Source organism: Camelus bactrianus, chromosome X, assembly GCF_048773025.1.
Source record: "Camelus bactrianus isolate YW-2024 breed Bactrian camel chromosome X, ASM4877302v1, whole genome shotgun sequence".
NCBI classification, from domain to species: Eukaryota; Metazoa; Chordata; class Mammalia; order Artiodactyla; family Camelidae; genus Camelus; species Camelus bactrianus.
This window is the reverse complement of record NC_133575.1, coordinates 44887482-45175839: the sequence shown is the minus strand read 5'-3', so window position 1 is coordinate 45175839 and position 288358 is coordinate 44887482. Positions and strand designations below refer to the sequence as shown.

At 37.5% G+C, this 288358-nt stretch overlaps 1 protein-coding gene across 1 annotated transcript; it reads left to right on the top strand.

The window, feature by feature from the left end:
- Nucleotides 1-58874: 58874 nt before the first annotated feature.
- AR (androgen receptor) lies at nt 58875-253101 on the top strand. Its single transcript, XM_010973649.3, has 8 exons — nt 58875-61650; nt 150663-150814; nt 216185-216301; nt 234732-235019; nt 240716-240860; nt 244619-244749; nt 245616-245773; nt 246467-253101. Exons 1-8 carry the CDS (start codon nt 60101-60103, stop codon nt 246620-246622), a joined length of 2697 nt encoding a protein of 898 aa, XP_010971951.2. The 5' UTR covers nt 58875-60100; the 3' UTR covers nt 246623-253101.
- Nucleotides 253102-288358: the final 35257 nt, after the last annotated feature.

Below are 288358 nucleotides of genomic sequence, written 5' to 3'. Positions count from 1 at the left end.
AATACATCAAGTAAAGAGAGAGATTGGTAGAGTAGATTAAAAAAAATAATCTAACTATATGCTATTTAAAATAAGCTCACTTAAATTTCAACAATATAGAAATGTCATACATGTCTAACAGTATAATCCATAAAAAACAATTGAACCATATCAAAAAAGAAATACTTTTGCTCTGTGAAATCCCATGTGCAGAGGATGAAAAGACATATTACAAAGAGAAATAAAAATTTGCAAACTACATATTCAAAAAAAAGGGAAAGTATTGAATATATAATGAACTCTCAAAATGCAACAGAAAAAAGCTCCTAACATTACAATTATAAAATACAAAAGAAGACAATAACAGCCATTTTACTGAAGGAGATATACAGATGGCAAATAAGAACATGCAAAGATATTCAACATCATTAGTCGTTAAGGGAAATTCAAATTAAAACCACAATGAAATATCACTATATGCTTGTCAGAGTAGCTAACGTAAAACAGTTGTGACACCAATGCTAGCAAGGATGAGGATAAACTGGATGATTAATACATTACTAATGGGAATGTAAAATGCTAAAGCTGCTCAGGAAAACAGTTTAGCACTTTTATAAAACTAAACAGGCAAATTCCCAATGTTCACAGACTTTGCACTTCTCCTCTAAGTTCTGTCCCTCGCTGAGCAGATGTTTAGATCCCAAATCATAGTTCTCAACTTCTGGTTGATTTTTTGTGACTCTTGAAGCTACAAATACAGGTATCTTCAGCTGAAGAAGCTAGAAGATGCCTTCCCCAGACAGCTGGATGTCAGTTGTGAGGGGACATCCTAGTCTACTTAATTCTTTGAAGTGATAGTAGAAGATGCTAAGGATACCTTATGAATAAATATGTAGAATCCTGAATTAGATACTAAAATAGAAAAAGAATTTTAGTAGAAACACTGGAGATATCCAATAGCTTCTAGTTAAGTTAGTAGTATTGGGCCAATTTGAATTCTTTAGTTTTGATTATCATACCACAGTAATATGAGGTTAATAGTAGCAGAAGCTAGGTGAAGTGTGTATGTAAACACTGTACTATCTTTGAAATTCTTTTGTAAATTGAAATTTATTTTAAAATAAAATGATTTAAAAAGTTAATCTGGACCTCTGGTTTCAGCTTTAACATGAAAATGACTTGGAAGTATCATTCCAATCTTAGTAGAAGATAAAAACTGAGTATTAATGACTTTTTCTAGGCTTACCAGAGAATTGAAGTCTCAGGGAAATTATCACCCCCAAAATCTGGAGATACAGATGAGTACAGAAAATCAGAGTCAAAATCAGCTTGCATAGAGCAGAAACCACTGGAGCCATAAATTGCTAGGAACACTTAAACATTAATTTTGACAAACTTCTAGTGACTGAGTGTGGATTACCATGAGAGCAAAAAATTCATGGGGGCTGTAGTCTTGGGAGAGGGCTCAACACTTACATGGATTATACCTCCAAGAAACCCACCATGTCCTCAAAGTAAAGAACCAAGGAAAACATGTTGCTGATAGAAAAAGGGGAAATTAAGCATTTAAATGCATAAGGATTATCTTTCATAAAAAGGCCTACTCTGCAGGGGAAAATACTTTACCAGAGCCTTATTCTACCTGAAAGAAAAAACATTAACCCAAATTCAGGCCCCTATAACCTTCCTGTCTCACCTACACATGTAAAAAGGTGAGAAATATCTTATAAAGTGACATAGGCCCATAAAGAGAATAAGTAGTTATTAGATTATAGAACTTATCTAACTCCATATCTTACCACCACATGAAAAGGGGGTCTGTATAATAACAGCAGACTACAGTTTAAGGAAATGTAAGTCTCTGATTCTGTTTAAGAAGTAACTCATAGGGAAACCCAAAGATAGTAAGGGAGGCCAAACTAAGGACACTAGAGCCAATTGAAGTCTCTGGTCCCTACAGCTACAACAAACATCAAACATAGCCTGTTTCTACTCATATAAATATAAAACCTCACAGAAAAAGAAACTCTCTCAAGGTGTTGATGGAAATGTAAATTGGTGCAGCCATTATGGATAACAGTATGGAGGTTCCTTAAAAAACTAAAACTAGAGTTACTATATGATCCTGCAAATCCACTCTTGGGTAGATATCCAGAGGAAATATTAATTCAAAAGGATACATGCACCCCAATGTTCATAGCAGTACTATTTACAATAACCATGACATGGAAGTGACCTAATGTCCATCAACAGATAAATGCATAAAGAAGTTGTGTTACATATAAATATAAATACATATACACACACACACATATATATATAGTAGAATACTGCTCAGCCATAAAAAAGAATAAAATAATGCCATTTGCAGCAACATGGATGAACCTAGAGATTATCATATTAAGTAAGTCAGGTAGAGAAATACAAATATCATATGGTAGCATTTATATGTGGAATCTAAAAAATGATACAAATTAACTTATTTACAAAACAGAATAGACTTATAAACATAGAAAACAAACTCATGGTTACCAAAGGGGAAACTAGGGGGGATATATTAAGAGTTTTAGATTAACATACACACACCTCTACATATACTATATATAAAATAGATAAATATCAAGAACTTACTGTGTATAACAGGGGACTATAGTCAATACCTTGTAATAACCTATGTATAAAAAAATACGAGAAAGAATATATATATAGCTTAATCACTTTGCTGTACATCTGAAACTAACACAACATTGTAAATTAAATATATTTCAGTAAAAGTGGTTGAAAAAAGAAAAGGAAAAGAAGAAAGAATGGTGTAGAGTATTCTCATGTAAAGATTACTGGGATTCCCCAAATATTTATATTTTACTACATTTTCTTTTTTCTTCTCATTCTCTCTCTTTTTTCTGTCTATCTATATGTAAATCTGTATCTATATGCCAGAGATATATAGACTCTGTATATGTCTATATATATATATCTAGATAAATGCATAGACAGCTAGATATATGTGTATGTATATATGTAATATACAAATCAAATATATATAATTTTTTCCAGAACTGTTTAATAGTAAGTTACAGATATGGTATCCCTTTACCCCTAAATACTTTGATGCTTATTTACTAAAAACACATTTACTTATTATCTTAAAATTGTCAAATTAGAAAACTAAAATTGATATAATACTGCTATTTAATATACACACAGACTTTTCTTATATATTTCCAATATTCCCAATAATTCCCTTTTTAGTCAAATAAAATATAATATAATGAGTTACTTTACAGTAAAATAAACTATAAGATCAAATATAAGGTTGATGCCTTGATAGACTCAGTTCATTCACAGTACCTGACAAATGGATCAGAGGGCATGTCAACTATGAGTTATATTTACCAAATCACATAGAACCCATTTAAAAATATTTCATGACCATGTCAGATTTAAACCTACATGCTTTCTGGTGGACCAGGCAGAGAATTTCTTCTTGTTATTCTCACAAGTTGGCACTACACCTGGCCTATGCTTAACGTTTGGTAAATGTTTGTTAAGCAACCAAACATAGAAAGAAATCAAATTTAAAAGTAATTTCTACATCACCTAAGAAAAAAGGTACTTAAGCCTAGGTCAACTGAGGACTGTATTCTTAATTGAAAATTTGGAACTTAAGATGTATAAAAATGTCTTTCTGTTACTGAGGTACCACTGGGTTAATTGTGATGTTATTAATAGTAATAATAACAATAACCTCCATAATTACAATAAATCAATCAATCAACTCACACTACAGTACTATTCACCTCAGTTTCTATTGCATAATAGGAACTTGAGTTATTGCATTAAACCATCTGGCTTCTAATAACAAAGTTAACAAGTCATACTAAAATGCAAGAAAACAGTTTGAAAAGACAAAAGACTCATTTGAACCAAACTCAGGTATTATGAAGTTTCTAGAATGAGCAGACAAGAAACTTAAAATAACTATGGTTACTATGTTTGAGACTCTAATGAAAAATATAGTTAACGTGCAATTACAGATGGGTAATGTAAGAAGAGATATAGAAATCTGAAGAACACATAAAACAGAAATGCTAGAATTGTTTTTAAGTAGTATAAGGAATTCCTTTCACGAGCTCATCAGTAGATGGGACACAGCTTAGGAAAGAATCAGGAACCTTGAAGATATGTCAATATAAATTTTCCAAACTGAAACAGAAAGTGAAAAATAATTTTAAAAAACCTAAATATCCAAGAACTGTGGGATAATTACAAAAGTGTAACATATATGTAATTGGAGTATCAGAAATAAAAGAAAGGAAAAAAAAGAATGAAGCATATTAAATGTTTGAATTAGTAATTGTGGAGAATTTTCTCAAAATTAATAGTTGACACTAAACCACGAATTCGGGAAACTCAGAGAACATCAAGCAGGAACCATACAAGAAAAAAAAATCTGAGCATGTCATATTAAATTGAGAAAACAAAAAACAAAGAAAAAATTTAAAAGAAGCTAGGGAGGTGAGGAGGTAACTTTACTTACAGAAGTGTCAAAACCAAGCAAGCAAGAAGAGAATAGAGTGAAATATTTAAAGTGATAAAAAATAAAACAAAACAAAACAACAAAAGACCTCACCAATCTAGAATTCTATATCTAGCAAAATAATCCTTCCAGAGTGAAAGACAAATAAAGACATTCTTGACAAACAAAAACTATGGGAATTCACAGAAGTATATCTGATTTGAAGAAATGATGAAAGAAGCTCCTTGGTAACAACAAAAATTAAATAGGTAAAAAAATTAGAGTGATACAAATGAAGAAGAGCATCAGAAATGGAATAAAAAAGTATAAAATATTTTATTCCTCTTATTTTGATTGATGCAATAGTTAATGGTTTGGTTGAATCATAATCATAATCTATTGAATGATTATAGTGTTCAAATAAGTTAAATGAATAACAGTAATGTTATAAGGGGGAGGAGAGATGAATTTGAAATACTACGTTATAGGATAACTGCACTACCCATGAGGTGGTATAGTGTTATCTGACAGTGGGTTTAGATTAGTCATAAATGTATACTACAAAGTCTAGGGAAACTACTAATTTTATAAGGAGTATACTTGATGTGATAAGAAGAAAGAACATGGAATTTATAGAATGATCAATTAAAACCAAAGAAACTACTCCATCAAACTAAAAGACTTCTACTCAGCAAAGGAATCAAATAACAAAATGAAAGACAACCTAAAAACTGGGAGAAAATACTTGAAAACTACATATCTGATAGGAGGTTAATATTCAAAATATATAAAGAACTCATACAACTCAGCAAAAACAAAATAAAACAAAACAAACAATAGGATTTAAAAATGGGCAGAGGAGTCAAATAGAAGCTTTTCCAAAGATTATGTACTGATGGCCAACAGGTAAATAAAAAGATGTTCAATATCACTACTTATGAGAGAAATGAAAATGAAAACCACAATGATACATAACTTTGGTGGCAAATTTGTCGAGGAAAGGAAACCTCTGTGCAATGTTGGTGGGAACATAAATTGGTATAGCCACTGTGGAAAAAGATGTGGAGAACCTCAAAAATTAAAAGTAGAACTACCTTATGATCCACAATTCTATTTCTGAGTATTATTTGAAGAAAACAAAGATACTAACTCAAAAAGACATATGAACCCCTATGTTCATTGCAGCATTATTTGCAATATCTAAGATATGGAAGAAACCTGTGTCTACTCATGGATGAATGGACAAAGAAAAAAAATTATATACAATGGAATATTATTCAGCCACAAAAGATGGAAATTTTGCCATTTGTGACAAAATGGATGGATCTTGAAAGTATAATAATGACTGAAATAAGTCACCCAGACAAGGACAAATACTACATGATCTCATTTATATGTAGAAACTAAAACAAACAAACAAACAAACAACAACAACAAAAAAACAAGCTAATAGATAAAGAGAACAGATTGGTGATCACCCAAGGTGGCAGGAGGAGATTAGTGAAATGAAGATGGTAGCCTAAACTTTCAATTATGATACAAAAATCACAAGCATTTTTACACATTAACAATGAATTTTCTGAAAAAATAAAGAAATTGATCCCATTTACAATAGCATCAAAAAGAAAAAAAAATACTTAAGAATAAATTTAGCCATTTGATGAATCTCCACACTGTTTTCTATAGTGGCTGCACCAAACTGAATTCCCACCAGCAGTGTAGGAGGGTTCCCTTTTCTCCACAGCCTCTACAGCATTTGTCATTTGTGGATTTTTGAATGACGGCCATTCTGACTGGTGTGAGGTGATACCTCACTGTAGTTCTGATTTGCATTTCTCTGATAATTAGTGATATTGAGCATTTTTTCATGTGCCTTTTGATCATTTGTATGTCTTCCTTGAAGAATTTTTTCTTTAGGTCTTCTGCCCATTTTTGGATTGGGTTGTGTATTTTTTTCTTATTGAGTTATATGAGCTGCTTATATATTCTGGAGATCAAGCCTTTGTCGGTTTCATTTGCGAAAATTTTCTCCCATTCCGTAGGTTGACTTTTTGTTTTACTTATGGTTTCCTTTGCTGTGTAGAAGCTTGTAAGTTTCATTAGGTCCCATTTGTTTATTCTTGCTTTTATTTCTTCTAGGAGAAAATTTTTGAGATGTATGTCAGATAATGTTTTGCCTATGTTTTCCTCTAGGAGGTTTATTGTATCTTGCCTTATGTTTAAGTCTTTGATCCATTTTGAGTTTCTTTTTGTGTATGGTGTAAGGGAGGGTTCTAGCTTCATTGTTTTACATGCTGCTGTCCAGTTTTCCCAACACCATTTGCTGAAGAGACTGTCTTTATTCCATTGTATATACTTACAAACTTTGTCGAAGATTAGTTGACCAAAAGTTTGTGGGTTCATTTCTGGGCTCTCTATTCTGTTCCATTGGTCTATATGTCTGTTTTGGTACCAATACCATGCTGTCTTGATGACTGTAGCTCTATAGTATTGTCTGAAGTCTGGGAGAGTTATTCCTCCAGCCTCTTTCTTTCTCTTCAGTAATGCTTTGGCAATTCTAGGTCTTTGATGGTTCCATATGAATTTTATTATGATTTGTTCTACTTCTGTGAAATATGTCCTGGGCAGTTTGATAGGGATTGCATTAAATCTGTAGATTGCCTTGGGCACTGTGACCATTTTAACCATATTGATTCTTCCAATCCAAGAGCATGGGATATCATTCCATTTTTTAAAGTCTTCTTTAATTTCCTTCAATGGTTTATAGCTTCCTGTGTATAATTCTTTCACCTCCTTGGTTAGATTTATTCCCAGATATTTTATTACTTTCGGTGCTATTTTAAAAGGGACTGTTACTTTACTTTCTTCTTCTGTTGATTCATCGTTAGTGTAAAGAAATGCAACTGATTTTTGAACGTTAATTTTGTAACCTGCTACCTTGCTGAATTCTTCAATCAGCTCTAGTAGTTTTTGTGTGAACCTTTTAGGGTTTTCTATATATAGTAACATGTTGTTGGCATATAGTGACACTTTTACCTCTTCTTTTCCAATTTGGATCCCTTTTATTTCTCTCTCTTGCCTGATTGCTGTGGCTAAGGCTTCCAGGACTATGTTGAATAGGAATAGACTTACCGTATGACCCAGGAACCCCACTCCTGGGCTTATATCCAGAAGGAACCCTACTTCAGGATGACATCTGCACCCCAATGTTCATAGAAGCACTATTTTCAATAGCCAAGACATGGAAACAGCCTAAATGTCCATCAACAGATAAAGAAGATGTGGTATATTTATACAGTGGAATACTACTCAGCCATAAAAACCAACAACATAATGCCATTTGCAGCAACATGGATGCTGTTGGAGAATGTCATTCTAAGTGAAGTAAGCCAGAAAGAGAAAGAAAAATACCATATGAGATTGCTCATATGTGGAATCTAAGAACCAAAACCAAAACCAAACAAACAAACAAAGAAACAAAAAAAAAAAACAAAGCGTAAATACAGGACAGAAATAGACTCATAGACATAGAATACAGACTTGTGGTTGCCAGGGGGGCGGAGGGTGGGGAGGGATAGACTGGGATTTCAAAATTGTAGAATAGATAAACAAGATTATACTGTATAGCACAGGGAAATATACACAAAATCTTATGGTAGCTCACAGAGAAAAAAATGTGACAATGAATATATATATGCTCATATATAACTGAAAAATTGTGCTGAACACTGGAATTTGACACAACATTGTAAAATGATTATAAATCAATAAAAAATGTTAAAGTAAAAGAAACTGTTATCATATCTTATGTGACCCCAGATCTTGCTAGTTTGGTTAAACAGAATTTGTGATACAAACTTGCTCTTGTTTAGTAAGACACTAGCTGTTTGCTCCCATGAACCTACAACTGGCTTTCATGGAAAATTAAAATTCAAAACAAACCTAAAAAAAAAGAATAAATTTAGCCAAGCAGGTGAAAATTCTCTATTCTAAAAAACTGCGAGGCGTTTATGAGAGAAATCGAGGAAGACAAAGGTAAATGCAAAGGTATCCTTTGTTCATAGATAAAAATAATTAATATTACTAAAATGTCAATACCACAAAAATCACCTACAGATGCAATACCTATTAATATTCCAAGGGCATTTTGAACAGAACTAGAAAAAATACCCCTAAAATTTATATGGAACCACAAAAGACCCTAATATGAAAATATATACTGAAAAAGAGGAACAAAGTATAAGGAATCACACTTACTGATTTCAAACTATACTATAAAGCTATAGTAATTGAATGCCAGTATGGTGCTGGCAAAAACAGACACATAGACCAATGGAACACCATTGAGAGCCCATAAATAAACCCAAGAATATACTGCCAACTAATATTTGACAAAGGAACCAATAATACTCAATGAAGAAAAAACAGTTTCTTTAATTAATGGTGCTGGGAGAATTGGATATTCACATATAAAAGAATGAAACTTGACCCTTATCTTACTTCACTCACAAAAATTAACTCAAAATGGATTAAAGACTTAAATGAAGACCTGAAACCATGAAACTCCTAAAAGAAAACATAGGAATAAAGTTGCTTGACATAGGTCTTATTAAAAATTTTTTTGGAAATCACACCTAAATCACAAACAGCAAAATAAAAAATAAGCAAGTGGGACTACATTAAACTAAAAACAAAAATAAAAACAAAAAACTAACAAAAAATTTCTGTACAGCAAAAGAAACCATCAACAAAGTGAAAAGACAGCCTACAAAATGAGAAAAATATATGAAAATCACATATCTGATAAGGATTTAATATTCAAAGATTTCATGCAACTCAATAGAAAAAAAATAATGATAATCCAATTAAAAATGGGCAAAGAACCTAAAAATACATTTTTCCAAATAAGATATACAAATGGCCAACAGATACATGAAAAGATGCTCAACATCACTAGTCATTAAGAAAATGCAAATTAAAACCACAATGAGATATCACCTAACCCCTGCTAGAATAACCATCATCAAAAATACAAGAAATAGCAAGTGCTGGTATGCATATGGACAAAAGGGAACACCTGTGCACTGTTGGTGAAACTGTAAATTGGAACAACCTCTATGGGAAGCAGTACTGATGTTCTTTAAAAAATTAAAAATAGAACTACCATGTGAACCAGCGATCCTTCTTCTAGAGATGTATCCAAGGGAAACAAAAACACTAACTGAAAAAGATATGTGCACCCTCATGTTCATAGCAGTATGTATCATAGCCAAGACATGGAACTATATAACTATAACTATAACTATAACTATAACTATAAATATATATATGTGTATATATATGCACACACACTATATATGTGTGTATATATGTATATGTATATATATGTGTATATATATATAAACACACACACACAATATATAAAATTTTCAGCCATAAGAAAGGGGAAATCCTACAATCTGTGACAACATAGATGGACTTTGAAGGCATACACTAAGTGAAATAAGTCAGACATAGAAAGCAAAATAAGTATGATCTCATTTGTGGAATCTAAACAAAAAATGAAACAAAACAAAACACCAAACTCATAGAAAATAAATCAGATTTGTGGTTACCAGGGGCAGGGCATGTGTGGAGGAGAAATTCAAGGAAGATGGTCAAAAGGTATAAACTTCAAGTTATAAGATAAATAAGTTTTTAAGATGTAATGTACTACATGATGATTATAGTTAACACTGCTGTATAACATATAGGAAAGTTATTAAGAGAATAGGCTTTAAGAGTTCTAATCACAAAGAATGTTTTTTCTTTTCTTTTCACTGTACCTATGTGAGATAATGTATTTAAACCCTATTGTGGTAATCATTTCACAATGTATGTAAATCAAACCATCATGCCGTACACCTTAAACTTATACAGCAATGAATGTCAATTATTTTCAATAAAACTGGGGGAAAAACTTACCAGTTATAAAATAAATAAGTTCTGGGGATATAATGTATAGATATAATGTACAACATGGTGACTATAGTCAATACACTGTATTGTATTTTGAAAGTTGCTAAGAGACTAATATTAAAAGTTCTCATCACAGGGGAAAAAATTTGTAACTGTGTGTTGATGAATGTTAACTAGACTTATGTTGGTTATCACTTTGTAATATATACAAAACTCAAACCACGATGTTGTATCTCTGAAACTAACATAGTGTTATATATCAGTTAACTCTCAACTAAAAACAAAACAATAAACTCTCTATATCAAATCAAAGAAAACAATACACTCTGCATATATTTATCCTTAATGAAAGAAATATAATTTTGAAAAATAGGGAGAATAAAAAGAAAGAACAAGTGAAATAATAGAAATTAGTTACAAATACAGTAGATAGTAATCCAACTATATCAATAATCACTTTAACTGGGAATTTTCTAAATACACCAATTAAGAGACAGAGATTGTCAGAGTCAATATGAAGAAGATCCAACTATCTGTTGTCTACAAGAAATTGAGTTTAAATGTAAGACAAAAATAGTTTAAAAGTGAAATGCTAGGTGGCATAAGTGAAGTGATAGGTGCATTAGGGAGCTCCAAAAATCAAATATTCCACTTAAACAAACTTTAAGCTGGCAAAAACTACCAGAATCAACATTTTTGTAATTCTTTAGACTTTAATAAAAACCTGACAGCAATCATCGCAACACATATTGACGAAAGAATCCACTACAATGTGGGAATAAAGCTCTCTAGCATTTTTGCTCACTCACCTACAATCCTCTGTTCCCCAGTTTTGTGGCATCTCCCATTCCTGATGTGACTTGCTGGTGCCAGAGGGGTAAAATGGACTCTGCTAAGGAAAAAAAAACTATAGATGTACATTTTTTACCTGTATTGCACCTCCTTGAGAGACCAGAACAAAGATTTGACTTTATTTGACTCTCCCCAAAGTGTACTTGAAGATGAATCTATTGAAATTACCTCTCTGAGGATCAGAAAGACAAAAGGATGAAGAAAAATAAACAGTATAGCAGACCTCTAGGATACCATCAAACATACCAATATACAGATATGGGAATACCAGAAGGAAAAGAGAGAGAGAAAGGGACAGGAATAATATTTGAAATAAACAATAGTTGTACATTTCCAAACTATGATGAAATACATGAATCTTTACACCTAAAAACTATATATAGAAAAATTCAAAACTAGCCCACACTGAGATAAATTTTAGTTGGCCAAAAGCCAAAGACAAAGAAAAAAATCTTGAAAGCAGGAAATATGCATAAGGGGTTATAAATAATATTAATAGCCAATTTCTCATCTAGCATCACAGAAACCAGAAAGTGGTGAGATGACATATTTAAAGTACTAAAAGAAAAAACTCAATCAAGAATTCTATATCAGGCAAAACTATCCCTCAAAAGTGAAAGAGAAATTAAAACATTCTGAGAAAAATAAGCTGAGAAAGAGTTTTGCTAGTATATTTTTCCTACAAAAAATATTATGGAGAGTTTTCCAGGATGAAATGAAATAACATTAGACAGTAATTTGAGACCATACAAAGAAATAAAGAACATCCGTAAAGGTAATTACATAGTTAAATATAAAGTCAGTATTATGGAGTGTGTTTTGTTTATAACTGCTATTTATCCTATGTAATTTAAAAGAGAAATTTATAAAAACAATAATTGTAAATCTATGATAATGAACACAAAATATATAAACATGTAACTTTTGGCAATAACCACATAGATGATTCTAGAGCTGTATAAGATTTTATGTTGTTAAACTAAGTTGGTTATCAATTCAAAGTGGAATTCTGTAAATTCAGGATGCTAATACTAATCCCCATGGGAACCACCAAAAACTAACCAACCAATAAATATCTACAGATTGAATAAAAATCTACAGATTGAATCCAATTCCTATCAAAATCCCAATAGAATTTTTTGCATAAATAGAAAAATCCATCCTAAAATTCATATGGAATCTCAAGGAACCTCAAATATCCAAAACAATCTTGTGAAAGAAGAACAAATTTGGAGGTCTCACATTTTCTGATTTCAAAACTTATTAACAAATCTACAGTAAACACAATAGTGTAGTACTGGCATAAAGAATACATATACACCAATGGAATTAAATAGAGAGTCCAAAAGTAAACCTTCTCATACATGGTAAAATGATTTTTGACATGGGTACCAAAATCATTCAATGGGAAAATAACAATCTTTCCTACAAATGGTATTGTGAAAACTGGATTCTACATGCAAAAGGAAAAACTTGGGTCCTTACTTTATGCCATATACAAAAATTAATTCAAAATGGATCAAGGATCTAAACATAAAATCTAAAACTACATAATTCTTCAAAGAAAGTATAAGGGAAGAAACTTCATGACATTGGATTTGACATAATTTCTTGTATATGACACCAAAAGTACAGGCAAAAATCCTGAAAATAAATTGAACTACATCAAAAATGTGCATCAAATGACACAATCAAAAAAGTACAATGCTTAAAGAATGGGAGAAAAAATTGCAAATCATATTATCGAAAAGAATTTAATATCCTTGAAGGAAAGGGAAAATAATAAATATTAGAACAGAAATAAATGAAGTTTTTTTTAAAAATAGAGAAAAATCAATGAAAAAAGAAGTTACGTTTTAGAAAAGATCCACAATATTGACAAATCTTTAGCTAGATTAAGTGTAAGGTTCATAGTTATGTCCCAACTTTTCTAGTTTTCTAGTATTAGTTAATTATGTTTTCCCTCTCTATCTCTTAGTCATTCTAGCTAAATGCTCATTGATTTTGCTGGTGTTTTCAGAGAATCATCATTCTTTGTAACTCATTCTATTAGTATTACCCTGACACCAAAGACAAGCAAAGACAACACAAAAAATTAAACTACAGACCAATATCCCTTATGAACATATATTTCACCTTGAAACTACATGGGTTTGAATGAAAAAGGCCACTTATATGCAGATTTTTTCAATAAATACTACAGTACTACACAATCCATGATTAGTTAAATCCACGAATTCAAAACCATGGATACAGAGGGTCTACTATGAGAGTTCAGTACCCATGGATTTTTGTACCCACATTGGGTCCTGAGATCAAGCCCCTGTGAACACCAAGAGACAACAGTAGATAAATAATCCTCAACAAAAGATTAATAAATTGAATCCAACAGAATATTAAAAGGACCATAAATCATGCCGAGTGGGATCTATCCCAGAATTGTTAGGGTGGTTCAAAATATGAAAATCAATAAATCTATACTTGACATTAATAGAAGGAAGGGTAAAAAACAGACAATAATCTCAGTTGACACAGAAAAGGCATTTGGCAAAATCAAACACATTTTCATAAAAAAAAATAACCACTCAGAAAGCTGGGTGTATCAAAAAAAATTCATCATAGTAAAGGAAATTTTTATGAAAAACACATAGCTAACATCACATTCAATGATGAAAGAAGAAAGCTTCTCCCCCTAAAATCAGGAGCTATACAAGGAATTCCACCTTTGCCACTGTTATTGTACTGGAAGTCCTAGACAAAGTAGTTAGTCAAGAAAAAGAAATAAAAGACATCCAAAGTTGGAATGAAGAAGTAAAACTATCTCTGTTCACAGGTTATATGGTCCTATACACAGGAAATCCTAAAGAATCCACACACAAAAACCTATTAGTGTTAATAAACAGATTCAGCAAAAGTTTCAGGGTGCCAGATAAACTTGCAAAAATCAATTGTATTTCTATACACTGGCACTGAACAATCTGAAAAAAAAATTAAGGGAAGAAACCTACTTACAATAACATAAAGAATAAAATAACAAATGAGGTGCAAGACTGAAAACTATAATACATTGCTAAAATAATTTAAAGAAACCCTACATAAATAAATTGGAAGGCAATATTTTTAAGATAGCAATACTCCCCCAAAGCAATCTACACATTCCATGTAATCCCTGTCAAAGTCTTAACAATGTATTTTTCAGAAATGAAAAAGCTAACCTTAACATTTATATGGAATTACAAGGAATCCTAGGTAGTCAAAGAATCTTGAAAAGGAGGAACAAAGTGGGAGGACTTATACTTCCTGTTTTCAAACCTTACTATAAAGGCCACAGTAACCAAAACAGTGTGATACTGGCACAGGGTGGATATAGAGATCAATGGAATAGAGTTGAGAACTCAGAAATAAATCTATATATTGATAGCCAATTTTTTTCTTTTTTAATTGAAGTATAATTTATTTACAATATTGTGTTAGTTTCAGGTGTACAGCAAAGTGATTCGGTTATACATATGCATGTATACATTTATTTTTTTATTATTTTGCATCATAGTTTATCACAAGATATTGAATATAATTCCCGGTGCTATACAGTAGATCCTTGTTGATTATCTATTTTATATATGGTAGTGTGTATTTGCTAATTCCATACTCTTAATTTATCCCTCCCTCCCCTCTTCCTCTTTGGTAATCATAAGTTTGTTTTCTATGTCTATTTCTGTTTTGTAAATGAGTTCATGTGTACTATTTTTTTTAGATTCCACATATAAGTGATATATAATATTTGTCTTTCTCTGTATGACTTACATTACTTAGTATGATAATCTCTAGATCCATTTATGTTGATGCCAATGGAATTATTTCATTCTTTTTAAAAGCTGAGTAATATTCCATTGTGTGTCTAGATATAGATATAGATATATACACATATGCACTGTATGTGTATATACCACATCTTTATCCATTCATCTGTTGATGGACATTTAAGTTTCCATGTCTTGGCTATTGTAAATAGTACTGCTATGAACATTGGGGTGCATATATCTTTTTGAATTAGTTTTTGTCTTTTCCATATATATGTCCAAGAGTGGGACTTCTGGATCATATGGAAACTCTATTTTTAGTTTTTTAGGGAACCTCCATACTGTTCTTCATAGTGGCTGCACCAATTTACATTCCTACCAATAGTGTAGGAGGGCTCCCTTTTTTTTCACTTTCATTGTCATTTAATAACAAGTTATTTATTTCCATGCTATTGGTTTCCAGATATATATAGTAACATATAATAGCTCCCCTTTCTCCACACCCTCTCTAGCATTTATTACTTGTAGACATTTTGATGATGGTCTTTCTGACCGGTTTGAGGTGATACCTCACTGTAGATTTTATTTGAATTTCTCTAATGATTAGAGATGCTAAGCATCTTTTCATGTGCCCATTGGTCATCAGTCTCTTTAGCAAGTGGAGTTGACAAAGCTGGACAGCTGCATGAAATTAGAACATTTCCTCACACCATACACAAAAATAAACTCAAAATGGCTAAAAGACTTAAATGTAGGGCATGACATCATAAAATCCCAGGAGAGAACAGAGTCAAAATATTCTATCACATAAACTGTAAGCAGTTTTCTTAGGTCAGTCTCCCAAGGCAAAAGAAATAAAAGAAAAAATAAACAAATGAGACCTAATCAAATGTATAAGCTTTTCCACAGCAAAAGAAACCATAAACAAAATGAAGACAACCAACACACTGGGAGAAAATATTTGCAAATTATGTGAATGACAAGGGCTTATTTTGCAAAATATAGAAACAGCTCACACAGTTCAATATAAAAAAAAAACAATAAAAATTGGACAGAAGACCTACATAGAAATTTCACCAGAAATGGTCAATTGATTTTTGACAATGGAAGATCATTTAATGAGAAAGGAATAGTCTCCTCAATAAATGGTGTTAGGGCAAATGGATGTACAGATTTAATAGAATGATGTTGGATCCTCACCTTATACCATACAAAAATCAAAATGAATGTAGATCAAATACCTAAATATAAGGGCAAAAACCATAAAACTCTTAGAAGAATAATATTTTTGGAACAAATGGATGTCCACATGTAAAAGAATGATGTTGGACCCTGATCTTATATCATATACAAAAAAAGAAACTCTCAAAGTGGATCAAAAATCTAAACATAAAAGCTAAAACTATAAAAATTTTAGAAGAATTGTGGTATGTTTTCATGACCTGGGATTTGGCATTTTTTTCTTAGATATGATGCAAAATGAACAAGCACCAAAAGTAAAAGTAGATAAATTGGGCTTCCTCAAAATTAAAAACTTTGTGCAGCAAGAGACACAACAAAGAAAAATAGAAGGAAATTCCCAGGATGGAAGAAACTATTTTTAAACTATGTGTATGATAAAGGTGTAGTATCCAGCATAAAGAATTCTTAAAACTCAAAAGCAAAAAAGACAAGCAACCCAATTTTAAGGTGAAGGAATTGAATTGACACTTACTCAAAAAGTACAAGTGGCCAATAAACACATGAAAAAAATACTCAATATCATTAGTTATGAGACAAATGCAAATGCGAAAGTGATGAAATACCACTTCACATTCACAAGGGTGGTAATAATAATAATAAAAAAGAAGATAGCAAGTGTTACCAAGAATGTGAAGACATTGGAACCATCATATATTGCTGGTGAAAAGAGAAGATGATGCAGCTGCTATAGAAAACAACTTGGTGGTTCTTCAAAGTGTTAAACTCAGCATATGACTCAGCCATTCTACTCTATAGTATATATCCCAATGAATTAAAACAGATGTTCAAGCAAAAACTTATACACAAATATTCATAGCAGCATTATTCACAATTACCATAAGGTAGAAGCAAACCAAATGTTTGGTAGCAGATGAATGGACAAAATGTGATATATTCATACAATGGAATATCATTTAACAATACAAGGAATGAAGTAATGACACATGCTGAAGCATAGATGAACCTTAATAACATAATGCTAAGTGAAAGAAACCAGATACAAAGGCCACATGTTATATAATTCCATTTACATAAAATATTCAGAATAGGCAAATCTATAGGGACAGAAAGTGGACTAGTTGTATCCAGGGGCCAGAAGGAAAGGGGATTGTGGGGTGAATGCTTAATGAGTAGGATCCTTTTGGGATTATGAAAGTGTTCTGGGACTCCACAGTTGTGAAAGTCGCACAACATTGTCAGTTTACTAAATGTCACTGAGTTGTACACTATAAAATGATTAAAATGCAGAATTTTATGTTGTGAATATATGACCATAACAACACAACAACAACAAAAAAGAAACGTTAAGGAATGCAGAAAGATACACCATGCTAATACTAATCAAAGGAAAGCTGAAGTAGCTATATTAATTTCAGACAAAGCTGACTTCAGAACAAGGAAAGTTAATAGGGATGGAGAGGAGAATTACACCCTAATACTAAAGGGGTCAATTCTCCAAGGAAACATGACAACCCTTAACACATACGTACGTCACAAAAGAACATCAAAATGCTTGACACAAAAACTGATAGAACTGCAAGGAGAAATATACAAAGCCACTATTATAATTCAATACTTTGCACACCTTTTTCAGTAATTGATAAGTCAAGCAAGCAGAAAATTGGTAAGGATATATTTGAGCTCAACAGCCCCATTAATCAACTGGATGTCACTGATATATGTAGAATATTTCATCCAACAACAGCAGAATGCTCATTCTTCTCAAGCTGACATGTAACACTCACCAAGATAGATCACATTCTAAGCCATAAAACATACATTTTCAAGTTGAAAACAATAGAAATCATGGAAAGTACATTCTCAAAGCACAAAGAAATAAAACCAGAAATCAACAACAAAAAGAGAGTTGGAAATCCACAAAATATTTGTAGATGAAACAACACACTTCTCTTTTTTTCAATTGAGTTACAGTCAGTTTACAATGTTGTCAATTTCTGGTGTACAGCACAATTCTTCAGGCGTATATGAATATATCTATATGCATTTTAATGTTCTTTTTCACCATGAGCTACTACAAGACAGTGAATATGTTTCCCTGTGCTATATAGTATAAACTTTTTAATCTATTCTATATATACCTGTCAGTATCTGCAAATCTCAAACTCCCAGTTTATCCCTTCCCACCCCACTCCCCACGGGCACCCACAGTCTGTATTCTAAGTTTGTGAGTCTGTTTCTGTTTTATGTATAAGTTCATTTGTCTTTTTTGTTTTAGATTCCACATATGAGTGATACCGTATGGTATCTTTCTTTCTCTTTCTGGTTTACTTCAGTTAGAATGACATTCTCCAGGGACAACCATGTTGCTGCAAATGGCACTATGTTGTCATTTTTTTGGCTGAGTGGCATGCCATTGTATAAATACATCACCACTTCTTTATCCAGTCGTCTGTTGATGGACATTTAAGTTGTTTCCATATCTTGCCTATTGTACATAGTGCTGCTATGAACATTGGGGTGCAGGTGTCTTTTTGAATTAGGGTTCCTTCTGGATATAGGCCCAGAAGTGGGATTATTGGGTTATATGGTAAGTCTATTTTTAGTCTTTTGAGGAATCTCCATACTGTTTTCAACAATGGCTGCACCAAACTCCACTTGCACCAATAGTGTAGGAGGATTCCCTTTTCTCCACAGCCTCTCCAGTAATTATCATTTGTGGACTGTTGAATGATGGCCATTCTGACTGGTGTGAGGTGACACCTCATTGTGGCTTTGATATGCATTTCTCTGATAATAATGATATTGAGCATTTTTTTTGTGTGCCTATTGGTCATTCATTGGAGAATTGCTTGTTTAGATCTTTTGCCCATTTTTGGATTGGGTTATTTATCTTTCCTCTTATTAGGTCATATGAGTTGTTTATATATTCTGGAAATCGAGTCCTTGTCAGTTTCATCTTTTGCAAATATTTTCTCCCATTGCATAGTTTGTCATTTTGTTTTGTTTATGGTTTCCTTTGCTGTGTAGAAGCTTGTAAGTTTAATTAAGTCCCATTTGTTTATTTTTGCTTTTATTTCTATTGCTTGGGTAGATTTCCCTAGGAGAACACTGCTGAGGTGTATGTGAGATAATATTTTGCTTATGTTTTTTTTCTAGGAGGTTTATTGTGTCTTGTCTTATGATAAGTCTTTAAGCCATTTTGAGTTTACTTTTGTGTATGGTGTGAGGAAGTATTCTAACTTCATTGCTTTACATGTCTCTGTCCAGTTTTCTGAACACCATTTGCTGAAGATACTGTCTTTACTCCATTGTATGTTCTTGCCTCCTTTGTCAAAGATTAATTGACCAAAAGTTTGTGAGTTCCTGTCTGGGCTCTCTATTCTGTTCCATTGAACCACATGTCTGTTTTTGTACCAATACCATGCTGTTTTTATAACTGTAGCTGTGTAATATTGTCTGAAGCCTGGGAGGGTTATTCCTCCAGCCTCTTCCTTTTTCTGCAGTAATGCTTTGGCAATTCTGGGTCTTTTCTTATTCCATATAAATTGTATTATGATTTGTTCTAGTTCTGTGAAATATGTCCTGTGTAATTTGATAAGGATTGAATTAAATCTGTATATTGCCTTAGGTTGTATGACCATTTTAACAATATTGATTCTTCCAATCCACGAGCATGGGATATCTTTCTATTTTTTAAGTCTTCTTTAATTCTCTTAACCAGTATTTTGTAGTTCTCTATGTATAAGTCTTTCACTTCCTTGGTTAGATTTATTCCTAGGTATTTTATTACTTTGGGTGCTATTTTTAAAGAGATGGTTTCTTTATTTTCTTTTCCTGTTGATTCATCATTAGTGTAAAGAAATGCAATTGATTTTTGTACATTAATCTTCTATGTTGCTACCTTGATAATTCTTTAATTAGTTCTAGTAATTTTTGTGTGGACCTTTTAGGGTTTTCTATACATAGTATTATGTCATCTGCATATAGTGACACTTTTACCTCTTCTTTTCCAATTTGGATCCCTTTTATTTCTTTTTCTTGCCTGATTTCTGGGGCTAGGACTTCAAGACTATGTTGAATAGAAGTGGTGAGAGTGGACAACCAGTCTTGTCCCAGATTTTAGTGGGAAGGTTTTCAATTTTTTACCATTGAGTACTATGCTGACTGTAGGTTTGTCATAAAAAGCTTTTATTATGTTCATATATGTTCACTCTATAGCCACTTTGGTGAGAGTTTTTATCATAAATGGATGTTGAATTTTATCAAATGCTTTTTCTGCATCTTTTGAGATAATCATGTGGTTTCTGTCCTTTCTCTTGTTGATGTAGTGTATTACTTTGATTGATTTGGGTATGTTGAACCATCCTTTTGTTCCTGGGATGAACCCAACTTGATCATGGTGTATGATTTATTTTATGTGTTGTTGGATTCTGTTTGCTAATATTTTGTTGAGGATTTTTGCGTGTATGTTCATCAGTGATGTTGGTCTGTAATTTTCTTTTTTGGTAGTGTCTTTGTTTGGTTTTGGTATCAGGGTGATGGTGGCTTCACAGAATGAGTTTTGGAGTACTCCTTCTTTTTCAATCTTCTGAAAGAATTTGAGAAAGACTGGTATGAGTTCTTTGTATGTTTGGTAGAATTCCCTAGTGAAGCCATCTGGTCCTGGACTTTTGTTTGTAGGGAAGTTTTTTAATGCTAAATTGACTTCATTTCTAGTGATCAGTTCGTTTAAGTGGTCAATTTCTTCTTGATTCAGTCTTGGTGGACTGCATGTTTCCAGAAACTTGTCCATTTCTTCAGGGTTATCCATTTTGCTTCCATATAGTTGTTAACAACACATTTCTAAATAATGTATGGTTCAAAGAGTTCTCCAAAGAATTTTGAAAATATTTTGAACTAAATGAAAATATAACTTAGTGGGATGTCATCAGAAATAATATTTAGTGGGAAATTTGTAGTATAAATTCATATATTAAAAAAATTCTAAAATCATTAACCAGTAATCTAAGCTATCAATTATGAGACTAAAGATGGAACAGCAATTAAGCATAAAGCAAGTAGAAGGGAAGAAATGGAATTGAAAACAGGAAAACAAAGAGAAACAGGGCAACATAGACAAACATAGAGAAAAGATCAATAAAATTGTCAACTTCTAGCCAGGCTAACCAAGGAAAAAAGAAAAAAGACACAAATTACTAATATGAGAAATGGAAAAGGAGACATCTCTACTGAGTCTAAGAATATTACAAGAATAAGAATGGAATATTATGAAAAATTCTATGTTCACCAAATTAATAACAAATAAAATAGGCCAATTCCTTGAAAGACACAAATAACAAAAACTCTGAATAAGTTTATATCTGGAATACTCTTATATCTATTAAAGAAGGAACCTGAATAAGAATCTATTAGAGAAATTGATGAAAAATCAATAATTAAAATTAAGTAATTTTAAATAATTAAAAAGTAAATTTATTTTTCCTTCCCAAAAAGAAAAACAAGGCTCAGAGGTTTCACTGGTGAACTCTACCAAATATTTAAAGAAGAAATGATACTTATTTTCTACAGCCTCTTTCAAAATATAAAACAGAGAAGAGTACTTTACTCATTCTATGAAGCCAATATTACTCTAATATCAAATCCAGATAATTACATTGAAAGAAAAGAAAGCCACAGACCAATAACTCTAGTGAATGCAGATGCAAAAATACTAAAAAATTATCAAAATTGTATTTTAAAATGTACAAAAGTAATTATACGCCACAACCAAGTGGGATTTGTCACAGATATGCAAGGTTGGTTCAACATCTGAAGATCATTCAAGGTATTCTACCATACCCATAGGCTGAATAAGAAAATTCCTATGATTATTTAAATTGATGCAGAAAAGGCATTTGACAAAATCTTAACACTCACTCATTAAAAAGAAAAAGAAAACAAAACAAAACAGAATAAAACCTCTCAGCAAACCAGGCACTTCTTCAACTTGATAAAGACTATCTAAAGAAAACCTACAGGTAACATCATACTTAAAGGTAAAAAACTGAATGCTTTCCCCCTAAGATCAGGAACAAGGCAAGGATGTCTTCTCTCATCACTTCTATTGAACATTGTACTGCTTGTCCTAGCTATTGGAGTAATAGGAGAAAACGAAATAAAAGGTATATAGATTTGGAACAAATATATAAAATTGTCTTTTCAGAAGACATGACATGTAGAAAATCCCAAAGATTCTTTTTAAAAAGTATACTAATTCCAAAAATTCCTTCTCAGTTTGTCAAATCAAGAGATTCATTATGTCAGTATGTCTTAATGCTGGTGATGTTTACCTTAATCACTTGGTTAAGTTGATGTCTTTAGGATCTTTAAGATTTTTCTACTATAAAGCTACTGTATTTCCCTTTGATGTATAGTTGACAAATATCTTTAGGAAAATACTTTGATATTATGCAAGTCATGTTTCTCCTCCTCAAATGTTCACCCACTAATTTTAGCATCCATTAGTGGATCTTTTCTACAACACTTGTTACTGTGGTGTTTTCTGATAGTGATTTTATATTTCTTTCTTCCTTTCCACATGTAATAATTGTAACTTTACTGTAAGGACGAGGTGCTCCTTCTATCCCATTTGCTGAATTATTCATTATTTATTTATATCAGTAAGGACTAATGAGTTTTTAATTCATTCAATGGGTTAAAATTCCTCCCTCAAAGAGGTAGAATATAACTCCCACTCCTCAAGTACGGGATGCACGCTCTGATTTCCTTCCAAAGAGTACAGCATGGAAAGGGGGAAAAAGTAACATGGAGAAACTGACAAAGCCTACAGCAGCCACGTGATCACAGTTAACATCAGTTGATAGTATGTACCATTGATATGATGTATTGCAAGTGCACTTCACCTCTGTGGTCTTCCTTACAAAACCTATATCCCAGTTTGACCATGAAAATATCATAGTTTTTCAAATCCAAATTGAGAAACATTCTACAAAATATTTGACTGATACTCCTTAGAATTATTTAAGTCATCAAAAACGAAAGTCTAAGAATCTGTCACAGCCAATTTAAGGAGACAAGACATTAAATGTAATGTGATATCCTAGAGGAGATCCTGGAACAGAGAAGGACATAACATAAAATCTAAGAAAATCTGAATACATCATGGTATAATAGTGTATCAATATCAGTTTATTAATTGTAACAAATGTACTAATGTAAGATGTTAATAATAATGGATACTGGGTGCTGGCTATATAGGAACTCTCTGTACTGTCTTCTCAATTTTTCAATAAATCTAAAGTAGTTTTAAAAATAAAGTCTATTGGAGGCAGGGAGTACTTGGGAAAACTCTGTACCTTCTGATCAATCTTGCTGTGAATCTAAAAATGCTCTAAAGATAAATTCTATTAATTTTTAAAGTCTATTAAAAATTGTAAGTTAACTCAAACCCACAAATAAATCTTCCCTGTGGAAGTGTGTATGATGTGCCTGGGATTTCTGAGGCCAGTAAGTTACAGTGCTTATCTTAAAGGAGCTTCCAATAAAATGGAGTAGAAACATTATAAATATTAAGGCAGATTATGACAAGTTCTGGGTGCCCCCATGTTTGAGAGCGAACAAGAGGGCAGTTTGAGGGATGCTGAATTTCAAAATGTCAATACCTCAAGAAACAAGAATGAGGATAGCATCTTGGACAAGAGGGAAATAAAACTAAGTAACTGATACCTAGTAAAACAAAACAAGATAAAGAAAACCAAACTAACAATAACTTCTCTTTGGAAGATAATAAACAACCTGGAAATCTCTTTTTGTAAAAGGACTAAAGCATAGCTCTAGAGCAGCTATTGGTAACTTTTGTCTTTGTCATCTTAATTCCCAAAGCAATACTGTTTAAATTGGATATTTTTTAGGAGACAGGAGAAAAAATATACTTAAAGTGGTGAACAACTAGCACCCACAACTTAAGGTTTACAAAGCCATCAGTATATGTGTGTGGCAGTATATTGCCAAGGTCTTGAGAAGAGGTGGTATTAAGAGAGTATGGTCTTGTTTAAGCCAAGTATCAAGGTTGAGAAGCATCTGTCTAGAGACAGTGGGTACCCTGGACCCTGGTTCTCTATTCTAGTTGGCAGACTTAGTTGTCCTCCATGACACGCAGAGAAAAGAGTTAACAACCAAGTAAGAGAAATCTTCAGGTATCACAAACCAAGCTACCTGGATTACTTAGCAGGCTTGGACCTGAAGAGCCCTTGACCAAACTCAAACCTCATTCAGACTAACAAGAAAGAATGAAGAAGAGAAGAGAGAGATTGTCAAAATAATACACAGTTTGCCTCAGAATTTAGAGTGGATTTGGTCACTTATGTTGAGTTCATATGCAGAAACCAGACCATGTGCAAAAGAAAAACAGTCAGATTTGAGATTTAGAAAATTATGAATAAGTGAATATAATTTTTAAAGTTCCATATGGAACTAACATTACTATTATCCTAAAGATCTAGAAGAAGAACTTTTAAAATATAGATCATGATATATTATGATATAGTTTATGACATAGAAATTATCATTTTATACAACATAAAAGTATATTTTTAAAAGGAAAAAGCATAAACATAAAACCATAATCCTATGATTCCCCCAAGAAAACTTTACCTTTTGTGTCTATATCTATTTAATTGGGTTGTAATCTTAGTGCATGTGTTTGTGTGTGTGTGTGTGTGTGCATAATTTTGTTTCACTTTAAAAAAAGCTTAATGTTATAGTAGAAATATTTGCTCATAGTGTTGCACTTTTCTTAATTAAAATTGTAATGGTTGCATATTTTTTTTTTATTTCTTGGAGTTGGTATGCTGAATGGTATTTAAGTTGGATATTTAGGTTCATTCTGATTTTTTATTAGTAGTAGAAAATAGGTAACCACAAAAAATGAAGAAGTTCTTTTTTTTTTTTGGTTAAGGTGGAGAAACCCATTCCAATATATCTTTCCCACTGAATGTAACTAAAATTTCTACACAGAAGACATGGAGAAACTGAATATTCTGCAAAGTAAATGGTAGCAGGTGAATTGTGAAAGGAAAATAAAAATTGAAGTAGAATCAATCCACCAGTGAATTTCCTGTAGTGTATCCTCTTGTATCCCCTATCCTGGACTGCAAAGCATCATGAAGTCCAGAAACACAGAATGGGTATAGACAAAAAGAACTTCAAAAGCAAAGTCCTCTTTTTTTTCTTTTTAATCCAAGGACCAGAAATAACACCTACACAGACAAGAGAGAGTGGAAGAAATCACCTGTTGTTTTGATATTTTTCTTTCTCTCTGACTCCAGCCTCCAGGCAAACTCCAACCTCTAAGGGGTAAAGTCATGGTGGTGCTAACAACTATGGCCAGACAGAGGACTCTTTTTCTTTGAACAACAAAAAAAAATTGTGGTCCAAAGAATGTGGGAGGAAATTCTATTGCTTTTTCTCTGTATCTTACCTTGACTTATTTGGGAGGCAGACCCAGTCACAAGAAGTGTGTGGCATAGTGGGGAGATCAAAAAGCCCTTGCTTTTTAGCCAGAAGACCAGGAAAGGGAGCTCTGGGATCTGGAGAGTATCAGGTGATCACAAAGGAGAGAAAGCTTAGGAAAGGGAGGCCATAAAGTTGTTTATAAATTTGTGTGCTTACCCCCAAGCTGCAGATGTCAGTATCTGACCCTTAAAAGCACATGAAAGGCATTGAGAACTGAACTACAGAGTAGACTACTGCCTGAGTCCCAGACTGGCCTCTGGGACTAGGTGATGCATACATGGGACAGATTTGAATATCTTTCCAAAGGCTTTGAAAATTTAACTGATATTTAAACCAAAGTACACAGAAGGTGGATTAGAACTTCAGAACTGAAGCCTACTAAAACAAAAAAATTATTAGCATTCTCAGGAGAATTAGAATAAGACCTGGAGTCTCATACATAATATTTTGAATGTCCAGTCTACAATAAAAATTACTCAACGTACAAAGAACTAGGAAAATTTCAACAACTCTCAAGAGAGAAAAAACAATAAAATATGCTAATCATGAGATGACCTAGATGTTACAATTGTGAGAAAAATACTTTAAATTAGCTATTATATCCAAGAAGTAAAGAAGAACACTCCAAAAAGTAAATGGAAAGATAGAACACCTTAGCAGAGAAATAGAAGCTATAAAAATAATGAAATGGAAATTTTAGAACTGAAAAGAATACAGTAACTAAGATAAAACATTCACTGAAAGTATTCAATTATCAGATTGGAGATAACTCATGCAAATTTCAAATGGATAAACTCAAATAAATACACATCTAGACATATTATACTAAAACTGCTAAAAACTAAAGTAATAAAAAAATCTTGAAATCAGAGAATCCCCATTTATTTCATATGGGGCAATAAAGATTCAAATGACTGAAAATATCTCATCAGAAACCACAGAGTCAAGAAGATATCTCTAAAGCCACTTCTCATTAGTAAATATTTATGGGAATTCAAATGTTTCACAAATAATTAATGCTATTTTATATATATATATATATATGCACTTGTGCAAGTGTTTAGGTAGAGGTTGTTTTTAACTTACAGAATTTTTAAGTAATAAAACTTTTAAAATAAATATTACATTTTTTAGTCTGAATTGCACTTTTCTGTTTATTCTATCAGTTTTCAGACTAGCTGCCTTATTTGCCAATACCAGTCCAGAATTAGGAAAACATCATCATTTGTAAAAAAGGTTATTGTGTCAGCAGTTGAATAGAAAGACAAAAGCAAAAAAGCAGGACAGCCAGCAAGAAAACTGACTTTGTTAACTGTGATTTGGTGATGTTACATGGAAGGAAAGCTATTTGTATTGAGTTCTCTGCTTAGAGAAGTCATTACTTTGGTTTCTCAAGTTTCCCACCCTTTCCAGGCAGCAAAATCAGAGCTTACTTAATAATCTTGGACAGTTTACTTACATTTAAGAACTTTTAATCATTGGAACAGATGTTGAGAAATAAGGAAGGAAGAGGTCAGGTGTTTGGAGTTAAAAGGCTGATCCAAAATAAAATACTTAGGAATAAATCTGACCAAGGAGGTGAAAGAACTGTAAGTGGAGAGCTAGAAACATTAATTCAGAAAATTAAAGAAGATTCAAAGAAATGGAAAAATATCCCATGCTCTTGGATTGGAAGAATTATTATTGTTAAAATGGCCATACTACCAAAAGTAATCCTCAGATTTAATGTGATCCTTATTAAATTATTCAGGACATTTTTCATAGAACTAGACAAATAATCCTAAAATTTATATGGAATCACAAAAGACCCAGAGTTGCCAAAGCAAAATCAAAACAAAAAGAACAAAGCTGGAGGAATAATCCTTCCAAATTTCAGACAATAGTACAGAGTTACTGTAATCAAAACAGCATGGTATTGGCACAAAATCAGGCTTATGGCTCAATGGAACAGAATAGAGAGCCCCTCACACATACAAAAAGCAACAAAAAACAAAAAAACATACACGTAAGGTCAATTAATCTTTGACAAAGGAGATAAGAATATACCACAGAGAAAAGACAGTCTCTTCAGCAAGTGGTGTTGGGAAACCTGGATAACTGTATGTATATCAATGTAGTTAGAACACTCCCTCACTCTATACACAAAAATAAACTCAAAATGGTTTAAAGACTTAAACATATGACAAGACACTATAAATCTCCTAGAAGAAAACATGGGCAAAATATTCTCTGACATGAATTGTAGCAATGTTCTCCTAGGGCAGTCTACTAAGGCAATAGAAATAAAGGCAAAAGTAAACAAATAGGGCCTAACTAAACTTATAAGCTTTTGCACAGCAAAGGAAACTATAAACAAAACAAATTGACAACCTACGGAATGGGAAAACAATTTGCAAATGATGCAACTGACAAGGGCTTAATCTCCATCATATACAAGCAGCTCATACAACTCAATAAGAAAAACACAAACAACCTAATCCAGAAATGGGGAGAAGACCTAAACAAGCAATTCTCCAATGAAGACATAGAAATGGCCAATAGGTACATGAAAAAATGCTCAATATTACTAATTATAAGATAAATGCAAATCAAAACTACAATAAGGTATCACCTCACACCAGCCAGAATGGCCATCATTCAAAAGTCGACAAACGATAAATGCTGAAGAGGGTGTGGAGAAAAAGGAATCCTCCTACACTGTTGGTGGGAAAGTAGTTTGGTGCAGCCATTATGGAAAACACTATGGAGATTTCTTGAAAACTAAAACTAGACTTACCGTATGATCCAACAATCCCACTCCTGGGCATATACCTGGAGGGAACTCTAATTGGAAAAGATACATGCATCCAATGTTCATAGCAACACTATTTACAATAGTCAAGACATGGAAACAACCTAAATGTCCATTGACAGATGACTGGATAAAGAAGTTGTGGTACATTTATGCAATGGAATACAACTCAGCCATAAAATAGAATAAAATAATGTCATTTGCAGCAATATGTATGGACCTGAAGATCGTCATTCTAACTGAAGTAATCCAGAAAGATAAAAAATAAACCACACAATGTCACTCATGTGTGGAATCCAAAAAAAGACACAAATGAACTTATTTACAAATCAGAAACAGACTCAGACATAGGAAACAAACTTATGGTTACTAGAGGTGTAAAGAGGTGGGAAGGGATAAATTGGGAGTTTGGGATTTGGAGATACCAACTACTATATATAAAATAGACAAACAACAAGTTTATACTGTATAGCACAGGCAATTATATTCAATATCTTGTAGTAACATATAATGAAAAGGAATATGAAAATGAATATAGTATAATATACATATAATGTATATGTATGCCTGAAATGCTATGCTGTACACCAGGAATTGACACAACATTGTAAACTCACTATACATCAGTTTAAAAAAAAGGCTGATCCAAGTTATTCTCTGAGACTATGGAGTAGTGTGGAAAGAACATAATCTTAAGGGGTCAGACAGACCCTGGTTCACATCCCAATTCTGCCATTTATTTAGCTATGTCACCTTGAGCAAGTTATTTAACATCTCTAAGCCTCAATTTCATAATTTGAAAAATGTAATTACTGTAAAATGATAATGTTCATCTCACAGGGTTGCTGAATATTGATAATGCATATAAAGTGTATAACATGATACCTAGCACATATTAATAACTAAGCAAACAGAACTCCTTATCTTTTTTTTTCTTAGGAATTTGCCTCTGCAACACAGTTCTTTCCTCAGTGAATGGCTTCATCATTCACCTAGTTACTCAAAGCAAAAGACTTGGATATCATCCTTAATTCCTCCAACTCTCTCATCACTGCATCTACCACTGATAAAACAAAGAAACACACACACACACACATACAATTACTTAGTTCTTAAGTTCTTTCTACCATTTTAACCTCTTGAATATTCCTCAGATCTATCCGTGTCTCTTCATTCCCATTGATATGTCCTCAGTCCTAGTCAACATTACCTTTCACTTGTGTATTGCCACTGCTTCCTAACTGATATCTTTATTTCTAGTTTTCTCCTACTGTAATCTATTTCCATTTTACACAGCAAAAGCAACGTTTCCAATATAGAAAGTTTATCATTATCACTCACCTACTTAAAAGCTGTCCATGATCTTCCATTTTCTTTATATATATATACACACACACAATATATGTGTGTGTGTATATATATATGTATATATTGTTGAAGTACAGTTAGTTTACAATGGTGGGTCAATTTCTGCTGTACAGCACAATACTTCAGTCACATAGGAATATACATACGTTCGTTCTCAAATTCTTCTTCACCATAGGTTACTACAAGATATTGGGCATGGTTCCCTGTGCTATAAGGTATAAATGTCTTGTTTATCTATTTTATATATAGTAGTTAGTATCTGCAAATCTCAAACTCCCAATTTGTCCCTTCCCAACCTCTTCCCCCACTGGTAACCATAAGTTTGTTTTCTATGTCTGTGAGTCTGTTTCTGTTTTATAAATAAGTTCATTTGTCTTTTTATTTTAGATTCCACATATAAGTGATACCATGTGGTATTTTTCTTTCTCTTTCTGGCGTACTTCACTTAGAATGACATTCTCCAGTTTCATCCATGTTGCTGCAAATAGCATTATTTTATTATTTTTTATGGCTGAGTAGTATTCCATTGCATAAATATACCACAAATTCTTTATCCAGTCAACTGTCAATGGACGTTTAGGTTGATTCCATGTCTTGGCTATTGTATATAGTGCTATGAACATTAGGGTGCATGTATCTTTTCAAGTTAGAGTTCCCTCTGGATATATGCCTAGGAGTGGGATTGCTGGATCATATGGTAAGTTTTAGTTTTAGTTTTAGTTTTAGTTTTAGTTTTAGTTTTAGTTTTAGTTTTAGTTTTTTGAGAAATCTCCATACTATTTTCATAACAGTTGCACGAAACTACATTCCCCCCAACAGTGTAGGAGGGTCCCCTTTTCTCCACAGCCTCTCCAGCATTTATCATTCATGGACTTTTGAATGATGGCCATTCTGACTGGTGTGAGGTGATACTTCATTATAGTTTTGATTTACATTTGTCTGATAATTAGCGATATTGAGCATTTTTTCATGTGCCTATTGGCTACTTTTATGTCTTCATTGGAGAATTGCTTGTTTAGGTCTTCTGCCCATTTTTGGATAGGGCTGTTTGTTTTTTTTTCTTATTAAGTTGTATGAGCTGTTTATATATTCTGGAGATTAAGCCCTTGTCAGTCTCATCTTTTGCAAATATTTTTCCCATACTGTAGGTTGTCTTTTTGTTTTGCTTATGGTTTCCTTTGCTGTGCAAAAGCTCCATTTTCTTGATGACAAAGACAAGTCTCTTTAAACCAGCTCTCAAGGAACTGGCATCACAAACTCCTATTGTTCTTTCAGATTTCTCAGCTTTACTGTCCCTTCTTCTGAGACACCTTCCTTGATGCAGCCTTTGCTTAATTGTCACTTCCTCAGGAAAACTTTCCTGAATCCTCAAAATAAGTTGCCTCTCCTCCTTTGTTATATGCTATTTGCGTCCAAGACCCCCAGTGTTTCTTCTTTTCTGCACTTGGTGCACAAACATTTATATATAACTTGCTTTGTGTCAGGAACTATTTTAGGTACTTTAGATTATTGTCCAATGTAATCCTTGTAGCAATCCTTTGAATTGGGTGCTGTTCTTATTCCCATTTTTCAGATGAGAAGACTGAAGCACAAAGAAGTTATTTACACAAGGTCATACATCTAGTAAGTAGTAGAGCTGGGGGTTTGAACCCATGCAGTCTGGCCCCTGAATCCATGCATTTAAATCACTATATTATGTTGCCCCTAACTTTTAATAAATTACTTAATAGCTTATAATTATGTACTTATACTAGACTATAAGCTCCAGGTCTGCGTGATTTACCATTGTATCTCCCAATGTGGGTACCAAAAACATAGTTAACATTCAATAATTGATCATGAGATAAATTGTTCAATATTTGTTGAATGAATATTGAGGGAATAAATATTACCTAGTATTATCATTATCAAATCCTGCCTGAAACATCGTCTGCTTCATAAAGATTTCTCTGATGTCACAATTCACCCTGGACAGATTTAGTGGTTCTTACCACTGTGCTCTCAAATTTATTATGTATAATGAGTCTTACCCAAGAGCATGGGAAGTCTTTGAAGGCAGCAAATATTCATTTTTGGATCTCTAGTATCCATATCAAGAATGCCTGGTATATAGTAGGTGCTTGATTACTGTTAATGAATGGGAAAAGGAAAATAATATAGACATCTAAGTAGATTATATATGATAGACAGCTAAATAGACAATAGACAGATATTATATCACCAAATGAGAATACAAAAATAAGTTTTAATCTTATGAGATGAAATTTAATTAGAATAACTATATAGTTCTGTTGAGGATTCGAAATAATTAACTGCATGAGATGGCAGGAGGATGGTGCTTTACAGCAATACACACTAAAAGACTGAGTGGGTTTTAGTCAATAATGGTAAACTCCTTGTTAATCAACAATGTGCTCTTGCCAGCAAATGTAATGTGGTGTTAGGCCATTTCAACAGAAACTGAGTATCCAGAAAGAGGGAGCTGACAGCTATATTTTCTGTGCTAATATGCCCACACCAACATTATATGCTTAGTCTGGGCCTTACTCTCTAAGAAGAAAATTGCATGATTGAAAGGTTGGCCATGGCTACAGTTCTTCATAAAAATAAACTTATTTTTGGAAACAAATAACCATTCCCTCATTTGTTACTTTTACAAGCGAAGATTTTCATATCCTTTCCTTTTCTGTATAATAGCAATAATAATAGCACTCTCCCATAGGGGTGCTATGAGGACTAAATGAGATAATGCTTGTAGAGCACTTTTCCCAGCGCCTGGCTGTCTGATTGTAAAGTTATCAACCACTGCCCTGTGTAATACAGGCACATAATAGTATTCAATTGTCACAGCACATCTGTGAAGCACATTTTAATATGTTCATTTTACTGATGATAAAACTGAGGATCAAAAAGCACAAGGGCTCTCTGGTAAGTGACAGCTCCCGAATTCAAACCCAATTCCAGAGCTCATGGCCTTTCCACTAAACCACACAGTCACCCTGGAAGATATAAAAATTGTCAATTTGAAATCCATTATGAAGGAGAGATAGAATGTGTGCACCCATCCTTCATCCTTCAAATGAAAAAAAAAATTACAGCTTTTTCAAGAATCACTGCTTTTCATGAGTGAACAACATATCTATTGAGCAACTAGGAAGTCTCTTTACCTTTTGAGCATATGGGAAGATTACCTTTTGGTCTCTAGCCACAGGTATTTGCAGAGTACTTTTTCAACAGTTGAACTGCTCTAGGACTTTGCTCCAAGAATCATGACACATGCACACATACACACATACAAACACATAACACCTTTTTACCTTCGCCTCATTTGACCTGCTGTTTCTTAATAGGCTACAACTCAGGTTTTGGAACTGTAAATCTGTCTTGAGGAATCCTTGGGCCAAAGGATCTTTCCCCTTGATTAATATAAATGTTATTCAAGTCATTGCTAGTCCATACCCTTTAACATATAACAGGGTTGATGTTAAGTCCATAAGTACAAGAGACTTCATTTATCCATTCCTTTATTTATTCAACAGATATTAATAATAATAGCTAATATAGATGGCACCTACTATATGCCAGGCACATCCTATGGACTTTGTACCTATTAACCCACTTATGTCATACAACATACAACAACCCTATGAGACAGATACTATTACTATCCCTCTTTAAAGATTAAAAAAAAGAAAACCTTAGGCATAAGAGAGGTTATATAACTCATACAAGTTCACATAGCTAAAAACTGATAGAGTTAGGAGTAAAACACAGGTTCTCTGGCTTTAGTGTCTTTACTCCTATCTAACTATTGTCTCTCAAAACTTCCCTAACTATGTGCCAGACACTGGAAGAGTTTGAGTGTTCAGTAGACTCCAAAATAAATATTGAATACCAAATATATGCTTTGCACAGTGCTAATCACTACACTAAGGATAAAAGAAACATTAGACACCATCTTTGCCTTCAAAGATCCTACAGACTATAGGAGGAGAAAAAACTAACACATATAAAACAACATAAAAAGACATGGTGTCACTAGAGTACTGGGATTCACGATAATCCTGACTGGAGATAGCCTGTCCTAATGTCTCTGTAAACCTTTGAAACATACCAGACAGAAATTCAAATATTTTATCATTCAAACAATATCATCCAAACTACATATCAACCCTTTCTCCCACACTCAAGGTGGCACAGAACTTTAGTGACACATATGTGCTCAAATATATCAATAATCCTATTTTGACTAATTTGGGGATAAATTCACAAATCACTTCTTGGACTGACCCAGGTGAGCCTTTCATGAGGAAATATAAAATATAGTATTGCTGTTTTGCCCGATTGGGCAACAGGAAATGCCAAGGGCTTTTTTAAAATGACTTTGCTTCTACTTACACTTGGCATTCTGTGTAATTCACATATGCCAGAGCTCACAATAGTAGAAGGATCATGATACACACAAGGGAAGACCAGGTATGGGTGTGCAAACTTTATCATAAATTATACTCTATAGCTCTCAGGAAATTTTGTCAGAAGAGAACTCAATTACAATGTGGAATTGTCAACAAAACTATACATTTAGGATATTTTCTCTTTTAAATGTTTTAACAGTCAAAGACATCAATTGTATTTATAACTATTGAAAATTTTGTGAACTATTCTATACTTTTAGATTTTATTATCAACTATTTCAGGGGTTAGCAACCTACAGTCACTGCGTGTTTTTGTACATAATGTGTCACTGGAACACAGCCACACTCATTTCTTAACATATGGTCTCTGGCTGCTTGTATGCTTCTTTGGCAGAGTTGAGTAGTCAAAATATAGACTGAATAGCCCACAAAGCCTAAAATATTTATTACTGAGCCCTTTAGAGAAAATGTTTACCAACTCCTGGACTTTCATTAAAATTCTTATTATAAATCTAATAGTAAATGGAGTTCAAGGTAGAAAAAGCATTTAAAATTTACCAGGAAATATATATATATATATATATATATATATATATATATATATATATATATATATATATATATATATATATATATAATTTTTATCAAACAAATATGTTAGAAGACTAAATCCTAGAATATCAGAACTGGGCAAACTTTAGAAATGTGTCTGTAGATAATCAATTTTATTATTTTTTAATATTATTTTATACCTAGTAGGAAAAAAGTTTCAAATACCTTTAATACAGTTATTTAAATGAGTCTGAGTTCTCCTCTGATTCCAGCAGTGTTCATACCTACAGAATTACAGAATTATTCATGTTCATGTGAATTTTATGATCTGTCTTCATTTAACATTATTGCACAAATTCATAGGATGTCAGTGCTTCAAGGTACTTAGAGATTCTCTAGTTCAACCCCACCCCACCCCCACTCCAATGTTATAATGGGGACAATGAGGCTCAGAGAGGGGAAGAGACTTACCCAAGACCCAACAGTAACAGACTGAAGTGAACACCATGTTTCCACTGCTGTTGCCTCAACTCTGTTTTGTATACACATTATTTTCCATTGATAGATTATTTGCATTTAAACATTAATGAAATTTCTTGGTTAGTCATTTTCTTACTTTTGCGTACACTTGGTTTCCAAATGAGAAACAGAGACCCAGAAAGGCAAAGTATCCTGTTCAAGATCTCATGATGAATTCAAGGCAGACTAATTGCATAGTGCTAATATCTGCACAGAATGCCAAAAGGTTACATTTGGACCAAACCTGCTGAGAAGAAATAAGTGGCTCTCTGGGAGCCATCATGTTCACAGGTGAATGTCCATTTCTCACTTGATGTTAAGAACTATAGATTATACTACCCTACCTTGTTTCTTGCCTCATTGTGGGCATAGTAGCCAGGAACAGGTTGTTCCCAGGCAGATTCTTCTGATAGGCATGAGTCAAACAGACAAAAGGAAGGTCTGATGACAAGAGGAATTATGAGATGGTACAAGATGACTACTGCTTCATGTTTTCTCTAAAGCCAGGGATCCAGACAGCAAGACAGAAAAAAAACTGGGTACTTACAGAGTCTCTGACATATTGGCTTTGGGACTTTGAGCAGATCTAACATTTCACTTTGTGCTCTTTTAGATCTGAACTGCCTAATCTCTCACTGTCTCTGTCTCTGTCTCTCTCTCCCACACACACAATATGTGCTTTCCAGAAACCTGGTCTTCCCACAGCCCCTCATCCCCCTTGCTCCATCTCCTCCTGGATAAATCTGACCATTTTTCAATGTCATAATGTCAGCTTATATGATCCTGCTCATGAAACCTTCCAAGATCCCTACAGCTTAAAGTAAGTTCTACCTCCTGTGAAGCTCATAGCTCTTTCTTGTATATTTAGCCTTAGCCCTTGTATTTCTAAGATAGTACCTTGTACAACTAAGTATAAATACTTATTGAAAAATTTAATGATAATATTTGATCTTTACAAAAACTGATGTCATAGGTAGAACAAGGGTCATCACTCCCATCTGAAAGATAATAAAATTTAGATTTTGAGAGGTGACGGGCCACATGTTTAATATGAGACAGAGACCAGTCACAAGCCTAGTCTTCTATAATTTGTTATTGCTCCATCTGGAAGAGGGACAGAAATAAGTTTTCTCCCTTCAGAATAATCTTTGTTAAGATTATCCCAGAACCCCTAACACACACTAGATCTCCTAAAATGTTGGAAATATGGCTTGGAACACAAACAGAAAAAACCTGGGTGTGGACTCAGGGACTTCTCAAGTCAGGTTGTGTTTTCTCAGAATTATTTTCTACAGTTAGTATCAGGGCTGCATGGCCAGAAAAGACTCTCAAAGTTATCTAGGACAAGTTTGTAAATAGAAAACATAAATTAAGACTGATTTTTAAAAAATGAAAGTTGTGAAAATGCTGGCTGACTCTCCCCCAATTTCCCCTCTATATAGACTTAAGCCTATATAGTACACTCCAAGGGAAAAATACTTTCAAACTTCCACAGGAGTTAATTGTGTCTCACTCCTAGCCTCTCATGCTGCTGCTTTGTTACCCTAGGGAACAAACCAAGCAGCACTAGTTTAATTGTCCAGTTTTGAATGAACATTCTCTGATGAAGAACTATCAACCATCAAGAAGCCTTGTGGTCAGGAACTAAAAGCTATGCAACTGGCTTTCCAGGGCTCTATTTCTTCTGAGGCTTGTTTAGAGTCAGAGCTGCATACTTGTCAAAAACTAATTTTTGCAGCTGTCAGGAGCCAGGACAGCTGTGAAAAGACTGAGTTGGATTGGGTTCTACCTCCTGTATCACTCCAAAGCAGTGCCAACACCAGTTTCTAGAACCTTTCCCACAAATGAAAGTACAAAGGGGAGAGAGTCGTGTGTGCTTTCCACAGGCCTGGCAGAGCCTAGAAGTTTGACACTTAGGTACTTCTTGTTTCAATATGTACCCTAAGTAGATTCAAAATGAGAATGGCTAGAGGTTAAATATGAGGCACTGGGGTAGATTATTTTTTACAGATCCTCATTTCTGTCCATAATTTCCCTAATTTGTGTCTAAATTGAAATCACCAACACCTGTTCTCTCTGCAGCATGCAATCTAGGAGAGGAGTTTCTGATTTGCAATGTCCTTAGACATGTCTTTAAAGTTTCATGATACCACTTCCTGTATTTCCCATGCTGGATGTGCTCAGAATTGGTAGTGTATATTTTCAGATATGCAGACATGTGAATGGGTCAGGAAGGATGTGAAGCTGCCAGGACTGGCTATTTTCAGAATCCCAGTACAATATAAAAATGTGGGGCCCTTTGCTAAAATTATTAAAATTTCATGATGGGGATAGCACATTATTAAGCCAAGCCTAGGTCCTTCTAAATACGAGACTTTTTGTGACTGCACAGGTCGCATGCTCATGAAGCCATCCTTGTTCCCTTGTTTACACAGAGACTGTAACACACTGGTGATTCTTAGATTCAAATTGTCCCTTGACAGAAAACCTGACAGATACAATGGTTATTAAACTATTATTCCCTATGTGATGATTGAATTGTGGAATGCTGCAGGAAGAGAAAAGTAAATGTCTCCTAATGATTCAAAAGAACCATTTGAAGACTTTACTAGTTGAGGTGATGACTTCCTAGAGCCAGAAGAGTGGACCAGATAACCTTTTATCAATCTTTTAAAATGATGCTATTTCTGTGGCCCTCATTGACCCTCCCTGACAGAGTCCAGAATCTCTTTTGACCATAATTAAGAACCCATGTTGCCTTCTTGCCACTTTGCATTTATTCACTGGACCAGTGCATGACTGCTCCTCTCATCCCACACAGTTGGGTCAAAGCCTTCATTGGTTAATATTTATAAAAAATATTTTGAAGGTGAAATTCTTGGTGAGTAGAGAAAACACTAGAGTTGTATAGAACAGGGAGTTTTGGGGTCTGGGCCTTCTCTCAGAACTGCCACTACCATACAATGTGATCTTTGACAAATTTGTCGTAGCTGAGTGGCTGTACTTTCCTTTGAGTGAAATAGCAAAAGCCAAATAAAGAGGCTATAATATCTGGTGGGGTTTTTTGCAGCTCCAATACTGAATGCCTGGGTTGCTTTACAATAGAATTGTCGGCTGTTTTGTCTTTCTGGCCCTTAGTACCTTCCCCTTCCTCCAGCATGCATACACCATACCTTAAAGATGGCTATTAACAGGGAAGCACTTCATATTATTAAGTCAAGCATTCTCGGCAATACCTTATCTGTGGGCTGGCATTTAGTCTTTGTCTACACACAGAAACTGGTTTGACTGAAATCTGGAAAAAACAAACAGACACAAGTTGAAAATAATAATCACAGTAGTTTTACACATGCTTTTTGTTTCTATAGGTAGATAACTGATTTAACTGATTTTGGTAGAATTTTCTATCCTGTTATTCTGGTGATGTGAAGGCCCAAGCTGGAAGTGGGAGTTGTGATAAAATAAAGAAGTTAATTCTAAACTTGTTTTCCCCAAAGTTTCTGAGGAAACTGTACCTTCTCCCATTGAAGGAAGTTGGAAGGGAGAATTTTAACTCCATGTAAGGTATAACTGTGGGCTACTCAGAATGTTCCTCTTTGCAGTGGTATCCTGATAGCAGGGAGCTCCAACAGTGTAAGCCAGATAGGGCTTGGCTTGGGGCTTCAGCCCCAGTCCAAGCCTTGGACTGGGAATATCTCCAGTCACCCCTATATCTTGTCTCACCTCCCTGATCTGCCTCCTAGGTGAACTGTCCACCAGGCTAAACTAGGCCACCTCAACACTTGTGTCAGGGGGCAAAGGTGAGGGAGAGAGGATGTTTTCTTAGTTCCTGGATTTTTAGCTGTCTGGTTGCTTGCATATTGTTGAAATTTAGCTGCCAGCCTTACCTTAACCAAAACCAATTGACTCTCTTAAAATAATCTGATTTCAGAAGCTCCTCAGGCATGACTTAAGGTTCTATATTGCCTTTGGCCCTTGGCTCTGGGGCATTGGAGACCTGAATTGATTTCAGAGTCATGGGAACTTAGATAGGCCACCAAAAGCTTTTAATTGGCCAATTCTTGGTCCAGCTCAGCATGCACTTATGGAGCCAATCACTCTGTGCCAGGCCAGTACTAAGAACTAAGGGTACAAAGTGGACTAAGGCCTAGTCCCTGCCCTTCAGGAATTCACAGCCTGTTTACAAAGCCAGAGGAGTAAACAGATGATTTCAATATAATGTGATTAATGATAGACAACAGATGAGAACTCAATGTCTTGAAAGCACTGAGGGGAAGCACCCAACTCAGCCTAGAGGCATCAGAGAAGACTTCCTGTACGAGAGTTCAACAGGCAGGGTTCAAAGGTGTTAGGGAGAAAGAAGTGATAAATAAATGTCAAAGAACGAACAACAATAACAATGGCAAAAAAGTGTCTAACAGCATTCTATGCTCAGGGAACTATGAAGAGTCAAGAAAATTAAAGTTGGAGTGGTAAGAAATGTGACTGGAGATGGTGGTGCACAGGAAAGTAGTCATGGGAGTATTGGGTGTCACATTAAGGAGCTTATATTATATCCTAAAGGCAATGGGGAGCCAGTTAGGAGTTTTACACAGGAAAGATTTGTCAATTGAAATATCACTTGGAGTACAGAGAATATATGAATGAATAAACACATCTATGCCACATCTTAACTTAAAATGTGCAATATTTTCCCTGAAGCCTACAAAATAAAACCAGAATTCACTGGGTTGGTTCTCTTCAAACTGCTCTAACCTAAATTTCTATTCTCAACTCAGTCTGTTCTCTAGCCACATAAAATACACTATTTTCCACTCATTTAAAGCTCATGCTATTCCTAATTCCTAATTGGTCCCTTTATCCTTTTCTTCTCCTGTGAATTCATATTTCTTTGAGAATGAGGTCAATTATCATTTTCTCTGAGAAGTGTTCCCTGACCTCTAGTGACTCTTTTCCTCTTCTGTCTTCCCTTAGGACCCTGCTCATGCTTTATAGCTTTTATCACAAAGTGTTGTGACATCTCTGTCTCCCTGAGTATTCCCCACTTGGCATGAGCTACTTGAAAACAAAGAAGATGCCTTATTTATTTCTACATTCCCAGCACTTTTACACAGTCAGCACTCAATAAATGTTTGTTGAAAGAATCAATGGACCAACTAACTGGCTAAAATAGAAGGCTGAAAACAGATAATTCTAATCATTTTTGCACTGGAAAAGTTTAATTGTGGAGTGTAGCATAAAGCACAAATCACCAAGGTGTAGGGGATGAGACAGGACTTAAGATTTCAGTCCATGGCTTATTGTTGACTTACTGTAGTCATTTTTTCATATCTCTGTAGCTCAGTAGTCCCAACCTATACATTAGTTCAACTGATCTCCTAAAATATTACCAACCTCTTTCAACCTGGATCCAATTCTCTAAGATTATATTATTCATATGGTCCACATTCATATATCCCAGAGATGTACAGAGGCTATGGCAAGACGATATATAAAGCACTTGAGTTGGGAAAAGTCAAGTCCCTGTGATAGATGAATACTATGAAAGTTATCTAAGAGATACTTCAGAATGCCTCACTCAGAATGGAAATAGCTTTCTCTCTTTTTCTCCCTCTCATATCTAAAGAATGGGACACAGTGGCATTTAGAATTGTGTTGTGTTGTCTTTGCCTAGTCCCAGTAGCCCATGAAAGCATGTACAAAAGATTCCACGAAGTGAGCCTTGTAACTTAAATTCCATAAGGTACATACTAATTCATCTGCAGTTTCCTACACCAAGAGATCTGCTGTCTGATATTCTCCAGTCTAAAAAAGGTAGATATTTTCCTGGGTTTTGTTGTGAAACCAAAGCTACAGTAGCACAAGCCAGGTAAGAAAAACTAGAAAAAAAAAAAAAGAAACAAATTAACATAACAGGACCTTCCCTAGCTGCCTGGCAGTAAAGGGGAAAGCTTAGTTAACAACTTCGACAAAATGGTGGCTAATAGAATGTGTCAGCATTTAATTTGCTTATTTTTCATTTAATGTGGAAACAGAGCCCAGGTTCTTTTCTGACTCCTTTATCACTAATTCCAAACTTCCATAACTCTGGCACACTTATCCTTCCAAGGTTGGACAATGTTGGGTTGACTGAACCCAGAGAAATGAGTGTCAGGGTTCCAGAACAGAATGTGAAGATAAATAATAATGGAAATTTAAAATGATAGCATTTACATAGTGCTTTACTGTTATAATTCTTTTCTGCATAAATCATCTTAATCAATTCTTATAATAGCAATGCTCTAGTGAGACTCAGGGCCTTTGCACATGCTTTTCTCATTGTTTGGACAGTTCTTCCCACATATCTTTGCCTAGTTCTACTAATGCTTCAAGTCTCAACTCAATGATCACTTTATCAAGGTAACCCTGCATGACTTCACTGTCTATGTCAGGTATCTCTATTACACACTCATGACACTGGTACCTTCCTTTGTTTCTCTTATCACAATTGCAATTTTAAATGAGTGGGCATGAATATTTAATTATGATAGCTCTATAATATAAAGTTATTGTTGAGAACTGGCTGCCCAGCCAGACTATATTTCTTAGCCATCTTAACATTTTGGGGAAGGGAAAAATGCATATGACCAGTTCTTACTAATGAAGTATGAACAGAAATGTGTCATTTCTGGGTTTCAACATTTAAAAAGCAGGTGTGCCCTCTTTATCTTCTCTTTGTACTTCTCCTGCCTAGGGGCAGAGACTTCTGAGGCTCTAGGGCAGTGGTTTTCAAACTTGATTGCAATGTTAGAATCACTCAGAAACTTTAAAAAGTCTGATACCTCTGCTGCACTAAATCTCTGTATATGGACTCCCAGGGATCAGTATTTTTAAGCCATTTAAATCTCTGTATGTGGACTCCAAGGCATTAGTATTTTTTAAGCTCCTTAGGATATTCTAATGGGTAGTAAAGTTGAGAACCACTGTCTAGGCATAGCTTCTGGATCCCTGAAACACTATGTGGAGAAATGTCTGCTGAGCAGGAATATATGTATTGGGCTCTCATGTGAGCAAGAAATAAGCTGATGTTAAGCCATAGATATTTGGGGAGTTTGTTTTTATATCAGATCTTTTACAGTAATCAATATGCTCCCCGTTGTATCTCTAGTGTCTGACACAGAGCCAGAAACATATTAGTTGCATAATTACAATTTATTGAATAATAGTATTACATTTCTCATCTTTACAGATAAAGCTCAAAGTGGTTAAATAACTTGCTCAAGTTTGCACAGCTAGAAAGCAGAAGTCTGAATCTGAACCCAGGTCTTCTTGATTACAAAATGGGTATTCTTCCACTATACTATGATGCTCCATTTTGCAGATGAGGAAACCATAGGACTTTAGAAACACAGGCACTCAATTTAATATCCCATATAGATGACAATAAGTGGGGTGTGATGGCCTTAGGATTCTGGCAGCTAATGATGGAGCTATTAGCACCTAATTAATGGCAAATGAAGGAACAGAAAGACACTGATGGGAGTTGGTAGAAGTTGGTGTATGGTTAAGACCCTTTTCAGGGTCTTTAGTTGTCTGTTTCAAGATCAAGCCTAATACCTCAAACTTACGGCAACTAAGACTCTTTTTCATGAAACCAGAAAACCAACAATTAGAATATAGTATTATGTGGTAGAAAAATAAAGACCATAGCCCTGGACCAAATGAAGATCTGCCTAAATGGTCTCACTGACTCCAGTTCTCCTATATCTTATAATTTTGCCTAGCATATCTCCTAAAGACCACCTGCATTGTATCACTCCACAACTTAAAAATATGTAATGGCTTCCTGTCCTTTCCCATATCAATTCCACATAATTCTGCCAAAACCACTACAAGAATGTCTATAATCTGTCTCCATCATAACCAGGAAACTATTTCTTTCAGCCCTCCTCTACACAGATTTTTCTTTAGCCAGGGTGCCTTCTTCACACTCTGTACCCCATCCATATCACCTCCAGCATCCCTACAAATCTTTTTTTATGTTGAGGCCTGCTCTTACCCAACTCTGCTCATGTGCCACAACTCCATGAAGTCTTTTTATACTACCCTGATGCATCTAGTATTTTTCTAGTTGTTATGTGTTGTGTGTTGGTTTTATCTCCTTGAAGGAATCTGTTAGCAACTTGGCTGGCAGTAACCCATACCAAGCCAAATGAAGACTTTTGAAGTAATTGTGATCACTGATTATTTTCTTTATAAAAGCAGAGGGCAAGGTACTCTTGAATACATGATCCCATTTGGCAAATCACACTCACCTTATGAAATACATATTGATTCCCTATTTCACAAAATATTTATTGAGAATCTGCTACCTGCCAGGCACTGTGCAGAGATGTTATTTCTTGCCTCTTTTTACAGATAAGGAAACTAAAAATTTTGTCATGTAAAAGAACTTAACAAATTCACACAGCTGAAAAATGACTGATCTAGAGCTCCAACTCAAGCTTATAATTCTACATCCAAGATTCTCTTTATTATATGTTACAGTTTCCCTAGAGTAAGCATTCAATATTTCTTAATTAAAATAAAATAAATTTTATTTTTATACATTTGGGAGAATTCATGGTATATTATTGAAAGCATTAAAAATATAATCAAGAAAGATTTATTTGTCACCAATTGTTTGCTGGGTAGGAAGGATGTATATAGAAAAATTAATAACATTGGTCATGCTCTGTTAAGTACCAATTGAATGGCAGAGTGTCCCAGGCCTTGTGAAAATGATAAGAGCACTGTGACTTGGGGTGGGAAGGCTTCAAAGGAAAGGTGAGCTTTGAGCTGAGCTTTTAAAGATAAGTAAGATTTTGATAGAGAAAAGTGAGAGTATGAAGGGCATTTCAAGGACAGGAAATAATGTGAGCAAAAGCTTCCCGAGGTGTTACAAAACCAGATTGGGCATCAATGGTTTGTACCAACAGCAAGAAACAAACTTTTGAGCAATATGTGATAAGTGAAAATCCAGCTGGTTTTGAGGAATGAAAGAAAGTGATAAAGATGTATGAGAGTCGTAGACCAAAGCCCTGAAATGAGTTACTAAAAGTGACAGAACTTCACAAACTGTAAATTACAATGCACATGGAAATTATTTAATGTATTATCATTGTTATTGTTACTGCTATTTGACTGCACAATCTTAATCATCACTGACTTTCATCATTGAGTGGTGGCCATTTCTACAAAACAACCAAAGGCATAACCCTTGCCAAGAAAGACAAGGAAAGAAAATTTACAAATTTGAAACTTTCTTGCTTATTACATTGTTATGAGCTTATTAGAAGTTCAGGAGGACCTGAATTAGCAGGTGGGTGGCTTCAGGCACTGTTAGTCCTTCACGCTTAAAGTGAGTTTCTTGGAGGAAATGGGTTTTGGGGAAAGTGAATTTTTATTAATGAAAAATAAAGTTTAACAGAGTGAACTAGCAGCACTAATTATCATCTCTCACTATGCCAAGCACTTTGATCTTTTCAGTGATTTGTGTGGACTCATCTTCCTCTCACTCTGACTCTGAGAAATGAGAAGAACTGATATTACAATTCTATAGAGGTAGTCTTGAAGGCTATGGAGCTAAGATTCCTAGGTTCAAATCCCAGCTCTGTCACTTCCTAGTCACAAGAACTTATATCTCTCTGAGGCTCAGAGAAAAAGAATAATCCTTACTTTGCAGGATTCTCATGAAGATTAAATAAAACATGTATATATAGGGCCTGGAGTGTACCTCAAATATCAATTATTGTTTGGTTATCTGGCACTAAAGAGAATAGGTTTGAGAGTCAGAGAACATATAGACACAAGTGAAGGAAATTCATTCAACAAATTGCAATTGAGTTCCTCTTAAGTGTAAGGCTCAGTGGTAGGGGGCAGAGAAAGAACAGCGAACTTTGTTTAGACCTTTTTTTTTGTATTTCTTTTATGTAGAGGCCAAGACTTTATTTTTGACATAGATTAGCTATGTGTCTGTAATACTTAGTTCCACTGAATTAAGCCTCAGTTTGTTCAATGGAATGATAGTCATTGCCCAACATACTTTTTTCAGGAAGTTGTGAGAATCAGATTAGATAACATACATGGAAGCAATCTTGTGAACTGTAAATTACTATACTAATGACATTATTAGTAGTTGTGTTCCTATTTGATAGCAAGAGAAGCTAAAAAGCATGAGTTGGTAGCTGTAGGCGCCAGAGAACATATTACAGAACACTGACTAGAAGCCTGGCCAGATTGGAGTGAATACGAGAATGTCATCAACATCAAGGGCCAGCTGCTGAGGTACCCAGGCACTTTGTACAGCCAGGACATGTGGCTCTCTATAATAGTGAAAAAGAAAGCTTTTGCCTTTGGTCCACTAGTCATTCTTTCTTGTACTCAACTTCCCACCTTTCCTGTCAGAAAGCCCATAGTCCTATTGTCTTTCCAGGTTTCCCCCTTCTCCCTCCTCTCACTGAATCTGCTTTAGGGAAATTATCTGGGCAACTCATTCATAGCAATATGTCAGTGATTTAAATACTTCATTGATGACCACTTCCACAGAAAGGGACACTGAGTCCCTAAGGCTTAGCCTTAGGATAAAGAAATAGAAGCCTAAATGGTAGAATTCTGGGGAGTATCAATAAAGCTCGGGTTCCTCCAAAACCACACCAGGTGGATGAAGACTGGTTCAACTATAGAAGACTTAACAATAATAGAACCAGAAAATGTCAGAGCTAAAGATTTCTCAAAGTATGTTCACTGGAACATAGTCATTCATCTATTCTTCTAGAAAGGAAGAGAATGGAGAAGTGAAGGCCAATACCCCTGGAAATCTTCAAAGCATAGATCATTTAGGAACTTCCATTGGAGGAAGACACAGATCTGTGGACACATGCAGAGAAACCTATCTCCAAATCTCACCAGTAAGGTCCTCAAGCTACATTAGTTGGCAATAATGTATATTCTTTGCTTCTTTAGAAGAAACCTAGTTATTTAATTGTTCTCCCAGAAACCTCTTTTGAAGGAAACTGTCACTTTTTCCAGAAGGAATACTCTATTCACATGGTTACAAAGAACTACTATGTTCCTACAGTGTGATCTGTCTTCCTGGTAACAGTTAACTGGCCAAAGGTTGGACATGTAACCCAAACTTTTACAATCAGAGTCTTTATCTGGGTTTTGAGACCTTGAGATTCCAGGCCAGTTTGGCTCTTTACTTGAACTGTAGAGGTGTTATCAGTGGCCATTTTCTCCATTGTGGAATTAGATTGGAGAAAATTGTCTGTAGAGAGAGGAGAAGGAGGAGACATGCCAAAAGAAGCAGAAACAATAAGAGAGGAGGGACAGACCTGATAGCACTAAGTCCTTTGCCTTAATTGTTCCTGAGATCCAGCAGAATTCTGGTTCATCCCTATAGGTTTAATTATAAATAGCTCTGTAGGCTAAGTTATTCAATGCCTCTTTTGGCTTTAGAGAGCTTAACTGGGTTTCTATTATTTGCAACCACACTAAACTAGTAAAGCCCCATATTTTAGCAAAACCAAAGGCAAGTCATGGGTGAGATTTCATATTCATACAATCCTACCACTGTACAAGTATTTTTTTGCTTTTATTTTTATTATTACTTGATCACATGGTGTTGTTTTATTTTTAATGGTAGAACTTGTAGGGCAGGTGTTGTTTGCACGGTTAAGAGACCTGTAGAAACTGAGACACTAAGCAAGGCAAAGATTTACCAACAATATCAGAGCTAGAATACATATCAAAATGTCATGATTTTGAATTATTCATTAATTTTGTTGTCTCAGCCCAAGATGTGGGGCCTTGGCTTTGTATTAGTGAGAATGTCATAGAGATGGCAGGGTAAAAAGCCAAAATGTTTTCTCTAACCACTTAAGTGACAGAACCTAAGGGCCTAAAGTCACTGTTATAGTATATGAGCATAGTCATTCTGAGTCCAAGGTTGTTGACACATTCCTCTTATGCACTATGGCATACAGTAGTTAAGAGAGCACAATTTAAGGAGTCAGAAGATGTTTGAATCTTGTCTGTATAATTTTCAAACTGTGTGAACTTGAGCAAGTAATTTAACTCTCTGAGCTTCAATTCTCTCATTTGTGAAATGAGAATAAAAAATACCTTCTTTTTTATGGCTGTTCCTTAAAATGTTTTTATTTTTTGAAATTAATTCCAAACAAACAGTTTAACAAAGGAGATATTAGTTGGTCAGGAGATCAAACAATTGCTGTCAAAGCCCTTTTCCTTAACTAAGAAACAAATTAAGGATCAATTCCAATTTTTTCCTCTATAAAATTCAAATTTAGGTACAAATCATTTTTAGCCCTTCCTGTTATCAAAAAAAATACAAACAAATCATTTAAGAAATAGATTAAAAGCTATGAAGATATTCTTTTTAAGGCTCGTAGTACACATATTTTGGGTGATTGTGGCACAATTTTCAAAGGTGACCTCAAGGGATAGAAATACACAATATGGCTTATAATTTTCTTATGTTTGTTATTTATGGCCCTTGGAAATCTTTTTTTAAGTTTTTTATTGATTTGTAATCATTTTACAATGTTGTGTCAAATTCCAGTGTAGAGCACAATTTTCCAGTCATACATGAACATATATATATATATTCATTCTCACATTTTTTTCTTTGTGAGCTACCATAAGATCTTGTGTTAAAAATACCTGCTTAGCTGAACTCACAGAGTTGCTAGGATTAGATGAGGGGTGGGGAAGGCTTTGAAAACTCTAAAATGCTGAACATGTCCTAATTGTTCTGATTCTTTAACAAAATAAAAGTTCCTTCTACTAATGTTGAAAATGATGGGCTCGGTTATTTTTCTATTGTGAATTTCTTGAAGGTATGTCTGAGAAGAGGTCAGTTAGTTGTTGAGACTTTCTGGCATTTTGTCAATGAGAAAAGGACCACACAGATGATATGTAATTATCATTTAGTAGTCAAGATAGCATAAGAAACAGTTCCAGGTTTCAGGGATTCCAAACCTGACTTTATTGCTTACTGGTTGTTTGATCTTGGACAAGTTGCTGTGTTTCTCTGAGCTTCTCTTTCCTCATCTGTAAAATAAGAGTAATAATAGTACTTTTCTCATGGGATTGTTGTGAGGATTAAATTATTTAATTTACATATAGCTGTTAGAAGAATGGCTGAACATACAGTAAGTGCTGTTAGCAGTAAATGGGTTAATTCATGTGAGGCTGTTAAAAGGATGGCTAGCACAGAAAAATGTGTAATAAATATTAGCTGTTATTATAGTCTATTGCACAGACTGTGGTGATAAGAGAATCACCACCTAGTTAGTACTAAATGAGGCCCTTTTGTTTCAATCTGATCACACAATTTAAATGCTCTTGCAATACTATATTACTTTTGAGTCCATATCCCTGTCCTGGTTTGCTATCTATGACGGGCTGCTTTCAACAGCTTTGTGGACAAGTTTTCCAGGCATGGCCATAGCACATTTAATTGCATTTTGGCTAGCATCAGAAAGCAGGTGAGTAAGGAATGGTAATGTAGGATAGGAGGCAAAGGAGTTACTGCTGATAAGCTAGTTTTTGATCATTGTTTTTGAATTTGCTTTAGTCCCATGTTTAAGTGATTCAAGAAAGAAAAAAACCAGAATTAGTATCCTTTGCAATTCAGTGAGAATGTAATCAGTTTTGGTCTGTTGGAAAATACTGTTTGCTTTTCTGTATGGCTTTGATCATAATAAGTCACAATTTCAGTATACGTAAGCTTGATCGTCTATCTAAATAAAGTAACATATTTTCAACTGGCAAATATCAGAGCACTATGTGTGATTCATTCAGTCAAGTATAAGAATTCCTACTAATAACTCTCCACTTTCCAAAGTATAAGATAATGATGCCCCTTCTTTTCATTAATTTACATTCCAACTCAGCCAGAAATTAAAGAATTTTTGATGTTCACAGACTGATCCATGATATTCTATGGAGTTAGCTGCCCTGGACAGGGTAGAACTTAAGTGGTTGGGGAATTTTCTTGGGAAGTTGTGAGATAAGTCCTACTTCTCTGAGGTGGAGGGGCATGTTTAGGAGGCACTAGCAAGGGATTGTAGGACTCTACCTATAATACATCCTCAGCTCTACCCTCTCGTGTTTTCACTGTCACTCATGCCCAAAAGCAGCTGGTAGGAAAGTAGACTCCAGAGAATCTGTCCCAATTTCAAGACAGAGCTAGTCCAACCCTAACCAAAGTTTTCATTTAGCTGCAAATAATGTGTGTCTCTGGCAACAGGGGATCACTTGTTGAGGAGAACAAATCACTGAAAATTCTGGTGTAGAAGAAAGAACTCTAACAAAGAAGAATACTGGTCCCATATTTTCTGCATCATGTCCAGAGGTCAGGTTCTTTTGTGCAACAGTCAATTATGCATGCTCTGTATAACTCCTATGAAACTGACTAAGGTATTATATACAAATACTCTTGTGAATCACAGTATCCTATACAAAAGTCGCTGCTGTCAGGGCCCAAAGCTGCAGAGACACCACAGAGATAGGGTGAAGACACCCTCCTCCTTTTTGTTAATCTAGAGAAATAACATGAATGTGATGGCCATTGTTCAGCGGTTCACCTCCCCCAGCTTTGAACTCTATAGGGAGGCTCTGCTACTGTGAAAGATAGCAGTGATCTCAAGTGCATCTTTTGGGCTCACTCTGGTTTCCCCAGAACATACTATTCTTAAAGGCCCATAGGTGATCTATGTTCTCAGACTGCTGGCCATTTTCCCTTTGGCAGCTATTGATTTCCTCTTCCATACCTGGTAAAGCTGAAACAAATATGAGCCGAGATTCCCTGTATATTGCCATATAAAAATGTGTTTTTCACAACAAATGCTGCCAAGGACATTTCTAGAGTAGAATGGGACAAAGCCCTTTTTCTGGGGAAGGGTAAGATGTGGGAAGGAAGAAAGAGGGGTCTTGCTGAAATGATTTCCAATTGCTGACTTCTTCACATGTTTTGAAATCTTTCAAATGTGGAGTTTAAACTTTGAATCTCAAATGTTTCCCTGGCACCTGAACTTGGGGTCAAATATCCTTAGGCATTTTGAAAAGTAAATAGCAGCACACAGATACCAGTAATTAACCGTTGCCTAATGCATGAGAAGCAATATGACATTCTGTTTTGTGTAAAAGAAGGCAGGCTTCAAGTTCTAGCTCTGCCTCAATATTGTCATCTTTAAAATGGGAATAATAACAATAATACCTCTCTTGGAGAGCTGTTGTAAGCACTACAAATATACATATATAGGCACATATTAGACAGATTATTATAATAATCCTTATTGCATATTTATATTGTGTTCTTTTCCTTTCTTGTTTTTTCTACAACAAATTGTCAAGGAGAAAATTATTATTATCACCATTTTACAAAAAAAGAAGAAGGAGGCCCAAACTGGGAGATTAGCTAGAGGTCACATAACACAGGAATGGAAGGTATTTTTATTCATCAAATGTTGCTATAAAATCTATTATGAAATTCCTTGCTCTGCCATAGATTCAGCACTGCCCCTGCTCATCTAATGTTTCTTCTGCACGTTATGGATAGACAGGGCACCTCGCCAGAGCATCAGAGATGCAACTGAGGCATAGCGGTAAGAGGTCAGTTGCTTTGTGATAGAACATCTAAGTTCATAGTTGTACAGGCTTTGCCTCCTACCAGCTGCCTGACCTGTAATATCAGAGGATTCCTAGTGAATTATCACTATTAGCAGTCGTGGACAAACTGCTCTCTTTCTTATACTACTTTTGTAATCTGCTTGCATTTAATATTTTATACCTATATTTTAGTTAAATGAAACTTTTAGAGCTCTTAGTCCTGTTCCTGGTAGAGTGTGTGGCACAAAACTAGGAGTTCCACACATTTGTTGAAAACATGAAAAATGAATGACTGACAATGCACAAGGTATGGGGCACTGCCTGGCAGAGGAGGATTTTATATCAGATATAATTGTATAACATATCAGGCTGTGATGTGTTTTAAAAGAGATAAGAATAAAGAGTTATATAAACTAATTATGATTAATAAATCCCAAAATGCTTCCCAGAGAACTCAAGATTTGAGCTGTGTTTTGAAAGTTAAGTTGAATTTGGTCATGAGGGAATGTAGGGAATAATATTTCTGTAAAAGCCAACAGCATGACCCAAAGGTAGGCAGGTCTGAGAGTATAGGATATTTTCAGAGGGAGCCCATGAAGTTTGATATGGCTGAAAAGGTGGGTGGTTGACAGGAGAATGAGATGGGAGAAAGGGCTGCAGAGAGAGATTAGGGTCTAACAGTGATACACTTTAAAGGCTAGGCTATGGACTTGAACCTGCAGGCCAGAGGTTACATATTGGCAGCCCACAAACTAACTTCTGTCCACAGACTTTTTTTTTTTTTTTTTGGCTTGAAAAGGGTTGGCCTGCATGATGTTTCTAAACCAATTGAATTAGTTGCCAACTTTTTAAAAAATTAAGGAGATTTCACATTAAAGTTTGGAAAGCTGTTCTTAAAAAATCATGGAATATCTGGAATATTGAGGCTTCACTCTTGCCTGGCAACAACCAGTTGGAATTGAGTGGTGGCTGCCTCCTTTAGAAGGTGTATCTGTTCTCTAGTTGACCACAGCCACCACTATCACAACTTTTTGTCTAATACCAGGGTCTCTTCACTCACTTTTGCTGCTTAGGAGGTATTCAAGTTTGAAACCCCTAGTATAGGCACTTAAATGTGATAGAGCAGAGAACAGTGCTATCAGTTGTCTTTTTAGAAAGAACTCTATGATTCTGATTTTGTTGAAGATATTCTGGAAGAAGATGGTCAAGGGAGAAGTTAGGACTAGAGCTGTGGGGAAGGATAAGATAAGATGGAAGCTCCAACATTTAAGGGGAAGGAAGAAAATAAGGGAGAAAGTAGTTTTTTATAACCCTCTAAGTGGAGGAAATAGCAAACATCCACAAATCAACAGAAGGAAGAATTCTGAGAGTTCATTCATAAACCCCACTCCTCATTTCCAGCTCAACTCAAATGTAGTTATTAAAGTGATTTCTCACTCTCCATTTTAGATCGTGAATAACCACCTAAAAGACATAGTCCACTGTATCCTATTCATCAATGACTCCCCAGTGACTAGCACAGAGCCTGGCAAGCAGTAAGTGTTTAATAAATACCCATTCAATGCATGAATTGGGGAGATTCGCTACTTTACTTGTAGGTGAAGGAAAGGTTTATTGCCTGCCTAAGTATGCTGAAACCACAAGGGTTTTTGCAAACCCCCAAAGCCAAACTCTGTTTGGAAATAAAATTTTAATTTTGGGGAAATAGAATCCATCTATTTATTCAACAGATATTTATTGAGCACTGACCATGTGCCACAGGACCATGAGTCCTAAGGAGTCAGTGATGAACAAAACCAACACAGTCCCTGCTCTCAGGAAACAAACTTACAGTCTAATGAGGAAAATAGATACTAAACAACTAAGTGTACAATTAATAAAATTTTACTTTTGAGAAGTCATCCAAAGGAGAAATATTGGGTACTGTTAAAATATATTAAAAGTTGAGTGAGTGGGAAACTTGAGCTAGCCTAAGAGGTCGACAGAGTTTTTCTGAAAGTGCTCTATGCATAGGCATTAACTAAATTAGCAGGCAGAAGGATAAACTAGTATTTCAGGAACAGGGAACAGCATATGAAAATGCATGAAGGACTGTCAGGCATTTGAGGAACTCTGAATGAAGACCAGTGTGAGTGGAGCTCAGAAAGCAGGAGGAGAAGTGGTATGAGATAAAATCAGAGATATGGAGAGACACCCAATCATGTAGGGTCTGGTTAAAGACTTGAACATTTGTACTAAGAGCAATGCAAACCAGAGACAGAATTTAAGTGGGAGCATGATATGATCAGATTCAACATTAAAAAGAAACTCTACATAAACATGTAGTGACAATTGATTAATAACAAAGATCTAAAGTCAATTAAGAAGAGAAAGGATAGTCTTTTCAACAAATGGTGCTGAAACAAAAGGACATCTGTATACAAAAGAACTGGATATCCATATACAAAAATTAACTCAAAATGAATCATAGGCCTAAATGTAAAACTGAAACTATACAACCTCTAGAAAAAACACAGGCTTTTAAAAAAATACAGTTTGTGATGCTGGGTTAGAAAAATATTTCTTAAATCTGACACCACAAGCATAATCCAAAAATGAACAAATCAATAAATGGGACTCCATCAGAATTAAAATTTTCTGTTCTCAAAAAGATACTGTAATACAATGAAGACAAACTACAAAATGAGAAAAAATATTAGTGAGTCATATTTCTGATAATGAACTTGTATCTAGAATATGTAAATAACTTTAAAAATAACTCCATAAAAAACAAGCAGCCCATTTTTTTTAAACAGGCAAATAATTTGAGCAAAGTCTTTATCAAAGAAAATATAAAAATGGCAAATAAGCATGTGAAAGGTGCTTTAAATCATAATTCATTGGCGAAATGCAAATTAAATGAGAAATACCTGCACATGAAATTATAATGCTAAATTTAAAAAGACTGACCATACCAAGTGTTGGGGAGAATGTGGAGGAAATGCTACGGGGCATTTGGTACAACCACTTTGGAAAACAGGTTGGCAGTTTCTTAAAAAGGTAAACATATACCTACTCTGTGACCCACCCATTCCACTACTAAATATACAGTCAAGATAAATAAAAGCACTATGTCTATGCAAAGATGTATGTATGTATGTTTATAATGCTTTATTTATTATAGCCCAAAATTGTAAAGAACCCAAATTCCATCAACAAACTAATGCATAAACAGACTGTGATACATTCATACAATGGGATAGCAATAAAGAAGAACAAACTACTGATATACATAAGAGCTTGGATGCATATCAAGGACATTATGCTGAGTGAAAGATGCCAGACAAAAATGATGATTTCACTGATATAAAATTTTGGAAAATGGAAACTAATCTATAGTGACAAAAAAGCAGATCACTGATTGCCAGAAGGGGAATGTGGAGGGGGCGGAGAGAGGAAGTGTAAAGGGGCACTTCCTTGGGGTGATGGATATTTCTCTATCTTGATTAAGTGATAGCTTCATGAATATATGCATAAGATAAAAGTTATCAATTTGAACAACTTTAAATATGTGTATATTTTTGTATGTCAATAATACCTTAATATGGCTGTTCTAGAAAATCCCTCTGAAATAGAAAACCCAGAAATAGGCCCACATACATATAGTCAACTGATTGTTGACAAAAAAACAAAAGCAATAAAATGGAGCAAAGATACTCTTTTCAATAAATGGTGCTGTAAAAAAATGAATCTAGATACAAACAAAAAAATATTAACTCAAAATGGATCACACCTAAATATAAATTGCAAAACTATAAAACCCCTAGAAAATAACATTGGAGAAAACCCGAATGAACTTAAGAGTTGTGATGCCTTTTTAGACAGAACACCAAAGGCACAATCCATACAAGAAAGAATTAATAAAGTAGACTTCATTAAGATTAAAAACCTCTGTTCTGTGAAAGACAATGTCAAGAGAATAAGAACACAAGCCACAGCTGGGAGAGAATATTTGTAAAAGACACATCAATTAAGGACTGTTATGTAAAATATACACAGAACTCTTAAAACTCAACAATAAGAAAACAAACCACCAGGTTAAAAATAGGCCATAGATCTTGACAGACACCTCATCAAAGAAGATAGGCAGATGACAATCAAGTATATGAAAAGATGGTCCACATCATATGCCACATGTGAAGTAGAAATTTAAACAGCAATGAGATACCACTACCAGAATGGCCAACATTGGAACACTGACACCACCAAATGCTGGTGAGAATGTGGAGCAACAGGAACTCTCATTCTTTATTGGTGGGAATGCAAAATGGTAAAGTCACTTTTGAAGAGAAGTTCGATGGTTTCTTAAAAAAACAAACATACTCTTATTATATGATCCAGCAATCATGCACTTTGGTATTTACCCAAACAAGCTGAAAACTTATATTGACACAAAAACCTGCACATGATGTTTATAACAGCTTTACTTATAATTGCCAAAACTTGGAAGCAACTAAGATGTCCTTCAGTAGATGAATGGGTAAATAAACTGTGGTACATCCAGACAATGGAATATTATTCAGTACTAGAAATAAATGAGCTATCAAGTCATAAAAAGACATGGAGGAACCTTAAATTCATAATACTAAGTGAAAGAAGCCAGTTTGAAAGTCTACATATTGTATGGTTCATTCAGTACAAATTGTATGATTCCATCTATACAACATTCTAGAAAAAGTAAAACTATTGGGACAGTAAAAAAGATCAGTGGTTGCCAAGGGGCAGAGGGGATTAATATGTGGAGCACGGAAGACTTCTAGAGCAGTGAAAAATCTCTGTATGATATGATAATGATAGATACATGTCATTACACATTTGTCCAAACTCATAGATGTACATCATGAAGAGTGAACTCTAATGCAAACTATGAGCTTTGGGAGATTATGATGTGTCACTGTAGGTTCATCTATTGTTACAAGTGCACCTCTGTGGTGGGAATGTTGATAATGAGGGAGGTTATGCAAGTGTGGAGGCAGGGGGTACATGGGAAATATCTGTGACTTTCCCTTAGTTTTGTTGTGAACATAAACTGCTCTAAAAAATAAATCTTAATTTTAAAAAGTCCCTCTGCTTTGCTCAGTGCAAAGCTGACTTCACGAAAGTAAGAGTGGAAGGAGGGACACCATTTATGGTGGTCTAGGTGAGAAAGGACAGTGTCTTGAACTAGACAGTCACTAGCAAAGATGAAGAGAAGTAGGCAGATTTGTAAGATATTTAGGAAATAAGCCCACAGGACTTGGAGAATGTTCACCATTTTCCAAAGGTCAGTTTATCCTGGTTTTCCATAGCAAGGAGCTTGGAAAAATCAGAGTTCAAAATTCAAAATACAGTATATGCTCCTATTATGTTCATAGTAATTAGTCTTCTCTGAAAATGACATAAATGTTGATGGCACCACCTTTAAAAATGAAACCTAACAACAAAGTAATCCTTCAGATATGTACAATGCTTTCCTGTTTATAAAGTTGTTCCATACACATGATCTCTTTTAATTACCACATGAGCTTTCTGAGGGTACATATTACTGGCCATAATTTTCTGATAAGAAAACTGTGAAGACAATTTTGGCCTGGTGGAAGCAATATGAACTTTGAAATTCTTCAGACCTGGCTGTGAATGGCAATTGAGCTGCCATTTATCCACTGGGCAACTTTGAATAATTATTTCCCACTTATTTTTCAGGCTTCTTTGCTTATAAATACCCTCCTCACCCCTGCCCATTGTTTTTGTTTGTTTGTTTGTTTTCACTATCACTAGCAGCCCCTCTCTATTCCCACCCTCTATAGAGTGTAGGTAACAAAAGTCAAGTCAGTCACAGCACTCTAAATTGTCAGTGTTTGAAAGACCATCTGTTCCAGCCTCTACCTACCTCCTCACCTCCTCATTTCAGAGAGCAAGAAACTGAAGCTGAGGGAGAGGAAGAGATTCATTGTCCACCTGTAGACAAACTTCTCCTTGATTTGAGACCTATGTTATTTCCATTCCACTTTTCCGCCAGCCCAATTTACTTAATCCCTTGTGAGCAACCCTAGTTGAAAGCTTTAGTAGAACTAAAGCTTGTGGTGACTATTTAAATAAGATTTTCAAAGTATCTGTGCATTTAAGTTACATATTCCTGTTTTCCATTACAATAGGGAATTGAGAATTAGCCTTGTTACAATTTGACATCTTTATGAATAAGACTGCTTCTTTACTATATGGGGTAATTTGGGAGATTCTTTACCAACAAAGGGGGTATATCTGGGATATGTCCAGGCAGGGGTAAAGTCATTAAAATTCCATAAGTTAATTTTTCACTTCCCCAGGTAAAAAAGCTCCTCAGGTTTTTGTATTCTGAAAAGTTCATTTATAGCCCTTTTCCAAGTGCACTTAACACTAGCTCAAACAGCAATGAGATGAAAGACTAGTTTAGGGTCTACTAAAGTGGAACATAGAACAAATTATGTCCTTGCTTCAATGTCTTTATCTGGAAAATAGAGCTGACCATGCCTACTCTTCCTTGCCTTTAGGATAAAGTTACTTCCTCCCGTCATGGTAAGTAAATTCCCATGACGCTTGGCTGTGAACAAGATGAAACTCTGTAGAAACCTGTAAAAAGCAGAAGAGGCCCAGACTACTGCCCCACTGGTCTTCTGGGACAGACAGACTCTCGGCAGATCCAAAAGTCTAAGGAATTTCAAAGCTAGGGAGGTCCAGGGCCTCTGCTGACACAAAGGGAAACCTCCTTCCTTATAGGTCTACCCTTCTGCTTTCTCTACTCTTCCATTCCCACCTGCCTTTCCATCTTTACACAGGGAAGATAGGACCTCCACCAAAAAGGAACAATTGCAATAGCCCACATCACTTGCCACTCCTACCGCACATCAAGAGGAAGAAAAGCAGTCCTATGTAGGTTCCGTTTCTTGAATAATATCATTTGCAAGCTTAAACTATGCAAAGGCAAACTGGAAAAGCAAACGCCTGTATATAGGAAAATGCCGGCAAAACCCTGCACAAAATCAAAGTTTCTATGCGCATGACAAGTGTTTCTGGTGTTTACGTGTTTGCCTGCTGTTCTGGGTGATCTTGCCTTTGTATGTCTGGATGGGTGAGAAGTGTGTGGTTAGAGGCAATTCCAGACAGGAAAAAAAGAAGAGAAGAGGAAAGAGATTACCTCTAGTTCCCAGGCAGACGGTTTCTAGAGCAACTGGCACCATGCAGTGGGGCCCAATCCTATGGAAAAATCTGAAAGGTTTCAACAAGTATAGGCTGGCTTGGCCATATCTTGTTCCTCAGTTTGTACAGAACCTCCGTTTGTGCTTCTGTCTGCCTGCCTTGAACATAGTCCTTCGCTGAACAAGATCCCCTAGCTCCCTTAAACTTCTATCGCCCCTACTCACTCCCTCCCCCCTCCCACACGGGCACAATGAACCAAATCTGGTAAGTACTGGCCTCCGAGAGCACGGTAGCCCTCAAAAAAAAAAAAAAAAAAAAAAAAAAAAAGCTTCGGATTAAAGCTTCAGCCCTGGCGCCTAAAACCAGGTCCAGGAAAGCAGGAGGTACTCAGAGAGCTGGGGTCTTCCTGGGCTAGAGCAATCCGCTCCTGCCCTCACCCACGCTGCGCCAGCACTTGTTTCTCCGAAGCCACCCGGCGTTAGCGCGCAGTGAGGGGAGGGGAGAAAAGGAAAGGGGAGGGGAGGGAGAAAGGAGGTGGGAAGGCGAGGAGGCCGGCCCGGCGGGGGCGGGACCCGACTCGCAAACTGTTGCATTTGCTCTCCACCTCCCAGCGCCCCCTCCGAGATCCCGGGGAGCCAGCGTGTTGCGAGAGCCGGAGGGTCCGGAGCGAGCCTGAAGGCAGAGAAGGCGACAGAAGGAAAGCGACCGAGCTAGCTGCTTCAGTGCGGGACAGGAGCCGAAGGGACGCACCGCGTCAACCTCAGCCGGCTCTGGCGACAGCCAACGCCTCTTGCAGCGCGGCGGCTTCGAAGCCGCCGCCCCGGAGCTGCCTCTCCTCTTCGGTGAAGTTTTTAAAAGCTGCTACAGACTTGGAGGAAGCGAAGAAAGTGCCGGGTAGGACTGAAGGCTGCCTTTGTCCTCCTCCCCTCCACCCCGCCTCCCCCCCAGGGTCTCCTCTCCTGCTGCTGCCTCCGCCCGCTCCTCTCTGACCCCTCACCCCACCCCCCAACCCCCAGTCAACCCAGCGCGGCCAGCCCGAGTTTGCAGGAGGTAACTCCCTTTGGCTGGGAGCAGGCGAGCTAGCTGCACGTTGCAAAGACTGCTCTGGGGAGCCAGGAGACCGGGGAGCCACTTCAGCACCGCAGCCAGAATCTGGCCGGTTAGGCGGTACGCAGGGCGAACCCCCAGGTTCCTCTCACTCCGTCTCCACCTCCCACTGCACGCCGCTCCCTACTCCCACCAGTTTGTGGGGCCAGAGATCAAACGATGAAAAGGCAGTCAGGACTTCAGTAGCAACCCCCGCCCCCCTCAAAAAAATATAAAAAGAAAACAAACAAACAAACAAAAAACAAAAAGCAACAGACAAAACCCAAACCCAAACCCAAACAAAAACAACAAAACCCAAAACAAAACAAAAAGAAAATAACCTGGTTCTTATTTGCACCTGCTTCAGTGGACACGGAATTCTGAAGGCGGAGAGTTTTCCTCCTCCCCACTCCCCTGCAAGATTTGAGCATCTTTTGAACCTACCCTCCAAGTGTTCAGGAACAGATTGTGAGCCTACCAAGGAATATCGTGTCCAGCGCATGTTCCCTCTTCACGAGACTTTGAGGCTGTCAGAACGCTTTTGAGTGGTTATTCCTGCAAGTTTCCTTTCCAGGAGCTTCCTGCAGGTGGGCAACTAGCTGCAGCGACTACGCATCGCAGCCTGTTGAACTCTTCTCAGCAAGAGAAGGGGAGGCAAGATAAAGGAATTAGGTGGAAAATTCAGCCAAGCTCAAGGATGGAGGTGCAGTTAGGGCTGGGGAGGGTCTACCCCCGGCCGCCGTCCAAGACCTATCGAGGAGCTTTCCAGAACCTGTTCCAGAGTGTGCGCGAAGTGATCCAGAACCCGGGTCCCCGGCACCCTGAGGCCGCGAGCGCAGCACCTCCCGGCGCCGGTTTGCAGCAGCAGCAGCAACAGCAGCAGCAGCAGGAGACCAGTCCCCGGCAGCGGCAGCAGCAGCAGCAGCAGGGTGAGGATGGCTCTACACAAGTCCAGAGCAGAGGCCCCACGGGCTACCTGTCCCTGGACGAGGAACAGCAGCCTTCACAACAGCAGTCAGTCCCCGAGGGCCACTCGGAGAGCGGCTGCGTCCCAGAGCCGGGAGCTGCCTCGGCCACAGGCAAGGGGCTGCAGCAGCAACGGCCAGCACCTCCGGGCGAGGATGACTCAGCTGCCCCATCCACGTTGTCCCTGCTGGGCCCCACTTTCCCGGGCTTAAGCAGCTGCTCCGCTGATCTTAAAGACATCCTGAGCGAGGCCGGCACCATGCAACTTCTGCAGCAGCAGCAGCAGCAGCAGCAGCAGCAGCAGGAATCGGTATCCGAAGGCAGCAGCAGCGGGAGAGCGAGGGAGGCCACTGGGGCTCCCATCTCCTCCAAGGACAGTTACCTAGGGGGCAGTTCAACCATCTCGGACAGCGCCAAGGAGTTGTGTAAGGCAGTGTCGGTGTCCATGGGCTTGGGTGTGGAGGCATTGGAGCATCTGAGTCCTGGGGAACAGCTTCGGGGGGATTGCATGTACGCCCCGCTCCTGGGAGGTCCGCCCGCTGTGCGTCCCACTCCTTGTGCCCCGTTGGCCGAATGCAAAGGCTCTCTGCTGGGTGATGGCCCAGGCAAGGGCACCGAAGAGACTGCTGAGTATGCCCCTTTCAAGGCAGGTTACACCAAAGGGCCGGACAGTGAGAGCCTGGGCTGCTCTGGCAGCAGCGAAGCAGGAGGCTCCGGAACACTTGAGCTGCCATCCACCTTGTCTCTCTACAAGTCTGGAGCACTGGACGAGGTAGCAGCTTATCAGAGTCGCGACTACTACAACTTTCCGCTAGCCCTGGCCGGACCCCCGCCCCCTCCGCCACCTCCCCATCCTCATGCCCGCATCAAGCTGGAGAACCCGCTGGACTATGGCAGCGCCTGGGCGGCCGCGGCGGCACAATGCCGCTATGGGGACCTGGCGAGCCTGCACGGCGGGGGTGCAGCAGGACCGGGCTCAGGCTCACCCTCAGCCGCCGCCTCCTCTTCCTGGCACACTCTCTTCACAGCCGAAGAAGGCCAGCTGTATGGGCCCTGTGGCGGAGGCGGGGGTGGCAGCGCAGGCGAGGCAGGGACTGTAGCCCCGTATGGCTACACTCGGCCACCTCAAGGGCTGGCGGGCCAAGAAGGCGACTTCCCCCCACCCGATGTGTGGTATTCCGGCGGCGTAGTGAGCAGAGTGCCCTATCCAAGTCCAAGTTGTGTCAAAAGCGAGATGGGCCCCTGGATGGAGAGCTATTCTGGACCTTATGGGGACATGCGGTAAGTTTCTCTTCCTTAAAATGCCCTTACGCCTGGAGTTAGTCCTCTCCTTCCCGCGCGAACACTCTTCCTGGGTGAGCTCAACAGGGTTCAATAGAAAAGGCCGCCCTAAATCTGGAGCCTTCCCTGGTCTCCTGGCCTACCAAAGATTCGACCTTCCCTCTCTGAATCCCCAGTGTGTGTCCCTGTCTCCACCGTTTTGAGCCCTGGGTGCTGGTGCAAGCCCTTCCAGATTCCTTGACAACCCCCTCCCCCGGCTTGTTAAAAGCTTCCCTGCCGCTTGGTAGGCCATGTCCCATAGGGTCCAAATTTAAATCCAATCGCAAGGGCCACATTCTGAAATAAAGCCCTCCATTACTTTTTCTTCTCCCCTCCCCCAAGTCTGATAACCTGGACAAGAAATATGGGCACTTTCTCCTCTTAAGTTCTGTTAGGGTTTGTCCCAGCCTGTGGCTGGTCTTGGCAGACAAGAAGCAAAATGACTGGCCCAAGCTTTTCTCAACCCGCCTCCTCCAAAGAGATGAAGTGGAGTACGGGGTTATGGGAAGAATGTGGTCTCTGGGTTCTGAGGGCTGCTGTGTGAAGAAGGGGTGAAGTCCCTTTACTGGCAACAACTGAGGACTTGCCACAGGGTTGGAGGTCAGCAGAGAGAATGCAGCCAGGCACGGTTAGAGTAGGCAAAGGTAGGGGAAAAGCAAAGGACAACTTTACTGGTAAACAATGGGCAGGATTTGCCCTCACAGGTGGACTATGTTGGAACTAAATGCTTGGGTTTATTTTCTCTTGTAAAGTGCTTATTTTCTCTGTGGATTTGTTGTAATCCACAGTTCCCTACTTCAAATTTGCATTAGATTTATAAAGAGGGTAACGTTCTTTTAATGAACAATTTAACCAGACTTAAGTCTGGCTTATAAAAGTGTTGGGAAAAATTTGTAAAGGATTTCCTGCTATTCCGGTGTGCTCAGAAATCTTTTGTGAGAGAGGAATAAGGCTCTTCAGTATATTCCTTCATTTTAAGAACATGCTTACATTTTAAAACATGATATGTTACCTCTAACAAATTGAGTAAAAACTGTTAGGGACCTATGATCGATAATCTTGTCCAGTTTTAATTAGGACACAAGAAAAGTGGCAGTCAATTTCGTCTTGCCTATTAATAATTCTTCCTTACCACAGTTAAGCTTTCTGGAGACCATGTTGAAGATATTTTTCCCCAGCAAACTAAGATATTAATTTATCTCCAGGAGAGAGGGAATACTGACTGAGGAACTAACTCCTCAGATCTGCTGGGTGCTGATGTCTTCATGGACTTGTGCCTTATTCTGTGTTTCCGTAGCTATTTTCTTTTATCTGTGACTTTCCCAAAATGTGTTAGCCTTAGCATCTTTGTATGGAGACCTAAATCCAACAGTTTGCCTCCTTTCACTGATGCTTCTATTCTTGGAAGGTTGATAGTACAGTGTTAAAAAAGAAAGAAAGAGGAGGATAGGATTTCATAAAATATTATTTTCAGGGCTATTGAAGAAACAGCTTCTAACCAGGCTTTACATTTTTTTTTAGATTTTTAAGATTTGGCTTACAGGATTTTCAAAGGGTTAATTTATATTGTCAGTCTTTTCCAGTTAACTTAAGGTTTTTTTTTTTAATTGCAATGTGGTTATACTGTGGAACAAAAGGTCTTCATTTTATAAGAACAGATTTACTTGCTAGAGTATAATTTTTTTCTAGGGCTGTGGCTAGTCAGTGGGACTCTCTTCTACTGTGAACTTTTAGGAGGGGGTTATCTAAGGTGCTTCATGACCTCCTCAGTCACTGGAACATTCCCTCTTCTGTATGCTGCCTCTGATCCCCAAGTAACTCAGTTAACAGGGAAGAGATGAATGAGTCCACATATTTGTTAAGACTTGTGTGTTTTCAAAGACATAAATTTTCAGGAAGTGGCTATAGAAAGCAAAAAGTTCTTCCCATCAGGTGTGCAGTAAACTAGGTGATTTTATGCCAGGTCTTCATGGAAAAACTTCTCTATTACAAAGACCTGCATAAACTAATGACCTCAACTAGTGAGAATCAGTTTTTTGATAATTTATCAATTTCATCAGAATTCAGCAAATCTCAATCTAAAAGTTGACATTTTCTTACTTTCCTTTTCTTTCCTTCACTTTGTAGGGGCACAATTTGGTGAAAGGGAAGGGATTTTTTTTTTTTTTTAGCCGAAGCTAGAGCTTCCACCCTCTCTGCATTGCATACATTATATGCCAACTTAAAAATCTCAACCTTCTAGAGACTTCTAATAATCTGTTGGATTCCGCCCTTTTCCAGTTGTGTGTGTATATTCATACCCATTATTTAATTGTATTTTTTTAACTTTAGTAATTTCTAGAATAACTCTGTGTTCTTATACATCTACAATGTTTCTGCTGAAAGGAGAGAGGTCTAAGGTGGTCTTTTATTTATTTTTACTTACTTCAGCATGTTGTTTGAACAGAAGGAAGAATAAAAAGTGATAGGGTTTGTGTGAAACTCTGATAATATTTTGTGGAACTGTCTTTTTTCAGAGTTCGAAGAAGACTACAATTTTGTTAATTGACCACTGTTCCTTTTGACAGAAGGCCTTAATATCCCAGCAAACAGCATAATGATATGACAAATATTTATTCTAAGAGATGAAACCAAGGGGAGCTTGTGCAGGAATTAGAGTTGGGGTTTAAATAAATTATCTATATGCAAAAAAGAATATTTAAATTTTTCTATTGGTAACTTGTTCTGGCTTCATAATAGGTAGTATTTTAGTAGTGCTTTGAAATTGGCAATTCCTGCCTTTCTCTACTAGTTATTTCAAAAGAAGTCATTTTATTAATTCCCCTTTCCATCTCCTCTCCCCTCTGCAGTTATCAAGCAGCTTTTTATGACTGTCTTGCAAGGAGCAGTTTGTCTGTTTTGTAAAGCAGAGTTTTGCTTTGTGACTGACGCTCTCTGTCCATAGGCCTACAGGGTCAATATGTTGGAAAGAAGCATCTTTTCTTCACTGTCAGCAAGTACTTGGTGAGCTCTGTCTGGGTACCAGTAATCAGAACCTGAGGACCAAATAGCCACCCTGAGTGATACCCCATTTGGAAATATGTGCAAGATGTAGCAATGATAGAATTCTTCTCCTGGTTGTCCACAGAGTATCACTCTCAGCTAGGACAAAGGTTAACATCAGTGAAATATATTTTTGAAGACGCTTGCATCTTTCCAGTTGCAGGGTCACTTATGGTGCCTTCATGCCTGTGCTAATTTTGCCTCATCAGACTTCCATTCTTTGAGCTGTAAACTTTGATATAATGTATTTAATTTGCTGGCACATTTATTTTTCTTTTTTAAGTGTTTTACCTCCCTGTAGTAATTTTCTCGTCTAGTGTAAGTACATGCGTTTAAAACAAAGAATTCTTTGGTCTCTACACTCTTACTGATAGTGTGGCTGCTTTTGGTGGGATTATGTAAGTTGGAGTTAGGGACATGGACAATTTTATCATCACTATTTTTTATGGTGATATCAAGACTACCAGTTTCATTTGAAACTCTGCTCAAGCAAAGAGCAGAATGCCAGCTGGGTGTAATAAACAAGGGGCTTATTTCATAACCAAGCCTGAAATCATGATTCTGAAAACAAACAAACAAACAAATAAATAAATAAAAATAAATCAAGTTTTGTGAGGTTTGTTGGAGAGGGAAAAGGAAACCTCTCCCTACCCCCTACCTCCACCATTTTCTCTTTGTCTGCAGCTTCCTCAAGTGCTGCCTGTCCCCGATTTTCTTTCATTCTACTTCTTTCATGCTTTTGACATTTAAATATAGACTCTTCTTTCTACTTTTCAGGATATTTTTCTCGTCACACCTGTGGCATGCTTCTAAAGATTTTTTTTTTAATCTGGAGAGTAATAGATCAGATCAACCCTAGCACCTCTCTTTTAAGACTAGATGACTTGAGGAGATTGCAAAATGAATAGCTGGGCTTTTTTTTACCTTGAGGTTAAAGCCTGATTCAACAGTTGCTGAGGGAGCTGAACTAGATGGCTTGAGGACTTGGCGATTTAATGGAGTATTTTGCTGGCTGCTGTCTCTGTCTGTTTCTTGATCTCTGTATCTCTCTCTCTACTGGCTATTTTGACAACCTTTTCTCAAAACCTGAGAATAACTGGACCCTCTCCCCACTGAGACAGCTATGTCTGGGTCGGACTTCTGCGCGCTTTCACAAGTAGTACCTAATAATCTGTGTGTGACAGTGCTTGCTAGAAATGTCCAGTTGGGCTAATACGGTGATACTGTATGTAAATTAATAATTTGAAAACAAAGAAAGGTATTAAAGAAATTATTCTACCTCAGAATTTGCCTGCCAGCATTCCATCAAGTTCTGATATGTTGAATTCAGAATAAGTTATCCTCATTCTAGATGCAAAGGTGACTTTTTTTTCCCTCATTGCTTGTAAAGTTCCATAGTCATCAGTATTGGTTGGCATTTGTCTTATTAAAGAGAATTATGAAATCTCATATTTACATAGTACAATTTTCAAAGATAAGACCCAGCGTCTTCTGGTTTATTCACTAGCACTCATGTAAGTTTGAGTAAGCCAGGAGGGTGCTTAGCCAACACCCCTTTGCTAGTTGAGGGAGTAGAAGTAGTTACATTTTCTATAGCATTTGTTTACTATGTAGGGAAACCTCCCTAGAGCAGCACTTCCCAACTATTTTTCTTGAGGTTTCCCACCTGAGAGATGGTGTTTAGATTTCTGCTCATTAAGGGCTACTTTCAGTGGCTGCTGCATAGAAACGTTAGGCTGTGATTTAGGCACAATTCCTTGCACACTTATGAGCCCCTTCTCTCTCACATCCGTTCTTGTGCCACCCTACAGGCTAAAGCAGGGTTGAGAGTGGCTCATCTAGATAAGCTTATAGCTCTAAAATGCTGATTACTTGAGAATAAAATTTCGATCATGCAATATCTCAGTTTTATTTTTTAATAACAGCTTTATTGAGACATAATTCACAATAGATAATGTAATTCAACAATTTAAAGTATACAGTTCAATAGTTTTTATTATATTCAGAGCTGGGCAACCATCATCACAATTTTAGAACATTTTAATCACTTAGCAGTCAAACCCCACCCCAACTCTGAGCAACTATCAACCACCAGTGTACTTTCAATCTCTGTAGTTTTGCTTATTCTAACATTTCCTATAAATGGAGCCACACAGTATGTGTCTTTTGTGATTAGCTTCTTTCACATACAATAATATTTTCAGTGTTCATCCATGCTGAAGCACATATCAATGCTTCATTCTTTTTACAACCAAGTAATATTCCATTATACAGATGTATCACATTTTATCTATCCATCATTTGATGGACATTAGTTGTTTCCACCTTTTGGCTATTATGAATACTACTATGAACATTTATGTACCAGGTTTTTTGTAAACATATGTTTTCAATTATTTTGGGTATGTACCTAGGAGTGAATTTTCTGGGTCATATGGTAACTCTGTGTACAACTTTTAGAGGAACTCCTAAACTGTTTTCCATAGTGGCTGCACCATTTTACAATCTCACCAGCAATGTATGAGGGTTCCAACTTCTCCACATCCTGCCAATTCTTGTTATTGTTTTTTTTTATTATTATAGGCATCCCAGTGCGTGTGAAGTGGTATCTCAAAGTGCATTTGATTTGCATCTCTCTAATGACTAATAATATTAATCATCTTTCTATGTGCTTATCGGCTGTTTGTATATCTTCTTTAGAAAAATGTCTGTTCAGATCCTTTGTTCATTTTTAGTTAGACTATTTGTCTTTTTTATTTTTGAGTTGTAAGAGTTTTAAAAATATATATTTTAGATACAAATCCTATAACAAATTATGATTTGTGAATATTTTATCACATTGTATGAGTTGTATTCTCAGTTTCTTGATGGTATTTATTGAAGAATAAACTTTAAATTTTGAAGTCCCATCTGTATTTTTGGATGTGACTTGTGATTTTTCTATCATATCTAAGAAGACTTTGCCTAATCTAAAGTCACAAAAATTTACACTTAGGTTTTCTTCTAAAGAGTTTATAGTGTTAGCTGTTAAATTTAGGCTTTTGATCAATTTTCAGTTAATTTTTATGTAGGTATCTATTCATCACAGCATCATTTGTTGAATCTTTCATGTTTAACTATCTTGGCACCCTTTGTGTAAAATCAGTTGACTATAAATGTGAGGGTTTATTTCTGGACTCTGAACTGATCCTGTACCAATACCACAGTGTCTTAATTACTGTAGGTTTTTAATAAGTTTTGAAATAAGGAAGTGTGAGTCCTTTAAGTTTGATCTTTTTCAAGATTGTTTTTCGCTATTGTAGGTCCTCTGAATATCTGTATGCATTTTAGGATCACCTTGTCAATTTCTACTAAGAAGCCATTTGGGACTCTGCTAGAGGTTGCGCTGAATCTGTAGATCAATTTGAGGAGTGTTGCCATCTTAACAGTCAGTTATAAGTCTTCTGATCTATGGCCATGGGATGTCTTTCCATTTATTTATGTCATCTTCACTTTTTTCAACAATGTTTTATAGTTTTAAGACTATACATTTTGCATTTCTTTTGTTTAATTAATTCATAAATATTTTAATTTTTGATGCTATTATGAATGGAATTTTCTTAATACCCTTTTAAAATTGTATCCTGCAACGTTGCTGAAAGTACCTGAGTTTTGAACACTTCTGGGACTCAAGAGGCAGAAAGTTTCTGCTATTGTGCTGAAAGCACATTTCATTTCATCCTGTCTGAAGGCCACATAAGGATACTATTCTCAACTTTCCTCAGCTGTAAATTAGAGTTGGTAATGCCAGCCCTTTTCTAGTTGAATAGAAGAGGGTCTCTAAATTTTTCAGGTCTTTAGAGAATAGTAAGAAAGAAACTTAAGGTTTATGTAGTTAGTACTCTTTTTAGTACTTAGATTTGGGTGCTATTAGCTAGGGGATGAGGAATAATAATTTCTATGCAGAAAACTAAAATGAATATGTAACAAACTCAAATTAGGCCAGAGAAATCACTAGCTGTAATTGACTTATGTTTAGTTTTGTGTAAACAGCTGGAGTCATAATTTTATGCTTTTATATGTTGTCCTTTGGATAAAGTAAATGCCATTGCTCCTTCTAGTGTGTATTTGTAAGTGAAGAAGTGGTTCATATACTCTTGTATAACTTGGGCTTCTTTTTAGGGATGCACTCCATAGCCATAAAGAAGAGATAAATTCACCTATAAAGAGTTTGAACTTTGGTCTCATTAACACTCTAGACTAAGGATCAAATCTAATCAGCTATAGCTATTGTGTCCTGAAAATGGTAAGCGAACTGCAGGCCATCAAACAAAAGTTCCTATTGTGACCTAGTTGTTTTTAGAGATGACATTAATAAACTGATTTTTTTTAAAAAAAGTATCCATCAATGAACCACTTTCATTAACCACCTGCTATATACCCAGCTGTGTGGTAGGAGATCAGGGTAAAGAGAATACAATTGAGGGAGAACCTTGAGATCACTGCCCTCAAGGAACTTATAGTCATTAAAACAAAAAATAAAAATAGAATAGCAACACCATGATGCCAGTATGATGAGATGCTGGATTGTGTGGTACATATTTATAAAATGTAGACATTCAAAAAGAAGTGGACCAACATAGGCTGAAGTGGTCAGCAGTATTACCTGTGGCTACATCTTATCCTTTATGTATTAGATGGGGACATGGTTTAACTCAAGCAATAGATTATAGGTCTTGATGGATATTTCAGACACCAGGAGGTGGTACTCTGCAAAGATAATGAAGAGTGAACTTGAGTAAGGGGTTAGAATCTATTTCTGCTTTTTCAATAGTGCTACCTCAGTCAAGTTAGTCACTAGTTTCTTCCTCAGTTTTGGCTATATGTTTCTGGGAATGTGTTTTCATGTCTTTGACAGTGTAAATCTGCAATACATGAGGAACTAAATAACATCCAGGGTGACTGATGGGTCCAAGAAGTTTGGCATGAGAGCCAATGAAGATTCCCAGTGTGGTGGTCAGATCAAGAATTATTATTCTGCTCTCAAACTTTCCGTTGATCATGATGGCTTGCTTTGAAGTTCTGTATAAATGGGGTTTCAGGGTGTTGGTTAAGGGAGGGAAGTGAGAAGCACGAATCAAATAATTCTGGGAGCAAAAGGAACGTGAAAACTTTTTTATAAGTGATAACATTTTTAAATGGCTCACTCTTAAATAAACAAATAAATAAATATTTTAAAAAATAAATAATTTTTAAAAATAAGTAAATAATTTAAAAAGAAATAAATCATTTTCAAAATAAATAAATAAATAAAATGGCCCACCCTTAATTATGGATTCTATTTTCTTTTCTTTTTTTAAAAAAATTTTTATTGAAGTACAGTCAGTTACAATGTGTCAATTTCTAATGTGCAACACAATGTCCCAGTCATGCATATACATACATACATTCGTTTTCATATTCTTTTTATTAAAAGTTATTACAAGATATTGAATATAGTTCCCTGTACTATACAGAAGAAACTTTTTAAACTTATTTTTATATATAGTGGCTAACATTTGCAAACCTCAAACTCCCAAATTTATCCCTTCCCACCCCCTTTCCCTGGTAACCATAGGATTGTTTACTATGTCTGAGAGTCTGTTTCTACAAGTTGAATAGGTTCCTAGTTTATGGAAGTGTAGTCCCATTATCTGGCCGCTAGGGGGGACTGCAAGTGTCCTGTGGTAGCTTTTACCTGGAAATGATTGGCCTCCTTTGGTCTTTGGTTGATTTAACCTGTCACAAGATAAACTGAGCCAGAAGCACCTTGTACCAGACAATAAATAAGCTACTGTGGTACTTGGTATTTTATCTGGGAGGTTCATTCCCAAAGTGCGAAACATTTTTAGTTACATTATTTGATGCCTCAATACCCATTTCTGAATGTGGAGCGGGGAAGAGTGACATTAGACATATCCCAGTAGCAATTTACAGTTTGCAGAGTGGTTTCATATTCCATTCTTGCATTTCATCCCCATTTCTACCCTATACAAGTAGCCAGGTTTTAGTGTATTATAATACTCTTCATACTATTATAATACTGTCATTCCTATTGTAAATATTATGTTCAGAGGAGTTAAGTAACATGTCTAAAGTCAAACAGCTTCAAAGTGGCAGAGCTGGAATTTCAGCCCCACTCTTTGTTCCTCAAATCAAGTGCTCCTTTTTAATCATACAGATCTCTCAGCTCATAGATAGAAAGTAGCAAAGTCAGAGAAACAAAAGTACCTTAACTGGTATCAATAGAAATTTATAAAGCTCTTAAGGCTTCTGGGTCTTTTATACACTCACCAGACAGATGGACAGGGTTGTCTGGGAGTTCCAGTTGCCAACAGCCTTGCCATATTACCTTAGAGATTGCATTTATTCCACAAATACTGAGCTTTTATTACATATCAAGTTCTGTACTAGGCACAGCAATGAACAAGGCAGACAGAAATTCCTCCTTTCATGGTGTTTACAGTTTAGTGAGAGGAGTCATGCAGAATATATCTGATGGTGATAAGTGTCATGAAGAATAATTTAGCAGAGTGTGGGGAATAGAGACTGATGGTGGGAAGGACTATTTTATATTTGTTGGTCAGGGAAGGCTTTACTGAGAAGGTGATACTTGAGCAGAGAGTTGAAGGAAGTTAGGAAGTGAGCCATTTGGATATCTAGGGGTAGAATATTCCAGACACAGGCAACCACAAGTAAAAAGGGCCTGAGGCAGAAGCATAGTTGGTATGGTGGACAATAGAAGAGAGGCCTGTATGGCTTATTTAAGTAAGTGAAGGGGTGATAAGAGATGAGATCAGAGTTGATGAGGGACATCTCAGGTCTTCCTTAGGACTTTGGTTTTAACTCTGATATGGGGAGCCATTAGGAGATTTAGAGTAGAGGAGTAACATGATCTGGCTGATATTTTAACAGGCACTTCTTCATAACACTTACCACTCTTTCTGATATTTTATACATTTGTTTGTTTACTTATTGTCTGCGTGGAGAAGAGACTGTAAGAGCAAGGAGGAAGCAAGGAAATGAAGCTACTGAAGTGATCCAAGTGAGAGATGATGTTGGCTTAGACCAAGGGGTTACTGGTAGAGGAGATTAGAAGTAACTGGATTATTGATATGTTTTCATGGTAGAGCCTACAGCATGTAATGACAGATGAGATACTCGTGTGAGAAAAAGAGACGAGTCAAGGCTGATTGCCAAAAATTTGATCTGAGCCATGTGAAAATTATGATTATCATCTACTGAGATGATGAAGATTATAGGTAGAACATGTTTGTGTGTTGAGGGGGTGGGGATCAAGAGTTTGATTTTGGATATATAAAATTTGAGTTATCTGGTGAACATCCTGTTGGCTTCTTCTCAGTTTGTTTTCATGCATTGTGGTGCAGTGCCCTTAGCTTTTTGCTCTTCAAGGAGATTAAAAGGGACCTTAGAGATTACCTAGACCTTTGATGCCCTCCCCCTTCTCCCCTTTTGCTTTATAGAGGCCTAGAGAGGTATAGAGTCTTGTTTAGGGTGAAACAACAAACTGACAACAGAACTAGAACACAAACTCAGTTCTCCTAGATTCGCACTTGTTGCTTCTTTTCTGAGTGTTATGCTGAAACCTCATTTGGGAGAGAGAGTGAGTTTCTTCTCTTTGCCCAAACCTTACACCAGGTTATTAAACTAAATAATTAATTTAAAAAAAAACTGGAGCATCACACAAATTGGCTGCTGCCTCTAATCAAACCAAGATATCGTTATTATGTTTTTACTGGGCCACATATCAAAATAATTTATCCAAGAAAAACACAGTAAGCAGACTTCTAAAGGCCACTGAGCTTTGATCTAAACTGAACTTTACAGGGAATCTGAATATCAATGGCCTGAGATTGTAGGAAATTAGAGTTCATGGAATCTGGGAGACCATCTTGTCCAGTTTGGTCATTTTATGGATGAGGTGCCTGAGGCAGAGAGATGGAAAGAAATTTGACCAAAGTCACACAGAAAGCCAGTTTCTTTTAGTCAGAGCCTGTTCTAAGGGTTAACTGTTACTTCTTTGGAAAATTCGATGCTGGAAAAGTGATTTCCCACTCAGAGCAAAGAATTATAATAGCAAAAGTAATGATAATACTATGTGTCAAAATTTGGCGCCTTACATGGATTAACTAAGTGAATTCTCACAAAGACCTTGGCAAATAGTCCCAGAGAGATTAAGTAACTTGACAGAGGTCATACAATTAGGAAGTAGCAGAGCTGTGTGCACCCCCAGGAAGTCTGGCTTATAACCATGAGGTTCTAACTACTGTTTAATACTAAGATCTTCTCAGATTAACCAGTCATTCACCTCTACGAATCCCAAAAGACTAGTGACTGGGGTGACCTCATAATGCACTGACCTTATTATAGTCCACTAATCCTTACCCAATAGCTGAGTGCCTGGGGATTAAAACAGAGGGATAGGGACATAAAGAGGGTGGTGGAAAGAAGTTGATTATTTACAATTGGGATTGGAAAGCAGAACTGTAGAAACTATTGAAAAAAGTCTGGAGATTCCAAGGTGGTTAAAAATCTCAAAGCGTACTACAAATCTGGACAAGTCATTGTCTGCCTAAATGGGAGAACAACCAAAGTAAAAAAAAATAAAATAGGTGATTTTGGGGGGTCAGGAACTTTTCTATGTGTTTATGTGTTTCACATGTGTTAATTCATTTAATTCTCCAGATAACTCCCTGAGGTAGTTACTGTTATCATTCCTATGTTACTGGTGAATACATAGGCACAGAACAAATTAAGTAACATGCCCAAGGTTATAGAAAAAGTAAGCAAAAGAGCCTATATTAGAATCTAGGCAGCCCAGCTTCACAATTTATATTATTTTCCAGTACATTGAGGGAAAGGAGTGCTATTCATATTACAGAGTTTTTAAATGCAAAAAGTTATGCCTGAACTTCAAACACTGAGCAACTCTTATCCTTAAAATACACCAGATTCCTTTAAGGGTTCTTAGGAGGAATGGTACTTAGCCAGGGACACACAGTGAGTAATTAGCAGAGCCAGAGCTTGAACCTGAGACTCCAGACTGCCAAACCTCTTTACATTTTATCATTCTGTTTCCCTTCTCACACTGACTTTGTCTCCTTCTATTTCTCCTTCTGTATCACCCTGCCTCTCACCTATATTAAAAGAAATGTAACTTTCTATATAAGCAAGATTGGATAGAGAATGAGGAGAATGATCAGAATCCATGTCATTACAGACATTGGACAAAAGGAACAAAAGTGTCAGCGTATGGGATTTGCCTGAAATAAGAAAGGAAACTTCCCAGTATCACAAGATGCTGCCTCTGTTCTTCTAGGCCCAAGTTGGTTGTGCGGGATCCCATAGGAAGTCATGAATGTGATTATCAGATAAGTTTTTTGTTATTGTGCAAATGGAAGAAGGCTACTATGAAAATCTGCTTCTTTTCAGATTTTTTTTTAAGGAAGGTGCAATCTTCCCACTCATATAAGTGATAACTACTTAGGCATTTCTTTTGAAAATTGGCAGTACATAAGAAAAAGCACCTTTCCAAACCTGTCATATTGAGACACCTCTCTGAAGCATTATCTAACCTCCAATTAGATGATGAAGTTGCCTAAACTGAGAGTTGGAAGTAAAAATGGAAACTCTTGATGTTTGATGTTTGGGTGCAGAAAGGATTTCAAAACATGCTTTGGGTCTGTTTACTCTGCCTACCCTTCCTTTCCTTTCATCTTTGTTTAAAAATACAAAGGTTAGCAAGTGTGTAGTCTTTTGGAGTTTCCAGTTGTTCACTTGAAAAATCTGCTTGACCAGCCTTTTAAATAAAAGACCAAATTAGACTGATATTTCAGTCACCAACTACCTAGTAATAAACCAAAAATCTTAACCATACTTGTGTTTTCAAATGGTATGTCGTTTGCTTTGGACACTTGCTGGACCTTGCTAAGGTGCTAGAGTGACTCAAAATATGTCAGGTCAGATGTGGAATTGAATAGGGTGGGCTCTTATCTGGGAACATCTCTACTCTTCCAAGTTCAGAGTTCCCCATCAGAGATGACCCCACAGTGTCTGGGAAATCTGCACTGGAGGCTTTGAGAATTAAGGTAGTGAAATGATGGATGTGTTGTTGTTTCTCAAAGCATTCTCAACCCCAGTATTCATGAAGATCCTCCATCAGAAGTCTCCAACAAGGACCTGATGAATTTTGATGTGTATGTGTGTGCGTTTCTCAAATTAGCTGCTAACATATCGTATAAAAATTCAGATTTCCAGCTTTGTAAATGAAGATCTGGCATTATTAGGACTATATTCCTGCACGATAAAAACCAGCTGGAGGTGAGGAGCAAGTGCTTCTCTAGATGGAGAATGTACTTTCCAATTTGCCCAGACACTAGCAACCTACTTTATTCACTTAAGTTACTTGCTTGACTCTTCTAGGCATTTGAATTTGCCATCCCTGTCAGATCAGGAACCTAGGCAAATCTTGACAGCCTTCCTTACCCCAAAGGTTTTTCCTCCTCATATAAGAGGGACCAAAAAAAATTACAGTGGGTTCTGCAATCAGATCTGACCTGGCTTTGAGTTCTGACACAGCCGTTTACCAACTATATGAACTTCAGTAAGTAACTTTAACCTCTCTGAGCTTCAACTTCATCTATAGAATGCTCTCCTCACAGCATTATTGCAAAGACTAAATAAAACAGCTTAGATAAAGGGTATGCCACTTACTAGCTACTGAAATATGTACTTCTTATTCATCATATCTTATTCTACCCATTGGGAGTATCACATAAGTAGTAAATTCACCCTCATTGAAGGCATTCAAGAAGAAGCTGGGTTTGTTAGGAACCGTGGCAGAGGTTTGGACTCACAGTAGGTGATTTCCAAACAATTTAGAAGCCTATAAATGACTCCAAAATGCCTATCTGGATGATTTTAGACATGCCTTGCAGAGTTAGAGATTTTTAAGAAACAATAGAGAGACTGAGGGCTCTAGGGAAATAAGTTGTGGTCAGAGTTAAATGTATAATGTGTTGAGGTGCAGGCATAGGCTTTGGCATCTGACAAATTTTAGTTTAAACACTGGGTCTGACAATTATTGTGTGTTCTAGGCCACTTAATCTTTCCTAGTTTCAATTTCCTCATTTACATAATGAAGATACTAATACTTCTCTCATTGGGTTCTTGTGAGGATAAGTGAGATAATGAATATAAAAAATCTTGACCAGTGTCTGGCCCAGAATAAAAACTTGGAATGGTTCTCTTCCTCCTCCTCCTTATTACTATTACTATTATTATTAGACCAGGCAAGCAGAGCTTGGGAAAACGCATGGCTAGACTCTTACTGTATCAGGCCACTGCTGCCCCTTCCTCCCCTCCACAAAGTTCCAAGTCTCCAAAATGCTTTGGCCGGAATGTAAGTGTGAGGTCATTGCAGATAACAGAGAGTGTGATTTGCTTTGGTAATGCAAGTTATTCAGTTACTTCCCTCAGCCCAGCTGAAATCTTTTACTACTTGATGCTTGTTTCAAAGTGCAAGACTGAGCTGGCCTGAGAAGACAGGGAGAGTGAGAAGTCCCCTCCTCTTAGCTAGAGGTCATGGTCTTCCACAAGGAACAGAATGACCCAGTGCAAAGTCTGGGCTCTTGTTGAGTTTGGGGCCCCTAATTTTAAACCAGTCTCTCCATTGTGTACGTCAGTTCCCTTCCCCCACAGAATCACTGTGCAGGAATTTCCTTGACTCCTTCCATGGCCTGGAACCATCCCCCTTCTCATCCTTGTGCTCCACACAGCTGGCAAACAGCAGACAGTAGAACAAAAACAAGTCTCTTAGCATAGAGAGAGAGCTTCACAGCAATGCTGAATTTCCTCGGGAACCTCATGTTAACAAAGGACCTTCCTGGTCACCTCTCAACACCCCAAACAGATTAAAACATTTTTTCAACTGTGTCTCAGAGCAGCTTCTTGCCATGGTATATTTAAAGATCTGCTGAGTCATTGAAGAGCAGCCTGGCAGATCACAGGAGGCAAAGGCTATACCCCAGTCAATGGGAGAGCAAGTTGAGAAGTGAAATCTGTTTGGCTTCTTCCTATGGGGACAGACAAGGTAACCCACTTCTAGCCCCCATGACTCTGCAGAGCATCTATTAAGACTTCTTATTCTATCACTTTTGGTTTCCTTCTCGGTTTATAATAGAGTAAGGATAAGAGGGAGGGAGCATTTGTACTAGTGGGTCAGCTGTGTGGAATTGTAATGCTCCTGTTATTGGTAAGTGAGAGTAAGCATGAAAATGTCAGCTTGATTTGTTCATTTCCCTCGTTCCTTTTCAGTTTCTGATCATGTGCATTGTTACCATGGCACATGCCATTTGCTGAAAGAATATATATATTATATATATATATATGTATATATATATATATATAGTTCTTTCTACTTTACTCTCCACTGCAGTTCTGAATTTATTCATGGAGAAAATGGCAGTTAACAAATGTTCATTGTAGATATAACATGCCATTTGCTGGAAGGTTTTGTATATATATATATATACACACACACACACACACACACACATATATATATAAAATAAGTAATATAATTCTTTACACTTTATTCTCTACTGCAGTTCTGAATTTATTAGTGGAGAAAATGTCAGTTAGCAACTGTTCATTGTAGGTATACATTGGGGTTTTCATCTTGTAAACCTGGTCTCATCCTGTAAAGCCCTGAGCTTCTCTTTGTTCCTGACCTCTTTGAACCCTGTCACAGACTCTAAGCTCCTTTCTCTTTCAAGGCAACTACCTTTCTCTTTGTCCATTGCTGCCTCCCTTCATTTGTTTTTGCTGTCTCTGGTTCCTAAGTCTGTATCACATGACTGGCACAGTCTCCCACCCTAATTCCATCATGCCATCTTCCCCCATCAGAATCTTTCTCATAGCCCTTCACTTTGCTGAAACCATCTCTGGACTTAGGAGCCAGAGCAGATCCAAAAGGGATGCTTCTTGAATGACATTAAAAGATTGGTATTAAGATTTTTTTTTTATCAGTGATAGCAGGGACTTGTTCAGGCAACCATATCCAGGACCTAGAAGAAATCAGGTAAACCAAAATTTGCTTGAAGGTGGCAGGAGACCTAGGTCTCTGCTTTCTTGCCCACTGCCTTCTTTTATTGAAATATTATTGATTTATAACATATATTAATCTAAGGTGTACAACATAATGATTCTATATTTGTATATCCTTTCCCTTTTGCATTCAGTTTTTAGATGGTTTGCAGAGAATATGATGGCTGGCTTTGTTATACTCAATTGACAGGAGAAATGGTGGAGGACTGGAAAATGGGAGTGGAGCTATTGGACATATTTGAGAAATGATTCCAATTCCTGGGAAGTATAAGGTTTTTGAAAGTTTACCAAGTACTTTCAGGCAAATTGTCTCCTTTTCTTCTCAAAACCAACTTGGAGATAGGTACAGCATGGATCAACAACCCCATTCTACAGATGAGGACACTGAAGCTGGAGGCAATTAAGGGACTTTCCATGGTAATTTAGACAATAAATAGAAGAACCAGGATTTGGACCATGTATTTTTGGATATAAGCCTTGTATTTTTCAAGCTCATTATACAGATTTGCTATTGAATAAATGAATGAATGAGTGCACATTTGATTTGGGAACATTATTTTCAACTTTGAGTTAAAGATCTCCTCCGTCCTTTGTGGAGTATCATTTTAATTCTCAGCAATATCAGTCTGGTCAAATGATAAACATTTCATTCATTAATTCACAAATTTATTCTTTTATTCACTAATATATTTCCTGGGTGCCAACTTTGTAACAGCCCTGTGCTGAATACTGAGGATAAAAAGAGAAATAAGACATTGTCTCAGGTCTCAAAAGATCTCAGAGACTGAGGACTGCAATCTTAGTAGTAAACGTAAGAACAGCTGCTGATGAAATGTTACCAAAATGTCAAGGCATATCCCTCTTGCATATTGAGTATGGCCCTCCTAAAAATGAAGGTGTCTTTTATTTTGGGTACATGTATACAAAGCTTTGTGACTAACTGCCTTTTAATATAATCCTGTCTTCCCAAGAACAGAAGTGAAAGTGTCAGCCTCTGTGTATGTGCATATGTGTGTGTGTGTGTGTGTGTGTGTGTGTGTGTGTGTGTGTGTGTGTGTGTGTATAAGGGTTGGGTGTGTGGTGGTAGTTGGGAGCTAGGAGATTGCTAAGTAGAAGCTATCGGGGGCTTAAGTTGTCCTAGTGAGTTCCAACCCTGTGTGTATGTATTATATAGAGGATCAAGATGACAAGGATTCTTGTATAAGAGCTGAACTTTTGTTTTTCTAAGTAACTAGAGCATCACTATTCCAATTTCTTTGAAAATACGACACTCAAGGATCTTTCCTAGCATGGAGAAACTGATTCTGATTAAATACTACACGTTTTGAGCATCTGCCTCCCAGTGTTAGGTACTGTGTTAGATGTTGTTAGGTATTTTTTGTTTGTTTGTTTAATCTTTAATCTGATCCTGGGCAGTTCTTATTAGTTCCACTTTATTGATGAGGTTAATGACTTTTCAAGGTCACACAGTGAGTAACTTGGTGGATTTGGGATTTGAATTTCGATTTTCAACTTTTTGTCCTCTGGCCTCACTGCTGTTTTCACTGTTCCACACCACTTCTACTTAATTTTTTCATAAAGACCATTAAATCTACCCTCCATTAGCCAAAGCTTCTTGTCTCCCTTCAACATTATTCTTCTCTAGAATGTCCTTAAGAAATCCTCAGAAAAGATTTTACAACCTTCATGGGTACTGTGGCCCAGAGCTTAATCCACGCTCTTAAGTGCCTTGGTTAACTGTAAAATGGAAAATCAGAGTCATAGCTAATTCAGGAAAAGTGAGTTTGGGATGTGAATTTCCTGGGAAACTTGTCATCTCTATTTTACTTCCTTAGCTTCATAAACCTACCCACAATGTTCTCTGAGAACGAGCAGTAATGAAAATGATGGGGAAATGCTTCCTTCCCTTCCTTTCCAAGACCCTTTAGCCAAGTGCCACACCCCCTCCCACTTCCCTAGTTTCTTTGCAGACATGGAGATGGGAGGTAGACATGAGTTCCTTTCAGCCCTGAGTTGATGCCAGAGTTTTCTTTTTCTCCAGCTGGACCAAGGTGGGAGGCAAAGTTGAGTGATTATAGGTGGACCATGAGTAAAGGAAAGGATGGGGTTACACGAAAGAACAGTGAACGTATGCTTCAAATACTAGGATTTGTGTCCAGACTTTGTTGGTTACTGTCTGTGTAACCTTGGACAAGTTAACAGTTGTGAGTCAGAATTTCCTCATCTGTAAATTAGAACATAAATTCAAATTTTATAGATGAAAGGATAAGTCTAAAAGTGTTTTGTAAACTCAGAAAGGGCTTATGGATTCAAAGTGTTGCTTTTTCTTATGATCACAAAATAATGCTGTTCTTCAGTGATGAAACCTTGTCCTGTTTTTCCTAAAAGCCTGAACATGTGTGGCCTAAGGGGTGGGTCTTTACCCCCATACCAGCCACATTACAATTGTAGTAACTATGGGCTGAAGGCAGTGGACTGCTTAAGCATTGAGAAAATGTTAAAAAAAAAAAAAAAGATTACACATTCAGGGGTCAGCAGATGGCAAGCAGAGCAGACCCTCCAAGTCCCTCTCTCACCCCCCAAAATCCCTCTTATTTATTCAGGCTTAACATTTGAGGCTATTTCAAGTAGGCATGTCTATCTGAGCTTTTTTTCCTTCTTTGAATAGGCATTTGTGACTTGGTGAAAAACATTACTCTCCTTTCCACTTCTGAGGATTAATCGTGCTTTTCCTCTAGATATAAATTCAAAACAGTGAGTTGAAAGGGGCAAGCTTATACCAAAGAATCAGGGATGATCAGAATTTAGAGGGGACTCTGGAAGTCAGTCCCCTTTAGTATGGATTGTCAACTGAAACCCAGGCAGGAAACGGAATGAGTCCAAGTTCACAAAACTCATCATGGCACATTCAGATTGGAAATCAAGGGCTTCTACTCCCATGTCAGTACTGGATGCTCTTTAAGGCCCCTTTCAGCTCACATGTTCTGTGACCTCCATGATTTTGACCCTTTCTACAATACACTGGGGACAAGGGGATCTGAGATCCCAGCTCTAGCTAAATTGGGAATATGTACCCTCCCCTCCCCTTTTATTTTTTTCAGGGACCTGGAAGATGGACAGAGTGTGATTATCATATGTAAGAGTTTCATATCACTGTTCTCATTCAAATCACATTTGTGAATTCTGCTAATTAACAAAGAAATGATTAGCATGGGGAGGTCATGTTTGCTTATCTTCCACCTTTCCTTGCCCAGTTTGTGCGTAGTAGTAAGGGGTTTTTCAGCTCTGGTTTGCCAAGCTGCTGTCTTCTGTGGGCACTAAGAGCAGAGAGGGATTTCTCAGAGGTCATCTGCTTCATCTTACTGCCTAAGCAAAAGCCTGCCTCTGAGGTGCTGGAGGCTTGCTTTAAACAGGACTTTGTATAGCACACCAGGGAAATGAATGTAGAGTGCTCCTGACATTCCTTGTCACTTTTTTCCATGATGCTCTGGCCTCACAGGTGGGAGGTTTTTGATTGAAAACTTGGAACTCAATGGTGAGTGTTGTAAGGTTTGCACTGTGACCTGTGGGATGCAGCCACAGCATTATCTATTAGGCTTGTACATCAGTTTGCTTATTAAGCTGTTTTAGCATTCAGTGGTTTGGGGAAGGCTACGGTGTGTGTGGGGGATTGTGTGTGGGGTGAGCAATTAATTATTATTAACATAAAAAACTTACTTAATTCCCTAAACTGAAGCTGCTTTTCTCACGCACATTGGCCTGCAGGACCTTTGGAGACAATTAGCAACGTACTTGGTATCTTCGGGTTTTCAGCCTTTGTGCACAGGATGGCTGTAGGGTTTTGTACATGTGCTCTGGCTTAATGCTAGTGTGTAACTGTGTACCAGACTATATGTGTCTCTTTATGTGAATCCATTCTGAACAGTTGTGGCACAGAGACCTTAGACACATGTCTAACTCTCTGTGTTTTGCTAGTGGAACTATGTCTCTTCTTTTGTACCTGTGTCTCTAGGTAATCATGTGTCTTACTAATTCAGTGTGCCCTGTCTCTTTTTATCCATTTTTCTGTTCTTGTGTCTCTGTGATTTCCTGAATTTTTTTCCCTCTGGGTTTGGGTATGTTTCTATCTTTGTAGATATCTCTCACTCCAAACCCATGTGTCACTGTGTCTATGTATACAGCTCTTTGTTTTCTCTCAGTGTACAGACTTCTATGCCTGGTTGGGTTTTTGAGTACCTATGCAAGCCTGTTTAGGGATGACCATTTCTATTTGTGTATTAGCCCTTCTCTGTGTGTCTGCTTCTTTGTCTTTTTCTTTACCCCTAGTGTTCCAGTCTTCTTGTGTCTTCTATGTATATGTTTTGGTGCATCTGTCTACTTAGTCCATGTTTCTCTGACCATGCATACCTGTGTCTTGCTTTTCTGGGTCCTTGTAATTTTTGACTTCTTTATATTTCTGTATGCATTAATTGGAGTTGGCCTCTTCATCTTTTTTGTGTCTTCATTTTAACTTGTGTGCATTAGCTTTGGGATGAACTTTCTATGTAATCTGCTGTGTTGGTTGTCTCTTTGTGTGTCCCTGTGTGTGTATCTGACTGTATGTATACCAGTCCCTGTATCTTTCTGTTTCTCTGAGACTAGATATTTCCATGTAGCTGTCTCTGTGTGTTGGCCATTTCTGCGTTGTTGGCTGTATGTATGTGCTTATGTACCCAGTGATCTCACAAGAGGCCCACCTGTTTTCTGAGGAACCCACTGGATTATTTTATGAGATATCACAGATGCTTTGAACTTACTGTTTATTTGCAGGTTTGCTAGCCACCATGGTACTTAGGTGTGTGTTGGTACTTAGGTGTACATAATTGTGCATTATGATGTCAAAAGAGTAATTTAAGAATTGTACATGCTGTGCCTTTATTGATAGGATAGTTGTGTGTGGAGAATTGTTGGGAAATTAGTGGTGTTTAAATTCACACACATTTCACTGTGTTAGTGAATTAAATTTGAAAGGACTGGCTGTATAAGATATATGCTTCTAGACAAATTTAGCATACTAAGTTTCTAGATAGAGAATGCATCTGTTTGTACTATGAAGTCTTATTTGTAATATTTATTACTAGTTTAGAAGGTGTTACTTTTATGGTTTCATTTGACTTTTTGTTTTGAGTAGTTACTACAGATGACTCTGAGGTGGACTTAGAGCACAAGGAATATAGACACGATGGAGAATGAAAAATGACTGAGGGATAGACATGTTCCTTATCTGTATGGAGTCAGCTGAGGCTCGAGATGGAGTTCATAGGAAATGGAGAGATGAGGGCCACAGAGAGAAGCTTAACAGGATCCTATATTTCCTTGTTCTGGGCTGCTGTGTCCATCCAAGGAAGGCAGAGAGGGAGAGGTAGGGGAAGGAGGAAGCCAGTTCAACTTTTTCTTTCTGGTAGAAGGTGACTCCCTCTACTTAAAATTTAAATTATTTTGGTTTCTCTTTTTTGGTATACTCTTTTTGGTTCTTCTTCTACCACTGCAAGAAGGAAATCTCCAAATGTGGTTCACCCATATATTACACTTGTTTGTTTGCAAGATATTAAAGAGAGATTGTCAATGCAATGTAAATGTCACTGCAACTGTCATAAAAACTAATCCATTGATATGGGCAGGGATCCTTTATAACAGTTCTTCATTCTCTCCAAGGTATCTGTGGTGATTTCTAGGGGCAGCTATGATTTTTCTAATGTCACTCACTCTTTGTTCATTTGTCTAGTGTGTATGCAGAATTCTCAAGAGTACAGTTCCTTCTTAGTTATGGTAGGCCCTGACAAGAAAGTGGTCACTGATAAAGGACTAAGTTCAGTGTAAACATCTAAATTGTCTGCGTGTAAGAAATTAAGTTGGTACTATGCTAAGGGAATATCTATCTAGAAGTCAGCTACTTTATGATCAGTAAAGAGAGTTCCATGAGTATTTTAATCTAATCCTCCTATAAGATTATAGGAGAGATAATTAAACTATTCTTTAAAATTAAAAATTATCAAACTCTCTAAACATACTATTTATACACAATTGGCATGATGATTAATTGTATCTGTTTAGACTCTTAGTTTGAATTACTTAATGTAAAATAAAGCAAATAACAAAACCAAGGGGTACAATCTATCATATTTTATAATTCAGGTGGTTGAGTTTTTCTTGTGTTATGTTGATTTGAATACAAAGGAGTTTGTGGTACTGGATTCTAGTCAGAAGATAGAGGTTTGTATGTGGACTCCATATTCTACCCAACCTCGATGATATCAAATCTTGATTTCCTCATTTGCATGATGGACATAATAAAGGCTGTCTTAGTAACTGCCAAATGATTGCATATGACAAACTTTTCACTTATTTAGGGAAAAATAAGAAAAATAAGGACAATGGGTGGCTATTTCCTAAAACAAAATTTATTTAGTTAAAGTAATATTCTGAGATTGTCTCTTGCAGCAGACCCTGGCTATTCTGTTTTGTTTGGGAAATTACTGATTGGGTTTGATTCTGCCATTCCTAGGGAGGAAGGGTGAGTATTGGGTTGAGGGGGAATCATGACTTTTCTGAGATAATATATCCATGGTGAAAATAATGTTTAATACATATGGCATGAACTGTCCAATTTTGTTAGTCAACAAATATTTAAGTGACAGCTGTTATGACCTCAGGTGTGTAGGCACTTCCTTATTTTCTATTTAATCTGTTGAAAAAAAAATCCAAATTAAGATATCAAGTAAAATCTCATTACAAAAATATTGTTACAAAGATTCTTTTTATATTCTCTAAAAGAATGGAGGTCTATATTGATAGGATATTAGATTTTAAAAAGTCTAGTCTGTAAAAGGAAAAAGACAGCTTCTTGGAGTTTATTGTGCTTTGCTATGAAACATCAATCCAGGTTTGTTTTTTCTATTTCACTAGTGTGGTGGAAGCTGAATTTCAACTTGTAAGTAGATAATTAGACTGCAAGCCTTGAGCTTTGAGGAACAAAAGTAATCAAACCAGTCTATCAAATCACTTTTCAAGAAGGAAACTCTGCCATGTATTTGGCTAATTCAATATATCATGGCTAGACAAAAATAGTTTTTACACTCAAATCAGCATTCTAAAATTTGTTCCATTGTGCTTAAATGCTTTCCAGGACCAACGTACCTTATTTATTGCAAAGTTATATATGTGTAAAGTGCTCTGACATTTTAATCTTCACAACAGCCGAGTGAGGTGGGTAATAATTTAATGTCAATTTTATAGACAAAGAAATTAAGACTCAAAGACAAAAATTAACTGGGCTAAGATTCTACTGATAAAATGTGACAGAATAAGGATTTGAACCTAGCACATAGTCATCATCCTATAAATATTTGTTTTATGATTATGTGGAAGTATGCTCACCAATCATGGTCTCTGCTGAATTTAACCATTCTACAAAGCAGAGACTGAAAGGCCATTTAAATAAAATGTCTGTATCTTTCAGAGGGCCATTAGCAATGCTCAAACTCAGGAAAAGCAAACAGAAAAAACTGAAATACCAATACTGACACCTTCAGAAAGTACTTGTATAACATTTAACCTTAGATAATTTGGCTTTGTGTGAGAAAGGTGGAGTAAGATGGAGGAAGCAGTTCTTCTCTGGATCAGTGTTTATTTATCTTGCTCTTCTGAAGTCTGGGCCAGCAGTCCTGTTTGTTCTGAATAGCCTCAAAATGTTTCTCCATTTGAGGACAGCAGCTTTAGAACAAATGGTTTTCTGGATAGCCCATAGAAGGCTGCACTGACTGACTTTTAGAAATCCTTCCCAAACATTCAAATTTGTGATATTTTCTTAGGATCTTCTGATCCCAAGCCTTCATTTGTGATACCATTTCCATTGCCTTTGTGATTAATAGCACAAGGCTGCAGGCTGACCCGCTGAGGGTATGGACTGAGGTTCCTGCCCCTCCACCCTTTGACATACAGTTTCAGGCTGTTATTAACACCCCCTCATTGTATATAAGGAGACACTGAGGCTCAGAGTGGCAAAGGGACTTTCCTAGAGTCACACAGCTAGTTATTGCCAGAGTATATATCTATTTTGAATTTGTAGAATAGGTGGTTTTATCCATGACGTTTTAGCTTATTGTGAAGGTTTTTAGATAATTAGAAGTAGCACTTAAAATATAATTGCTCAATTAGTGATTGAAGATCCAGTAAAGTAAGTTATTGCCATCTTGGAGCACTTTGAGGAGAGGAACATTTCCATAGTACTTGTCAGTAATAGTTTCCTGTCTCATAGTTCTCTTGGGAATGTTGATCCAGGGCACTATTTCCTGAACATAACTCATTCCCAATGAACTTCACTTTCACAATTTTTGACTCTGAATACCACTTCTGCTGCTCTGCACTTAGTATTTTTTCTTTTTATTGATATACCTTTTGCACATAATACATTTATTTTAAAAAGAAACTTTCACATAAGTATCGCACATGAGAAACCAGGATTTTTTCCCCTATTTAAAAAAAGATTATAGAAAATTTCAAAAATACACAAAATTAGAACAACATAATGTCCCCCCACGTACCCATCCCTAGCTTTGCAGTTCTTGTTGTATCTCTTCCCCACTCACTTCTTTTTTCTTGCTGTACTGTTTTAAAGCCAATCCCAGATGTATTTCATCTGTATATACTTCAGTGTGTATCTCTAACAGGTAAGGACTTTCTCTTTTTAAAATAATCATAAAATCATCACCACACCTGAAAAATAATCATCTCCAAATATTATCTAATACTCAGTCTGTGAGAAGCTTTGCTTTTAACATACTGATTAAAATAAGTGCATAACTACTAAAAATGCTTACTACAGTGCCACCTTAACTCATCTCATCATCTCACCACCAGTATACATTTCACAGCTGAGGAAACATTGCTCTGAGTCTTACTGCTATTGAAGAGGATAAAATTCCTTTCCATTCTCTGAGTACTATATTCCTTATCTGCAAAACATGATGGAAATGTAGGAAAGATAAGAGTAGTTGATCGCTAAGGCTCCTGCCAACACATTAGGGCATATGTTCTTCTAAGTCGTGATTTACTTCACTTCAGCTCTGGAAGGCCTATTGGACACCACCCGTAGAAGGTAGTTTGAAAAAACACTAGTGACTAAGTGTGTTCCTTCCTGACATGTCTTCTAGATGGTAATGAGTTCCAGCTTTTCCTCAGAGTTGAATTTGGCTTTCATTCCCCTTCTCCACCCACTTTCTTAAACAGAGGCAGCACCCATTTATATACTTTCCCATAAGACTATATTCCTGAAAACACCTTTTGTCAAAATGGAAATATATTCAAGTGCCCCAATGACCCATTGGACTAGTTTGGACGTGTGTGTGCTCTGTGCTCTCAGTTTTTGCTTGGGCTCACTCCCTAACCTGCTGAAGACTTTTATGTCACCCAGCCGGGAAATGGCTGTCATCATTGCTGACTCTATTGCCTCTCAGCTTTCCTTCACTGGCTTTGCAGCAGAGGCTCACATCCCCCAGAACCTTGGCAGTAGTGCTGAGTTACAAAAGCTTGAATCAAATGTAGTGTTTCTAGATATCTTCCAATTGTTTCTCAGCCTTTAGAAGAATAACTGTCTTACAGAAGTGCTATAATTAATCCAAGTAAGGGAAGAGATGTCAATAAGGCTTTCCTCCTTCGTACAGGTGTGGGAACTGCTGGGATGGAAACAATTAGCCTAAGGCCTTGTGATCTAGCAGAACCCAAAGCTGAATATTTTATTTCTCAGTATGAGGTAAATACTACAAGCTTAAGTTTCTAACTTTCTGGTAGCACCAAACAATATTAAGCAAAGTAAGGAAACCATAAAAATAGACCTAAATACCAGAGCTAGTTTTCTTTCTTTCTTTGGGGATGATGTCTGACTTGTGACATTGGGAAAGGTAGGGGAAAGACTTTTTTATAATCTAAAAAAAGTGTGGACAACACAGATGATCTCTGTTAATTGCACTCACAGGGTCCTTATGGGAACTGGGTCTACTCTCAAGTGTATTGGGTGTATTTAGAGGAGAAAGACAGGTCTGCTGAGGTTATGAGAATTGGGCCAAGAATTAACACACTTGAAGCCCCATAAAAGCCCCAAATTACTGGACACTGGAGGGGTCATGGTGGGGATAGTGAAAAGTATTTGCAATTATTTTTTTAAAAGGAGAGGGTGCAAGACAAGGAAACACTGGGTCATCCATCCATTAAAAGGAAACCTTGAAAGACAGCCAGAAAACCTTATAAATCCTTGACTTCTTAAACATGATAAGTGTTTGTTTTTTTTTTTTTTCCCTGACAATTGTAGAGGTCAGAGAGTTCTCTTTTCTATTGCAAAATGTTGAGAGGATGTAGAAATAATTGTAGGTAGCTTAGCTCTAGCTAGAGGCAGAACTTTTGCACTATGCCTTTAGGATCTGTTTAAAGGTATATAATATGTGGCTGTACCAAATATCCCATGGGTTATCAAAATGGGATAGCATTGCAAATGATAGTACTCTTATTTAAAAGAAGAAATGGAATACCTGTGGTCAGATACCTAAAAGTAGGCAATAAGTACTTTCAGAAACTCAGTGCTATCCAGAAATACTGAGAAGAGCTTACAGCTATGGAGAAACAACATGGAAGAGCCATCATCTCTTCCCTCCCTGTAAGTCAAACTGAAAAGGTTATGAAATTTCCCATTAGCATCTCAAAAATGTAATTGCCAGCATCTTAGCTTGCTAGTAAGTTCAGATGTTATCTCCTTTACCCCTTACATTTGGGTGTCTATTTGGGATGGGCTATGGTACTAACCATTCTGTTTATGTGGTTTAATTTTGTTTGCATAGGAAACTCGGGTGTCTGTGTGTGTGTGTGTTCACGCCCATGCTATTTTGGTAAATATCAGCTCATTTTTCAACTAAAGCTTTGTTTGTTACACATGAAGAAGCAAAGGAAGAGAAGAACACTTTGTCAGAAACAGAATGAAAAAAAAGAAATCAAAGAAACATATTTGAAATGTTCAAGAAACTTGGGGGGTTTGTGTATATTACACAGGAAAGATTTTCTGTCATCTGATTGCCAAACAATTGAGGCCAGAAAACTTAGAATGCATACCCCAAATTTTTATTTCTTCAGGAAGAAAAATAGTTGTGCTCCCATGTCAGTGATATGGCTGCAGACCATAAAATCCTTGTGTAAAACTGGAATATGGGTATTTTTGAATCTGTGGTTGGAGCAGGCTTTAACTTTAGGCCCTCAGTGGTACTCTCCTAAGTTTTCTTTTTCCTTTTTGACTGTTGAAATGAAAAGCGGTGACAACCATGTTCCTTTTTGGTTCTACTGTGTAGCTGACAAATAGAGTTCGCCATTAACTGAACCCAGCACTAACTTCCTTGGCATTATACACATCTTCTTTGGAAAGAGCACATAAAGGTAGAAAGACAGGGTAGCAAGAACTCTCCTACCGATACTTACCCAAGTTGGGATACCCTGATCTCAGTCTCAGAGATCGTGTTTTCAACAAAATGCCCTCTGGCAGTGGGGGATTTTATTTTACAGAGTTTGGTTTTTGGAGCTAGTGTGCTTTTTAGGCAAATACGCTAAAGGGGAATGGTTACTGATGGAGAATGCAGAGTTCTCCCCTCATTGTAACACCTGGCTACATAATCTTTATTTGTCGATTTTTCGCTCTTTCTGAGAACAAATGATGATAGATTTTTGAATGAGGCATATTGCCTTTTTATAGCTTTATTGGTATAAAATTTACATAGCATAAAGTTCACCTGTTTAAAGTGTACAATTCAGTATTTTTTGGTATATTCACCAAGTTGTACAACCATTATCCAGGTCAATTTTAGAATATTTTCATCACCCTCCCCCCAAAAAACCCCTGAACCCAATAGCAGTTACTTCCCATTTCCCCCTATTTTCTCCAGCCCTGGGAAGACTCTAATGATTTGTCTGTCCCAGACATTTCATATAAATTGAATCATGCAATATATACCTGTATACATCTAGCTTCTTTTACTTAGCATAATGTTTTCAAGGTTTATCCACATTGTAGAATGTATCATTTTTATGGTTGAATAATATTCCATTGCATGAATGCACCACATTTGTTTATCCTTTCATCAGTTGATAGACATTTGGATTGTTACCACTTTTTGCTATTATAAATAATGCCGCCATGAACATCTGTGTGCCAGTTTTTGTGTGGACATATATTTTCATTTCTCCTGGGTATATACCTAGGAATGGAACTGCTTTGTCATATGGTAATTCTGTGTTTAACTTTTTGAGGAACTGCCAGACTTTTCCAAAGCAGCTGCACCATTTTACATTCCCACCAGCAATATGAGAATTTCAGTTTCTCCACACCTAGACAACACTTGTATTGTTCTTTTTAGTTTCTTTGATAATAGCTATCCTAGTGGGTGTGAAATGGTATCTCGTTGTGCTTTTGATTTGCACTTCTCTTGATGGCTGATGATGTTGAGCATCTTTTCATGTCTTTACTGGCAGTTTGTATATCTTCTTTAAAGAAATGTCTGTTCAGATCCTTTGCTCATTTTTAATTGGGTTACTTGTCTTTTTACTATTGAGTTGTGAGATTTGAAAATATATCTTAGATGTGTTTGTCTTTTTAAGGATGATACTTTACAGTTATATGATGTTTCAAGTGGTCATTTGTGTAGTTCTACTGGTGTTACATATTTTAGCTGCATTAGCTGCTTTGCTGGGTATGAATGCCAGCAGAATCTGAGTGACCTTGGCCTCCCTGCTGAGAATGCAGCCTAGGAACAGAAATTTATCAGGAATGTATCAGAAATTTGCCATTTAAGCCCCCTACCCCCACCCTTATCTAGGACGAGGAGAATCTACATTTAAAGGTCTGTATTTTTTGTTTTTTTGTTTTTTTTATTTTAGCTTGGTTGGGTCTGGGACCTTTTCTTTTTGTTTTGCCTTGTGCAGACTTGAACAGGGACAGGGAAGGAAGGGCACATGAAATTGTGATAGAAAAGTGAGTAGATTTTATTCAAGTCAGCATATATATGGTGGTTTGTGAGATGAATGAGTTGGCTGAAGAAATGTCTCATTTAAGCTCTGGGATACTTTGAAGTACCGATAAGACTTAACCAAAATTGTATTTGCTTTATATATGGGCTCTGTGTACTTGTGTATGAAACAGTGGACATGAAGAATAGCTCCCTCTTTGTTTTAGTAATTTATATTGGTGATTTAAAAATAAAATAACCTAAAGTGGAAAGTCGTGGAACTCCATGTAAGAAGAAAACGTTTTAAAATCCCACTGACCTGAGTTTCAAATATTGTTTTTTCCTCTTTCTTAGCTGTGTCCTTACACAAGTTTCTTTGCTTCTCTGAGTCTCCATTTCTTTATTGGTGAGGTATATAAAAACAAACTTACCTTCTCAAAATATTTTGAAGACTAAATAAGATGAGGTATGTAAAGTGTCTGGCAAAAAATTAACTGGGAAATTGTACATTAATTATAGGTTTAATCTGGGGATGGTAGCAGAGAATTTGTAAAACGAATAGGCTGGGAAAATGAAAGGACTTTGAGCACTTATTTTCTCCTTTATAAGTGGTTGGTAAATGTTGATAATTTCTTCTCCTGGTTATGTGACATTTTGAGGAGACTATTAGCCAGCAGAAATGTCCTGTAATATAATCTCTTAGATTTATAGACTGTTTTGTGTCTTTAGAAGTCTTTAACACCTCTTATTTCCCTGTCTACTCACAGTCTCTGAAGCAGGTATGCAGTCAGTATCAATTCCACTTTTCAGATAAGATAACTGAAGCCCAGAGACATTTAGCGACTTGTTTAAATTCACCCAGCTGTTTAGTGACAGAATATGAATCAGAGTCCAAGTCTTATTTCTCAACATCACTTTTTTTTTTAACCCATTATGTTATACATAGTGGGGATGCATTATTTTGCCAGCTTGTTATCTTAAAGATGCTTTCAAGGCTTACTTTGACTTACCTTGGCAAGATTTTTTATGGTTCCATGTCTCTTAGTGTGCCTATAGGATTGTTGTTGAACATCTTAACATTCCAAGTGGTTCTGGTGAACAACTTTGCCTTCAGAAAGACACTGAAAACTGTGGAAAGGATTGCAGAAGGTTAGGTGCACAGACATGTCTTTTAGGACTGGTAGACTTTCTGTTGAAGCTATTTGCAAGGCTACTTTGTATTACCTAAAAGCACTACTTCAGAAAAGTGTTGTAACATCAAAATAGACACTTTGAATGAAGAAAAGACTATAAGCATGGATGAAAAATGTGATAGATGATTATTTTGCATTACTTCCTTTAATGTCCAGCAAGCAGTCCTTGGAATGCTATTTCAACAAACCTTGTATAATGTAGAATATACTGTTACAGATTTCTAACAGGAAGCTCATAAATCTGCAATTATCTGTCGTCCTGGGCATATGAAGGAATATTTATGAGCTTCAGGTTTCTATGTAGCTATTAAACAAAGCATATTTAATCTGGTTAGAGCTCACACTGGCTCTTGCTTGCACGCTTGTGCTCTTGTTCTCACTCTTGCTCTCACTCTCTTTTTGGTTAATAGCAAGAAATAGTTTTTTTTTTTTTCCTTCAGATGGCATAAATGCAAACATTTGTAATTTTTTTCACCTATTAGCTGAGCCCCTCGCGAAACACAGGAGATTGGAAAAGTTGTATTAGTTCCTTCTGTGACGGTTGCTATAGATTGTCAGTTTGTTTCTTTTTCTTCCAGTTGGCATATGACCCCGACACTAAAGGTAGGGTGGCCATTTTTGGTCTTTTTTGGCATTTCCTCAGCTACCGCTCAACAATTCTCGCACATTTGTCGTAACCTGCTTTCCTAACTCCCCAGGAGTTCTTAATTCATCTTAAGCAGATAGCTGTATGTCTTTTTCTTAAAGATTCCCAAGGAAAAAAAAAGGCAACACCAAGGGAAATTTAGTGCCTCACAGTTTTGACAGACATTTGTTCCCAAATGCTAACCAAAACTCTTTCCTTCCATTTGCTTTTTATTTTGTTTACAAGAAGGATGTATAACCTAATAGTAATGATTATATTGCACACAGTAATGACTTTAACAAGTAGTAGTATCTTTTGTCAAATATATACAGAGCTTTGAATTTCTTTATTATCAACCACTCAACTACAGTTTAAGAACAGCTATGAATATTAATTTTGTAATAATTTTACCCCATAATTTTGAAACTTATAAAGTCACTTTTAAGTATTACTATTATTCTGGCCAAGGGCTGGAGGGTTTTCCCTAATTACTAATCTGTAACCTGAATGTTCATTGTATTTTTTTACTGAATGTTAAGATACCATCTTCTCCTGACTAGTCCCATGGTTGGTTCTTCTGACTCAGGTCTCTTCAGAGGGGCCTTCCCTGACCACTCTGTTTTAAGCTAGCTTTCTGAGTGAGCCCTGTCACAGCAAACTGTTTGTTTCCTTTGAAACACTTATCAATTTCTCATTATAAATTAGTTTGTTCATTCAGTTGCTTATTATTCACCTTCCCTACTAGACTGTTAACTCTATGAGGACAGAGACAATGATCCTTTTGTTCACTGCTCTATAAATTCCCAGCACTATAAGAGTGCTTGGCATATAGAAAATGCTCTGTAAATATTCATTGAATGAATACATCATAAAGAAGATTTCATATTCTAATTTTTAGTTAAATATGTGTAGTTCAGGAACTCTCTACCTTAGTTCCATGTAAGAATCTTTAATGGCACTTGAAAACAATATCAAGGCCACCCCAATCTACTCCAGGTCTAAACTTAAGAATGTATGTGTAATTTTTTAAAGGACCATAAATGACTCTAATGCATTTCCAGGGACAAGAACCACTTATTAACAGAGTAAAATCAACTTACTGGCTGAATGACTTACAACAAGTCGCCTTATATATCTCTGCCTCCAGTTTCCTCATCTGTAATGGAAATGATAATATCTCACAGTGTTGTTTTTGTTTGGCTCATAGCAGGCACTCACAGAGTATTAGTATCAGTCATTCAATGAAAATCAATCCTCCTCACCTCTTCTCTCCTTACAAAAAGTCAGTCTTCAAGACAGTTAATATTATCCCCATTTTAGAAATGAGGAAACTGATCTCAGAGAGGTTAGTTTACTTAGGCAGTAAGTGGCTGAATCTAGATTGGTCTTGAAGAATTGATAAAAATTTAATATGCAAAAATGCGTAGAAAGTGAGGACTTCCCATGTGGAAGGAATTTGGAAAAAAAAAAAAACTTGCAAAAGTAAGAGAGCAGCTAGAACTTGCTTTTGTCCCCAAAAAGAGAAGTGGAAGTTTTAACTTTAGACAAAGCAAATAGCAGTGCCCCATATATGAGTAAAGAAAAAGAGATGGTGCTCATGAACTTTGAATTCCTTTGTATGAAACCCTTTATACACTTCTCTCCTTGTAATGGTGATTTAATTCTAAGCCATAGACCACTGTGGAATCTTTTCCCCCAGCTTGAGGTCTTGAAGAGTAAGAGAATTACTTCTTTCTTCAATAGAGCCAGTTACTAGTTTTCCCCCATGGCATATAGCTCCAGAAGAACAACATTCTCCTTAAATGTTTCATTTCAGTTTGATTTATGTAAAAGTACCCAAACTCCTGAAGTGGTGTTCCTTTATAAGGCAGTGATCTTCAGTTCTGTTGCAAAAGTCAGGAATCATAGAATGAAAAAGTACAACATTTTCTACAAAAGAGAGATACAAGAACGCTCTGATATTTGCACAGTCATCAGATTATCTTAGGACTGCAAGATCATGCAGGGTGCAGGTGCTTGATCTTTTGCTTGTTGCTGAATAAGTCTGTTTACGCTAATGGAGTGATCTGGGAGATAGGTCACCACTGTGAATCAAGAGGTTGGTTTGAATATTGCCAGTAGTCAGTCTGCTGACCACTCCTGTTCTCCTTTAGATAGAGACCTATTCAACTCAAGTTTTTATGTAATGTGTGTCATAATCATGGTACATATGAGATATATTGAACTACAGTGAAAACAATTAAGGCTCAAGAAGTGTGTCAGAGTGCACTGGTGGTATATAACTCCCCAATACCAAGGAAGAATGGGGAACGATACACTGTTCAATAGTGGCATCCTATATCATGCCTGCAAGATTTAAGAAGGCACATCTTACCTGTACATTTTGAGATTTTGCCTGTCCCCTAGGCAATCCTGGTGGAGTTTTCTGGTGTTAGTTTTGTCTTAATGTTTAGGACATGCCCACAGATTACTGCTGATTTCTTTCTATTTGTATAGCAACTGCAAGACAAGATTAATTTGTTTCTTGGATCAAGGAAAAATGAATTAACAGATATAAAACAAATGGAAATGGGCCAATTCTCATGTTCAGTCACTCCATGAGTATTTGTTGGATGTTCAACAACACTCTAGTAGATGCTACTTATTAGTGATCCCAGAGAAGAATACATAGTGTCTATGTCCACTGTTCACTCAGACCTCCTTCCCACTCAGAAATTCTTGTCCCCATCACTCTCCACATTCATAGACCCAGGGGACAGTTCATGGAAGAGGGAGAACTTAAGCTAGACCTTAAAGATTGGAGATAGATTTCAAGGCAAGTGGTGTAAGAGAAGGTTGAGTCAAGACTGGCCATGGTCTTTATAGAGGAAAGTGAATCAGAGAGGCTTTGGAGGAGACTTTGAGTAAGGACTTCTGGTGATAACATTGCAGAAAATAGGTTGGAATCTTGTTCCAGAGGAAACTCCTGTGGACTCTTATTGGAAAGAGCACCCGACTTGGATTCATACAGATCTGCATTTGATTCCTGGCTTTGCCACTTAAAAGAACTTGGTTAAGGATGGTTTTTAAATCAGATAATTTGTGAGATCAACACTCAGTAAATACTTGAATCTAAGAAAATTAACTGCCCTGCTTTCCTATTGCCAGACCGTCCCCCTACATTGAATAACTTGGGAACCACTGATAACCTTTTCTCAGGAATCAGGAGAACCTTTTCTCAGGAATCAGGAGGTGGAGAGGTTGGGTGAAATGTAAGAAACAGATATATTCCTCTATTCTCTTATATTATCTTTCAACTCTCCCAGGCTTCTTTGTTGGCAAGGCTGGCTTATGTGATTGTAATTCTTTGGGGGTTGAGTTTTTTCTGTGCCCTATGAGCTAGATTGTGAGCTGCAATATTTTCTAGTTCTCAGCTGACATTGGAGGACATTAACTCATAGTAGTCTCACTGGGGTCACTTCAGCAGTGAGAAATTATCTCCACTATGAAAAAGTACAAGAGTTGATAGGAAAATGTCTATCCATATTATAGGTTTCAAAGTTCCCTTCTCATATTTTCTTCTTGTGTTGAGTCTATTCACTTACCATTTATACCTGTACAAGAAAAGGAATTGCCTTCTCCACCTTTGGGTCTCATGCCCCTGGCATATAGTATGTACTTTGTAAATGGTTGGAGGTTGAGTGAATGAATTCATGAATGACCTTCCATTTCAGGTACCCAGTTTTCCCTCTGAAAAAGACAGCCAAATGAAGACTCCTAATTTTGGAGGATAAAGTTAGGTGGTTAATAGGTACATGCAGGAACCATTTATTATTATTATTAAGGCATTACAGGGTTACATAGTTCTTGTATGTTGCATGCAGTGTAAGATTGGCCTCAAACATAGGAAAGCCCACTCTAGACCCAATTGTTATACAGTTGACCCCATTTTATTGCTTCTCTTTAAGGCTGAACTAAGAAATGACACTGCTCTATTTTATGCCTTGTTAAAAGGGTGGAAATTCACCGCTGTCAATTCCAGTTTACTTATTTATTTCCTTGCTTTGCTTAGTGAGAATATTAACACCCCTGCACTTCTTGTAGCTCTGTCATTTCTAAGATCCCCCTGTACCTGTTGCCCTATTTAATACTCAAAATAACTCTATAAAATAGGCATTCTCATTTTCTAGATGTGGAAACTGAGGCTCAGCTAGGTGAAGTTACTTGTTTAAGATAATGCAGCTAGGAAGTGGAAGAGGGGGAGTTTAATCCAGGTCTTCCTAGTTCCCAGTCCATTGCTCCTTTTCCTGGACAACCCTGGATCAGCCAGTAGGCAGTAAAATCAGGTGGGGAATGGAGTGCTATGTGTGATGTTTGCCTAAATGTTACATCCTTGCTGGAAGGCAATCATGATTTATGCTGATTGTAAGTATTCAGTAACGTTCATTTCATTTATTTGGCTACACATATGCTTCCCAGGGGGAAGGCAAGCTAGGGCAAGTGTAGACAAACAGCCATAAAGTTTGGAAGCTTTCCTTCAAAGCAGGCTGCCTGTTTGAAAAACATACTTCTTGGTGATAGAATATGGTTCTAGTGTATATTTTATTTCATTACTGCACCTACATGAATGGCATTTTCCAAAAAAGTCTCTGAAAATATTTGTTGGTCACAGAATATTTTCTGATTTAGACACACTCTTGAGCATCATTACCACATTTGGCATTATAAGGAATTCTACTAGAACACTTCTGGGAAGGCTGTCTGGTATAATAGAAAAGATAATGGACTTTGAAACTAGTTAGATTTGGGTTATAGTCACTCACAATATGACCCTATGTAAATTATTTAACTTCTCTGAACTTCACTTTTCTTATCCTTTGAGTGGAATTAAAAAAAAAATCTATCTTAACTGTTGTGAGAATGAAATCAAGTTCCAGCACTAGGTACATAGAAGCCGCATGGTAAATACTATTTCTCTCCTTCTCCAAACCCCAGCCCTGTCCTCCAAGCCATTAGTTACCCACATGCATGCATTTAGAGATTGGCCTAGTGTTTCATTCTGAAATTCACAGCTCTTGCAAGGACTGATTATCTACTTTTTTTTCTTCCAGGGCCCCCTATGTTCTGCCCCCCCTGAATTGTGGGGGCTCCCAAGTGGGTAGGTACAAGATGTTCTAAAGAGTGTCAGAGGCTGTTACTCAATCTCCTGGCCAGCACTCTCAATTGCTGTTCGTACGCTCCATATGAAGGCACACTCCAGGTCTTGGAGCCCACGTATGCGTCATGCATTGCACTACCTCTTGTACCCAAATCCATCTCAAGGGTGAAAAGACCAGGCTCAGACTTGTCCAAGGAGTAGATTTCCCAAGTTGCCCTTGTCCCCACACCATTTGATTAAAGGGGGGAGCACTTTAAACTCATTGGGCTTTATTTATACTGACTAGAATCAGAGTGATTCGTGGTGCCTTCTGTCCTCAAGGTATCCCAAAGTACTTTGCAAGGCAATGTGACAAGCACCGAGGCTGCACAGCCCAGTGCAGCAGCCGCCACCCAACACTTCACAATTAGTCATGCCCAGCCGGGATCATCAAGACTGTTTTTATTGGAAGAGCAGAGAGGGAGGGAATGTTAGCTGGCAGTTTCCCTATGTACCATTTGTGAAAGTGCCCTTGGCTCTTCAAATTTCACCTGAATAACCAGCTCAGGCAAATTTGCCTCTATCAAAAAGCAGAATGTGATGTTGCCAAGCCGATGCCAGGGTAATGCCTCAGGACATTGACTGAATAGGCATGGCCTCACAATTTGTTTTTGTCCTTCACCTCCTTTTCCCTCTTCTGTTCTTTTTCCATATTTCTTTCTTTTTCTTCCTCCTTCCCCATCTCCAACATGTTCTCAGGAAAATGTCAACAAGGGGTGAATAGTGTGTCATTTTAGGGCCATCCCTATTTTGTTCACCTTCCTCATTCTTCACCATCATCCCATTGCTTTGACAGCAAGGAGAGTTTTGAAGTGAAACTACGATAGTACTCAGGGCTTCTTTCCCTTTAGTAGCTCTCAACACACTTCTAAATACTTGTTCACATTTTCTTATTACACTAAGGTTCATGAAGGCAAGGGCTATGTCTGTCCTGCTCACCTCTCTATCTTTAGTACTTGGTAGGCTCAAAAAGTAAACACTCAAAAAATGTTTATTAACTATAAGTTAATAAGTATTTAAGAGCTCCATTGCTAGTATCTTATCTCCTTATCCTCTGCCCCCGTTTGTAAGTTACCTTGTTCATTTGCATATCCCACAGAGCAAAGATTAGCTCAAGGCCTTGCAAAGAGTGTGTATGTTAAAATAAAATCAACATCCATCCCCTAGGCCTTCTAATTGGTTTGGGTTTGAGACTAGACTTGTATTGGCTTTTGTTCTGACTACCAATAGAACCCTCTTTTCCTGTTGCATTCACCTCTGTGTTCCTTGGAAGTCCCATTGGGGAAGGTTTGTCATTAAGATATACATTTTCAGGGCAGACTAAATTTGAATAGACTGAGCCTTTCCCATCTGCCTACCAGAGATCACTGCTTGCGCCTTGCTAAAAAGAGAATTATAGTACTGCTCTCAAGGCAGAGAGGCCTAAATTAGACATGCCAGCTGTGTTTCTGGTGTGCAGGCAAGTGGGATACAGGCAGCCAGTTTCTCCTTTTATCCCTCCCTTGCTTACACAGCTGAGGGGTGGAGCCAAGCTTCTAGGGGAGGAGCTGGATTGTAGAGCAGGCTCAGTGGTTCTTGGCCCTGGCTGGATGACAATTTGCTATGTAGAGAAACTTAGAACACATTTGGGTTGCCACCCTCATTTAAACCTTCATATTTTTAAAATGGGAATCTTGAGGCCTGAAGGAAACTTTCCCCACCTCAAGTTGATTTTTGACTTTTTTTAAAGCCACAGCTTTCAAATTACCAAAACTCTTATTCTTTTCTTGTTTTGTTTCCTTCCTCTTCTGGGTTTTTGATGATCAGCACGGGTCTTATAATTGCTCCCTCTGGCCAGGTACAGAGACAGGTGTTTGGTTTAGGTTATGAAAAACTATGGGAACTCAAGGACTAGGTTGGAGTTGGGGAGGTAAATGTTTCTTTACTTTAGAAAGAAGAACTTAGAACTGAGTGAAAGCCTTGAATTGTCACACATATCACTGGCAAAGAATAATTCTTTAACAACAATTGCTCAGATCTTCTCATCTGAAAATCTTGGTTCAAGGCCTTGTTACACCATTTAATGATCTCAGGCATGTGAGCATGTGATTTAACCTCTTTGAGTTGCAGTTTTCATCATCTGTGAAATGCAAATTATGACAATAATTATTACCTCATCGAAGTTGATGATAAATAATTGCTTCAAGAAGGAGAGCATTAAGTTGGATAAAGAATGGGGAAGCACTTTGAAAATGATGAAATGATATTATGATCCCCAAAGCTATTCTTATTTTCCCTTCATACTCTGTTCTCCCAGTGCTTCAAATTCTCTTGCCTTTGTACAGCATGGATGATGCAATTCCAGATAGAAGGATGAACTAGGTGACTTCTTATGCTCTCTTCTAGTTTATGAGTTTGTAACTATGCTTTTTCCCACTGTTCTAGATTAACCCACGTGAGAAACCATCTTTTAAGACAGAATAGAAATCTGGAACTCATCAATCTTGATAATGTCTCTTAAAGTGTAATCGGAGATAGTGCTTCTCCATTAGGTTCTGGTATCTGATAGTTGTTCAAATAAATAGTAAAATGCAAATGGTAAGAAATTGACCAGGTTCTGAATTCTATTCTTGCTAGTGGTAACAATAAGCCTGTAATGGTCATTGTGACCTTTGATTTGCTGTTTCTGCAACTTCACACTTATCCCAGAATTCTCCTCCTGCTTCTGCATTTTATGTTGAAGTTTCTTCCAGATATCTGATTAAGCTTTAAGCCAGCCATGTGTATCTACATGGACCATGGGCCTGAAAGAAATTAGTATGAGGGGGGAAAGGTAAAAGCTGTGGGCAAGAAACAAGTATGTCACTAAAAATGAAATTTGGAACCACAGCTCTGGGTCTGGAAAAGTGACTTGTCAGCTTGTCATAGTTGACACTAGTAAATGTGGTATGGGTTGGTAGAAAATTTTGTTGGCCGGCTGGGTGGAAGAAAAGGCAGAGAGAATAGGATCAGAATACATGTCTCTGTAAAGCTGAGGGGGAAAATGTGAAATAAAAGAAAATGCATAGAGAGAAAAATGAGTTTTGAGTTAACAGGATTATCACAGGCCAGACTGTGAGAAATAAGTGGAGATTTTGATTTTGCCCGAATTTATTTTTTGATAAAATACTCCTTTTTTACTTCAAATACAGCAGGCTTGGTTCCCTTCTCTAGCTCCCATGGCAGTTGAAAGTTGAATCCTTAAGGTGGGCTTGCTGGGCATGTTGTACTCCTTGGTGAGTGAGCACTCTGCTCCCTCCCAATCCCCGGTAAGGGTTAAAAGAGCTCTCTGAGGAGGTGAACTTATAAGGATACATGTCTGTTACCTGGAAGTAGGTAAGGAAAATCATCTCTTAGAATTGATTAACCAAACATAAAGTCCTCAAAGGGGCTTGGTGGGATGCTTTGGAAGGTGTCGTGAAATGAAAACCCCAGACTGGAAGAGCATCTTCTCAGCAGTGCTATTCCCTTATTTCCCTCTGAGTTGTCATCACCCCTCCTTTGTTCCCACTGCTGACACCACTTTTAAAGTAATATCTTCTCTTAAGTAAGCAGAAGGTACAATCCTCTAAATAAAGAAAAGCTCTCTAGAAGAGCCTCCAATGGAAGTATTTTCTTCATGTAAGGAGTGATTCTCTTTACAGAGGTAGATTAGAGGGTTTGGGAAGAAGCACGGTCAAGCTAGGAGATATACTCTGAATTTAAAAGGCAATAATATATCTAAATATGAAACTAAAGTGATGGACTCAAGAGTGATGCTTTGCTGATGTAGACCCCTCTGGAAACCCTACTCTTCTGTTTGGCTGACTAACGCTTTATTAATTAAGAACTTATAGTTTGGGTGTTCGTTGAATTCAGCCACTTTAGGTTTATGTGGAAATGTAAGAATCTGTGTCCACCAACTTCATTCTCCACTGCACGTTGGAGCTGGCACAGACATGGGCTAAACAACAGGTAAACGTGCAAACTACAGACACACTCATACTGAGTGAACACAATAGAAGAAAATTGAGACTTACACAAAGGATTAGTTAGGGAGTGATTATCCTCATTTTCATTTCTTTAAAAGATTCTGAATAAGATTATTTTTAAATAGGAAGCTCCCTGAATACATCTCAAATATGGTTGTATATATATACATTTACTGTTCTAGGAATTGTATTAAAAACATAATTCTGCAACTTATAGAGGAAACATGCTTCCATTTATACATTTGGCATTCTTGAGAGATTGTAAAATTAATTTATTCCCTATAACGTTATGTTTCCTGTTGATTTTTTGTCTTGTTTTGTCAGTGTTCTTAGGGAAAACTTTTTTATATACTAGGAATGATAGATAAGACTGGAGATGTATCTATTTAAATTATGCCAGTATCAACTACTTACAGACTTTTGTGATATTCTTATCACTCTACATCTGTGAGCATATCCGAAAGGGAATAGTTAGTTACCTCCAGAGACTGTGTTTCCTTGGGTCATTACCAGCAACTGATCTTTGGTGCCTTTCGTTTTGACAGCTTAGCAGTGTCAATAAGTGGGAAACAAAGAAAGCCTAAGGGAATGTCACTCTAGCATATCTATTTAAAAAAATAGTGCCAGGGGAAAATAATATAGTTTAAATACCCCAAATGTCCACAATATAACTCTTTTACTTTGATAATGCTATTCTAAATCTACCTACTTCAGTCCATTCCCAGCTGATTTAGGAATCAAAGTTCTAGTGTCTCATCACTGTTAAGACTATTATTTTACTTCTCATTTTAATTCTTAAAAGACACAGCATTTTAAATTTCCTTAGTCAGCCTCCTTCACATTCAATTTCTTTTGAACCTTTTACTTTTTCATTGAAGCCCAAATCATCTTTTCTGAAGTACACCTTTATCTTTAGTTTCTTCTCTGGATTATTTTCCTTACCTGAATTTCTGGACTTCTTACACTGGAGGTTTTGGGTCTTCTGTAATTGTTCCCAGTAATAAGTTTTCTTTAAGTGATTTCTTGGTAATTTGATAGATCCAGACTATTTTGTTAGGCAACAGAATGTTAAAATCATTTCATAAAACAATGGCAAATATACATGGATTTTTTCCTCAGTTATAAATGTTTTTCCTCAAAAGGTAAACTAATGTCTTTATAACATTGAACATATTTTTGCAACTGTTAGAGAGGTGATTTTAATTTCAGAGGGTACATAATATATTTAAGGAAGTAGTTAATTAATTTTTTTCATATAAAGGTGACTAATTCTGTCTATTTACTTAACTCCGGGACTCAAAAGCATTTAATCAGAGATAATGGAGGAATGGTTATTTTAGGTCTTGTTAAGCTCTTGGAAGAAAACAATTTCCATTGTAATGGGCAAATTATGGATAATTGGAGTTCTTTTTGCCATAATATACAAGGTAAACAACAGCTCCCCCACCAACAGGCAGATCTTTGTAATGTTTTTATTTAATGAAAATGAAATAAAATTATTTTATCTTGAACAGCAAACATAAATGTTTTAATGGCAAAAATCTGTAGTTTAGCAATAACAAACCAAACCAAACAAAAATCTTACAGTGGTGGTTGTTCTTTTAAACTGCAACAACAACAAAAAAATCACTACATAAACTTTCATCCAGATTGGTGTTAAAAACTTAAAATATTGCCTTATAGGACCAATTCAGTCTTCAGCTTCCTCTTATCTGCTGATAATTAGGAAATGAAAAACTTCCCTATTTTTCAATTCCTAAATAATTTCCCAGTATAGCATGTGATAGATTCCAAAGGAAGACAGTTTCCATTTCAATTCTGCACAAGTTGTGACTTTGATTAAAACTAGAATATCTGTTAAATTAAAACAAGCCTCAGCAGTGCTTAAACCTGCTTCTCTTAAAACATTCTGAGCAGACAGATGACTTGAAAGGTCTTCACTTGAGCACTTTAGAAAGTACTGTGGAAGGATTACTGATGGATGCTGTTTCATAGCTAACTCTTATTTAATAATTAAAGATTTAGAAAACCCTCATACTGATTTTTGACAGATTTAGCAATGAGGTTGAGAAAAAGAGAATCATAGCCTGCCACAACCTGTTAAAAAAAAAAAAAGATCTTTTTAGAAGGGTTATGGACCATATTATCTACAAATACTGTACAATAGAAGGTATAATCCTAGTTTCATAATTTTGTCTTCCTACTTCATTCCAACTCAAATGAAGATTATTTTAAATCTAAATGATCAGTTTTTCTTTATTATTTTAATGTAAATTTCCCATGGAATTTTAAAAATTCATGGGAAGGACTTTTGACTTCATTAGGTCATGAAATTTCTGATTTGGTGATGGATTTCAGAGAGGTGACTGTTCCATGTATTCACTTAAATTCAAACAGTGAAAGACTTCATGTGTTTATCCTAATTACTGTATATAAAATCTTATATTTCCTTGTGCTTTACTAATCCTGGAGATTTGGGGAACCCTCTCTCTTTTTCCTGTTTTGCCCTGGGTAGTCTGTTTTTTTTAAATGCCTCTTATTTTTCTTCAGAACGTAGAGATAAGGAATAAAGCCATATTAAGTTACTACCAGCATAAGTGAAATAAGTCAGACAGAGAAAGACAAACACTATATGATCTCACCTGTATGTGGAATCTAAAGCTGAACTCATAGAAACAGAAAGTAGAATGATCGTTACCAGGGGCTGAGGGGTGGGAAAAATGGGGAGATGTTGGTCAGAAGGTACAAACTTCTTCCAGTTATATGATGAATAAGTTCTGGGGATCTAATGACAGCATGGGGACTACAGTTAACAACACTATTGTTTATTTGAAAGTTGCTAAGAGATTAGATTTAAAATGTGCTCCCTACAAAAAAAAAGTACCTATGTGAGGTGATGGAGGTGTTAACTAATTCTACTGTAGTTATCATTTCACAATATATGCATGTATCAAATCATCTCATTGTACACCTTAAACATACACAACATTATGTGTCAATTATATCTCAACAAAGATGGAGAAAAAATGTTACTACTTGCATCATGTAGCTCAGTGGTTCTCACTGAGGTTAATTTTGTCCTCCTATTCCCGTTTGGCTATGTCTAGAGACATTTTTGTTACAATGGATGGGGACAGTGCTTCTAGCATCTAGCGTAGAGGCCAGAGATGCTGCTAAACATCCTACAATGTGCAAAACAGTCCCCCACAAAAAAGAAGTATCTGTCCCCAAATGTCAGTAGTGTGGAGATTGAGAAACCCTGATACAATGGACTCCAGGAAATTTGGAATCTAGTCTCAACTCTACCAGTAACCACCAAATCATTTAACACTTCTCTGGGCCTCAGTTTCCTCATTGCAAAATGATAGATTGAATGGCACGATCTTTGAAGAACTAGCCAGCATCAATAGCTTAGAAACCTATGAAACCTCATAATGGTCTCTTTCCTATCAGAGAGAGGGGTTCCTTGGTGACTCCATTTTTTTCATTTGTTTGGGTAGCCTTCCTGATGATGTATTTATTTACTTTGTTTTTCAATTAAATTTTATTTTTAACTAAACCAATATAGAGATGTCTATCTATCTATCTATCTATCTAGATATCTATCTAGATATCTTTAAAGCATCTTAAAATTTATTTTACAAAAAGCAGTTGAAATTTAAAGTCCTATTTTAGATGATTCTGAATATCTGATTTTTAAAACGGTTAAAAATATCTACTTTGTCCTCCATATGCAGTTAAACAAAAACACACATTACACATATTGTCTGCTTTGAAGGTTCTGCCTGTGTTCAGACTGTGTGTATTCAGTTCTCCCACACAACCCTGTAAGAAGCTAGTCAGATGGATAATTAGATTATCATGCCACATGATCTCCACACACTCATTTTAGGCATACATAGATTAGTGAACACCACACATTACATGCTATTTCTCTAGAGAAACTGGTTGTGTCATTCCTGCAGAAATCTCACTTAAAAAGCCACATGCGGGGATGTTTTCTCAGGCAGTCCAAACAATAAAGTGGTCTCTAATTTGTACTGAAAGGTAATGATTCCTTTAACACCAGTTGTCCTGGTTCTCCCTGTCTCTCTAGGTACCATATGCCAACCATTGTTCTGTGCCTAAAACAATAGCTAGGTTTTATAGTATGCCTTACAGCCATATTACACCCATTTTACAGTGAAAGAAACAGAGGTAAGTGACTTGCTCCAAATTGCATAGCTAGGAAGTAGTTTGCTCAGTATGGAAACTTCTTCAAAAAGTCATTTCATCATTTGATATTTGCACACCTAAAACTAATATAATAGAATATGTTAATTGTAACTAATTGTTTTTTTTTTTTAAAGCTGTTTCATTGAAATGTAGGAAAATCTTCTGGCATTTCTCTTGAGCAGGTATCAGCAAACTTTTTCTGCAGTGGCCCAGATAGTAAATATTTTGGGCTTTGTGGGTCATGTAGTCTCTGTCACAACACTCAGGTTCGCTATTGTATCACAGGAGTAGCAATAGACAGTACATAAATGAATGAGTATGACTGTGTTCCAGTACAACTTTACAAAAAATGTAGCAGATCGAATTTGGCATGTGGGCCATAGTTTACCCATACCTGCTCTTGAACATTTCTCAACATTCCATGTCCCTGCTTGGTGTATCCATTTGCCCTCCATTTCACCCTTTGGGAGTATAGCTAAGTTAAAAATTGCATTAGATACTTGTAGTGAGAGCACACTTAAAACACTGGGATCTTCAGATCATCAGAAAGTAACCTCCTGAACTCTTTTACCACAGCCTAGGCATTGCTCTGATTTGCTCTATTCTAGCCCCACCTTTGGCCCCTTCACAAAAGCTGACACACAGGCTTTCCAGAAAGCTATTTGATGTGGAATGCAGAACAGTTGGCTTATAGTGGCCTATGACTATCTGCTCACTGCCCTGGTAACTATTTTCCAGGAGAGTAGGTGCCCTGCCCTTCCTACACAGAACTTTTTGCTAGTCATGGGATAGAAATTGTGGATATCCCTTGCTTTTGGAATAGATGTGTGTCCAGCAGGGGTGGCTAGGAGAGGGAAAATAGAATTTTCCAACTACCATTTTATAATTGGACATGGATTCCTTTAGATAAAAATCATCTTAGCAAACCAAATACACTTTTGGTAAAAGGCAGCCTATTAGAGGCACAGAATACTTGGACAAGGTTTTGAAGTCCTAGCTAACTTTACTACCAACTTAACCACAGTGTTTATGGCCTTGGGCAAGTCACTTCCCCTCTGTAAGTCTTAGGTTATTCATCTTTGAGATGAGGATAATGAGCATAATTACCCCTTAGGGTTCTTCTGAGAACTGAAGGAGGTAATGGATGTGAAAATGCCCAGCAGTGCCACATGTAAAGATGAGGGAATAATTGAGATGAGTGAGCCATTGGGGCAGCAGCCCAAAAAAGTGCTGAAAAATCTACTGCTTAAATAAGTACCTCGTTGCTTTTTTGCAACACTTTGTAGTAATTAGCTTTTATTCTAATTAGAAAAGTAATATTTGGCTCTTTGCTGAGTTTACCTTTAATAAGGGTACCAGTTTACTCTTAGAAAACTGGTTTACATTTTTTTATTTTTGGTAACACAGAAATATTTGGCTCCAACTGGAGCCACAGCTCTCTTCTTAGCTATCCCTATTCTCTCCTTCAGCTCATTTTTTTTCCACTTTTTTCTACTTAAGGCAAAGTTTGAGGCAAAGCATGTCCTTTTGTGTTCTTAAGACAAGCATGATGGTTATTTATCTCTGAGCCATTTCCTGAGTGCTTAACTGTGTAATGACTAGAGTAGAATCCTTTGTCTCAGAGAACTCAGTTTAGATCCATGTCCAATATGTAGCCACTAGCGACATGTGATTATGGCGCACATGAAATGTCACTAGTTCAAATAGAAATGTGAGGGAAGGGGTGGGAAGTGAAAGGAATTATCCAGAGGGAGGTACTTAAATAGACCAGAAATGGGTATTTATTAGAAAAGAGGGTTGTAAATAGTTAAGGAGGTGAGTCGTATGTGTGACATTACTTGCTCCTATATACTCTGCTTTTCACCAATTTGTGACTTTGGTGGATGTAATCTCAGCTCTACGTTATATAGGAAATGTTGCTATGTATATATGGTATTTTAGCAGTGTAGGCTGAATACCCACTCATTCATAAGAGTACACGACAGTAGGGGATAATTTGGTGCTTTGCTACATAGAAAATGCAAGATGCTCAATGGATAGATTCATGTCATAGTGAGTTCACCACTAAAATTAGGCCCTGAGAATGGGTTTGATTTAAATGGCTGGTTAGGAAACTGGATACAGTTCACTTAACTTGGGAAGCTCATTTTGAGAAATTTCAAAATCACCAATATTGTGTTTGAATGTTACAGCCTATATTTGTCTTCCAGTTACTAGAATGTAAGAGCTTGAGGAAGGAGATGGGTGTTTATTAATCTCTGAACCTATACCTGTTTCTCTCCCCCTGTGCCTAGCACCAAGCACGTGCTCAATAAATATTTATATACAGTACAAATAATAGGAGCCCATGAAGTTTACTATTTGACAAAAGGATATAATTGTAAAGGCAGTTTTTTACTACTTAGACCTCTATGTAGATTTTCATTTTAGAGATTTAAAAGTACTGATTAATTTATTTCAAAATAAGTTTGAAGCTAAATGGCAAATCTGAATGATGAATTGGTTTTATTTTATTTTACTTGTCCCAAACTTTTGATTTTTACATGTCATTGCCTAGAGAAATCGTTGCATAGATTATCATATGCTCATAATATGGAATATTATGCAGTCATTAAGCCAGGCAGACATGCGTGTACAGACACACTGTATTATTGAGTGAAAAAAGCAAATTTCAAATCAATATGTTAAGTATCATCTGACTTTTGTAAAAAAAAAACTACTATATTTACAAGTGCATACATCTATATGTGCATAGAAAAAGCTGTGGCAAAATATACCTCAGGTTGTTTAAAGTGGATCCTCCTGAGGAGTGAGATGGAGGATAGTTGAGTCTCAATGTTTGTGTTATACACCCTGTATTGTTTGATTTTTAAAACAATGATTATGAATAGTTTTGTAATGTTCTTTAGAAAATTATTTTAAAATTCTGGTACTAAAAGTAGAGTATGTCAATGCAAGTTTTAAACAAAGCAAAGGTAATTAAGATGAAACCTATCTCCAATTAAATTGTATATTTGGGGGACATATTTGTCTTTTAGTTCAGCAATGATCACTTGAAAAAGAAGATTCTTCAACAAATTCTGCTTAGTTCTTTAAGACAATTTTTTCTAACACACATAGGATATTTTTGGTAAAGTGATTTATTTTATATATATATACACACACACACACACACACACACATATATATATATATATATATATATATATATATATATATATAAGTTGTTTAAGTTTGAAGTGTAAATTGTGTGTGCTTTTAAAGTAAATTAAATGGATATTTCATCCAAATAATCATGAAAATACATGGGATAATAAGGGATTGTGCAGCAGCTAACAGTCTGTACTTTTTTCTTGTTGTTCATTCATAACTTGGGGAAGGAACACACATTTTTGGTCCTTTTACTTCCCAAATAATTCCTTGTCTCTCCAGTACAGTTGTAAGTTTATTGATAGTAAAAATTATGTATCTTGTATCTTTAGGATATGATTTATTTATATCTTAGGATTTAGAATTTAGAATTTAGGGTTTAGGATATAGAATTTATACCTTAGGATTTCAGGGTTTAAAGAAATCTTAAATGCCATCTGCTCAGTCCAGCCTGTCTTATGACACTTGAAATCCCCTTGCAGCAGGAAATACTAGGTACAGAGTAGACACCCAACAATGTAATTATTTAATTATTCAGAAAGAACAACTTTTTATGTCTCACTGTATAGTAGATAAGATACTTTTAGATTATTTATAATAATAATTTAGATTATTATTTTATTCTTTACAGACCTAGAGAAAACTTTCAAAAAGTCTCTTTTTCAGATTCAAATGTTTATGTGATTGACTTCTTTGTTGGTTTTCTTTTTTTCAGCTCTAGTCAACAAGTATAGTTTTTTGAAAGGTTCACATTTAATCCACAAGAATAGTATAGAGAGATGAATAAGAAGTAGAACCATAGACTGATTCAAGTGAATGGGAGCTTGTAGATTCTCAGTCCAAACCCCTCATTTTACAGATGGGTAAACTGAGGCCCACAGAGTGGAAGAGACTTGCTAAAAGTCACACAGTAAGTCAATGGAGGACTTAATTAGATCCGTTGCCTTCCATTTTAGTGAACTTCCTGTGCTGATATTCACACAAGTATCAAACCCCCTTTTGCACTTATGGCTTGACCGTAGTAATGTGTCCTGGAAAATATGGCAATAAATTAAATTGGAGACAAGGCCATGAGCTCTTTAAAAAATTTTTCTAGACCTTTTGCATGACCATAAATGTAATATATAATTAGAGAGGATTTTACCAAGATTGAGTTTCTGTATTTCTTAGAAGTATTTAAAGTCTACCCCACCCTAGTTAAAATCCTCACTTCACTAATAACTTACTGTAATGGGCAGATTTCTAAAATTACCCAATGACCCTTGTCCTTGTATGATCCCTTCCTCTTGAAATATGGGTAGACTGTGAATATGATATCATTCCCATGATTAGGTTATACTACATGGCATGGTTGACTTTAAGAGGGCTCTGATCACACAAACTCTTTAAAAGCAGAGACTTTTCTTTACCTGGTAACAGAATAGAAAGAGATTCGAAGCTTGAGAGGGATTTGATGTGCCAATACTAGCTTGAAGTTGGAGGGAACCACACCACGAGTGGCCTTTAGGAGTGATCCCCAGCTAACAGCTAGAAGACAATTGGGACCTTAGATCTTCAGTTACAGAGAAATGAATTCTGTCAACAACCAGTGAACTTGGAAGTAGATTATTTCTGCAAAACTTCCATTTAAGAAATCAGTCTGGTTAATACTTTAATTTTGGCCTTGTGAGACCCTGAGCAGAGAACTCAGCTGGACCCACTAGGACTTCTGACATATAGAACTTTAAGATAATAAATGGGTGTTATTTAAAGCTTCTAAATTTGTAATAATTTGTTATGCAGCAGTAAAAAATTAAAATATATACCATGTGATCTAAGGCAAGCCTTTTATCAAATCTCTTGTGCCACACTTTCCTTTTGCCTATCGTTATGGAAATAATCTACACAGCTTTGAAATTATAGTTGTGAAGTGTGGCTTCTGCAGTAACAGGAGACATATTATTCATTTTGGTAGTATTACTAATAATTATTTTGATTTTTCCAGGCCTGTAGAAATCCTTTTCACCCACAAATAAAACAGGAAAAGAATATAATTCGGCTCTAGGTAGACTTTCCCACAGTGTGGTCTGGGGATAACCAGGCCATGTACCTGCCATTCTAATGTAGCAGAGAAAATATGGGGCCTGTCAAACTGTTCATTATATCTTATTGAGAACTCAGTCTATACCTATCACTGTAGTGAGCTCTAGAGATAGTACAAAAGGAGAAGAGACTCTGAAATGGTCTATGCCTTCAAGTAACACATAATGTAGTAGAAGAGAGAAGGTATGTGGTCACACTAACTATACTCCAAGATAGGAAGTAGCTTGATATCTTGAGATGAACAAATAAAGTTTGAGAAGAGTTCAGAGGAGGTTGCTTGTGAACTAACTGGGCCTGAAACATAATGAGGATTTGAATAGTAGGAGACAGAGAAGGAAAGGAATTCCAACTAAATGGAAAAACATAGCAAAGGTGTTGATAACCTAAAAGGTCACATGAAGGAATAACAAGTAATTCAGTATAACTGAAGTGTAAGATGCATAAGCATAATGGGAAATTAGCTTGGAAGAACAGATTGGGGCCAGACCATAAAAGACCTCGATTCTTAGGTTAAAGAGTTTGGACATCCTCATGTGTTTTTGAACAGAAAGATGAACTGATCAGATTTGTGATTTAGGAAGAAAATTCTGGCAGCCATGTGAATAAGTGTTGCTGGTGAAGTGTGAAGGGTGGTGAACCAGAGTCTGGAGACAGGGAGACAAATTTAGGAAAGAAAGAATATGAGAGATGATAAAAATCATGACTCAGGAAGATGGTTTTAGGAAAGTAGAAGAGGGATAGTGTTTTAGAGGAGTCACAGAGGGGAAATGGACACAGTATGGTGAGGAAGCAAGCTCAAGATGTTTGTAAGGTGCTGAGGTAGGTAGAAGGCACACAGCTAGGAAATATCAGAGCAAGGTATTTGTCTGTGGAGCTCCTGCTTATCCACTGTAGTTCACTCCTAAGAGGGTGGGGAATAAGAATAGTCAGGGAAAAGAACCCTTTTATATGCAATGTGACAGGAGCAGCACTCCCATGTAATCTTCAGCTGGGAGTTGGGGTGGAATATAACTGTGTGCATGTGTGTATATATGTGTGTGCACACGCACTGCTTCTGGGAATGAATATGGGGTGCAGATTAGGCAAGGCCACTACAGTGAGATCTGTGAGCCAGTACTCACCTGCTCCCAGGAGAGGCTTTAAAGATTTGGATCAGTTCATTGGACACCACCACATTACACACACTCATATAGGGTGACTCCATTTCATGATGTCTGAAGGTTACTTTTAGAATCCACATTTGTTTGTTCTGAATTTGTTCTAAAGATTTGCTGACTCTCTGCTTGTCACTCTCTCTGACCCCTGGTGTGTATAGCCTGATTATTGGGAAATATGTAGCACTTATGGTATAGGGTCTTGGGAAGCTTCCCAAATAGTCTATGGTAGGGATTGTAACGAGATTCCACGACCACCTATATGGAGTCCTCTGGGGTGCATGTTTCAAATGCATATTCCTGGGCCCCACTTCACTTACTGAGGCTAAGGAACCAACATTTGTAATAAGCATGTGTCTGTTTTCAACATTTTTTTAAAAAACTTTGTTTTGTTTATTTTTATTTGTTGTTTGAAATCCCCAAATAAATTAGTCATTGTGCCAGAATAATCAAAGTATTGATGGTACTGAATATGTTTCTCTGAATGACACTTTCTCTCAGAGATTATGATATATATCCCCCCGAATCTACCCTGTTTGATAATTAAAGTCTAGACCATTTACCTAAAGAATGGGAGTAGGATTTCCTACTGTTGTTAAAAATTCTTCCTTGACTCTCAGCAACTTGTGTGTGACTGTAATAGCAATACATCTAGTTAACATTAATGTTAGCATATTCAACCCCTGCCTGAAGAAATTTGGTCCTGACCTTAAAGTAAACTGAAAAAAATTTCTTTTTTACATTTCTCTTTCCTTTTGTGAAATTTGTATACTGGTAGTAGAATAATTTTCACTGAAAGCCATCATTGTCTACCTCCAGAGGAGGAGGCTTGACCTGGTGATGTGTAACTATAGGATGTGTTTTGAACATTCTTTGCAAGGTTGACTGTCATGGCCTCCTTGGGACAGTCTCCTTCACTATAGTCCCTGGGTGACCAGTGTGACAAAGGGAATTTTCTGTGTTGGAGCTGATTAAGTGAAATCCAAAAATAATTAGAACAGTAGCTCTTTCTTTTGGAGTGAGTTCAGTAGGGATCTCAGTGCATTGAGAAGCATGGAAGCCTCAGACTCAGGCATTCCTGAAGGATTCTTCAAGTGGCCTGTATTACAGAGGACACTGTTGGAATTGCCTGTTGATTTTGAGAGGAGATGTGTGCGTGGTTGTGGGATGACTCACCCTTTTTGCTTGGATGGTTTCACTTTCATTGTGGATAGACTCTCTAGAGGGCCAGCTTGGCATACACGTGTGTTCATTCCAACCTGGAGCCTTCTTATAAGAAAGCATTTGTTGATTGGTTTGCCATTTTGTTTTACAGCCACTCTGCAGGCTGTGAAATGGTCATCTGACCTTGTTATTTGTCTGAGAAAAGCAATTTTTCCCCTTCTTGTCTTCATGGCTGCCAAGCAGCAGAAGAGTTACTCAGGGAAGCCATATGATTTCCTTCCGTCTATCTGTTTTGAGACTGCTCAAAAACTGTACAAGAACACCAAATCTGAAGTTTACCAGTTTGTATTTGCCCCAACTGGACATTTGATTTTCTGTTTTTCAGGTAAAATTGGTACCCCTTCATTGAGATGAATTAATCCAATACACATGTGTTCCTGCTTCCATATACCAGGCACTGTGCTTGACATTCTGTTAACAGAGATGAGACAAATTTCTGTCCTCTGTATGTTTTCAGTCTAGCGGGGAACACAAATATATATGCAAGTTGCTATTTTTAAAAAATCACAATGTATGTGAATATAAAGTCCTGACAATGTGATTCTGAGGAAAAAGAGTGATAATGGAATGTTCTCAGAGGAAGTCAAGTTGAGGAAAGAAAGGCACTCTAGACAGTGGGACCTGCCCAGAAGCATGCTGGTATACTGAATTTGAGAGAATGGCAGATAGTCCAGTGTTGCTGAAGCAGACTGCAGGTAGTTGGTAATATTCTAGGATAAGTTACAAAGGGCCTTGTATGTCATTGAGAAGGTTTTGAACTTTGTCCTGTGGACACAGTCTTAGAAGGACTTTAAAAAATAATTTGTTACATATTGAGCATTTCTTATGTACCAGGCAGTGTGCATGAAGTGAATATTGCCTTCTCCAACATTTGTTTTCCCTATTGAAGCTTGGTAGTTTCTCTTTTAATTTAAAACCTATTATTTCTTTATTTTATTTTTTAATGGAGGTACTGGGAATTGAACTCAGCACCACATACATGCTAAGCATGCTCTCTATTACTGAGTTATTTCCCTCTCCCCACTCCAGGCTTGGTAGTTTTAGTTTGCATGTCCTTAGAAGGATTTTAAGTAAGAGTGTGACCTGGAGAATTTGCATTTTAGAATGATGACTTTGGGAGCAACATGCAAAGTGGTGAAACTAGAGAGTGAGATCATTCAGGAGGTTTCTGAAACTGGGCTGTAATGGGCAGAAAAGGATTGGCAATATGTTTATTGGAAGATTCTAGAGATTTCAAATACATAAAATTAGAATGAAACAGTCTGGGCATATCATGAACATATATGAATACAAAGAGACCACATGGTGTTTTTGAAAGACCTCGAAGCTTGGAATTAGAACATTAGAGTTCAGATCCTGGTACTATTGCATAACTCGTTGTGAATCCATAGGAATCTTGCTCTTCTTCTTTGAAGTTTCCGTAACTTATTAAAAAAGGGGAGTTCGAAACTGCTAGCTGCTTCCTAGGGTTGTGAGGAACAACTGAGATAATACACATGAAAGCTGGTGTGCTATGCAAATACTAGTTCTTCAGGCAGCTGTTATTTAATATACTGAGTATTGTGCTTACTTCACAGAATTATTATGAGCATCAAATGGAATAACAGATTTGAAAGCATTTTGTTAACTTTAAGTGTGATTCAAGTGTTAAGAATTAGTACAAATAATAAAAGAGAACAATTCATTCTACATCCAGATGTTCTCTCTCCACTGTGACTCATGTACTCATTGAGAACTCTGCAGATGCCTCTCCATTTAATTTTCACAGGCTGGATTCTCACACTTAACAGAATCAAATGGACCAAAATATTCTAAGCATTGGCTTCTTCTCTGTCAAATTTTGGCTCTGGGACTCACAGAACACTCACTTTAAATGAACTGTCACTAATCTTGTGCTCACATTCAGTTATCTTACCCATGTGCATGCTGAATTTGGGCATAGACTACCAAGATTCAATAGGAACCCCAAAATTCCTTCCGTCCAAATTGACCAGACACCAATCTTCAAGTTATATGCCTAGCAGGACCACAGGTTTTTCACGGGGCAGCAAGCAATCATGAAACCAGGCATGATCTAGAAATCTAGTTTTATATTGCTTATGCTTAGTGGAAATAGCTTAGCAGGCAGACCCCACCACAGTATGCTGTTTTCAGTGGAGTTAACAGCCACATGGAAATTCTTCCCTTGGTGTCTATGAGATAGTAGACAAAGGTGAGATATCAGAGCAGCTCCCACCTTTACCCTTGAAATTCTAAATAAATAAATAAATAAATAAAGCCTTTAAACCCTGCTATCCCATTGTTTACTTCATCACCAGTCGAAGCTATAATTATTCCCTCTCCATTCGCTTTTATTTTAATTTCAGTGGAGCCAATTTAAGATGCTCTGGCTTTTAGTTTTCATGGACCAAATCATGTTTTCAAACTGTTACTTTTGAGGACAAGACAGTTGGGTAGAACCTGATTCTTGGTCTCTTTACTCTTGGCAAAGAAAATTAGAATCATTTAAAGAGATACTCTATTGGCTGAATTAATGAGTCAGTATTAGTAAATCTAATGTATATTCAAGAATTTTGTACCGTTAAGACTTGAAATTCCAACCTGTAATGAAATTTTTTAAAAAGGTTTAACATTGAAAAAATGATGAAAGAAAATTAAAGACAAGTAAAATGTGTCACTGGTTATCTAATCAGCCTATCAAAATTCATTTTCATGTTTGTATATTTAAGTTTTAATTTTCTGTATTTATCCATGTAAGCTGTGTTTTTATACCTTGTTTATATAAATCATGGTTTTATATCATAGCTTATTTCTTTTATACTTTGCCTTTTTCTGGACATATTATACTATAATATTTTTAATTTTAATTGCTTATTGACATACCATAGTGCTGCACTGTCCAATACATGTGGCTATTTTTATTTAAGTGTAAACTAATTAAAATTAAAGCAGGGGAAAGGGGGAGGGATAGATTTAGGAGTTTGGGATTTTCAGATACCCACTACTATATATAAAATAGATAAACAACAAGGACCTATTGTATAGCTCAGAGAACTATATTCAATATCTTGTAATAACCTATAATGCAAAATTGTCTGAAAAAGAATAGGTATATATATATATGAATCACTTTGCTGTACATCTGAAACTAACACAGCATTGTAAATCAACTATTCTTCAATAAAAATTAAAGTAAATTAAAGATTAAATTACTTTATTTCATTTGCCACAAGTCTAGGGCTTAATAGCCACATGTGTCTAGTGACTACTGTTTTGGACTGTGCAGATATAGAACACTTCCATCAATGGAGAAAGTTCTATTGGAAAGCATAGCTAAGGAGTAAATGTGCCATAATGTATTAAACTATTTCTCTATTATTGGACATCTAATTATTTCTCATTTTAATGTATTATGGATAACTTGACAGTGAATATATCTGTGTATGTAACTATTTGCTTTGGTTTAATTATTTTTTAGGATCAGTTTCAAAAACTGAGTTTTGGGGTCAAAGAATATTAGCAGATATTTTTTTAGAACCTGTAGTGTACTGCCATAGTCTTTTCAAAGAGTTTTCTTTCAAATTAAAATGATTTGAGCAGCATATGATTGTTTTAGTTTCACTGAAATCTCAACAATACTAGACATTATCAATTTTAAGTTTTTATTCTATCTTGTTTTTCATGAAGAGATAGCTTATGTTTAATTGAATTTACATCCTATTTTATTATTGTTGATGACATGGATTCCTACCTAGTTTTACTTTTTCTTGCATGGAATTGTATTTACATCTTTGCTCATTTTTATTTTGACATCTTGGTGTTTTCCTTATCAGTTTGAATGCAGTCTTTGCATATAATGTATATCAATTTTGCCACAATATAATCTTTAAAATTTTTTTACACAATATAATCTTAATATATCCTCCAAAATGCTAGAAAAACATTTAAATAAGCACCAAAACATTTGAAGATTTTTTATACTACTTTTAAATGTTAATTTCAAGGGTCATGAAAGGAGACAATGATAATTAAATAATTTTTAATAAAGACTATTTGACTCTTGGGAAATACAGTGCACCCCCAGATTTCTACAGATCAGAAAGGAGGGATTCATAACTTTGTAAGTTCCCCCAAATCCCTAACCTTTAATGAGACTTAGCAGCTTCAGGGTCTTAAATATTTTAGACTTAGCTAGTTACTCCCTCTACCTAAGGCACATATGGAAACTCTGAGGCACAATCACCCAAAAGTACGTGCTTGTGTTAATTCACGTGAGCCAGTCCTGAGAGCATCCAGAATTGAGATCCTGGACCTGATGTCTGGGAAACCCAAAAGGGTAAGTCAGAGGAATTGCAGCTAACTATTAGAGCATTTCATACATCACACTGATTAGTTTCTGATAGGTCTCTCTCCTGATAGGAGGAAGAGTAGCAAATAGGAACTTTTGGTAGAGTGCTTAAAGTTGGCTTGATGAGTTTTTTTTTTATGTTTTAATTAAGAAAAATAATACATTCTTATGGGAAAATAATCAAACCATACAAAAGAGTATATGAAATGATAAAAGTCCTACTCATTACCTCACCTATTCTCTACTGCCACCCCACCACCCCAGTTTCACTCCTCAGAGGTAAGCATGGTGAGCAGATTTTTGTGTATGATTCCAGAGACTTTTCTGTGCATATAAAAACATGTTTATATAGTTAAATACACACATATGTTTTTACAAATGCTATCACACTACAAACTGATTTTTCCCTTAATTAATAGATCTTAGACACTTTTCCATATAGGTATATATAGCTATGTCAATTTTCTTAAAGGCTTCACAATATTTATTTGCATGGATGTGTTCTAATTTATTTTGTAATTTCCCACTACTGATGGATATTTTATTTTTTCCTAGCTTTTTTTATATTATAAGTAGTACTGTAATTAACATCCTCAGGAGGCAGTATATATGGTACTTAAGGGGCATGACTCTAGTGCCAGACAATCTTGATTCAAATATCGGTGCTGCTTACTGTATGACCTTGGACAAGTTATTTAGTTTCTCTATGCCTTTCAGTGAAAAAATTAAGATAATAATGGTGTCTATCCTGTAAGATCGTTAGGAGAACTTAATGAGTTAAATGTTATACATTAAGTGCCAGGCACAGAAAAAATATTAACAATTGTTAGCTAATATAATTGTATACTTTTATTAGCATACTTTTGCAAATATAAATTCTAAGTTTTTAAGATGGATAAAAGAGTGTATGCATTTTTTAATTTTTCTTATTTTTAAAAAAATTTTATTGAGTTATAGTCATTTTACAATGTTGTGTCAAATTCCAGTGTAGAGCACAATTTTTCAGATATACATGAGCATACATATAGTCATTGTCAGAGTGTATGCATTTTAAATGCTGATAGATATTACCCCTTTCTCTGCCAAGAAAACCTGCAAGCATTGGGTATTACTGAACTTTTTAGTCTTTGTAAATCTGATAGGTAAAAGAAAAGCAGCTTATCATTATTCTAAGTTTCCTCTCTTTAATTATGGGTGAGCATGAGCATCTTTTTACGTGTTTATTGGCCATTTATATTTCTTTCCATGTGAACTGCCTGTTCTTGGCTTTTGCCCATTTGTTGTTGTTGTTTGGCTTTTCATCTGTTTCTTATTGATTTATAGAGCTCTTTGTATATAAAGGAATTTGGCTCCTTGTCATATGTGTTACAAATGTGTTTCCCAATTTATCTCTCAAATTTGTTTATATGTTTTTCTGTCCAGCAGTCTTAAATTATATAATTAAATTAATCATTCTTTTACTTTATGGCTTTTAAAGCTTGGAGGTCATGCTTCGAAAGTCTTTCTAGGTGGATTTGATCTAAGTCATGTACTGAAAGTATTTTTGCCAAAAAATACTCAATTATGGTTGTAAGAACTAGACAGGATCTTAGAGGTTGCATAATTCAACTTTGCTCTCCTCATATCTTTTAAATTTTCTTTGCAGAGGAAAAGAAATTTAGCCGCAATGAAGGGAATAGACTCTAAAGATATACTAAGTTAGTGGTAAAAATGTAGACTGGAACTCTGGGCTTCTGATGCCTATTCCAGTGTTCATTCAGTTAAACAGATTATTTCATTAAAAAAGTTTTCTTACTTTAAAGAACACATATTTAAGCAGCTTAGACATAGAGTTCATTTTTAAGAAAGTACACAACGCATTTTAAAACAAAGGTTTATTTTTATTTTTCAGATTAATTTTACTTAGAGAAACATCAGTATGTGTTCTGGTAACATAAATCATGTATGTGCTTTAGGTATTTGGTTGAACAAATGTGCAAATATCTAACCAAAGGAACATATCTGGTTTTCTTTTGTTTTGTTTTGTTTTTACTTTCTTTTTTTTAATACGATTTTTTTTTTACTAAAGTATAGTAAGTTTACAATTTTGTATCAATTTCTGGTGTACAGCATAATGTTTCAGTCATACATGTACATATATATGTTCCTTTTCATATTGTTTTTCATTATAATTTACTACACAATATTGACCATAGTTGCCTGTGCTATACAGCAGAAATTTGCTCACCTATTTTATGTATAGTAGTTAATACCTGCAAATCTTGAACTCCCAGTTTATCCCTTCCCACCCCCTTCCCCTCCTGGTAACCATGAGTTTGTTTTCTACGTCTGTGAGTCTGTTTCTATTTTGTAAATAAGTTCATTTCTGTCTTTTTTTTTTTCAGATTCCACATAGAAGTGTTTTTACTTTCTTAATTATCTTAGTTATGAGTGTGAAATGTGGATTTATTTTAACAGAAATGTATTTTAGTCTGATATGAGCACTGAAAAGCATTGGCTTGGCTGCTAACTGCATTCTCACCTGCTTTTCCCTGCTTTGGCAAAAGCTGGAATGAAATATAATTCATTTTAAATTGTTTGAGACCTTAGCCAGCGTGACTTATCTTGAGTGCAGATCTACTCAGAGCATTCCCTGTTCTAAAGCCCTCTCGTGGCTCCTCATTGCTTGCAAGATAAGGTCCAAGCTCCATAGCCTAGTTTATTCACTGTAGCCAATTGACCTCTAGCACCTATGCAGAGTCTTTCAGCCATATTTACACTTCCCTTTAGACATGCTGTTTCCCTATTTGGGGCAACTTTTCTCTTTTTGCCCACCTGCCTGCCTGACAAAACCAATTTAAGTAAACGTCATTTTGGCTACTTCTTGTGAAGATTTTTCCAGTATTTCTACTCTTAAGACTAAGTGTTCCTGTAGGCAGGACTTCTGGACTGGCAATTCAAGGATTATACTGGATCCTCTACCCACTGAAACAGCCATTTAACTGGTAACAATTATTAAAAAAAAAACATTTTAAATCTCTGGAAATTGGCCTAAGGGTCTAAAGCAAAGACAGCAACATTTATTCAAGAAAATCATTAAATCTCAGTAAGAACAGCAGGTAGTCTATGGCATTTGAACCATGACCTACCCTTATCTCTACCCCTAGCTCCATGTGATGGAAACTCTTTTCCAGACAGGTTCAGCCAAGAAGGTGAAGGCTGTCTCTCCCCCTAACTCCTATTCTAGGGCTATAGTTACCCTCAAAGGGGCATCAGCATCTCTTAGGCCCTTGGGCCCTGTATTGTGGAAGCACTATTCCAGGCAGGCACAGCTGAGAGTACTGGAGAGCCCTTCCATTATGCAGTTTTCACTTATGAATACTCTACTCTAATGGTAATAAGACAAGATGACCCAGCTTATACAAAGGGTGGAAGTTACATACTGAGAAAAGCAAACCAAGAGGACTAAGGGCTACTATCAGTTCCCAGAGGTCACATCTCTAACAGAAGAGTCATTCTGGGATAAGCAGATCACTGTCCCTGTCCTCCACGTCCACTGCAGTGACACACAGATTCTGCCAAGAGGAGAAGGCAGGCCATTAGTATGGAGAGCTCCATGGATATGCCTGAAGGGACTGACTTTATTTGGAAGAAAGCATGGACAAATTCATGCCTAAAATCATTGTCAAAAACACTGGAGATCTTGGAGATCAACAATTAAAAAGGGATTGATAGTTCCATTCAACAGTTGCAACAAGCAAAACACCAGACCAGCCAGAAGGTTACCAGAGAGAACAAGGAAAAAGACAGCCAAGAAGCGGCCTTGTGGGATCACACTCATTTCTGAGTCTGTAGAGTGCTGTGCACATGTGGTACACTGTACCCACTAAGGAGAAATGAGAGCAAGATGTGAGGCACACTCTGAAGCATTCTTCAAGCCACACACAGATCTGTAAAATCCATCAGTAAAGTGCAGAAGGCTTAAGGCTGAAGATGCTTAAGTACAATCTCTAACCAAACATTGTCCAAACAATATGCTACTCTGACCTTGGGGCAACTCCTAGGGAGCCAGACTTAATAATAAAATCAGTCTTTAGTGAAATGTAAGACAATGCCCAATGCTGTAGAGTGAACAGAGAGAAAAAAGTCTGAGATACTTGTCCATGACTGAATATGGGCAAAATCCTAAATTCCCTGGACTGTGAAAGTAGTCTCCAAACTGCATGCACATTCAATGGTAAAGGACATGAATCTAGCTGGCTAAGGGGGCTAAAAGAGCAACTTTTAACCAAAAAGGGGTTTATGCAAATCCACGATTAACCTATGGGAAGCCAATCTAAAAGATAACAACAAGGAAACATATCTGAGCAGAGACATCAGAAGCTTCACAACAGGGGTTGGGGGACGTGGGGGCAGGGGGGGCAGACTTCATAGAATTAGTTCAGCCAAGTTGCTAAGCAAACAGTGACCAAGCAGAAAGTAAGAACAAGTAGCTTTAGAAAGGGGCAGGTCAGTATCCAGAGTTGTCATAATAAGGTATCTGAAATATCTACTTTTCAACAGAAAATTATGAGATGTACAAAGAGGGGAAAGTATGGCCCATACACAGGGAAAAAAAGCAGTCAGCAATCACTGCCCTTGAGGAAACCCAGATGTTAGATTTACTGGACAAAGTAATATGTTTAAAGCTACTTTAAATATATTCAATGACCTAAAGGAAAATGCTTACAAAATACTAAAGGAAAATATGAGAATAATTTCTCACCAAATAGACAATATCAAAAAAGTGATAGAAATCTGGAGTTGAAACATACAATTAAAATGAAAATTCAGAGGGGCTTAAGAGTGGAATTGAGTTGGCAGAAGAAAGAATCAGCAAATGTGAGTACAGATCATTAGGATTATGTATTTTGAAGAGGAGAAAGAAAAAAGGAATGAAGAAAAATGAATACCCTCAGAGAAATGTGGGATACCTTAGTAGTGCACCAATATTCATGTAATGGGAGTATCAGAAGGAAAGAAGAGAAAGAGCAGAAAGAATATTTGAAGAAATAATGGGTAATATCTTCCAAAATTTGACAAAAAGTAAACAAAAAAAAATTACCACATTACCATATACATCAAATAAAATCAACTCCAAGCAGGAAAAATGCAAAGAGATTGACACCCAGACACATCACAGTCAATATGTGGAGGACAAATATAAAGATAAAATCTTGAAATTAGCAAGAGAAAAATGACAAGGGAGCCAAAATAAGATTAACAACTGACTTGTCATTGAAAATTTGAGACGGCAGAAGTCAGTGTTATGGCACAAATACTGAAAGAAAAATCTATCAACTAATAATCCTGTATTCAGCAAAACTATTTTTTAAAACTGAGGATGAAATAAAGACATTTGCAGATAAACAAACTGGAGAATTTGTTTCCATCTAACATATCTTGCAAGAAATACTGAAAAGAAGTGACACTAGGCAATAATTTGAATCCTCATGGAAAAAAGAAGAGCTATATAGTAAAGGGAATTATGTGGGTAATGATAAAAGTATAATTACATATATCTTTTTATTTTTTCTCTTAACTCAATAAAAATGGATGGTATGAAACAGTATCAGTAAAATAGTACTGTTGGGCCTATGACATAAAGAAATGTAACATATTTGATGATAAAATGCAAAGGAAGAGAGTGGGAATTAAACTAAATTAAAGTAAGGAAATAGTATCAGATAGTAAATGAATCCATAGAAAGAAATGAAAAAAATAAAAAATGCTAAATGTGAAGATTAACATAAAATCTCTATTACTGTTCTCTCCTTTTTAGTTTATTTAATAGACAGTATTATAAAGCAGTAGTTGTAAATATGTATTGTTTGGTTGATAACATATATAGGCAAATTATGCAAAATAGTTATTATATAAGGGGAGAGAATGGAACTGTAGAGGAGTAAGTCTCTATAATCTCCTGGAATTTAGTATAAATCTAAGGTAGATTTTTATCATTTAAGATGTATGTTAGAAGCCCTAGAGCAACCAGTGAGAAAGTTAATTCAAAAATACACTTTACAAAAGTTAAAAACATAGTTAAAAATTTTCACTAGGAAATATTTACTTTATAAAAAGAGGTGACAGTAGAGGAGGAACAGAGGAACAAATAGTAATGAGAAATATAAAAAACAAAAAGGAAAATGCAAGAAGTAACTCTATGCCAATAATAGCATTAAATGTAAATTAATTAAACGATTAAATCAAAAAGTACAGGTTGTCAGTATGGATAAATAAAACAAAATTCAAATATATGCTGCCTAAAGGAGATTCACTTTAGATTCTAAGACACAGATAGGTTAATAGTGAAAAGATGGAAAAAAATACTCCATCTAAACAATAATCAAAGGAGAACTGGAGTGGCTCCTACTAATAACAGATAAAGTAGACTTTAAGACAGAACTATTACTAAAGATAAAGGACATTTTGTAATAATAAAGGATCAATCCATCAAATATATAACAATTATAAACATACATGCACCTAACAACAGAGGCATAAAATAAATGAAGCAGAGAGAAATAGTTCAATATAATAGTTGGAAAGTTCTATCCATTATATAGAATAGGTAGACAGAAGATCAAAAAGAAGTAGAAGACACTCAATAATATCAGAACACGAAATCTTCTCAAGTGAACATGAAATATTCTCCAGAGTAGTCTATAAAATAGGATGTAAGATAAGCCTTTTGTGCTGCAAAGTTTACAATCAAGAAAATGAAAACCCAACCTATAAAATGGGGAAACATGTTTGAAAATCATGTATTTAATAAGGGACTTGTATGCAGAATATATAAAGAACTCTTACAAACTAATGATAAAAAGACAACCCAATTTTAAAATGGGCTGAATATTTGAATAGATATTTCTCCATAGAATATGTACAAATGAAAAGATGCTGAATATCACTAGACATTAGGGAAATGAAAATCAAGACCATAGCAAAATACCACTTGACATCCATTATATGTCAGTAATAATCAAAATCATATGAAAAAGAAACAAGTGCTGGCAAGAATGCTGGGAAACTGGAACCCTCATAGACTGCTGATAGAAACGTGAAATGTTGCAGCTGGTTTGGAAAACATCCTGGGAGTTCCTCAAAAACTAAACATGACAATTTACCCTTAGGTATTTAAGTACAGATATATAGCAATTTTGTTCATAGGTATATATCAAGAGAATTGAAAGCATATGGACACACAAAAACTTGTACATGTTCATAGCAGCTTTTATTAGTATTAGACAAAAGGTAGATACAACACAAATATCCATCAACTGAGGAATAGATAAATAAAACTGGTATATCCATATAATGTAATACTACTCATCCATAAAAATGAATGAAGTACAGATACTTGCTACAACATAGATGAACCTTGAAAATGCTATGCTAAGTAAAGGAAGCCAGTCATGAATGGCTATATATTGATTGATTTCATTTATATGAAATGTCCAGAAAAGCCCAATCTATCAAGACAGAATGTAATTAAGATTCACAGGGGCTTTGAGGAGGGGAGGATGGGGAATGACTGCTCACGGGTATGGGTTTCATTTTGGAGTGATGAAAACGTCCTGGAATTAGATGCTGGTGATAGTTGCCCAACTCTGTAAATACACTAAAAGCCATTGAACTGTATACTTTAAATGGATGCATTTATGGTATGTAAATTATTTCAATAAAGCTGTTAAAATGACGGTGTCCCCCTACCATGCTTTTACATCACTCTTTATTGTTCTCACTTGCAAAAGCTTTCAAGTCACATTTTAGTAACTGCCTACAATGGCCTCAAAAGACAGGGTCTGCTGCCTGCTCCTTTTTGTATTCCTTGCTCATAGAAGGATTCAGTTGCCACCTTTTAAATGGGTGTAAAGACTTTGATAATGACAGATGCAGTATGTGTCAGTTTTGTTATCTATATGCAAATATATAAGATATCAGTTCCATGGTTAGAGGGGCTCATTGTAGGAAATGTACTTTTTTTTTATAAGAATAGATGAGATTTAGCACCTCATATTAAAACTGTCAATTTTGATTTATACTTTTATAAAATTATACTTTTTTTCCCCTTCCAAATCCCAAGCAATATCTTTGACTTTTTTTTTCAGTTTTGGCCACCACCCCTAGCTTATCAAGGCGTAAAAATAGAGTTTCAAAATATAATCGCATTTGCTTCCAACACTGGTGTGCAGATGCAATTAGTGTAAGTCAATCAGGATTTCCAAACGTCAATGACTAGTTGATGCCAGGCTTTATTTTGGACTTGTGTGATACAATGAAGGAACAGTTAGATGGATCTAGCTGCTAGTTCTTGCTGTGCTTCTTCCCAGTTGAAGGACCTCAGGCAACTTACTATGTCTCAATATGATTCAGTTTCCTCAGCTATCATCTCTACCATGCAATGTTATGGATAAGGTACATTATGATCATTGATATGAAAACACATAAAACATACACTGCACATTGATGATGATGATGATAGTGGTAATGATGATGGCAGTGGAGGCTTATTTTGTTACTCAATGCATATTATATGCCAGGCACTGTGCAGAACACCTGACATGGATTAACTCACTTAATCCACACAATAACCAGGTGGGTAGATATGGTGAATATCTCCACTTCATAAATGGGAAAATGAAGTTGCTCAGTAAGTGTGACTATAGTTATCAGTGCTGGCATGTGGTGACTGTTAAATAAATACTAGTTTCCTTTTTACTGTGGGTATTTTTTCCTCTCTCCATCCAAGTCAGCTGCTCATGTTCAGAGGCCACTCTGTTTTGATATGTATATAGCACAAGCATCTAGGCAAATTGTGACTAGGACATTTAATGAAATTGAACCACAAGGTCCCAGGCAACCCAATATTACTTAGCCCCAAGGAAGGTTTCCAGATCACTCTGGGCTTCAATGGATGGAATATTGCCCTTTTGAGCCTCCAAAGTGTGCAGAAAGGAAGAACCACCATATTTAAGACCCACTATTTCCTCATTGTATAGGAAGTACAGAAAAAAGAAAAGTATAGATTTTTAGGGCTGAGAGAGGAAGAAAATCACATCACAAGCCTCTTGTAACTACTTCTTAGACGGTTCAGTTAATTGCCAACTGACCTACCTATGTTTCTTATAGATGATGTTTCCTTCTTCCTCTCAGGTGCCAGTTCCTACCTATCTCTTTACCATGCCTGTTTATTCCTAGGAGAAGTCAGCTGATGCTTGCTTCTAAGAAGAAGTTGAGGGTAGTTTAGCTCCTTTTGCCAGGAACACACCAATCCAACTTTCTGAAAACTGTTAATTTTTTTTCTCATTGGTTCATTCATTCATTCATTCATTCATCTATAGATTCAGTAAATATTTGACAAACAATAGAAGAGTCAAGCCATGTGCTAGGCATTGGAACTAGTACAGTGAACAAAACAGAGTTCCTGCTACTCTCAAGGAACTGGGAGTTAAACAAGTGAACCATCACATACCTTGTTCCTGTTTGAAGTGTTTGGTGCTTCTGATCTTATGATCACAAAATATTTAGCCCATGTTTCATCCTCTTTCAGAGATGGGATATTATTAAACCAAGTACAGAGTCAGTAATTTGGAGACTAAATCATGGAACCCTAGAAAACTAGTGCCAGGAGTGAGGCAGTAGAATAAAATAAGCATGTCATATATAGTCAGAATTTATTGTGCCTATGCCCAGCTCTCCTATTCACTGGCTAAGACAATTAGCTTCTCTGCCTCCTTTTGCTCATCTGGAGAATGGGGTTAAAGAAAATCTCTACATAGCAAGGGTGTTGGGAGATTGAAAAAAATACTTCTTAGTTACTCTGTATCCACCTACACTGCTATACTTATCAATATCAAATTATTTTTTGATTCTTTGTATGCTTGTTTCATGCACCTCCCCTAAAATGGAAGCCTTCTAAATGTAGTCAGTGAATGACTTTGTCAGAATTGTTCACTATATCCCTAGTCAAATTGTGCCTGGTTCATGATAGGTACTGATTTTTTTTTATTAACAAAATGGATGATGATGAGAAGGTATTTTTAAATTTATGAAATACTGTACATACAGTAGTTGTTAAAGATCTCTAATACAACCTTCTTATTTTATAGATCTCAGAAGACAATTCAGTACATTAGAAAGAGTGCCGGATTAGAAATTAAAACAAGAGTTCAAATTACAGCTCTGCTACTTTCTAGCAATTCCACTTTAGACAAGTTACTTAACCTCCCTAAACTTCCCTTAACTCATCTGTTTTCCTCACAGAGTGGTTATGTAGATCTCATAAGATAAATTCATGAGTGTGCTTTATGTACTTAAAGTGTTCTACAAATATAGGATTTATAAAATGAGAAAACTGAGAGTAGAGGGGGAAGGTGACTGGCCTAAGATCATGCAGCAAGTTAGTGTCATAATTTATAATGGAATTTCAGGCTCCCTACTCATGGTCTATTTTACTGAAGGAGATTCCAGAGCAGAAAAAGTAGAAGAAAGTAGACAGTGGTCAGGGATAAAGGAAATCAGGCTTTGTCTGATTGACTCCTGTCTCTTCATCACAACGGCAAAGCAGACCTAGAAAGGTAGTGTGTCAGAGAACAAATGATTACTCTGCAGAATGAAAAGAGCTTGTTCATCAAGTTGAACTATTTATCTAGGTTTATCTAACAATGACAGTTACATCAACTCTTTACTACTTCTCTTTTACTATAGTTCAAAAAGATGCCAGGAATTGAAACATTTTCTTCTCAGGTTTTATCCTAAATTACATTTTGTTCAACTGTGTATTTAACTGCAATATATAGAGAAAATAGGGCCAGGTAAGAGTATGTCAAGCAGTTATTCTCTATTTCTATTGAGGACCACAGGGGAATAATCTGAGAGAGCTGGATTAGATATGAGGAAGAATTTGTGGCCAAGATGTGAGCAGTACTGTGATCAAATGAGCATTGTGAAATCTTTGGTATTTTTTAAAGAGCTTTTCATTCATCTAATATAGGTTAGCAGTGTCTTAGTTAGGACTCAAAATTTGCTCAGGGTCCATCTTGGCCTTTAAATTAACATGCTATTTGAAAGGCAATGTTGGCGGTTTTCAGAGTTTGCTCTGTGGCTTAAGAGTAAGTGGAGGGGGAAAGAAAGAGGGAGGAGAGTTGAACAGGAAGTGCTCAGGCAGTGTCTGGGCTAGATACTGGAAATTCATCAATGAAGGCCACAAGAGGGATGGGAACCACATATAAATGTGGATTATGTGTAGTATAAAACATTATAGGTGCTCTGAAAGAAAACTGCACAAATTGGGGGCATGATCAGATTCTATGTAAGGGATTGGGAGTCATGAAGGTTTCATGGAGTAGGTGATGGCCTGAGAGCTGAGATCTGAGTTGATATGGCAAGGCAGACAGATGGTTGGGGGCATGATGGAGTCATTCCAGTTGGAGGGAGTAACAGTGTAAGCAGAGACACAAGGATGTGAAACAGCAGGCTTAGATTGGAGAATTGAAATAGGGTAGTATTGCTGGAAGGTCATTTGGAAAAAGGCTGTGAAAATGGTGAAATAAACAGCTAGAAATAAGCCTTGAATGTCAACTTAGTGCTTTAAATTTGTATCCTGTAGGACAAGTGGTTTTGAGTGCCTGCCCAAGAAGATCACTTAGGCATTTAATAACATTACAGATCTTCAAATCTTAACCTGTAGCTGCAGATTCAGAAGACTCTGGGCTAAGTAGGGGTGGGATCAAATCTCTGTACAGTTGTCTCTCACTATCGGCAGGAGAATGGTTTAAGGACCCTTGTGAACACCAAAACCCACAGATGCTCAAGTGTGTTATATAAAATGGTATAGTATTTGCATATAACCTATGCACATCCCCCATATACTTTAAACCACCTCTAGATTACTTATAATATCTAATACAATGTAAATGCTGTGTAAATAATTGCAAATACAGTATAAATGCAATGTAAATAGTTGCTAGTATACAGCAAATTCAAGTTTTGCCTTTTGGAACTTTCTGGAATGTTTTTTAACCAATATTTTCAATACACGGTTGAATCTGCAGGTGCAGAACCCACAGATATGAGGACCAGCTGTATTGTTAATCGGCTCCTCAGGGGGTTATAATGCATCAGTGAATTAGGCTACTGCTGCAAATCATGGGGAGTTTTGAGAGCTCTTAAGGAGAGGAATTACAGGAGCAAAAGTTTTAGATAGGATTCCTTTGGGATCCTGTGTTATATATGGATTGGAGAGGATCAGACAGAATGCAGGAAGACTTAAATAAGAGAGTTGAAGTTATTTTGAAGTTAAGGTTGTATGTGTGTGTTTATTGTGTGTAGGGGCACTATTTAGGCAGTAAAATTGACAGACAATAGTCATGATTGGATAGTGATGGTAGGTGGGATATATTGAGAAAAAGTATTACATTAAGTCCAGGATAACATGTGGTTTTGGAGTTGAATCATTGGAGACTACCATACATTGTGAGAAAGTATGATCTAATAATTGATCTTGGAGTCAGAGAAACTTAAGTTCAAATCCTGCAGCCATCATTTATGGTCTATGGATATTGGGCACAATGCCTAAAGTTTCTGGACCTCTGTGTTTTCTTCTACAAAATGGGGATAATGGTACATAATTAATTCACTTGTTGTAAACATTAAATGAGGTTAAAGTATATAGAGTGTAGTATAGTAACTGGGGCATATACGTATGTACCCAGTAAATGTTATTGTGCCATATGTTGAGATATGTCCTGGAATGAGATGGGGTAGGGGATTTGTATTCTCTGCCAATGACCCCTCTCCCCACAACCAAAATCAGTATCTTATGTTGAGCAGCAAAGTACTTTCCCAAGTGTCAAGTTAATACCTGGCCTTGTCTGCCTTTGGTCAGGCCTCACTGTTTGTGTGTTTAAGAGAGCAAGGTATGCCCTGTTGCTGGTGAATATCTCAATGAGGCTGTTTTCCTAGCTTCTGTAGGTTCTTTGGGCCAACATGAAATGTCTAACCTTGGATTTCCTGGTGGTGGACTGAGTTTGGAATCTCATCAACATTTCATTGCTACCCATGTTGTGTCTGCTCCCATGGTGCTATCTTCCTTCTTTGGGTTTCTGAAGCCCTTTGACACTTCAGTGAACATTTTCACATTTCTTAAGCTATATTGTGTTTTCCTTGCCTCAGACAAAGTTACAAAAGGACTTTAAAAGACAAAGTTTTTTTTTTTCCCAGTGCTTTCACAAATTTTGCATAAGGAATGGCAGTGGCTGCTGCTTTCCTGCCTTAACCAGTAGTATCTGACAGAGGCAGTATGTATATTTCAGAGCTCACTGGTCTAAAAGTCAGATGCCCTGGACTCCAGTCCCAAGGGGCAGTTGAGGTGGAAAATGGGGAGAAATGACCATTTATTTTAAATGTACCAGGCCTTTTGCCATGTATTATCTGATACATTTCTCACAAAACTCCTTTGAGGCTGGTATATTATTTTCCTCACTTTGTAGATAACGAAACTGAGGATCATCTTGTGCCAAACATTACATGCCTAGTGCTCAGTAATAGGGGGGTTCAAACTTGAATCTCTCTGCCCCCAAAGCCTTTGTTTTTCATACTTACTAGACAATGCAACTTACTAGAAAACGCTATTTACTCTGAGATTCATTTGGCTCATCTGTAAAATGGGTGCTGTAACCTTTGCCCTGTATGACAATAAATCTCCTCAGACCAGACTTAGTATAAGATACAGATATATTTGTATCTTTGGGTCATTAATGTATTCTAAGTGCCTCTCATAGTGCCTACCACATAACAGGACACTTGATAAATATTTACTGATTTCTTTCCAGCAAAAGGGTAGTTCCATAATGGATAAGATCCATTTTGGTGGCTGCTATACTGGCTAATGCTATCACCATTTTTTAAAAAGGATTATGGAGTATTAGCTGAGTGACTATTTGATGTTGCTCATTATATAGATTTTTCACAGGTTGACTATTTTAGCTTCTAGGTCCTGGGATAACTTATAGTACAGAATGTTACTAGAAATATTGTTCTACACCATAACTCTGGCATAGGAATCATAACATCTAGGGTCTAGTCTCAGTCCTATCTCTGAAGAACTGTTTCTCCAGGTCAACTCTCTGTACTTCTCTAGGCCCCAAATTTTCTCCGTGAACAATAAGGGAGTTAGACTATGTCAGTGGGTTTTAGCCCTGATTGAACATTAAAGTCATTTGGGGAGCTTTGAAAATATCAGATTCCTGGACCCCACCCTAGTTCAATTAAATCAAAATTGGGAGGGTGGGGAGATGCATTGGCATTTTATGAAAACTCCATTAGTGATTTTACTGTGCGCCCAAGATTGGGAAATACTGGACTAGATTCTCCCTGAGGGCCATCCATCCCTGATAGTCAATGACAGGCAATGCCATATAGATAGCAAGGTGGGCAAAGTGTAGGTTTTGGAGTTAGCTAGATATGCATTCAAGTCATGACTCTGCTACTTTACTAGCTGTGTGATCTTGAAGAAATTGTTCAATGCCTCTGTACCTCTGGCTCTTCATTGTAAATTAGAGATATTCTATGTACTCTGCAGTAGTAGTTGTGGGGATTATGCACCTTTGACAGTGCTTAACACAAAGCATGCCCTCAGTTAATAGTCTTTTTTAGTATCAGAAGTTCAAATGGAGGATATGAGGAAAATACTGGTCCAGTAAGGTTTAACAGGTAAATTAAACTCAAATTGTTTTCTCATTTCCTGCTTTCTTGGCAATGGATTCCGGAAACAAAGAATGTAGAAACAGCTCTCAACCTTCAGATTTGATGACACTGCAGAAAGGAATCTGGCTAGTTCTTCTGTGACCAATTGGCTCTAATGGCTCAGAAGCCATTGGAAAGATTTTGGCTCACAGAATACAGCAGATGTGGCTTGGGAGATGCAAGGACATAACTGTAATAAGGATTCATCTGTTCAGCCCCATTTCTGAGAGTGATTCCAGGGGAAAAGGACAGCTTTGTCATTTTGGTGGGGCACACTGATAAAAAGTGTGTTGCTGTCTTGGCATGTTTGTCAGTGATAGAGCCTACAGGAAAATGAAAATCACCAGTAGGCCTATAACTGCCTGATGCATAGTAACATGTATTTTTCTGTTCATCATTGTGTATTGTACAGAGCAGTCTCTGCATGTCAGGTTTGAGGCTTGAGAATGCACTAGAGCCATGGGCATCTGACCTATTCTAGAGTAAATGTTTAAGTATGTAAAACATCTAGCTTGGTTAGTAATAGGATTTAGTACATAGTGAGCATTACTCCCTAAACCCTTCAAGTAAAACACACAATTTTCTATAGTAATCACCATCTTGACCCCTTTTATAGCATTTCTCTTGCTATACCTTGCATTAATCATTTTGGCACTTGTCATAGTCCAGAATAAGCCCATGAAATCTCTTAGAGAACAGAGGTTGTGTCTTCCTCATCTTTACATACCCATCATATAGTAGAACTATCTCTTCATAATGTATGAATGGTATGAATTTTTGAATGGATGAATGAATGAATGAAGAGTATGAACGACCTCTCTTCTTCCTCCCTTCATCATGTATGATAAGGATTAGTGTGTGTGTATGAGAGGAAATGTGATTCTTGTATCACATAAAATATACCCTGACTTAAAAAACAAGGCTTTTAGGATGGTAGAGTGAATACTGTTGTAAATCTATCCTTTTATAAAAGCAACAAACACACTGGCAAAAATTGTGAAAATCAACTTTTCCAAAGCTCTGGGAATGAAACTAAGGTTTGCAACAAATCTGAGGAGCTTTATTCAAGAAAAACTATTGTATGTTATCTAATCATAGTGGAAGTTATTACAAATCAATAACAGAAGGAAATTTGTGAAATTCACAGATGTGTAGAATTAAACACACTTCTAAATAGAAGATGGGTCAAAGAAAAAGATCACATGAGAAATAAGAAAATACTTGGGCTGAATTAAAAATAAATATGTAACATACCAAAATTTGTGGGATACAGATAAGCTAAAGCAGTACTTAAGGGGGAATTTATAACTATAAATGATTATTGTTATAATGTGAATATTTGTATCCCCACCTAAATTCATATGTTGAAATCCTAATGCCCAAAATGATGGTATTAGGAATTGCAGCCTTTGGGAGGTACTGAGGACATGATGCTGGCACCCTTGTGAGTGGAATTAGTGCTCTTATAAAAGAGGCCTCAGAGAACTTGCTTGCCTTTCTACCATGTAAGAATACATCAAGAAGTCTGCAAACTGGAGGAGAATTTGTATCTGATCATGATGACACCCTAATCTCAGACTTCCCACTTCCAAAACTGTGAGAAATAAATCCGTTGTTTATAAGCCACCCAGTCTGAGGTATTTTGTTGTAACAGCCAGAATAGACTAAGACACCTATATTAACTGAAAAGAAAAATCTTAATAACTTAACCTTCCACTAGAAACTAGAAAAAGAAGAGAAAAATAAAAACAAAGGAAGTAGGAAGAAAGACTAATAAAGATTAGAGTGGAAATGAATGAAAGAGAAGATAGAAAAATCAATAGAATCAGTGAAATTAAAAATTGGTTCTTTGGCAAGATCAACAGAATTGACAAACTGTTAGGCTGTCTATGAGAAAAAAAACTCGCATTACAAAATTGACAGAAAAGTGGGGACATCCCTACATATCTTAAAAAATAAAAAAAAAAAGATTAAAGGGGAAGAGTATGAACAATTGTATGCCAACAAATTACATAACCTAGATGAAGTGGAAAATCCACAGGAGGACAAAAATTATCTAAACAGACTTAGGAATAAATAGAAAATCTGAATAATCCTAAGACAAGGAAATAGAGTGAATTAGTAATGAGGAAACTTCCCATAAAGAGAAGCCCAAATTCAGATGTCTTTACTGGTGAATTCTATCAAATATTTAAAGAATGATTACCAGTAGTTCACAAACTCTTCAGAAAAATAGAAGTGAAAACACTTTCCAAATAATTATGTGGTTCTCCAAAACCAAAGATATCACACACAAAAAAACTTAGAGACCAATGTCACTTTTGAATATAGATTTTTTAAAAAACCCTCAACAAAATAATAACAAACCAGCAACAGATAAAAGAAGATTATAATAAACAAGTGGGATTTATCTTAAGAATGTAAAATTGGGATTTATCTCAGGAAGGCAAGGTTGGAAAATCAGTTAATAAATATAATGCACCATATTTTAAGAGAATAAAGGCCCATGATCCTCTCAAGAGATGCAGGAAAAAATGGAAAAATCCCTGACACACTTTCATGATTAAAACACTCAACAAACCAGGAAAAGAAGAGACCTTACTCTAACTGATAATGGATATCTATGAAAACCCCACAGCTAACATCATACTTAATAGTGAAAGAATGAAAGCTTTCTCTGTTAGATCAAAAACAAGACAGGATGTCTACTTTCACCATTTCTGTTCACTATTGTATTGGAGGTTCTAGCCAGGGAAATTAGACAAGAAAGTAAAAGGCATATAGACTGTGAAGGAAGAAAGAAAAGTATCTTTATTCAAGATGACATAACCTTGTATGTAGAAAATCTTAAAGAATCCATAATAAACTTTTAGTATTAATAAATGAGTTCAGCAAGTTTGCACAGTAAAAGATTAATGTGAAGAAATCATTTGGATTTCTATACATTAGCAAAGAACAGTTGAAAATTATAGGAAGCAGTTTGTTCACAGTATCATCAACAATAATAGAATACTTAGAAATACATTTGACAAAAGAAGTGCAAGACTTGTACTTTTAAAACTATGAAACACTGTGGAAATAAATTTAAGATGTAAATAAATGAACCTAGAGAACTAGGGATGCAGAGGCGACCTGGGAACCCAAGATTGAGCAGCTGTGGTCATTGGTGGCACTTATTCAAGCAGTGTCCCAGAAGCAGCTCAGACTTCTGATGGCAGTGTGGCTTCCTGAATTCCCACGAGTGCCTCTCAGTGCGTCTCAGCACAAGCCAAGCAAAGGCTCTGGCCTGCTCACTCCACACCACAGCACAGCACTAGATCTGGGTGGCCACGACCAAGGAAAAGTTGCGACCATGGGCTATGTCTGAGCAGAGCTGCAGACGCTTGCACAGGCAGAGCACCAGAGCTCTGTAATTGGTCTCACTTGCTTCAGCACTCCTTTCCTTTGGGGCAAAGATCTTGGTGAGGGGAGAAGGAAAAACACACACTTGAAGGGAGCAGTGCCAGTTCTAGCCCAATCCTCAGGACTTCTGCTCCAGTTAACTTGGGAGCAGCCCCTGGCTCTGATAACGTGGTAATGGCCATTGAGCAGAGAGGAAGTCCTGTGACATGCCCTATGTAGGCTCTAGCCAAACCCCCCACTAAGGTGATAGCTGTCAGCAAACCCTGAGGAAAGACATGACTGGTATCCATACCAAATCCAGCCCTCACACCAAAGGCAATGGGCACAGGCAAACAGCTCGTACAACTTAATATCAAAAAACCAAACAACTCAATCAAAAATGGATAAAAGACCTGAGTAGACATTTTTCCAAAGGATACATACAGGTGGCTAGCAGGCAAAATAAAAGCTGCTCAACATCATTAACTATTAGAGGAATCCAAATCAAAACAGCAATGAGCTCTCCCCTTATACCTGTCAGAATGACTATCCTCTAAAAGTCTACAAATAACAAATGTTGGAGAGGATATGGAGAAAAGGGAACCCTGTATACTGTTGGTGTGAATGTAAATTGGTGCAGCTCCCATGTAAAACAGTATGGAATTTCCCCTAGAAACTAAAAACAGAACTACCATATGATCCAGAAACTCCACTCTTGGATATATGTCCAGAAAAAATGTAAACACCAGTTTGAAAAGATGCATGCATCCCAATGTTTATAGCAGCACTATTTACAAAACCCAAAACATAGAAGCAACCCAAATGCCCATCAATAGATGATTGGATGAAGAAAATGTGGCACATATGGTATATGTGTATATATATATGTGTGTGTGTGTGTGTGTGTGTGTGTGTATACACACACAAAATGGAGTATTATGCAGCCATAAAAAGAATGAAAATCTGTCATTTGCAGCAATGTGAATGAACCTAGAGCACATTATGCTTAGTGAAATAAGTCAAAGAAAGACAAATACTGTATGATATCACTTATATGTGGAATCTAAAAAATAATACCAATTAATTTATATGCAAAGCTAAAACAGACACAGATTTAGAAAACAAACTTGCATTTACCAAAGAAGGGAATGACAGATAAGGAGTATGTAATTAAGTGATACAAACTACTATGTATAAAATAGGTAAGCAACAAGAATATACTATATAGCACAGGGAATTATAGTCATTATCTTGTAATAACCTATAATGGAGAATAATTTGCAAAAATACTGAACCAGTATGCTATATGTCTGAAACTAGTATGATAGTGTAGATAAACCATATTTCAATTAAAAAAAATACAAAACGCTGTGGAAATAAATTTAAGATGTAAATAAATTGGAAAATATTCCTGTTCATTGATCTGAAGAATTAATATATTTTTTATTTTATTTTATTTTTATTGAAATATGCAGTTTCACATGTGCTACATAGATTTGATGTTTGTATATATTATAAAATATTCACCATGATAAGTCTAGTAACAATCAGTCCCCATGCAAAATTATTAAAATATTGTTGACAAAATTCCTTATGCTCTATATTACATGACTTATTTATCACATTACTGGAGTTTTGGATCCACTTAGCCCCATCACCTATTTCCTCTACCTTCAATCCCCTTTCTTCTGGGAACCACATGTTTCTTCTCTTTATCTATGTCACTTTTCATTTTGTTTTCCTGTTTGTTTTTTCTTGTTTTTTGATTTCACATATAAATGAGATCATGAAGAATTTGTCTTTCTCTGTCTTATTTCACATAGCATAATACCCTCTAGATTCATTTATATTGTCAGGAATGGCAAGCTTTCATTTTTAATGCTGAGTAGTATTCAATTATTTATACATACCACATATTCTTTATCCATTCATCCATCTTTTGGTAGGTACTTAGATTGCTTCCGTATCTTGACTATAGTAAATAATGCTGCAGTGAACATAGAGGTTTATATATACATATATAGATATGTGTGTGTGTGTGTGTGTGTGTATAAAATCAAATTAGTGTTTTTTTTTTCCTTTGGGTAAATATCCAGAAGTGAATTTGCTGGATTGTATGGCCCCTCATTTTTAAATTTTTTGATGAACCTCAGTGTTGTTTTGCATAGTGGCTACACCAGTTTACATTGCCACCAACAGTGCATGATGAGTGGTCCCTTTCCTTCATATCCTCAACAACAGTTGTTTTTTGTTTTCTTTTTGATGACAGCCATTCTGACAGGTGTGAGGTGGTATCTTGATTTGCAGTTTCCCTGATGATTCATGATGCTGAGCATCTTTTCATGTGTCTGTTGGCTATCTGCCTTCTTTGGGAAAATATCTACTCAGGTCTTCTGCCCATTTGTAACTGTTTCTTTTTTAATGTCGAATTGTATAAGATAGTTTTATATTTTGGATGCTAACACCTTATCACACATATCATTTGCAAATATTTTCTTCCACTCAATAGGCTGCCTTTTCCCTTTTTGGATAGCTGCCTTTGTGCTGCAAAAGCATTTTAATTTGATGGAGTACCGTTTGTTCCCATTTGTTTATTTTTGCTTTTGTTTCTCTTACCTGAGGAGAAATATATAAAAAAATATTGTCAAGACCTATGTCAAAGAGCATACTGCCTATATTTTCATCCAGGACTTTAGTGATTTCACATCTTACATTTAAGTTTTTAATCATTTTGAGTTTATTTTTGTATATATTGTAAGAATGTAGTCCAGTTTGATTCTTTTACATGTAGCTATCCAGTTTTCCCAACATCATTTACTATAGATGCTGCCTTTTCCCCATTGTATGTTTTTGTCTCTTTTACCTTCATTAACTGACTATAGAACTGTGGGTTTATTTGTGGGCTCTCTATTCTGCTCCATTGATCCAACACCATACTGTTTTGATTATTGTAGCTTTGTAGTCTAGTTTGAAATTATGGAGTATGATATCTCTAGCTTTGTTCTTCTTTCTCAAGGTACTTTTTTCTGTTCAAGTTCATTTGTGTTTCCCTACAAATTTTAGTGTTATATGTTTTAGGTCTGTGGAAAATGCCGTTTAGTTATGTGAAAATTTTGATAGGGATTGTGTTGAAATTGTGTATTGCCTTGGGGCATAATATCATTTTAACAATATTAATTCTTCCAATCCATGAGCACAGTATCTCTTTTCATTTGTTTGTGTTGACTTCAGTTTGTTTAATCAATGTCATACTTTTCTGTGTAGAGGTGTTTCATCCTTTGCCAGCTTCATTTGTAAATATTTTATTCTTTTTGATGCAATTGTAGATGGGATAGTTTTTTATTATTTTTTTCTGATAATTTGTTGTTAGCATATAAAAATGCGACAGATTTCTGTATATTAATTTTGTGTCCTGCAACTTTACTGAATTTATTAGTTCTAAAAAAATGTGGTGGCTTCCTTAGGATTTTTATATATAGTTTCTTGTCATCTGCAAACACTGACAGTTTTGGTTCTTGCTTTCCAATTTGGATTTCTTTTACCAATTTTTCTTATATGATTGCTGTGGCTAGGATTTCCAATATTATGTTGAATAAGAGTGGCAAGAGTGGACATCCTTTTCTGGTTCCCAATCTTAGAGGAAACAATATAGCTTCTCACCATTGAGTATTATGTTGGTTGTAGATTGTTGTATACGGCCTTTATTATGTTGAGACGTGTTCCCTCTAGACCCACTTTTTGAAAGTTTTTATCATAAATGGTTGTTGAGTTTTGTCAAAAACTTTTTCTATATCTATTGAGATTATCTTATTTTTTTTTCTTCAATTTGTGAACTGGTGTATCATGTGGATTGATTTGAGGATATTGAAAAAATCCTTGTATCTTGAGATAAATCTCACTTAATCATTCTGTATGATTCTTTTAATGTATTGTTGAATTCAGTTTGCTAATGTTCTACTGAGGATTTTTGCGTCTATGTTCATCAGTGATGTTGGCGTGTAATTTTCTTTTTGTGCGATGTCTGTCTGGTTTTGGTATCTGGGCGATGTTGACAACATAGAAGGAGTTTGGAAGCATTCCTTTCTCCTCAATTTTTTGGAATTAATTGTTTGAGAAAGATAGGTGTTAATTCTTCTTCAACTGTTTTGTAGAATTCACTTGTGAAGCTGTCTGGTCTTGGATTTTTCTTTGTTGGGAGTTTTGTATTACTGATTCAATTTCATTGCTAGTAATTGGTCTATTCATATTTTCTATTTCTTCCTGATTGAGTCTTGGGAGATAGTGTTTTTCTAGGAAGCTCTCCACTTTTTCTAAATTGTCCATTTTATTATTGTATAATTGTTCATAGTAATCTCATTATCCTTTGTATTTTTGTGGAGTCATTTTTTTACTTCTCGCTTTCATTTCTAATTTTACTTAGGTGGGCCCTCTTTCCTTTTTTTTAATGAGTCTGGCTAAAGATTTATCAATTTTGTTTGTCTTTTCAAAGAATCATCTCCTAGTTTCATTGATATTTTCTGTTTTCCTCTTAGTCTCTTATTTATTTCTTTTCTGTTTTTATTCTTTCTTTTTACTAATTTTGGATTTTGTTTTTCCCTTTCTGGGTGTTTTGGGTGTAAGTTTAGGTTGTTTATTTGAGGTTTTCCTTATTCTGGTGAGATAGGCTACTATCCCTATAAATTTTCTTCTGAAAGCCCTTTTGCTGTATCTCATTAATTTTGGATCATTGTGTTTTCATTTTCATTTTCTCCAGGTATTTGTTGATTTCCTCTTTGATTTCTTCAGTGACCCATTGTTTGCTTAGTAGCAACTTTTTTGTGTTTGTATTTTTCTAGTTTTTTTTCTTGTAGTTGATTTATGGTTTCATACTGTTGTAGTCAGAAAAGAATCTTGATATGATTTCAGTCGTCTTATTTTATTGAGCCTTACTTTGTGGCCTAGCATGTGAACTATCCTGGAGAATGTTCCATGTGCACTTGAGAAGAAAGTGTATTCTGCTGCTTTTGGATGGAATGTTCTCTATAGATCTGTTAAGTTCATTTGATCTAATGTGTCCTCTAAGCCCAGATCTTTCTTACTGATTTTACATCTAGATGATATTTTCAGTGATGTACATGGGTTGTCAAAGTCCTCTACTATTTTTGTGTCAATGTAAATTTCTCCCTTTTCATTTGTTACTATTTATGTATTTGGATGCGCCTATGTTGGGTGTACATATATTTACAATTGTTATATTTTCTTGTTGGATTAGTCCCTTCATCGTTATGTAATGTCCTTAATTGTCTCTTGTGACATATTTTAATGTGTATTTTGTTCATTATAAGTATTGCTTCCCTAGCTTTCTTTTTGTTTCATGTCCATGAAATACCAATTTCTATTCCCTAAATTTCAGTCTATGTTTATCTTTCAATCTGAAGTAAGTCTATAGTAGGCAGCATATATATGAGTCTTGTGGGGTTTTTTTGATGCATTCACTCACTCCATATCTTTTGATTGGAGCACATAATTCATTTATATTTAAAGTACTGAATGACTCATTACCCTTTTGTTAATTGTTTTTGTTATTTTTCTTACTTCCTCCTCCTTCTCCTTCTTCCTCTTCTTCTTTCTTTGTGATTTGATGACTTTCTTTAGTGTTATGTTTTTAGCTTATTTTTTGTCAGTAAAACTCTTTATCTCTCCTTCTAATCTTAATAATAGCCTTGTTGCTGAGAGTATTCTTGGTTGTAGGTTTTTCCCTTTCATCCCTTTGAATATATCATTCTACTCCCTTCTGGCCTGCAAAGTTTCTGCTGAAAAATCAGCTTATAGTCTTATGTTAGTCTTCTAATTGTTTTTGTTTTTTTCTGGCTGCTTTTAAGATTCACTTTTTAATTTTTGCCATTTTATTTATGTCTTGGTGCAGACCTTTTGGGGTTCATATTATTTGGGTCTCTTTGTGCTTTCTGGACCTGGATGTCTGTTTCCTTTTGCTCATTAGGGAAGTTTTCAGCAATTATTTCTTCAAATAATTTTTGTTCCCCTTTCTTTCTCTCTTCTCCTTCTGGAGCCCCTATAATGTGAATGGTAGTATGTTTGATGTTACCCCAGAAGTCTCTTAAAGTATTCTCATTTATTTTTTTTCTCTTCAGCCTGGGTGATTTCCACTAGTCTGTCTGCTGATCCTTTCCTCTGTATCCTCTAATCTAATTCCTTCTAGTGTATTTTTTATTTCATTAATGGATTCTTCAGTTCTGTTTGGATCTTCTCTGTATTTTCTATCTCTTTGTTAAAATTTTGTTTTCATCCATTCTTCTAAGTTCATTGAGCACCTTTGTGATCGTTACCTTGAACTTTTTTTTGGATATATTGCTTATCTACACTTCATTTACTTTTCCTGAAGTTTTGTCTTATTCCTTCATTTGGAATATACTCCTATGTCTCCTCATTTTCCTTAATTTTCTGTTTTTACTTCTACTTATTAGGTAGATCTGTTACATTTCTCAGTCTTGAAGAAGTGCCCTTATATAGGAGACATCCAATGAGACCTAGTAGCACACTCCTCTCTGGTCACCAGAGATACATGCTTTGAGGGTGCCCTCATATATGCATGTGCCTTTCTGTTGTGGCAGAGCTGACTACTATGGGCACACTGGTAGGTAGGGTTGGCCCTAGGCCCTGTTGGCTGCCAAGCCCCTCCTTGTGCCATGGCTGCTGGTCTGATAGTGGGCAGGGCTGGTCCTGGCTCAGCTGACTCTGTGGCCCACAGGTTCCTAGGACTGCTACCAGCCCCCTGGTGGGCAGGCCCTGGCCCTCTTTTGGCTGGCTTCACATCCTGTGGGGTTCCAGGGCTGGTGCTTGCCTGCTGATAAGGAGTGCAGGGTTCTAGTATAGCTGGCTCTGTAGCCCTGGGGGATCCTGGTGTAGCTGACTACATGGCCCCAGGGGTCTTGTTTCTGGTCCTGACTGGCTGGTGTGTGGGGCTGGGTCCCAGTATGAAACAATTTAATATTGTTAAGATGGTAATACTTTCCATAGATCTAAGGCCATCCCTCTCAAAATCCCAGCTGGCTTCTCAGCAATGGTATGAGCTGCTTTACTTCCAAAATCTCGTTGAATACTCATAGCAGTCCTGTGAGTTCTATATTTCTTTCCACATTTTACCTGAGAAGAAATTGAAGCAAAGTGACTTTTTTAAGGTCATTCTGTTACAAAGTGGCAGAGATGACCATGAAAACAAGATCTTTTGCCTGTTTACTTTTCCACTTCAACAAAAGTTATTATTTAAAAGAATTGGAGAGCTATGACATAAAATTCAGGTAATACTTTTAGATGACTCCTCTTGCACAGATAGTCATCAAATTTCAAATCTCAGGCTTTCAGGGTAAAAGAAGCTGCCAGCCTTATGCCATTACTTTGCCAATTTCTCCACTGAAATATCCCTTGTTGCCCCAAATAAGTAGACACAAATGATTTGTGAGAAGAAAATAACTTTGAACTATTTTATTTTTATCTTTTTTTTCATTTGATTGTTTATTTTACTGGGATAAATTTCTAGAAACAGAATTCCTGGGTTAAAGAATAAGCACACATTAAGGCTTTTGCTATCTGTTGCCAAATTGTTCTCCAGAAATAGTACATCAATGTATAGTCCCTCTCGTTGCATATGAATGATCTTTTTTTAAATTTTTTTGATTTATAATCATTTTACAATGTTGTATCAAATTCCAATGTAGAGCACAATTTTTCATTTATACATGAACATATATATATTCATTGTCACATTTTTTTCTCCGTGGGCTACCATAAGATCTTGTGTATATTTCCCTGTGCTATACAGTGTAATCTTGTTTATCTATCCTACAGTTTTGAAATCCCGTCTATCTCTTCCCACCCCCCACCCCCTTGGCAACCACAAGTTTCTATTCTATGTCTATGAGTCTATTTCTGTTTTGTATTTATGCTTTCTTTCTGTTTTTTTTTTTTTTTTTTTAGATTCCACATATGAGCGATCTAATATGGTATTTTTCTTTCTCTTTCTGGCTTACTTCACTTAGAATGACATTCTCCAGGAGCATCCATGTTGCTGCAAATGGCGTTATGTTGTCGGTTTTTATGGCTGAGTAGTATTGCATTGTATAAATATACCACCACTTCTTTATCCAGTCATCCATTGATGGACATTTAGGCTGTCTCCATGTCTTGGCTATTGTAAATAGTGCTGCTATGAACATTGGGGTGCAGGTGTCATCCTGAAGTAGGATTTCTTATGGATATATGCCCAGGAGTGGGATTCCTGTGTCATATGGTAAGTCTATTCCTAGTCTTTTGAGGAATCTCCATACTGTTTTCCACAGTGGCTGCACCAAACTGCATTCCCACCAGCAGTGTAGGAGGGTTCCCCTTTCTCCACAGCCTCTCCAGCATTTGTCATTTGTGGAGTTTTGAATGATGGCCATTCTGCCTGGTGTGTGGTGATACCTCATTGTAGTTTTGATTTGCATTTCTCTGATAATTAGTGATATGGAGCATTTTTTCATGTGCCTATTGATCATTTGTATGTCTTCCTTGGAGAATTGCTTGCTTAGGTCTTTTGCCCATATTTGGATTGGGTTGTTTGGTTGTTTCTTCTTAAGTCGTATGAGCTGCTTATATATTCTGGAGATCAAGCCTTTGTCGGTTTCATTTGCAAAAATTTTCTCCCATTCTGTAGGTTGTCTTTTTGTTTTACTTTATTTTATTTTTATCTTATAAATTCATGTAAATTTTTCATTATATTCCACAATGTGATTGATAAAAATATATTTTAAATTACTCAGCATCTGGAAAAATGTGATGCTCTATAAATATGGTATTTTCCTAAATCCTTTCTTGTTTGGAAAGTACAGAGGTATGTATAGAAAAGATACACTTTTACACAACTAGCCTCTTTTTCCTTCTCTGTCCACTTGTCTTTGCCTTTCCCTAAAAACACTGTGTAGCCAAGGAGGTTGGTTATGTTTTAAGAATATTAGACATTTCACTTTTTATGGTAAAACAAAAAGTGATGGCATCCTAGACTTACAATGCAGCTACCATGTGACAGGCACAGAGGGAAGGGCTTAATATGTTATTCAGTGAAATTCTTACAAAAGCCCTTGAGGGTAGAAAGTATCCTTACTCTCCTGATGAGGCAATTAGAGCTCAGAGAGCCTAATTGCTGGGCTCAAGGTTCAGTGGTAGAGGCAGGACTTTAACTCAGGTGTGGCTGACTCCAAAGCCCTGCTGAGGTGGCATTCTTCTCCCAAACAGGGAAAACTAGTCTGTGACTTTAGAATTTCATTGTGGTTCCACAGTCATTGGAGACTTAAATTAGTCAGAGCCCTTAGGGTCTAAGGTATCCCTATATCTGAGAGACAGAGAGAGAAACAGATCAAGAGAGTGACAGATGGAAAGAAATGGAGAAAGAGGGAGACAGAGAAAGAGACTGAGATTACATCTGGGTGCTGAGAGTTTCTGAGCCCAATTTCCTCATGACTGAACTGGCATTTATAACCCTATAGCTTCTAGTAATCCACTTTTATTTAATTAATTATGAAAATTTTGGAGAATAGCAAGTGGTGTTCTGGTTTGGAAAACTTCTGTTCTGTGAGACAGGGCTTTTGCTTCAGACTCATAAAACAGAATGCCTAGTGTTGGGATAATAAGTGAGTGTATAACCCAGGGGAGGTGGGAAAAAACACAACATCGCATGCAAATTCTGCACTTACTTATTCTCAAAGCAAACTACTGCTGTGCTTGCAGTTAAAATGTTATTTAGTGGAATATTTAAAACTTCTGAGATTTTTCTTTCAATTTTTCTTTTATTGTGTTCTAACTGTACAAAAGAGTACATGTAACATATAAGTTACATATACAGCATAATAATAAAACAAACACTCATGAGCCCTGATTACAGAACAAGAATATTAACATCATTTTTTTGTTCAGTGCTTTAACCCCAAGATGTAGAATGGTAGCAGGTGCTTAATAAATATTTTTAATGAATGCATGAATCAATTTGTATCTCCCTTCTTTAAATTTTTACCCCCAGCCTCTCCTCAGGGATAACTACTATCCTATATTTGACATTTATTATTCCCTTGTGTTTTTATGCTTTTTCACATATATATTCCATAATTACATATTGTTTACTTTTGCTTCTTTTCAAACTTTATGTAATAGAATCACATTGTTTGTATGCTGTTATGAGTTATGTCTTTTATGTAACATTAGTTTGTGAGATTCACCTATTTGTAGCTGTATTTTGTTCCATATTGCCGAATTGTGTTTTATTGAATGAGTATGGTATAATTTATTTACCATTTTTCCTATCAGTGGATATTTAACATTTCTGCTTCTATAAACAAAGCCTCTATGGATCATTTCTTCACATGCTTCCTGGTACAAATGCATATGAATTTCTCTAGAATACAAACATGGGAGAGAGTCTGCAGTTGGAATTTTCATTTTCAATGCCAAAGGTCAGCCCATGAGTCAGAACTGCAATGTATCCTTTGTTGACACTAGGCCAGGGTCAGTGGGAATGATGCCCAAATCATTTGCCAGAGAGAGGAGAGGGGAGGTAGGCAGAGACTGGCCTGTTGAGGTCAGGAAATATCTCAGGCTTCTAGCCAAAGTGGGTTGTACTTACGAAAACTTCAGATTCTAAAATCTCTTTCATTATTTCTGCTACTCTTCCACCTCCTTTATAGTTATTTTTATGTAAGGAATATTTTATTAAAGGCATATCTAATAAATAAAATGATGACTTTCTTCAATCTTTAAGCATTGATTATAAATTTGATTAATTAGACTCTTTTAAATAATTTGAATCATATTTTAAATTTTGGTATGGATGAAAATTTCTATTTTTAAAGGCTTTTTCAAAAAAATACCTCTTATTGACGTTATACAGGTTTTCATTTTCTTTATCTAATATTTACTTTGCAATCATATAACAATAATTATTGTCATTACCATTATCATCTCATTTATAAATATATACCTTTGTACTTTTAAAAAATTTGTCTTTGAAGTGCTTTCTTATCTGTCAATATGCACTATGCTTTATTATATCATCTTCTGTAATTTTACAGTTCTTTGCTTCTTGTCTTCTCTACTAGATAGTAAGTGGCTTAGAGGCAAGGACAGTATTTTGATCACTGAATCCCCAGCACCTAGCCCTGTATCTAGTCCATAGGGCTGGGTTCTAGGAGTTGAATTGAATCAATCTATTTAATCTAAACCTTCAGTTACATAACATGATTAGCCATTGGTTACAAATCCACACTTTGTAGCCACAGTTACTTAGTATGAAAATCTGGTATTTCCACTTACTAGATGAGTGATCTTGAAGAAGTTTACTTAATTTTCTTGATCACCAACTTCCTCTCCTACAATATAGGGATGATACAGAACTACATGGCAGAGTTGTTGGGAAGATTAAATGAGATGATTTATATGAAGTGGCCTGACACATGCCTAAATATATGTCCTGATTTTATTTGAAATGTTTGTATTAGTTACAGAAGCCATAAAAGGTAAGAAGAAGATGAAGACGCTTGAAAACAAACAAACAAGTAACAACACTACCCCTCTGCTGCTTCTCCTTGTTTCATGAATGAAGATGGCGGCACGTTTTTTACCCAAGGAAAAGACGTCTTTAGCCGAAGGAATGACGTTCTTAGCTTTTGGCCCATTTTTGTATGAGAAGTGAGCTATTTTCCTATGGAACTTGTAGCCCTGTTAGTCTTGATTTGGTGGACAGACTCCTGCTGGCTTTTCAGTTAGGTAGGAAAGGAAAGGATTCTGGTGAGAAAATATAAGCCCCCATAACCAACTACAGGGTTTGCATATCAGCAGCACTTTCTGAGTGCCTTGTGTTGTACTTGAGACTTGAATAAAGGCTAATATTTGTGTCTCACTGATAAAGTGCTTGTCAAGTGTAGCCTGTAGCTTTCCTTGCTATTGTCCTGCCAGGGCTGCTTACTGAAGGTTGAGGGGAAGAAAACCTTTCATGCTTTTTTGGATTCTGATGACTGTGCTGAGCATGATAACCAAAGAGCTGTGGATAGAAAGTGAAGGTGAGTTGTGGGATGACAGTAGGGTAATGGAAACTGTGTTAGTTTGGAGTCAGATAGTCCTGGGCTTGGTGTCGAATAATCTAGAGCTTCTTCTCTCTGAGTCTTGACTTTCCTCATCTGATATAATAATGAGAAAAAATGTCTCACAGAGTTATTTTGAGGTGTTTAAATCACTCAGCACAGCAAACAGGCTGCCATTAGGACTTATTTTCCTTCCTTCTTTAGTAAGGAAAGAGTACTCATAAAAAATAGTGGCTGCATTCCTTTGGAGGAGAGAATGGGTCGTTGTCACTTACCTGAGGCAGATCAACCCAGGAAGTCATTTAAGTTTTGTTTAATGATTAGACATAGGACATAAGAGAGAAAAAAAATTGACCTTTGGGTAATATGAACCATGTTTAATTTGTTTAAACTTGAATTAATTACTATGGAATACCCAGCTCAACCCTTCCATTAAGTTTTTTTTTTTAATTGAAGTATAGTCAGTTTACAATGTTATGTCACTTTTTGGTGTACAGTGTAATAGTTCAGTCATACACATGCATACATATATTCACTTTCATATTCTTTTTTATTATAGGTTACTATAAGATATTGAATATATTTCCCTGTGCTATTCAGAAGAAACTTGTTGTTTGTCTATTTTATATATAGTAGTTAGTATCTGCAAACTCCCAATTTATCCCTTCCCACCCCTTCCCCACAACCCTCAGTAACCATAAGTTTGTTTTCTATGTCTGTGAGTCTGTTTTTGTTTCGTAAGTAAGTTCATTTTTTTTTTTTAGATTCCACATATAAATGATATCATATGGTATTTTTCTTTCTCTTTCTCACTTACTTCACTTAGAATGACAATCTCCAGGTCCATCCATATTGCTGCATATGGCATTATTTTATTCTTTTTTATGGCTGAGTAGTATTTCATTGTATAAATATACCACAACTTTATCCAGTCATCTGTCGATGGACATTTAGGTTGTTTCCATGTCTTAGCTATTGCAAATAGTGCTGCTATTAACATTGGGGTTCATATATCTTTTTGAATTAAAGTTCCCTCAGGATATATGTCCAGCAGTAGGATTGAATTTCTAGAATATATAAGCAGCTCATACAACTTAATAACAACAATAAAAAACCCAAACAACCCAATCCAAAAATAGGCTGAAGACCTAAACAAGCAATTCTCCAAGGAAGACATACAAATGGCCAATAGGCACATGAAAAAAATACTCAGCATCACTAATTGCCAGAGTAATGTGAATCAAGACTACAATGAGGTATCACCTCACACCAGTCAGAATGGCCATCATTAAAAAGCCCACAAATGATAAATGCTGGAGAGGCTGTGGAGAAAAGGGAATCCTCCTACACTCCTGGTGGGAATGCAGTTTGGTGCAGCCACTGTGGAAAACAGTATGGAGATTCCTCAAAAAATTAAAATAGACTTACCATATGATCCATTAAGCTTTTAAGATTGGCTTTCTGGCCCTCTCCTTCACATCCACCTGGAAGGACACAGACACAGATCCTCTTGGAGATAAATAGTTCAATTAGGCCACCTCTGAAGCTCCATTCTAGCCCAGGGAGCCTTAGTATTCTAATGGCCAAGCATTGAGATGGTTGCCTGAATGATTTCCAGCAGCATTGTGCATCATTCCTCAATAAAAGCCTCAAGCATAGGGATTCTGCACCTTTATGTTATAGATGGGGATGGGGAGATGTCCATGTGATCTACGTACTCTTAAAGAAAGTGAGAGAACAGAAAAAAGACCAAAGAAGATTGATATGATAATACTAACCATGATCCCTCACTTCTGCATTCATTTCAAGAGCTTTTTATACTTTTGTTTAATTTATACCTCCACCCACACCAGTAACTCAGTTGGATGGGTGATATTATTCCTACTTACGGGTGAGAGTGAGGCTCAGAGAACTAGAGCAAAACACATCAAACTGCTTTAAGACTTAATCTGGTTTTGCCATAGATTTTGCTTTGGATAACGTAAGGTCTTGGGACTGAGTTCATACCATTTAATTGCTCTGAAATTGTTTTCTAACCATCACCTTAAGTGATATTTCTCAATCTCAGGTTTCTGCCTGCATCCTTCCCTCGTGTAGACATAACCCATGAGACTGGCTGATTCCAGAGAGCTTCTCTAATCCCTTTGCAGGATCCAAAAGGGCTCTGTCCGCATGACAGGAAACCCTACAAGCACAAAATCTAGGAGAAGTCCCAGGAAAATTCAGCTTTACCCTAACCCAATTAAGCAATAAAGAGAAATAATTTATACGTGCAGTTTACTCCTGAAGGCCTCAGACTTCTACCTTCCTATTTCTGCCAACTACTGACATGTGTTGCATTGTTCCTCTTGCCTCTTTTCAGTTTGGAGACTACCAGGGACCATGTTCTGCCCATCGACTATTACTTTCCACCCCAGAAGACCTGCCTGATTTGTGGAGATGAAGCTTCTGGCTGTCACTATGGAGCTCTCACTTGTGGAAGCTGCAAAGTCTTCTTTAAAAGAGCTGCTGAAGGTAGAGTCTTGCAAACTCACTGCTGTTTCTCTTTCTCCTTTTGCTTCTCAAGAGAGACACTAATCTTCTAGGGCCCAGGACTTTATCATCTCTGGGACATGGTCACTGGCAGGGCCTGCTCAAATAACCTAAGGATCTGAAAAAGCAAGTCTTCCTACTTTCTGGAACCCTGGCTTTGGCAGCCTTGGTAGTGTAGGCAATGTAGGCAGTGGAGGTGGTCCCAGCTGGTGATTGGAGCTTGGTGGTTCCCCAGAACGAAAGAAAAATTAATGATTTGAAAAGATTTAATTTCCTTCCTGCTTGTGTTCCACTCTGCTGCCTAGTGAGGGGAAAAATTGTCCTTATTAGAGAGGTTAGAAGTGGAAAAACCCCAACTGAGTCCCTAGCCTGTTCTCTGTGGTGAATACGAGACTGTTCCTTAGTGAAGGCTTCCTGGCCTCTGCCCCAGAAAGAAAGTGTTCTCACTGTTCAGCAGACCATCAGTCTATGCACCTGCTCCCTCCTCCTGCTGCCTCCTTGGGGCCTCTTTGCATTAATAGTTCCTAGGTAGATAAGGGCAGAAAGTGATGAAACACTTTTTTTTCTCTCTCCAGAGAGCTGCCCTCACGGCCTGTCCATTGGTCTAAAACCCTAAGCTAAGTTGCATTTTATATTTGGCTAAGTGGGCTCAAGCCCTAGCTCTTTAGTCTTATTTAGCTTAAAACAATTCATGTCTGCTCAGCCCCTAGAGATGCTCAGGCTACATCCTACAGTAGGAACTTGCATTTCCAGATCTCCTATATGTGCTAGTGCCTCCTTCCTTCTCAGTCTCCCTGGGCTTAAGCCTCCTATCCATCCACTTTACTCCCTGTCTTGTACTAAAGGCTTGCTTTTCAAAGGTACGCAAATGAACAGCCACTAAACAGAGATGCTCTTCTCTGGGAGCACAGCCAGTTGCTAAACACCATAACTACTTCTACCTTCACTTTCTACAAAGGAAGTACTTCTTGCCAATGCCTTTTTCTTCCTTTTCACTGGCCTAGAAGTGTCGAGTCCCAAGTTAGAACCAAAACAGACAGCATTTCCTTGTGTAAGGGCTACAAACCCTGATGACAGCCTTGAAAGTGGTAAGCATATATGCCACACTTTTAACCAAGAATGTGATGACATCCATCAGAGGACAGCAGAAACTCCATAGGGTTCTTGGCATCTAGAGAAATGGTAGAAAGTGGGTGCCCTTTAACTGGTCTTACCATTGATAGCCAATTGGAATGATGATTATCTTTTCACGTTTTGGCCAGATGACAGGAATACCTATAAAAAGGAAAGCTGTTATTTTGTGTTCTTCCAGTCCCCAAAGCAACAGGGAGACAGCTAGTGTTTAGTGTTAAGGAAAACATGCTGCATGTTCCACCCATACCCCTGAGTAGTCCATTGCTACTGCTTATGCTGGGCAGTCGGGCCCCAGTGCCCAGGCCTAGGCAATTTGGAAAGAGACAGAGAGCAGTGCTTTCCTTTCTTAAGGGTACTTACAGGAGAATGGCTGTCGAAAAGGATGTGAGGAGTAGCTCCAAATACTTCAGATCACTGCAACTTCGCCAGTGAGAACCTGTCTCTTCCTTATACCCTGTCATGCAGTGTAGGCCCTACCTATAGTGCAAAGAATGAACCACAGCACCCATCTAGAGTGAATGTGCCAGAAAGCCCAGGCACCACAGTAATAGCAGCCATATCAGATGGGAAAAGAGTTCAAGTAAGCAAGCGAAAAGAAAATTCAATAATCAGATAGATTAGATTGTATTTGATGCTGCCTCTGGGTTTTACAAATCTGGGTCACGATACTGTTGTTTTTGGAAAACAGGAGAAATGATCCACCATATTGTGAAAGGGAGGATTTTGCTGTCATAACATATTCCACATGGGAGCTTTCTCCAGAAGTTAGGGCTGAAGGAGGGAGGCAGGCAGAAGGGCAGCTGGCAGGGCTGCCTGGGAGGATCTCTGCTATTATGTGGATCTTGGGCTATTTGAAAACAAGGAAGGAGGGGAGGGTAATCACTCAACTTACCAAACACTTGGAAATCTAACAAGGTCTCAAAATTCTCCAGACCCTAGAATCACTTAAGTTAAGGAAACTTAGAAATATTTTTTGAGAAAATGAGCTTCTGTGAGATCATGGGGCCAAATGCTCTTAACTGCTTGAAATATGAAGATAACCAGTGGATTCCTTGCAAAGCTATGGGGCTCCTCATTTACTTTGGAATATGGACCCAGGATTCTAGTCCTGAGCCCTTTGAGGGACAGGAAAAGGTAGTTTAAAAAATCACAAAACAAAGCCAAAAAATTGTTGGTGTTTCCTTTCACCTCCCATCCGTAAAGCTTGGTGACTGGAGTTTACTGTCATTATTATCTCTATTTGAAGGCAGGGGGCTGTCTTATTACCTACAGAGAACATTTATTGACTTTTTTTTTCATTTTTACAATGCATCTTTATTGCCCAAATGGACTTTCTGAAAGTAATTCTGAATCTGCCTTGTTGTAACTTGGAATTCCACCTGCCTTGGAAGGAGTGGGAGCACAAATCTTTTTCGTCCTCATTTGTTTGCCATTGTCAGTTAACTCAGATGGAGTATTCAGAGTGTTGATTACCACTTTATTCATGGTTTCAGAAATCTCTGGACTGGGCACAGGTACAAGACTTAAAAGCCTGGCACGTCAGACAGAAATCCATTTCTAGTTTTGGTAGTTCATAAACTATGAGGCTTTAATGCTGTCATTGGTGCAGGGCTTAGCACAGAGTCGATTGTAATCTAGCCAGGTTTTCCTGATGAGGAGGAAGAAGAAAGAGAGCCCTACATTTTCTCATTGTCAGTAATGCTTGGAGTTTGGGGTGTGGGGGAGGCTAGTCAGGGAATAATCTGCATATTTTGAGATAAAAACAATGATGGTAATAGGCCAAGGAGGTGAAAAATCATTAATATCTGCTTTATGGAAACTGAGAAAATATGTTTCTGTGTGTGTGTGCGTGTGTGTGTGTGTGTTGGGGGGATGGTCTGTGGTTAGAAACAGGCATGAGGAGAATTAGCTAGTGGTAGGTGGGTGGAAATAGTTGGGAGGTGAAAGGCAGAGGCATATTGGATGCTATCTAAAAGGCTGGGAAGTCAAAGGAAAATGATATCCATGTGCAAGGTAGGCGCTCAGAGGGGTTTTAGTTGTGCGGCATTGGATTAAAAAAAATTCCCCTTTGGACCTCAGTTTTTCCTGTCTGTAAAATAAGGGAGTTCAACTAGATATTTTTTAAATGCCTGTTCAGCTTAGATGTTCTGTGACAATTCTACAAATTACAAACACCATCACTATTATTTCAGCAAATACACGTGCATTTATACCTGGGTACACCTTTGGTTTTGCCTTCCTGAAAGATGGTGAATCCGAGTTCCCATTGTCTTAAAAATCAATCTTCAGGTGGGGATAAAGTCAGCTGAAAGAGTGCATGTGGATGGGCTGGGTTAAAAATTAGGACTCTGAGATTCCCTCTTCCCCCAGCATTATGACCATGGCTGGATAAATTCCTTTCTTTTCCATTTTCTCATCTGGAAAATCAGGATATGAATCCTCATCTCTACCTCATCATGTTTCAAAGAGGGTTAATTAATTCATCATGTGCATTATGTGCTCAAGAATTTACTATTTTTCAGACATTTTCTAGTAAAACATTAGAGATTGTACATCCATTTGTTTTGTACACATGGAGCACTGTTTGGTACACATCATAAAATTGAAACTGTAGTTTACATTCTGAACTCAAAGAATTACACCATCCTCACTGATGTTTACAATATGTCCCAATTTAGTATCCTTGGCAAATTTTATATAAGTATGGCTTTGATTCTCTCTCTCGCCCCAGGTTTTTGTGAGGGAAGAAATGTAAGTGAACCCTCATTGAACTCTTTCTGTCCTTTAAATCTACTCTTTCCCACCTCAGCCCATGTGGAATTGAATGTTACTTCTTGTTTGGAGTCTTGCAGAGAGTTTTTGGTGCCTATTAGTGTCCTCTTCACTCTCTGACTTTTTGAGTAACATTTCCCAGGGGCAAGTTAACTATGCTAGAAGGATCTACTTGCAACTTCAACAGAGCCTTAATCAGGTATCTTTAACCAAGGAGTTGACTGATCCTGATTGCACAAGTCCTAGAGATCTTTTCACAAAGTTCCTCTTATCTTTTATCTTTCTCTGGTTTCCTTAAATGTCCTAACCAGACTTTAGATTAGAAGTCAGCAAAGTTTTTCTGTAAAAGGTCAGACAGTAAATATTTTAGACTTTGTGGGCTATATGGTCTCTGACTCTGTTACTCAGCTCTGTCTTTGTAGCGTGAAAGCAGCCCTAGACAAAACTAATGGGCATGGCTGTATCCCAGTAAAACTTTATAAGCACTGAAATTTAAATTTCCTTTAATGTTCACATGCCACTAAGTACTATTTTTAATTTTTTCCAACAATTTAAAATCTAAAAATCATTCTCAGCTATTGAGCCACACAAAAACAAGCAGCACATTGGATTTGGCCTGTGAATTGCATTTTGTTGACTCTTGCTTTAGATGGTCGCTCCTGTGCTTTCAAATATGCATAGTAAATTTTGCTCTGTCCAGTCTCTTGGTGTCTTAGTACCTCTCTGGATTAGCCAATTTGAAATATTCTTCTGAGTTGGCCAGTCATAGTTTGTACAACTTGCTTGCCTAGAATGCCTGGTCTGCTGGCCTCTAGGTCCTGAGCTTATTTTACTAAACAGGAAAAAAAAATAAATCTAGGCATACTAGAAGAGGATACTTCTTTCTGATGATCTAGGTGATCACTCACCCTTCCAATACCCAAAGGAGAAGCTGAAAATATTCTACACATTGTTTTAGACTTTTGTAGTGTAAGCATGTGGATAACTATGAAATATCTGTGAATGTGTTTTGCTGAATGCCACATATACCCTAGATGGTAAAAGGAAAGGGCTTTGGGGACTATCTGATGCAAAGTGTTATGGAAAAACTCTCTGTCTCATAGAAAGTAGTGCCAAGTGGCCAGGTGAGTTACGGATCTGCCATACATGTTCCCATGCTTCTTTGTCTTTACGTATTTGCTGGCTTAATTCTGGTCCTCCTCATAACAAGCCTAGACCACAGGCTTTCAGAATAGATAATTTAGTTCTGTAACTCATTCTAGTTGATGCCCACCCAAGTCTCTGTTAGAGGCCAATTTGGGAACCATGTCAGGAATTTGCCATTGCTGCTGTATAATATGCTGTGGCTGCTTATTTACAGCGTGTGCATTTTATGAAGCAGTGATTAACAAGAAGTTGCTATGTCACTTGCATGGTTTTCTGAGTCCATTGCCTTCTTCCACCTTACCTTATTATTCTCCAGCCTGTTATATTTTTAAAGCCCATTCATATCTTGCATCCAGAAGCTTTTTAAATCCCTTACAAGATCTCTTGGTAATTGTGAAACTCTGGGCAGTGGATTTTTGCAGTTGGCTGCTATTGCAAGTGTGTTAGACCCACTTTTTCTTCAGATGTAGGAGTTATTTCATAGTTCTCTGGTCTCTAGTCCCATGGCAAGAAAAACACTGTCCCTTATAATAAATGAATTCTGTGAGAAGCCACCATTTCAAAAAAAAATCGCTTTAGTTATAATAGACATGTGTGCCTACTTATAGAACCTATTATTCAGATATTCACACTCATTCTCATCTTTAAATCCCTTCAGTGGATGAAGAGCCACCATATCCAACCTCCATTTGTGCTTCCCAACCCTTGGAACAGAAAGCAATGTCATCCTCGTGATTTTCCATGTAAGCAAACAGGTTTTGTCAGTTAATCAACAGGTAGTAAGTGGAATAGCTGGATTTGAACCCAGGGCTTTTGGGTCCAAAAATAGCAATCACTTCACCATAGCACAGCTACCCCTCAAATATATAAACATACTAACCTAAAGCAGAAAAAAAGTGCAATGGCTAGGCACCAAGAAATACAACAGTAAGGAGGAACAACAGAGTCAGAAATGAGAAAAGAAGTTAAGAAAGACTTAGGTACTGTTGGGAGAAGCCAAGGAGCCACTGAGTAGCACTAACATCACAAGATTTCTTCCTAATAAAGCCCCAAATACTTAAAACAGCTGGTGGTTCACCAGCAACTTTTCATTAGGTAGAGCCAGAGATATGTGAGTGAGTAACAGTCCTTCTACCAACTCCTCCTCTTCAGAGAGAAAGTTCTGATTCTGAAGGAGCCAGGCTTGGTAGCTGTTAATTCATTCTCAAAACCACAGAACAGAAAGCGTGATTCAACACCGGTGCTCACAAGACCTTTGCTTCTCATTGCCAAGCTAAGGGAATCATGATTCCTTGACTCTTTGCTTTGAGCCTTCTCAGAGACATGTGCCACAGAATGTTTTCCATGGGAACAGGAGCAAGAGAACTCCATATCCCTCCTCTTTGATGTCAGAAACCAGAAAATGTTTTTTGAGGACAGAGCTAAAAATTCACAAAGGCAAAATCTTGTTCTCCTTTATCAGAGTTTTAAATTTTTTATCATCCTTCCTCTCCTGGTACACCTCATAGTGTGCATGGACCATGATTTCACTATGGTATCTGGATGTGGACCCTGGAGACTGTGGGCCTTTTACAGTTCCATAAGTTAGATAAGCACATTCCTACAGCTCTATGTTCATGAGTTCTTTCAGTTTGTGGGCAGTAGATTCAGTTATGAGTTATTTAATGAAAAGATGTAAAAGATTTGCAGTGCTTGAAACCATGGGATCTTTAAATACTAACCTGTTAAAACTTGAAGTAAGAGAACTTAGAAATCTAAAAATCTGACCAAACCATTCTGTGGATGAGGAAACTGAGGCCTTGAGAGAGGAAATGACTTTCCCAGGTTCATAGAACATATAAATGGCAGAAATGAGAGCCTCCCAGCTTTCTTATTTCTTGTCTGAGGAGTTCTCCTGCCTCACAGCTGATCAACAGTGCTACAGAGATGGTTAACATGGAATCCCCAAGAAGTATGTGGGGGGAGGGTTTATCGTAGCCCTTGATTCCAAGAAGGTGCTCAGTCCCTGTTAGTTACCTCTGCCTTCATCACTGTGTGAGAGATTCTAACTATATGTCTTCCCCTCTAGTATGGGAATGAATAATAATGATAGTCTGTGGTGAGAGGGCTCTGTGAGACAGTTTTGGTGTGATGACTTCTTGCAAGGAATTTTTTGTCAAGTTTTTTCTTTCTTTTTCCTTTTTTTTTTAAGGGAGGGAGGTAATTTTAGTTTATTTTGTTTGTTTGTTTGTTTTAACTTTTTTTTATTGATTTACAATCATTTTACAATGTTGTATCAAATTCCAATGTAGAGCACAATTTTTCATTTATACATGAACATATATATATTCATTGTCACATTTTTTTCTCCATGGGCTACCATAAGATCTTGTGTATATTTCCCTGTGCTATACAGTATAATCTTGTTTATCTATTCTACAATTTTGAAATCCCAGTCTATCCCTTCCCACCCTCCGCCCCCTTGGCAACCACAAGTTTGCATTCTATGTCTATGAGTCTATTTCTGTTTTGTATTTATGCTTTCTTTCTGTTTTTTTTTTTTTTTTAGATTCCACATATGAGCGATCTAATATGGTATTTTTCTTTCTCTTTCTGGCTTACTTCACTTAGAATGACATTCTCCAGGAGCATCCATGTTGCTGCAAATGGTGTTATGTTGTCGGTTTTTATGGCTGAGTAGTATTGCATTGTATAAATATACCACTTCTTCTTTATCCAGTCATCCATTGATGGACATTTAGGTTGTCTCCATGTCTTGGCTATTATAAAGAGTGCTTCTATGAACATTGGGGTGCAGGTGTCATCCTGAAGTAGGGTTCCTTCTGGGTATATGCCCAGGAGCAGGATTCCTGTGTCATATGGTAAGTCTATTCCTAGTCTTTTGAGGAATCTCCATACTGTTTTCCACAGTGGCTGCACCAAACTGCATTCCCACCAGCAGTGTAGGAGGGTTCCCCTTTCTCCACAGCCTCTCCAGCATTTGTCATTTGTGGATTTTTAAATGATGGCCATTCTGCCTGGTGTGTGGTGATACCTCATTGTAGTTTTGATTTGCATTTCTCTGATAATTAGTGATATGGAGCATTTTTTCATGTGCCTATTGATCATTTGTATGTCTTCCTTGGAGAATTGCTTGCTTAGGTCTTTTGCCCATATTTGGATTGGGTTGTTTGGTTGTTTCTTATTAAGTCGTATGAGCTGCTTATATATTCTGGAGATCAAGCCTTTGTCGGTTTCATTTGCAAAAATTTTCTCCCATTTTGTAGGTTGTCTTTTTGTTTTACTTATGATTTCCCTTGCTGTGCAGAAGCTTGTAAGTTTCATTAGGTCCCATTTGTTTATTTTTGCTTTTATTTCTATTGCTTGAGTAGACTGTTCCAGGAGAACATTTTTGAGATGTATGTGAGATAATGTTTTGACTATATTTTCTTCTAGGAGGCTTATTGTATCTTGTCTTATGTTTAAGTAGAGCTACAGTCATCAAGACAGCATGGTACTGGTACAAAAACAGACATATAGACCAATGGAACAGAATAGAGAGCCCAGAAATGAACCCACAAACTTTTGGTCAACTAATCTTCGACAAAGGAGGCAAGAATATACAATGGAATGAAGACAGTCTCTTCAGCAAATGGTGTTGGGAAAACTGGACAGCAGCATGTAAAGCAATGAATCTAGAACACCCCCTTACACCATACACAAAAATCAACTCAAAATGTTTGTGTGTTTTTGTTTTTAACAGAGGTACTGGGAATTGAATCCAGGGCCTTGTGCATGCTAGGCATGCACTCCACCACTGAGCTATACCTTCACCACTCCTTGCAAAGTTTTGTGCATACGTAAGTGTGTGAGCCTTTTTAGGGAGCGTTTTCTTAGCTTTTATGTGATTCTCAGAAGTTCTATAACCCAGAAAATATTACAGACCACTAGTCTCCTCTTTGATAAGGAATATATAGACTCGTAAGGGAATATCCTAAGGATATCCAAAATGGCCATTTGATGACCGGTACTACCCCCACACAACATCCATTTATTCAACCGTCAGTGCTTACTTATTGCGTATCCTAGACCTATACCAGGCACTGTGATAAGAGATAACAACAAAAATCATTTATTAGGCACTCAGTATGTATGCATTAGTTGCTTTGTAGACATTTTCTCATTCAATCCTCACAACTCTATGATGTAGGTATTATCATTACCCCCATTTGCAAATGAGGGATCTGAGCCAAAGAAGAATTAAAGTGACTTGCCCAAAGTCATATAACTTTTTAGTAGCTGTGGGGTGAATATGACCCAGAGTTCCAATCATAACAGTGAGATAAGTGCTGTACTAGAGTTAAGTATACAGTCCACTGAGCAGACAGAATAAGTGAATGAGTTATTTGACCTGGAAGGTTTAAGAAGGCTTCACAGAGGAGGTAAGGGTTGATCTAGGTCTTAAAGGATACTTAATAGTTTGTCAAGTCCAAAAAGATAAGAAAGGAGCTTCAGGAAGAGGGAACAGACTGACCAAAGACAGGGCTGCATGAAAGCAGGATGCTTATTTCAGGAACATTCTGGAGTCCAGAGGTGATTGAGGGGAACTTCATCAGATGTAGCAGGTCCCTTAATGGTCAGTCAGCCTTTTGTGCCTGGCCTCCCCATTCTGAGTTGTACATCGCTGTCTTACTCTACTCTCTGGGCTCTTTGGAAGCAGGCTGCTATCCGGGTAGTGGAATAAGATGCAATGTAATAGCGTCAAATGGGGCACTGGTTCTGCCACTGATTTACCATGTAGCCTTAGGCATCACTCCTTATTTTCACCTCAAAATCTCCATCTAAATAATAAAACAGTTAGGAGGAGGAAGATATAGCTCAGTGGTAGAGTGCAAGCTTAGCATGCACAAGATCCTGGGTTCAATCCCCAGTACCTCCATTAAAATAAATTAATAACCTAATTACCTCCCCTCCTAAAAAAAAGTGAAACAAAAACTAACTAACTAACTAAATAAATAAATAATAAAGTGGATGGACTAAATGATCTTGAATATTTTAGCAATAAATCTATAACAACCTAAATCTTTAACAATTAAATCTCTAAAAGTTTTTAGATACTCTAGATGTGTCCATTGGCCAGTGGTTTACTTTATATGCTTCAGCTTTGGGAAATAGACAGACCTGAATTCGATTCTTAGTTCCAAGGCTTAATAGATATGTGACCTTGAACAAGTAACTTAATTTCTTTGTGTCTCAGTGAGGATAGTAATAGGTCACAGGGCTATTGTAAGATCTAAACGATATCTAACACAGCTCCTGGCATCCAGTGAGTTTTGGTTTGTTCTTCCGGAGTGAAGCCCTGGTCATTGGCACACATACATTTATGGTCCCCTGGGTAACAGGAAGGAGAGATGGCAGATAGTATTTGTGGTAGTTCCCTGGTTAAAGAAGGCCTTTGGTTGGTGTAAGATTCCCAACCACTTATCTTCAGTGTTACATAATTTGTGATCACAAGGGCCAGTAGCATTTGTGTAAGAACATAGCAAAGGTCAATCTAATCCTCTTTCCTCTTTGCCTCCCAGGGCGCTGTGAGTAACATTCCCCAGGAATCCCAGCAAGCATATGTTCATTGCCTCTTCTGACTTGCGTCTTTGGACTTGAAGATGTCAGAGCTCTCTATGTATCTTTGTCTCAACAAGATTTGTCTGACCTTCCTGGTAAATTTAGGTCCACAGGCACAGGCCAGAAGAAAAGCTAACAAAAGTCATAAATTATCTCCCACATTCTTCAGCCATTGGTTTCCCTTATCCAGCCAGAGGCGTGTCTTAAAGTATGTTGAAGCCAGATTCAATAGAAACCTGAGCCAGCACCTGTGTAAATAAAATTTTAAGGCTTCTTTTCCTGAATCCGGATGGATATTTTTAAAAACCAAGCTGGACTGTATTTTATCTAGAGTGCTGTCTCCTCCATTCTGAGTGCTTTCGACCCTTTGGAGGAATGCAGTGTGGTTGTCGTGTTGTTTTGTTTGTTTTTGTGAAGGAGAGGGCATTTCTTACAAAAAAAAAAAAAAAAAAAGAATAATGCCTTGGTATGGCCTGTGACTTTACTATGTTTAAAATGAAACTCTGTTGATGTACTGGAATTCATTCTGCTTCCCATAGATTGCCTTTGTATCCCTCCATCCCCACCCCCTCTTCAATTTTGATCCTTTTAAAACCCAGCCAACACAAACCAGCATGTAACATACTACTTATCTCTAACTCCTAACTGAATCACCTTCATATCTTGTCCAAAATCCTATATGGGGAGGGAGGTTGCTTTGCCAAGGGCTCCCATGGCCGATCAGTAAATGGCTATCCAGTCCTTGAGGTGCCTTAGCTCTGCTCAGTTTCAGAATAGAGACAGGATCAGTCCTTCATTTGTGTTGCTTATGATTAAAGGCCTCCTACTTCCCACTCTCCTGCAGGGCCTCTTCTGCCACCCCACCTATAGTCTCCATGACTCCCCAGATACTTCTCTGTCACCCACATCACTCAGTTTTCCTTGTCTCTTTTGCAACTTCATAAGGACTAAGCAGCACGTTTAGGTTCAGATTATGCTTCCATGGGAGCAGAGATAGGTGCATAAATCAACAGAAAGGAGTATGAAGATGTGAAATGATTTCTCACCTACCTCATGAGCCCTACAAAAATATTAAAGTGCTCTGTACTCAGAAGTCCTATTGATGTAGGAGTAAAAGACATGTGTTGAGTCCAACAAATTTGATGTTGAGAAAATGACATCTCCTCCCTGAGCCTTAGTTTTCTCACTTGTAAAATTGGGATGATGATGACCCCCAGAGAAATTATAAGGATTACATGATATAAGACAACTAGAAGTTTTCTTATAGAGTGCTAGACTTTTGAAAGTTAAGTGAAACAAACACTATTGATAGTGCTTCTTAATGTATGAATGAGAATTCATCCCTGTATCAAATTTCAATGTTTCCGGGAGTGCCATGATTTCATTGTAGAAATGCAAGTATGAATTAAATAATTCATTTATTGATAATTACATGAATAGTTTGATAGTAATTATTTTTAGATATATGACATATTTCAGCCACAAATCAAAATATAATAGTTTTGCAGCTTTGCAGGTATGTTCATTCCCAAGTACCAAAGACCTGAAAGGAGTTGGCTAGAGCTATGAGGGGTAGCACAGAGGTGGGCAACAGAGGTGGGCAACAGAGGTGGGCAGGGTTCCCTGGGCCCTGTCTTCTAGTTAGAGGGAACTTTGAAATATAGGCATTTATATTCTCATAGTGTAGTGACAGGGAAGATGAGCTGGAGGTGAGTAACTTTTACTCATTCATTGTTTCAACAAACATGTATTGTGCCAGGCCCTGTGTGGGCCTAGAGATGAATGTGAGATGGCCCTGTCCTCAGGGAGCTTCCAGTCTGATGTGCATGCCCTCCAAGGTCAGCTACAGTTTTAACACTATACAGATTATTTAAGTTCAGCAGAAGCAGTGTGATGAGGCGGGGAGAGAAAAATCTACAGGCATAGCTCCTTATACTTAATGACAACCCTGACCAAGGCCAGCATAGTTTAAGGGGCCTGGTCCCATCAGCAGGTCTGGAGGCCTTATTAACAAGAAGAAGCATCAGAGCAGCTAATATTTACGGAACATTTTCTATGTGTTAGGCACTACATTAAGTGCTTATATAATCTTCACAACAAACTTATGAGGTAGTAGATTGTCTCACTACCCTTATTTTACAAATGAGGAAACTGAGGTTTGAGGTCTAAGAGAACAGGAAGGGAACTAATTCATCTCAGTTCAACAGACAGTCAGCATCTATTATATGTTAGGCCTGTACTAAGGGCTACGGAGAGAGAAATGAGTAAAACATAGTCTCAGTCGAGCAGGAACAACTGATAAGTACACAGTGAGTCTAATGTATTCATGGCCTTCTGCTTGATGCTGGAAATTCAGTGATGACTGAGACACAGTCCTTCTCTCAAAGATCACAAAGATTAGTGAGGAATAGCAGTGTGGAAACAAAAATTAAATACGGCTGTGATAAGTGTCACAAAAGAGATAAGTGCAAAATGGGACAAAGATTGTAGCAAATGATTGATTTACATCAAAGCCCAAAAGAGGCAATGTTACTAGGAGTAATAGAGAAATTAATTGATTTTAAAAGCCCCCTGAAAACAAAGCCCACCCCAAATAAAAAAGAACAATGTTATATAGTTTTATTCCAGGTTGTCAGTTGTTTTTCATTTTTCATTCTGTCCCTAAAATTGATGATCAGTATTGTTTCCCATGGAAAGATAACAATATACAGCAGGAGGCTGCACTACAATATAGTTAATCTATTCCGTTATCACATGGCACATACACACTTCCCCTTCCTCACCTTTACTTGGGCTACTCCTTGTACCTCGAGTGCTTTCTCTTCACATCTCCATATCCTTAAGCCTCACCTTCCTTCAAGGACTCACTCAAATGCCTCCTCCCCCATGAAGCGTCCACCTCATCAAAAGATGTCCCACCCTCTCCTGAACTCCCACAGCACTTCATGTATGCCTTTCTTGTGATTCTTACTACTTACTGCTTTATCTGTTGGTAATGTACTTACCCACCCTTCTTTCCTCCACTAGATCGAGCTCCTTAGCTGAAACCATGATTTTATTTTAAATACCTTGGAATTATCTTCTGGATTGTATTGGTGGGCTTTACCCTTCAATCTTAAACATGTGAAATTACATCACATACCTGGAGATTTACACTCTCTACTAATGGCTTTTTAAAAAGTTTACTACCTTGATACAACAATGACTAAAAAGTATCTTCATTTCTTTCAGGTCTTGCCCTCATGCATACATAATTTATAGAGCTGAAGCATATTTTTGTCCTCATGCCTCTATTGTTCGATATTTACATTGTTTATATGCACTTAGGTTGTTCATATAATTCACATTTTTTCTTTTTAAATTTCCCTTAGGACCCATTTCTACCAGTGGAAATACTGGACCAAAGCAGGGCTTAGGGGTGGAAGCATCTGATAGGCAGATCTTTAGGAATGGTAGGGGCATTTGAAAAATTAGAGGGAGGCAGATGGCTATGTAGACAGCCAAAGTCAGGTGTTATGACTTAAGAATTTATGAAAGGCCCTCTGTTTGAAAGTATCTTGCTATACATGATCTGTCACAGTGTTTGAAGCTCTCATCATATGTAAAACTGTTTTGGAAGACTGCTTCCTGGGACACATTGAGCCATTATCAAGAGTATAATGCTATTGGGACAGAGGTTGTCAGTATGTTTCTTGGCAGGATTCTGGAGAAAAGGAACACCAATTACATAAATTTTGAAAGGGACTGGGATTTAGGACAAGATCTAAACATAAGGTGCTTATCTGGAATAGGAAACTTTATAGATAGAGCATCACAGTGGAAAGCTCTGAGGAGCCAAGAGTCAAGCTAAGGCATTGAGCATTTGAAAGAATGAAAGAACAGAAGGGGAAGAGGGAAACAGAGGAAGAGTTGTTGAGAGAGGTGAACAGGTTTCACCTATTTAACAGGACTTGGAATTGTGTTGGGTTTGTGATGACAATGGAGGCAATGAGATAACTTTATACTAGGGAAAGATGAATGAGTTCTGGGCAACCAGTAGTTGGCTTTAGATAGAATTGCAGGGATCAAGGCTTGAGTGGGCATCCAAGTCCAATTCAGCTTCTGTGGACATCAGAAAACCATAGGGATTTAGATATCAGAGAGCTATGGGGGCAAGAGAACTCAGGGCAGCATGGGAGACTCAGGGCATACAAATAAGTTCACATTAGTTATCACCCAGGATTAAGACTCCTGGTGCAGGATAGAGGCTAGCTCCCATTGCCGTCTATGATGGGCAGACATTTAGGGGTGCTAGGCACATTTGAAGAATTGGAGGGAAGCAGGTGGCTATATTTACCTATTGGTTGACTTCACTGACATGGTGTGGGGATTGTGGCTTTTGGATACTCAAGTTTTCTTATTTAGGTGGATGCTGCAAGATCTATTGCAGAACTGTATGTTGTATACAGGGGGTGGAGAACAGGCCTCCCAAGTTAGAATAGAACATGAAATGGTATAGGGTTAAGGGCAGAGAGGCTCTGTAAGAAGTCAGACAGCGTTTTCCAATTCTTTCCCCGAGAGTTTCTTGTCCTCTTTGGGACTTAGTTTCTCTTATTTTGGTTCTGAGTACTACCACTTACTGTTCTTCCACTCTTCACCATGAGTGTAAATATAGAGCACATTCCTTGAGTTCCCAGAAAACAATAGGGGTGAGAACTCATTCATCAAAATGCACATTAGTAAATACTATGGGAGAACACATTAGAACTCCAGCATAGAAAATAAAAGTAGGATTCTATTCCTTGGTATCCCAGATAAAACAATAGGGAACTTTCTCTGGGCATTAAATGTCTTCCCAGAAGGTGACCCTCTTTTAATCATGTCAGCTTGGCCCAATCTTCAGTTAGTAATGTGTCTTCCTTGTTTGTTAACCTATCCACTATGCTCCTATGGGGTACTAGGGAAATGCCAAAAATTCACACACATATGCAGTAAAAGGAAGATCCCTCTCTAATAGCAAACCCTTTCATGATGCTGTGAGCATTTGACACCCATGTTGCGAGGAACACCAGTGAGCAAACTGACCCCTCTTTAAAGCAGAATGTGATTGGTGTATTGCTTCAAGGAGACTTCCACTGTTCTGGGAAATATAACTCCAAAGTTTGCTCTTTTTTTTGGAAGGGGGCAAGTAATAAGGTTTGTTTGTTTGTTTGTTTAAATTTTAATGAAGATACTAGGGATTGAACCCAGGACCTGGCATATGCTAAGCATGTACTGTACCATTGAGCTATACCCTCCCTCAAAGTTTGTTGACTAATACCAGGAAACATGTACAGAGAATAGATCCTACAGATAAGCCTGCCTCCAATTAGCTTCAGGCATGTGTAAAACAGCTAGGATATGGTAGATTTAGCCTTAGGAAATTCACCTGACCTCTCTAAACCTCATATTCTTCATCTATAAAATGGAGTTAATACAGTGGTTGAAAAAACAAAAGGAATTGATGCTTGTGAAAACACTGTGCAAGTTGCAAAGTATCCTATGAGTATTAGTTCCTAGTTTCTAGGAGATCTCCTTATCACCACTTAGGACAATCATGGCTATGTTAAGTCAATACTTGCCTCTGACCACCCTGGAAACCCTATGCAAAGAGTTGTCCAAAGGAGAATCAGTTTTATTTGCATGTTTTCTGTATACCCAGCTTATTAACATAAGACACGTCTTCTTCAATCTGCCAGAATGATTACCTCTTTTAAATACTTCAGGGCTCCTCAAAATGAATTTTATTCTCTCCAAAATAGTCTATTGCAAAGATAAACTCCAAATTGATTGACCGTATGTCCATCAACTTTTGCATGATACAGGAATAGGCAGATAATTTTATTTATAGAGGTAATTATTATTTTCCAGCAAGTTAGCAGTAGCTAGAAAATGGCCAAAGGGGGCCATGAGGAGTGCCTTCCCATTACAGCTCAGCTTTGGGTCTTACTTGCAAGGTTATTAAAGCCTGTGTAGATAAGTTGCAGTTTTCATAGCAAAAGCAAAAACTTGCTCCTAAGAGCAAGCCCTTGTTTCATTGCTTAGTGTTTTTAATCTCCAGCAGACTTAACTTTGATCTGGCATTTGGCAGCAGGGCAGTTTCCTAAGCTGCTGTATGCAAATTGAGGAAGAGCAGTGATATTATTGGAATAAATTTATATGTTGTAAGTTATAAACATACGGACTTTTTCAATTTCATCACCCTCAAAATTTGATCTGTTTTCCCCAATGGAGCCATCTCTCTGCCTATAATATGCTTACTTTCAGCTGATAAGCATTCCTGCCTGGCTAACGTAGGAACCTTGAGAAATTGCCTCCAAGGTCCTTTTCTTTGTTTCTCTTGATGCCCAAACTGCCAGGATCTGTAGTGACTGTGGTGGGCTAACAATGATGTGGCAGCAAGCTGAGCTTTGTCCTCTGACTTCCCTTGACCTGTTCTATCCATCATCCAAGAGGCTCCAAGCCAGCATTCCATAGAACAGTCTCACCAAACTCACTAAGACTGAAGGAGAACCAGGATTTCAAACAGCCATTATGGACGGAGGGAATGAGACTTAGGGATTATAAAGCTACAGTGCTTTCTTTGTTGATGCTTTTCACTCCAGGAAGATAACTACTCTTTTTAGGAAACTTTCAAAATCTCATGATCTTCAAGGTCCTGTGCTGCTTCTTTAAGAAGCACGTTACAGAGATATTTTTTGGCCAACAAAATATTAAAGGATCAGTCATTCATTCATGCATGCATTCAACTAATGTAAACTGATCATTTTTAACATGCCAGATACAGGAATGACACAAAGGAGTAAGTTTTATCCTTGTCTCTTTCACAATCTAATAAAGATAACCATTCCTTCATTTTACAAAGGTCTATCACATTCATAGACTACTTGATATCTTTATATGGTAATGACACCAGGGGAAGGATTGATTGTGGATCTAGCCACTCTCAGGGCTCCATTTTGAAATACTGCAATTGTAGTTTCAAAGGACTATTTTGAAATTTCACCCCATGGCACTGCAGGTGATAGAATCTTGCTGTCACTGGAAGCAGGAATGAGTAATAATAAAATGAATGAAATGAGAAGTTGGAAAGAGTTAGAGTTCATTTTCTTTTAGAAAACAGTCTATTTTATGCATGCATCATGGCAGAATAAACCACCACCAGAAAAAAGAAAGCAAGCATGTGACCCTAGGCAAGTCACTGAAGCTCTCTGGACTTCTGCTTCTGCATCTGCAAAGCTGTTAATGGTATTTGCCCTTTCTACTTCATGGGTATGTTGTGAGATGACGTATAGGAAGGGATTTGCTAATGTTAACATACTTACTGATGTATGAGATTACAATTCGGACCCTATACAGGTAGACTTGCCTTCATTAATGTCTTGGAATGTCTTTAAAGACCTCTGTATGCTTATAAATTAGATAATTTAGGCTACAACCTACAAGGCACTCTTGATTTTCTTTCTGACTCCTATTATTGGCAGAAAAAAGACATGCTAGGTTTTTTTTAAAAGATATAATTCACATGCCGAAATATTCACCCTTTTAAAGCGTGCAATTCCATGCTTTTTAGTATGTTCAAGAAGTGCAAATATCACCACTATCTAATTCCAGAACATTTTCATCATCTTGAAAAGATATCCATTAGCACTTTTTCCCAGTTTCCCCTCCTCTCAGATCCTAGCAATGACATATACTTTCTGTCTCTATAGATTTGTGAATTCTGCACATTTTATATAAATTAAATAATACAATAAGTGACCTTTGTATCCGGATCCTTTCACTTAGCATAATGTTTTGAAGGTTAGTCCATGCTTTAGTATGTATTAGTACTTCATTCATTTTTCTGGCCGAATAATAATTACTACGTTATATAGTAACTCTACTGTTAACTTTTTGAGGGACTGACAAAGGTTTTTCTTTAGAGACCACATCATTTTACATTTCCATCAGCAGTGCATGAGGGTTTGAATTTCTTCAAATCCTTGTGAACACATGATTATTATGTGCATCCTTGTGAGTGTGAAGTGGTATTTCATTGTAGTTTGATTAACATTTTCTAATGGCTAATGATGTTGTGCACCTTTTCACGTGGTTGTTGGGCGTTTGTGTATCTTCTATAGACAAATTAGTTCATTACCTTTCCCCATGTTTTGATGGGATTATTTATTTTTTTATTATTGACTTGTAAGTGTTCTTTATGAGTTCTAGATACAAGTATCTTATCAGATACATAATTTGCAAACATTTTCTCCCATTCTGTAAGTTGTCTCTTCATTTTTGGATGGTGTCTATTACAGAACAAAATCCTTAATTTTGATCAAGTCCGGTTTATATCTTTTCCCTCTTATTGCTTGTGTTTTGGTATCACGTCTAAAAATCCATGCCTAATTCAAGGTCACAAATATTTACACCTGTACTTTCTTTGAAGAATTTTGCAGTTTCAGCTGTTACATTTGGGTCTTTGATCCATTTGGAGCTGATTTTTTAATATGGTGTGAGGTGAAAGTCCAACTTCATCCTTTTGCATATAGATATCCTGCTGTCCCAGAATAATTTGTTGAAGAGTATCCTTTTCCCATAGAGTCATCTTAGTATCCGTGTTGAAAAACTATCAATCGTAAATATTTAATCTTATATCTGGACTCAGTTCTACTTCACTGAACTATTTGTCTTTCCTTATGAACAGCATACTATCTTGATTACTGTAGCTTTGAAGTAAGATTTGATGTTAGGAAGTATGAGTCCTCCATATCTGTCCTTCATTTTCAAGATGGTTTTGGCTGCTCTAGGAAACATACATTTTCATATGAATTTTTGGAAAACCATGTCAATTTTAGGAAAAGTAACAATAGGATTTTTCATAGAGACTACATTGAATCTGTAGATCAGAGTGGGGAGTATTGTCATGGTAACAATTTTAAGCCTTTAAATTCATGAACACATGATGCTTTTAAATTTATTTAGTTGTTCTTTAATTTCTTTCAGTTATGTTTTGTAGTTTTCAATGTACAATTCCTACAGTTCTTTTGTTAAATTATTCCTAAATATTTTAATCTTTTTTGATGCTATTGTAAGTGGAGTGGTTCTCTTTCCTTTCTTTCTTTCTTTCTTTTTTTTTTTTTTTGTTGAATCGGATTTCTTTGTGTTTTATTTTTAATTTTTTAAAATTTTTTATTGAGTTATAGACATTTTAAAATGTTGTGTCAAATTCCAGTGTAGAGCACAGTTTTTCACTTATACATGAACATACATATATTCATTGTCAAATTATTTTCACTGTGAGCTACCACATTATCTTGTATATTTCCCTGTGCTATACAGTATAATCTTGTTTATCTATTCTGCATATGCCTGTCAGTATCTACAAATTTTGAAATCCCAGTCTGTCCCTTTCCGCCCCCTTCCCCCTTGGCAACCGCAAGTTTGTATTCTATGTCTATGAGTCTATTTCTGTTTTGTATTTATATTCTTTTTTATTTTTAGAGTCCACATATGAGTAATCTCATATGGTATTTTTCTTTCTCTTTCTGGGTTACTTCACTTAGGATGACATTCTCAAGGAGCATCCATGTTGCTGCAAATGGCATTATGTTGTCGGTATTTATGGCTGAATAGTATTCCATTGTATAAATATACTACTTCTTCTTTATCCAGTCATCTGTTGATGGGCATTTAGGTTGCTTCCATGTCTTAGCTACTGTAAATAGTGCTGCTATGAACATTGGGGTACAGATGTCTTTTGATATAGGATTCCTTCTAGCTATATGCCCAGGAGTGAGATTACTGGGTCCTATGGTAAGTCTATTCCTAGTCTTTTGAGGAACCTCCATACTGTTTTCCACAGTGGCTGCACCAAACTGCATTTCCACCAGCAGTATAGGAGGGTTCCGTTTTCTCCACAGCCTCTCCAGCATTTGTCATTTGTGTACTTTTGAATGATGTCCATTCTGGCTGGTGTGAGGTGATAACTCATTGTAGTTTTGATTTGAATTTCTCTGATAATTAGTGTTATGGAGCATTTTTTCATGTGCCTATTGATCATTTGTATGTCTTCCTTGGAGAATTGCTTGTTTAGGTCTTCTGCCCATTTTTGGATTGGGTTGTTTGTTTTTTCCTTATTAAGTCGTATAAGCTGCTTATATAGTCTGGAGATCAAGGCTTTGTCAGTGTCATCTTTCGAAAAATTTTCTCCTATTGTGTAGGTTGTCTTTTTGTGTTGCTTAAGGTTTCCATTGCTGTGCAGAAGCTTGTAAGTTTCATTAGGTCCCATTGGTTTATTCTTGCTTTTATTTCTATTGCTTGGGTAGATGGCCCTAGGAGAACATTTTTGAGATGTATATGAGATAAGGTTTTGCCTGTGTTTTCTTCTAGGAGATTTATTGTATCTTGCCTTATGTTTAAGTCTTTGATCCATTTTGAGTTGTTTTTTGTGTATGGTGTAAGGGAGTGTTCTAGCTTCATTGTTTTACATGCTGCTGTCCAGTATTCCCAACACCATTTGCTGAAGAGACTGTCTTTATTCCATTGTATATTCTTGCCTCCTTGTCGAAGATTAGTTGACCAAAAGTTTGTTGGTTCATGTCTGGGCTCTCTATTCTGTTCCATTGGTCCATATGTCTGTTTTTGTACCAATACCATGCTGTCTTGATGACTGTAGCTCTATAGTATTGTCTGAAGTCTGGGAGAGTTATTCCTCCAGCCTCTTACTTTTTCTTCAGTAATGCTTTGGCAATTCTATATCTTTTGTGGTTCCACATAAATTTTACTATGATTTGTTCTAGTTCTGTGAAATATGTCCTGGATAATTTGATAGGGATTGCATTAAACCTGTAGATTGCCTTGTGCAGTGTGACCATTTTAACAATATTGATTCTTCCAATCCAGGAGCATGGGGTATCTTTCCAGTTTTTTTGTCTTATTTAATTTCCATAATCAATGTTTTATAGATTTCCATGTATAAGTTTTTCACCTCCTTGGTTAGATTTTTTTCCTACGTATTTTATTACTTTGGGTGCTATTTTAAAGGGATTATTTCTTTACTTTCTATTTCTGTTGATTCATCATTAGTGTAAAGAAATGCAACTGATGTTTGAACGTTAATCTTGTAATCTGCTACCTTGATGAATTCTTTGATCAGCTCTAGTAGTTTTTGTGTGGACATTTTAGGGTTTTCTATATATAGTAACATGTCATTGGCATATAGTGACACTTTTACCTCTTCCTTTCCGATTTGGATCCCTTTTATTTCTCTCTCCCGTCTGATTGCTGTGGCTAGGACTTCCAAGACTATGTTGAATAGGAGTGGTGATAGTGGGCAGCCTTGTCTTGTCCCATATTTTAGTGGGAAGGTTTTGAGTTTTTCATCATTGAGTACTATGATGGCTGTGGATTTGTCATATATAGCTTTTATTAGGTGGAGATATGTTCCCTCTATACCCACTTTAGCGAGAGTTTTTATCATAAATGGGTGTTGAATTTTATCAAATGCTTTTTCTGCATCTATTGAGGTGATCATGTGGCTTTTGTTCTTTCTGTTGTTGATGTGATGTATTACATTGTTTGATTTGCATATTTGACCCATTCTTTTGACCCTGGGATGAACTCCACTTGATCATGGTATATGATCTTTCTTATGTGCTGTTGGGTTCTATTTGCTAATATTCTGGTAAGAATTTTTGCATCTATGTTCATCAGTGATACTGGTCTGTAATTCTCTTTTTTGGTAGTGTCTTTGCCTTGTTATGTTGTCATGGTGATGGTGGTTTCACAGAATGTGTTTGGGAATATTCCCTCCTTTTTAGTCTTCTGGAAGAGTTTGAGAAGGACCAGTATGAGTTCTTCTTTATATGTTTGGTCGAAATTCCGGTGAAGCTGTCCGGTCCTGGACTTTTATTTGTAGGGAGGTTTTTTATCGCTAATTTGATTTCATTTCTAGTGATCAATTTGTTCTCGTGGTCAGTTTCTTCTTGATTCACTCTTGATGGACTGTTTGTTTCCAGAAACCTGTCCATCTCTTTTAGGTTATCCATTTTGTTTCCATATAGTTTTGCATAATATTCTCGTGTGATATTCTGTCTTTCTATATTATTGGATGTAATTTCTCCATTTTCCTTTCTTATTTTGCTTATTTGTGCTCTCTCTTTTCTCCTCTTTTGAGCTTGGCCAGAGGTATGCCATTTTTATTTACTCTTTCAAAAAACTAGCTCATGGTTTGATTGATTTTTTCTATTGTTTTTTAAATCTCTGTTTCATTTATTTCCTCCCTGATCTTTATTATTTCCTTCCTTCTGCTGACTTCTGTTCCTTTTTTTATGCTTTTTTTTTAAAAATTCTTTTTGCTGATAGATTATTTATTTGAGGTTGTTCTTATTTTGAGGAAGGCAAGTATCGCTAGAAACTTCCCTCTTAACACTGCTTTTGCTGTGTCACATAAATTTTGTGTGGTTGTGTTTTCCTTGTCATTTGTCTCAAACTATTTTTTAATTTCAACTTTGATTTCACCATTGACCCTTTGTTTTTTTTAGCAGCATGTTGTTTAATCTCCATGCTGACATTTTTTTTCTTCTATGTCTGTAGTTGATTTCTTGTTTCATGGCAGTGTGGTCAGAAAAATGTTTGAGATAATTTCTATCTTCTTAAAATTTTTGAGGCTTCTTTTGTGCCCAAGTACATGTTCGATCCCAGAAAATATTCCACGTGCCCATAAAAGAATGTATATTCTATTTTTAGAGGGTGTAATATTCTTAAAATATCCACCAAGTCTAATTTTTTTATTGTATCATTTCATTTCTCTGTCGCCTTATTTATTTTCTGTCTGTAAGATCTGTCCAGAGATGTTAATGGATTGTTAAAATCTTGACAATCATTGTATTCCCATCAATTTCCCCCTTTATCTCTGTTAGTAATTGTATTATGTACATAGGTGCTCCAATGTTGGGTGCATAAATATTAACGGGTGTAATATCCTCATCTTGTATTACTCCTTTAATAATTATAAAGTGTCCTTCTTTATTTTTCTTTATGTCTTTATTTTAATGTGTATTTTGTCTGAAATCAGTATTGCTACTCCTGCTTTCTTGTCACTTCCATTTACATGGAATATCCTTTTCCATCCTTTTACTTTCAATCTATATGTGTCCTTCTCCCTAAAGTGGATGTCTTGTGTGCAGCATATTGAAGGTTCTTGCTTTATTATCCAATCTGCCACTCTATGTCTTTTGATTGGAGCATTTAGTCTGTTAACATTTATAGTAATTAATGATAGATGTGTATTTATTGCCGTTTTGAACTTATCTTTGCAGTTGATTTGGTATTTCCTCTTTGTTCCTTTCTTCTTCCTTTTGTGGTTTTGATAATTTTCCTTTGTATTATCTTGGATTTTATTTAGTTTTTGTGACTCCCTTGTAATTTTTTGGCTTGTGGTTACCCTTTTTTTAAGTCTATTAACCCATAACTATAACTGTTTGTATTAAACAGATAGTAATATAAGCTCCAACCCATCCTACCAAGAACAAAAATTTAAAAAATGAAAAAAAAACCTCTATATTTTCTTGCTTCCCTCTCCCACTTTTAATGATTTAGATGTCTTCTTTTACAATTTCATGTTTCTTCTGTTTGTAATTCATGGTAGTTATCACCTTTCCAGTGTGGTTTTCAAGTTTCTGTAGCATCCTGCTTCTTTTCTATTTAGAGTACTCCTTTCAATATTTCTTTTAGCGTGGGTTCAGTGTTGCTAAACTCTTGTAGTTTTTGCTTGTCTGTGAAGTTCTTTATCTCTCCTTTTATTCTGAAGGATAACCTTGCTGGATAGAGTATCCTTGGCTGCATCTTTTTGTCATTCAGGACTTTGAATATATCTTGCCACTCCCTTCTGGCTTCTAATGTTTGTGTAGAGAAATCAGCTGAAAGTCTTATGGGGGTTCCCTTGTAAGGCACTCTTGGTTTTTCTCTTGCTGCCTTTAAGATCTTTCTTTATCCTTAACCTTGGCCATCTTGATTATGATGTCTTGGTGTGGGTCTGTTGGGGTTCTTCCTGTTTGGGACCCTCTGAGCTTCCTGTACTTGGATATCTGATTTCTTCTTTAAGTTTGGGAAGTTTTCAGTTATGATTTCTTCAAATACCTTTTCAATCCCCTTTGCTCTTTCTTCCCCTTTTGGAACTTTTATTATGTGTAGATTGGCACATTTTATATTACCCCATAGGTCCTTTATACTGTTTTCATTGGTTTTTATCTCAGCTGGTCTGATTGGGTCATTTCTGTTGTTCTGTCCTCTAGGTCACTTATTCGTTCCTTTGCACTATTTAGCCTACTTTGTAAAGCCTTTAGATCATTTCTCATCTCATAAAATGATTTTTCCAATTTTAATTGGCTCCCCTTTATAGCTTTAGTTTCATTTTTGACATATTCTCTGTGTCTAAACACTACATCTTTTAGTTCCTTTAGTACTTTGATCACTCCTTTTTTGAAATCTTGATCTAGTAGGCCATCAACGTCTATTTCATTGATTGTTTATTCAGGGGATTTCTCTTGTTCTTTTAATTGGGAGTGGTTCCTCTGCTTCTTCATCTTGCTCATATGTCTCTGGCACTGTAGCTTATGGAGTATCAGTTATCTATTGTGGTCATTAAAGAGTTTACTTATTTATCTATCTAAAGTGTATCCAGAAATAAAACTTTTAAAAAAGAGAATTTTAAAAGAAGAGAAAAAAAGTTTGAAAACAGAGTATAAGCAATAACAGAAGAACAAGTTGAAGCAAAATAAAAATCGAGTTGAGACATGTTTTAAAAACCTTAAAAGAGGAGAAAAGAAGAAAAAAATTTGAAAACTGAGTACCATCAACAGAAATAAAAATGGAATTGAGGCGAATTAAAAATAATAATAAAAAATATTTTAAAAGAAAAATTTAAAAGAGATTAAAATCAGAACCACATACAATTGTTTAAAAACTAAAATTTTAAAAGGTAAAATAAAATAGAACAGAGGAAAAAGAAAAAAAGTGATGTGTTCCCATGGAGACTGTGTATTCTTAATGATTTTATTGAGAGGCCTTTCTTAAGTATAGGTGGTTGTCAAGTCTTACTTCTCTCTGGTTAGAGGTATGGCCATTGACCTGTTATTCAGAGCCTGTCCTTGTTATTGAATGGGGCCTCCTTTTTCTGTTGTGTGGTTGTCGCTGCTCCTGTCCTTGCCCTGCTGCGTGAACTCAGCTCACTGTTTCCAGAGGCCTTCCGTTCACACCACTGGTCTGGGCTGCGTCCCAGTTTGGCAAGCAGATTGCTCCCCCTCTCAACACTGTGATCAGGTCATGTGCTCCTGCAGGGTAGGCAGGTGGGTCACTCCCCCTCCCAATGCCGAAGTCAGATCCTGTGTTTGAGCAAAGTAGGTGGACAGGTCGCATCCCCTCCCAGGATCACAATCAAGTGCTGAGCTCCTGCATGGTAGGCAGGTGTGTCCCAGATGGCTCCTGGGTGGGTCCTGCTCTCTGCCAGCACCCATTGCTCCCCTGCTCTGTGCAGCTCCACCTCAGGTCCATGCTCGACAGGCTCGGGGAAGACAGTGGAACAGCACTTGCCCCTGCTCTGTGTCAGAACTCAGCTCCTTGTTTATTTGTCTTGGAGGCGCAAGTTCTTAGAGGTACCAGGTCAGAACGATCCTATCTGCCTCGAGTTGTAAACAAGTCTCCCTCTGGCCTATGAGGCTGCTGAGCCCCTAGGTGCAAAGTCAGGTTTCAGTCCTGCCCCCACCTGGGTGCTAAGCACAGGAGGATATGGTGGCTGTGGCTGAGCCCCACCTCTCTTATCCCCTGAATGTTCCAGTACTGGTTTTGTGGGTTTTCGGAGATAGGGGCTATGGCACCCTTCCCCTCAGGGCACACTAGCTTTGTTGCTTCTTTTTTTTTTTTCATATTTTATGGAGGACCCAGGTTGTTCTGCTCTGTATACCCTCCCAGCCATGATGCACAACACCCTGCAGTCCCCTGGGGTTGCCTGTGTACAGCATGCTCCAATCCTCCAGCCAGCTCAGACAGTCTGTCCTATCCCCCACCTGCTGCTTTGCCTCTAGGGCTGGGGTTGTGAAGACCCTCTGTGCCCATTTAACTTAGTTCTGTTGGTCAAGAGCTATTCCATACAGATCCAAGCCTTGGAGGTTCCCCATCCATCCTGCTGACCCCTCTGTTGGAGAGGGGGAGATGCAGCGAATGAGTGCTATTCCTCTTTTGCTGATCCCTCCCCATGGGACCAGTCCTGCACTGTTTAGCTTTTTCTTCTTTCTTTTTTCCTTTTCTCCTACCAGATTTGTGATGTCTTTGTCTTTTGAAGAGGGTGATATTCTGTCGGAGTTCAGCAGGTGCTCTGGTTGGCTGGGTAGGTCCAGGGATGTGAGTCTTGGTGTATTTGTGGGAGAGGGTGAGCTACAAGCGTCCTTCTACTCTGCCATCTTGGCCAATCCCCCGGTTTTGGAAGTTTTTATTTTTCTAGTAATGCCTTCATTTCATCATGTTACTCAGTTTGCTGTGATATAATTGTTTGAAGTATTCCCATATAATCTTCTTTATTTCTGTAATATTTATTTCAGTAAAGATGATTCAGTAAATTATCTTTATTTCAGTAGTACCGTCTCTTCTTTCATACTGATTTTCATAATTTAAGTCTTCTACTTTTTCCCTCTTTGTCAGTCTATTAAAAAGTTTGTCAATTTGTTGATTTTTCCAAACCAAGGTTTGGTTTTGTTCATCTTCCATTTTTTCCTATTGTCTATTTTATTTATTTATGTTGTGATTTTTTCATTATTTATCTTCTGCTTTATTTTTATTTTCTATCTTTTTTCTAGCGTCTTAAAATGAGAAAGTATGTTACTTTTTTGAGCTCAATCTAGTAGTATAAACAGTGTCAATGTAGACATTTAGAACTTTAAATTGCCCTCTAAACACTGCTTAAGTTGAATTACAAAACTTTGGGCATGTTGTTTTCTCATTTCAATTTATATGTAAAGGTATTTTCTTATTTCTCTTTTGATTTCTTCTTTGAACAATTGATTATTCATGATGCATTGTTTAACTTTCACATATGTGTGAATTTCTCAAATTTTCTGATTTCTGGTTTTATTCTACTCTGATAAGTGAATTTTTTGTATGACTTCAATCCATTTAAATTTATTGAGACTTGTTGTATGGCCTTAAATATGTTCTCTGCGCAAAGATGCTCCATGTGCACTTAAGAAGAATATGTACTGTGGTATTGTGGTGTGAAGCATTATACAGAAGTTTTTTTAAGTCTAATTTGTTTGTAGTGTTGTGTATAACTTCCCTTTTATTATCTTCTGTTTACATGTGATATCCTTTATTGAAAGTAGGATATTTAAATCCCTGTTATTATTTAATCACCTATTTTTTTCCATTCAATTCATCCACTTTTTATGTTTTTTGCCTTTGTTATTAGGTGCTTATGTTTATAACTGTAATTATTCCTAATACATTCAGCTTGTTACCATTATAACATGTTCATCTTTCTCACTAGTCACAATTTTTGTCTTAATGTCTATATTGTCTAATACTAATATATCCAGTCCAGATCTCCTTGGTTACTGTTTGCATAGAATATCTTTTTCCATCCTTTCAATTTCAAATTATGTTTGTCTCTGAATCTAAATTGTCTCTTGTAGACAGAATATAGTTGTATCTTCTTTTTTACTATTAATTCCTCAATTTTCTGACTTTCTATCACTTTTTAAATTGAGGTATAGTCAGTTTACAATGTTGTCTCAATTTCTGGTGTACAGCATAATAGTTCAGTTGACATATACATACCTATATTCATTTTCAAATTCTTTTACATTATATGTTAGTACAAGATATTGAATATGGTTTGTTGTGCTATACAGTATAAACTTGTTTATCTATTTTATATATAGTAGTTACTATCTACAAATCTCACAATCCCAATTTACCCTTCCCACTCCCTTCCCCTCCTGGTAACCACAAGTTTGTTTTCTATGTCTGTGAGTCTGTTTCTGTTTTGGAATTAAGTTAATTTGACTTTTTTTTTTTTTTTTGGATACCAAATATAAGTGATATCCTATGTTATTTTTCTTCTTTCTGGCTTACTTCACTTACAATGACAATCTTCAAATCCATCCATGTTGCTACAAATGGCATTATTTTATTTTTTTATGGATGAGTAGTATTCCATTGAAATAATGTACCAAAACTTCTTTATCCACTCATATGTTGATTGACATTTAGGTTGTTTCCATGTCTTGGCTATTGTAAATAGTGCTACTGTAAACACTAGGGTGCGTGTATCTTTTCAAAATAAAGTTCCCTCTGGTTATATGCTGAGGACTGGGATTGCTGGATCATATGGCAAGTTTATTTTTAGTTTTTTGAGGAATGTCTGTACTTTATCCATGACAGCTGCACCAAATTATATTCCAACAAACAGTATAGGAGGGTTCCTTTTTCTCTACGCCCTCTCCAGCATTTATGGGTTTGTGGACTTTTTAATGATGGCCATTCTGACTGCTGTGAGGTGATAATCATTCACAGTTTTTGTTTGTATTTCTCTGATAATTAATGACATTGAGAATTATTTCATGTGACTATTGGCCATTTGTAGGTCTTCACTGGAGAACTGCTTGTTTAAATATTCTGGCCATTTTTGGATTGGGTTGTTTGTTTTCTTGTTATTAAGTTGTATGAGCTCTTTATATATTCTGGATATTAAGGCTTTGTCAGTTGCAACTTTTGCAAATATTTTCTCCCATTCAATAGGTTGTTATTTTGTTTTGCTTATGGTTTCCTTTGCTGTGCAAAAGCTTATAAGTCTAGTTAGGTCCCATTTGTTTATTTTTACTTTTATTTCTATTGCCTGGGTAGACAACTCTAGGAGAATATTGCTAAGATTTATGTCAGATAATGTTCTGCCTATATTTTCTTCTAAGAGGTTTATAGTGTCTTGTCTTCTGTTTAAGTCTTTAAGCCACTTTGAGTTTAATTTTTTGTATGGTGTGAGGGAGTATTCTAAATTCATTGATTTACATGCAGGAGTCCAGTTTTTCCAACACCACATGCTGAGGAGATTGTCTTTTCTCCATTATCTATCTTACCTCCTTTGCTGAATATTAATTGACCGAAATTCTATGGGCTTATTTCTTGGCTATCTATTCTGATCCCTTGATCCCTATGTCTCTTTTTGTACCAATGCCATGGTGTTTCGATTACTGTAGCTCTATAGTATTGGCTGAAGTCTGGGAGGGTTATTCTTCAAGCTTTATTTTTTTCCTCAATATTGCTTTGGCAATTCTGGGTCTTTGTGATTCCATAAAATTTCAGGATAATTTGTTCTAGCTATGTGAAAAATGTCCTGGGTAATTTGACAGGGATCACAATAAATCTATAGATTGCTTTGGGTAGTATGGCCATTTTAACAATATGGATTCTTTCAAAGAACAACTATATGCAAACAAATTGGACAACCTAGAAGAAATGGACAAGTTTCTGGAAATATACAGCCCACTAAAATTGAATCAAGAAGAAATAGACCACTTAAACAGACCAATCACTAGAAATGAAATAGAATTAGCCCTAAAAATCATCCCTGCAAACAAAAGCCCATGACTAGATGGCTTCACTGGGGAATTCTACTAAGCATACAAAGAAGAACTCATACTGATCCTTCTCAAACTCTTCCAAAAGATTGAAAAGGAAGGATCACTCCCAATCTCATTCTATGAAGCCACTATCACCCTGATACTGAAAGAAGACAAAGACACTACCAAAAAGAAAATTACAGACCAATATCTTTGAACAGATATAAAAATCCATAACAGAATATTAGCAAATAGATTCCAACAGCACATAAAAAATGTCATACACCATGATCAAGTCAAATTCATCTCAGGGACACAAGGATGGTTCAACATACACAAATCAATCATTGTGATACATCACATCAGCAAGAGAAAGGACAAAAATCATATGGTCATCTCAATAAATGCAGAAAAAGCATTTGATAATAACAACATCAATTTATGGTAAAAACTCTTAACAAAGAGGGTATAGAGGGAACATATCTCAACATAATAAAAGCTACTTTTGACAAATCCACAGCCATCATAATACTCAACAGTGAAAAAACTGAAAGCCTTCCTACTAAAATCTGGAACAAGACAAGGATGCCCACTCTCACCACTTCTATTTAACATTGCCTTAGAGGTCCTAGTCATAGCCATCAGGCAAGAAAAAGAAAGAAAATGGATCCAAATTGGAAGAGAAGAGGTAAATTCTCACTATATGTGGTTGGCATGATACTATATATAGAAAACCCTAAAAGCTCCCCACAAAAACTACTAGAGCTGATAAAAGAATTCAGCAAGGTAGCAGATTACAAGAACCACATACAAAAGTCAGTTGCATTTCTCTACAGTAAAAATGAATTAGCAGGAAAAGAAAGCAAAGAAACAATTCCTTTTAAAATTGGATCCAAAACAATGAAATATTTAGGAATAAATCTGACCAAGGAGGTTAAAGACTTACAAACAAGAACTATAAAACTTTGATTAAGGAAATTAAAGGTGACATAAAGAAATGGAAAGATATCCCTTGCTCTTGGATTGGAAGAATCAATATAATTAAAATGGCCATACTGCTCAAGGCAGTCTAGAGGTTTAATCTGATCCCTATCAAATTACCCAGGACATTTTTCACAGAACTAGAACAAATAATCCTAAAATTTATATGGAATCACAAAAGGCCCAGAATTGCCAAAGCAATATTGAAGAAAAAGTACTAAGCTAGAGGACTTACCTTCCCAGACATCAGCATGGTATTGGCATAAAAATAGACATATAGATCAATGGAACAGAATAGACAGCCCAGAAATATACCCACACCTATGGTCAATTAACCTTCAACAAAGGAGGCAAGAATATACAATGGAGAAAAGACAGCCTCTTCAGCGAGTGGTGGTGAGAAAACTAGATAGCAGCATGTAAATCAACAAAGTTAAAATACTCCCTCATTTAAAACACACACACACACACACACACACACACACACACACACACACACACACACACACACACACAACTTCAAAATGGTTTAAATACTTAAATATAAGACAAGACATGATAAATCTCCTAGAAGAAAACATAAGTAAAACATTCTCTGACATAAATCTTAGCAATGTTCACCTAGGGCAATCTATACAGCTATAGAAATAAAAGCAAAAATAAACAAATAGGATCTAATTAAACTTATAAGCTTTTGCACAGCAAAGGAAGCCATAAGCAAAGCAAAATGACAACCTATTGAATGGGAGAAAATATTTGCAAATAATGCAACTGACGAAGCCTTAATTTCCAGAATCTATAAAGAGCTCATACAACTTAATAACAAAAAACAACCCAATGAAAAAAAAAAAAGGCAGAAGACCTAAGCAAGCAATTCTCCAATAAAGATAGACAAATGGCCAATAGTCACATGAGCTATTTCTCAATATCAGTCAGTATCAGAGAAATGCAAATCAAAACTATAGTGAGGTATCACCTCACACAAGTCAGACTGACCATCATTCAAAATTCCACAAACCATAAATGCTGGAGAGGGTGTGGAGAAAAGGGAATCCTCCTACACTGCTGGTGGGAATGTACTTTAGTGCAGCCATTATTGAAAACAGTACAGAGAGTCCTCAAAAAACTAAAAATAGAAAATAGTGCTTGATGCAGAAATCCCACCTCTGGGTATATATCTGGAAGGAACTCTAATTAAAAAGATACATGCACCCCAATGTTCATAGGAGCACTGTATACAGTAGCCAAGACATGGAAACAACTTAAATGTCCATTGACAGATGACTGGATAAAGAAGTTGTAGTATATTTTACAATGGAATACTAGTCAGCCATAAAAAGAATAAAATGACATCATTTGAAGCAACATGGATGGACTAGGGATCACCATTCTAGGTGAAATAAGCCAGAAAGAGAAAGAAAAATAACATATAATATCACTCATATGTGGAATTTGAAAAGAAAAAAAAAAGACACTATGAACTCATTTACAAAATAAAAACAGACTTTCACACATAGTAAACAACCTTTTGGTTGCTGGGGAAAGGGGTGGGAAGGGGTAAATTTGGGATTTTGAGATTTACAAATGTTAACCACTATATATAAAAATAAATTAAAAAAAAAGTTTCTTCTGTATAGCACAGGGAACTATGTTCAATATCTTCTAATAATCTTTAATGAAAAGTAATATGAAAATGAATATATATGTATATGCTTGACTGGAACATTGTGCTGTACAGCAGAAACTGACACATTTTAACTGACTGTACTTCAATAAAAAATAACAAAACAATAATGATTCTTCCAATCCAAAAACATGGGATATCTTTCCATTTCTTTAAGTCATCTTTAATTTCTTTACTCAGTGTAGTTCCCTGGTAAAAGTCACTTCCTTGGTCAGATTTATTTCTAAGTATTTTATTTTTTTGGATATGATTTTTAAAAGGGATTGTTTCTTTATTTTCCTTTTCTGATATTTCATTGTTAGTGTTAAGAAATGGAACTGATTCCTGTATGTTAATCTTGTATCCTGCTACCTTGCCGAATTCTTTTATCAGCTCTAGTAGTTTTTGTGTTGAGCTTTTAGGGTTTTCTATATATAGTATCATGTCATCTGCATATAGTGACAGTTTTACCTCTTTTCTACCAAATTGGATCCCCTTTATTTCTTTTCCTTGTCTGACTGCTATGGCTAGGACTTCCAAGACTATGCTGAATATAAGTGGTGAGAATGGGCATCCTTGTCTTCTTCAAGACTTTAGTGGGAAGCCTTTCAGTTTTTCACCATTGAGTACTATGCTGGCTGTAAGTTTGTCATGAGTCACTTTTTTATGTTGTGATATATTCCCTGTATACCCACTTTAGTCAGATTTTTTTTATCATAAATGGGTGTTAAATCTTACCAAGTGCTTTTTTTCTGCATCTATTGAGATGATCATGTGACTTTCGTCCTTTCTTTTGTTGATGTGGTGTATCACAATGATTTGCTTATGTTGAACCATCCTTGTGTCCTTGGGATGAACCCAACTTGATCATGATATATAATTTTTTTATGTGTTGTCGGATTCTGTTTGCTAATATTTTGTTGAGGATTTTTGCATCTATGTTCATCAATGATACTGGCCTATATTTTTCTTTTTTGGTAGTGTCTTTGTCTGGGTTTCGTATAAGGGTGATGGTGGCTTCATAGAATGAGTTTGGGAGTATTTCCTCCTCTTCAGTCTTTTGGAAGATTTTTAGAAGGATCAGTATGAGTTCTTCTTTTCATGTTTGATAGACTTTCCCAGTGAAGCCATCTGGTCCCATACTTTTGTTTGCAGGGAAGATTTTTATTCCTGATTCTATTTCACTTCTAGTGATTGTTCTGGTCAAATGATCTCTTTCTTCTTGATTCAATTTTGTTGGACTGAATGTTTCTAGAAACTTACCCATTTCTTCTAGGTTGTCAAGTTTATTCCCATATAGTTGGTCATAGTATTCTCTTATTTTTTTTGTATTTTTGTTGTGTTGGTAGTAATTTCTCCATTTTCATTTCTTATTTTGTTTATTTGTGTCCTCTCTCTTTTCTTCCTGGTGAGCATAGACAGAGGTTTGTCAATTTTGTTTACTCTTTCAAAAAACCAGCTCTTGGTTTGATTAATTTTTTATTGTGTTTTTAATCTGTGTTTTATTTGTTTCCTCCCTGGTTTTTATTATTTCTTTTCTTCTACTGACTTTATGTTTTTTTATTCCTCTTTTTCTAATTATTTTAGGTGGTAGGTTAAGTTTTTTATTTGAGATTATTCTTGTTTTTTGAGGAAAGCCTGTATCACTATGAATTTGCCTCTTAGGATTACTTTTGCTGCATCCCATATGTTTTTTGTGGTTGTGATTTCATTGACATTTGTCTCAAAGTATTTTTTAATTTCTTCTTTGATTTCATTCTTGACCCATTGGTTTTTAGTAGCATGTTGTTTAGTCTCCGTGCAGTAGTTTCTTTTCTCATTTATTTTTCTGTGGTTGATTTCTAATGTCATGCCATTTTGGTCAGAAAAGATGCTTAAAATAATTTCTATCCTTTTAAATTTGTTGAAGCTACTTTCGTGCCTGAGTACATTGTCTAACCTAGAGAGTATTTCATGCACACTTGAAAAGATTGTATATTCTGTTTTGGGGGGATGTAATGTCCTAAAAATATCAACCAAGTAAAACTGTTCTATTGTGTCATTTACTATCTCCATTACCTTATTAAATTTCTGTCTGGAAGACCTGTCCAATGATGTTAGTGGTATACTAAAGTCTCCTACTATTATTGTATTCCCATCAATTTCTCCCTTTATATCTGTTAGTAATTGTTTTATATATTTAAGTGATCCTGTATTTGGTGCATGTGTGTTAATGGGTGTAATATCCTCATCTTGTATTGCTCTTTTGATCATTTTATAGTGTCCTTATTTATCTTTCTTTATGTCCTTTGACTTAAAGTCGATTTTATCTGACATTAGTCTTACTATTCCTGCTTTCTTGTCATTTCCATTTGCATGAAATATATTTCTCCATCTTTTCACTTGCAGTCTATGTGTCCTTTTCCCTAAATTGTGTCTCTTCTAGGCAGCATATTGTAGGCTCTTTTTTTATTATCAAATCTGCCACTCTTTGTCTTTTGATTGGAGCATTTAGTTCATTGACACTTACAATAATTATTGATAGATGTATGTTTATTGCCATTTTGTACTTTGTTTTCCAGTTGATTTGGTATTTCTTCTTTGTTCCTGTCTTTTCCTTTTTCCTTTTCCTTTTGTGGTTTGGTAATTTTCTTTCATTAGCTTGGTTTGTTTTTACATTTTGTGACTCTATTGTATGCTTTTGATTTGTGATTACCCTGTTTTTCAAGTATGTTAATCCATTACTATATCTGTTTGCTTCAGACTGGTAGTCATGTAGGCTCAAACACTTCCTAAAAAGAACAAAGAAGAAATAAGAGAAAAAAATCTATATTTTCTTACTCCCCTCTCCCACCTTTTATGATTTTGATGTCCTTTTTTTTTTTTTACATCTTCATGTTTTTTCTCTTGCAACTCATTATAGTTATTGCATTTTTAATTATGGTTTTCTCCTTTCTATAGCTTCCTGCCCCTTTTCTCTTTAGAGTAGACCTTTCAGTATTTCTTTTAGCATAGTTTAGTACTGCTGAATTCTTTCAGTTTTTGCTTGTCTGTGAAATTCTTTATCTCTCTTTCTATTCTAATGAATAGTCTTGCTGGATAGAGTATCCTAGATTGTAGCTTATTCTCATTCAGTACTTAGAATGTATCTTGCCACTCCCTTCTGGCTAGCAGAGTTTGTGTAGAGAAATCAGCTGAAAGTCTTATGGGGGGTTCCCTTGTAACTAACTCTTTCTTTTTCTCTTGCTGCCTTTAGAATCATTTCTTTATCTTTAACTTTGGTCATCTCAATTATAATATGTCTTGGTGTAGATCTTTTGGGGGTCTTCTTGTTGGGGACCCTCTGTGCTCCTGTGCTTGAATATCTGTTTCTTTCTTTAGGCTTGGGAAATTTTCAGTCATGATTTCTTCAAATACCTTTTCAATCTTTTCTCTTTCTTCTCCTTCTGGGACCCCTATTATGCATAGACTGGCACATTTTTTTTTATTCCATAGGTCCCTTATATTGCTTTCATTGGTTTTTACTTGATTTTCAGTCTGCTATTCTGATTCGGTGACTTTTGTTATCCTGTCTTCTAAGTCACTTATTCATTCCTCTGCATTATCTAGTCTGCTTTTTACTGCCTTTAATCTCAGCCATTGAGTTTTCTGTTTTTAGTTGGCTCCTGTTTATAGTTTTTATCTTCTTTTTGTAGTATTCTTCATCTCTGTTCATCATCTCTCTTATTTCCTTCAGTGCTTTCATCACCTTCCTTTTTGAAGTCATGATCTAGTAGACTGTCAAGATCTATCTCATTATTTTTTCAGGGGACTTCTCTTGTTCTTTTAATTGGGAGTGATTCCTCTGCTTATTCATTTTACTTATATTTCTCTGGCTGTATGGATTTAGGAGTATCTGTTATCTACTGTGGTCTTGAATGGCTGTTTTTTTTTTTCTTAAGTAGGATCATTACTGTGTAGACTGTGAACTTCTAATAGTTTTGTCACAAGGGCTGTCCTTAGCATTTATGTTTGCCACATCTTTCTTCCATGTATGTTGGCTGTTATCCCTTTGATTGGGGGCATGGTTGGTGTGGTGACCAGAGCCTTCCCTGATTGTTGTTGTTGAGTGAGGCCTCCTTTTTTATTCTGTGGTTGCTACAGCCCTGACAGGGGCCAGGTCTGCTCCCCTGTTGTTGGAATAGAGGATTCTAGACCCGTTTCTGAGCTGTGGTGTGTAGTATGTGGGGTTGGAGCCCTTCAGCTGAGAAGAGCTGCTGAGTGTACCTCCACAGGAGATGTCTACCAAGCAGTGCCCTCTGTGGTGTTGTCTGTCACTTGTTATGTGGGCTTACAAAGTACTTTTTACTTATGCTGCCCTTGTCCCTGCCTTAGCTGTGGGAATGCCAACCACCCACTCTAGTGTCCCCTAGATTCTATGTTTCAGAGTCAACAGTGCAGATCCATCAATGTCAGGTGCTAGGACCCACCATAGTGAGCGTGCAGTCACACACCTTAATCTGTGATGTGCCACGTGGTCAGCTCAGACCCCAATCCTGTCTCCACATATGGTCCAGTATGCCAGCCTATCATGAATGCTGTACCCATACCTACCCCTGCCATGTGCCAGATCTCCACTCTCTGCCTGTTTGTTCCAAAAGCACAGGGCCACAAAGGCACCAATGGAGCAAATCTGCCCCCTCTGCCTGGGCTGTAAACAAATCTCAGTCTGGCCTATGAAGTTGCAGGGCCCCTGAGTACGGATTCAGGTTGAAGCCCCACTTCCACTCTGGAAACATGAAGCAACAATGTGATGTCTATGACCAAGGCCTGTTCTCATGAGAATGCACCAACATTGGAGCCAAGCAGAGACAGTAGCTATGGCAAAGCTGCATTGTGCTCCCCCATGCACACCAGCAGTCGTGCTTTTTTTTTATGGGGATCCCAGGCTGTTCTGTTCCACACACACCCCTAGCCAGAGCTCACACCACCCTCCAGTCCCCTGAGGCTGCCTTTGTGCAGTGGGTCCCAGCCTTCTCCCTGGGCTTGTCACCGATCTTCAGCACCAGTCCTGGCTTATCCCTGCCGGCTTGCTTCTAGGGCTAGGGATCTCAGGGACCCTCCATTCCAGTTTCTCTTAGTTCTGTCTACCAAGCAGCTGGCACTTTCTCCTCTGAGCCTTGGAAGATCTGCTTCTGTCCCTGCTGACATCCCAGCTGGAGAGGGGGCTTCTCAGCATGTGGCTGCCTTTCTTCCTTTGCCACTTCCACACTGGGACCTGCCCCACACTCATTTCCTTTTACTTTTTTCCCCTTTTTTTCTCCTACCAGTTTTTGTGAGGAATCCTCTTGTATTTCAAAGTGAGAGACACTCTGCCAAAGTTTAGTAGGTTCTTTGTGATTCAGTGGGTCTGTAGATGTAGTTTTTGGTGTATTTGTGGCAGAGAGCTAGCTGTGAGTCCCCCTTCTCTGCCATCTTGGCACTCTCCCCAAATCTCTGTCTTTAAATAGCAATGTTTAATCCAATTACTCTTAACATAATTGCTTATCAGGTAGGAGTTATACCTGCCAAACCTCATGGCTTGTTGTTGCCACTGTTTGTTCTTGTTTTTGTTATTTGCTTGTTTAGTGACTTTAAAAACTGATTCTAGATGCCTGGGAATGTGTTGAACCCTTTCAAATCCTCCAGTGGGCATCTAATTTCTCTACTTTTTTTTTAAAGCCTTTTGGTTAGCTCTTTGTTTGCCACAATTGTTATCACCAACTCAGCCAGCCTTGGTGTTCTACATTTGTCTCTGATTATTTTCCCCAAATTCCCCCAGGAAAAAAGCTATTCACACTGAGTAAGCTCTGAGTCAAGTTAAATAAACATAGCTTTGAAAGTGGAGTCTTTCAGGGAACCTCCAGACAGGTCAAATAGTGGCAATTCTCTCAGAAAGGGGCTTTAAAAGTTCCCAACCCCATTCTGCCTCCTCCAGTGGTTACTAGGCTGCTGGTTTTCACCATCATTGCAGGCTGTTGTTTACTATGGAGCTGTGAGGAGATGATGGGCAATAGGGCATGTTTAAATGTCCCAAAGCTTTGAATAGCTCCTCAGATTGCTACAAGTATGTGGTTAATTTTGAGAGCTCTGAAAATGTTTATTCTGACCATCTTTTGGCCAGTTCTCTAATATATTTTATGGAGGAGGGAATTTTAGGAGTTCCTCACTCCATTTTCTGTGACATTACTCCAGTCTAAAATGTTTTGATTGAGCACTCCTCAGTCTTTAAAAAAGTGAATATCTACCATGTCTAGGAAAAATGACCCTGAAAGTTCATTGGATTTTCAGGGTCCTTCTGCTATTCCTAAGGTCATTTACTCCAATGTTATTTTTCATTTGACAAGCAAGAAGAAAGTTGTTTTCTGCACATGATATAAAAATATAAGCAGACCATGTTCCCCCCTCAACTCAGAATCTTCCAGTGTATTCCCATCTCATTCAGAATAAGAGTTTTTGACCTGTAAGTTAATGATGTATAAGATCACAAATGATCTGTTCTACTGTTACCTCTCAGACCTCATCTTCTACCACAATCCCCCCTGCTGTAGCTGCACTGGCTTCTTTGCTGATTCTCAAATGTGAAAAGCGTTCTGCCACATCAGGGCCCCACATCAGCTGTTCCCTTGGCTTTAAATTCTCTTCCCTGACATACTTGTGTGGCTCACTTCCTTCAAGTTTTGGCCAACAAAATCCTGCCTCAATGAAACTTGCCTTCACAATTCAAATTAAAATCATTTTCTCTCAGCACTCACTGTTCCATTTACCATTAATTTTTGTCCATAGTACTTGTTGTTCTCTAACATACAATTTAACTTTCTAATTTATTAGGTGTATTGTTTATTGTCTGTTCTGTTTCCTTTCCTCCTGCACCTCCTCACACACATTAAAATGGACACTTGTCAAGATAGGGATTTTTAATTATTTATTTCCTGATATATGCCAAGCATCAAGAACACTGCTTGGCATAGTGTAGGTAGTTAATGGAGAATTAATTAATTAATTAATTAATTCTGCCTAGATTTATCTTAATATTTTATCTGTTATATGGGCATAGAAAGCACTGTCTAGTATAGATTTTGGCACTTAGTAGGTGCTTATTAATTTTTCATTGAATGGCACAATACATATTATGCCCTATTTCCAAACCTTTATTTATCTAGTATTGTCAGGAAAATGAAATGCTTCATCTAAACGGAATTTCCCAGATAACTGGTCTCTAGAAAGTTTTGCTTTTAACATTTTTATATATCTCTTAGTGGAATGGATGAAATGGTTTGGATTTTCATGCCTTCCAGAAGACAGCAGAGGGACTGTAATTTAGTATTTTTGTTAGTTTTTGAAAAACTATGCAAAAATACTAAGAATAAGAATCAGAATACCCATTGTGTGGTCTTGGACAATTCTGTTAACCATTCTTAGTGTTGGTTTCATTGTTCGTAAAATGATAATAGCTTCCCTGAATATCTTATATATTCTTGTGTTGTTCAAAGAAGATAATGCATGGGAACACTATCTGTAAGTTGTAAAGCTACCCATAAATGCAAGGTGGAGGTGATATAAATGTTTATAATTTGGGAAGATGCTAAATACACATGAACTGAGTCCTACTGGTGGGAGTTTAGGGAACAGAGAAGGGGCATACTCAATGTGAGAATAGCTAAGCCTTAATAACATAGGTACTGACTGTCATTAGATGAAAATAATTATGCATTCCTGGTGTTCTAGGGTGAGCTTCTTTCAAAACTGGAATTTTGCAAATCTCCTTGCACTGGGTTAATAATAATTGTTGATGTTTTACATGTTTTGGAGCCAAGAGTGACTCTTATTAAGTTTTCCAGGAAAATCTCTGATGCCTTTCATGCTGAAAATGTACGCCAAAATGCGTAGAGCCTCAGATACCTAGGAACCCATAGGACAGTGAAGAAAGAACAAGTAAGTTTAGACCCACTTGTTAGCTCATGTTCCTCAATTTTTTCCAGTTTTTTTTTCCATTAAAGAAAGCATAGCAACATGTGCCTTTGAGTTCTCCTGACTTTCCAAATCACAAATGGAAAGGAATAATTTATTCATTTTTCTTGAGTCATGCATTATAGAGGATTTTTTAAACATTTTTATTGAGTTATAGTCATTTTAAAATGTTGTGTCAAATTCCAGTGTACAGCACAATTTTTCAGTTATACATGCACATACATATATTCATTGCCACATTTTTTTAACTGTGAGCTACCACAAGATCTTGTATATATTCCCCTATGCTATACAGTATAATCTTGTTTATCTATTCTACAATTTTGAAATCCCAGTCTGTCCCTTCCCACACCCCGCCCCCTTGGCAACCACAAGTTTGTATTCTATGTCTATGAGTCTGTTTCTGTTTTGTATTTATATTCTTTTTTTTCTTTAGAGTCCACATATGAGCGATCTCATAGGTATTTTTCTTTCTCTTTCTGGCTTACTTCACTTGGAATGACAATCTCCAGGAACATCCATGTTGCTGCAAATCGTGTTAGGTTGTAGTTTTTATGGCTGAGTAGTATTCCATTGTATAAATATACCATCACTTCTTTATCCAGTCATCTGTTGATGGACATTTAGGCTGTTTCCATATCTTGGCTATTGTAAATAGTGCTGCTATGAACATTGGGGTGCAGGTGTCTTTTTCAAGTAGGGTTCCTTCTGGATATATGCCCAGGAGTGAGATTACTGGGTCCTATGGTAAGACTATTCCTAGTCTTTTGAGGAACCTCCATACTGTTTTCCACAGTGGCTGCACCAAACTGCATTCCCACCAGCAGTATAGGAGGGTTCCGTTTTCTCCACAGCCTCTCCAGCATTTGTCATTTGTGTACTTTTGAATGATGTCCATTCTGGCTGGTGTGAGGTGATAACTCCTTGTAGTTTTGATTTGAATTTCTCTGATAATTAGTGTTATGGAGCATTTTTTCATGTGCCTATTGATCATTTGTATGTCTTCCTTGGAGAATTGCTTGTTTAGGTCTTCTGCCCATTTTTGGATTGGGTTGTTTGTTTTTTCCTTATTAAGTCATATAAGCTGCTTATATAGTCTGGAGATCAAGTCCTTGTCAGTGTCATCTTTCGAAAAATTTTCTCCTATTGCGTAGGTTGTCTTTTTGTTTTGCTTACGGTTTCCATTGCTGTGCAGAAGCTTGTAAGCTTCATTAGGTCCCATTGGTTTATTCTTGCTTTTATTTCTATTGCTTGGGTAGACGGCCCTAGGAGAACATTTTTGAGATGTATATGAGATAAGGTTTTGCCTGTGTTTTCTTCTAGGAGATTTATTGTATCTTGTCTTATGTTTAAGTCTTTGATCCATTTTGAGTTGTTTTCTGTGTACGGTGTAGGGGAGTGTTCTAGGTTCATTGATTTACATGCTGCTGTCCAATATTCCCAACACCATTTGCTGAAGAGACTGTCTTTATTCCATTGTATATTCTTGCCTCCTTTGTCAAAGATTAGTTGACCAAAAGTTTGTGGGTTCATGTCTGGGCTCTCTATTCTGTTCTATTGGTCCATATGTCTGTTTTTGTACCAATACCATGCTGTCTTGATGACTGTAGCTCTATAGTATTGTCTGAAGTCTGGGAGAGTTATTCCTCCAGCCTCTTTCTTTCTCTTCAGTAATGCTTTGGCAAGTCTATGTCTTTTCTGGTTCCATACAAATTTCATTATGATTTGTTATAGTTCTGTGAAATATGTCCTAGGTAATTTGATAGGGGTTGCATTAAATCTGTAGATTGCCTTGGGCAGTGTGACCATTTTAACCATATTGCTTCTTCCAATCCAGGAGCATGGGATATCTTTCCAGTTTTTTAATGTCTTCTTTAATTTCCTTCATCAATGGTTTATAGTTTTCTGTGTATAATTCTTTGCCTCCTTGGTTAGATTTATTCTTAGGTGTATTGTTACATTGGGTGCTATTTTAAAAGGATTGTTTCTTTACTTTCTTTTTCTATTGAGTCATCATTAGTCTAAAGAAATGCAACTGATGTTTGAACGTTAATATTGTAACCTGCTACCTTGCTGAATTCTTCAATTAGTTTTAGTAGTTTTTGTGTGGACCTTTTAGGATTTTCTATATGTAGTATCATGTCATCTGCATATAGTGACACTTTTACCTCTTCTTTTCCAATTTGGATCCCTTTTATTTCTCTCTCTTGACTGATTGCTATGGCTAGGACTTCCAAGACTATGTTGAATAGGAGTGGTGATAGTGGGCAGCCTTGTCTTGTCCCATAGTTTAGTGGGAATGTTTTGAGTTTTTCACCATTAAGTACTATGTTGGCTGTAGGTTTGTCATATATAGCTTTTATTATGTTGAGATATGTTCCCTCTATACCCACTTTGGTGAGAGTTTTTATCATAAATGGATGTTGAATTTTATCAAATGCTTTTTCTGCATCCATTGATATAATCATGTTGTTTCTGTCCTTTCTCTTGTTGATGTGATGTGTTACATTGATTGATTTGCATACATTGAACCATACTTGTGTCCCTGGGATGAATCCCACTTGATCATGATGTATATTCTTTTTTATGTGCTGTTGGATTCTATTTGCTAATATTTTGGTGAGGATTTTTGCATCTATGTTCATCAGTGATATTGGCCTGTAATTCTCTTTTTTGGTAGTGTCTTTGCCCGGGTTTGGTGTCAGGGTGATGGTGGCTTCATAGAATGAGTTTGGGAGTGTTTCTTCCATTTCAATCTTCTAGAAGAGTTTGAGAAGGACTGATATGAGTTCTTCTTTGTATGTTTGGTAGAATTCCCCAGTGAAGCTGTCCGGTTCTGTTTTTTTATTTGTAGGGAGTTTTTTTATTTCTATTTCAATTTCATTTCTAGTGATGTTTGTTCAAGTGGTCAGTTTCTTCTTGATTCAGTCTTGGTGGACAGTATGTTTCCAGAAACTTGTGCATCTCTTCTAGGTTATCAATTTTGCTTCCATATAGTTTTTCATAATATTCTTGTGTGATATTCTGAATTTCTATGTTATTTGTTTTAATTTCTCCATTTTACTTTCTTATTTTGCTATTTTGTGCTCTCTCTTTTTTCTTCTTTGTGAGTTTGGCCAGAGGTCTGTTGATTTTATTTACTTTTCAAATTAATGAGAGACTTCTTATTTTGTCAGTGACCATTATTTTTGCCATTCAGCTAATTTCAACATTTTTGGTGAGAATTTTTTGTGGGCAACTCCAGTGTATCGCAGGAAATGACATCATCTTTATGGCAAATGGATGGAATGGTGGACTTTTCTTGATTGATGTAGTCTCCCTATCTTCTCTAATGGTTCAAGGATAAATCTCAGAAGTGCTTTAAATAAGCAGTCAATGTTCCTTCTACTCCACCTCTAGCCTCCAGATGTCATTTTCCTGGTTATGCCTGTTGGGAAGTTCCAGAAACTGGTCTTTCAGGTAGTAATCATCAAAGTGCAGGCCATAGCAGAGGTTGGGGGAAGGAACAATCAAACCCATTTAGCTGTCTTAGGGTAGTTGTGAAAAGAACATTTTTAGTTTTTAGTAGAAAAGAAAAGAGAAAATGAGTGAAGTCAATATGTTTGGTGAAGACTGAGTTTTAAAGTTTTTGGTGACAACTGAATCATTAATTTTATAGCCTATTTAATTCATCAGTCTTGGCTTCTTCCTCCATGCCTTTTCAAATACATTATTCCCTCTGCTTGGAATGGGCTATCTGTGCTTTGTTCACTTAGTAGAAATTTGTGTTACCATAAAAATTACTCCTTCTATGAAGTGAGACTACTATTAACTCTTCTTTCATATTAGGAGTTTAACATTTGCAAGCTGTTTGCATTTCTCTTACTATACAGATTATTATCATCCTATTATTCTGCCTTCTAATGACATTATATAACATTATATAAACACTGTTGACATTACATAACAACTGTTACCCTCCTTTGCCTGATTCTTTTTACATATTTTTCTAGGTCCTGTTAAAAAAACACTCAGTCATTTACTCCTCTCTTTTTCTCTTTCAATATTTAGTGAATACCTATGAGGACCAGACATTGTGTTTGTTATTTTGCACACATTGTTTTATTTATATGTCCCAACAGACCTGTGAGTTATTACCTCTATGTTACAGTGAACTAAATTGGGGTCCAGAGAAGTCAAGTAACTTGCTCCAAGTTCCAGTTAGTAAGAAGCAGAGCAGGGATTTGAATACAATCTGTGTAACTACGATGCCTTATTTCTTCCCTACTATAATACACTGGTTCCTTTCTTTATAATTTCCACTGATTTCTCTATGAGTGTCCCATCTCAATCTTTTGGCATCTTTGTGCGGCTTTCCTAGAGTCAAAAAAAAATTTTGGCTTCTTAGTGCTCTGATTCCATCATAGTATGACTCCCTAAGGGGAAGCAACTCAAATCAATCCTTGGGAAAGACTTGGAGAAAGTGACTATGAAATAATTGAGATGCAAACTCACATCTACCTCCTTCAACCAGGAATGCTTCCACCACCCCAGTAGGGATGGCAGTGACACCATAGGCAATGTTGAGACCAGTGAGGCAGCACTTAGGAGGGCTGGTGGTAACAGCTTCTTCAGTTTTTCTTGAAGTTGCCCCATAGCTCAAAAAGTCCTTAGTTAAGCCGAGGAGTGGGTTTTTCCTTCTATAAATGTTTTCTTTTCTTTTTCTTTTCTTCTCATCTCTTCTTTTTTCTTCTCCTCCTCCCTGCTTCCTCCCTTCCCCTTCCCACTCCCATTCCTCCTCCTCCTCACCACCTTCTTCTTTTCCTTCTTTTTTCTCTTCCCCCCTTCTCTTTCGTCTTCCTCTTCCTGCTCTTCCTCCTCCCCCTCCTTACTCTCTCTCTCTGTCATTACTCCTGTCGAGAAGCATGTAAGTGTTTTGATAAGGTCTACATTATAATCATCTTGATGATTAGCTTTTGAATTTTTAGGAAATCAAATCACAATAGCACTCAGAAGGAGAACACAGTGAAGATGTGTTTAAGCTGCAGATTAAATTTCAGTTTTCCTGGGAGTTCAAAATTTGTAGATAGTGACAGGCATATGTAGAATAGATAAACAAGATTATACTGTATAGCACATGGAAATATATACAAAATCTTGAGGTAGCTCACAGTGAAAAAAAAATGTGACAATGAATATATGTATGTTCACATATAACTGGAAAATTGTGCTCTACGCTGGAAATTGACACAACATTGTAAACTGACTATAACTCAATTGAAAAAAGAATTTTCTCAGGAAAAAAAATCTCAGTTTTCAAATTTGATCTCAGGTGACCTTTATTTTTAGAACTGTATAGGAAGAAAAATCTGAGTAAATTGATTAAAGCTCTTTATTGTGGATCACTTGATAAATAAAAAACATTAATACAGCCCTTGAGTGTGGCACAATAAAAATTTCGGCAGTTACTTCAGCCTCGATCACCTCTTCCAGCATGCCATATGATTGCAGAATAGTGCACACCATTCAAACAACTGTTGTTTACCAGGTACCTAAAATTTGCCAGGTGCTTCACAGAAATTATTTTAAATATTCATGGCTCTGCTAAAGTAGATGCTCTGATCCCCATTTTACAAAGAAGGAAACAGATTCAGGGAGGTTTTATGCTATTTGCTCAAATTTATGCTATTTGCCACAACTAGTAAATGACTGGGACTCAGTCCCTCTGTCTCCTAAGTCCTTGCTCCTGCTACCACACCACACTTCTTTGCCAATCCACAAATAACTAAGAACAAGTAGTAGAAGCTTTACAGTCTATGCCTGATAGTCTCTTAATCTCTGGGCTGAATTTTAATTTATTGAGAGATTACTGAATTCTCCTCATTATACTTCCGTATCATTTTATATATGATGAAATTGAAGCTCAGTGAAAAGCAATGACTTGCCCAAGGCTTCACAGTGACTCATTGGAGTAAAGCCATAACCTACACCTCCTTGCCCCAGTCCAAAATTCCCTTATACTCATTTATATTACTGCTGCTTCCTGAGATTCATTTTATCTTCTACTAGATTGCAAGTTCCTAAAAGGCAAGAACTATGATTTCTCTTTCTTCTTTACAGACTTCAGCACAGATCTGGACCATTGGATTTTCAGTAGGCATATATTAACTAACTCTTTTATCTATAACAGAGACACTTTCCCTGACCCTATTAAAAGAGCAGCTTCCCTAATTACACTGTATGGTGAACAGGCAACACACCTGTTGTGAGTGGTGACTCAATAAATTGGGAACTAGGATGTGCTGGCGACACCCCTTTTTGGTTTCCTGTCTGAAGTATTATGGAGTCTAACTCTTTGTTCTGTGGATGGGGTTACTGAAGCCCAGAGAAGGGAAATGATTTCTCAAGGTAACAGGGAAGTTTATAACAGAGCTGTGACTATTTTAAATGTATATTTAAAGTAGGCAATATATGCACATGGTACAAATTTTTTAAATCACAAAAGATTGAAGAGTGAAAAATAATCTAAACCCCAATCCCTCCGGCATGTAGTTCTGTTTTTCAGAGGCAACTATTATTTGTTAAATTTTTCTGTACCCTTGTAGACACAATACTTGCATTTATAAAAGTATATGGAAGACATATCAGTTTTCCCCACAGAACTAGTATTCTTTGTTGTTTTGCATCTTTTTCCCCACTTTACAATATATCTTGGATATTGTTCCAATCAGTTTATATAGTACTGCTTCATTTTTAAATGGCTGCATTGTGTAACTGTATCTATTGATGGACATTTATGTTATCTCCAGTCTTCTGCTATTATAAACAATATTGCAGTGAATGTTCCTGTATATATGTCATGTCACACTTGTGCAAACACGTGCTGGGCCAAAGCATATGTATATTTTAATTTTGAAAGCTTTTGCCAAATTGTTCTCCACAAAGGTTGCAATATTATGCAAAATTTGTATTTGATAGAATTTATAAATGAAATAGTTATTGTTAATTTTGCAAAAGAATTATTGTCTTAACCTTACCGAAGTATTCAGTACAGTGTTTCTTTAAACGGTTAATCCCCACTGTACATTCAAATGAGAACTGAGTTTAAAGACATGTGATTTATACACAGCTGTTCAGGAACACATCTACTGAGTAAAGCATGTGAAGATGTCAGTATGTTTCTAAAATGCAATTGAGGCTACATAAACTGTTCTTCTAATCATATTACCAAACCCCAGAGGTGTGCTCAGATGAAAGTGTATGGAGAGAAGAACAAGGGGGTCAGACTCAACCAGAAGGAAGTAAAGCTACCACAAGGGCAGAATTGGTGGTGTGCCAGTAATCTGGATTTCTGCTTACCAGGGAGCAGGGGTCACTGGGAAGCCTTGATATTTGTAGTGCTTGCTGATTTCCATGATGCAGGTAGTCTTATCAGGAACAATTTCAAGCCACCAACATAGCATTGAATGCGAAATTGTGAAGGGATGCTCAGAATTGGTTTCTATAGTCTCTACAAGCCAACTCCAGCACAGCACTGGACAGAACCTAAGGGAAGACAGCTGAGAACATAAAACTTGGGTCTAACCAAATTTCGATATCCTTGGCAGAAGTGAGCTGGCTGTTCTTCATAGTGTTTTCCTTGGTGAAGCTGGAACCTGTACTTCTCCAAGATGGTCTTACCATATCCTATCTGAAGAACATCATGTTTGGTGCTCCCCACACTAGTCATCTGATTGGACTGAACTTCACTAGTATCCAAAGAAGCAAAAAAATGCAAGGGGCTTCGTGAACTGTCAAATACTATTTCAATGTCAAACATTTGTCATGTTATTAATCAGGTGTCAGCTGCAAAACTACATAAACAATCAGCTCACTGGCAAGGTTCAACATCAGCAGTTCTATCCCCTAGCTGCATGTTAGAAGCCCCAAGGGAATGTTAAAAAAGAAATCACACTGTCCAACCTTACCCCAAGTCAGTCGAATCAGAACTACTGGCAGTGAAACCAGGAATCTGTATTTTGTAAAAGCTCCTCCAGTGATTCTGACTTGCAGCCAAGTTTGAGAATTACTGCCCTGGACAACGTGGTTCTGACATCAAGTCAACTTTTCCTACCATCTCCCCTCCCTTATCATATGCCAGCCACACTGGCTACCCTGCTATTCCAAGAACACTTGAAATTCATTCATGACTTTAAGCCTTTGTGTTTGCCTTTCCTTCTTTTGGAAATTCCTCCCCACTCCTCAGTTCTTTGCATGTCTGCCTTTTTCTGTTCTTCAAGTTTCAGCTAAAAGTCTTACCCTCAGAGAATCATTCCCCACTTTACCTAAATTAACTCTCCCATTATAATACAGAAGCCTGTTTTATTTCCTTCATTGTATGTATCACAATCTGAAAATATCTAATTTATTACTTATCACTCATTTATTATTTGTCTGTTTCCACCAAAAGATCACCCACTTGAGGGTAAGGTCTTTCACTGTATTATTCACTGTTGTTTCCCCAGTTGCCTAGAATAGTGCTTGGAGAATAGTAAGTGTCAAATATTATTCTTTAATCATCAGAGGATAGTTATCAAACGTCTCCTACAGTTGAACTCAATGATGGGTTCAAATATTTCACATTAAGGTGTGAACTACATAGCATAGCATTCAAGGCTATTCAGGACCTAGGCACCATCTGACTTGTCAGCCTCACCTTCTCCTACTTCGTGTCCTCTTGAAGCAAGGAGTTTATATGAATTGCAGTAGCTTAGGAATGTGGTCTGGAACTGAACACTGCAGGTTTTTCTTTAGCAGAGAAGTATATGTGTGTTTATTTTGGGATAGGAGGCAGAGAATGAAATGTTTTGTGTCTTGGGCAGGGGCCAATGAAGAGAGCAGCATAGTCAGAAGAGGGTCACTGATAAAGGGAAATAGAAGACAAGATAGACTCAGTCACATTACACATAACTTGTCTAATGTAGCTCATATTTTCCTTTTTATAAATCACTTTCATATGCATTTTATATCACTTGCTTTGTATAACTATGATGTAGATGATGCCATTATTTTTATCCTCATTTTTTAGATGAGGAATCAAGGCTCAGACTTGCCTGAGGTCATTTGGAGCTGGGATTTGACACCTGCTCTTCTGACCTCCAGTCTAGTACTCTTTATGTTTCTGTTTTATGGAGCTTGGGCTAGACTGTGAAAGGTAGAGAAGCCAAGAAGAGGAGGAGTCTGGGCTTGATTCACTAGAGCTAACTGTAATGTCAAAAGAATCAAGAATGATCATGGCTTTATAACCCCTCCTAAGAAGCCTTCCAGTAGAACATTAGCTGAGGTGCTGGCTGAGGGCCCACCTATGGTAATGGGTTAACTGCCATCTGTGTTTCTGGGTGGGTGGGACATGTGAGGGAATGGTCGAATCCTTGGAATCACAAGGACTCAGCTATCTTACAAGCCCTTCTCCAGAAGACTTCCCTTTTAGCAGGGCACAGACTGTGTGTTTAGAGTTGTCTAGCCTGTTCTACAGGCCCAAGAGCAATATCCTGGGAGAAAATAAATTTACTAGGAATCAGCAATGCTTAGAATTTCTTTTCATAGATGAAAGCACTTGGGTAATTAGGCCAGAGGTTTTAGGCTGCCTCAGCCCCAGAGAAAGTAATGTCCATAGGATACATTACCCTAAACAGTCCTTGGCCTTCTTCCAGTCTGTGTACTTCACTCAAGGGAAAGACACTTAGCTACTTTTTCTGTAAGGTAGTGTTTTTGGTTTTCAGAGAAAGCCCTTAGAGTCAAGAGAGTTGAGATCAGAAAAACAAGAATGCATACTGGCTTCAGCCCTTCTTGAGTCACACTCAGGTGTACTCTGAGGCTTCCAGCGGAAATTCTAATATGAATAGAAGACTTCAAAACCCACCTTCCTTAGGCTGCTACTGTTCTCTTAATGCCTAACACATTCACTTCTAGTTATAAATCAGGGGAACCAAGATCAAGAGAGAAGTAGAAATATGCATCAGGTCACATAGTGATTCAGTGAGACAGCAGGGCTGGTCTTCAGGTCTTCCTCCTTCCTGCTCTGTGCTTTTCCTATTCTGTGCCACCTCTTTTTTTGCACTGTAGTGTCAGAGCCCATATGAGAAGAGATATCACACTGACAAGGGAAAACATCTACATCACAGGTCATACAAACTTGGCTTCTTATCCTGCTTCTGCCACTTATTAGCTGGTGACAGCATCTCTGCACCTTATTTTCCTCAACCCTAAAACAGGTATAGTAGCTACCTGGAAGAATTTTGAAATAATTAAATGATTCAACATATGTGAAGGCACTTAGAATAGTACCTAAAGCACAGTGGGTTACCCATTCTCTCTATTGCTTTCCCAAGGAAAGTCAAGGGTTACTCCTCATTGACACTAGGAAGAGGCAGTGGGTAGATATAGGAAATACAGGGCAGATAAGTCAGGAGGAAGGCAAATAAAATATTTGCTTGGTTATAGTGGTTCAGTAGAAAGTATATGGCAGCATGGATTGAAATTGGGCTGTATTCTTTGACATCAATAGGCACTCTGTATCTCAGGTTTCCTCATATGTAAATTGAGGGTAACAGTCTGTACCCCCCCTACTTTGAAGAAAGACTAAGTAAGATAATTAATCTGAAAATGATTTTGAAATAATAAAGCAAATGTTCAGAGAATATAGTGGGCAGGAAACTTGAGTTTTAGTTCTATCACTGTCATTGACTCATTGTTTAATCTTGGGCAGATCCACTCTGCTTTCTGGATCTCAGTTTCCTCACCTGTAAAATGAGAGTGTTGAATTAGAAGATCTCTGCAGAAGTTCTTGCCTCATCTGATATTCAAAGAGTTTATTATTTAAATAATAATAATAATAGATAAGCTCTGTACAATGCTTTATGCTTTATGTTATTTTCACATCTGTTATCTTTAGTGAGAATAGCACTGAATTGTTAGACAAGGGATAAGGAAACCTGGATTCTTGTCCCTATTTTCACATTGACTCATGGTATGACCTAAAGCAAGTTTTTTCCATTCTCTGAGTCTCAGTTTCTTAATCAGTGAAATAGGAGATATGAAGGTTGAACTAAATCAGTAAGTCTCTAAAGTTTTCCACAAAGCCTTGGGGAGTCCTATAGAGTTTCTCTAACATGTATCACAATGCTAAGGCTGCAGAGAAGGGAAGAAAAGGAGAGCTCTAGTAGGAGTTCTAGGTTTCTTATGCTTGCTTCAGGCAGATTAGGTTTAATTATGTGTATATATGTGTGTGTGTGTGTGTGTGTAGCCTCTGTAATGTTTCATTTGTCAAAAAATGTTCACTGCAAAAGAAAAATAATAACTTGAATATATGTTCTCTAAAGACTTAGGTTTTAAAAGTGGCATTCAGTAAAATATATCGTTCAGTAACTTCATTTTGTTGTTATTTTAACGAAATAGTATATTGTGAATATCCTTCCAAGTTAAAAAAAAAAAAGACATTGACTGCACAGTGTTCCACAGTGTTCCCCTGCATGAATATGGAATAATTTATTTAATCATTGTCCTAATGTTGGACATTTAAGTTTTTCCAGTACAGTTGTCCCTTGGTATCCACTTGGGATTTGTTCCAAGAGCCCCAGTGGATGCCAAAATCTGTGGATGCTCAAGTCCCTTATGTAAAGTGGCATAGTCCACCTGAAACCATAAAACTCCTACAATGAAACAAAGGCAGTATGCTCTTTGACATCAGTTCTAACAGTCTTTTGGGTCTTTTTTTTTTTTTTTCGTCTGTCTCCTGAGGCAAGACTATAGATACAGACTCAAAGATACAGAGGCAAAGGAAACAAAAGCAAAAATAAGCAAATGAGACTACATCAATCTAAAAAGCTATTTGCACAGTGAAGGAAACCATCCACAAAACAAAAAGGCAACCTACTGAATGGGATAAGATATTTGCAAGTGATATGTCAATAAAGGGTTAATATCCAACATATACAAAGCACTCCCACAACTCAACATCAAAAAAAAAAATTAAAAATAAGCAGAGGAACTGAACAGCCATTTTTCCAAAGAAGACATACAGATGACCAGCAGATACATGAAAAGATGCTCAACATCACTAATCATCAGAGAAATACAAATCAAAATCATAGTAAGATATCACTGCACACCTGTTAGAATGACTATTATCAAAAAGACAACAAAAACCAAGTATTGTAGGAGATGTGAAGAAAAGGAGACCCTCATGCAGTATTGGTGGAATTGTAAATTGCTGCAGCTACTATGGAAAACAGTATGGAAGTTCCTCAAAAAGTTAAAAATAGAACTACCATACAATCCAGCAATTCCACTTATGGGCATTTATCTGAAGAAAATGAAAACACTAATTCGAAAAAGATACATGTATCCCTGTTTTCACTGCAGCATTATTTACAATAGTCAAGATACTAAAACAAATTGTGTCCCTCAATAGAAGAAAAGATAAAAAGATGTGATACACACACACACACACACACACACACACACACACACATACACAGAGTGAAATAAAATTCAGCCAGGAATAAGAATGAAATCTTGACATTTGCAACAACATAGATGAATGTGGAGAGCATTATGCTAAGTGAAATAAGTGAGACAGAGAAAAATAAGAACCATGTGATTTGACTTATATGTGGATTCTAAAAATACAAATGAACAAACAAAACAAAACAGACTCATAGATACAGAGGACAAACTGCTGGTCACCAAAGGAGAGGGGGATGAGGGGTTGGGTGAAATAGGTGAAGGGGATTAAGAGGTACAAACTTCCAATTATAAAATAGATAATTCATGGGATGTGATATACAACATAGGGAATATAGTCAATAATATTGTAATAACTTTGGTGACAGATAGTTACTAGACTTACTAGGGTGATTAATTCCTATAATGTGTATAAATATTGAATCACTTTGTTGTACTCCTGAAAGTAACACAATTCTGTATGTCAACTATAGTGCAATAAAAGAGAGAAAATGTGAACAGCAAAGAAATAATAAAATAAATTGACATAGTAGAATGAAAACAGGTGAAATTTTGATCCAATCTTGGTTGACTCCATAGATGTGAAACCCATGAATACAGAAGGCTGACTGAATTTCTTGTTTAAATAATGTGACATTGAGATACTTTTTGTGCTTAACTGGTTATTTTCTTATAAAACATTCCAAAAGTGGAATTACTGGTTGAAGGTTATGCAAATTTATTTCTTAGATATACTACAAAATTGCTCTCTAGTTTATAAATCCACTAACAATACCTCTTCACCAGTAATTAGTATTGAATTTTTACCAATCTGATTTGTGAAATGATGCCTTATTTAATTTATATTTCTATCATTACTAATAAAATTGAAATCGCACAACTTTTATGTGCTTATTAATCTTTTGTATTTCTTCTTTTAATTGCCTATTCGTGCTCATTGCCCATTTTTCTAGTGTACTGTTCATCTTTATATATCAAGAAAATTGACCACCACCACTTTTACATACTTGATGCCAAAATGTATTTTTTAGTTTGTGATTGTCTTTAAATTTCATTACTATGTTTGTTTCACATAAGAAAACTTAGATGTATTCTACTAAAGTCTATCAGAATTTTCATTCATATTTTCTTCATTGTCATTTTTTTTCTTTTTTATTGAATTATAGTCAGTTTACAATGTTGTGTCAATTTCTGGTGTACAGCAAAATTTTTCAGGTATACATGAATATACATATATTCATTTTCATACTCTATTTCATCATGAGCTACTACAAGATCTTGAATATATTTGCCTGTGCTATACAGTATAAACTTGTTTATCTATTCTATATATATATATATATATATCTATTCTATATATATATATATATATATACATATGTCAGTATCTACAAATCTCATACTCCCATTCTGTCCCTTCCCACCTCCTTCCCCCTGGCAACCACAAGTTTGTATTCTATGTCTGTGAGTCTGTTTCTGTTTTATATTAAGGTTCATTTGTCCTCTTTTTTTTCACTTTTTAAAATTCCACATATGATGAGTTATATCATATGGTATTTTTCATTCTCTTTCTGGCTTACTTCACTTAGAATGACATTCTTCAGGGACATTCATGTTGCTGCAAATGGCATTATGTTGTCTTTTTTATGGCTGAGCATTATTCAATTGTATAAATATACCAAAACTTCTTTACCCAGTCATCTGTTGATGGACATTTAGGTTGTTTCCATGTCTTGGCTATTGTAAATAGTGCTGCTATGAACACTGGGGTTCAGGTGTCTTTTTGAAGTAGGGTTCCTTCTGTATATATGCTCAGAAGTGAGATTGCTTGGTCATATGGTTAGTTTATTTTTAGTCTCTTAGGAATCTCCATACTTTCTTCCACAGTGGCTGCACCAAACTGCATTCCGCCAACAGTGTAGGAGGGTTCCTTTTCTCCACACCCTCTCCAGCATTTATTGTTTGTGGACTTTTGAATGATGGTCATTCTGACTGGTGGGGGGTGATACCTCATTGTAGTTTTGATTTACATTTCTCTGATAATTAGTGATATTGAGCATTTTTTCATGTGCCTATTGATCATTCGTATTTCTTCATTGGAGAATTGCTTATTTAGGAAGGACTTCTGCCCATTTTTGGATTGAGTTTTTTTTTTTTTTTCTTGTTAAGTCGTATGAGCCATTTATATATTCTGGAAATCAAGCCTTTGTCAGTTTCATCTTTTGCAAATATTTTCTCCCATTCCGTAGGTTGTCATTTTGTTTTGCTTATAGTTTCATTTGTTTCACAGAAGCTTGTAAGTTTAATTAGTTCCCATTTGTTTATTCTTGCTTTTATTTCTGTTTCTTAGGTAGACTGCTCTAGGAGAACATTACTGAGATACATGTGAGATAAGGTTTTGCCTGTGTTTTCTTCTAGGAGGCTTATTGTGTCTTGTCTTATATTTAAGTCCTTAACCCATTTTGAATTTATTTTTGTGTATGGTGTGAGGGAGCATTCTAACTTCATTGATTTACATGCTGCTGTCCAGTTTTCCCAACACCATTTGCCTTCAGCAAAGGCTGTCTTTATTCCATTGTTCTGCCTCTTTTGTAGAAGATTAGTTGACCAAAATTTTGTGTGTTCATTTCTGGGTTCTCTTTTCTGTTCCACGGATCCCTATGTCTGTTTTTGTACCAATACCATGTGGCTTTGATTACTGTAGCTCTATAGTATTGTCTGAAATCTGGGAGAGTTATTCCTCCAGCCTCTTTCTTTTTCCTCAGTAATGCTTTGGCAATTTTGAGTCTTTTGTGATTCCATATAAATTTTATTATGATTTGTTCTAGTTCTGTGAAATATGTCCTGGGTAATTTGACAGGGATTGCATTAAATCTGTAGATTGCCTTGGGGAGCGTGACCATTTTAACAATATTGATTCTTCCCATCCAAGAGCATGGGATATCTTTGCATTTTTTAAAGTCTTCTTTAATTTCCTTCATCAATGGTTTATAGTTCTCCATGTATAAATCTTTCACCTCCTTGGTTAGGTTTATTTCTAGGTATTTTATTACTTTGGGTGCTATTTTGAAAAGGATTGTTTCTTTATTTTCTTTTCCTATTGATTCATCATTAGTGTAAATAAATGCAACTGATTTTTGGACATTAATCTTGTATTCTACTACTTGCTGAATTCTTTTATTAATTCTAGTAGTTTTTGTGTGGAATTTTTAGGATTTTCTCTATATAGTATCATGTCGTCTGCATATAGTGACAGTTTTACCTCTTCTTTTCCAATTTGGATCTCTTTTATTTCTTTTTCTTGCCTGATTGTGGTGTCTAGGACTTCCAATACTATATTAAATAGGTGTGATGACAGTGGACAACCTTATCTTGTCCCAGATTTTAAAGGGAAGGTTTTCAGTTTTTTACCATTGAGTACTAAGCTGGCTGTAGGTTTGTCATAAAAAGCTTTTATTATGTTCATATATGTTCCCTCTATAGCCACTTTGGTGTGAGTTTTTATCTTAAATGGATGTTGAATTTTATCAAATGCTTTTTCTGCATCTTTTGAGATAATCATGTGGTTTCTGTCCTTTCTCTTATTGATGTGATGCATTACTTTGATTGATTTGCGTATGTTGAACCATCCTTGTGTTCCTGGGATGAACCCAACTTGATCATGGTGTATGATCTATTTTATGTGTTGTTGGATGCTGTTTGCTAATATTTTGTTGAGGATTTTTGCATCTATGTTCATCAGTGATGTTGGTCTGCAATTTTCTTTTTTGGTAGTGTCTTTGTCTGGTTTTGGTATCAGGGTGATGGTGGCTTCATAGAATGAGTTTGGGAGTACTTCCTTCTTTTCAATCTTCTGGAAAAGTTTGAGAAGGACTGGTATGAGTTCTTCTTTGTATGTTTGATAGAGTTCCCCGGTGAAGCCATCCGGTCCTGGACTTTTATTTGTAGGGAGGTTTTTTCTGGCTCATTTGATTTCATTTCTAGTGATCAGTTTGTTCAAGTGATCAGTTTCTTCTTGATTCAGTCTTAGTGGACTGTATGTTTCCAGCGACTTGTCCATTTCTTCTAGGTTATCCATTTCATTTCCATATAGTTTTTCATATTCATTGCCATGTTTTAAAAAAGCCCTCTTGTACCTTCAAAAATGAATAAATGTTCATCTATATTTTCTAACAACATTTCAAGAATTTCTGTTTGCTTTTGATTTTCATTGACATATTTAATCCATCTGGAATTTAATTTGGTTTCAACTAGTCATTTAACTTTATTATCCTTTCCAAATGAATAACTAGTTTTTCTGACACCAGTTAGTGAATAAATCATTATTTCTTTACTGATTTAGAATGATGTATTACATATGCAGAGTCTGTTTTTGGCTTTTCTGTTCTCTTCCACTGATTGATCTATGCTGGGGTCAATACCAAACTTTTGTAATTATTATGGCATTGTAATACTTCAAATGTCTGGTAGGAAAAGTCTCTTCTTTTTCAAAAATATCTCGACAATGTCACACATTTGATTTCTTTAGATAAACTTGGGGATTGTTTTGTGAAGATTTTGTTTGTGTTGTTTTAAACTTATAGATCTGACTAGGGGAAAACCTGGCATCCTTGTAGTATTGCATCTTCTCATACAGAAACCCTGCAAATCTTTCCGTTTAGTTGCAGTCTTCTCTTACATACCTCAATAAAGTTTTTTTTTTCACTTTTGTTCATAAAGACCCTGCACTAACACTCTCTTTATAAAGTATGAGAAGTCCTACATTCTTCAGTCCTCTCTGTAGGTTCATAATAAAGATGATTACTCAACCTTCTTCTCATTTGCATGATATGCCACCACAGATGGTGGGTGACTCCCCTACCTTAACTCCTGTGCTCTGAATAGGATTTTTCACAAGGTAAAAATTGAAAGACACCTAATCAGACATTGACCTCAACTCTTACTGGCATGGCTGCACGAAAGGGGTGAAAGAAAACAGTAGAAATGAGGAGTCTCTGGAGAAAATATCCAAAGGCTGTCCCATGACCCCTGTTCCTGCTGGAGCTTTGAATCATACTTATGGTTTACAATGGAAGAATAGGACCATGAAGAAAGATGAAGAACACTATCAGGCAGTCAAGAATTTCTGAGCTGGCTGGCATGCAGAGGACCTCATGTCAGCTCATTGTGTGACCATTCACAGGAGTAAATGGTTGGGCTGTTCTAATAAGAGAGTTATCAAGCATTTAAATGTGTGATATGTTTGAAGTTCTAGAGTGTAGACTTACCTCCTTCAGTGTGTGAAAGTGTTTTTGTAGTTTGCCAGAGATATCACAATGACACTTTTTGTGAGACTGATTATAGATTGTTGATATAATTTTGCTGTTGAAGGTCAACAGTGTCAAAGAGCTAGGTGCAATGTTCATAGAATCTGAATAGGAGTAGTAAATGGATAGGAGGTTGTGTGCTCTGTGTTGATTATTTACTTTGGCTACAGCATGGGAACAGAAGACCTTCTAGGACCATCCTGGAGCAGGCCCAGATCTCACTTACATACTTCTTTTGTCAACTGAGAAAGTAACCACAAGATCATACACTTACTAGATAATGGACAAAGACAGTTAACATCCTCAGATTACTCTGTCATGAGACTACACTCACCCACATCATGTCTCCATTAGATGGATGCAGTTGCCAGATTTTGTGTTGGCTCTACCACCAACTTCCTGTGACTTGAGGCATGTCATTTCAACAGTTTTTGCCCATTATCATAACTGAGGAGTCAAGTACCACATTGGGACATTTTACTAGAAAGATTTTAAAATCTTTTACAGACCAAAGATTATGTGTTTCTAATTAGCCTCAGTGGGTCAGAGCTACAGGGAGACAGACGTTGAGTTTCCTGGAAGGAAGAGCCTTATAACAGAATCCATAAAAGAAATGGGCTGCAATTCAAGAAAAGGTGGGGAAGGGATGCTGCAGAGGTGATTCAAGCTTTTTATGGAGGCATGGATGTGGTGTGAGCAAATAGTGTTTAAAATTATTTCCAGTATGTGAGATTCATAGCCTTATGGACTGTGATATGGAACAAATAAACAGTGTGGTATCAGGGAGATCAATTTCATCTTAATGAGCGTCATTTTCTTTAGCTATATAATGGGGTATATAATAATCCATGTTATAGTTACTTTAGATTGTTTATTAACTTTTGTAAGCTAATCAAATGGGAGGGATTTTTATTTTATTTTATGTTTTAATTTATCATTATTTTATATTATATAATATGCTATGTATTATATATATATGTTATAAATATATATTATATATGTTATTATATATTGTGTTTTGTTTTAATTCATTGTTATTATAAAGAACCCTGATAACCTCAGTCATATTGCAGAAGTAGAATAAATAGGAAAGAAGTAATAACAACCTAGTGATTATACATCAACTCTGCCATCATTTGAGGAAGTTGATAATTCAGGTGGGAGAAGTGGTTTGGAAGCATCCTTGAGAGGTTGTTTGTTCAATCTCTCATCTCTGTTCCTAATCCAAACTGTACACATGAATCACAGTCCTATTTTTAGGAGATTCCTTTCATATCCATCTTTGGAAACCTCAGCCACTTCTGTCACTATTAAGTGTCATTGAAAACTTTAAAAACATTATTCTGCTTTAAAGAAACACATATATCATATATATTTATTTGTATATTTTAGTCAATTATCTGCTTTATGTGCTCACACAAACACAGCCACTCATATATACATATGTATACAAAGATAATTCAGAAACCCTGTGTGTACACGCTCACACACCTGTGGCTTCACACATATATGAATACATGGTTGCATATAAGCATATTGTTTATGCATATGTTGCATGTGGCTTGCAATAACAGTGTTTTTCTAACACTATATTAAGTGTTTTAATTTTTTGAAGGGCTTTAGAAAACAGAGACCAAATAATTCCAGATGTAAGAGACAATGTTACAGTAAGTAACTGCCCTAAAAGGAGAGAGAAGAGGGACAAAAGACCATTATTTTGGTTAATTTCTTGGTTACTGGTAATAGTTTTGCCCTTTATATGAAAGACTCTAGAGCTGGAAAAATTTGTAATGATTTCCCATTTCAACACCTTTCATGTTATCAATGGGGCCCAAAGAAGAAAAAGTACTTGTCCAAGGTCATACAATAAGTTAGTGATAAGATTGAACAGAGATTCAATTCTTGTTTCAGGCCCGTGCTCTCTCTGTTATCTGGGACTTGAACATTTTTGATCAGCAAACTTTCATCTATACCCTCAACACCTAGTACAGTGCCTGACCCATAATAGATGCTCAGTAAATGTTACATTAATATGCAGTGTAATTGATTGTACTGGACTTTCCTCCCTCATTCACAGGGTAATCTACTTTCAGAAGTAGAATCTAGAACCCCCCTGGGAACCCTGTTCCATTGACCATGCAACATTTCCCTGGCAAACGAGTCCAGGAGCTATTACTTTCCTGTGCAAGGACAGATTCCTCAAAGAAGTCAAATATTGCTCCTAACTTGACTTTATTTCAGTAATCTATATGACAAACTACAAGCATACCTTGTTTTATTGTACATTGCTTCATTGCACTTCACAGATACTGCATTTTTTATGAAGTGAAAGTTTGTGGCAACCCTGTGCTGTCAGGTGATGTTTAGCAATTTCTAGCAATAAAGTATTTATCTGTTTATTTATTGAGGTATAGTCAATTTACAGTGTTATATAAGTTTCAGGTGTAAAATATAGTGATTCAAAATTTTTATAGCTTATACTCCAAGTTATTATAAAATATTGGCTATATTCCCTGTGCTGTACAGTTTATCCTTGTAGCTTATTTCTTTCATATGTAGTAGTTTGTACCTCTTACTCCACCTACCCATATCTTGTCCTTCCCCCTTTCTCTTCCCCACTAGTAAATACTAGTTTGTTCACTATATCTGTGAGTCTGTTTCTGTTTTGTTATATTCATTCGTTTTATTTTTTTTAGATTCCACATATAAGTGATATCATACAGTATTTGTCTTTCTCTGTCTGACTTATTTCAATAAGCATAATATCCTCCGGGTTCATCCATGTTGTTGCAAATAGCAATATTTCATTTATTTTTGTGGCTGAGTAGTATTCCATTGTGTGTCTATGAACTGTTTATATATTTTGGATATCATCCCCTTATCAGTCATATGATTTGTAAATATTTTCTCTCATTCAGTAGGTCACATTTCCATTTTGTCAATGGTTTCCTTTGTTGTACAAAAGATTTTAAGTTTAATAGGTTCCATGTGTTTATTTTTGCTTTTGTTTCTTTTGTCCTAGGAGACAGATCCAAAAAATATATTGGTAAAATTTACATCAAAGAATGTTATGCTTGTGTTTTCTTCTAGGAGTTTTATGGTTTCTGGTTTTACATTTAGGTCTTTAATCGATTTTTGGTTTATTTTTCTATATAGTATGAGAAAATTTTCTAATTTCATTTTTTACATGTAACTCTCCAGTTTTGTTAGCACCACTTATTGAAGAGACTGTCTTTTCTCCATTGTATATTCTTGCCTCCTTTGTTGAAGATTAATTGATTATAAGTAAATGGGTTTATTACTAGATTCCCTATTTTGTTCCAGTGATCAATGTGTCTATTTTGTGCCAGTAGCAGACTGTTTTGATTACTGTAACTTTGTAGTATAGTCTAGAGTCAAGGAGCATGATACATCCAGTTCTATTCTTCTTTCTCAATTTTGCTTTGGCTGTCTGGGGTCTTTTTTGTTTTCATATGAATTTTAGAATTACTTGTTCTTGTTATGTGAAAAATACCATTGGTATTTTGATAGGGATTGCATTGAATATGTATTGTTTGGGGTAATATGGTATTTTAACAATATTAACTCTTCCAGTTCATGAATGTGGTATATCTTTCCATGTGTGTGTGTCATCTTCAGTTCCTTCATCATTTTCTTACAGTTTTCTGAATACAGTCTTTTACCTCGTTAGGTAGGTTTATTCTTAGGTATTTTATTCTTTTTGATGTGATGGTAAACGAGATTGTTTTATTAAATTCTTTTTCTAATAGTTCATTTTTAACTGTATAGAAATGCAACAGACTTCTATATATGTTAATTTTGTATCCTATAACTTTACAGAATTCATTGATGAGCACTAGTAGTATTTTGTTTGCATCTTTAGGTTTTTCTGTGTATAATATCATGTCATCTGCAAACAGTGACAGTTTCACTTTTTCCTTTGCAGTTTAGATTCCTTTTATTTCTTTTTCTTGTCTGATTGTTGTGGCTAGGACTTCCAACACTATGCTAAATAAATGTAGTTTGAGTGGGCATCCTTGTCTTGTTCCTGATCTTAGAGGGAATGCTTGAAAGCATTAAAAAAAAAAAAAGCTGAAGGTTCTCACCTTTGAGTATGTTGTTAGCTGCAAATTTATCATATATCACCTTAATTATGTTTTGGTATTTTCCGTTGAAACCCACTTTTTAAGAGTTTTTAATCTTAAATTAGTGTTTAATTTTGTCAGAAGTTTTTTTTTTCCTGAATTTTTTGAGATGAAATGTGATTTTTATTGTTCCATCTTTCACTGTGGTGTCACATTCATTGATTTGCAGATGTTGAACCATCTTTGTATCCCTGGAATAAATCCCACTTCAGTGTATGACCTTTTTAATGTATTTTTGAATTCAGTTTGATAATGTTTTGTTGAGTATTTCTGCATCTATGTTCATCAGTGATATTGGCCTGTAACTTTATCTTTTTTGTGACATCTTTGTCTGATTTTGGTATCAGGGTGATGCTGGCCTTGTAGAAAGAGTTCAGATCCATTCCTTCTCTGCAACTTTTTCAAATAGTTTGAGAAGGATAGACATTAAGTATTTTTATTTTTAAATGAAGTTATATACATTGTTTCCTTAGACATAATATTATTGGCCACTTAAGAGACCTCAGTATAGTGTAAGCATAACCTTTATATGCACTGGGAAACAAAAAATTCATGTGACTCCTTTTACTGAAATACTCACTTTATTGTGGTGGTCTGGAACTAAAGTCACACTATCTCTGAGATATGCCTGTAGTCCTTAGGATTGCAGCAGCACTGATACTGTAGGGGTGTCCCACTTCTGGAATACTCACAGCAGTGGAAATAAATCCACTGGAATTGGATATAAGTCCTGCCTTATAGGAGTTGACACCTAAAGGCTGTATGGCAATCATAGTACCATCCTTTCTGTGTACATATTACAGTCCTCAGTTTGCAGCACAAACAAGCTGTAAACAAATTGTGTGTTCTATTTATACAAATAAAATCCTGTGGTATGCTAGAATGAATATAGGCCTAGAGGCCTTAGTTTTTTATCTGTTGAGTGAAAATGATGATAGTATGTACCTCAAAGTGCTGCTGAAGTGATTCATTTAAATAGTGTATATAAATCCCCTAACACAGGCCTTGTTCATAATAAGTGCCTATTAAATGGCAGATTTTGTCCTTTAGTGGCCTCCAATTCATTGTTCTTCATGCAAGTCATCTCCCCAGAACTCATCCTTGGAATGAAAGTGTTATACTGGGGCTATTTTTAACAGTTTCTTCAAGCCCAGAATTCAGAAGTCCTTTGACAAAGGGAAGAGGAGGAAAGGAGGCAGGATAGAAGGGAGGAAGGGAAAAAGGGAGGGATAGAGAGAGGGAGTGAAGAAGGAGGGAAGGAAAAGGAAAATTTTGCTAACCTGGTTACACGGAATCTCCTACATAAATAACCTACTATATGTGTTTTCTGTGACTGATATGTACATCTTCTGCTGACTAAAGGAAGTAAACTGAGCTGTAGCTAAATTTATGGGGTTTTTCCCCTGATATCAAATAACAATTGTTCTTCAATTTTTATTCCTTTTCCCTACCACAAACTTTCTTCCTCTGCCAAAAGAATCCTCCCTAAAATCCTGGTCTGTCCCATAAAGCATAGCAATAAATGAGAGAAAAAATACCCAGGACTTGGAGAAAGAAAGGGGTAGAATGAGAGGATGCAGGGGCTCAGGCTCAGGGCAGGGCCATTAGCATAAGTTATGTACTTTTCAGAGCAGCAGGGTATATATCACTGTCTCTTTCTGCTGGTGACTCTACATGCCTCTGAATCTGTCTGTTCCATTTGTGTATTCATTCAGTAAATGTTTACTGAAGGCCTACTGTGTGCTGGGCTGTGCTAGGAGCAAGGGGGCAAAGTATTGACTAATACATGCGTTTTTGAGTAGACTTCCTCCACAATCATGAGGACCTCTGAGTCTGAGTGTGGTGTGTTTGCATGTGTATGTTTCTGTGTATCTGTCTCAACTTAAGGTGTGCATGACAGTGATTGTTTTTCTTCTGTGAGCTTCAAAGGACTTATTTTCATTTGCTGTGACTCACTTCACAATGAGTGGGCTTTATCTCTGATTTTTATAACCTGCAGGATTGGGGGTATGATTGCTAAAATTTTAAAAAACAATTAAAAATTGTGTGGAGTTCTCCCTTATAGAAGGTTTACCTGTACTCATATTATGAAAAGTAAGCATCTTATTAGCTTGAGTATGATCTTATGCATGATTACAAAGGTCAAGAGGGGAAACATTGCCTGAGCTCAAGTGTCTGTTATGCCATACTAAAGAAGTGACAATTTTTGCCAATGATCATTTTCTAATGGCCATTCTTGGCTTTTAGTAAAGGTAGAGCATCTTATTTAAAAAAACAGTGAATAATCATATTAAAGGAGGTCTCAGCATGATATGAATTGTTCATCCCTATGAAAAACACCTATGAAAAACAAACAATATAGCATTGAATTAAACCACCTTTGTTTAATAGATTCCTTGTGATCAAATTGTTTAAGCCATTATTTGTCCACTTCTCTCATCTGGTAGGATATATCTTAATGCCTTTTCTGCCTAGAAATACTTTCCAGTGAGACTCTGGAAACACATTAACAAGGCTGTCTACTCTTATATTTGTTCTCCCAGGAAAACAGAAGTACCTGTGTGCCAGCAGAAATGATTGCACCATCGATAAATTCCGAAGGAAAAATTGTCCATCTTGTCGCCTCCGGAAATGCTATGAAGCAGGGATGACTCTGGGAGGTATGATACTTTTCTCCTTCTTTCTTCTTCTCCCTTTCCCTCTCTCATTCTTTCTTTAAACCAAATTTTCCTCTTTGATGCTTCTAAGGAGGCCTGCTATGCTCTAGATACAGGATGACCCCTTCATATCCAATGTGGCCATCAGCCAGCTGGTGATTTCTTTGTCCTTAACCATTCCACACTGCATTGTGGGGCTCAAAATAGGAGAAGGAGGTGTGAAACAGGGATCAGGACCCATCAGAGAGTGAGTGAGTGTGGACTTGGCTATGAAGAGTTCCCCAGGGGACATAATAGTATTCACCTTATATTGTTAAATGATGTCTAGAATGAGGGAACTAAGGAATCCAGAACAGTCACAGGTGCAGGATGACCCAGGCACAGGCTGGCCCTGAACACCCAGGAATATCCCTCAGTTAGCTATCTGCTATACTGTAGGGCTGGCCACCTGGAATGAAAAGCTGATTTTCTTTGGAGCCTATGACTAGGCTGCCAAGCAGAGCCAATTTCCTATCCCATATCTCCAGGGATGAGCAGGCCTTTTAATCATGTCCTTTTCTTTTTAAATCTATTGACCATTTCCAAAAGCATTTAGTTCAGTAACAGAGTAGATTGACAAAATGAAAATACAGCTCTTTTATGGGCGATCTCCCATCATAATGCTCTCTGTCCTCTAGTCTGGGTCTACCATGAGTGTTGTCACCATTACAGAAAAGGTTTGGCTGACACTTACATTTTCCCCCTTCAAATTCCTCATTTCTTCATGTTTACATCTACTCAGTGCCAGAGTCCTCCCTACTGCCTGATGCTTCCAAAAAGATTCACTTTTCATGAGAAAAGCAAGCTCATTAATCTACTTTGATTTGGAAATGGAACTTGAAGAAAGGCAAGCTGTTTCTGAATGCCTGAAACTGTAGCCTCGTACCTGATTACTTATTATCATCCTGGAAAACCCAAGTGCCTAGAATCCTGCCCTCTCCCATCCCCCTCTCAAGGCTAATTTAGAACACTTGTTATCTTTGTCTTTCTGCAAGGTACTCAATACCTTGTCTGCCTATATGCATATTTACAGAAATCAGTTTGTTTTCTAACCACGTTTGGGTCTCCATGTGAATAACTGTATCCTCCCCTCCTCACAGGCCAGTGATAGTCTTTAAACAGACCAAAGTACAAGTGAATTGACCTAGGCTTAATTTGAGACAGTTTTAAAAGAAGTATCTCAAGTAGTATCCAGTACTACTAGATATCATAGGCACTGTGAGTGGTTTTCCAGGCAGCCACTTCAAATTAAATTCAAATGTCTCAGAAAAAACAACTTTGTTATTTGCTTGGCTTACTCCAGAGGAATTCTACAATTATGGTCTACAGTGCTGAGGAAGAAACAGGACTAGGAGTGAAGTGGGAGTGCAGAAGGAAAGCCAGGAAAGGTGGCAAAGTCATTGACAAGATGAAGTTTTCTCCATATGAATGTTGTCACAACATTCATGGGGGTGGGGAGGGATCATCCCATGGTGAGGGTTCTGATACACTCAACTCTCAATTATTTAGCCCTCTGTGAATTGTGTATAAGAGATGGGGGCTCCCAAGTAGAGAACCTCTTGGCTTTCCATCTGCTGATAATGAACTGCAAGCACACTTTGACACAGATAAATTTTAATGGTAACAAAAGTCCTTGTAATATTTGGGTCCAAATCCTAAAGTTAGTTTCATGTATCTGGCTTTACTTGGCATACCTTGTAATATGTAATAGCTCCAACAGGCAGAACATCACCAGAAATCACTCTTTATCATCTCAAACCAAAAGTACCATCAAGATCCTGTCTGGAAGGCAATTAAAAGGAATCATATGTTCAAGTAACATGTTGGTAGAAACCCAAGTGTTTACTCTCTTAGACATCATTACTTGAAAAATAAACCTTTCCATTTTGTTAAATGCATCTCCACATTCCCTGCTTACCTGCTGCAAACCCTTCCCAAGTTTACTGTTAACTTACATATTCAGTGTCCACTAACTATTCCTTTACTCAAACAAACAATGCAAAAAAGAAAACAAGCATTGATAGAGTGAATATATTATTGATGTGCTTCTGAATACATTAGTAATAGAATTCCTTTTTCATAAGATCTGAGTTTAGTATAAACATTCTGATCACTGTGAAAGAGAAGTAATATAATTTTGTTTTATTTCTCCTATCACTCAGTTCAAGCTTGTATAATATATTCCAAAATGGCAACTAGAAATCTGGCCTTGGGCAAGTCCTTTCTCCCCTCTGAGGCAGTTTTACCATGACAAAAATGTGGTAGTAGGCTTCACCAAAGACTTTTTTGGCACTACGATTTTGTGATTCTATATCTAAGGTCACAGAGAAAGGATTGTAGATGTATCAGTCCTTTTTTGGATTGTCTATCCACTGTTCTAGAAGCATAGATAGTCTAAACTTGAGTGCTTTGACTTGCAGAGTAGTTTTTGCTACCTCAGGTCACACCTAAATAAGATATATCATGTGTCTAAAAGCAGACTGTATGGATAGATTATTGACAGAGTGGAGGGCTGTCTTTGTATCTTAGAGAAGCTGGCACTCTGCAGCTGATGATTGCTTGGTCTTGATGCCTCAAGATCTCTAATCTGGCTTTCTCTCCAGTGTTCCATCTACTGTTTGGTGATGGAATCTCCTCAACTCAAAGATACTTAAAACACATACCCTTTTCCTTTCTGCTTCTAGGCCTATCTTCCTGTTGATTCCTCTTTTCTTAGCAGCTCTTGGTGCTTCTGAAAGGATTCTGGAGGTGGTTGTATTCTCAGAGTGCTTCCCTGAAAGACTACTTCCAGGCTCTCAACTGCCATTCTACAACAAGGATAAGCCTTTCTTTGAGCATGGTTCATTTCTGGCTGCTTTTGCAAAACCACGTATTGCTAATTGCTTCAATCATCTAACTTCTTTGCCTACTTTTCATTAAAGTTATAAATATAACTGTCCAGAGAAGCACCTTCTCTCGGGTGAATTAACTGCTACTTTTTCACAGCCCATAATTAGAATTAATATACAACCAGTCTCACTTTGCTCTGCACCTCCGAAGGATATACTCCTAGTTTCCAATATGGAATGAGAAAGAAAGAATTACCTTACCTTATTATCTTCTTCCCTGACCCTTCCTTCCTTCTCATTTTCTCTCCTATTCCTGCCTGATCATTATTTCTTTTTGTGTTATGTAACTCTTTGTGTTCTCAGCTTTTAATAAATGGCATTTGTCTTGGCTTACACCCTCCTTTCCTGAACCATGGAAGATGGTAGGCCTTTCAGGAATTTCAGGTAGCAGCCAAACCCCAGAAGAGGAGAAGAAACATGGAGCCCCAGAGCATATGAGAACCTGAAGTTTGCAGCATTTTTTCAGGGGTTACTCTAGCATAGTTGAGGAGTCTCTTTCCTACTAGGAGACTGAACTCCACATCTGAGGCTCAAAACTATTAACAGAGATGCAGGTTTTAATTTTTTTTTAAAGAGATACAGGTTTTAACTACCTCCATGATTCTCTAGTTTAGAGGATGGCTCAGGGAGCCCTGGCCATGAGCTGATATTGCCATGGACACTATGAACATCTTTGTTGTTTCCAGTGTTGAAGGCAGCCTTGATGCCATCTCTTTCATCATTCTCCATGCTCAAGAGCAGCCCAGCATTGCTACTTCTGCATCACATGCCCTGGATGCGAAAGAGTGATTCCAATGCTGACACATCATTCATGGCATGGTTCTTCAGGATACAAGTTTCACAACATTTATTCATGCATCTATCTATCCATTCGTCCTTCCAGCAAGCCAATTAGCTAACCCTTTCATCTTTCCACCCATTCGCTCATCTATTTATCCATTTAGCAAATATTCATTGAGTGCCAACTATGTGCCAGACACCGTGGTAGGCATTTAGGGAGAACATATATGGGTAAAATATAATCTTTTTCCTCAAAAAGTTAAACAGGGGGAGAAATACAGTGATAATTAATACACCTTAACCTTAAAGGATAAATAGGGAATGACTGGGAAGAAGTTGAGTTGAAAGGACATTCAAGGTGAAGGGCACATTTTGAATAAAGGCACAGAGACTTCAAAAAAAAAAAGCATTGAGGTTTTGAGGAATAGCAAGTAGTTTAATATGGCCATATCTGGGGAAATGGAGAAGGCAAGCTGAAAAGAAACCACATTGAAAATGTACTTGGTTATTATGCTAAAAGCCATTTGAAGAGCTATGGCACAATATAAACATGTTCACATATCATTTGAGATTTTTTTCACATGTTTGTTTTTTTTAATAGAATTAGTGGCAGCATGAATGTTGTATAGTTGGTGGCTTGAATTTTATAAAAGAGATAGTAGACCAGGTAGAAAGAGAGAGAAATTTCTAACATCAAATTTTGTTAAGCATCTCGGATTACAACCTTGGTTCCTGGAGTTAGTTGCCTCTGTTTGGGTTGATACCTGCAAATACTGACCATGTGCATGGTCTTTCCTTTATACAAGTCTGTTGCCTTGATCTAGGCCAGTGTTTCTTAGTGTGGGTTCTGAGAAAAATAGTTTTGTGACATGGGTCCATGAAAAAATGATTTTTATGGTCAAATAAGTTAGGCAGACCTGCAAATTATGGACTTGCTCAGGAAGATTTACAGTGCATGTTAGCATATCACAGACCTTGGCAAGTATTGCAGTGAAGTAACCTGAGGAGCTTGGTAACTCAGGATTCCCAAATTTAATTCAAACAAACAAACCTTTTTTCATATAGTATCTGTTCATATCCTACAAAACCACTGTTTTCTGGAATATGCTTTGGAAAACTTCGTTATAAATAAATACTCAGTCTAACAGGCAGACAGTACCCCTAGCCCAGGTCATCCATTTTATAGATGTGTCTATCTACATGTGTATTGCTTACCAGGAGAATCAGTCAGGAATGACTTCATGACCAAGAGCAGACCATCCTCACCACATCTCAAGAGTATGCCCCAGAGGCTACTAAAACCACTAAAGTAAACTATGTTGCGTCTATAGTATTATTGTCATACACACAGGATAGGACATAATCCAAGCCAAAGCAGGGTTATTACCTAAGTTATCTAATGGCCATAGGTATATATTCCTGACCCAAGGAGCATACTAAATATATTATTTCTAAGAAATACTATGAATTCTAGCATCATGCAGGGTGATCACTAAATATTTTGGATATGTAGACATTGTGCTCAAAAGTTTAACAGTCCTTCTGTGCACTCTGTGACCAGGATTCCCACATCCACCCAGAACCTCATTATGGTCCTACCACATACTTTCATTGCCCAAGTAAGTATCCCATTGCCCATGTAACGATTGAAACCCTCTAAACCCTGTTCAACAGACAGCAGAGTATCATACAGAATCAACAACGTAGAACTCAGTTAATGGGCTTTACTCTCTTCTACTTTGACTCTATAAATTAGAGCCCTAAAAGTCTCCAGGTTGGAGGTGCAAGCAGTAAATCTCAGTTCTGAGAAGTGCTGCTCCCCACACAAATTTCTCAAATACCTGAGTGCTCCTACAGACCTGCATTAGTGAAGCATGCACAGAAGAACAGAAATGCCCTATAAATTTTGACCTCAACATGGATAACATGTGGTTCACTATGACAATTTCTGGGATTTTTTGTTTGTTTTTGTTTTTATTTTAAGAGGCCCTGTGTATAGTGGAAGTAGCATGATGGACTAGGATACAGACAGGCCTTGTTTCTAGTCCTGGCTCTGCCACTTAAAATCTTGATGACCTGGGGTAAATCATTAGATCTCTCTGAGCCTCAGTTTCCCCAGCTACACTATAAGAATAATAAAATCTTACATACAAAATCGCTGTAAGTTTTTATAAAGAAACTGGTACATAATAGGCACACAATAAATATCACTTTAATGTGGTGTCTGGGAGCCTGTTCTCTCTGCTATTACAGTATGGCTTCTGGTACTGGTTCCTTGATTGTCTGGTCTCTGAACTTCCCTTGAATCAACCCTCGTCATCTGTCCTCCGAAGCCAGTATCACCATCTTCCAATTGGTTACATACGTATTAGGTGACTCATTGGAGGGAAAAAGATAGACTTCTCTCTAATTGTAGTTCTCAAGTGAACTTGTATATAGAGACACCAGAGACTATCTCTTTTTTTTTTAACATTTTTTATTGAGTTATAGTCATTTTACAGTGTTGCATCAAATTCCAGTGTAGAGCACAATTTTTCAGTTATACACAGACTCATAGACATAGAACACAAACTTGTGGTTGCCAAGGGGGAGGGCGGTGGGAAGGGACAGACTGGGAATTCAAAATTTGAAGAAACTGACAGGCATATGTAGAATAGATAAACAAGATTATACTGTATAGCATAGGGAAATATATACAAGATCTTGTGGTAGCTCACAGAGACTATCTCTTAATTCCTCTAAGCCAAATTATCTGTGACAACACAGATGTGTTGTAGTCTGTCTCTAAATGTTTGCTTTTAGAGAACTGTGGTTAGAGGTGAATAATTTTTTCTAATCATCAAAATTGATACCCCATATCTGGTACGTGAATGAGGATCTCACTTGTAAAATTTCCACTTAAAATCCCTGAATTTTTAAAGTGTAATAGCAGCAGAAAGATTTTATTGTTATTTACTTTTCCTGTGAGTGCTCCAAATTCCCTTAGTTGCTTTTGAGAGAGTAAAATGATGTCATAGACAATAGTTTCGAAGGTAATATGTGTAAGGACAAGAATACACAGCACATAATAGATCATATATACAAAGGCAAGTATTTTCCAAATATAACTATTCAGAAAAAAAGTTTCATTTGAGCTGATAACATAACTATTTGTATGAAAACATTTTACTTTTGATTTAAGAAGAGTGCCACCTGTTGTTCCAAATTAGGGAACGTATTCCTTAAGATCACAAAAGTGTTTAAAATACTTTCTTATTGTCCTGAACTGATACATAGACAATTTACCTGAGCAAGGTGCTGTTTTAAGAGACTTTTCCACATAATTTGGGATCACATTTGTATGAAGTAGAACTAAGGGGGAAAAATACACAGCCACCCAGAAACAAACAGAGCCCTCAAATTGTCCATTATTGATAATACTTCCATGACAACAGATTTCTAGGAAGTAAACTGCAAATGGCATTGCTACCCTGGATTACCTCTTTTCGAATCAGGTTCCATTCTCCTCAGTCCATTTAATCCTTGCTACACTTTTTAAAAGATTTCTTAATCCAAGCTTAGAAATGTCCTTCTTTCCTTGTTTAATACCCCATTGGACCAGTGGTTCTGTGGCTGAAGTGCAAATTGATTGTTCAGGGACATTTCAGACTTCTAGCAGTCAGCAATTAAAAAAAAATGTAAGCAGCAATTCTGAAGAAATCACCTGCAGAAAACTTGGACTGGTGTTTGGAACTAAAAAGAAAATCTGGATCTTGACCAAGACAAAAGGTCACCAGCCCAGGCCTACACAGTGTGGTGTATCATGCTGGCCACAAGGAAAATGAAAGAGACTGAGGACTCTCCCCAGGGTGGAAAATGAGGCATGGAAGCTTTGATTAGTGAGCTGTTAGGCACACAGACATTGATTTCAAAGCATTACCATCTCCAGGCTGAGTAATAATGCTTGTAATATTATGGGATTGTTTGGCTGCTGCAAGAAATTCAGAAGACTGAATAGGGAGTCTTTGTTGGCCTCTGAGTTGCTGTAATGAGACGGTTAAATTCCACCTCCCTTCTCTTCCTCCACATCCTCTTCTCCCAACCACCACCACCACCTAATTCTTTGCTACTGTGCACTGAGAGGCACATATAAACATATATTTGAGCTCTTTAGTGTATTCGTCAATAAAGCAGAAAATAATGGGGAAAACAACCCCAAATTGAAAGAATTTTCCATTTCCCTATCTCACCTCTGTCTTATAGGTAGATAGGAAATGAGAGACAGAAAACCCCAGTCCAAAATGTCAGCCAACCCCTTTTTCCAATTTTGCATGCTACCCTCCTGTGTCAGAGGATCTGACTCAAGTATCCGATTATGAGGACTGCTAGGTGCTAGCCCATCTTTAAGTTGCTGCATTCAACAGTGTCTCTCTTTCATATTAGAAAAATTCCAGGTTGGAAATTGCAAGCATCTCAAAATGACTAGACACTGAACAAAGGCTGACCTGCCTCATTCAGAATGAGGATTCTAGAGGGCACTAGTGGATAGCCAGGAAACACGTGGAATCTGAAACTTAGGGGCTTACACCCTTGCTCCTCAACAAAGACTCTGATGTTGGGGCTATTGGGCTACTCTCTTAGTTGATGACTTTTCCCAGTGGGACTGCTGGTGTTTCCCTAACTCACAGGGATGTTGTGAGGATTAACTCCAGAAGTCATAGCAGTTACCATTCATGTAGTCATGAGTATCATGATTGTTGTTTCCTGTAACATGACTTGGCATTAGCAGAGTGCTTTTTAATTATTCTTGATTGTATATGATGGCACCAGACTATTCATTCAGGTGAGTGCAGTGAATCTCTAGCTCAGTTGCTTGCTTTCCACAGTGTGCTGCTGCTGGAAAGAAGCTTTGCTAACAGGACTCAAGGTACTACCTTGAACAAGAAGCCACTGTGCCTATCTGAGGGTCTTGTGGCCATTTTCACTTGGTTATTAGGCAGTTCATGAGTTTCCCCTTACCTGCATTTTTCTGGAACAGTGTCAAGGCTCTAGATTTTAACCTCAGGCTCCATCATTGAGATGAAGGTAACAGCTGATCCACAGAAGTCCAGTAAGCAAAGACCAGACTTGTGTTTCTCCTGGAGGAACACCCCCAAGGAGCCAACCAGCCCCTTTCTTCAAATAGACCAGGAGACTAGAGTCAGACTTTTATTTTTTCCCCATTCCCAAAGTTAAGATGACTCTGCTTTTAGGAGCGCACATATGCTTGAACTTTTCATAAAGCAAGAGGAAGGCAAACTCTAAGAATCAGTGCCTACTTCTCTTATTTTCTATTGAAGTTAAGATGATAGAGGAAAGTAGATCAGACTTTACCTCTTCTAGCTTTAGTGCCTCCCACTGCTCACTCACATCATATACTTGCTCAAGTTTGAGGCCTTGTTCTTCTCCCAAGACAACTTTGCATTGATGCATGAGGGGAGACATTTAGAGTTTGTAATATCTTGCTATTCACGATCTATTACTCAGAGCCTCCATATTGAAACCAGTTTGCTTCTGGTGGATGTGGAGTCATTGAGACTAGGAGCAGACAAATATGAAAGTGAGTAGCACTCTTCCAGCCTTGCCTGGGGCCTGCATTTTCCACCCTCTTCTTTCTCTTTCCACCTACACACACACACACACACACACTCACACTCACACTCACTCACATTTCTTTCTCCTTCGCCTGACTCAGCAACATTCTGGAGAAAAGCCAAGGGAGGACATTAAGAAGGGAGGGAAGTTTCCCCCTCCTCGGGGCAGAATTTTAATCCCCAGGACAACAAGAGTTTCCCTAATGTGGGCTGAAAGGCTAATGTGTTTTTTTTTTTTTAACTGCTTTCTATTTGTTTGAATGTTGCATATTTCTGCTAGTGAATTTTCCCTTAATAAAGCCATTAATACACCAATGGTATTTTCTTATTTACAACAGACTGACAGAATTAGTGCTGTTAATGTTGGGCCTTTTTTTCTTTTCCTTTTTTCTTTCTTTCTTTTTTTTTTTTTTTCTCTCTTTTGCTTTCCAGGTCATGCTGACCTGTTCGGCTTGGACTGTTTCACATTTGTTTTTAATGTCAGTTTAAATGTAATTGTAAAAGCATGTATGCTCTAAATTCATGTAGTTACTTTTTCCAGTGGAAAAGCCTGGTATGCAAAAGCATTTCCAGGCTCTGCAATTTCACATGAGTGGGTTTTTGGTAATGACCTTGTGCCCCTCACCCAGGATGGCATCTGGACAGTGAGCCTCTTTCTTCTGGCTCAGTAGTCAGAGAGAGGAGACTTGGAAACACTTTCTGCCAGATCCTGTGCTTTGGCAAGGATATGCAGCATAGCATATCATTCTATTATTAATTACGTTTACTCCTCCATGAACTAAAAACCATTAGACTAAATAGTCCAACATAAACCTTGAAAGATAAAATTTGATATTCTTTTCCCTGGCTATTCCTCTGACTCAGAATGGGGACTGGGAGGAGAATGGGGGCATGGGTAGAAGGACCAAAGAGCCTTCTTGCCTGAGAGAATTTGGCCTAGGCTTATTTGTGTATGCTTACACTTGGATGCACCCCCTACTAATCTCTCACTACGTGCCTGCCAAGAACTGGCTCTTTTCCCTGTCTCTTATCCCTGTCCTAGTTCTTCCCCACTCATCACCAGCTGACCCTTCTCCTCACTAACATGCTACTTTACCTGGTAAAATGGAAAGAGTACCACCCTAGAAGCCAGGATACCTGGTTCTAGTTCCTGCTCTGCTACTATCGAGCTGTGTGACCTTGGGCAGGACTTAGCCTTGACCTTCAGTCTACTTTTTTTTTTTTTAATAGGGATTAGTTTCAAATGGGAAAGGAATAGATAGACAAGATCTGGGGCCTTCAAACATTTTCTTGGCAATGGAACCTTTTCTTCAAGCAAAATCTGATGCAGAGTCCCAAATGTAGATATAGAATAAAGCACTGCTGCTCTAGTTTGAAAGGAGGTGGGGTTATTGGAACCACATGCTCAGGCCCACTTTGCCTCATTTCAGGGACCCTTAAAGAAACTTGTAAAAGCTGTGAGGCTCCACTACTATACTATATTGATGTCTGAGGAACCCTTCTAATTTGATTATCTCTCCTAATTGATTTCAATCCCTGTGGAAACATTATATGTTTCATTTTTTTCAGCTTTTTCAGAGAGAAGTTCATCTGCTTGAGATAAAGGGAATGACATGGGGTGACGTGGTGCTTAGCAACTAGCAAGAAAGAGTCAGAGGCATCATTTACTGACCTACAGAATTTACTGTGTGCTAAACACCTTACATGCATTCACTTAGGGGAAGTTACAGCAGCTCTGTGAGGTAGATCCTATTATTATCTTAGGATTCTGAAACTTGTCAGTTTGGTCCCCAACCTTTATCTCAAGGCCAGTTGCCCAAGATGGAAGGCAATATTTCTTATAGGTTGCCAACCTAAGCAATTTTTCAGAATGCTTTCTAGCTAGAGATGCATTCTGGAAAATGTCATAGCTTGTCCATCGGCATACACTTTTACAGAATTCAAAGTACTTCCACTGAGATCATCTCATTTTCTCCTAATAATAGTCCTATGCAGTAGTCAGATCGTATTGTCACCATTATACTGATGAGCAAACTGAGGTGTAGGAGAAATTAAGGAATATGTTCAAGGTCAGACCTCCCATAAAACTCTGAATACTGCCACCAAGCATAAAAAACCCTTTTTTGTGAATAACATTTTAGGACTTTGATGTCATCATTGCATTCTGCTTCCTTAAGTTCAGTGAATTTTTTTTGCCATGCCACAGTCTTGGAGGGTTCCTTTGGTGATGTAGAATCTTCCCTCTACTCTCAGATACCACCACAGTGTATATACTCTTCATTAACAACCTCATTAATTAGGTACTAATATTATCCCCACTTTACAGATGAGGAAATTGAGGTACAGAGAAGCTAAGTCTTGTCCAAAGTCACACAGCTAGTAAGCAATAGAGCCAGGCTTAACACTGAGACAGTCTGGCTCCAGATTCCTTACTATTAACATATATCTATGTTATATACATATACATATACATATACATATACATATACATATACATATACATATACACACACATATTTCAAAAAACTAATAACAAAATAAGGAAAAATATGTGTTCTGGAGATCATATAGTGAGCTCCCCTGGATCTTAATAAAGTGTTCCTCTGAACTTTTAAGCTGAAACTTGTACAGTGAGATCTCCTGACTCTAATTCTATTGGATAGAAAGATGGCTGGCATGATTTAAGCCAAAGGCCACAAACTGGCTTTCTGCAGGCCAAAACTGACTTGCAGAATTGTTTGTCCAACACAAACAAGACTTAGACTGCCCCTAGGCAGGACATCAATCACTTTCACTGTCCTCAGCCCACCCTTTTAATGGGCACTAGACTGTTTTAACTCATCTACATATCTGCCTGAGTAGGGAAGATATTTGAGTTCATGACCCATAGATTTAAGCATTATAACATATAAGCACCTGCACACACATATAATTACAAACGTTCACATAAGTACAGCCTAGCCTGGCTTCACAAAGAATTTGCAGCTCTGCACCAAATGTACCTTTATGTTTAGTTAGCATTTAGAATTACACTTAAGACCTGAATTCAGTTTTATAGGCAGTTAGATGCAGAAGAAACTCAGTTACTTTTTCATTTGATAATGTGTCACTCTTCCTGTTCCTTCTCGGCCATACCTGGTACTCTGTTAATTGTGCTGTCCCTTCTTCCCTGTGCCTGAGCTTGGTCACCTGTAAGTCACTCACCCCCTACTCTTTAGGAATGGATGGAGTGTGAAAAAAAATTTTGGAGGGCTCGCTAGGTGCCAGGCAGTCTCTCTCATTTATCCCTCATTTAGTTCTCAGAAGTGTCCGAAGAAGTAGGTAGTGGCAACCCCATTTTACAAGGGAGGAAACTGAATCTCAGAGAAGCTAAGCAATGGGCTCAAGGTAAAGCTAGTAATTGACCAAGCTGGGATTTGAACCCAAGATCATCTGATTCCAAAGCCTATTATCTTGCCTACACCACACTTTTGTAAGGAAAGTGTATTCGTTTTCCACTGCTGCATAACAAATTACCTCAAATTTAGTACCCATTTATCAGCTCACAGTTCTGTAAGCCAGAAGTCTGACACAACATGACTAAATTATTAGCTCAGTGTCTCACAAGGATGAAATAAAAGTATCAGCCAGTCTGCTTCTAATCTGGAGCTCACAGCTCCTCTTCCAAGCTTATATAATTATGGCAGCACTCAGTTCCTTGCAGTTGTAGGAGTAAGGTTTCTGTTTCCTTTCTGCTTGTCAGTCAGAGGCTGCTCTCAGCTTCCAGAGGCTGCCCTCATTCCTTGCCATGTGGACCCCTTCACTTTCAAAGCCTACAGTAGGGAATCTTCCTTATGTTGAATCCCCCTGATTCCATGAATGTCTTTCCAGAAATAGCCCCACCCATTTTAAAGGCTCATATGATTAAGGCAGGCCCATCAAGGATAACCACTCTTAAAATTCAAATGATTTGTAACCTTAATTACATCTGCCCCATCCTCTCACAACAGTATCTATATTAGTTTTGACCAAATAACAGGTAAAAGGTGTGTGTACACCAAGGGTCGGGAATCTTAGTGGCCATCTTAAAAGTCTACCTACCACAGGAAGTGATTTTTTATGCTTCAAATTCCATGGTGAGATGTGGGAAAGAGAAAGATCCTTGACCTTAGGGAGAGGAATTTGAACTTTGTAAGACTTTGGAAACTTCATTTCACTTTCCCTCTCCCCTGCCCATGGATGAGAAAGCCTCTATCTTGAGGTGGCAAGGAATGAGGCTGGAACAGTGCCTAAGGGTCACAGTGGCTGTAGAAGCTACAGGTTCATGACATCTACCTCTCCTTGGTGATAAACTGTTGAACTTGATTTGACAAATCTTCCTCTGGTGCTACAGAGATAGCCCTCATAGGAGTCAGCTACCAGGCTTAAAACTGAGTTCCCCATAGGATCCAAGCAGCAGGATCCAGGCATTATGTCAAGGACTCCAATCCCCTAAAGATCAAGTACAGACAATAAAGTATTCTATTCTTGTCACTGCTTTGACCTAAGCCTGAAAGACAGAGAAGAGATGCAAAGCAACTTACATACCATTAAAATAATTCACCTTTACTGTCCCCTTTCTCCTGGCTTCAGCACTCAATTTGAGCAAACCGGTGGGTCTCTGCCATAACACAAGGGGCTGGAAAGCCTGTTCCTCACATGAAAGAGTTAGATCTGACTCTGGGGCTCAGGTGCAGGAGACAGGAGGTGTGTGGGGGCGGCCTTCATGGACGAAAACAAGGCCTTGGGCTTTGAGTAACAGCTGAGACTAGCAAGCCCCATTGTCCAGCATTCCAAGTCGTCTAGCAACATGCTGGCCTCTGCTGCAGAGAGAGAACAGAGGATCCCCCGGTAGAATGAATGGAATTTGATTTCAATTATGTTCAGTACAGTCACCCTCTTCAAGCAGAGAGGCCAGAACACCTGGTGCAGCTTGGGCCACTGTGGCTGTGGGGACAGCACGTTACCCAGGTCCTGGAGGCAAGTGGGAATGCAGCTTCTCTTCCTCAAGCAGATGCCATACAGGTCTAGAGGAGGAGGATATGAAAATACCAGCCAAGTTTTCATTAGCACTGTGCAGAGAAGGGGAATTATTTTATGCTGGTGGATTCTCCCCACAGTCTCTGCACATATTGATCTTGCTTGTAATGTGTTTGCTTAGGTCCACGAGTCGTCACCCCACTGAGCTCTGAGTCATTGGTGGGAGAGTCGAGGTGACAGAGCGTACCTCATTGATTGCACCAGCACCAATTATTCTGTGTGTCCTTCCACCTTGTAGAAATGCCCATAGATTCATTTATGTACAATTCATTTGGATTCGTTCCTTCTTTATCAATAGCATGAGTAAGGCATGACAAATGGGACAGCTGCTCCAGAGAACAGTCTAGATTCACAGCACTATTCCATAGATCTTTGTGAGATGAAGAAATGTTCTATATCTGTGCTGTCCGACATAGTCATAAACCATATGTGGCTTTTGAGCACTTGAACTGTGGCTAGTGAGTTGAAGAGATTATACTTGTAATTTGATTTAATTAATTTAAAATTTAAGGAACCACATGTCTCTAGTGGCTTCTGTGTTGGACAGTGCAAATCCAAAAGGAGCTCAGAGAGACAGATACTGTGATAGAATAGAAATGAGTTAGTCAAAAAGAGCTGATACAGCACAGGGAACTCTAGATTAGGGATAGAAAGCCTGGTTCTAGTCTCAGCTCTGTGACTAGGTGACCTCGCTCACTCTGGCCTCAGCCTCCCCATCTTTGACTTGAAGTGTTGGATTAATATCAGAAGTACCAAAATGATGGCTAAGGCCTGAATTCAACTTTGGAATACAGAGGAATTTTAGGAAAATTTAAAAATATTATATGAATGCCTTCTAGGAATGTGTGTGTGTGTGCATGCATATGCACATTCATAACAGGGGCAGGAAGGCAGTAAAGCATTCACTTCAGGTCACCAGAGTTCCCACCATTCTCCTATACACACACACACATGCATGTACACACACACACACACACACACACTCTTACACACACACATACATACACACCACTCTGTATTACCAGTGTAGACACTGAAGGCATATTGATTCTGTGACCTCCCTGCATGAGATGATTTCTAAGGATCCTTCCTGTTTTGTCATGCTATGAATCTTTAAGCCACTCTAGTTCCCCAAACCTATTTCTACTTAGGCGCATGACTAGAGTATTCCCATAGCTTCCTGCCTCCTTTGTCCCTCCTGGATTTTAAGTTAGTTACTAAAGTTTGGAGTCAAGGGTGAGGGTGGAAGACAGGGAGGATATAACCCCAGCTCGACTCCTCAACTCTGCTATTAGGCTAGAAGTACGGTTTAGGGCTTCAAACTCCTTGGGGAGGCAGCATGGTATAGTAGAAAGAACATTGTTCTTATAGTCAGTATGTTAAGATCAATAGGTTCTCTTTCTTGATAGCTGTGTTACCTCAGTTTATTCACTTGCAAAAAAGAGATAGGAAATATTCCTCACCTCCTAAGAGCACTGTGGAATGAAATGAGGTAATGTGTTCATGAAGTGAGGTATACAGAAGGCTCAGAAAAACTAATTACCCCTAAATTTCTTAGTTGCCTCAGGCATAGGGCTAATTATATTCCTGTCCTCTCCCAGGCTGAAAGAAGGACTACATGGTCTGGGAACTCCTAAACTCAAGATCAGAAAGTACAAGTGATAGAAAAGAGGAGGTCTACCTCTAGAAACTACCAGAGAAGCAAATCCAGTAGGCACTGCCAGTCTGTGGAGCTGCCTACAAGAACCCATGTCAGCAATGTTTTCACCAGATGACAAGATACTGTGGGGACCAAGCCTCTAGTTCTGGGACAAGATGAGCTTAGCCCTGCCCATACCTTCCAGCTTGTGCCCTTGGTGGGAGGTGGGAGTTTACAGTGGGTGTGCATATCTCCTTATTACTGAATGTGCCCAAGCTCTGCAGAAATGTTTGTTGGACAAGGTCATCTTGAACTCTGTGTTGATTTTCCAGGCTCCCTTGTTATTTTACCCTGAGTTCTTCTCTGTGCTCCTCTTGCACCACAAAACCCCTCTGTTTTCTCCTCCTCTACCCTGGTTGCTGATCCAGACATGTGATTCATTCTTTCATTGATTTACTGAGTTGCACTGTGATTGGAGTTTGCATTACAGGACTTATTTTTCTAATTAGAGCTGAAAGTCAGTTCCAGATAAATATCCTTTTCTGCAGGAGCCAGAAACAGATCAGCAACAAGTTTTGTTGTATTTATCCATTAAAATTGAGCAATCAACTTCTCTCTTTGTTTTATTCCTTTTAAAATAATAATAATGTTTATATTTATATAATATATTATTATTATTTTTTAAAGGATTAGAGAGAAGGTGGTTTATGTTCTGCCCCAGTGCCTATGCTAGACCTCAGAGTTATGACCTTTTCAATTATTTATATTTCTGCCAATATAAATGCTAAGGAAAATAGCACAAAGTAAACATCAGGATATCTAAAGACCTCTAAAATGTGTGTGTGAGAGCATGAGGAGAGAATGGTTCTTAAGGTTTGAGTTTTAGATTATTGTTGTTTTAAATAATGTTATTTCTATCATCCTTTTTAATGGCCACCTCCTATCATGGTTCTCATTTTACAGACAGATTATAGAGGGGCATTATCTTATTTCTTGGATACCATTGGGGATTTCAGCCCTTCAGCTTCCCCCTCTCCCCTCTACTAAAGAAGAAAATCAGTATGTATTTTACAGTGTATGTTCACTTGTGAGCGTAAATGTATGGCAATACCGGAGGAAATTCCCATTCATTGACCCCAAAGTGGGATAATGGAACTTGGTAGTTTGAGGATGGAAAGGGACATCCAAGGCCATTTTAAAAAACTCATTCTGCACTGATGCTTGAATTCTTAACCATTGTGTATCTGGTCTCGGCTTGATCACCTCCAATGACGTGAGTGCCTAGCAGCCTTTCCATCTTCAGAGAGCTTTAACTATTAAAGTGTGTGTGTGTGTGTATGTGCGTGTGTGTGTGTGTGACTCTGTGTGTGTACAGACAGAGAGAACTAAAATCTAAGTCACTGTACTTTCTGGTACCCCTAGAGACACAAAGAACAAGTCTAGTCCTTTCTTCAACAGACCCACATTTATTTTTAGTGGACCTCTTACATGCTAAGCATGCACTGTACCACTGAGCGATACCCTCCCCCAACAGATCTGATATTCTACTCTTTCCCAGCAATTTGCTAGACATGCTAGATATAGACACAAGTACATCACTCCATTGATTTAAAACATTCTATATTTAACCATCACCTGTGAGGTAAAGACAAAATTTCTTAATATGACATACATGCTCCTTTAAAGTCAGGCTCCATCTTTGTTTTCAACCTCATAAATAGCCACTCTCCCCACACATGCACTACACACTCCAGCCACACTGGTCTCTTAACTTTTTCCCCTAAACCCTCAGTGCTTTTGTTTATGCTCTTTCCATCCCTCTCTGCCTGGTGAAATCCTTACTATTCTTCAAGGTCCAGGTCAAATGTTACCATAAACATTTCCCGACCCCACCTATGCAGAGATTGTTGTCTTCCTCTTTGTTAATACCACTGTTGTAACATTCACCAGTTTGACATTTTCTAGAATTGTTAGTGAGCATTTATTTCTCCTCTATTAGACTAGGTTAGGGCTTGTATTCTTTTGGTCATCCAGAAGCAAAGGCCTAATAATAGATGTCTGTTGAATGAATGAATGAATTATGACTATATCAGTAAATGATTTAGTTGAAATTCCAAGTTATGAATACTGAAGACTACATTTAGGCAGAGCCCAAGCCAAGGATATTCTAAGTCTGTCTGGCAAGGGGATCAAGGAAAAAGCAAGATCTAAAATTTTGAGTTTAGTAGGAATTTAGAATGATAAATCATTCATTCAACCAGTGTTTAAACTGAACACTTGTCCTTAAGGAGCTAGAGCCTGTGACCAGGAAGAATGAACATCTTTATTTTCTTAGCTCAGTCAGCTTTTCTAACAGGGAAGCTGTGCTGTGGTTCTGGCCATTGATAATAAATCTAAGTTTCCTTCTTCCCTAATAGCCCGGAAGCTGAAGAAACTTGGTAATCTGAAACTACAGGAGGAAGGGGAGGCTTCCAGTGCCACCAGTCCCACTGAGGAGCCAAACCAGAAGCTGATAGTGTCGCATATTGAAGGCTATGAGTGTCAGCCCATCTTTCTGAATGTCCTGGAAGCCATTGAGCCAGGCGTGGTATGTGCTGGACATGACAACAACCAGCCTGACTCCTTCGCAGCCTTACTCTCTAGCCTCAATGAACTGGGTGAAAGACAGCTGGTACATGTGGTCAAGTGGGCCAAGGCCTTGCCTGGTAAGGAAAGTGGGGTGTGGGATAAGGGAGGTCATATTCAGTGAAAGCTCCTATGGGCCATGCCTGTTTCTTTCCTGCCTATAAACTCACTCAATCCTCATCATAACCTTGTGGAGGGAGAGATTGGTGTAATCCCCACATTGAAAATAAGGAAACTCAGAAATCAAGGAGAAAACCAGCATTATTGAATATCCCATATACCTCACATCAGCACACAGCCATCAGGTTTCCATGTTCAACCTACAGACATAGTCAGCAAATTTCCCCATAATCATGGATCGCATAGACATACCCTTATATGCCTTAAGATGCTCTTCTACATGTATACACCCAAAAAGCTCACCCCAAAGATAATCTTGAGCCTAACTGATATTCTGTCTTTAATATTACTTTAGGAGCCATTCCATGGGAACTCTTATGATATGGTATTGTAGAAAGAACATAGGGTTGGGAGTCAGAACACTTAGGTTCTAGTCTTAGCTCTGCTGGTAACTCATTGTACGATCCCTTCCTTTCTGGGTCTCAGTTTTTCCATCTGTATAATGTGTGAAGAGTGATTTGGATTAAATGGATGGTTTTCAAATTTTACTTCAAGGAACTCTTGGTGCTCTTTAAACTACCTTAGGATCATACTGGGAGGAATTAATTATGAGGTGATATTGAAAGATATATGAAGTATTTGTCTAACTTCTCAATGGATACCTCCAGTGATGGGGAACTCACTTGTTCCCTAGGCCATTTGTTGTTGGAAGAGGTGTGATTATTAAAACTATTAGAGCTTTAAAAAAGCTCAGAGATCCTCTATCCAACAATTCACAAACATTCCTTTAGCAGCCAAACCCCTTATTTCTCAATAACATTGTACACAGATCTAAGTGGAGCTGGTTGATTTAAAGCCAGTGCCTCTCCCTCACTACCCCTAGAGAAGCCTCAGGTCACTTTTGCAGAATCTTAGGGCTCCAGGGAGCAGTTTGGAAACAAGTGAAGGGTAAATTCTTTAAGGATTTTCTTAATCCTAAAATTCTGTGATTGAAATATTTTTTTTTGAAACATCAACAATCAAACCTCTTTTTGGTTGGGGAGCCAAAGATTAACCTGCCTTCGAATAATAACTGCCATTCAGATGTAAATTTATAGTAAACAGAGCAGTTTCATATGTGCTACCTAATTTGATCCCCATAAGAATCCTGTAAATTAGGGATTCTTTTCCCTATTTTATAGATAAAGACACTGAATTTCTGAGAGGTGATGTGCTTGTCCTGCAGTTACATATTCAGAAGGTATCAGGGCCAGAACTTGAGCCCAGGTCCCCTCCTAATTCCAAATCCTCTCCTCATCCAACTCTACCCATAGTCTATGCTGTGTCCTTATGGTTCTCTAGCCCTGGGCTTTACAATGAGGGGCAAAGGCCTCATCCAGGGCCAGTTGGGTCATAATGTGCACTTGCTGCTTTGAAAGACATTGCATGTTGAGCACCACACCCCCTTTTTGTCTTTCCAACTCACAAGGCTCAGTTACAGCCACCAGACTGTCCCTAACACTTTCCTAGCTTGGAAAGTTGAGGTTGACTAGACAACAAGATCCCTGGGAAGAAGGCCCAAGGACTCTAGCTGTGTATGCACTGTGCCAAAAACAGAGTTCACACAGGGAAGAAAGAATTTTTAAAAAATAAAGAAGAGAGAGAAAGAAAAGAAAAAGTGGCTTTAATTTTTATTACTTATTCAGCTGGGTTTCCTGGTGTCTTGTGTGTAACAGAGATCCAGTTTTATCTTTCTAAGCAGATGCCAGACACCTAAATTGTTCCATTTTACAGGATACATAACCTTTTCATATATATGACTCCACTTAATCCTCATAGCAGTCCAATGAATCATAGGGACTTTTACTTCCATTTCAAATGACAATACTCAGAGATATTAATTAACTTGTTTTACTTTTTCACTTAACAAATGCACCCAGATTTCTCATACCCTCTGATTTTTAATTTCATGTGCTTAACAATAATATAGTGCAAATCATTATGGCAGAATTTGCAAAACAGGGAGTCACTTGCTTTCTTCAGCCAAACCTCCAGTATGGGAAGCAGAAGCCCTCCCTTTACATTAACAAGTCTGCAGGTTAATGTCAGTTCACCATCTAGCTTGTCCAAGGAAGTGATCTTGGACCCTGAGACATCTAAAGGAATAGCTTCAAAATAAAGCCAATTAGCTCATTCATTAGAACTGTTATTCATATTATCAATAATCACCTACTAATTCAAGCTATTTGCTCATTGAACAGATTGAGTTCCTGTTCTTTGAGAGGCACTGTGCTAGGTACCAACTCAAATAAATTTTGTTTTAGTTTTCTATGATGGTGATAATATATGTAAATTGCCTAGTATATCACTGGTATATGAGTATATGATAACTACTAACTGAGGAAGCCTAGTAAATTGTGTGTACACAGTATATTTATAATCAGATGTATCTGGTTTGGAATCTTAGCTTTATACTAATTGTGTGACCTTGAGCAGATCATATGTACTTCTGTTTCCCCATTTATAGAGATGGTAGAATAATTGCTACCTTGCAGATTGTTATAAACATGGAAATTATGTATAAAGAGCATTTAGTACAATAGCTGAAACATAGGAAATGCTCTGTAAATGGTGGGTCTTATTATAAAGCTTGAGTGCTAAGCCACTGCTTTCACTAAAATCAATGTAAGCTGCCACCAGGTTTGCCTAGAAGCTATTCATGGGTCCCAAAGATGAACTGCCTTCTTTGAAGACTGGCTGTTAAGTGCACTGAAGCAGCAGATATTTCCTCACTGACCTTTCTTTGGGCGTGGTCCCCCAGACTAGTCATCTAGTAGTGGTGACTACAGGTTTCCTTTGAAGATTGCTAAGAAATGATGTTGATTGGATTCTAGTAAGAAAACAGAGTCTCAAAGAAACTGCCTCTGCTCCCTAACCTGTTTGGTGTATTTCAGAACCTGAAAATGACTCCTCTCTATTTCTCTAAAACAGCCTAATACAATGCCAAATTGTTGTTGAGTGAATGTATGTTGAAGGAAACCTGCAGGTTGGAGGCACTGTTTCCTTAAGTCATCCCTTGATAGCCAAGCCATCTAAGCAGGCTACTTCAAAGGCTAGGAATTAAAGAACAGAGTTAGATATTGTAATCAGATTAGACCTAGAGGAAAATTAGCCTGCTATGTTGCTGTGTATGCAGTGATTACGCATTTGAGTGTTAAGCAGCTCTCACTAAGGACTGTTAATTAGTATTACAGCCAAACTAAGCTTTCCCATTTTTCTCCTCTTTGTTAGTTCTCTGGCATCTCTGGGAGAGGAAAAAAATCCCTCAGTATTGACGACTTCCTTGGTGCTTGTACAATTTAATCTTCATCCCTCCCATGTACCCTCACATCCACACACTCACTAAGCAAGGCTTTCCTTGCTTCCCATTGCCTCCCAACCCAGGGGTTCAGGATTCAAGTTCCTGGACCCTCTCCTAAAGAGATCCTTGGATGTTTGATTCTTGAAGCTCTGCTTTTTGTCTGCTACTGGGAAGTCAGCCTCAGACATTCTGTGCTACAGAAGAGCTTCAGACAGGAAATACTCTGGGGTCTGAGGCTCCAGCTAGTCTGTTAGCATATCACTACTATGAAGATGGGAGACACAGGCCTCAGAGCTAAGATTTCAGTCAAGGGTGTTGATATGAGGGACTCTAGAATCCCTGATATCTGATAGCCTTGGAACCTAAAGGGGAAAAAAAGGGAAATAGGATGTGGGTGGGTGACGAAACAGTGTGTAGAGATAGTGTAGACTTCAGACCTGAGCCTATGGATGTGAAAAGCTTGTGCCCTTGGTAGTTCTTGAGCTGTGTCCTTCAGCAGTAGCATGGGCAAAGCACTGAAGAAGGGAATTAGAGCACCTGGGTTCTAGTCCCATTTTGGCCACACATAAGCTATATGACCTTAGGGAAGCCATTTAACTTCTCTTGCCCTCAGATTCCCTGTTGGCAAAATAAGTGCCACAATGCCCACCCTCTAGGGTAATTGTGAGGGTTAAATTATGTTATCATCAGAAAAGTTAGAAGCATTATCTAAATTCATGTAAGCATTCCTAATGAAGTATAGCAAGACAAAATTTCAGATAATTCTGGATCTGTTAGGAAGAATAGAAATGGGTTACTGGTAGGGGATGAGCTCTAAGGTGATGCTTTAAGCATCCAACTATTTGGAAACCTCCAGGAAAGTGTACCCACATCTGTTCTACCTATGTGGTATTGTGGAGGTAGCATCCAGGAGTCTCTGTCCTCTGAGCTTAAGGGAGATAAAGTGGAAATCATCTGTAATTCCCATTTTTATAAAATGAAAAAATGAGGGTCTTTAGTCCATTTAATTAATATTTCTCAAATGCTTATTTAAACATCTGAACTGTGCTATATGCTAGGGAGGAAAAGATGACTAAGAAGGGAATGATCCCTGTCTTCAAAAAGCTCTAAGTCTTGTTGGGGAGACAGATGGATGCATTGATAAACTCCAGTACAGTGTAATGAGTGCTATAATTGGATGGGCCTACATAAGATTCAGTAAGAAAGTAAAAGAAGAATCATTAGGTCTTCTGCTTGAGTGAGTGAGAAAAGGCTTCACGAAGAAGGTAGCCTTTCAGTGAAGACTTGAAAGATGAATAGTAGGTATTTATCATATGGAAAACTTGGGGAGGGAGGAATGTATTCTAGGCAAAGACAACTACCTGTGCACAGATAGCAGAGATATAGAGGCATGAAAAAGCAGAGTGTATTCAGCAGACTGTGGGTTTTTCAGAATAACTAGAACCTAAATTACAAGAAGCCAAATGGCAAGAAATGAGTCTAAGAAGGCAGGTCATAAAGGGCCTGTTTGTGTATAATGATGGCAGTAGGGCATGAATGGCAGTCAAGTAGGAAACAAGCAAAGCCAGGCACTTGTTGAATATAAAATAACGGAGGGGAAGTAGAAAGCAGGAAGAGAGTCAAAGAAGAGAGAGGGAGCCTGAAGGTGGTGTGGATAAGGCATGACTGTCAAAGACATTCCATCATATGCTGATATGTAATAATATCCCCTTCCCACTGTTGTTAGAAGGGACAAACCAGATTATAGCTAGAATAGGGCTTTGTAGAATGAAACGTGCTGTTCATGTAGGAGAAATGATCATCACATTGAATCTTCAGAAAGGCAGTGAGCCTGTCTGAAGATCAAGAACACAGGCTTCGGAATCAGACTGCCTGGCTGGGAACTTGGTCTGCCATATCATATTGGACAAGTTACTTAACTTTTTTGTGGCTCACTTTTACTGACTCACAGAATGGGAATGATAATAGTACCCACTTTATTGGATTGTTGTGGGGATTAAATGAGTTTCTATAAGTAAAGTACTTAGAGCTCATTCATTGTAAGCAGTAAGTTAAGTGTTAGATTATTATTCTCTTCCAACTGTCAGTGCACTTTTTGCCTCCATCACCATCTCCTTTGAGCAGCTCAGTGAAGTAGGGAAAACAAGGAATATTATCTCCGCCATATAGTTTGCTCTCCCCAACTCCCGAGCATTGATGGTCCCTGGGGCTCCTCAGTGGCAGTCTGAGTGCCAGAGATTCTCAGTCCAGCAGAGTCCCAGACTTCACTTAGCACATCAATGCCTAGTCTGACCATTCCCTCTGCCTTACCTCCAGGCTTCCGCAACTTGCACGTGGATGACCAGATGGCAGTCATTCAGTACTCCTGGATGGGGCTTATGGTGTTTGCCATGGGCTGGAGGTCCTTCACCAATGTCAACTCCAGGATGCTCTACTTTGCCCCTGACCTGGTTTTCAATGAGTAAGTGTTCATGGGCCCAAACCTCACATAGGCACAGTATACTTGCCAGACCTGGTTGGTGATGATGATGGCAATGGGAGTAACAGTGAGAGTTAGCCCATTTGACCTTTAGGTGAGGCAGTAGAGGCCCAGCCAACCTGCTCAATCTGAGATACCTTTGCCTGGCTGAAAGTCCAGTTGGTGGAAGGGAAGGGGGGGTTGGTGCTGTCGCCATGACTTTTCCACTCAAGATGCAAGGTATTTGTGCCAGGACTACACTAGACATTTTCTAATCCTTTCGTATTGAGCCCTCATGATATCTTGATTTCCCCTTTCTAAGTTTTTTAAATGGATGTGGAAAATTAGTCTCAACAAAATAAAGTGACTCACCCAACATCACACAGCTAATGCATGTTGGCAATGGAATCCAAAGTCTGTCTATGTACTCTCAGCTCTTATACTGCTTCATGGTGGTAAGTGATGAGGAGGAGCAGCTCCACCATTCTCTGGCCATGTGACCTTGGCCCAGTCACTTCTCTTCTCTTAAAAACAGATTAATTTAATGCTCACCCTGCCACCAGCTCTATTTATCCTTCACGAATTTGGCCAACAGTTCAGATTTTGAAATTATACTTTTCTCAACTAAAACCTCTGTTTTGTTATTTCCTACATTGCTGTCTTTGGGCAAGACCCTTAACTTCCTTGACCCTCAGTTTCCTCATCTGTTAATAAAATAAGACCTTCTTAAATGGTTTGTTATGATGACTAAAATGGAAGCTGATGGATGTCAAATGTCAGGCCCATAATGGGCAAGGAATAAAAAAAAGTATCTTTCAAATACTCTTTTCCTAACAGTGATAATCTTTTCTATGTCTGCTGTTTGATGTCCCTTGTGGCATGGTGAATAAAACTGGCCAGAAAAATCCACCTAAGAACCTTGAGTTAGTCTCACCACAGAGAATCCCTTTGGTCAGGGAAGAAATTGACCTTCCCTCCCCTCCAGTCCTCTAACCCAGAAGAGCCTTAAAATAAAATCTACAGGCCAGTGGTTCCTTCCAGTACAGCAGTGCCATATGGGGGATAATAAGCGTCCCCAGCTGCCCTCTTACAATTCAGCCAGCCCTGGTAGCCAGCAGCTAAGAATAACCATTGAGCTTTTGGCTAGACCTGCTTTGTGGTTTCCAGATCTCCAAAGAGTTACCTATGATGCCATCTTCTGGGGCAGGCCTTAAAAAGCCCCCTTCCTGTTCATCTTTCACCCCACCCTCTTGCTGCACTCAGTGATTGAATCAGCTCCCAGGCCCCTGCACAACCTTACCTCTCTAGAGCCCTAAGACTGTTGAACCTTTGCAAGGTGACAAGTGGCTGTTTTCTAAATCTTCATTTTCTTTTCCACCTCTGTGTAAGTATGTGGCGCCTCACCTCAGCTTTCTGGTCCACTCCCATGTACCTTATTCAAAAGTACCACAGGATTCCCCACGGGGTCAGGATCCTACATCAAGTCCTATAGGGCTCCTGGATCAATAGGCCCCCTCTTCCTTCCTCTTGTAGGAATCCACTGTGTTAGAGCTCTTAGAGTCCCTAAAAACACCTAAACCTATGTTTCTCAACAGGGATAATGTTGACATTTTCAGAAGAATAGTTTTTCAATGAGTAGGACATGCCCACATATTAGAATATGTTTAACAACCCTTGCACCTGCCCACTAAATACCAAATAGAATCCCAGTCACTGTGACAGTCCAAACTGCCTCCACACATCTCTAGCATCCACTAAGGGAGCAGTACCTCTCAGTTGAAAGCCACTAATTGCTGCTAGCCCCCTCAAGGTACCAGTGGGGAAACTGAGGCCCAAAGAGAGAGACAGGGACTCTGGGCCAACTCATTTGCTGATCTCTCTGACACCAAACCTTGTCATCAACCATGCTTTCTTCTTTCCTCTTTCCCTCTTTGGGGAGAACAGTTTGTGAAGGTAATGGGCTTGAATCTTAGCTGTGTAACCTTGGGTAAATTCCTGAACTTCTCTGAACCTTATTCTCCTCAAGTGGAGAATGGTGAAGAGTATCATAATGGCACCATCCAACATGTCATTTTTTGAGCAATTACTATGTGTCAAGCACCATGCTCAATTTTTCCAATGTTCATCCCCCTCCCCTTATCCACTCTCTTTTATTCCTAACTACCTCTGCTCTCCTCCTGAATTCCATTCCCACTCCTCATTTTCTACCTTCCACTCTCTTCTCCTTTTCTTTCCTTTAGCTATCTCCCTATTCTATTTGCCCTTTCTCTTCGGATCTTGTTCTCTTACCCTGCGAATTCTTTCCCTTATTGTTCTCCCCTCCTCTCCCCACCTTCTCCATCCCTGGGGTCTGTAGAAGTGTTACAGCAATCCTCCATGTAAGGATTCTGATTTCAATGGTAAAAACACTGCAGTGTTGTCATCAACAGAGGCTTACAAGCACGGTAGAGATCAGAGCAAGGCCAGTCCCCAAGACTCAGCAGATCTTATTTAGAACTGCTCTAGGGTAAAAGAGCAGCACTGTTCTGGTCAATTGACTTGTGATACTATCTAGACGCTTCCTTTTTCTAATTGGGCTCCAGCCTGTATTGAATACTTCTACACCATCTGCCCCCTTCCCTTCCCTCTTTCCAGGCCAGCCAAGATCGCTCTGAGATAGGGTGCTGAGCTTCCACTTAGCCAGTACCAGGCCTGCTCAGCCTGTGAACAAGGCTATTAGTTTGGGGACCAAAATGTCAAACCGTAGGCTTTGGACCCAATCTGTGGGGTCTTTTTCCTTACCACTTAAGTGGGTGTCAAATTCCCTTTCCTTTCTCCACAAGCTATAAAATCAGTTTCTCTCTCTCTCTCTCTCTCTCCCTCACACACACACACATAGTTCCTGAAATGCTGAAAACCAATAAGGTCTACTAGCAGAAGGTTGATGTATCTTGTCTTAGAGGCTTGTCATGGCCAGTCATGGAACAGAGAGGTTGCTCTCCACCGAGAAGCTGTCCAAGCCTTGGCCACTTCCCTATATAATTTATAGGTGATAATGTGATGATCTGTTCACAAGTTACCATAATAAAAGCAGCTCACACATGTTTATAACTCCCCAACTGTGGTAAGGAGAAGCCAGTATATGAGGGAGTAGGCTCCCCTTCAGCAGGGGACATTTAGATTGGACGTTCAGAAACACTTTCTGACTGATTTGATAAGCATTGAAACTCCTTTAAAGATACAATAGGGAATTGCCTTCCCTGGGAGTTTTTAAAGAAATGATTAAATTTCTAGTATGGGAAGTGTGGTCATTTGAGAATCCTGGTGTCCTTAAGTTAAGAGTTGATTTCTAAGGCCTGTCTCCTAGAAATCCTCCAAGATGGGATGTCTGAGAGGCAGGTTCTGGCTTTAGCCATAGCTGGGATATTAGAACTGTAGTCAGGGAGACCATGTGCCTGGCCCATTGTATTAATTTCGTTAGGCTTTCCTGTCCCTGACTCAGGAAGCAGGAGGGGCACAGGGACGTGGAAATTTCATGTGCTAACCCATATCCTAGCCAGGGAAGATGAGTAGTCATCAGGATGTCAGGATTTTGGGTAAAAAAAAAAAAAGAACAAGCTTGTTCTGTGTCACTGAAGCACCAGAAAGAGAAACAGCTCTTCTTGGAGAAACAACTCTTTTTGGAGAACCTAGAGAGGGTAAGACAGCCAGAGACATTCTCTCTGGGCTTCTTTTAAGCCTTCCCTTACCACTCTCTTTTCTTTGTGTTGTCTCCTTCCCAGGTACCGCATGCACAAGTCCCGGATGTACAGCCAGTGTGTCCGAATGAGGCACCTCTCTCAAGAATTTGGATGGCTCCAGATCACCCCCCAGGAATTTCTGTGCATGAAGGCACTGCTTCTCTTCAGCATTAGTAAGTGCCTGGAAGGGCAAGGAATGCCCCTGGGGTCATAGGGGATCAGAGGGGAGCTGCTTTTTTCATTAAAGAATTATCAGGAAGAAGCCAGCTCCTGAACATTTCCCTTCTTCTTTCATCCTCCCTCCTCCACTCTCCCTTAGCATTCTTTTCCCTAACAAGGATGAATTTAATGGCTAGAGACCAATTAATTTGTTAGAATTCAACCTCCATTAGATCCCCACCTACCCTGATTCTCTCTCTCTAGGTTAGGGCCTTTTTGGCTGGTTGTAACAGGTCTCTGAATTTTTACACAGCTTCTACCGTAGAATCAGGCAAGGACTAACTTATATTTCTTGTAGAGCAGAAGGGATTGCCTCCCAGAAGGAATTTCCTCTTCTGCCAACAGGAGATGGTCTATGTAAGCAACTCAGAGAGGGATTATTTGGTAGCCAAGGAATATTTCTTTAATGTCTCTTCTAAGCAGAGTGCTGCCTTAGCCTCTGTGAGGGAGAAAGGAGGCAAAATTTAATATTCAAAGCCAGGTGTTTTAATTGTCTAAATTAGAGCTGGACTGTGGACAGCATAAAACTGTAGGTCCTATGAAATGTGTAGATTAGGAGACTAGAAAAAAGAAAGGCTCAGTAAATTTTGTTTACTTGATGCCCTACAGACTAGGTCCGGCTATCCTTTTTCCTAAGACCTTCCTGTCAGAGTTCCTGAAGGCCCCAGGCATACAGACGTCAAGTGACAGGAAGCCAAGTAGATGGCTCCCCTCCCTGTGGGGGTGGGGGTCAAATTTGTGGTCAGAAAACTTGGTGTTTTGTCTAATGCTCCTTCGTGGGCATGCTTCCCCTCCCCATTCTGTCTTCATCCCACATCAGTTCCAGTGGATGGGCTGAAAAATCAAAAATTCTTTGATGAACTTCGAATGAACTACATCAAGGAACTTGATCGTATCATTGCATGCAAGAGAAAAAATCCCACATCCTGCTCAAGGCGCTTCTACCAGCTCACCAAGCTCCTGGACTCTGTGCAGCCTGTAAGCAAATGATGGAGGGTTCTTTGTCAGGGAGAGCAGCCTGATAGAGCCAAGTGATAATATGCTCTTCTAGGGTCTGGCACCACCTGTTGGGAGGTGCTTCCATTTCCCTCTGGCTTTGAGTGTGGTCCAGGAAGAAAAAGCAATGAAGAAGAAAGGAACACAGGTCACAGTGTCCCAGCTGGATGTTGTGAAAGAGGTGGAGGAGTTGAGTACCGAGCAGTTGGGACTCAGGGAAGGGGCTTAGAGTAGATAAGTTCTCTAGGTAGACAAAACAGACCTGGAAGTTTTCCCCCTCTTCCTTGAGTCATACGTGGATGTGTGGGTATCTGTGTGTGTGTGTGTGTGTGTGTGTGTGTGTGTGAGAGAGAGACAGAGACAGAGACAGAGATAGAGACAGAGAGACAGAGAGAAAGAGAGAGACTCTGCATGTCTGCATGTCTGTGTGTCTGTGCTGAGGAAGAGGAACATCCAATCCTGAGTCAGAGAGCTCGCAGTGGTGTAAGAGATCTCTTGGGAGCCCTCAGTGACTTCCTGGAGACCATTTAGTGCATGTGTATGTGCACACACACACAGGGAGGATCAAGGACATGGAAGGAAGGAGGAAGAAATCAAAGGTTGTGGGGGAGAGCCTGACAAGAGGCCAACTCCTTGTCAACCCCATTTTCTCCCTATCTTGTTGTCCCCCTGCAGATTGCACGAGAGCTGCATCAGTTCACTTTTGACCTGCTAATCAAGTCCCACATGGTGAGCGTGGACTTTCCAGAAATGATGGCAGAGATCATCTCTGTGCAAGTGCCCAAGATCCTTTCCGGGAAAGTCAAGCCCATCTATTTTCACACACAGTGAAGCTTTGGAAGCCTTCATTTTGTCACCCCATCCCACTTCTTTTTTCAGATATCTTCTGCCTGTTTTAACTCTGCACTACTTCTCTGCAGTGCCTTGGGGAATTTCCTCTATTGATGTACAGTCTGTCATGAAGATGTTCCTAAGTCCTCTTTGCTGGGCTTTTTTTCCTCTTTCCTCCTTTCTTTTCTTTCCCTTTCTATCTGACTTTCCCATGGCACTTTCAGACTTTGCTCCCTGCCGTGGCTCTTATCTGTGTTTTGAATGCTGTTGTACTTCTTTAAATCTGTGACGATCCTCCTGTGGTGCGGTGTCAAGTTGTGCTTGTTTATAGCACCGCGCTGTGTGCCAGCCACACAAACATTTACTCACCTCACGCCACGTGAAGTTTAGAGAGCTAAGAGCATCTGGGAAAACACAACAAACAAACAAACACAAACCCAACTTGCTCGGGTTTTTCCCTCTTAAAAAATATGAAAACAAACAGAAATCCCCGAAGAGGCCAACAGTAACTAGAATAAGGTGAAAATTGCAAGCCTGTGGGGAGTCACTGCTCTTTTTCCCCAAACTCTCTCTCCCTGGGAGACTTTATTTTCTGCCAATGGCTATTGCCTTTAAAGGGCAGGGTGACCCCACAGCCGAGGTGGGGGGGGCAGATTTAAGAGAGGACAGAAAGGACAGATGGATCACCAGTACCTGCCCACAGCCTTGGCCCCTGAGGGCAAGACTGCTCAACCGCAGTGTAATTCATGGTACTGAAAAATGTGCTTCTTGTTTGAAAACTTGTCTGTACGTGAATGCCCCCCCAACTCCTTTTGTCTCTCATCCTCTGCCTCCACCCTCAAATTGACTTTCAATAGCTTTTCTAAGAACTTTGAAATTAATGTTCTCTTTAGCCAAAACTTGGCCACTTCCACTGAAGAATCAGACCAGCGAGAAAGAGAGGAGAGATCTGACCTTTTGGAAGGCCTCATTTCACTCCAGGTTGGCTTTCCCATTTGTGGCCCAGGGAGAAGCTTGGGCTGGAGTCAGAGGAAAAGGAAGTAGTGGCTTGACTGTTCTCTGTCTAGGACACTGAAGATTTGATCCCTCTTTGCCACTACCTTTAAAAGACTTGAAAGGTTTCCGCCTGACTCCACATAGCTGCAAGCACCATCCACCCTCCCTTCAGTGTCTCATGGGCCTGAACTTCACCAGACTGCATTACAGCCGAGGTGGTGAAGCTTGTCCACTTCTCTGGGCATGTTTCCAGACTCTCTGCTAAGAACCCCCACCACCAAGAAGGCTAGCAAGCCAGCAGTCTTGACGTCTATCTCTAGATGCCGGTGGGCTCAAAGACTTCTTACCAAATGTTTCTCATCAACTATCAGATCTCTGGAGCCCTTAGACAAACTGGAAAGGAGGCGTCTATAGGATTGGACAAGCTGGGCGTCTTGCCCTTTGTCCCCCCGAGATGACACCTTCCCACCAAGTAGAGAAACGTCCACTTCCTCCTTCAGAGCAGCTAAAGGGGCTACCCAGAACAGGGTTGAAGAGAAAACTCAATTATCCAGATGGGAAGACTAAAGGCACTAAAACCAGAAACACTGTAATTGCTCTCCTTGCCAGCCAGCATATCCACCTGCAGACGTCATGGGAAGAAGAGAGAAGTAACCAAAAGGAGACTGATTACTAAATCAAAAGTCTTCAGAAGCAAAGTTTAAAGCCAGATGGACACCATCTGGTGAGTTTACTCACCATCCTCCTCTGCTGCTTGATTCTAGGCTCTGACATTGGCCATATTCACTCAGACTCCCCACTTTTATAGCTGCCTCTCAGTCAGAGGAAGTTGAAACATTGAGACTACAGAACCATGGCCTCCTTTGGAAAGGTCTGGTTGGTGTGGCTCCAATGAGCTGCCACTCATGGACTCTGGGTGTGTTCCTGGGACACTGGTTTCATATAGTCCTTTGGCACACTTCTGTCCTGTTGACTTTGTCCCCTAATCATGAGTATAGGGGAATGTCCACCTACTTTCTCATCTTGGCCACTGCCTTCTCACTTAGCTCTTAAATTCATCCGCTAAACTCAAGAAATTAGGAGCCAGTCACCAAGCTGCCCATTTCAGTTGATTCACTCTACTTGTTGAGAAGATAGTTTTTGAGTGACATGATATGATCTATATGGGTTTCCTCCCCTGATTTCTGTTGATATTAATAGCCAAATGAACTTGCAAAACAGCTTCTTTAAATAACAAGGGAGAGGGGAACCTAAGATGGATGAGATACCAATCCAAGACTGCTGTACAAAACTAAAACTGACAGGTTCTCTTTCTGGGGTAGGATAGACAAATCCTGGTTTTCTTTATTATGACACCATTTGGCTTATGTAAGCTCACAGGATCACTTTTAGCTGTTTTAAACAAACAAACAAAAAAACAACAAAACAACAACAACAACAAAAACCACCAGTCTTTTCATTTAAACTAGATTACCCTTTAGTAGTTTCTTTACATCTGTTTTGAAATGATTTTCCTCTGTTGTGGTACCTGGATTCGATTATATCATTCTAATACTTCTCTTTGTAAATACTAGATGATCTCCTTTCCATTTCTCTGGCTATCAGATTTTTCATCTTTATGGATTTACCAATTGTGACTCTTGTCTTTATGAATATATGTTTTTCATTTCTGAAAGCCAAAAATCAGTGAAACAGCAGTGTAATTAAAAGCAGCAACAACTGGATTATTCCGAATTTCTAAATGGCAAGACGAGGGAAAAATGGCTTAAGCAAGCACTTAAGCCTACTGTTTTTGCACTGTTATTCAGTGAGCAAAGGAGATTTTAGCTTGGCTTTGTCTCCCACAGATGAAAGGGGAATTTTTTTTTTTTTTTGGCCATTGATGTTCCAGCCAGTGTAATTGACAGAAGTCTCATTTTGCATGCACTCTGCTCTACAAACAGAGTTGATGTGGTTGGTACACTGTGCTCACCCATGAAGGATCAGCTGCCCACACTCACTCACCTGGTGAGCTTGAAGATGAGAATCACTCACCAGGCAAGTCATGGGGACTACTTCCAAAGAGTTTGCAGTGTTCAATGGGGATGGAGAGTGAGGAACTGAAAAAGAAGGAGCACCAGGGAGAAAATCCTGTCTTTACTGGGCAGCAGATAGCTGCCAGGGTCACAAACTCTGGTCAAAGAAGAGTCGTGTGGCAGTTTCAGCTCTTGTTCATTAGGCAGCTTGCCCAGGCCTGGCCTCTGAGTTGAAATGGGGGTTGGGTTCTTTGTTCCATAGCTTTTCTATGCCACAGACAGTATCTTTGTTCTTGGAGAGTTCATTATTTTTTTAATGAGAAAGGAATTTTTTGAAGGATTCTGTCATATATCTTTGAAAAAGAAAATCAGTACTACATGTATTTTTATATATGTTCACTGGCACTAAAAAAAAAAAAAAAAAGAAAAAAGAGCTTCACTCTGTCCTTTGGGTAGTTGCTGAGGTGATTGTCCAGTCTGAGAAATAATGTGTTGATGCTAGAGTCCCTCTCTGTCCATATTCTACTTCTAAATGCATATATGCATATATAGCAAGAAGTATTTGTACTATATGAGAAAATAGGTCCACCATCCACATGATACTAACACTACACAAATGACCTAACTTTAAGCATCAAGTAGCTTCTAACTGTTTGCTTCGTTAGGCACAGCACAGACATGGCCTTGCCCTCTTTTCTCCCTTGATATTTGGCATGGCCCAAAGGCCAAAGCCACTCCCTCTACCCGTTTCCAGCCTTGTGCTAGGGTTGCACTTCATAAGACTCTCTTCAGACAGCCCAGTAACTATCCAAGCATGGTTCCCTGCATGGCCCTGGGAAAACAAGAAGTTGACTACTAATTATCCTATGCCAGTTGCTCAGGTGAGAAAGCACTGGGCCAAGGGAGTGGCCTTCATGCTCTACCACCTGTAGGGGGGGTCACGGGAACCAGGAATGCTAAAACACAGGATCAAATCCTAAATATAAAGTCAAAATAAGTCATTTATCATGTGCAATTTCTTGTAAAGGGAAGTTTCTACCCCTATTGCCTTTTATAGGCAGGTCTGTTCTCACCACTAATCTCTTTCAAAAATCTTTGAAAGCAGTTAAAAACAAAAGACAGAAATGAAAGCATCACATTATGTAACCAAAGATTACACTGTATCTGCTAAGATACCAAAATTTTTAGGGCAGGGAGGGAGCAAGCATTAGTGCCTCTTTGGTAAGCTGTCCAAAGACAGACTAAAGGACTTTGCTGGTGACTGACTTTATAAGAGTTTTGTGGGTTCCCCCACATGCAATATACAGGTTTAGAAAGGTGGAAGATAACTTTGAAAAAAAATGGGATTATGGTTCCTTCACTAAGTGATTTTTATAAGCAGAGCTAACTTTCCTTTTCTCTAGTAGTTGCTGAGCAAATTCTTAAAGCTCCATCATTGCATGGTTGGAAATGGAGCTGTCTTGGCCACTGTGTTTGCTAGTGCCAATGTTAGCTTATCTGAAGATGTGAAGCCCCTTGCTGATAAGGGGAGCATTTAAAGGAATAGATTTTGCACTAGAGGGACAGCAGGCAGAAATCCTCATTTCTGCCCACTCTGAATGGCACAAAATAAAGTTCTCTGCAGTTTAAGGCAGAAGGTTGAAATATATTGTAAATGAGTATTTGTATCCATGTTTCAAAATTGAATTATATATATATAGATATAATGTGTTCTGATAGCTTTACCTTTCTCTGCACCTTTATATTTGGTTCCAGGTCATAATTGATACCATGTACTTGTGAGAGAGGCTACAGCTACATTTTGGAAGCTCTCTCAGAGTGTAAAAGACACCTGGGCTGATCAAACAACTGAGATATCTCTGCTCCTATTGGGGTCTGACCCACAGGCCTTGCCAAGGAGCAGACGAGGGAAAAGGGTAGGGTACATGATGTATTGCACTTTACTAGCCCAAGACAGATGAATGTGTAAAGGGTGGTGGAGTCTCATTGGAACCAACTGGGATTTGGATAGGGAAGGCCCAGAGGTCCACCTAAATGATCAGCCAGTGGCCCTCTAATGGGACCTGAGTGGTTGCAAGAAGGAAGGATATTCTTTGTTCTTCACCATCCTTGTGAGAAAAGGGCAGTTTCCTGCACTTGGGAACCTGGAGCAAGTGCTCCATTTCAAACAATTCATTCACCTACGATTGAGGTGCTTTTGCTACTGGGTGTCTATGTGCTCTAATTCTGGTTTTGATATGTTCTATAAAGATTTTGACAATGAAAATTTGTTTTTCTCTGTTAAAAATTATCAATGTACTAGAAGTAGTATCTGTAGGTACAGGTCCATCTCTGCCCACAGGTAGGGGTGTTTTTCTTCAATTAAGAGATTGACACTGGGGTCTGTTGCTCAGAGCCTCCCAACACTTAACCATCTCTAGGTGAAGGCAGAAAAATCCACATTAGTCACTCTTCATACACTTTAGCTGAGGTAACAAACCATTTGGAATATTCCCACCCCCAAAATAAGTGGTAAATATTTTCATTTAGCAGGTAGAGTCTTACAGGGAAAAATAGCCCTTGACTCAGCTTTGATTTCTCCCCATTAGATTTGTCCAGAACATAGGTAATATGCATTGATTAGTTTCCAGTCCCAATTCAGTATAGCAGGGGCGCTAGTTCCTTTCCTTATCTCACTTGTCTCTTAGCTTTTTATGGAATTAAATGAGAAGCTATGGTCTGAGTGGCCCTTGTGGCCTGAAACAGTTCCCACATTCACGATTCAACAAGGCTGTCATATAGCGACAGATTCCATTAGTCACCAAAAACTGGAACACACACGTGCCCCCAAGGAAAGAAAATTCTGAAATGCTGCTGCTTATTTGGTGGTGCCCTCCTGGGCTACTGCTTCACATTTTGGTACTCTGTTCCCTGCACAGCAGACAGGCCAGGCCTGCAGTCTCTCCCAACCTTAGCCCTTGGTGCTAACTGTCCTGCAGTGAAGTGCCTATAGGGTTGCCCTATCCCATAAATCACTCAGGTGCTGAGAGTAGCCACCATTGGGATGACCAAAGCTAAAAAAAAATAGTCCCTTCACCATTCAGTGACACCTTTCTGCTTTCCCCTAGACTGGAACATTTATTAGGGAGTGCCTCAGACATGACATTCTCTCACTGTCCTTGAGATTAATTTGGCAGCAGGAAGCAGCAGACTATGTCACCGGATGTAAGAATTAATTTTTATGTTAAGGGAAAAAATGTTAATAGAAAGCATCACATAAAGATTTTTTTTAAAGAAACTTTAATTTTGCTTGAAACTTCTTTCGTTGGGGCTTCAGTTCTCATAGAGGCACTTGGCCTCCACTGGGCAGCAGGACCAGCCCCAAGCGGTAGTGTTCTATTCTCTTTTTGTAATCTTGGAATCTTTTGTTGCTCTAAATACAATTAAAAATGGCAGAAACTTGTTTGTTGGAATACATGTGTGACTTCGGGTTTGTCTCTGTCTCTGCTTTCAGAAATGTCATCCATTGTGTAAAATACTGCTTTGCTGGTCTGCCAGCTAAAACTTGGCCACAGCCCCTGTTGTGGCTGCAGGCTCAAGTTATTGTTAACAAAGAGACCAGAGAAAAGCTGCTAATGTCCTCTTATCACCATTGTTAATTTGTTAAAACATAAAACAATCTAAAATTTCAGATGAATGTCATCAGAGTTCTTTTAATTAGATCTTTTTATTGGCTGTCTTTATTGAAGTCAAGAGTTGGTATCATGCCCAGTGGCTTTTTAATGCTACTTTGATTTTCACATATTTTTAAAAATCTTTCCACAAGGGTTATAAATTTGTCCTGTGTTGACCTTAGCATAGGTTGACCTGGGACCACCAAAATATCAAAAGGTATGGGCTAGAAAGCACAGATGGACAATAGTGGCCCATTACAACTTCTCACCAAAAACCCTGAGCTTGTCAACCAGGAGAAAGCTACACAAAACCCAGCTGCTCACCTTCATTCTTATCCTTTTGGGGGCACAAAATAGGTGGGGGCTTCATGCCCAGTTCTTGGCAAGCTTCAGATAAGGAATGGGCATGTTCACATTCTCACTGCTTTTCAGGAGCCATATCATCCTTGACCACCTACGTAAAATCCAAGCCAGACTTCTTTAGGATTTACGAAAGTTCAAATAAAGACCGCCCCCCCTACTCTCCCACCCCACCCCATCTCCTCACAGTTTGAATACTTAATGCAATCCCACACTGAATTCTGGGCTTGAAATACAGGTCATCAATGACATGTGATATGTTAAGGAATAATAGGAAAGTTCTCTATGTCTCAGTATCTTCATCTGTAATAAGGGTTGTCACAGCACCTCTTTACTGGACTGGGTTGAGGATTCAGTAAGAATGTATATGACCCAGCTGTTGGGCTTATTGCTCTGGCTTTGATCTCTGCTAAAATGCCAGAACCCCTGAGAGAGATCCCACAGTGAGCCATATTTGTCGTTGACCACCTCAGAGTGGATGGATTTCACAAAATTTTCCTGGGAACAGTGCTTGATGGAGGGAAGGAAACAAGAGAGTCTTACAATGTGTGTTTGTGTGTGTTTAAGAAGAGAGAGAGAGAATATAAATGTGGGTTGTGTGTGTAAGTCAGAGCCTGCCTCCAGAAGAGACCCTCTGACCACCATTGCTTAGATTCTCTTCTCTTGGATCTACAGAGAGTGACCTAACAGCCACTCTACTTGGTTTAATTTACCACTAAGCTCCTATCTAAATTGACAAGGTACGTAGCATCCACCATAGGCTTTCTAAGGAGTAGCAAAGCACAGAGGTAGGGGGAAAAGACACCTAGTGAATTAAAAGGAGCCTGGAGGCAGGAGTCCTATATGTGATTTGATCATGGCCATACAGTTAGTGTATAACTAGGATTCTGGCCTGCTGATTCACTGTATGATACTTGGCAACCCTCTGCCCCTTTCTGGACCTTAACGTTCTCATCTGTAAAATGAATGTGTCTGAAGATGTGGAATAGGACTAGATGAGATGGGGAGCCCCTTCCAATCTGCACCATAGTTCTTGCAAACTACAGCAACACTTCTTAAAATCATAACATAAAGGTAAAAGGAATAGGCCTTCTATTATCCCTAGAACACATTCTTTGAAACTAGAATCCCCATGTTTGTACTCAACAAAAATTTACCAAACACCTAGGGCAGGGGGGTCAAAGCAACAATTGAGTCTTGTGTAATAGATTCTTGTCAACCCCTTGATGGACAGAGATACCACTCAAAAGTAAAATAATTTGTTTACCATTTAGATGATCTCATAAATAGCAGAAATAAGTAGGAATTAAGTCACAGTCCATGCTTCCAGTGAGTTTACAGTCTATTAAATATCTTAAGCCAGGCCAATCTGGGACTTCAACCTATCATCCACCCCAAAGCCTCCCACATCTATCCCTCAGACAAATTGGGCTGGCCCCTGATTTATAATTCCTGCCTAAAAGGGATCGAAGGGCTCTTAGATAGCATCTATCCCAAACTTCATGGACCTGCAGGCAGCATGCCAGGGTGGCAGGGCACCTGAGAATCTCTACATCCCCTAGCACATTGATGTAGAACCTTTGTGAGAGAGCCTCCACTTCTCATCTGTGGTTCCCATGTATACAGCCCAAGGATCTCTACTCCAACTGCAATGCATACTTCACCTCCCACCTACTCCCAGAGGTTTTCTGCATGCCACTGTGGGGAGATGAGAGAAGGAGAGAATTATTGCGGGAGCTGGAGTAGGGACTGTAGAAGCAATGAGAAACATTTAAAAGACACACGGAAGTATAAAATACTAGTTTTCTGAGTTAACAGGCAGATGCACATGATTCAAATCCTCAGATCCTTCAGCCACCATTTTTTAAGGTCACTACTTCCCCTCTTACCTCAACTTCTTTCCCAGGGTGCTTCAAGCAAAGAGAAGACCATTTGCTGAACTTGGCCTGACTGCCAACCAGCAACACTGTATCAAAAAAAGCTGACTTAAGCCCGACTCTATGCAAGCATTGCCTCCAATCCCCATTGGGGCACTTCAAATCTCAGACCAGCAAATAGGCCAACAGAGCAAGAAGATGCCATGAGAAACACATCACTTGCCACCTGGGCAGTGACACTTGTCCCCAAAGAAAACCAGTTTTTTGATGCTTACACAGAGTGCTAAGAGTAGATAATTTAAGGGTTGGACTAATCTTGTGGGAGAATCTCACCACCCCAAAAAATCACAAGGACTCTTCACAGGGCACAGTATCCAATCATCCAATTATTCATTTGTTCTTTCATTTATTCAACAACTATTTATTATTCAATGACAAATGTATAATCACTATGTACCACATGTCAAAACAAGATAGACATAGTCTTTATCCTCATGGAGCCACTAATCTAGTGGGAGAGATAGACAAAGACATAGACAATTATAACATAATGTAATGGGTGCTATGGTGAAGGAAGTGCAAGGTTCTATTGGGGTGCAGAAGAAGTCTGGTCTAGCCTGGTCTAGTGTGAAGGTCAAGGAAGACTTCTCAGGCTGTGACCCAGGTTCAGTGAAGATGGAGCTGAAGGCGGAGAAAAGGGCATTCGTCTTCAGGCAAAAGATAGCAACCCTGAAGGGAAAAGACAAAAAGCTTAGCCTGAGGAAAATGTTTGACAAAGGGCATGGGTATGAGAGAAGAGGGTAGAGCAAGAGGCACAAGCAAAAGCCAGTGAGGCCCATGTTTCACACTGAAGAGTTGAGCATTTATTCCAAGGTTAAAGGGGAGATATAGACATTTTTTTCAGTTCCCAGAACACATGATCTCATCTGAATCTCATTACATCCTGAAGAGGCAAGGCAGGTCAGGGATCAAGTCTATTTTGCAGATTGGGAAACTGAGGCTAAGCATGGTGAAGTGAATGGCCCAAAGGTGGCTCCTAAATAATTAATGGCCCTGAGTCCAACTGGAAGCCCTGACTCTCCTGATTTCCTGTAGCTCCTCACATTAGACCAATCTATCAAAAACCTGGACCTGGTATAATTCTTGGAATGTGTTCAAGATTCTCTGTAGTGACAGTATCTACCAACCCACCTATAACTGCCATGGCCTTCCTGAGGTGACACTTACTGACACGAGGTTCCTAGATGGCAGACAGTGCATCCCAGAGATGAGGAGTAGCATCATCTTAGGAGGTAGTGTGGGTTGTGGGAAGCCAGCCAAATTGGTGCTCTATGGGTGTGGGGACTCATTCATTCATCCAAATCGGAAGTCAGAAAAAATGCTGGAGAAGAAGATACAACATTCCACCTTCCTAGAGATGATGATATCTAACTCAGGCCTTGAACAATGAGATTAAATTCCACAGGAGGGAAAGGTAGCTGAGTAGGCAGGAAAGAATATGGCTTCTGCTTTGGGACAAACCAAATAGGAACAAGTGAGGAGTAATAGCTGGAGATGAATCTGGGCTAGGGCCCATTGTGAAAAGCCTGTGTGTCCTGCTAAGAAACTGAATTTTTTCTGTAGGCCATTCTCAGTTGCCACATGTGAAAGATAATGGCCACATTGTGTGGGATACTCTCAAGGGATCCAACAGGGTTATATGCAACTCCTGACACACAGTTATCACTTAGCCCCTTTCTCTATCACTTAAGAAAGCAAATACAAATACAAGTGAGACTGACAGTATTGAAAGGAAAAATCTGAACCTCCTATAGTACAATTTCAAGAAAATTATGCACTAACTTCAATGTTTAAGATATTACCAATGAATTACTTACCACACTTTACAACAGATTACAGAACACCAGTTGGAATAACTAATGATTTTGAAACAAAGCTGTGGCTTAGTTAGTTTTGGGAGTTGGAAGGTATTCTAATGTATATTATATAAGAATGTAATAGAGAATGACATGGAAGTTGACTTAAGGGAATAATAATTAATAATAATAATAATAATAATAATAATTAATAATAATAATAATAAAAATGTATTGAGCACTTACTTTGTGCCAGGATGTGCTAAAGCTAAACTCTTTATATTATCTTACATAATCCTTACATTAACCCAATGAGTGAGCACAGTTGCTCCCATTATATAGATAAAGAAACTGAGGCTCTGACCCAACATTACTTCTGGCTCAGGCTCAAGTTTACTACTAAGTAATAAAGCCTGTACTTAAAACGAAAGTTTGTCTTTTTGTCAAAGCCTACAATTTTGATCACTGTACTATATTTTCTTTTCTGAAAGCCTGTTTGATTTTCTCAGCCTTTGCAAAGAGGTCCAAGGAACTCAAAAGCAGGCAATATTATAAATAGGAATAAAGAAGGGACTATATCACAATGGAACTGTCTTCACAACTACCTATTCCAGAAATGACATTGATGTCTGCTGTACATGAGTCTGTGATTTCTGCAAAACAGTCACATCCTCCCCAAACTTCAGATGAGTTCTTTTGGAAGGAAAAATTGCCTTCTCCAGCCCTATCATCTCCCAAGTGTGTTGCCAAGCGTCTTGCTGTCCCTTCTTATCTCTGATTAGAGGTACCTGAGGTGCAGCAGTTCACTGGGTGTGCAAAAAAAAAAAATCCCTATAAGCATATTTGTCTATAAAGCCATGCAGGGGGAGGAGCACTGGATCAAGAATCAGGGTACCAACTTCTGCCACTAACCAGCAGGTAAATTTTAGCAAGCCCCTTCCCCTTTCTGGGACATAGCCTCCTCATCTGTAGAGCAAGGGAGATAAAAGCTAGGCTAGTTTCTTCTAGCTCTAACATGCCTTCTTGGATTCTATGAAAGTTTACCTAAAACCAAAATCTTGTCAACCTGGGAATTTCCGGCTTTTTCTCACTCCCAGTTCTATAATCTTATTCTTACATTTTAGAATCGGTGTCATAGAAAAGACTAATGATAGTTTTTTTCCTGCACTTGCAAATGTCCAGACACCAGCCTCCTTGACAACACACCCAATATTGCATTGCTTGTTGTTCCACAACAGCTTCCACCCTACAGCATGTCATCTTGCCTAAGATACCTGTCATTATTTGTGAGAGTATATTTCTGCTAATGCTTCTTGGGTAATTCTGTACCTGGATGATTTTTACATGGGACAAAGACTCTGCTAGATATATCGTCTATCCAGAATAAACATGGGCAACTGTGGCTGCTTAAGGAGACTCTGAGGTGGAGGTGGTATGGACTTTATTAATGGCCTAGGTCAGGAACCAGAGTATAGACAATCCCATTAGATGAACACTAGTGTACAACAGACCAGACAAAAGGCCTCCCTTTGGGAATAGGACAATACATTCTATTAGCCTTTATCCATGTGGTGCCCTTCATATGAAATTTCCCTCTCCAGTTCTGCCTAGGTAAATCCTTCTTACCCATTCAGGCTCAGCTCAAAAGCCAACTCTGGGATTTTTTGCCAATTCCTTCAGCTGGAAATGAGCTCTTTCCTTTAAATTTTGTATTTCTTTCCCTTAAGCCTGAATCACTACTTTGGTTTGCACTTAGTTATAATAGCAACCAATTGTCATTTAAATAGTGTTTTATACCATACAGCACTTTGGTATCAATTTTCTAATTGGAGACTCACATGAGCTCTATAAGGAAAGCCCAGCAGGAATTATTAATATCCCAGTTAAATATGTGATAGGAAGTATTTTTATTTTTGAAGTTGGCTAGAGACTTCTATATTTAGTATGTTTTACTAAATGCCCTGAATGACCCTCCCAATTAAAACAATTAAAATGTAAGATGAAATGGGGGAGGGTATAGCTCAGTGGTAGAGTGCATGCATAGTGTGCACAAAGTCCTGGGTTCAATCCTCAGTACCTCCATTAAAAATAAATAAATAAATAAATAAATAAATAAATAAATAAATAAATAAATAAATACCTAATTGTTCCCCCTCCCAAAAATAAAATCAAATAAAAACCTTATAAAAATGTAAGGTGAAATAATAAAAATAATAATTTAAAATTCATTGCTGAATTAGTATGACAGTAAAAAATCCACAGCCAAAAAGGATGTCAAAGCAGGATCTCTGGAGATAAGTGTCAAAGCCAAATTTTGCCCTTGGGAGTTTTACCAGACCCTGGGAGACTGAGTTTCTACATTGATGGCTTGTAAGAGGTAAGAGAAAATGAGATAAAGACTAAAACTAATCCAGGATGAGGAATCTTGGGAGACTTCCACATAAGGCTGGTACTCTAAAAGGCCATACCCTTAATGTAAGGATGAAAAATCAAATCCGTCTCATAGAAGGAGGTAGATAACAAGGAAATCTCCAGATTTGACCTTGGCACTGGGGATGAGGGGTGCAAATAAGCCTCTCATGATAATTTACAACCATAGGTGGCTTCATATAGTTTGTAGCCCTAATTCAAGATACTTATGAAGTCTGAAAAACTAAAAGATAAGCTCCCAGATCAGCAGTTCCCACAGGTGACTGGCAAAAGCAAATCCTCTATGGAAGAATACAACTTTTATCTAGGCCTCAAAAATTCCTATATATAAAGATTCAAAGAAAATGAACATCTCACAGTCAAAATTTACAAAATACACAAAGAAACAAGACTCACTGAGTAATAGCCTGCAGAAACAACAAACATCACAATCAGACCCACAAACTATAAAATATAAAACCATCACACTTAGAATACAAAATTAACTTTGCTTAAAGTGATTAAAGAGATGTATAAAATGCTTGAAATATAAGCAAGGAACAAGAGACTATAAAGAAAATCAAACATATTAGAAAAAGAATAAAATAGAATCTCTGGAACTAAAAAGTCAAACAGTAAAATTAGATGATAGAGATAGATATATTAAAGAATATAATATATTCAACTGAAGAGAGAATTAGGGAAATGGAAGATGGATGCAAAAAATTATCCATAATGTAGCACAGAATTACAATCAAATGTAAAACATGAGAGGTTAGGAGACCTGAAGGTAGTGTGATAAATCTAATATATACCTGACTAGACTTTCAGAACATAGTCATGAAGTAGGAAAGAATATTCAAAGACACAATAGCTGAGAATTTTTCCATTTATCAACAGTGTTGAAAGACATTCATCTTTAAGACCTACAATCCTGACAAATCTCAAGCTAAACAAATAAATCCACACTAGACACATCAGAGTGATTCTATAAAACACTAAAGAGAAAGAATATTACAAAAGCAGTAAATGAGGGGGAAATGAGAACAAAACTGATTATCTACAAAGAAATAGCCATTACATTTAAGATTAACTTATCAATAATAATAATGGTAACAGAAAGCAGTGGAAAATGAACTTCAATGTACTGAAAGAATTCTCTACCCAGCACAATTATCTCTCAAGTTAAAATAAAGATATTTTTAAGCCAGACCCTCAGTAAAGAAAACTCTAAATGGTGTACTTCAGATATTTGGGGAAAGATCTTGGATGGAAGTTCTGAGATGCAAGAGATAATAGCAAAAATATTCATAAACATGTGGATAAATCTAAACATAGACTGACTATATGCAAAAAATATATAGTGATGTCTAATCTTATGGGAAAATAACAAGATAGAATTAAAGATTTGGTCAACTACTTATGTATTGATAGGGAGTGATTACATTTATAGAAGTCCTTAATTTGCTGAGAAAGAAGATAAAGATATTCATTAAGTTTATTTTTCATCCAGTTGTTTTATTTTTCCAGTTTTATTGAGATATGATTGACATATACCACTGTGTACATTTAAGGTGTACAGCATAATAATTTGATTTTCATAAATTGTGGAAAGATTATCACAGTAAATTTAGTTAACGTCCATCATCTCATATAGATACTAAAAAGAAATTAAAAAATGTTTTTCTTTGTGATGAAAACTCTTAGGGTCTACTTTCTTAACAACTTCCAAATATACCATACTGTAATGTTACTACAGTCATCATGTTGTACCTCACATCTCCCATACTTATCTTATAACTGGAAGTTTGTGCCTTTTGAACACCTCTATCCAATTTCCCCAAAGCCCTAGCCCCTGCCTCTGGTACCCACAACTCTGATGTCTTTTTCTATGAGTTGGTTGTTTTTGTTTGTTTGTTTCATTTTTTTTTTTTTTTTAGTTTTCACATATACGTGACATGTATTTGTCTTTCTCTGACTTATTTTACTTAACATAATGCCCCCAAGGTCCATCCATGTTGTCATAAAGGGCAGAATTTCTTTTTTTGTGTATCTATGTAATATTTTATTGTGTATATATATATATATATATATATATATACCACTCCTTCTTTATCCATTCATCTGTCAATGAACACTTAGGTTCTTTCCATGTCTTAGCTATTGTAAATAACACTGTTATGAACATGCGAGGTGCAGGTATCTCTTCAATATAGTGTTTTTGTTTCCTTTGGCTATATTCCCTCAAGTGGGATTGCCGGACCATATGGTAATTCTAACTTTAATTTTTTTTAACATTTTTATTGAGTTATAGTCATTTACAATATTGTGTCAAATTCCAGTGTGGAGCACAATTTTTCAGTTATACATGAACATATATATATATATTCATTGTTACATTTTTTTTCGCTGTGAGCTATCACAAGATCTTGTGTATATTTCCCTGTGCTATACAGTATAATCTTGTTTATCCATTCTGCATATGCCTGTCAATATCTACAAATTTTGAACTCCCAGTCTGTCCCTTCCCACCCTCCTCCCCCTTGGCAACCACAAGTTTGTATCCTATGTCTATGAGTCTGTTTCTGTTTTGTATTTATGGTTTTTTCTTTTTTTTTTAGATTCCACATATGAGCGATCTCATATGGTATTTTTCTTTCATTTTCTGGCTTACTTCATTTAGAATGACATTCTCCAGGAGCATCCATGTTGCTGCAAATGGCCTTATGTTGTCGGTTTTTATGGCTGAATAGTATTCCATTGTATAAATATACCACATCTTATCCAGTCATCTGTTGATGGACATTTAGGCTGTTTCCATGTCTTGGCTATTATAAATAGTGCTGCTATGAACATTGGGGAATTTCCATACTGTTTTTGATGCTATTGTAAATGGGAATGTTTTCTTTATTTGTTTTCATTGACAAATCATTGTTAGTGTATAGAAACTCTGATTTTTCTATGTTAATTTTCTTTCCTGCAATTTTACTGAATTTGTTGATTAGATATAATTTATTTTGGCAGAGTCTTTAGGATTTTTTATATATAAAATCATGTCACTTGCAAATAGAGACAATTCAAGTTCTTTGTTTCCAGTTCAGATGCCTTTTCTTTCTTTCTCTTGCCTAATTGTTCTAGTTAAGACTCTTAGTACTATATTTAATAGGAGTGATAAGAGTGGGTAACTTTGTCTTGTTCCCACTCTTAGAGGAAGTTTTCAACCTTTCACCCCTGGTTATGACGTTAGATGTGCACTTGTCACATATGGCCTTTATTATGTTGAGGTACATTCCTTCTATCCATAATTTGTTAAGAATTTTTTATCATGAATAGATGTTGAATTTTGCTCATTAACTTTAGACTTTATTAAGTCAAATATCTACATAATATTGTTAAAATAATCAGAAAGTTTGAAAGTCAAAGAATGGAAAAATATATACTAAGCAAATACCAAAGAAAGCTTGTCTATTTATATTAATGACAGACAAAAAAACTATGTGACAATAGCATTACTATATCAAAGATAAGTTTGTGATGATAAAAAGTCCAGTTAACCAGGAAAATAACATCATTTTAAATTTGTATTATGCCTCTCATAACAAAGTCTCAAATATATAAAGCAAAATGTGAAATTATATGAAAGAATTAACAGTCTTGATATCATAGTGGGAGATTTTAGCATATTTCACTCAGGAATTGATAGATTAAGGAGACCAAAAAAATGGTAAAGATATAGAAGATTTGAGCATCAAAATTAAGCAACCTTATTTATTTATTTTTTGGTCATATATAAAGCTTTGGACTCAACACTGGAGAATGCATATTCTTTTTAAGCATGTGTAAAACATTTTTGAAAATGGTCCATGTGCTAAGTCAGGGGTCAGAAAATTATTCAGCCTGTTACCTGATTTCTGTTTTCCTTTTTAAATAGCTTTATATAACTTTATTTGGATATGACACACATTTCTCTCAAAGAGTATAATTCAGTAGCTTTTAGTATATTCACTGAGTTGTGCATCCATAGACAAAAATCAATTATGAAACATTTTTATTACCTGAAAAGTAAACCCCACACCTCTTAGCTATCACCCACCAGTCTCTCCATACCCACTCCCTTCAGTCCTAGGCAACCACAAATCTAATTTCAATCTCTATAGATTTGCCTACTCTGGTCAATCCATACAAATGGAAACATAAAGTGTTTGTCCTTTGTGACTGACTTCTTTCACTTAATGTAATGTCTTCAAAGTGCACTCATATTATAGCATGTACCAGTATGTCATTTCTTTTTATTGCCAATTATATTTCATTGCATAGACACAATGCACCCTGTTTACTCAGTCATCAGTTGATGAGCAATTTGGCTGTTCATACTTTTTGGCTATTATGAATAATACTGCTATCAAATTCATGTATAAGATTTTGTGTGGACATCTGTTTTAATTTATCTTGGGTACAAACCAAGGAGTGGAATTGCTAAGTCACATGATAACTCTTTGTTTAACATTTTGAGGAACTGCCAGCCTATTTTCCACAGTTGCCGCAACAGTTTACATTCCCACCAACAGTGTATGAGGATTCGAATTTCTCTACATTCTCACCAGCATCTGTTACTATCTGTCTTTTTGATCATTGCCATTTTGGTAGATATGAAGTAGTATCTCATGGTTTTGATTTGCATTTGCTTGGGGACTAATGATGTTGACCATCTTTTCATGTGTTTGTTGGCCATTTGTATATATATTTTTTTGAGAAACATCCATTCAGATTATTTGCCCATTTCAAATTGGGTTTTTTGTCTTTATATTATAGAGTTGTAATATCCTTTATATACTGCAGATATTAGGCCCTTATCAAATGTATGATTTGCAAAATTGTCCCTTTATTCTGTAGATGTCTTTTCACTTTCTTGATAGTGTCCTCTGAAGTGCAAAGTTTTTCATTTTGATTATGTCCACTTTATCTCTTACTTCTTTTGTTGCTGTTGCCTTTGGAGTCATATCTAAGGACCCATTACTTAATCCATGATCACAAATATTTATGCTTATATTTTCTTCTAATAATTTGACAGTTTGAGCAGTTACATTTAGTACTTTGATCCACTTTAAATTAATTTTATATATAGTGTAAGGTGGGAGTCTAACCTCATTATTTTGCATGTGGATATCTGGTTGTCCCAGCACCATTTCCTAAAAAGACTATTCTTTTCCCATTGAATTTACTTAGCACCCTTGTCAAAAATTAAGTGACACCAAATACAAAAGTTTACTTCTGGGCTCTCAATTCTAATCTATTGCTCTATGTGTCTGTCCTTATTCAAGTACCACATTCTCTTGATTACTGTGATCCCATTATATCACCATATGGACAGGAATCTTACAATATGCCTTCAGCCAAAGTCTCCTTTATGACTCACTTTCCACTCAACTCTTCTATAGGTCTCAGCGTAAGATATACCCAAATGGCAACTTAATTTGGTTGGTTCCAAGCCCTCATTCATTTTCTTTATCCTTCCTTCACTCTCATTCTTTTCTCTCAATTTGTCTGTGTCCCTTTCTCCTTCCTACCTATCCCTTTCCCTCCTGATTGTTCTTCCTAGCTTTCTCCTTTTTATTTCCATTCTTTTTCTTTCTTTGCCTTTTCTTTATTTCTGTCCATCTTTTACTTTTCTATCTCCCTACTGCTTTTCTTTTTCTTGATGCTCTTATCTTATCCCATTCCTCTCTCCCAGTTCAGTCTCACCCTTTTTCCTGTCTCTCTCTCTCCCTCTCTCTCTCTCTCCCCTTCCCATTACTCTTCATCTCTGAGCTCTCCCAGGTCTTGTCTTTTAAGGTATGGTCAATTCCTGCTAGGTACTTGTGCAAAACCATCCAAAGAATGCAGTTTGCCTTCAATTGTACTAGGGCCAATCTCTATCTCAAAAAGATCCCAAACAGTGCTTCAAATATTTTAATTCAACAAATAGAGAAACCACATATATCAGACAGTATGCTTGGTTTCATTATGTGTAATTTCATTGATTATTAACAATCTTACAAAGAAAGAAGGAGCTACTATTCCTGTGTTATAGACAAGGAAACTGAACTGAGAGTTGAGATTCAGTGAGGAAACGAGCCATGACTAAAATTGCATACTAAGAAGTTGTAGAATTAAGATTTGTGCTTGGTCCCATATTCCATACTATTTTCACTCTTCCAGGCTGGGAATGATTTTTTTTAATTTTTTTTGATTTTTAAAAATTAAATAATAGTCATTTTACAATGTTGTGTCAACTTCTAGTGTAGAGCACAATTTTTCAGTTATACATGAACATATATATATAAATATATATATATATATAGTCATTGTCACATTTTTTTTCGCTATGAGCTACCACAAGATCTTGTATATATTTCCCTATGCTATACAGTATAATCTTGTTTATCTATTCTGCATTTTAAAATCTCAGTCTGTCCCTTCCCACCCTCCGCCCCCTTTGCAACCAAAAGTTTGTATGCTATGTCTATGAGTCTGTTTCTGTTTTTTTTTTTTTTTTTTTTTTAGATTCCACATATGAGCAATCTCATATGGTATTTTTCTTTCTCTTTCTGGCTTACTTCACTTAGAGTGACATTCTCCAGGAACATCCATGTTGCTGCAAATGGTGTTATGTTGTCAGTTTTTGTGGCTGAGTAGTATTCCACCATATAAATATACCACACCTTCTTTATTCAGTCATCTGTTGATGGACATTTAGGCTGTTTCCATGTCTTGGCTATTGTAAATAGTGCTGCTATGAACATTGGGGTTCAGGTGTCATTTTGAAGTAGGGTTCCTTCTGGATGTATGTCCAGGAGCAGGATGACTGGGTCATATGGTAAGTCTATTCCTAGTCTTTTGAAGAATCTCCATACTGTTTTCCACAGTGGCTTTCCTTGATTCCCTCTCCCACTCTTAATGATTTAGATGTCTTCTTTTACAATTTTGTGTTTATTCTTTTTGTAATTCATGGCAGTTATCTCGTTTCCAGTTATGAGTTTCTCATTTTTGTAGCATCTTGCTTCTTTTCTATTTAGAGTAGACCTGTCAATATTTCTTTTAGCATGGGTTTAATGTTGCTAAAATCTTTTAGTTTTTGCTTGTCTGTGAAGTTCTTTATCTCTCCTTCTATGCTAAAGGATAGCTTTGCTGGATAGAGCATCCTAGGCTGCATCTTTTTTTTCATTCAGGACTTTGAATATATCTTGCCACTCCCTTCTGGCCTGTAGTCTTTGTGTAGAGAAATCAGCTAAGAGTCTTATGGGGGTTCCCTTGTAACTCACTCTTTGTTTTTCTCTTGTTGCCTTTAGGATCACTTCTTTATCCTTGACTCTGGCCGTCTTGATTATGATATGTCTTGGTGTGTGTCTGTTTGGGTTCTTCCTGTTTGGGACCCTCTGAGCCTCCTGTACTTGGATATCTGATCCTTCTTTAGGTTTGGGAAGTTTTCAGTCATGATTTCTTCAAATACCTTTTCCACCCCCTGTGTTCTTTCTTCCCCTTCTGGGACCCCTATTATGCGTAGATTGTCACGCTTTATATTATCCCATAGGTCCCTTATATTGTTTTCATTGTTTTTTACTTGTTTTTCTCTCAGCTGTCCTGATTGGGCGCTTTCTGTTGTCCTGTCTTCTAGGTCACTTATTCATTCCTCTGCATTATCTAGCCTGCTTTGCACAGCGTTTAGATCAGCTCTCATCTCAACAAATGAGTTTACTAATTCTACTTTGTCCTTCTTTATAGCTTCTATTTCATTTTTTACCTATTTTATATCTATAAACACTATTTCTTTTAGTTCCTTCAGTACTTTGATCACTCAGCTCTTTTAATTGGGAGTTATTCCTTTGCTTCTTCATATTGCTCATATCTCTGGCACTGTGGCTTAAGGATTATCAGTTATCTAGCTCTCCTAGAGACAGTGTGCTCTTAATGATTTTATTGAGAGGTCTTTGTGTCTTTGTCCAGTTTCGCGAACTGAGCTTGCTGTTTCCAGAGGCCCTCTGTTGGCACTCTCATCTGTGCTGCCCCCAGTGGCTGTCAGCTAGCAGATTGTGCCCCCTTCCAACACTGGGTCAGATGCTGAGCTCTTACCCGGTGGGTGGGCGGGTCACTCCCCCTCCCGATGCTGCAGTCAGATACTGCGCTCAGGCGAGGCAGGTGGGCGGATCGCACCCCCTCCCAGCACCGTGGTTAGGTGCTGCATTCCTGCCAGGAAGGCGGTTGGCCACCCGCCCTCCTTCCGCACTGGTCACTCCACTGTTCTGTGCAGCTGCCTGTTCCACTTCAGGTTGGCGCTCCAAAGGCAGGCTTGGGGAAGACCGTGGAATGGCCCCGCCCCTGCTCCCTGCCAAATCTCAGCTCCTTGTTTGTCTTGGCAGCACAAGTTCTCTGAGGTGCCAGGGAAGAAAGTTCCTATCTGCCTCGGGCTGTAAACAAGTCTCACTCCTGCCTAGGATGTTGCGGAGCCCCAGGTGTGGATTCAGGTCTTGGCCCCGCCCCAGCCTGGGCGCTGCACACAGGAGGAAATGGTGGCTGTGGCTGCACCCTGCCTCTCTTCTCGCGAGAAGTGCCAGTAATGGTGGTGCAGGTCTGAGGAGACAAAGGCTATGGCACCCCTCCCCCCCAGGGCACACCAGCCATATTGCTTTGCTTTATTCACAATTTATGGGGGACCGAGGTTGTTCTGCTCCATATCCCCTAGCAGCCACAGTGCACAGCACCCTACAGTTCCCCGGAGCTGCCTCAGTGCAGCAGCACCAGTCCTCTGCCCAGCTTGGGCAGCCTGTCCCAACCCTAGCTGCTGACTCGCGTCTCGGACTGGGTGTTGCAGGGACCCTTTATGCCTGTTTAACTCAGTTCTGTTGGTCAAGGGGTGCTCAGGGCAGATCTGAGCCTTGGAAGCTCCCCCTCTATCCCACTGGCCTCTCCTTTGGAGAGGGGAGACCCAGCGAATGAGCGCCAGTCGTCCTTTGCTGCTCCCTCCCTGCGGGATTGGTTCCACACTGTTTTTCTTTTTCTTCTTTCTTTTTTCCTTTTCTGCTACCAGATTTTTGGTGTCTTTGTCTTTTCGAAGAGGGCGATGTTCTGTTGGAGTTCGGCAGGTGCTCTGGTTGGCTGAGTAGGTCCGTAGATGTGAGTTTTGGTGTATCTGTGGAAGAGGGTGAGCTACGAGTGTCCTTCTACTCTGCCATCTTGCTTCTCTCTCAGGCTAGGAATGATTAATAGTTACCTCTAGAGCTAAAACAGAGTAGAAGCAGAGCATAGATGTAAGGAGAGTTTAGAAGGGAGAGGAATGGCCAGGTGGTATAAGCCCTAGACCCAACCCTGCCCAATTTTCCATCCCAAATTTGCCACAATTTTTACCTCATTCTCAGATCTCTTCCTGCCCCAGGTCCTGAGCCAGTCTTGATCAAGAGAGAAAGTGTCTTAGAATTTGTTTTCCCTTCAGTTAATGCAGCCTGGAAAGAAGTTACTCTCCTCAAACCTGGGACCTGACATTGGGTTACTATATTGTATCTACCACTTCCCCCAGTCTCTTTTGCTGCTAATTGAATTCTACACTTGGTGGGGGAAGAATAAGCATCTGTTTAGCACTTAAGTTTCAGTATTCTGTCCCCTTACCTCATGCTTATCCAGTGCATAAGCTGAGCTTCCTGCCTGGTTATCCTGCTTCATGCAGCTCTAGGGCTGGGGCTCTGAACACACACTCATAGCTACCTCCCACTTCATCCTTCCTCCTCTGAGTGCAGGTTCCATTCCTGCATCTTCCACTCCTCTTGTCTGTTAGCCATAGCCAGATCTTGCATCACCTGCCATGCAAGTGGTGCAGTAGCCTACAGTTCTTCCCTGCCTTGCCTTGCTCTGACCAGGCTACCTGTATCTACTGGGGCCTAATATTGCAGTCCGGATAGTCTTCCCCTGGGGTATTTTCTCCCCACAAGGCGTTGGGGACCCTGGAACTACTGTGACTGAGTCATATATTTATCAGAGTTTAGACTTAAATGAAAGCTTGAGCCTGGTCTCCTCCCCCACCACATTATCTTGCTTCTACAGTCACACTCCAGACTGGAATTAATTAGGTAGTACACGTTTTTCAGGTACAGCATAACCTTTCCATGGGGAACTCTGACTGACAGATTCTAATTTATAAGCTTTATTCTGGTGCATAGGCAAACACTGTCATGCTCAGACTGTATCTTTTGAAGGTTATAGCATTTAGACCCCAAAGCTCTTAATTTTATTGGAAATGGGAGAAAAAATGTCATACAAATATTTCATTTTGAAACATAATGATTCCAACACACACCTCTTACTGCAATAATTGCCACCCACCCACTTGCATCATAATCTGAGAGTCAGTCACAGGCGGGCACAACTCCCTGCTATGTCTTTTTTTTTTTTTTTCTTTTGGTGTCTTAGAGCAGCAAAAGTGGGCTTCCTCTTCCCCGGGGATTTTTTTGCAGAATATCATCTGCCCTGTGTACACATAGACTGAGAAGGGGGATCCCTTTTGATGTAAGTTCAGTATTTCAGTATATTATTTATAAACTGAAGTGTCCTTACAAATATACTGGAGCCATTGAACTTTATTCTGAGGCTACAGTCCCCTAGTAGGCTAGCTTGTAGAAGCACCCTGATCATTCCAGCCTAGATGGAGTAAATGTTGCCTAGAAGGAAAAGAAGAAAGAAAAATGAACAAGCAGAGTTAGACACAGAGTTTGGTAACAAGAGAGCTGAGGGGAGAAAACCTGGAATCCCAAAAAGGCCACTGAAAACTCCAGTGAGAAAGGCTGAAAGGTGAGCTTAGGGGCAAAGATTATGCTGGTTAAAGCAGGAATGAGATGAGCATGGAATGGGAAATGGTAGAGAAGATATCTGGGTAAAACATGAGTTGAAAGAAATGCTGGATGTGCAGACTGGAGAGGATAGAATACAAATCAGAGGTGAGAGAACTTCCTGAGGGGCCAGTGTGTCCAAAACTTTGGTGGTGGCATCCAAACCCACCAGAAGGAACCATGTTTCTTCAAAGATGAAAGAGGAAGAGTGAGCCAACCTCAACAATGAACTAGAGATTAGTCTTTATAGCCAGAAGTGAGTGAGTACAAGTGGGTCACTACAAGGACAGAATTTGTCCTTGTCAGTGCAAGAGGCCCTGACTTTGCCCACCAAAACTCTGGCCAAAGGGGAGGTTATGAATAATGGCTTAGGGAGACAGGTGCTGATGAAAAAAGGGTTGAGGAGGCCTTTCCCACCCTTTAGTTCCATGTAGAGCCTTCTCTTTGGCTCATCTTCTCTTCTTTTCCCCGAGAAGTCTTCATAGTCAGACAACCCGATTTCCAATCTTGGTTCCATCACCAGATGACTGTGGATGACTCACTTTATGAGCCTCAGTTTCCCCTTCTGCAAACTGAATGATGTCACAATGTTGTCATTGAGGTTTCTCAGTAAGTGTTAAGTGAGTTTAATGCAGCTCTCTCCCCTGTTGACCAGGAGAAGGCAGGTAAAGTAAATCCCAAGATTACAGCACCACTTGCCCTTTCTTACTAGGTGGTCTGGTCCTTGGGTCAACTGACTCCTCTATTGGACAAGTGGAGCAACTATCTGGTGACCTCTGCCAGGTTGAAGATAGGATGTATGTCAGGATAATAGAAAAATTACCAGAGTTAAGGCTATTTTCAAGTGCCAGTGGAGAGGAGATGGCAGGTACAAGGATGCTTAGTGCAGCTGAGAGGTTACCTGCTCTACATTGTTATCACTTCCCACAATGAAATAGAAAATATACTTGACCTCCAACAGGTGACAGTTGTCACTCTCTGAGCCATCTAGGTTTTCTGATAATAGACACATCTTTTCACTGTCTCTTTTTCCCTCCTTTGCTCTTCCCTGCCTCTACTCCCAGTCTTTGGAATAGCTATGGGACCATCTTCTGTGGGGCTCTGTCAGGCCTCCAGATTTCCACTCTCTTTACTCGCATTTATGGCTATGTTAGGGAGGATACAGGACTTCAAATTACTCCACTTGTCATTTTAGCCTATACTTTAGTAAATATAAGATGGAGGCACTGGAAGTTTTTGAGTGCTGAACATATGCTGAACACACAGCCTAATATATTACATTTGTCATCTCATTTAATTCATGCAAATATCCTATAACCACTTTACAGGAAAAACTAAGGCTGAGAGGAAGGTGATACATTCATGCAAAATTAAGAAGCAACAGAATCAGGACTCTAGCTTTCTGACTCCAAATTCAATGCCCTTGCCACTATGAGCACCTCTGGGAAAGCCTAACCCTCTGCCTCCACCTCAGTCAGGTCTATGTAGCAAAGAGTTCCCTTCCAGTTTCATATATAGGTAGACCATCACATGGTGGAGTTGAAGAGACATTTATAGATACCTTTCACTCACACTCACAATAGACATTCTTTTAGTTATCATGCCTCACCCCAGGTAATCAGGGAGTAGGTACTGGTGACTCCTGTTTTCTTTGTCACTCCATGGATCTCTCAGCCTCTCAGCATCTACCTGAATAAGATGCCTTCCCTGGCCTGGACCAGATGCCAAGAACCGGATCCCCCACTTTTTTTTTCCATCCTGATGCCACTAACCCCTGGCAGGACCAGCTCTCACCCTTATTAGTCTAGAGTCTCCTGGTAAGCAGATTGGTAGAAGCACCCAGATTGTTCCAGCCTAGTTGGAGTAAATGCTTCCTGAAAGGAAAGCAACATCAGTTCTGTACCCATAAATGGCAGAAATGGAGCTTAAAGGTCCATCTCCTGTGCCCCTCATTGTTTTCCTTGTACAAAGTTAGTCAAGGTTTCTAATAAGGTAGGCCACCAAAGTCGAAAAATTTCTGCCATTTGGCTGTGGCCTGGCCCAGACCTGCACCTTGGAAGAATGGTGAGCCAGCCAGGCCTGAGAGCTCAGCCACAGCTGCTCTAGGAGCCCACAGCTTGTGCCTGGCCCGGTCCCTTAGCCCTGCAGTTTTATTAGCTTCTTTTTTTTTTATGTGCTTTTTAACTCCCTGAATTCAGCCAAAACCAACATCAAATAACTTCAAGGAACACAAGGTCATGATTCCCCCAACCCCTAGTGTTCAGCCCCCCAAGTCACTTAGAGGCAGGGTGGGCAGAATGCGCCAGTTTTCCCCCTGCTTTTCTAGTCAGAGGGTGGGGAAGACTGCTGCTCCTCTGTGAGCTATTCTCAGACACTGCTGCCTCAGAACTCACTGTGAGAGACGGTTTTGGGTCACCATAACCCAAGGAGCAGAAGGAGGGAAAAAAAGTAGGGGGGGGGAAGAAAACCCAGCCAGCAAGCAATCCTCAGATCCCAGCTTCCCTGAGGCCATGAGTGCTGGGCCTAATGGTGCTGGCCAGTGCCTGCTGGGAGGGACAGTTGGAGAAATCAACCCCCTGCCTCTCCGCCTCCTTGCCTCCCTCCCTGCTTTTCTTCCTCTTTCCTTTCTCATTTTCTTCCCGGGCCAGCAAGGAACAAGCATTCCAGCAGGCCTCCCAGATGGGCTGCAAATCTCAGCCACCCCAAGGGATTCACCAGTCCCTCCCCTTGAGCACTTAGGTAGTGAAGCCAAGAGCTGCAGACAGGTCTGGGAAGTTTCCCAGCACTGAAAGCTCGGCACTGGGCCTGAAATCAGATGCAGAAGCCAAGCTGCCTGAGCTGAAGGAGTTCCCCACCCTAGAGAAATTCAGAAAACCAGTTCAGATTATAGCTTTCTTGATGCACAGTGCTGTGGGGTATAGGTAGGACTCTAGGACTGACTGGACAGAGCCTTGGTTTTTTAGTCAAGAGTCATGGGTTCTAGTCCTGACTGTGTGTCCTTGAAAAGTCCTTTTCCTCTTTTGGTGTTGGAATTTCCCAGAAACATAATAACTCCCCCTGAACATACTCTCCTGAAGTGAAACCTTTCTAATTTTCAAAACAGATATTACGCTGATATTTTGCTTGCTAAGAATTTGATGAAGAGATCTTAGAGGGAGTAATGTAAAGCAAGACCATGTGACAAAGGGAAAGCAATTTTAGAACTCTTCATATGTACCTGCTCCCTTAGCAAACAAGGACTTAGGCCCTGCTGCTTGTGCCCTTCTCCTCATTAGAGTCTTTGGTGTCTCCAAATATAACGTGGACAGAGGGTCTCTAATACCCTACTACCTTAACATTCTATTATTTTCTAGCCTTTGAATTTTCTTCCCTTCTTTCCTAATGAGGATATTTAATAATTTAATATTTCCCTCTGTGGATAATTATGAATCTATATATTATAGAACTTCTATCTCTATGTATTGATCTGTATATGTACTAGCTTACCTACCTACCTACCTGTGTTAAGCATAGCATTAGAACGTGAATTACTTATGGCAGTGGAAAATAAGATCAATTAACTAGTTGACAATTCCTCTTTTGATTTTAACCTCTTTTTTGTGGGCATTTTTTCCTCATAAAATAAGCTCAAAATGTAAGTCAGTCAGTTCATTTTTGCCCATTGGTGATGAGAACATAAAAATAACATCTCTCTCCTTCAAATGAGTAACTATTATTAATACAGAATAGATAAAACTAATGTTATGGCCCATGCCCCCCACCCACCCAATTCAGAAACCTTAATAAGTGCTCAGAGATCCAGTCAAAGATAATATTTTTTTCTGCAGACAGTTCAGATAATACAGAAATTCTTGTTAAGTCCCCTCTCCCACCCCTACTCCCACTCCCTACCCCAACTCCCACGCTAACTCCCATTGAGGAGTTAGCAAAGGAGAAAATAGAAGGCAGTTCCAAGCAGTCTTATGGCCTCTAACACAGAAAAAGGAACTAGACAAGAGAGGAAGCATTTAGATCACCTTCCCATCTATTTCTCTTCATTTATCAGGTTATATCATAATTTCCCAAACTTTCTTGGTTACCAATGCTCTTAGCATCTCATTCATTTTTTAACAGCGTCTCTAAGCCAAAAGAAATTTCCAGTAGTTCCATTTATTAGGTAGTTAAGTTCAAACAAATCAATAAGTGTGCATGCCCTAAAAGCTTAGTGGCTGTTAAAATAATACACATACATTGAAAGAAAATATTAATACATATATTAATATACAGTAAAATATATTTTATTTCATCTTAGTCATATTTTGGGCAGTGTAAAACTTCTCAGATCTTTGAGTCAGACTGGATATCATCACCTTCATTTCCTGTTCCTTCTGGATTTTCACACAGTACTTGATTTTTATCACAGCAGCCATCAAAAGGAACATAGCACAATCGAATGTTGAAACTGTGAACTACCTCAAGCTAGTAGCTTGCAGGATGTCTGATGGATGCCAAGTATTCCTGTGTTTCACTCAAAAAATTAAAATATGCCACAATGCCCCTGTGAGTTCACTGCGGTACCCTGAAGAACCTCAGCTCATAATTTACAAACCCCATGGTTATATATTCCTGGACATTCTTAGTCATAACTTCCTCCTTTTTCTTTCCACTGACCAAAATGTCTTTCCTTAGTTTTATTTCCCAAATACATCCTTTGTGGTAATAGTAATCTGAAATAAAATTTAGAAAGTATGTCTACAACATCCATAAAATTGCTATTGAAGGTGTGTTCCTTTTGCCTCTTCCACTGCTTGCATCATACTGTAGCTGGGGAGAACTTTTAAAATTGCATACCTGACATGCCCATCAGACTGGAAAATATTTTCAAGCCTGACAACAACAGGAAGTGGTAAGGAAGTAGAGTAATGAGAGCTCTCATATATTGCTGGTGGCACCGTACATTGGAATAAACATGTTGTGAAGATGTTTTTAATTATTTACTAGTAATGGACATATGCATAACCTATGACCCAATTATTACACAACAACTAGTATGATTTGAAAACTAATGTTCCTATGCATCATGATACAAATACCAGAATGGTCATGATACTATTGTGCATAATAGCACCAATTTTGAAGCAACCTGAATGTTGATGTAGACTAGAATGGATAGATTGTAGTATATTTCTATGATGGAATACTTTATGATAATGTAAACAAAGGAACTGTAGTTATATGCAGCAACATGTGTTGATCTCACAAGCATAATATTTAACAAAATAAAGCAAAGAATACACATTATATGACTCCATTAATATAGTTTATCAAAAGGCAAATAAATCTAGCTATACTTTAATGGATATATATGCAGATGGTAAAATAATATTTTAAAAAGACATACTTCTGGGAACCCTACTTCAAAAAGACACCTGCACCCCAATGTTCATAGCAGCACTATTTTCAATAGCCAAGACATGGAAACAGCCTAAATGTCCATCAACAGATAAAGAAGAAGTGGTATATTTGTACAATGGGATACTACTCAGCCATAAAATCTGACAACATAATGCCATTTACAGCAACATGGATGTTCTTGGAGAATGTCATTCTAAGTGAAGTACGCCAGAAAGAGAAAGAAAAATACCATATGAGATCGCTCATATGTGGAATCTAAAAAAAAGAAAAAACCAACATAAATACAAAACAGAAACAGACTCAGAATAGACATAGAATACAAACTTGTGGTTGCCAAGGGGGAAGGGGGTGGGAAGGGACAGCCTGGGATTTCAAAACGTAGAATAGATAAACAAGATTATACTGTATAGCACAGGGAAATATATACAAGATCTTGTGGTAGCTCACAGTGAAAAAAAAATAAATGTGACAATGAATATATGTATGTTCATGTATAACTGAAAAATTGTGCTCTACATTGAAATTTGACACAACATTGTAAAATGACTATAACAATAAAAAAAAGTAAAAAAAAAAAAAAAAAAAAGACATACTTCTGGTTCTGCCAAAATAGAGTAGCCTCAGTGGGACTGATGCTGAGTCTCCACACACAGCTAACAGCAATAACTCTGTAAGAAGCAGCAATAAGCAGAGCTAGGGGCACTCCTACCTGCTCCCCCCACCTCCTCTTGTGCCAGTGGATTCTAGTGGCAGCCAAGCTTCCCACTCCACTCTGCAACAACAAAGCAATTTGAATCAGCCCTCCATGAGGGCAGTGGAACCAGATATTTTTAGTTAATTTCTGGCATACAGCATAGTAATTCAGTTATATATATATATATTTTTTTCATATTCTTTTTTCATTATAAATCATTTAAGGTATTAAATATAGTTTCTTGTGCTATACAGTAGGATCTTGTTGTTTATCTGTTATACACTGTACTTAGTGTCTACAAATCCCAAGCTCCCAATTTATCCCTCCCCACTCGCTTTCCCTCTGGTAACCATAAGTTTGTTTTCTATGTCTGTAAGTCTGTCTCTGTTTTGTAAATAAGTTAATTTGTGCCTCCCCCTTTTTTTTAAAGATTCCACATATAAGTGATATCATATGGAACTTTACTTTCTATTTCTGGCTTACTTCTCTTAATATGATGAGCTCCAGGTCCATCCATGTTGCTGCAAATTGCATTATTTTATTCTTTTTATGGCTGAGTAGTATTCCACTGTATAAATATACCACAACTTCTTTATCCAGTCATCTGCTGATGGATATTTAGGTTGCTTCCATGTCTTGGCTGTTGTATATAGTGCTGCTATGAACATTGGGGTGCATATATCTTTTCAAGTTAAAGTTCCCTCTGGGTATATGCCAAGGAGTGGGATTGCTGGATCATATGGTAAGTCCATTTTTAGTTTTTTAAGGACTCTCCATACTGTTCTCCATGATGGCTGCACCAGACTACATTCCTACCAACAGTGTAGGAGGGTTCTCTTTTGTCCACACCCTCTGCAGAATTTATCATTTGTAAGAGAGGGTTTGATTTTTATCACACACAGAGGCAGCAATAGGGTGTTCTGCTTTCACATATCAAAGAGGTGGAGAGGGCAGCTAAACTTCTACACTATCCATCTGCAATGAAGCAGTATGAGTCAGTACATGACTTTTGCAGAGGTGGTGTTAGCAGGGCCCAGTAAGAAGGTGAACACATACACCCATCTGGTCCTTGCACTAATCCTCAATAGGGGGATTGCTTGCTTTTAAAAAAGAAGATAAAATGAAATAAAATATTTAAAAAGGGCTCTAAATATCATCTTACAATGTCACAAACTCCAGAATCAAAAGAAAATCACACACCATACAAACAAAGAAAATCACAACTTTAATGAGAAAAAATAATCAGATGACACCAACATTGAGATAACTCAGATGTTGGAATCATCTAACAAGGACTTTAAAGCAGCTATAAAAAATGCTTCAACAATCAAAATTGCCCTTGAATCAAATGAAAAAATATAAAATATCAGCAAAAAAAGAAGTCATAAAAAAGCACTAATTGGAATTTATAGAGCTAAAAAGTATAACAGTAGCAGAAAAACACAAAAAAGAAAAATAAAACAAAACTTCACTAGTTGAGCTCAATAGTAGAGTAGAGATGACAGAAGATTGAATCAGTAAACTTGAGGCCAAAACAATAGAACTCACAACATGAATAACAGAGATAAAATAGACTAAAAAATATTAACAGTGCATTGGAGACCTGTGGGACAATAACAAAAGATCCAATATTTGTATCATTAGAGTTTAGGAATTGGAAAACAAAAGAAAGTGATATGTTTTGCAAGTACTGAAAGAAAATAACTGTCAATCTACATTTCTATATCCAGTTAAATTATACTTTATGATGCAGGAGAAATAAAGACATTCTAAAATAAAGAAAAACTGAGAGAATTTGTCATCAGCAGACCTACCTTAAAAGAATGGCTAAAAGAAATTCTCTAAATATAAAGTAAAGGAAAACAGAAGAAAGCTTAGAACCATCTAAAGGAAAGAAGAACATTGGAATGGGTAAAATTATGAATGAATGCAATAGACTAACTTACTTCTCATGAGATTCTTAAATCAATATTTAATAAGTGAACACAAAATTCTAACGTTGGATACAGTGCCCAAATTATGCAGAGGAAATACTTAATAAATTATGTTTTTTAAAGTGGGGAGCATGAAAGGATCTAAAGAAAAGGAAGTTTCTGCACTGAAACTGAACTAGTAAAACAGCAATTCCAGAAAACTGTGATGTTATGTAGTGTAATATCTAGAGCAACCATCAAGAAAATGATACAAAGTAATGCACTAAAATTATTACAAATAAATCAAGATGGAACACGAAAAATGTTCAAATAACCCAGAATAATGTTTAACAAAGAGAACAGGGGTACAGGAAAACAGAACAATCAAACAAGAAAAATATGACAAACACATCAATAATTATCTTAAATGTAAATGACCCAAATATAATTAAAAAGCAGATATTTACAGGCTGGAAAAAATTACTTATCTAACAAAATACTTCTGTTAGAAACTTACTTTAAACACAGTATCACTAAGTTGAATGTAAAAAGCTGGAAAAGATATGCTATACAAACATTAATTTAAAAAGCAAAAATAGCTAATATTAATATAAGAAAAATAATATTTCAGAACAAAACATTACTAGAGACCAAAAAGCACATTACACAATGATGAAAGGATCAGTCCACTAAGAAGTCATGTGGCTCCTAAATGTGTATGCATTAAACAACTGTGCATAAAAACATAAGATGCAAAAAAATGATAGAGGTGAAAGGAGAAATGGACAAATCTGTAACTGTAGTAGAGGACTTCAGTACCCTACTCTCAGAGATTTAAAAAAACACTAGACAGAAAAAAACTGAACAATACAATTAACAGAAATGATTATATACATCTGACAAAGAATAGCATCTATAAAGAACTCTAATAGCTCAATAGTAAATAAAAAATGCTATTAGAAAATGGGCAAATGACATGAGGTGACATTTCACTGAAGAGGGTATACATTTGTCAAATAAGCACATGAAAAGATGTTTAATGTAATTAGACATTTGGGAAATGCAAATCAATACTACAATGAAACATCACTGCACATCTATCAGAATGTCAAAACCAAACAATGGCAACACCAAATGGCGGTGAGGATATGAACAAACTGTATAGCTCATGCATTTCTGGTGAGAATGGAAATGATTCAACTACCCTGGAAAAGATTTTGATGATATCTTGCAAATTGAAACATATAATTACCGTGAAGCCCAGAAATTGCACTTGTGGGCATTTATCCCAAAGAAATAAAAAGTTTCTTCACACAAAAACCTGCACAGTGATATGTGTAGCAGCTTTATTCCTAACAGCACTACTCAAACTGGATACAACCCACATGTCCTTCAATAAGTGAATGGTTAAGCAAACTATTATATCCATACTATGGAACACAACAAAAAGGAATGAACTATTGATACACTCAGCAATTCAGAGGAATCTCCAGGAAATTATATTGAGTGAAAACAACCATTCCAAAAAAGGTCACATGTATGATTCCATTTATATAACATTCTTGAAATGGAAAAAATCATAGAAATGGAAAACATATAGGACAGATTAGTGGTTGCTAGGGTTCAGGGATGGATAGGTCGAGTAGACAAGATGAGTGTGGCTATAAAAGTGCACCCTTGCAGTGACAAAACTGTTCTGTATCTTGAATGTATAAATATCAATATCCTAGTTGTGATATTGTACTATAGTTTTGCAAGTTGTTATTATTGGAGAAAACGTGGTACAAGGGTCTCTCTATATCATTTCTACAACTGCATCTGAATCTATGGTTACCATAAGATAAAAAGTTAATTTTACAAAGAGAAAGACATGGGTATCCAAAAGTCAGGACAGCAAATACCTATGGGGGAAGGGAGAGGATTATGTTCAAGGAAGGTCACATGAAAGCGTTTCTGTTGTCTTAGCATTGTGTTACTGATTGACTTGGGTGATGGTTATATGCATTTAATTTTATAAATATTCATTAAATTATATGAATAAGTTTTATGCAACTTTCTACATATATGCCATATATCATAACAGAAAAAATTACTTAAAATATATATTGAATCCTTTTCATTCATTTGCTTAAAATCCTCCAATGGCTTCATTTGTGAATAAGATAAAAGCCAAACTCCTCATCAAGACCTAGGAGGCCTTCTTCACCAATCATTACCCTCCTTATGTTCTATGCTCCTGATATGCTGGAGTTTTTTAGGTCTTCCCACCATAGGATTTTGGCACAAGATTTTCCATTAGCTTGGAATGTTTTAGCACTTTCTCTACTATCCTTCACCTACAGATTTAATTCAGACCTTTCAGACTATATCAAACCCTCTCAGTGACATGCCTTTTTCCCCTTATTAAAACTTCCATAATTTACAATTTATCCCTTATTAACACTTTCATAATTTACAGTAATATATTTTAAGTAATAATTTGAGAACTGCTTGTGTCCTCCTTAACCCTTTGGTCTCTAAACTATAAACTTTATGAATATAAGAACCCCATCTAACTTGTTTCTTACAGTGCCTGCAACAGTGCCTGGCACATGGGACATACTCAATATATATTTATGGAATAAATAGAATAAACTTTTATTATGTTACTCTGTGTTACTTTTAGAGGTAACATGGTATGTTGGAAGGATTCTTTGGGATCAAATTTATCAAATTTTGGTCAAATCTTAACTCTATCACTTAATAGCTATTGACTTAAAGCACAGTTATTTACCTCTCTGATCCTTAATTTCATCATCTTCAAAATAAAACTAATAGCTCTTATCTCATAGGATTGTTACAAAATTGAAAAGTATTTTTGTCAAGATTCTTATCAAAATGCTGAAACATAGGAAGCATGCAATATATTTTTTCATGCATAAATTCACTTTTCCTTTAATTCAGGAGAAACTTTGTTTCTCCAAAACAAGTCATCTTCTTTTCTCAAATATAGACATTATATAGCCCACTATATTTCCATTTTTCTCTAGCCTTTAGGAAGCTCAAGCACTAAACTTCTCAGTGCAAGTAGTGTCAGTGCCTCTGTTACACTAGATGATATCTAAGGACCTTTCAGGGCTGTCTTTTCTGGTTCTCTCCAGGATAGTACTCAGTATAAATAGAAGAGCATGTGCTGGATGAGCTCCTGTAGACTGATGGCAGCTTTCAACCACAGTCTTTTGTAAATATGAAGCAGATAGTTGCCTACTTAGTACAATCTGATAAACCTAAGCCTGGTTGCAAATAGATACAATTTTTCATTTAAATGTTTATCTATTTACAGAGGATGATTCTGAGACAGTACCTAAGTTTTGTAGAAGAAAGTGGTATGATCAATTAGTGATTTGTACACATGCACAGAATTGGGGAATGGTGGCATATTTACAGCTTATCATTTCAGATCTTGTAGAATGTCTCCCCATTACCTGACCCAAAACCTGAAATTCCATCATTGGTGTTTCATACCTCTTGGAGGGGCCAAGGGAACAACCTGAAGCTTATTAGCAGGCCTCATAGCAAGAACTGATTGACAGCCAGCTGGGACCTGATGGTAATGGCACATAGGATAAGACTGGCTGCTCAAAGTTCATGGCAAGGAAGAGAAAGAAGCTTCCTATTTGCATCTATATTCATTGCTTTGGGGAAACTCCTGAGGTATTCACAATCTTTAGAAGTCACTACACAGAGGTGATAGTGGTAGAGTTGACTCTCACCTTGGTCCTTTAAACCATATTGTGTTCTAAGGTAAGTCATGTGACACCTGTGGGCCTCAAAGACCAAAAGGCTGTACAAAGGAATATATAGACAATCTAGTTTCTACATACTAGCTAGGAAGACACCCTTCCTCTCTCCCTTCCTCCTCTCCTCCCTCCTTCCTCCCTCTCTCCCTCTTTTATCACCTCTTCTTCCCTATCCCCAGTTGTCTCCCTGACTTCTTTTATGATTCTTCCTTCCAAAACACCTAGCTGTGTCTCCTCTTAACATCCCCAGGAGGTGTCTTCAGTTTACCTTCCCCACCTGGGTCTTTTTAAGAGCCTTGATTCAGGAACATTTATGGTTTGCAGATGCCAAGTGATTATTCTCCACTTGCCTCTAACTGAGGGCAGGTTAGTATGGTCTCCCTGCCCTCATAAAAGCCTTCAAAAAGTGAGGGAGAGAAAGTGTCTTGGTCACATAGGGCCTTGTACTGAGGAGGTGATTATTAAGTGACCATATTTAGACTGACTGAATGAATGAGCTGGAAGAAATTTTAAGGGTCATCTAGTTGAAGCCCCTGGTCCATATCTTATTACATATTGAGTTATAAATAAGGAAACTGGGATCAGGAAAATGGAAGATTACAGTGACTTAGGGGAAGAATTGGGGCTTAATTTTAATCCTTTCAATCCTCACACAATGGGTATTTCTGCTAGAGACGTTATGAAGTTAAGCCTCAGATCTGCCACTTCCTAGCTATGGTAACTTGAGCCTCTTTCTACATTTCAGTTTCTTCATATGTAAAATGAGGGCAATAATACCTAACTTACTGGATAAATGTGAATATTTAATTAAATGGGTTCATCCATGTTTAGCACTTAGAATACTCCTGGTCTATAGAAAAAATGCTTAATAGATATTGGCTATTATTATATTATGATATTGTTTCCACTATATATGATACACATTATATCATTATATTGATATAATTCTTTTTTTTGTAAATATATATTTTATTGAAGTATAATCAGTTCATAATGCTGTGTCCATTTCTGGTGTACAGCATGTCACCAGTCATACATAAATATACATATATTTGTTTTCATTGATATAATTCATCTTAAATGGAACTGCCTAACTCAATGTGCTGTGATTGAACATAGCTGATAAAAGATCTCTTTTGGAAAACTGAGAGACATCAGAAGGTCAAAAGTCAGGAAGGAGTTCTGCTCAAGAGTTTCTTCTGAAAACTTCCTTCCTACACTCTCCTTCAAGCATCTCTGTCCATTTACCCCCCAGGAAACCCTGTAAACTAGATCTTGCAATGCCCAGGATATTGGAAATGGGGGCAGAAAACCAAATTCCCTTCCTGGAAAACTACCTTCCATATAGTAGTCACTGGGCAAGACAGATCCATCCATGACCTCTGAGCACTTTCTACCATTTGAAATCTACAGAATGGCCTGGCTCTCTGGACATATTCTCACTTTTCAGATGGAGCCTCCTACAGGGAATTTCAGTTTCACTCTCCAGCTATTCTCAGTTCACCCTCACTACCTGTCTATTGGAGCTGTCTGCCTGCTTAGCATATGACAGAGAGAGCTTACCTGTACTACTCCAGAAAGCAGAGCTAAGTCAGTGTGTGACAGCTATAGAGAGCCAATTTAGATCTAGTTTAAAGAAAAATTTTCTAATAATTTAGGTTGTCAGCCTAGCAATAGACTGGGTATACTGCCTTGTAATTGGGGATAGTCTCATATTAGTGGTGTGAGGACAAGGGCTGGAAAGCCATTTAGAAGGAATGTTAGAGAGGGGATTCTTGGCCTTCCATCTCTGAGATTCAATTATTTCATAAGTTTAAAAAAATTTAAAAATCAGTGGATCCCACTGCCTACCTCAGTGTTTCTCAAAGTATGGTTTATGATTCCTTTGCATTAGCATAGTGTGAGGCATCTATTCCCAGGTCCCACCCTATGCCTACTGAATCAGAATCACTGGAGAATGGTAGGCAGGAATCTGAATGTTTACCAAATTTCCTAGCTACTCCAGCTAGCTCCTACCCACTTTGGGGGCTTATTTGCCCCCTAGAATCTGCATCATTTTGACATTCCAACCAGTGACTTCTCTCCTTCCTAGCTGTATTTCCATAGGTCACTTAAACCTGTTAGTCTCCTTTACTTCTCCCTTCAACTTTCTCCCAGATGTTTAATTAGTCTTGTGACCTTGAACAAGCTACTTAACTTCTCTGAGACTAAGAAGCCTGGCATACAAAAGGTGTTCCTTACATTGCAATTCCTTTCTGTCTTTTCCTTTTTTCTTTAGTGTTCTTTTCCATTCTGAACCCTTGGCTTTACACTACTTCTCATTTGTCATGATCTTCAGCACACTCCAGTACATTCCTCTACCTTTATTAGCACATGTATGTGCATGCACACATATACACACACAATAAAATAAAAGAACAGAAAAAAATCAACCTCAATTAAGAATTACTTGAGTATTTACTATGTGGCAGGCCCACTGATAGGCACTAGAGCTAAAGATGGTTGCTACCATCGAAAGGATCACTTTCTAGCACAGGAGACATTCACATAAAAAAAAAACCTGTTCATCCCATACCCAGAGTGCTGTGGGAGCTCAGAGAGAGGGATCATGGATTCTGACCTGCATGTGGAAAGGAAAGAGAATCAGGGAAAGTGATAAGGAGGTACAGGTCAGAGTTGCAGGGAACAGAGCAGTGTGTAAAGAGTTGAGAGTACATCTAGAGGGTCAACTAGAAAAGGTCCAGTACAGTTAGGGAATATTGGCAGGAGAAGTGGTTTGGGAAGCACCATGAGTATGAGGTGCCTATGTGCTCTCCAGATGGAGATGGTAGGTAAATAGTTAAATAATGCCTGTCTGAGGTTCAAGAGTGAAGTTAGGTCTGAAGAGCTGGATTAAAGACAGATCAACATGTAGGTAAGACTTGAAGACTTGAAATAAAAAATGTCAGATGATTAAATTGAGTGGGCAAGAAAAAGCCTAACTCCCAGAGGTCTCTGTTTTTGGAACTCTAACCAGCCCAGAGAAGCTTCTTGAACATTTCTTTCAAGAGAAATTCTTAAGGCCTCATGAGTGTTTCCCTAGCCTATACAGGATGAATTAGAAAAAGTGTCCTCTTTGGGCAGACCGATTAAACAAAGGTGTTCCTTTTGGGTGGATGCAGCACTATGAGTGAGCTGCCACTTGACAAGCCAGACAAGTCTTCATCTCAGTCTCTCCTTGCCCTCTCAGCTGAGCATCTTTGTTGTGTGAGACATAAATAGTGCAACTTTACAAAGTGGCCTTGAGTATACTACCACCAGAAAGGTGGGTGTAGGTTAAAAGGGTCATTAGGTGCCAATCTGGCCTTTCCTGGGTGAGAGCTACCTAGACTCTCACACAGAGCTTCAATTCCTTTGCTTCTGCTTGAATTAAAAATGGGAGATTTCCTCAGAATATCATGGTTCTTATCCAAAGGCCAAAGGCTTTGGCATTTGAGATACTTCACCAGGGAAAAGATTTCCTGAGGCAGCCATAGAATAGTTAAACAAAAATTGTTGGGTTTGAGGTATTGTTCTAAGAACTACATATCAGAAGAGTCTTGATTAATCTGCAGCTCTTCTGTGAAGGTCCCGGGAGATTTTATCTGTCTCCCTCAACCTTGTGGCTGGGTGAGAGGACTTCACAGCATCCCAGAAGCCGAAATACTCAAAGATGAATTCAAGTCCTCTGGATCCAGGCCTTATAAACATGCCCCCTGGTCAGGGTCATGATCACTGAGTGATACCCTCTGGGCAGGAGGCACAAGGTAGGTGACCCAGGCAGGATATCAAATGCCAGAGTTGGGCCCCCAAGGTAGTACCACAACAGTACTAAAACAGAGAAAAGTAGCACTTGTTTGAGGCTAGTGCTATAGCCCCAGTTCAAAGTCAGGCTGGGCCCACTGGACAGGTCAGTGGGTCTCAGCTATTCTCAGAGAAGGGAGGCAGAATGCAATAACAAAAGTCCAGGATTCTAGGTTGTCTATAGCTACTCCCATCAATCTATGAGCCATGAACCACCTCTTCCCTGCCCAGGCTAGAGAGCTGTCTTGAGGGACAACTATGCACGTGGGTCACATTCCTCTTCTCTGCCCTTGTCTTAGCTAGTTAGTATGTAACTGGACACTGGCTCTGCCGACAGGAGCTGTCAACAGCAGAATAGGTTGCTGATGATAAAGCGTGTCAAACAGGCTAGGGCTGATCCTTGTGTACAGAAACAAGCAGGAGGCTGATTAAATTTTGTCCATTGTCCCATGTGCTGGGCCCCAAATTCTGGTAAGTACTTTGTGCCAGTTCTGGCCTGTGAGGCTTTTTATGCCTGTGGGAATAAGCCCTGTATTGCCACAATTCCTATTGGCAAAAATTTGTCCCAGACTACAGATCAAGAGCCTCAGGTTCTAGCTCTGGCTCTGCCACACTTTTAAACTATGGCCTTCAGCAAGTCCTTTCCTTCTTTGTATCTCAGTTTTCCATCCATAGCATGACAGGTTTGGACCCTTCTAGTTTTATTACTTTGTGGCTTCCCAAAAAATCCTGCCTGTCCTTCTAGTGGCAGGCCTTTCCCTCTCTTTTCTTCTTATTCTGTACTCCTTTCATCTGCACATTCTCTGGAGGAACATCTGGCCTTAACATGTGGCATTATCTATTCCAGAGAATAGTCCTGTGTTTTAAGAAGACGCTTCAGGCGGTAAGACCTTAAACCAGTGTTTTTCACACTGTGAGTTACAATAAACAAGTAAATGATAAAATCGACTTAGTGGATAACAACTGGCACTTCATAAAAGTGAAATAGAAACTTTTGTTTTTTATATTTTGTCAAATAATATAAAATTGCCAAGATTCAACAATTTTGACATAGAAAACTTGCAATCCATATGTACATGAAAATACATATGAATATACATACACATAGATACACAAGTGAGGGCATTTATTGGTCCATAGAATAAAATATATTCTTTATTGTGGATCAAAGTAAAAAATGTTTAAAGACACAGCTTTAAGCAGAGGAGATGGCCACAGGTGAACTATAGGTAGATCACTAGGGGCAACAATTTTGGGCATAGGTCTTTGGGGATTCAGTGCTTCTCAAAAAAAAAGACTGCAACTTTCTCTATTATGTGTAGAATCTTCCAGTTCCATTTATAGACTAGTTCTGGTGAATTTTAGGTAGTCTTAACCTCCCTGGCATGAAAATGGAGTATATTCAGGGGATCTTTTCTGCAGAACCATATCTAGGAGAGGAAAAGAGAAACTGGGCCTTCTGGGATTGATGAACTGGGGTTTCTATCTTTGGTCCTCAGTGTTTGCTGGGCCACTAGGCCCCACTCACCCTAGTGTGCTCACTACAAGTGGGAATAACAGACAGGGCACTCCGGCACTGCTTGTATCTTCCTGGTTCCCAAAGCATGGATTTTTTTAAAGTTATAATTTATGTATGTCATTATACTAGTTTTAGAAGTAAAACATGATGATTCAATATTTGTATGCATTGCAAAATGATCACAGTAAGTCTAGTTAATATTCATCACCAGACATAGTTGCAAAGAAGTTTCTGTTTCTTGTGATGAGGATTTTAAGATTTACTCTCTCAGCAACTTTCAAATATGCAATACAATATTATTAACTAGAGTCACCATTCTGTACATTACACCCCCATTACTTACTTACTCTATATGTTTTTGTTTTTTGAGGAACCTCAATACTGTTTTCCATAGTGGCTTTACCAATTTACATTCCCACTAAAAGTGCACAAGAGTTCCCTTTTTCCACATCCTTGCAAATATTTGTTATTTCCTGTCTTTTTGATACTAATCATTCTAATGGGTCTGAGTTGATAGTTCATTGCAGTATTGATTTGCATTTCCCTGATGATTAGTGATGCTAAGTGACTTTATGTGTTTTTTGGCCATCTGTATA

Coding starts and splice junctions, on each gene's coding strand:
- AR (XM_010973649.3), top strand. CDS start 60,101: ATGGAGGTGCAGTTAGGGCTGGGGAGGGTCTACCCCCGGCCGCCGTCC. Junction 235,020..240,715: donor GTGGGCCAAGGCCTTGCCTG/GTAAGGAAAGTG, acceptor CCTTACCTCCAG/GCTTCCGCAACTTGCACGTG. Junction 245,774..246,466: donor TCCTGGACTCTGTGCAGCCT/GTAAGCAAATGA, acceptor GTCCCCCTGCAG/ATTGCACGAGAGCTGCATCA.